Below are 287611 nucleotides of genomic sequence, written 5' to 3'. Positions count from 1 at the left end.
GTTATCCATCTCCTCGTGCCCTCTGTCCATGGACTCCACTGTTATATTTTCATGTACTCATTTATCATTAGAAACCAGTGTTGTCTGTACCATTGGGACTCATGGAGGCGATCTTGGGTTTTCGATGTCAGATGGTCTACTGTCACGTCCACGCTTGCCGTTACATCTGCCGAGGGACAAGTGACGCAGGAGACTGGAAACCTGAACTGTCAGCTCCATGCAGGCATGCTGGTTTGTGAGCTTGAAAACAAGGTATAGCGACATAGAAAGGTCAGGGACACTGAATTTTGATTTCAATAGCATTCCACTTCAAATTACAAATTGGAGAATTTTGCCATGTTTGTCATCTGTCGGCACTAATGGCAAACATGGCTGCATGTCACCCTCACATGTGTCCTAGTGAGGGTGACATGCAACAATAGTATTCTTCAGCCCATCCCCACCATCTTATTTTCACTGATACAGCTGTAAAACTGAGAGGGTCACAAGTTCGACTGGGACTCAGTCGTAGCCCAGTAAATCTACTTACAGCTCTAGACGAGATGAGGAGGTCTGTGCCATTACACTGTCTCTGTGGATTGATTATAGTAGACTTAGCATTAATGAGTCTAATTATCATACTGTTGGACTAACCTCAGTACCATCCACGTACCTCTGATGACAATTTATAGAAAAGCTAAAATGAGCAGAAATCACTGGCAAGAAGAAGCAATTACTGCGTTTAAACTAAAACTGTTACCAATTAGATTATTCCTTAATGTTCACTGCAGATTAAAACCAATAAAGGGTGTGTGTGTGTGTGTCCTAAACTGTAATTAAAGACAGGAGTGACCTAATCCACCAGCTGCAGGGTCTAACACCAGTTACTATCAACAAGACTCAAAGTCTGTTTCAACCTCAGAGCTGCCTCGCTCTGGTACTAATCACTGAACCCTGTATGTGCATGTCTGTGTCTCTGTGGCTTCACAGGTGTGCATGTGAGTGCATGGCTGTGTGCACATTCCTTATCACTGTGTGTGCATATATATATATATATATATATATATATATATATATATATATATATATATATATCCTGGGTTCGAGCCCCAGGGTAGTCCAACCTTTGTGGGTCATCCCGGGTTGTCCTCTGTGTGGAGTTTGCATGTTCTCCTCGTGTCTGCATGGGTTTCCTCCGGGGGGCTCCGGTTTCTTACCACAGTCCAAACACATGTATGTCAGGTGAATTGGCCATACTAAATTGTCCCTAGGTATGAATGTGTGTGTATGTGTGTGTGTGTCGACCCTGTGATGGCCTGGCGGCCTGTCCAGGGTGTCTCCCCACCTGCTGCCTGTCCAGGGTGTCTCCCCACCTGCCGCCCAATGATTGCTGGAATAGGCTCCAGCATCTCTGTCTGCAAACCTGAGAGCAGGATAAGCAGTTCTGATAATGGATGGATATATATATATTTATACTAGTACAAACACACACACACACACACACATTTTTGTGTACATAAAATGTACACACACACACACAAAAATGTGTGTGTGTGTGTACATTTTACACAAGCATCCAATTACTACGAAAAAAACAAAAAAAACAAAATCATTTACATGTCTTACACATATAATGAAATAATCCTGAGGCAAACTTGTGTCCGTGCCCGAGAAATGGTAAGCAGATGATCAAATATGATAACTCATGCAAAGAGGAACCTTGCTTACTGAGAAGCTTTGTCAATTACATTAATTTGTAAAAACGCTTACCTAATGAAGATAATTTCCTTAAATGATTGCATGCATTTATTCACTCTGGAGGGGGAGGTCAGCTGAAAATTGCATGAATGTATTCATGATTTCAGACCTCTTCTTAAAGAATATGCTGTTATGACCCGGAGGCTGAACAACAGCTCTCAGAGCAGGATCCCTCGCTGTGCTGTTTCAGCCTATTCAGCTTGTTGGGAACTTTCTGTTGGCTCATTCCTCTTGGTGGCAGAAGTGCTAAAAGCGGCTGCAGTGCTGCAGGAGGCTGGTTTTAGAAAATGACAGATTTGGACACACACACACACACACACACACACACACACACACACACACACACACACACACACACACACACACACACAAAGGGCTTTAAATGATAAGCAGCAAGCAGGAAAAATGATCAACTTTATTTTATTACCTGTTTGCTTTAAAGAAATAAACATTGGAGCCCGGCTTTGCTGTAACAACACATGCACATTGATATAAAAAAAAACTTTTTTTCACAATACAGCATAATACAGGGATGGTTCTCTACAATGTTTTCTTAAAAAAAATACTGTAAAAATCAACAATATTACGCCTATCTTGGTTATAAAGTCTGACAGGAATCTGTGAACGGAAACTGAGTTAACAATGACCACATCAACAGCTTCTCGGTCGACTTTCTGTTGAGAGATACGCTTGTGGCAGTGAGGGTTTCTGGGAAATTGAACAGAAATTGATTTCATTCTCTGAAAAGACAATTCATATACACTACCGTTCAAAAGTTTGGGATCACCCAAACAATTTTGTGTTTTCCATGAAAAGTCACACTTATTCACCACCATATGTTGTGAAATGAATAGAAAATAGAGTCAAGACATTGACAAGGTTAGAAATAATGATTTGTATTTGAAATAAGATTTTTTTTACATCAAACTTTGCTTTCGTCAAAGAATCCTCCATTTGCAGCAATTACAGCATTGCAGACCTTTGGCATTCTAGCTGTTAATTTGTTGAGGTAATCTGGAGAAATTGCACCCCACGCTTCCAGAAGCAGCTCCCACAAGTTGGATTGGTTGGATGGGCACTTCTTTGAGCAGATTGAGTTTCTGGAGCATCACATTTGTGGGGTCAATTAAACGCTCAAAATGGCCATAAAAAGAGAACTTTCATCTGAAACTCGACAGTCTATTCTTGCTCTTAGAAATGAAGGCTATTCCATGCGAGAAATTGCTAAGAAATTGAAGATTTCCTACACCGGTGTGTACTACTCCCTTCAGAGGACAGCACAAACAGGCTCTAACAGGTACTATTTAATGAAGATGCCAGTTGGGGACCTGTGAGGCGTCTGTTTCTCAAACTAGAGACTCTAATGTACTTATCTTCTTGCTCAGTTGTGCAACGCGGCCTCCCACTTCTTTTTCTACTCTGGTTAGAGCCTGTTTGTGCTGTCCTCTGAAGGGAGTAGTACACACCGGTGTAGGAAATCTTCAATTTCTTAGCAATTTCTTGCATGGAATAGCCTTCATTTCTAAGAACAAGAATAGACTGTCGAGTTTCAGATGAAAGTTCTCTTTTTCTGGCCATTTTGAGCGTTTAATTGACCCCACAAATGTGATGCTCCAGAAACTCAATCTGCTCAAAGAAGTGCCCATCCAACCAATCCAACTTGTGGGAGCTGCTTCTGGAAGCGTGGGGTGCAATTTCTCCAGATTACCTCAACAAATTAACAGCTAGAATGCCAAAGGTCTGCAATGCTGTAATTGCTGCAAATGGAGGATTCTTTGACGAAAGCAAAGTTTGATGTAAAAAAAAATCTTATTTCAAATACAAATCATTATTTCTAACCTTGTCAATGTCTTGACTCTATTTTCTATTCATTTCACAACATATGGTGGTGAATAAGTGTGACTTTTCATGGAAAACACGAAATTGTTTGGGTGATCCCAAACTTTTGAACGGTAGTGTATATATGTAGACCAGTCAATGAAAGCGTTCGTCCTCTGCCAGGAGAAATCAATGTTTGCCATGAGATGCAGAACAGATGAGCATCTGGAGAAAAGCCAGTGCACCAAGTGACTTTCTGACTCCACTGCAATGTGAGCTTCATGACAACCAACGAGACGGTGGCAATTTGTGTATGCATGCACATGTGTATGTATATATTATGCATGTATGGATGACACCTGGGGCATTAATAAAAGGGAAGAGGCCAACCCAGACCACACAAACACTACCGGAGTCATGATACTCTGAGGGACAACATGGCGTCAAAGAAGACAAACATATTTTGCTCAGGAGAGTAATGTCTGCAAGATTAGACGGGCTAGACCGACGAGTGAAGAAAACGACTTTGCCAAAGCCTACCATCTCCAACTTTTCTCCCATCTCTGGCCACTTTAATTTTGTTATGACTCGAGCAAAGCGTTCAGTCTCATGTTACTCTTGGGGTAAGATTGCTGGGGCATTTCAAGCCTCTCAATAAAAGGGATGGGAATTACTCTCTCTCTCTACATGACTGTCACAGACTCCAATGGCTCCTGTTGGTCCTTTGGTTCCTCTGTTTTCTCCTCCATCAACAGAGGTTGGTAGGGAGCTAATGGCTATTCTCCACTCCTTATTAAACCCTTTCTCCGGGGTCTAACTCGTGCCCAGTGTTCAGAGGACCAGGGGCAGCAGAGCGGAGCACGGCTCACCAGGGTTTTCCTTTCTAAAGTGTCCAGCCTGTTCTTGAAGACCTGGACAAAGCAGGGGCACGGTGAAAGCTGCCTGTTGTCCAGCTAATCCCAGCTATGCCTCCGTCTCCATTGACAACGCGAGCCCAAACAATGGTCTCTTTTAAGAGCCGTTCTCTTCACTGACACGCCAACGTGGCAACAATGGAAGAAGACACTTCGAGAACAGAAAACCTTGTCCACGCTCACAAATGTCTTTTCTTGATGGAAAAACACAGGAAGAAAACTGTATCTCTAAATGAAGGGGGGGGAAATGGGTTTTCTTTCATGAGAAAGCTCTGTTTGATGTGTTTATCACTGAAAACACTCAAAAGACATTGCTAGCCAGTTGCACCAGACCAAAGGGTGAAATAGGCTCATGGAACCAGCCTGCTGTATAATGATTTCTGCTCTCTGACTTCAGCTTATTTCTCTTCTTTCTTTCTCCCCTCCTTTGGGCGCATTTGCTGACCAACAGAAAGGGGAAGATGAATGCTTCCATTCCAGGTGCCGACGTCCCCTTCTCTCATCTCCTTCAATCCAGATTTCACATTAAACTTGTAATAGCATACGACCCTGCAAGGCACGATTCCCATTCAGGTGGGCCATGTTATATGAATGAGATTTGGTGAAATGCCAATATTTATGCACATACATTCCCATTCTGCCCCATTCTCATCATTGCATCTATTTCAGAGCTGAAGGAAGAGCAGCTGCCATTTGATACATCAAATTATACAGAGGAATAGGGATTTAGACAAACATGTGCATGCACATAACCACACACAGATACACACATACTCTGCATAGAGTGCAGAGTGTGTGCACACCCACACACACACACACACACACACACACACACATAGAGCCCACTACAAACCACAACAGCAAAATGTGATCGCTACACATTGTCCGGATACTGTGATGCAGCGTCTGATATTGCTTTTCCCCACCGCTCTGCTGCTACAGCACTATCCAGCTGAACAACCAACCAGCCAGCTGCAGTTACTGGGAAGGTCATCTGTCAGAGAATGAACTAGGCTGTGGCTGTTTGGCGTCTACGGGAGGTCTTGAAGAAGGAAGACAGGCGTCTAAGTAGGACACTTTCCCTGCTTTCTTGCACTCTAATTCAATCGCTCTGACAGGGGCCCAGTGTCCCAGTGTCCACCAGCCCAGTAATCTCCCTGTAATTGAGTTCCCAATCAGCCATCCATCAATAATGCATCTGGTTTCTCCATGCAAGGGATGGCAACACTGGTTTCGCCTGCTGCAAGGAGACAGGATTCCGCTCTGACCGGCCCGAGAGATGTATTACTTTCTGCGGACCAAAAACAACTCTAACTACCCACTCTAGTTAGTATGACTCCCCAATGCAAGCTACAGCAGAGAAGGGATTGTATTATGCATACTGGAAAGCATGACAATGCTGGATGGCTGGCAGAGCTGAGATTACTGCTGCTGTTTCAAGGTGAATAGAGGAACGTTTCAATAAAACACCAAACCCAGTGCCACTACCGCCAGCACACACACACACACACACACACACAGCCAATGTCCGCCCACACGAGTCCTCTTTTTTCAATTGCCGGTGCATGCCAAGCCATCAATTAGTGACTAAGACCATGGTCCTCCAAGGTTAAACTGTACAGCTGTCTGAATGATTTTCAATTATACAGCCAGGAAGCCCCCGACAGCTCGCTGGCTCCCACCTCCCTCTCTGGTCTCACAGGGTCATTCATAATACCTAACACCTCTCATGGATAATTGTATTTCACCACTTTCCTTCCTTTTCCTTCAAAGCTCCAGCACACAAACCGTTATCTCCATTTTCAATTTCCGATCACGGGGCTGCCGGAATCTCCGTTCCACGTCTCCGCTTGCCCTTGCCCTCACGTTATGAATAAACAGCATTTGAGTGAACAATTTTTGAAAAAGATTGACAGTGGCACAAATCTCTGCCCTGTGTTGATATTTGGTGAAAGATCTGCGATTAAGTGATCTCATCATGAGAAAATTTAGTAAAAAAAAAAGAAGTAAAAATAAAAACAATTGTTAATGTGGATCCCCTTATTTTTCGTTATCAATTTATTGAATCCCATGAAGTTTGCCTTTCAGAAATTTGGGTGATCATTGGCTCTCCTTGTCATGTTTTGGACATTTTCCTTGTTTCTCTGTCCCTTTATCCTTGGGCCTGCCTGAATTAATGACTCATTTAAATCCCTGTTACATTACATTAGCCCATTTATCCAGTGCGTACTGTACAATCCCCAGAAAAAAAATGACATCATGGAAATATCAATCAATCTCAATAAGTGACTGTACATTATCTGTTCAATGTTAAAGACTCTGACAAAGGTTTATGCTGAAAGCACCAAATTACTGTCACTCACAGGGACAGACTCATTCTAATAGCTCTGAGCTATTTGAGCCAATGGACCACAGCCATCAGTCTACCATCTTTTTTCTTTGGATTCCCCCCCCCCTTTCTCTCCCCAATTGTATCCGTCTAATTACCCCACTCTTCTGAACCGTCCCGGTTACTGCTCCGCCCTCTCTGCCGATCCTGGGAGGGCTGCAGACTACCACGACTCCTCCGACACATGTGGAGTTGCCAGCCGCTTTTCACCTGACAGTGAGGAGTTTCGCCAGGGGGATGTAGCACATGGGAGGATCATGCTATTCCCTCCAGTTCCCCCTCCCTTGAACAGGCGCCCTGACTGACCAGAGGAGATGCTAGTGCAGCAAACAGGACACATATCCTCATCTGTCCCCGCCCCCCCCCCCCAGACACGGCCAATTGTGTCTGTAGGGATGTCAGACCAAGCCGGAGGGGGATTCGAACAGGCAATCCCCGTGTTGGTAGGCAACAGAATAGACCAGAGTCTACCGTCTGTGAGGCTTAGTTATGGTAGTATTCCTGGTCTATCTGCTAGTATTCCTGACCGGAGTGACATGAAGAGAAGCTATTTAAAGCAGTGGTGTGATAATGTAATGTGTATTACAGTCATCAGTGGCTTTTGCCAATCCCTTCGGTTGGGCTGGATGGGCCAAATGTCCAATGACACAAAGGAGCCCTGCTTTCTCAAGCAATCTAAGAAAACTGATTCTATGTCGCATAATGGTGTAACAGCCTGATTTACTTAAAATTTGGTGAATTTTTACACAAACGAAGTTTCCAGCTGGAGGTTCATTCAATCTCAGAGCATTTCTTTTTGAGGCTGCTGTCGGGCTGAGGTCTGCAGCGTGACATTGTGAGGGAGAGGTAATTAAATTTTGGTAGAGTCCTGCAACTCAGCCTTTATTCAGAGGGTGCTGTCGGCACTTTCCTCTTATAGACAACAGCCACAAGGGGGAATGTCCAGCTCTGGACACATTTAGCTGTGGATAGGCAAGCTCCACTGACTCTACTATGGTTAGCTACATGAGTGGACTTGCTTGTTGGACTTGCTTGTTGGACTTGCTTGGGATATGTAAGTGCATAAATCGAAACTCACTCCTGTGCTTTAGATCCGAAGCGCCTCATGAACCCAGCATCTACGTCACTAACTCACTCACAAACTGACATAGCTGCATTATCTGCAAAGACTTGATGAGGGCGACCTCTGACCCCTCAAAAAATGTTGTGAATTGTGAGTGCATCTAAAAATATAAGCCATTCGAAGACGTTAAAGATTTCAGTGTACATTATACTCCTCATTGGTAAGAAAATTGGCAAAACATTTTTTTTTCCTGCTCCACCACCATTATTCTCTTTTAACCTCTTCCTCGTATTATAGGTTCTTGGTTTTCTGGGTTGTTGGTAAGCTAAAAACATGATTTTAACTTTAGCGTTGTTGAACCTGTACAAAAGCATCTGTTTTACAATGACAATGTTAAGCATCCAATTAGGATATTATGTAAATAATGGGACTATTGCTTGTCAATTCAAAATGTGCAGTCAATGTTAGTCCTACTTCAGTTTATGCAGTATCATTCTGTTGACAACAAAATCACACAACGATCATGTTTCGCATCTTTGACACTATGAGTGTCCTTGTTTAGCCTAAGCCTTCCATGTCACAAGACATCAAGATCCTCACCGATATGTCTGACTCTCAAAAGCTGAAAAAAGATAGCTTTGTGGTTTATCTGGCAATCCAAAGACACAAACTTAAAAACAAGAGATTGTTCTGAAATTGCTGTAATCCAGAGTCCAAAACTAATCTCTAAATCTGAGACTCCAGAGAAAAGCCAAAATAAATGCAGTGTTTTACAAGCTTTATTTATTTATTTATTTACGTTGTCCCCGTTCCATCTTTTTTTTTTTTACCCAAACTTTGCCTGTACAAGCAGAAACAGGTATATAAGCCTATGGGCAGCTCAACTGCAGTTACCAGTTCCAAGTTGTGTAACAGTGTAATGAATGAGTCAGAAGGTCCAGGTACAGAGTTCTTGTACTTTAATAAAAAGCAGCCCAAACAAATCCAAATCAAAAGATAACAAGCAGAGTCAAAAAAGCTAGACAAAACGGTCAAAAAACAGCAACAGAGTAACAAGTATAAACACCAATGAAACTGACTGGTAGAGCAAACTCAATACCTCACAAAGAGGTGTCTGAAGGTGGGCGAATATGCTGCAGGTGCGGATACAATGCAGGTGAATCAGAGCATGGGCGCGCCTGAACAGGGAATTGGCTTGAGGTAGGTCTGACAGTACCCCCCCTCCCTCCACTGGCAGCATCAATGCCCCGGACAGCCTCCTGGGGGAGTGACCATGAGGCTAAGGAATTAGGTAGATACAGTAGAATTCCACAGTGAGTGAAAGGTTGAGGATGTCATGTGCTGTGACCCAGGACTGCTCCTCAGGGCCATATCCTTCCCAGTCCACAAGGCATTGTAGCTGTGCTCAGTGGCATCTGGAGTCCAAGACTGCACAGACTGAGTAGGCTGGTTTGCAGGTGACATCAAGGGGGGGGGCAGTTGGTGGATTCATGGGAGTTAAGAAAACAGGATTCAGTAAGGAGGTAGGAGCGATCCGGTAGCTGTAGGTGATAAGTCACAGGATTAACACATTTAACAATCTTGAAAGGACCTATGTGCCTGGGGCTGAGCTTCTTGGAGGGGAGACGGAGCTTGATGTCCAGCGTTGACAGCCAATTCCATTGACCAGAATATGGGAGTAATGCGACGCGGTGATCTGCAAAACTTTTCTGGTTCCAGATAGCCCTATGGAGTTGCACATGGGCCATCTCCCACATCTGACCACTCCAACAAACCCATTCATCAATGTTAGGAATGTCACTGGACTCTGCTTCCCATGGGAACAATGGTGGTTGGTAGCCTAGAACACACTGGGAGAGGTTAGCCTTAGAGAGGTATGAACAAGGGAGTTTTGAGTATATTTGGCCTCTGAGAGATACCGACTCCAATCTGCTTGATTATGAGAGTAGTATTGATGTAGGTAACATCCAATCTCCTGGTTGAGTCTCTCTGTATGGCCATCAGATTGTGGATGGTAGCCCGAAGATAGGTTTACACTGACTCCCAAGCACTCACAGAGGGCTTTTCAAACCCCATAAGTGAACTGGGGTCCTCTGTCTGAGACTATGTCCTCTGGAATCCCATTAAACCTGAAGACCTGACTGAACACAGATCCAGCCAGCTCCGTGGCCATAGGAAGGCCTGACATCGGAATCAGATGGCACATCTTAGAAAAACAATCCATAAATACTAAAATGGTGGTATAGCCACTTGACTAGCAAGTCAGTAATGAAGTCCATTGCTATGTGTGACCAAGGTCTATCTAGAATGGCCAAGGGGTCCAACAAACCTGTGGGTAAGGTACATGAACTCTTTGACTGTGCACAAACTGGACAGGAGAGATTGAACTCTTTGACATCATTTGTAAGTGATGGCCACCAGAACTTCCAGGAAATCAGCTCTGTAGTTCATGTTATTCCAGGGTGACCAGAGCTGACAGAAGTGTGCACCCCCACTACATGAGCTGAGGAAAGATGGTGGCTCTGACATACTAGGTCTTGTAAGGTGGTGAATGTGGTGGTCCTGAGTCTATGCACAGGAAATCTTAAATGGCATCCATAATCTCCCATCTGACTTGGTGCCACCACAGAGGATGATGGTAGGATCATATCAGGAACTGAAGACCTGTTTGGGGTTCAAACTATCTGGAAAGAGCATCAGATTTTACAATTTTTGTGCCTGGATGATAGGTGACAGTAAAATTGAAAAGAGTGAAAAACAGGGCCCACCTGGCCTGTCTTGGGTGAAGTCTCCTAGCTTCATGAATCTATTCAACGTTCATGTGATCCATGAGCACAACATATGGGTGAATAGCTTCCTCTAACCAATGTCTCAATTCATCCAGTGCCAATTTGATAGCCAGTAACTCCCTATTCATTACATCATAATTTCTTTCTGCTGAGGACAGTTTGTAAGAGTAGAAGGCACAGTGATATAACTTAGATGGTGTACAATGATGTTGTTATAAAACTGCACCCACCCCTACCTCAGAGGCATCCACTTCCACTACAAATGGCAGAGCTGGGACAGGCTGCCTCAGCACAGATGCTGTGGTGGATAACTCCTTCAGACGTTGAAAGGCAGTACGGGTCGAATCATTCCAGCGAAGAGTCTTTCTGGTCTTTCGGATCAGTGCTGTGAGTGTGGCAGCTTCTGAACTGAAGTTCCATATGAAATGACGGTAGAAGTTTGCGAAGCCCATATACCACTGTAACTCTTTTGCCATTCTTGGTTCTGGCCAACTGTGAACATCTGAAAACTTGCTGTCCTCCATACGAACTCGATCGGGATGCAACACGTACCCTAGAAAAGGAATGGCGATCTGGTGGAACTCACATTTCTCAGCTTTTGTAAACAAGTAATGTTCCTGGAGCCATTGCAGCACCTGCTGGACATGCTGAATGTGCTCAGACAGACTAGAAAAGTAGATAAGGACATCATCAATATATACCATCACGAACTGGTTGATCATGTCGTGCTAGATCTCAATCATGAAAAACCAGAACACAGCAGGAGCATATATTAGATCATACAGCATTACTAGGTACTCGTAGTGTCCCCTAGTAGTGATAAAGGCAGTTTTCCATTCATCCCCTTCACGTATCCGGATGAGATTGTATGCACCTCTAAGGTCCAGTTTGGTGAATATGTTGGCCTTTCAGACTTGTTTCGAGGGCTGAAGGAATCAATGAGAGTGTGTGTCAAAACTTAACTGTATGGTCATTCGGGCCTCGACAGTTGATACAGGGATGAAGTCCTCAATTCTTCTTTTCTATAAAGAAAAAACTCAATGCTGCAGGAGATGTAGAAGGGTGAATTATTCCTTTTCTTAAGGCTTCATCCATGTACTGATCCAGGGCCTCAGATTCAGGGATAGAAATTAGTAAAACTTTATCTCATGATGGTGAAGATCCAGGCAATCGGTCAATGGCACAGTCCCATGAGTGGTGTGGGGGAAGAGAGGCTGTCCCCTTCTTGCTAAACACATCTGAGAATTCATGGTATTTTATGGGAACATTCTCAGATTTGACTGCATTAGGACTCTCAATTGAAGTAGAATGACAGGGGAATTGCTAGGCAGGAGGAAAGACAATGTGAGCCCCATGACAGAAGTTCTCTCTGACGCCATGAGATGACCGGGTTATGTAAGCACAGCCATGGATGTCCAAGCACCAGAGGATCTTTGGGGGATGTGATAACTACCAACTGATGTAGTGCGCCTACTTGTAACTGAAGATGGGAGGTTTGTTGGGTCACTGTTCCCCTCCCTAATGGTTGACCATGCAATGTGTTGATGTACAGGGGTGGATTTGTGGGTTTAAGTGACACCACCAGTTTTCGGGACAGTTCTTCATCTATAAAATTTACTGCAGCACCAGTCAACTAGTGCTGTAAGGGACAATGAGACAGAACAACATGGAAATCAGAATGGGTACAGAAAACTGCTTAGCAGATATATTGACCAGGGCAGCTACTCTTACCCGAGTGTCAGGCAGGGAACTTTGCTTAGGAGGGCATACATTCGAGCCATTGATGACCAGCTCCCCCACAATACAAAGACAACCTCAAAAGCACCATTGGCGCTTCTCACTGGACAGTAGGACGCAGAGGGCAGTGGTGGGTGTGTGGGTGAAACTGCAGGTAAGGGGTGAGTTATCAGAATGGTTGGGAGCTGCCCCCTGGGATCACGTAAGAGGTTGTTGATTGAGATGGACATCTGAATATACTGATCGAGATTTGACGTATCAAGTTGAATCAGTTCATCTGGATGTTTATTTACAGACATGATTCGTTATTCAACTAAGTGACCTCTTCAGTCTAAACTGACTGCTGGCCAGGACTCCGCAGTCTACACCCATCTACAGGCCAGTGGCCACTCCGCAGTCTACACCCATCTACAGGCCAGTGGCCACTCTTTCAAGGATGAGGATGCGCACATCCTTGATAGGGAGGAATGCTGGTTTGAACGGGGCGTCAAAGAGGCCATCTATGTTAAGAGTGAACTACCATCCCTGAAACGGGGGGGGGGGGGGCTAAGACTACATCTGTTGTCATCTTACAACGCTGTGATTGCAAACATTCCTAAATCCTCTGTGAAATCCACTGAGGGCAGTGGGCAGCACGGTGGCCCAATGGTTAGCATTGTTGCTTCACAGCAAGAAGGTCCTGGGTTCGAACCCCGGGGTTGTCCAACCTTGGGGGTCACCCCAGGTGGTTCTGTGTGTGGAGTTTGCATGTTCTCCCCGTGTCTGTGGTGGATTTTCGCCGGGTGCTCCTGTTTCCCCCACCATCAAAAGAAACATGCATGTTAGGGTTTATACTTCTGTCTGTACCGCTGACCAAGGCAATGGGAAAAGAACTGGAGTTGGTCCCCGGGTACAGCATGAAGGCAGCAGCCCACTGCTCCAAGCTATACAGATCACAGCTAGGATTGGTTAAATTGCAGTAAATGAATTTCCCCAAGGGGATTAATAAAGGAAAGTTAATTTCTTATTTTTTAACTTAATAGTACACATGGCCATTGAAACTCTTGTTAATGGTCACACCCATATTTGCATATGAAACTGGTCATTTGTTTTGGTCGTTATACAACTGTATTGTTTATAAGGGTGGGGATACCTACAGTCAGCTTAGACCAAAGAGGTCACTTAGATGAGTGATGAAATGTATCTGTCCATACACATTGTATCCAGATGAACTGGTTCAACTTTCTTTGATTTTCTTACCTGGATTATTGAGCATGTATCAAGACACTTGATGTTTCCCCACGGCAGTTGAGCTCTATCTGCAGGTCAGCATTCAGACCTCAACAATACACTCAACGTTGCCTGACGCAATTCACACAGTTCATTACCAATATCACGTCCTGAGGCAGGGCGATCAAACACTTGTTTAAACAGTGTTATGAAATGGGTTTTTCAATTTAATGCTGTGCTATTCAAGTTCCATAGGGCAGTAGCCCAATCTAGCGCCCTTCCGGTTAGCAGTGAAATCACAAAGTGAATCTTATCAGTCTCAGACAAGAACATATGGGGGTTGTGGATGAGATTGCAGAAGCTACACCAGCTCTCCTGGCCTCTTGTTGTGTCAATAGCTCAAGAAACTTTGCTGGATCCATATCAGAGGTGAGGTATTCTGTGATGAATGGGTCAGAAAATCCAAGTGCACAGTTCTTGTACTCTAATAAAGCAGTCCAAACAAATCCAAATTGAAAGACAAAGAGCAGGGTCAAAAAAGCCAGACAAACAAGTCAAAAACAGGAACAAGTATCAACACCAATGAAACTGTTCAGTAGAGGAAAAACAGTACCTCACAAAGAGGTGTCTGAACTGTAGTCCTTAGTGGTGATTAGGTGAATGTGCTGTAGGTGTGGTTACAACTCCGGTGTATCAGAGCATGGGCGTGGCTGAACAGGGAGTTGTTGCAAGTGTAGGTGCATATAAATAACAGACAGAGTTGGGCTGCATAACATTACCCTACAACAGGAGTTGGCTTGACGTAGGTATGACAAACATCTGTCTCGTGCCATAGAGTAACTTCAGTGTGCAATAGATGAACGTAATCCAAGAGTGTTAATTTTGGCCTTTAAAGGGCAATGTTTTCTGGGAACGCCCCAGCAGTGATGGAGGGACCCCCCCACCCCCGTCATGAGGAGAGGTTTCCCGTAGGAAAAAAAACACACAAGGGCAGACATTCGCAAACATAAATTATATTGTTGTTGTTCACTGTGTAGGGTTAGTTCACCGTGAGATTTAACTTTGTTTCAAGTCTAGGGCTTTAGAGAGAGAGATATGATCATTTGAAGAAGAAACTGAACCATACACAAGAGCACACATTCGCAAACATAAATTATACTGTTGTTGTTCACTGTGTAGGGTTAGTTTACCGTGAGATTTAACTTTGTTTTAAGTCTAGGGCTTTAGAGAGAGAGATATGATCATTTGAAGAAGAAACTGAACCATCCTATATGCAGATCCCATAGTTTCTTAGATACCTGTCGGTTTACCTGTCCACCCCAAACTTTGTGATAGATTTGCAGCTTTGCTGATGCTCTCAGTTCATGTGTGGTCATGTTGTACTTGTCCATTGTGTACTATTGATCAGGCCCTGGTGAAACTTGTGACTAAAGCTTAGTCCCATCCCAGCAGAATAAATCACAGTATTGATCCTGTGGTTATCAATAAAGGTAATGACAAACAGCTGGCCCCACCTTTAATGGAATCGACAGTCTTCCTGGCAGCGGCCCAGCGTTGGCCACACATAGATTGCCTTGATCTTTCCAGTGGGAACCAACTCTTTCTATGCAAATGAGACTGGGAGAAGTGCAATCACCTCCTAAACCCAGGCAATGCCCCTATTGAATAAAAGGGGACAACACTCTCAGCAAACACCAAGGGAAAAAAAACCTGAGAATGTCTGCTGACAATAAGCCTGCTTAGACTAAGACGTATGCTGTCAAAGAAGTCTGACACAGTGTATCTATGTCAATGGAGGAATAAGTGAGGAGATCAAATCAATGGTCGCTCCACAGAGGTTTCAGAGGTGCTGAGCTGGGCTTTTGGATCACTGTGCAGAGGCAGCACTCTCTCCTGTGTCCTGGGTGTCAGGCCCGGTCCTGAGCAGGATGTCTCTTTACAGGGGCTCGGAGACTTCCCTGACAACACACTGAGCAATGAAAACAGCGGTCCCTTGGAATAGAGACTATATCCTAAACTTTTAAGTGGCCACAGCATGACTGGGAGCTGCAACGTGGAATAGATAACCACATCATTAGAGGTTAAATACAATGTAGCCCCCACAATATAAATGGATGAACTGTGGCCAAGTTAGCATATTGCTTTAGGTGACAATCAAAGGCAACATGCTCAATGGCCTCGTGATGAATGACACAGATATTGCACTCTATTGACAGTATTGAACTCCTAAAGGTACTGCGACAGCAAGCAATTACAGCTCTCTATCAAATGTAATCTGAAATAACATCATTTTGGCCTAAGAGAAATATGGCCACTGACATTTTCATCTGTAGAGCTAAGGAAAAGGAAAAGGAATAACAGAAATAAAAGTGTAGCATTAATGCAATGCAGGATGCATCTGATGTGGCAAACAACTAGGGTACCTGGAAAATATTATAAGGAAATGCTCACTGACTGAAGCAATGAAAGTGGCCTGGTTTAAAGATCAGTGCTGTTTATAAAATAAATAATATATATAATAAGAAGCTGCTGGAAGTCTCAACAAAAAGACAAAAAGGACATAACTTCACACAGTTTAATCTACCCTAGTGTCTCATCCAATGGCAGCGGGCAGTGAAATTTTATCAGCACATCATAAAACTCAGTCAAGTGCCTCCAGGTTTCCATTTTCATTTCTGTTGGGTTTCCACTTCATTTACAGAATGGGATGCAAAGTTATGAGTGAGTAATATAGTAGTATATGCTTACAGCCCGTGAAGAGGGAAAATATGATATGGCACAAAGGTTTAATAGAAGAATTTCATTGTGAGACAGTCTGAGGTCTTCCGTGGCTTTGGTCTATTCATTTAAACTTGAACTATTAACACATAAGCCACATACCATGCACACAAATGAAATACAAGCATAGTACATTAAAACCTGGAGCTAAATGAATGTATTTTCCAAGTCATTCAATTTGCTAATAAAATACTCATTATCATCTCAATGCTCAAATTGTCTCATGTGACAGTTGCACAAGCAGACCTTCCAGTTCAGAAATGTTGTCTATTTAGCCGGGCTTGTCACACCACCCACCCTTTGTGTACAACGTGTTATCAGGATGCTAATAGAATTTAGGCCAAGCGTAAAAACACACTTGGCGAGCTCAACCCGCTTGTAAACAAATGCTGCAACAGAGCGCATGATGACAGGGCTGCTGAAGTGCGGAATTATCCAAAAATGTCTAAAACAAAGACGGTGGAGATCAACAATGAACACGACGAGTTGCACAAATTTTCTGAAAGAAAAGCTCAGCAAGTTCTACATACATATCACAGTGTTCTCCATATATTTTCAGGACATGGTGTTAGCTATTTGAACCAGAAATAAAAGTGTAGCATTAAAACTGACTGCTGTGACACAGTTTTTACATGGGATGTTACTGTAGGAAAAAAAAAAGTAAACGGTGTACACACAAAATAATGTCCATTACACCCAACGGAAGCTGAGGATGCCTGATGTTTTTGCTTTGTTCTCCACTGAAGACAAAATGCACTTTGGTTTAGGAGGGGCGTAACAAACTAAGGACAATTATTTTTCTTTATTTGAAGTTATTTTTCATTTACGATCAGGACAGGCAGGCTGGTGCCTCCTGGTTCGCTTCCAATCCTGTTACTGGAGGGATTTGTTCTGCTGGCCCTATAAAAGATTAGTCCTCCAACAAAAAGAATGGACTTGATTAGCTAGACAGCAATTTAATGGGATTGTCAGAGGGCCTACAATAAATCAGCTTTTGTGATTAAATGGGATCTCCAGTAAAAGTTGTATGTCTCCAAATCAATAACTATTGAATGTTTCTGCCTTTGTTCCAAGCCAAGAGGGGAAAAAAAGCTAAAGAAACAACAGCCAAAATTTCCGGTGGGTTAATGATCCTGCCGCCAGTGGTGAGAAGCAGCTTACATGTTCGGCAGGGAGGTGGAACAGAATGGGGCAAGGAGCCACTCAGCCTGGAGAGGGAGAGGGAGAGGGGGGGTGAGGGAGAGAGGGGGGGAGGGGGAGAGACTTGTGTTGGTTTGTAAGCATAAGGGAATAGTTGGAGCATTAAGTAAAAGCAAATGGACCAAGCAGAAAGAGGATGGATATCCATGATTGGACTGTTACTGTAAAAGCTCTCGGCATAGCCGTAACGGCCGACCACAGACAGTACTAATATATTCTGCAAGTGTGTGTTCTTGGAGTGCGTGGGTACAGGTGCATTTGTCTGAGGGTCGTGTGTGCGCGGGGTTGTGAATCAGATCGTAGGGGAACACTATTACGGCGTTACAATGTGGGTCTCTCTCACTGTAATTGAACGCTCACAGAAAGAGCTAGTCTTTTGTCTGTTAGAAGGAAATAAAAATGGTGCGGAGGCACAACGACGCTAGCTAGCCCATGACCCCGAACAGGGTGATGGAGTGCTGCTCTGGTCAGTTAAGCAGTGCGGCTCTCGGATGTTTCCATACATATCAACCACAAAACACCGGTGAGACACAGATACCTGCGCCCATAGATCATCACACAGGTTAAGTGGGAAGCATCATTTACCACCGGGGGTTCTCTCCAGCTAAACAGATATGGGATTTGAATTTTGCAGGGGATCTGACAAGGTTAAAGGATTTATTGACATTGTGGTGGTTTGTTGTGCTTTTTTTTTTGTGCAAAAAACACAAAAAGAGGGCATTTATCAAACCATAACAAATGCTCATATGACAAAACATTCTCCCGTTACAAAACATCTGTGACCGCTCGCCACAGCTTTCTGTTTTTTCTTTTCTCAGTAAGGCTGTTTTTTTGTGAAGTGTGCAAGTCTGGTTTCCAGCTATATGGCTGATGCTATGGCCCGACTACCCAAAGTGTTGTCTGCAGTGTTTAGCTGTTTAATCACCCCTCTACGCTACATCAGATCAGATCAGATCAGATCGGATCAGACCAGAGCCCCGCTTTACATGTGGTGGTACCTCTCCAAAAAGAGTCTCTTCCACATGCTTTTCTACATGCTCTGGTCTGGTAGAACATGTCAGCGTCTTATCTAATGCCAGATGAAGTCACAGTGTAACTGAACAATGAGGTTTGGGTTTTTTTTGGAAACCCGTTGGTGGGATGTACACTCTTTTTGAGAAGGTGCTATCGCGTGTCTATATTTTTGGGTTTAGCGCTCCTTTCGGGAATTGTGTGCTGCAGTGCAGCCTTCCCCTAACCCCGGCCCTACTTTAAATGTCCGTCAGCCAGCTTTACATTCCTGCTGCTTTGATACACAGGGGGTGGGGGGTGGGGTTGTGAGGGGGGGGCATGTCTGTCCATCATCATCATCTCTGCACGGCCTCTAACTACAAAACCTCTGCTAACCCCACACACACACACACACACACACACACACACACACACACACACACACACACACACACACCTAACTACAAAACCTCTGCTAACCCCCCTGTCCTCCCCCACCATGGAGGAATTCACCAGTTCTGGACAGTGTTCAATTTTTTTCACAGGCCACATCCTTGATAGCTTAATGGCCCCCCTCACAGAGGAGAACATGCGCTGGGAGACAGGGGGCTTTTAAGTCCTGTCCTCCATATTTAACTCATTTAAACCCAAATTGATGAATGGACTGTTCTGTGGCTTTATTGTGACACGAAGAAACAACACAAGATAGCATGTTCTGTTTATGGACGGACATTGTCACCTCCTATTCCATCTGTTTCTGCATTACTAGAAAGCTCTTATTGCAAAGATGGACTTTTTCTATGTTGCAGCTATCACCACAAGGCCATGACACAAGGAAGCAGCAGCCTTGGGCATTGTTCGGCACCTAAGGAAAAAAACACTTCACACAATCGATGTGTGTCATACCCCAGCTGTGCGCACAAGCCTGGATGCAAAGCAATTCCATCTCCCTCAGTTCAGATTCTCATTGAGCCATGGCTGCCCTGCTCTTTGTCAGTGCCATTTTTCTGCCTTTCATTTTGACATCTTCACAACTGTGTTCAGTCTATGTGGCCCTCTGCACCTTGAAGGTCTGTTCATTTTCTTTGCTGAGGGCACTGCACCAAGAGTGGCTGTGCATACATTAATCTTTCCATCTGACGGTAAAGCCTCTTGCTGCCATGTGAAGGAATGAGCATCTCTCTGGCTGTGAGACTTTGCAGCATGCTGTGAGACACTGGTTCCCAGGCGTGTGTCACCCAGGCCCCACAATACACAGGTTTTCATTCCAACCAATCCACCCACTGGCTGATTTCACCAACTGGTTTCTCTCTGGTTTAAGGTGCGTTAATCAGTGTAGAGTTTGGTGAGAATTAAAGTCTGTGTACTCTTGGACTGTAATGGCATATGGCTGGGAATTAGAGCCCTTCCTGGCGACTGTTTTCTTAATCCCACTCCCACTGGATTTCTGACCATTACCACCCGCACCCGCAATGTGTGTGTCAGGGTAGGGCAACATGGACAAAATCAAATATCACAATATTTTTGGACCGAATACCTCGATATTGATACTGTGACGATATTGTGGGAATGACTATTGGTGCTTTCAAAAACATTTACACAATCAGATTTTTGATAAGTAATCATCAGTAATGCCTATGTAATAAGTGGGTAAAGGCAAATAATAGAACAGCTAGAACAGTCTTGTAAGTTCAGAAAATTACATCACTTTACTGTAATGCAGCCTTTAAAACCAGGAAAAGACAAGACTTATGCCATATCACGATATTATGATATCCAAAATCCCAGATGATATCTAGTCTCATATCACAATATCGATATAATAATGATATATTGCCCAGCCCTAGGTCGTGTCAACTCCCGCCTGCACCCACAGGCATTCTCACCATTCACGCATGCACAATACAATTCCACTGATTTCTCCTGTCCTACAAGGAAAACACATTATTTTACTGTGTAGTATAAATAAAGAGATGCATACCTGTCAGTAAAAAGATAGCGAAATTATGTTCTAGTGCATCATTGCATTCATATGAGTGCAATAATTTAGTTATTCGTAGTGCAATAAGTAGGCAACACGTATTCTAGGGCAAAATTACATTGTATTTATTTATTCCACTTAATACTTTAGAATATGTGTTGTTGGCTGTGGTTGTTTGTTTTGCTGAGGTTGCTTTATTTTGTTTCATTTCCATGTCTTTTAATGCACTGATCAGGAGTAGCGCTCCCCATTTCTTTTTATGGCAATAAAGGCTTTCTATTCTATTCTATTCTATTCTATGTCAACAATGCGTTTCCCAGCGTCGAGACAAAGTCATACAGCTGAATGTCTCTACAGCAAAGTGCGACACATTTCTCGGTAGTATCTTACTTAATATGTGTAGGCAGAAGTGCTTTATCTTTGAAGGAGAGCTTACTGTGACCAGGAAGAATGGAGTAGGCTGGAGGGGACCAACTCCAGTTCGTCTTGCCATGCCTCAATGCCTCCGTCAGGGGCCCAGACAGGAGCACTAACCCTAACATGCATGTCTTTTTGATGGTGGGGGAAACCGGAGCACCCGGAGAAAACCCACGCTGACACGGAGAGAACATGCAAACTCCACACAGAAGGACCTGGGATGACCCTCCCAAGGTTGGACAACCCCGGGGTTCAAACCTAGCACCTTCTTGCTGTGAGGCGACAGCACTAACCACTGCGCCACCATGCCGCCTCAACCCACAGGTGCCAGATTTGTGCCCGTTGCAGATCAATACTTTTGCACATTTGTCGCAACTAACTAACACAGTCCAGTTCGTTTCCATTTCTGTCAGTAACAACTGAGAATTTTTTTTCAAGTGTCAGATTTGCCTTGCTTTACTTTTGTATTCTAACGACCTGCTTTGATCTTATTTTCAACTTCATTTGTTCACTCCATTCTTCCGGTTATCTATCCATCAATCCATTATCCAAACCGCTTATCTTTACTCAGGGTCGCGGCGATGCTGGAGCCTATCCCAGCAGTCATTGGGCGGCAGGCGGGAAGACACCCTGGACGGGCCGCCAGACCATCACAGGGCCGACACACACACACATTCGCAATTAGGGACAATTTTAGTACAGACAATTCTGGTTAATGCTAGGGGACCCACTCCCGCCCGCAGCAAAAAAAAAAAACAACAAACAAAAAAAACAAAACAAACAAAAAAACCGCCTGCTCCTATGAGATTTTTGTAGCAGTCCTCTGCTGGGAATCACTTCTTTAAGACATAAAAACCCCGCGAGCTCTATCTCAAAGGTCCATAACGTCCTGTAATGACATGGTCTAATGATTTCGCTTGCCATCACTTCCACTTGGTCCATCTCTCCAAAAGTAAAACACTGCAAAGCGTTTTCTCCCTGCCCATGCCTGTTTGCTGTCCTTAATCTCACCTTTACTCTATGGCAGTAATAAAACTGTATAGAGCAAGCTCATAACCACCGCAGGGGTCAAGGAAAATGAAAGGCCAAGCACTATGACAAATGTGGAATAGATTTGAATGAATAAGAAAAGACCCGTGTTGTGTGGCGTAGGCAGAGGTGAGCGGCATAGGAGTGGGTCACGGGTACAGAATGAAATAATGTTTTTGAGCCTTAATTCTGATAACGGCTTGATATCACAACATACATTTACAAGGATTTAAACCAATTCTAAAGAGGGAGAGAAAAATTAATTTTCATGGTTTTAGAAGGGGTTCGGGGAGGGGGGGGTAGTGGGACCACAGCTGGAGTCCCCCTTCCCCTCCCTCCCTCCCTCAGGCTGGGCCAATGACCTTCACTTGCCATTTCAGGGACAAGCTCATGATGCTGCTTTTACAACCCCCACCTCTGACTGTAATAGTATGGCTTATGGTCATGTTCAGCTATCGGACCCTTTATGACAGCCATAGCGATGACTGGAGTCTAGAGCAGTGGCGGCACCAGCACCAGCACCAGCAACAGTAGTATGTATGCCTGGCTATGTGCAAAACAGGGCAGGTTGACCCTGAACCAGCCCCCATACTATTGGCCGAGCCATGTAGCACTGACACAAGGGGGACCAGCGGACAGGCAAGATTATGGCAGGAGAGGTGGGAGCATGGGTCAATCTCAGGTGTTGTGGGCAGGGTTTAATATAGATGGTCAGCGGGGATGTGATAGGGGATAATTGCTTCTGGGGCTGTCACAGATGGTGCTGGTGGGTTTTTTAACCGTGGTCAGACCAAAGCCAAGTCAAGGACATCTTTACTGCGCTGGTCCCCTTATCTAACCGTAACACTGTCCATCATTACCATAGGACTGTGACTTCCTCACAGTGGCTAGCGCTACCGAGTGTGGTGGCCCTTTTTTCTGCTTGTGGTTTCCCACCAATACAAGTACATAATATTATACAATATATGTATGCAATGCCACACAATTTATTGTATTTCACCCACAAAATTATCCTTTGTTTTGATGTTTTTCTTTAATCACGTAATTATGCCATGATATGAACGTTTGATCAGAGTATTCTCACCAAGTACAGCAAAAAAGAAAAAGAAAAAACAATGCTCAATCTGTATTATCATTATCACACTTTCTTGCGCGATCTTTCACTATGACACCATATTCACAGCATAGATTATGTCACCGACAATGTTTCTTTTGTATGAAACTGGAATTGTGGCACTCGAGTTTGCTTTTATGCTGTGACCCAGTAAGCCTGAATATAGAAATAGTAAAAGAAAGGCCGAGACCATGCATCAAGAACCCAAAAGTAAAACTGGGAAAATCTGGTTTCTTGTCAAGTATCATAAAATGTGTCAAGAACTTTTTCTATAAAGTGACATTGCACCTGAAAAAAGAAAAAAACCAGATGACATCCTCAGACCGTATTCCAACAATAGCAACGTATTTGGAATAGGGGTGGTGACCAGTTCTAGTTCACTCAATTAGCCTGTGTAACCTGGCGAAGCCGTGCAGGGATTCTTATACAAAAACTTCCGGCCCTGAGCTGCAGATGCAACATTCAAAAACAAAAAGGAGTGGTCCTGCTGTGCAGATGCAGCTTACAAAAATAAAAACATGCAGCCCTGAAGTGCAAAACGCAAATACAAAAAGGAAATGCAAAAACAAAAAGGAGCAGCCCTGAGATGTAAAACGCAAACATACAAAAATGAGCAGCCCTGAGGTGCAGATGTAACATACAAAAACAAAAACCGGTAGCCCAGAATGTCTTGATGCATACTCAATAATCCAGGTGAGAAAATCAAAGAAGGTTGAATCAGTCCATCTGGATACAACGTTTATTGACAGATACATTTTATCACTCAACTAAGTGACATCTTCCGTCTAAACTGACTGCAGGTATCCCCGCCCTTACAAACAATACAGTACCTAACGACTGCACCCAACGACAAGGTTTCATATGAAAAAATAGGTGTGCCCATTAATCATGTGTACTATTCACAGAGGATTAGGGATTGTTGCAATCACAGCATTGTGAAATGGTGACGGATATATAATGACCAAAACCAACTACCAGTTTCATGGTCAAATATGGGTGTGCCCATTAACTAGAGTTTCAATGGCCAAGTGTACAATTCACAGGGGGATGGAGAATAGTTGCAATCACAGCATTGTAAGATGACGACAGTTGTACTCTTACTCCCCGGTTCAGGGATGGTCATTCCCTCTTAACATAGATGGCCTCTATGACTCCCCGTCCAAACTATCGTTCCTCCCTATCAAGGATGTGCACATCCTCATCCCTGAAAGAGTGGCCACTGGCCTGTAGATCGGTGCGTAGTAGTAGTAGTAGTCCAGAAGTGCAAAACAGTGTTCTTCTATGTTGCATCTGCACCTCAGGGCCAATCGTTTTTTGTTTTTGCGTTTTGCACTTCAGAGCAGTGTTGTAGTACTCGAGTCTAGGACTCGGACTTGAGTCCGACTCGAGTCCTGATTTTCAGGACTCGTGACTTGACTTGGACTTGAGCACTGATGACTTGGCCTTGGACTCGAGCATTGACTGCATTCAGACTCAGAAGTTGGAGATGACTCGGACTTGTTAATTAATAGACTGGTTTTTTTTGTTTTTGTTAGTTTTTTGTAATAGGCCCTAATAATTTGGCATAAGATATTAATAGCTATATTAATACCGTAACATTATTCAATTTCGTGCAAGGGCAGGCACGTGTTTAATGTAGACCTTTTTTATTTGTATGTCAGCTTTTTTACGGTGCCAGAGTGGAGCAGTGGAGACCATCTTGGAACTCGACTCAGACTCAACCTTGATGACTTGAACTCGGACTCAGGAAATGGGGACTTGACTCGGACTCGACTCGGACTTTTCTTTGGGGACTCAGACTCGAACACTGGGGACTTGAGACTTGACTCGGACTCGAGGTTTAGTGATTCGACTACAACACTGCTTCAGAGCCACAATACCCAATATGTTTTCCAGGTAAACATGCCGTTTTGTCCACTTTCAAAAATGTCTCACCAAAACACATCCTTGAAGCCTAACATGCGCCATACATAGCTTCATAAGTTATTTACAAAGCCATATTTGGCAATATTTTGAAGGCGGCATTATTCATGACTGGTGATGTTCCTCTTCTGTTTTGTTGTCGGATTGTCACGCCATCGTAGCAGCTGTAAGATGGTTGCTCAAAGACTGAAGAACACCAGACATACCCATCAGGATCTGCCCATTTATTCTAAAGAAAGTAGCACGGCAGGCTGTCTCTCATTCACCAATCTAAGACGTGTCACTCCTGCGTCTCTTGTGTGTCAGTAATTAAAGTCCCCCTTGCTACAACAGCTAAACCGGAATCATTAAACATAAGGTTGGTGATATGCAGACTATAAATGCAGAGAAAGAATTTCCCCTCCTAGATTAATAAAGTATCTCTAAAACAAAAACAAAAAAAGAAAACAAAAAAAAAATTACACAGGTTTTGAGAATTCTCACCAAGGTGGGGTGTGTGTGTGTGTGTGTGTGTGTGTGTATATATATATACACTACCGTTCAAAAGTTTGGGATCACATTGAAATGTCCATATTTTTGAAGGAAAAGCACTGTACTGTTCAATGAAGATAACTTTAAACTAGTCTTAACTTTAAAGAAATACACTCTATACATTGCTAATGTGGTAAATGACTATTCTAGCTGCAAATGTCTGGTTTTTGGTGCAATATCTACATAGGTGTATAGAGGCCCATTTCAAGCAACTATCACTCCAGTGTTCTAATGGTACAATGTGTTTGCTCATTGGCTCAAAAGGCTAATTGATGATTAGAAAACCCTTGTGCAATCATGTTCACACATCCGAAAACAGTTTAGCTCGTTACAGAAGCTACAAAACTGACCTTCCTTTGAGCAGATTGAGTTTCTGGAGCATCACATTTGTGGGGTCAATTAAACGCTCAAAATGGCCAGAAAAAGAGAACTTTCATCTGAAACTCGACAGTCTATTCTTGTTCTTAGAAATGAAGGCTATTCCATGCGAGAAATTGCTAAGAAATTGAAGATTTCCTACACCGGTGTGTACTACTCCCTTCAGAGGACAGCACAAACAGGCTCTAACCAGAGTAGAAAAAGAAGTGGGAGGCCGCGTTGCACAACTGAGCAAGAAGATAAGTACATTAGAGTCTCTAGTTTGAGAAACAGATGCCTCACAGGTCCCCAACTGGCATCTTCATTAAATAGTACCCGCAAAACACCAGTGTCAACATCTACAGTGAAGAGGCGGCTGCGGGATTCTGGGCTTCAGGGCAGAGTGGCAAAGAAAAAGCCATATCTGAGACTGACCAATAAAAGAAAAAGATTAAGATGGGCAAAAGAACACAGACATTGGACAGAGGCAGACTGGAAAAAAGTGTTGTGGACAGATGAATCCAAGTTTGAGGTGTTTGGATCACAAAGAAGAACGTTTGTGAGACGCAGAACAAATGAAAAGATGCTGGAAGAATGCCTGACGCCATCTGTTAAGCATGGTGGAGGTAATGTGATGGTCTGGGGTTGCTTTGGTGCTGGTAAGGTGGGAGATTTGTACAGGGTAAAAGGGATTCTGAATAAGGAAGGCTATCACTCCATTTTGCAACGCCATGCCATACCCAGTGGACAGCGCTTGATTGGAGCCAATTTCATCCTACAACAGGACAATGACCCTAAACACACCTCCAAATTGTGCAAGAACTATTTAGAGCAGAAGCAGGCAGCTGGTATTCTATCGGTAATGGAGTGGCCAGCGCAGTCACCAGATCTGAACCCCATTGAGCTGTTGTGGGAGCAGCTTGACCGTATGGTACGCAAGAAGTGCCCATCCAACCAATCCAACTTGTGGGAGCTGCTTCTGGAAGCGTGGGGTGCAATTTCTCCAGATTACCTCAACAAATTAACAGCTAGAATGCCAAAGGTCTGCAATGCTGTAATTGCTGCAAATGGAGGATTCTTTGACGAAAGCAAAGTTTGATGTAAAAAAAATCTTATTTCAAATACAAATCATTATTTCTAACCTTGTCAATGTCTTGACTCTATTTTCTATTCATTTCACAACATATGGTGGTGAATAAGTGTGACTTTTCATGGAAAACACAAAATTGTTTGGGTGATCCCAAACTTTTGAACGGTAGTGTATATATATATATATATATATATATATATATATATACACACACTCACCGGCCACCAATCCCTTTATTAGGCACACCTGTCCAAATGCTCGTTAACGCAAATTTCTAATCAGCCAATCACATGGCAGCAACTCAATGCATTTAGGCATGTAGACATGGTCAAGACGATCTGCTGCAGTTCAAACCGAGCATCAGAATGGGGAAGAAAGGTGATTTAAGTGACTTTGAACGTGGCATGGTTGTTGGTGCCAGACGGGCTGGTCTGAGTATTTCAGAAACTGCTGATCTACTGGGATTTTCACGCACAACCATCTCTAGGGTTTACAGAGAATGGTCCGAAAAAGAGAAAATATCCAGTGAGCGGCAGTTCTGTGGGCGAAAATGCCTTGTTGATGCCAGAGGTCAGAGGAGAATGGCCAGACTGGTTCGAGCTGATAGAAAGGCAACAGTAACTCAAATTAGTAACTCATTACAACCGAGGTATGCAGGTATGCAGAAGAGCATCTCTGAACGCACAACACGTCGAACCTTGAGGCAGATGGGCTACAGCAGCAGAAGACCACACCGGGTGCCACTCCTGTCAGCTAAGAACAGGAAACTGAGGCTGCAATTCACACAGGCTCACCAAAATTGGACAATAGAAGATTGGAAAAACGTTGCCTGGTCTGATGAGTCTCGATTTCTGCTGCGACATTCGGATGGTAGGGTCAGAATTTGGCGTCAACAACATGAAAGCATGGATCCATCCTGCCTTGTATCAACGGTTCAGGCTGGTGGTGGTGGTGTAATGGTGTGGGGGATATTTTCTTGGCACACTTTGGGCCCCTTAGTACCAATTGAGCATCATGTCAACGCCACAGCCTACCTGAGTATTGTTGCTGACCATGTCCATCCCTTTATGACCACAGTGTTCCCATCTTCTGATGGCTACTTCCAGCGGGATAACGCGCCATGTCATAAAGCTCGAATCATCTCAGACTGGTTTCTTGAACATGACAAGGAGTTCACTGTACTCAAATGGCCTCCACAGTCACCAGATCTCAATCCAATAGAGCACCTTTGGGATGTGGTGGACCGGGAGATTCGCATCGTGGATGTGCAGCCAACAAATCTGCAGCAACTGCGTGATGCTATCATGTCAATATGGACCAAACTCTCTGAGGAATGTTTCCAGTACCTTGTTGAATCTATGCCACGAAGGATTAAGGCTGTTCTGAAGGCAAAAGGGGGTCCAACCCAGTACTAGCAAGGTGTACCTAACAAAGTGGCCAGTGAGTGTGTGTATATATATATATATATATATATATATATATATATATAAAATAAAGATAACATGAACAACATATTGACTCAGCTACACCAGCAATTATCGAATTAAATGTGACCAAGTGAAACGGCCATAAAACCTTACTCACTCGTGTTCGACTGACGTCATCAAGTGTTTGAGGAAAATACTTTTTCCTTGTTAGCTAAACGTCAGGCAATTTGTGGTATGGCTAACAACGAGATGTTTTCAGCCAAGGTAATATCATAAAAAGTTAGTGATCATATAGCCGGCTAATGCCAGCTACCTGTTTATTGTGCAAAGAACGTATATAAGCATACTTTGTGTTACTGTTAATTAATTTCATGTCCAAAACGTGTATTAAACTTCTGAATAGAGACAGTACTCAAAAGACAGAAATTTGCAACGTTTGCCTAGTGCATTTGTCAAGACTAATATTCGTGCAACAATGTGTAATCTTCATTTAGAAATCAGTCCGGTGTTCCTTTAGCCATCCACATCCCGCGGTTGGCATCATGGAGTCAGAGTTAGGGGCGGTGATGAAGAGGAGCTGCTCTCAGTGAGGAAGAGCTCTCACAACTAGACTGGGATGGGGTCCAAAGAATCAGGGCGATGAGAGATCAGATCCAGTGGGTATGTGACACTATTCTATGTTGGTTTTATAGTGCTCAACAAAATCTAAATATAGCCTTTAACCAATCCTATGCCCGTGTATAATGACTGGAAGATAAAAAAAAAGCTGTTCATCATTAACAGATTCACAGTTTAGATGATACAACAATGGCCGGGATGAGAGTCTCATCCCAGCCATGTGAAATGGCCGGGATGAGAGTCAGCACCTCCAAGTCTGACGCCATGGTTCTCTACCGGAAAATGGTGGATTGCTCCCTCCTAGTTGGGGATGAGTTGCTGCCCCAAGTGAAGGAGTTCAAGTATCTCGGGGTCTTGTTCACGAGTGAGGGTAGGATGGAGTGGGAGATTGACAGACGGATTGGTGCAGCATCATCAGCAGAAATGCGGACTTGTACTGGACCGTTGTGGCGAAGAAGGAGCTGAGCCAGAAGGCAAAGCTCTCAATTTACCAGTCAATCTTCGTTCCAATCCTCACCTATGATCATGAGCTTTGGGTCATGACCAAAAGGGTAAGATCGCGGATACGAGCAGCTGAAATTAGTTTCTTCCATTGGGTGTCTGGGCTCAGCCTTAGAGATAGGGTGAGGAGCTCGGAATAGAGCCGCTGCTCCTTCACATTGAAAGGAGCCAGTTGAGATGGTTCGGGCATCTGATTAGGATGCCTCCTGGGTGCCTTCCTTTGGAGGTTTACCAGGCACGGCCAACTGCGAGGAGACCCTGGGGTAGACCCAGAACTTGCTGGAGGGACTACATGTCCAATCTGGCCCGAGAACGCCTTGAGATCCCCCAGGAGGAGCTGGAGGGCGTTGTTGGGGAGAGGGACGTCTGGAGTGCCCTTCTTAGCTTTCTGCCACCACGACCCAACCCCGGAAAAGCGGCTGAAGATGAGATGAGATGAGATGAGAAGAGATACAACATGAAAATTTGCATCATATAGATAAGTGTGTGTCTCACAGGGCAAGTATGATTTTATTTGCCCTTCCACAATATTTCTCACTAAATGCAGTATCGATTTGTTTAGACATTTCCATGATTTTCCTGCCCAGGATATGGTCTTGAGGATACCTGCGGCTGAAATCAAGGAACAATTTCTAAGCGTTGTTGAGCATCAGTCAGGACTTCCTCTATCTACTCCCTCATCCTTCTGTTCTCTTCGTTCTATGTTACGGTCAGTTTTTCGTTTCTTTGCCTTTGCGGCAGCAGCTTTGCTCAGTGGTTGACATGCACTTCTATTCCTTCTCATTTCCTGGATGCATGTTGAGGCTGCTCGATTTCTGTTTTGGTAGTTCCTCTTCTTCAGGGTTTTTTTTTCTTCTGCAGAGGTATCCTGACTAAATATGAGGAGGCAAAGGAAGTAAAGGTCTCATCTCTTTAGACAAAAAGAAAGGTTTAAAAGATTCATCTGGTGCTTTTAAGTAACTTCCAGTTTTAGCAGTCTCTCTGATGACTATGGGCCAACATGTCACCCCTGCATCCATGCAACATATCAATGGCCAAAAAAACTACTTCTACTGTGTTTACAACTACGGCACTCCATTCTGTCCCAAGCCTTATCGCAAATACATAATCAAATAAAGATGCATGCAGGCCTAAACCATTTTTAATCAGTGCCATAATAACCGCATTGATATCTGTATATTAGCATACATACAAACATCAATGCTGTATAAAAGCAATGCAATTTTCATTGTGGTACTGTCTACAGTGAAATTTTCCCTATACAAACCCACTCACCAGACATCAAACTTTGAACACACAAGCAAGCCCACACAGCAAGGAATGAAAGACAAAGTGAGGGAGAGAGTGAGAGAGAGAGTGAGAGAGAGAGAGAGAGAGAGAGAGAGAGAGAGAGAGAGCGAGTATTGGAAGAGTGATGGAGGTCTGAGCTTGCCTCTCATCAGAGCTATTCCAAGCGGCCGCCCTGTCAGAACACGCCCCAGATGAGGTGTCTCATGGTGGAGAGAGAGCTGTCATAACAGCACGCCTGGAGGGCTGTTTCATCAGACAGATAGCTCTGAGAAGTGTTAGACACATACACACACACACACATGCACACACACACAAAGACACATGCGCACACACACAAACACACACACACGAGCAGGCATGCGCACATAAACGCCCCTGCACAACCTCTGTGTATGTCAGTGGTGCTGGTTATAGCCGCAGAGCAGAGCACGGCTGACAGACACCCATCATGACCCCACACCCCACCCAACCTCTCTCTCTCTCTCTCTCTCTCTCTCTCTCCCTCTTCCTTGTTTTCTCCCTTCCTGAGAATGGGAACACAGGGAGGAGCACCACTGACAGGTTGACTTAAATATTTATGCTGACAGGGAAAAGACAAGAATGTTATCTCCAACAAGACGTGCTCCTACATCACCACATGCTCTGACTCAGCCACTTACATGAAACATACGCTCGGCCTCTTTGTTCCTGACGCCCCCACCCCCCTCCACCCCCTCCTCCACTCAGAGCTAGTTAAGTCAGGAGGGGGGGGTTGAAAGGTATGTGCAGCCGTGAAAAGATTGAGTGTCAAGATAACACGGTTCCCCCGGTGCATGTAGCCGCTTTCACTAAACCGTGTGAGTTTTAATATGATCTGCCTCCGATGAAACGACCGGAAAATACACGTCCAGCTTGACTGCAAAAGCGCGTGTCAAGGTGGGGATCGCAACACTAAGACGACTGGGAGGAAAAGCACACCGACCAGCTCTCATTATTCTAGTCCTATACAACTGACCTGTGTCGCTCCAATCTTCTTTTGCGAGCACACACATTACAAACAGACACGTACAACCTGCCACTCTTTCAGTTTGACTCTCTCTGTTTCTAAACACGCGGATGGGCCGGCGTTGCTACAGTGTGCATGGCCCACGGGACGTGTGTGTGAGTCGGTGCTATACACAGATGCCCCCTCTCCCGCGATACACAACCCCATTAGAAGAACACAGGCGGCCACTCCAATCAACAGGTCACCTTTTCAAGCGGCCCTTTGTTTCCCCGAGCCTTCGGCAGCTGGCAGCAATTAGCTGGCAGGACAGGACACAGCAGCCCAGCTTGCCAGTCAGTCTATTATGGTGCCTGGCCGGGCTGAGAATGGGAGTACGATCCCCATCATTGGGGGCTGTAAATTAGATCTGCTCCAGAGGTTGAGGAATCTTTACTCTCAAGCCCTCTGCTCCCAACCTGGCGACCAGGGGTGAAAATGTGGCCACAAGCCGGCCGGGTTAATGTTCCCATTTTACTAGCCCAGATAAACTATTACTAGCCTAGTATACTATGTAATGCAGTTTTCGAGTTTAAACACCAGAAAGCAAACATCAAATGGCTGAGCATCACTTTGTAAACTGGTTTCTGGATATCCTGTCCCGGTCTGATCCTCCAGCTCTCCAAAACACTCTCACACTTTTTTACGTCATCGTTTTTTCTTTCTTTGGTTGAAGCGGTTGTGAAATATTTGCAAATAAAAAAACCAAAACAAACCCCAACACATTGTAGTGATCATAAAGTTAGTTTATCTAGATAGCTCTGCGCAGCTGTCGCCTGTGTTTAAGCAGGTCATGGATCGATAGCATCCATGTTTTGTGGATGTGCTGGATAAGACCCACCTACCAGAGTGTTGCCTGGTCGAGGAGTTCTGATTAGCTGACAGATTTTGTTCAGCTGGCTCATCCGTTTTATGTACACAGATTTGCCCCTCACCAAATGGGCAAGTACTGTTTTTTTTTCTTTTTTTTTCCTGAACGCATCCATCCTCTAAAAGCACTCAACTCACCTCGAGTGGGCAGGTGAGTTGAACTTCCAACCCTGCAGGCAACCTTTAAGGACCAGCCACGGTCAATCACAGAAGTTGTCCTCAGACCAGCGGTACACTAGAGATGTTTCAGTGGGTACTGTAGGGGGGAAAACCGGAAGAGATGTTAGTCCTCATAAAACAGGTGGATTTTGCTTTGTCAAGATGGTGCTGTGAGGAATGATGGTCTGTGTTGAATAGAAGGGATCCGCCAAGTTTCCCCTTGAAAAGTCTTGTTGCTGACAGCAATAATAAATTGCAATCTGACTCCAATCAATCGCAGACCAGCTTGAACCCCTTAAGTCCTTAAGAACAGGAGTCCGGGGAAAAAATCAATTTGCAATTTACATCAGGGCGGCAAGTGTTGAAAACACTAAGAAAGAGACAGCTCCAAGGACCCGAGTGTAATTACATCCTAGCCAGTACACAGAGCCGTGGCCCTAACATCATGAACAGATCTGGGTGTGATAATCGATGGCGGTGAACCTAAGTGTCTACAGAGGCCTGCCATTCATATGCACAGGCCGCTCAATATGCTGGCAGGTATCAGGCAGGGGAGGTGATTTGCGTTGCATCAACGGTCAGTACTCTGGCTTCCTGGAAACTTCACCGGCTGGCTCACAAACAATGGGAGCAGAGAGAAGAGGATACTATTGAGGTGAAGGAGCAGATTGAGTCGGGGATGGGGTTCCAGTGCCAGAGGCTATTCCCATGTTGTGCTGCATCTGTAGGACTCAGATGTGGTGAAATCAGATATGTGGAGGTGCCGAGTAAGCGTTGGGTGTGAAGCTTTGCCTCATATTATTCTATTCTATTCTCTCTCTCCCTTGCTCAAGATCTCACACACGGACACACAACATCTAAAGCGAGCTTCTACACAGTCATACAAACAACGCAGCACAGCCAGGGATGGAGCCAAAAGTCATAATGAAAAACAGAAGCGGAGGGAGGCGAATGAATAGACGCAGTCTCAGCCACGTTTTGTTTTCTGGCAGAGACAGAAAGAAGAGGCAGAAAAAGGAGGAGGCTGGAAGGGTTAAATGTTGGCAAAAAGCGGGGAGGGGACAAAAGACCCATTGTAAGTGGCAGAAGTGTCCCCGGAAAGGAGGGGAGAGAGAAGAAAGCCACCACTGGCTGGTCCCCTGGCCCTATTGTAAGCAAAGGGGAGTGCAGCCACGCATGACAGATGTCCCTCGGCCATTGTTCCCTGATCAGCCTCCTCTCTGCCTCCTGCTTCGGCTCTGAAATTCCAGGAGACGGCCCTCGCCGGCTTGAGAGAGATGTACCACACACTCGCCTGTCCCTGGCCCGGCGTTCCCCACCGCCACCTTGGTGGTGCACAGTGGGTGTGTATGGAGGCACACAAGGCGGCGGCACGGTGGGGAGGTGTGTGTGTGTGTGTGGGGGGGGGGGTTCTTAAGAGGGACTCTCGGGGGTGGGGGTGCCAAAACTTATCCCAAATAAATAGTGCTGTTCCCACCAGCCTGTCATTTATGCCAGCGCACACACGGAGACATGAGCATGTGAGCGCATACGCATAAACTCATTACCAGAGACAGGGGAGAATCCCTCCTCGGCGAGGAGGAGGTGACAGAGGAGGACCGGTGTGCTCCCAAAAAATGGAATCCACTGAAACTGTGCGACTCCCTGAGACAATTCATTAGAATTACTCAGAACATGCAACCACTTCAAAATCAATGAAAAAGGAAATCGATTGCGTTTGTAATCACTTGAATGCCTTACAAAACAGCACTCACAGTTTGCTTTGCCCCCCCCCCCCGGGGCTGCAAAACAGAAAGAGTTTACCAACGTGTGAAGTAGAGTGCAGGTTCCTACCCCTTTTTTTTGCAACATAAAGAGTTGTAGTAAGCGTTTTTTGTTTTGTTTTTTTGCAAAGCAGTGACGTTTTGCATCAACCATTCAGCAGCCCACCATGTGGAAGACCTACAGAGTCGGCTTGTCGGGCTGTCAGTCACAGCAACAGTGTGCCAGTGGGAAGTGAGCCCAACAATGGCGCTGTCTGGTTAATGGGTGAGAGAGCTAGCAGACAATCCTTCATTTCTATGCCTTACTACACTGTCTGCTCTCTCGCTCCTATTCTTCTCTCCGTCTCAACTACATTCTGTTCACATTCGCCAACTCCCAATCAGCTACTCCACCCCCACCCGCCTGCTAACATTCATTTTAGACATACATGCACCACACACACACACACACACACACACACACACACACACACACACACACACGGCCACATTCCAGTGCATAATGCCTTCACAAGCTGAAGGAAATAGAGAAAGAAAGAGGAAAGAGAGAGAGAGAGAGAGAGAGAGAGAGAGAGAGAGAGAGAGAGAGAGAGAGAGAGAGAGAGAGAGAGAGAGATGCGGGGTGAAAGAGTGATCTAAACAGAGTGGAACAATCTGTTAAAGGCGATGAATGTTTACCACGCGGATCAATGGCCGGCCGTTTAATCATTTGGTGAATTAAAACAGTGCTGAGACACGGTTTCTGTTCTGCAGCGGCCAGGAGGGCTGTCTGCCGAACTGTCTCAGGCCCCGTTACTCCCACCGAAAACACCACATCAGCGCAACAACGACAAATATGTGACACACACTGAGAACACGAACCTCTCCCAGTACATCATGTGAAGAGGATTCCCCCAGTAGATTTCAACACAAACAGCAATCCGCATCACCATCTACCGTCGAAACTTTATAACGTTAGCGTCTTTTGAAAATGTTGCTCAGAAATTCTAACAGGAACTAGAGGTAACCACAAATACATTAAACTTAACTACAAAACTACTATACCCCTCAGTAGTGACAACTGACTGATCAATAAGATGGACTGCATTTATATATAGCACTTCTCTCGTCTACCAGCCACTCATAGTGCTTTACAGTGTATGCCTCACATTCACCCATTCACACACACACACATATTCACACACACACTCACAAACATGCATATACAAATTCACACATTCATACATACTTTCATACACACATTCACAGACACACACACACGTTCACACACATATTCACACACACATAATTACACATTTACACACTTTCAGACACACATTCATACACACTTTCATACACACATTAACACACACACACACACACATACACACATTCACACCCACATTCTCCCACACACATTCACACAAACTTTCTTACACCTTTACACACACTTTCATACACACATTCATACACACACATTCATACACTGATGGTGGAGGCTGCCATACAAGGAACCAACCTGCTCATCGGGAGCAGTTAGGGGTTCAGTGTCTTGCTCAAGGACACTTCGACACACTCTCTAGAGGAGCCGGAGATCGAACCAGCAACCTTCTGGTTACTAGACAATCCGCTCTATACAATAGCCATGAGTAGCCATGTCAGTAGCATTGTTGCGGCTCTGCTGATGTGTGGTGTTACATTTTCCGCCCCCCACTAAAAGCATCCTGATTTCTCTACCTATGGTGATAACTATAAATAGTGCGCACACAGAAACCGAAGACACGTATGGACCTAGTGTGGGCGGCATGGCTCAGGAGGTAGAGCAGGTTGTCTAGTAACAGAAGATTGCTGGTTCGGTCCCCGGCTCTCTGGAGAAGCCGGGGATCGTGTTGAAGTGTCCTTGAGCAAAACACTGGACTCCTAACTGCTCCTGATGAGCAGGTTGGCGCCTTGCACGGTGGCCTCCGCCACCAGTGTGCGAATGTCAAGTCAAGTCAAGTGAATGAGTGACTGTGAGGCATGCACTGTAAAGCACTTTGAGTGATTGGTAGACTAGTAAAGCTCTATGCAAATGTAGTCCATTTACCTATGTACGTACAGCATCTTGTAACTCTGTTTTGAAAAGTGTTATTTAAATAAAGTTATTATTATTATTATTATCATCATTATTATTATTATTTCTTGTTCATGGCTGTAAACTCAGTATGTCAACAGAGAAGCAACATCAGTGTCCTACTCGTTCATTAGCCCTCTCATGTCAAGAGCCTGAAGCGGCTGAAATGAGTTTCCTCCGTAGGGTGTCTGGGCTCAGCCTTAGGGATAGGGTGAGGGGCTTGGACATCTGGAGGGAACTCGGAGTAGAGCCGCTGCTCCTTCGCATTAAAAGGAGCCAGTTGAGGTGGTTCGGGCATCTGATTAGGATGCCTCCTGGGCGCCTTCCTTTGGAGGTTTACCGGGCACGGCCAAGTGGGAGGAGGCCCCGGGGTAGACCCAGAACTTGCTGGAGGGACTACATGTCCAATCTGGCCTGGGAACGCCTTGGAATTCCCCCAGGAGGAGCTGGAGGGCGTTGCTGGGGAGAGGGACGTCTGGAGTGCCCTACTTAGCTTGCTGCCACCGCAACCCCACCCCGGAAAAGCGGCTGAAGATGAGATGAGATGAGATGCCAAGAGCCTTGTGCAGCGTCACAACTCGCACTGTGGAGCCGTCACCTAAGGTAAAGGTCCACCCACTCACAGTATTTAAACTAACTAAGCTGACCTTCAAACCTGGGATGGAAAAAAAACCCAAAACACAACATACAGCCTTGTTGGCAAGTCCACTGTGCAACTGAATGAGCCCCAGCCACCGGGCCCCTGGGTAAAGTCAAATAAATGCATGTAAACGTTTAGCCCCCTGTGTACCGTGCCGTGATCCCCTGCATGGGCTTAGGTGACCCCAGTCAACATCAATCAGATGGAACACAATAGGAAGAGGCGCATAGGGGGGAAAACGCAGGTCAACAGCACTTTTAATAAGCAGGCCCGGATGGCTTTGTGGGAGCAGATCGGTCCTGCTCTCCTGTTCTCCTGGTCATGGGTAAGCAGGGCACTCCAACCCCCTCAACCACGAGCGGCAATTATGAGCAGCCCTCAATGCATGAGCTTTAGAGATGAGTGGATAATCTACTTGGGCGGATTTAGGGCTAATCTGCCATTTCTGCTCTCCAAATCAAATCACAATGGGATACATACAGGGTCTACGCACCATGATGAGGATTCACGAGCATGGCCAGAAAGATGGGGACTCAGAGAATGACAGGGTGAACAGGGTGAAATGCTCTTTTTGCGGAGGGAGGAACTGACCTCACAGAGCCCGAATGTTGGCCTCCTTGTAGAGACCCGTGTACAAATTGTACTTTGGCAAACCACGACCCATTCCTAGAACTTGGCCGAGCGCTATCTCACAGGAACATGCATCAAATAAAAGGGCACTGTAGGGCAGCATTACCCTATTTTTCTGCCTTCTCAGATAAGACCTATCAGCAGAGTAGGAAGTGTGGGAGCTGGACACGCCTTTCCTGCTGCAACGTACCGGCGTTGTGTGGTCATGCCAAGGTCTCAGTCTAGTACAGCGGCAGAGCTGGAAGCCCACAGGACCTAAACAGGGCAAGTCTATGAAAGTATTGCATCCAAACAAAACTATATAACCACACACCAACACACACAGATGGACACATACTGATACAGAGACAAACATGCAGATATTTATACAGCGCACACACACACACACACACACGCATGCATGCATGCAAATGCAGAGTATTGCAGCGAGAAGGGTCAGAATTACAAACGCAGAAGGGGCTGTGTGTGTGTGTGTGTGTGTGTGTGTGTGTGTGTGTGCGCGCGCGTGTGTGCGTGTGTGCGTGCAGTAATGCAGGTGTCCGTCAGTCATAGACTTTCTCTGACAGGCTCAGCTCCCTCATTTCATTACCCGTCCCTTTCTCTGCCAGACACTTACAATCTCATTACCCACCACCGATGAGCTCCGGCCCTGGCTGCAGCTTCCCCGACGCAGACGCGAACGCATTGATCCAGCATCTGAACAGCAAACAGCAAGCCCAGACATGACACGTCCCAGATTCACAGCCACACACAATCAATAGGGGAGAAGGCAGGAAAGTCCTCAAAGCAAACGCAGCGGGATAAGTCGAGTAAGTCAAATAATGGCATCAACAGAGGCTACTCAAGAGACTTTGCTAATGAATGACAGGCTTAAACGCCTAGAAAAGACCCATGTATTTAGTCCAGTGATACACATGGATAAAGGACACAGACACTGCATCTACTGAGGACAGTTTCCTCTTTTTCTGTCAGTTTAGATATATGTTCACATAGCAGCTACATGTACGTAGGGTACAAGCCATTAAAAAGCTAGTAGATTGAAGTGTCTTTTAAAGTTCACTGTTCACTGTGAAATTGATTAAGAGGCATGTTGAAGGAGCAGTAAAGCCGCTCTCTCTCTCTCTGCGGCTACGGAAACGACATGTGGCCGGAGCAGGCACCGGGGAATCGTTTGGTGGCTGGGGGGGGGGGGTAGGCGTAAGACCCCAGTTGTCTGCAAGCATCCTCCGAAACCTGCTGAAAATAGACCTCCTCAGCTGCTCTGCTGCCACATTAACCCAAGTTGCCTGCCACCGAGAGCCACCAAACCTCCTCCCCCACCAGGCCCCCCCCCCAGCGTCCCCAACCCCACCCCGCCCCCGTGGAGAAGAGGCCTGGCTCTGTCTTTATTATTCTGTTACAAGGCCTGACGGCCACCTATATTCATCAACCGTCTCCTGCACAAGTCCCACGAAATAGAGGACCCCCAAGTCCCCTCGCCACTCCTCCTTCATATAAAACTGTCTCCCCCACCCAAACTCAGCACCGCCACCATTTCATTTACACAACGTCCCCAAGGTTGTACCCTTTAGAGAAAGAGAGGGAGATAAAGAGGCAGAGGGAGAGAATGAAAGACAGAGGGGATGAAGGAATTAAGGAAGGAAAGAAGGAAGGAAGGAAGGAAGGAAGGAAGGAAGGAAGGAAGGAAGGAAGGAAGGAAGGAAGTAAATAAGAAGCTTCTGAAACAGATTGTGGCATGTCAAGCCTGGGAGCGTGTGTGGCCCCGAAATGAAATTCAAAACTGCGTCGATGCCGCTCTCTTGCCGCATTCGTCTCATCGTCTCCCTCTTCCCCTGCCCCCGCTAGCAGCGCTGCCTCCTCCTGAGGGACGGCCATGCTGGGCGCTCATGCCCTGAGAGTGCTCACTGGAGCACAGGGCTCTCTAAGAATAGAGCCTATTCAACAGCCTGCCTCCAGATGCTGGCCAAAACTCTCCTTCAGGCAACACCAGGGAGCATGAGAGGGGAGAGAACAGGAAAGAGAGATAGGAATCTGATAGCCTATCATTAACAGCCTAAATAAATTGAAAGAAAAATGGCAGGCTGAAACAGTGACCTCGGATGGGACGTTTATAGGTCGATATCCTCACGTTTTTTGTTTTTTTTTGTTTTGTTTTTTTGTCTCCTGCAGCATTTCAAACCGCTGTTGTGCACAAGAAGTATTTGTTGTTTAGAAGAAACTCTCTAATGTGGAACATCTACAATGATTTACAGGTACTATGGCCTTGAAACCACAAGAGAGAAATAATCTGCATATTACTGCATGGGAGTTTCTCTCTTTAATGTCAACTCTTCGCTCCTTTAATGATCACTTTGGTGTTAAGTGCATATTTCTTCTTTACAATGAAATATGGTGAAAGACGTGCTCTACTTTTGTCAAACGAATACTAAACCTAGCGCTGGATTGCTGCAATATTGGTTTACAACTGCCTGTTTGAATTGCAAGCTTTTTCTTTTTCTTTGGTCTGGCTATGTGGACCATTTGAAATGAGCATGCAATGGACCATTTGACCGGCCAGGCAGAAAATGAAAATAGCAATGTATAGGATTGCATATGAAATCCAGCTAAACCACCAGGCAAAGGAACTCCACTGCTGTAACAAAAAAATCTCATCTGTTCCTGGCTGTAGTAAAATATCTTGGAGTGTACAAGTGTGCAAAAGAAGAAGTGGACTGATGTAATATTTATGTATTAATCAACACCAGGATATCAGCCATTAACATTGAAACCAACCGTCCAGGCCCTGAAAGAGAGACACTCAGACATGTCATTCCTGGACTGAATTCGCTTAGTGAGAATAAATAAATAAATAGATAGATAGATAGATAGATAGATAGATAGATAGATAGATAGATAGATAGATAGATAGATATTTGCATATTATATATAGGTGCACATTTATCTGCTTTGTCCTTGGAGACATGACAGATGAGAGATTATATTGGTTTTAACGGTTTTCATAAACCGTTAAAACCAATATAATAAACTGTTTAAAAAGGGTTTTTTTTCTGGGGGAAAAAAGAAAAACAAAAAAGGATGTCACACTCCTGTCTGTGTTACATGTCTGTTGCATTTACTTGTGCACACCAATACACGATGACAAAAATATAACTTTTTCATCACTGCCTCACCTCACAAAAAGAGACAGCTAATAAGCCAAATATTAACTAAATATGCATCACGTATTATTTGAACTCCACCATAAAGCTATTGAAATGCAGGTATTTTAAATCCGATAGGCTACCATACAGCGCAAGACTACTGCCATGGACTGTGAAGAAATGAAGGCAAGACAGACATCTAGTGGTTATACTTGGTAACTGCACTAGAGAGCTTAATTTAAAGGGGAAAAAGTAAACACTTTATGATAAAAAGGGTAAAACAGCCATTTTTTTTCCTTCGTAAGATTTGGATGGAACTTAACATTTTGTGAAATCTGCTTCAATGATCGGCAAGCATACCAGCTACAGATAGCTGCTAGTTTGTTATACTTAATCAGGGGAACGCACTTCCTATCATTAGCCAACCCTTCTGATAAAATATGTTCATTGAAAGAAGATTGATGAGTTTATTAAGTTTAGAGAAATTTACGTAACTTAATGGGCAGAAAATAATGACGCATGCTCTATAAACCTAAAATGAAGGCTTTTATGAATTGGGCAAATCACCACCGTGAGTAATCTAACCTAAATTGATCACGTGTCCTCACGTGCTAGATTATGTACAAACGTTAGAGTAATAGCACACTTAAACAAACTTCTTTTTTTTAAGTTACAGTTTGAAAGCTATGACTTCCTTTCAATGAACACTGTCGCAAAAATAATTCAACTTTTCTGTGCAAGAAAGTTAATCTCTGCATTTCCGGTAATACATCTGTTAACATTGCGCACCTGCTGGTTGAGCCCGTGTCACGGGCGTGCAGCCCCGGAAGCCTCTCCGGGTGCTTTGTCCACAGACAAGTCCGCTTCTCACATGCAAATAGAGTTTAATGTTACCTCCCCTACTGACCCACAGTCTGATAACAACTAACCACACCCCTTTTCTTTCGATCATGCAAATACAGTCTTGGCCATGGCGCGAGAATAACAAATAAATGACATATAAGGCAACAAGAAATAGTTATTAAAAAGGGGAACGGCCTTAGCAAAATAAATAAATAAATAAAATCTACATTTTAAGATTTGATTTGAAAGAGGGTACCGATTTTACCAGCTTGTTTCTCAGGCAAATCATTCCAAAGCTTGCAGGGGCCTTGACACCTTCAACCCGGAACCCTGTATTGCGAAGTGGGCCTTGCCAAAGGGTCTCAAGCTGGTTTATAGGTGTTCAAGAGTCCAGACAAGTAAATTGGTGTTAATCCAGGCAAAGCCCTAAAAGTGATAAAAAAAAAATCTTAAAAACAATTCAGAAAATGACGGGCAACTGGTGAAGAGATGCTAAAATAGGGGTGATATGTACTAGTCCCTTTGCTTGGCTAAAAGCAGAGACAGCCAAATTCTAAATATACTCAAAATACATCCAAATAGTAAAACACTATTTTGTATCAGTCCATACTACAGGCGGCATATTTGAATGACGGATTTGCTGTTTACTGCTTTGTTGCAGTCTACACAGTGGGTCTGCATGTATGTACACATACTCATCCAACACATGGGATGCTGGTTGTTTGCAGTGAGGAATGGGACCGTGAGTACAACAGGATGTAGCCTTTATTGACTATACTGACAGCAGCAGTCTCATATACTGTTGTTTTAAGCCACCAGCTCCTACTGTGCTGGACATTTCCAGATTATTGACGCTTTTTCGTTTTTGACACTAAATTTACCTGTGTGTGTGTGTGTGCAGCTTCCTGCACCAGGCTGCCAGGTGATGCACACTAGGCTTGACCTTGCATGGCTTCTGATGTCAACAGCTCAACGCTGTTGAGGTAATAGACAGGTGAATGGCAGAGTAGAGGATCACAGCTCACAGCAACAACAGAGGAGCGCAAACCACAGTGATATATGACAGGAGGTGCAAGGCCAAACAAATGCAGAATGATCAATGACACTGCTGTTCATTAATAAAGTAATTACATGACTACTTTTGGCTGCTTCCGTTAAGGGTCACCAGATCTGTTTCAATCGCTTCTTGTCCTCTGCATCTTCCTTTGTCATGCCAACCACCTGCATGTCCTCCCTCACCACATCCATAAAGCTCCTCATTGGCCTTCCTCTTTTCCTCTTGCTTGGCAGCTCCATCTTCAGCACCCTTCTCTCAATATACCCAGGACCTCTCCTCCACACATGTCCAAACCATCTCAATCTTGTCTCTCTTGCTTTGTCTCCAAACCGTCCAACCTGAGCTGTCACTCTTATATACTTGTTCCTAATCCTGTCCTTCCTCGTCACTCACAATGAAAATCTTAGCATCTTCAACTCTACCACCTCCAGCTCCTCCTTCTGTCTTTTCATCAGTGCCTCTGTCTCCAAACCATATAATATAGCTTGTCTCACTACCATCTTGTAAATCTTCCCTTTAACTCTTGCTGGTACCCTTCTGTCGCAAATCACTCCTGACACTCTTCTCCACCCACTCCACCCAGCCTACACTCTCTTCTTCACCTCTCTTCCGCACTCCCCGTTACTTTGGACAGTTGACCCCAAGTATTTAAACTCATCCACCTTCATCAACTCTACTCCTTGCATCCTCGCCATTCTGCTGTCCTCCCTCTCATTCACACATATGTATTCCATCTTGCTTCTACTGACTATCATTCCTCTTCTCTCCAGTACATACCTCCACCTCTCCAGGCTCTCCTCAACCTGCACCCTACTCTCACTACAGATCACAATGTCATCCACAAACATCATAATCCACGGAGACACCTGCCTGATCTCATCCATCAACGTGTCCATCACCATTGCAAACAAGAACGGGCTGAGAGCTGATCCTTGATGTAATCCCACCTCCACCTTGAAACCACATGTCATTCCTACTGCACACCACACCACTGTCTTCATACATATCCTGCACCACTCTTACATACTTCTCGGCCACTCCCGACTTCCTCATACAATACCACACCTCCTCTCTCGGCATCATGTCATATGCTTTCTCTAAATCCACAAAGACACAATGCAACTCTTTCTGGATTTCTCTATACTTCTCCATCAACATTCTCAAAGCAAACATCACATCTGTAGTGTTCTTTTGTGGCATAAAACCATACTGCTGCTCGCTAATCCTCACCTCTCCTCTTAACCTTGCTTCCACTACTCTTTCCCATCTTCATGCTGTAGCTGATGAATTTTATACCTGTAGTTGCTAGTTCTGCACATCGCCCTTGTTCTTGAAAATCGGTACCAGTATGCTTCTTCTCCACTTCTCAGGCATCCTCTCACTTTCCAAGATTGTGTTAAACAATCTTGTTAAAAACTCCACTGCCATCTCTCCTAAACATCTCCATGCCCTCCACAGGTATGTCATCTGGACCAACTGCCTTTTCACTCTTCATCCTCTTCATCACTGCCCTCACTTTCTCCGTGCTAATCCACCACACTTCCTGATTCACTATCCCCACATCATCCAACCTTCTCGGCCTCTCTCCTTTTCTTCATTCATCAGCACTGCAAAGTACTTCTTCCACCTTCTCAACACACTCTCACTTGTCAGCACATTTCCATCTCGGTCCTTCATCCCCCTAACCTGCTGCACATCCTCCCCAGCTCAGTCCCTCTGTCTAGCAAATCGGTCAAGTCTTTTTCTCCTTCCTTAGTGTCTAACCTCTCATACAACTCATTATACACCTTTTCCTTTACCTTCACCACCTCTCCTCTTTGCGCTGCATCTCCTTTTTCTCCTGTCTTTCTTCATCTCTCTATCCCAATTCTTCTATGCCAACCTCTTCCTCTGTATACTTTGCTGTACTTCCTCATTCCACCACCAAGTCTCCTTGTCTTCTTTCCTCTGCCCTGATGACACACCAAGTACCTTCCTAGCTGCCTCCCTCACTATTTCTGCAGTGGTTGCCCAGCCATCCGGCAACTCTTCACTACCACTCAGTGCCTGTGTTAATGCCTCCCTGAACGCCACACAACAGTCTTCCTTCTTCAACTTCCACCATTTGATCCTTGGCTCTACCTTCACTGTATTCTTCTTCTTGGTCTCCAAAGTCATCCTACAGACCACCATCCGATGCTGCCGAGCTACGTTTTCCTGTCACCACCTTGCCATCTCCAATCCCTTTCAGATTGCGCCTCCTGCATTAGACATAGTCCACCCTTTTTTGATAAATTTTATTTATAAATTGCAAGACTAAACAACATCAATCAATCAGCACCAATATATACAGACATGTATGCCAGGGGTTATGAGATAAATAAAATATAAAATGAATTTTAAAAAAGAACAAAAATAAATAAAATAAAGAGAGGTTCAGCAGTTCAGACAACTACTATATAGTTTACACACATCAACAGTTTTTCAGGCTTTGGGGTTTGTAGAGTGCTGAATAGTTTGTACATATTGTTGCATTTCATTAATCAAAATTTTGAATGAAGTCCACCCGAGGAGGGAGACTGAAATGATTGAAGAGCAGAACACAGATTGTTGGCAGCGAAAAACTTGAGGAAGTCACGTCTCAAATATCTGAGATCTGTGATTAATGAAGACAGAGATCGGAAAAGGAAATTAGGAGCAGAATCGCCATCGCAACAAGCGCAACGACCAAGCTCAACATGATCTGGAAAGATAAAAACCTTGGAATGAAGTCAAAAATGCAACTGCTCCGCACCATCATAATAGCAACTCTTCTATACGGTGCAGAATCCTGGACCCTAACAAAAGCTATGGAGAAAAAAATACAAGCCTTTGAACTTAGCGCATATAGAAGAATGCTGTAAATCCCATACACAGCACACATCACCAACACTGAAGCGCTGAACAGAGTTAGGGAAGCCATGATAGTTTACTGACAATGGTTTAAAAAAAAAAAAAGGAAATTAAACTGGTTTATGCACATTTGCCGAACGGAAAGGACACTTACAAGGGACAGCCTGCAAGGCCTAGTAGAAGGGACTAGGAAGAGAGGGAGACCGAGAAAAACCTGGGTAAACAACATCGGAGAATGGCTACAGATGAGCGTAGTGGCGGCGGGGAGAGCTGTGATGAATAAGGAATGGTGGAAGAGACTTGCTGAGCATCAGCTGTGCTCCTACGACCTCCATAGGTTACAGAACTGATGATGAAGATGATGTTGGAAAATTTACTTTTGTGAATGTGAAATTTTGCTAAATTAATGAAAAGATTTGTAAAATAATATTGTTTTTGTGGCGGCACAGTGGCGCAGTGGTTAGCGCAGTCGCCTCATAGCAAGAAAGTCCTGGGTTCGAGCCCCGGGGTAGTCCAACCTTGGTGGGTCATCCCGGGTCGTCCTCTGTGTGGAGTTTGCATGTTCTCCCCGTGTCTGCGTGGGTTTCCTCTGGGGGCTCCAGTTTCCCCCCACAGTCCAAAGACATGTAAGTCAGGTGAATTGGCCATACTAAATTGTCCCTAGGAATGAATGGGTGTGTGTGGGCGGGCCCTGTGATGGCCTGGCAGCCTGTCCAGGGTGTCTCCCCGCCTGCTGCCCAATGACTGCTGGAATAGGCTCCAGCATTCCTGAGAGCAGGATAAGCAGTTAAGATAATGGATGGATGGATATTGTTTTTGTTCTGAATTGCATACATCAGAGAAACCTAACAGCTCATCCTTGTAGAGTAATGAAAATTGGACAGAAATGTTACAACGAATATACGGACCAAAATCTTTCCAAAAAGTCACAGTATAAGGACAGTTCCAAAACAAGTGTATGGTTATTTCACTAACAAGACCGCAGAAAGTGCAATTAACATCAATGTCATTTTTTGTAAATAATGTTTTGTTGGATAGCATCGATGGAGAAGTTTGAAACAGACATCTCAAGGTTTGTTTGTGATCAAGTAACTTGAAGACAAGGTCCAAACTTTTTCCCAGGGATGTTCGGAACAAATCATGGCCTGAGGAATGAAGAATATTTTATTTTTCATTTCATTTCATGCACTTGTGCACACAAAATGAAACGAAATATCGTTTTCCCCAGCCCACAGCAGTGCAACACAAAGACAAAAACACACATCCAAAAACACATATATCCAAACTAACACTTATATCCAAACTAAACAAAACATCACTGTCCAAGGGAACGAACGCCAACCAGGATGACTGTTGGAACTGCCGGTCTGCATGGGCTAGCAGTTAGCTTCGCCTGCCCCGCTTCCGCGTCCTGTCAGACCATCCTCAGTGTTTCCTCTTCGGGCAAAGCCCTGGGCAGGGCCGTGGTCCTTGGGCCCACCGGAAGCAGCAGACCAGGCACCCCCAGCCGATCCAACGCCAGCTCTCCCAGCCAGACACCTTCGACACACCTCCCTGCACTCCACACAATGACACTAAAAACACAGTAAAGGCTAGGCGAGGCCACCGCCAGACCACCCTCGTTGTTGTCGGAACTGTCAGTCTGCATGGGCTAGCAGTTAGCTTAGCCTGCCCCGCTTCCGCGTCCTGTCAGACCGCCCTCGGTGTTATCTCTTCGGGTGCAGCTACGGGCAGGGCCGTGGTCCGTTGGCCCACAGGACACGCAGACCAACCTCTCCCAGTTTATCCAGCACCAGCCCTCCCTGCCATCAAACGAAGACAAACTTAGAAGCAGACGTAGACAAAGACACTGCATGGATGGTACTGGGTGAGGCCGCCGCAAACGTGAATTCATGCCGCCATCTTCCCACACCGGAAGCAGAAAATGTGAGGTGGAGAACAAACAGAACATCTTGAGAAACGTCACAAGGCTCTCCGAAGGGATATTTACCAGCAACTTCACCCGATCCCTGGACAAGATCAAGGCTAAAGACTCTGTGGGGTGGCCTGTAGGTACAAAACGTGTGGGGTGAGTTAAGAGACAACGGAGAAAGTGAGATGGTTCTACTGAGGAAACACGTTCATGTCGATGGAGGGAATGATGTGCTGTGGTCATAGGAGTGGGATACGGCAAATTATGTGTTGTGCCGTTGATTACAGACAACGGTAGATATGAAAACCTAAAGTTGATCCTTTGCACAATTGTAAAAATAACTATTTTCTAAACAATTCCTGCGGTGAGGCTTTATGTAACATAATTTTGATGAGTCAAATATTCCAACTTGTATTATCATCGACTGTGCTGATTTAAAATCTTCAAGTTGAAACTCTCTTACTGCCATCAAAGGCAAGCGGGGCCACACTTGGCTGAACAATTTAGCCTTACAAGAAAAACGTATGGCTTATATGTATATCTATACTCTGCATCTTTGAAGAGTAATGAAATTAATGCATCTAAGCCCTTGGATTTACTTATGTTTGGTTTTCAGCTGTGATGAGGGCCAGTGCTACATAGGTCAAGTGTTAAAAAAAACCCCAGAATAAACGAATGCCTCATAACTGCATCACGTCATCCAGCATCTTACAAAAGGGGACATCTATCTCAACAATGACATCAGCACAGAGTCCCATTAACTTCTTACCACCCTGAAGTACTTTCAGACCCAATCTATGGTGCACACTTGGTTATTTCCACAGTAAATACACCCAGCAGTGTTTCAAAATCATCCACATGTTTGAGACCATTTCTCATCTCTGTTATCAAAGAGTGGAAAAAGCATCAGATACTTCAAGATGGCGATCGTTCAGCGCTCAGAAATGCACTTGGGCTTACCGCATCCAATTCTACCCGTTTGTTGGTTTTTAGATATGGGGCTGGAGACAGTCATGCTCACATTTCTGCACCCAAGTTTTACACCGTATGCAAGCATGGTTTATATTTTTGCAGCTTCTGTTTTTTCTTTTTCTTTTTTTTAGCCAAGATGGAAGCTGCATGAAGAAAGTGCACCATGAGTTGAAATGATAAAACTGAGTATAAGTGATGAAACTTGAGTCTTTTCTGAGATGTTCCTAAATTCATTGATACACATGCCTTTGATGAATTGATACACGTGCAAATGATATTGTATTTTGCTTCAGATTTCAGAATAAATTCCAACACAGCATCTGCGAATGGTGCATGTACTTAAAAAGAGTTTCTGAAAAGTTTTGCTTTTTTTAAATAATGAAAGCCACTTTATTTGACATTGTATTCTTACAATGAAATTTGTCTTCTGCGTTTAACCCATCCTATTGTATTAGAGCAGTGGCCAGCTGCAGTGTTCGGGGACCAGCTCCATTTCTTCCTTTCCATTGCCTTGGTAAAGGGCACAGACAGCCGTATTAACCGTAACATGCATGTCTTTTTGATGGTGGGAGGAAACCAGAGCACCCAGAGGGAACTCACACAGACACGGGGAGAACATGCAAACTCCACACAGAAAGGACCTGGGATGGCCTGGGGTTCAAACCCAGGACCTTCTTGCTGTGAAGCAATAGTGTTAACCACTGGGCCACTGTGGTTAACACTGTTGCTTGACAACAGCCCCGGCTCCAGGGCAAAATTGTTAGAGGGGCATTGTGAATAATGGGGGGGGGGGATATTAATACAGAAAATGACCAATCTGACCACTGCCAAAGACACCCAAACTATATATATATGTGTGTGTGTGTATATGTGTATATATATATATATATATGGCTTGCAATGTAATTGGCACAAAACATAGCAACTCGTTCCAAGCTTATGCATCTTAGTACAACCACTTCCCATACAGAAAAGGTAGGCCCTATAGCCATCAGTCCACATCCAGTACGGTGAGTGGCAATATCGCTCACGGGCATTCTCGCTTAACTCACTCACAAATAGGGTGGCGTGGCAGCCAGCCACACACACACAACTTCAAATGGCACAGCAGATACCTTCCACAATAATTTTGCTAAATAGAACAGAATATTGAACTCACCAATTACTAGAGTTGAAGGCGGCGATTCCGCTGCAAGTTGAATCTCCGCATGACATCATCTTCCCACTCACTGCGAAATCTTGCTGTCAAGTCCGTTTCAAAAGACAACGCTGAGAAAGAGGTTTCACACATGGCGGTTGATGCGCCAAAAGTGTGTGCGTGTTTGAATGCCATAACAACACTTGGCATTGCCTCCAAAGCAGTGTGGTAGGTGTAGAGAATCCAGGAGATGGTCCAGTTATCATCACTGCTGATGGTTCCTCTTAGAAACTGGCGAGTAGTGTTGTAGTACTCGAGATCGGTCTTGGTGTCGAGACCGGTCTCGAGACCACTTTTTAAGGGTCTCGGTCTCATCTCGGAATCGAAGGCATTTTTACTCGGTCTTGTCTCGGTCTCGGACTGGGCGAACTCGGGATTTTTGATCAAGACCGGTCGAGACCGGGCCAGCACTGTGATAACAGAGAAAAGAATGCAGCTGCTGCCTTCCCGGTGTCACACACTCTTTGTGACACCCGGAGTGACTCGCCCCCTGTACAGAGTGGATCAAGACGACTGGAGACGCTGCGCCCCCGGGAAACCCGCCATGAAAAATGTCGGCAAACTCAACCATCATTAAGTTTGGTTTCCAAAACCATAAGGACTTTATCTGTAAAAGGACATGCAAGCGAAAACACTCTGCAGTGTGCAAATTCTGTGGCGCACAACTTACAGAAACCGCCGGGACAACGTCAAGCTTTTATCGGCACATTGAGAGGAAGCATAAAGACAGGTAAATTAACCGTTGTGGTGGACACGTATTGGGGACAGAATTCAACCCAGGAACTAAGGGTTAAGTCATGGTTGCCCTGGCAGGTTAACGCAGGGTTAAGTTATGGTTGTCCAGCCAGTTTTCTGGTTATTCTTGCCACCTCCGCTCAGTCGAGCTGTGGGTTTTGTTTGTCTCGCTGATTTACCGTGGATTAAAGAAAGTTGCCTACACGGCTAAAGTGTGAACCTACGGTCTTCTCCGTTACTTCGGCTCTACACTGGTGACCCCGACGTCGGTTTTCGGATAAGTTTTCTGAAACCACACACATTATGGCTACGAACGCCGTTGCAATTAAACTGCCGGAGTTTTGGGAGTCTTCCGCGGCTACATGGTTCGCGCAGGCTGAGGCACAGTTCGCGCTCAGAGACATAACAGCAGACGAGACCAGGTACTACTACGTATTGGCAGCGCTGGGGTGCGATACGGCTTCCAGGATTAGCGGTTTCATAACCAACCCACCGGCCGATGGTAAATACGCCGCACTTAAACATCTCCTCCTTGAAACTTTTGAACTGTCTGCAACGGAGAGAGCACGTCGCCTCTTCGCAATTCAGGGCTTGGGAGATGGCAAACCATCGGAACTAATGAGCAGGATGTTAAACCTACTGGGTCAAGAAAAGCCATGTTTCCTGTTTATGGAGCTGTTTCTGCGCAACATGCCGCCCCACGTCCAGACTGCGCTCGCTAACTCCACCATCACTGATCCCCGTGAGCTGGCAAAGGAGGCTGACCGATTCTTCGTCGCTACACAACGTTCCTCCCATGCCGGGGTGCTGGCTCCTACCTTCACTGGCCCCCCGCCGACATCGCGGGCGTGGCCCGACGGTGGCGCCACAGCATCAGACCGCTACAAGCCCTCTGGACTCTGTATGTACCACGCTCGATTTGGTGCGAAAGCTAAACGGTGCCGTTTCCCCTGCAACTACAGGCCGACGGGAAACGAGAGGGCCAACACTCAGTAGTGGCCATGAGTGTTGGCGATACGAGCAGGCTACTCTTCATCCTCGACACCATCTCCGGTCGGCGATTTCTTTGTGACACGGGCGCACAGAGAAGCGTGCTCCCTGCTACTGACGTCGACATCATGGGCGGGGAGCGGGGCCCCCAGTTGGCGACGGCTGACGGTAGCCCTATCCACACCTACGGCGTGCGGTCTGTAGAACTGTGTTTTGGTGGACAACGTTTCACGTGGGAGTTCGTCATGGCCAATGTAACGCTTCCCCTCCTCGGAGCTGATTTTTTGTGCGCTTACGGTTTACTAGTGGACATTCAGAACAGCCGTCTGGTCGATGCCTTAACCTTCTCCTCCTTCGCATGTACGCGGAGGGAAGCGGCCTATGCAGGTCTAGCCAACTCTCTCTCAGAGGCAGACAAGTTCACCCGCCTCCTCGCTGAGTTCCCTGACCTCACCCAGCCTACCTTCTCTGCACCCACCGCTAAGCATGGGGTGGAGCATCACATTGCTACGAAGGGGCCCCCGGTCTACGCCAGAGCCAGGCGTCTCGACCCCGCCAAACTCGCCATTGCCAAGTCTGAGTTCGAGCACCTGGAACGCATGGGGATCATCCGCCGCTCTGACAGCCCGTGGGCGTCCCCACTCCACATCGTCGCTAAGCCTGATGGAGGTTGGCGCCCATGCGGGGACTACCGCCGACTAAATGACGCCACCACGCCTGACCGCTATCCTGTCCCGCATATCCAGGACTTTTCTGCAAACCTGTCTGGCAAATGCGTCTTCTCAAAAGTCGACCTGGTCCGTGGTTATCATCAAGTTCCCGTGCACCCCTCAGACATCCCCAAGACAGCGGTGACAACCCCATTCGGCCTATTTGAATTCCTACGAATGCCATTTGGACTCAAAAACGCGGCCCAGTCCTTTCAGCGGCTGATGGATTCAGTGCTCCGTGGCCTTCCTTTCATCTTCGTCTATTTGGACGACATACTCATCGCCAGCGCCTCCGAGGAAGAACACCTGTCCCATCTTCATGCCCTCTTCACACGCCTCAGCCAGCATGGGCTGATCGTCAACCCGGCGAAGTGCCGGTTCGGGCTGACAGCCATGGATTTCCTCGGGCACCGCATCACTGGGGACGGGGCAGTCCCCCTGCCCTCAAAGGTGGAAGCGGTGGCGGCCTTTCCGCGCCCCCAAACAGCTCGTGCGCTCAGGGAGTTCATCGGGATGGTGACATTCTACCACCGCTTCATTCCTCGAGCCGCCTTTATCATCCGGCCACTGTACGAGGCGCTGAAAGGCATGTCCCCCAACCAGGCGGTCGACTGGACAGCAGAGCGGGACCGTGCGTTCACCGAGACTAAAGCTGCGCTCTCCCAGGCTACCCTGCTAGCGCATCCTTCACCTACAGCGCCTATTTCCATAACCACGGATGCATCGGACTATGCTGTTGGTGCGGTTCACGAACAGTGGGTGGGGGGGGCTTGGCAGCCTTTGGCCTTTTTCAGTCGCCAGCTTACACCCCGAGAGCGCAAGTATAGTACTTTTGACAGGGAACTCCTCGGTCTCTGGCTCGCCGTCCGGCATTTCCGTTTCTTGCTAGAGGGCCGCGAGTTTACTGCGTACGTGGACCACAAGCCCCTCACGTTTGCCATGTCCAAGACGGCCGAGCCATGGTCCGCTCGCCAGCAGCGACAACTCTCCTACATTTCGGAATTCACTACCGACATCCAGCACGTCGCTGGTAAGTCTAACCAGGTAGCTGACTGCCTGTCTAGGGCAGTGATTGGAGCGGTCCACCTAGGCCTTGACTATGCACAGATGGCTGCTGACCAGGCCACGGACCCGAGCATCCTCCGTCTCCGGGCCTCCGACACGGGGCTTCGCCTGCAGGACGTTCCTTTCAGCGACACAGGTGTCACCCTCCTGTGTGACGTCTCCACAGGACAGCCCAGGCCCATCGTCCCGCACAGCTGGAGACGCCCCGTATTTGAAGCTGTGCACGGCCTCTCTCATCCAGGCGGTAAGCCATCCGTGCGCCTGACCTCTGCTAAGTTTGTGTGGGAGGGACTTAAGAGAGACGTGAAAGCGTGGGCCGACTCGTGTGTTGCCTGTCAGCGGGCTAAGATACACCGCCACATTAAGGCGCCCCTGGAACGCTTCGCAGTGCCGGAGAGACGATTTGACCATGTCCACGTCGACCTGGTTGGTCCCCTACCCCCCTCCCATGGGTTCACCTACCTCTTCACTGTGGTGGACAGGACTACGCGCTGGCCTGAAGCTGTTCCCCTGGCATCCACGACGTCTGCTGATGTGGCCCGGGCTTTTATTGGGTCGTGGGTCTCACGTTTCGGTACGCCTTCCGACCTTTCATCTGACCGTGGGCCACAGTTTACCTCAGAGCTATGGAATGCTGTGGGTGAGGCTCTGGGCGTCAAGCTTCATCGCACTACCGCCTACCACCCTCAGGCGAACGGCCTATGTGAGCGCTTCCACCGGTCCATGAAGGCTGCGCTTCGGGCTACTCTCAAGGACTGCAACTGGGTTGACAAGCTCCCATGGGTCATGCTGGGCCTGCGGACCGCCCCGAAGGAAGACCTACAAGCCTCCTCTGCGGAGCTGGTGTACGGCACGCCGCTGCGAGTCCCAGGCGATTTTATGCCCAATGCAACGCGTCCCTGGTCAGCTGTGGACCAACGAGCCTCCTTGCTGGACGGGGTCAGAGCTTTCACACCCGTCCCTACCGCCCAACACGGCGCGCCGGTGTCCCAGGTGCCCCCAGGTCTGCAGTCAGCGGACTACGTGTTCATCCGTCACGACGCACACCGCCCCCCTCTGCAACCCCCTTATGACGGCCCCTTCCGCGTCCTGGAACGGGGAACTAAGCACCTGGTGGTGGATTTTGGGGGCACGGCCGAGCATGTTTCAGTGGACCGAGTTAAACCCGCACACCTGGACTTGACGCAGCCGTTGGAGTTAGCCCAACCTCCTCGTCGCGGTCGTCCCCCGGCTCCGCCTCCTCCCCCCGTGGAGGCCCGAGCTGCCTCGTCTGCTCCTCAGGCCGACCTCCACAGGCCCGCGTCAATGCCTCCCAGAGACACTCCGGCCCCTGTTATCCGGAGCCGCCGCGGACGGCCTGTCGTCCACCCGCGCCTGCCTGACTTCGATTACTAGGGCGAATTCTGGGGGGGCTCATGTGGTGGACACGTATTGGGGACAGAATTCAACCCAGGAACTAAGGGTTAAGTCATGGTTGCCCTGGCAGGTTAACGCAGGGTTAAGTTATGGTTGTCCAGCCAGTTTTCTGGTTATTCTTGCCACCTCCGCTCAGTCGAGCTGTGGGTTTTGTTTGTCTCGCTGATTTACCGTGGATTAAAGAAAGTTGCCTACACGGCTAAAGTGTGAACCTACGGTCTTCTCCGTTACTTCGGCTCTACACCGTTAAATTAGCTACACTGGGAAAGTTAAAATCTGAAAAGTTCAACACCCCATCCTAAGACATTGAGCCAAAATAAGCTCTTTTCTTCCCACGATCGTTTTTTTGCTAACTTTCAGAGCACCGAGTGTATATTACAGCCAAATTAGCTTGCATAGCATTGTCAAAAGCAAGATAACAGAACAAACAATGAACCCGCCAGGTATTAGTCGAGCCCCCAGGCGCCAGAAATTAGTCGAGCCCCCAGGCGTTACTTGGGAGGTTCTTATGCAATGCAAACGTTGTTCACTACACCAGTAAATGGGTTGAACTTTAGATGCGACCATCGGGAGATATTTCTAGTCTACAGCGTCCTCCATGTTGGTGCTTCGGCTGCAGAAATTATCGTTTGGCTCAACAATGAGCCAGAAAGCTAATGCTGTGCTAGCTAGTTCAAAGTCAATAACACTGAATGAGTATGGTTAATCAAATTTGTTTGGTAAAAAATATTGTAAAAAACATTAAAAAGCACATTTTAAGACAATAAAAACTCAGTAAGGGTAATGCTAAAAAATGTAAAAGCTTGTTTAAAAGCAGTAATTTAAAGTGACATTTGATTTCATTCATTTTAAAAAAGTGAATATAGTATATTGACTATATAGTGATGCATGATGTCTCTCTGGAGACATCTATAATTTGTTGCTTGTTTGCACTAAGCACATGCCTGTTAAAGATGTAACGTTTGAATCTTCTGAGAATTCTCTCTTGGTATTGGTGGGACTTAATCATTTTAATTCCTCCTCAATTTCAGGTTCCTGGAGTACAAGGCTGGACATCAGGCAGATGCTAAACAGCCAACTATGGCATCCTTTGCCCAGAAAGTGCAGATCTACAGTCTCCATTCCCCAAGGCAGCAAGCCATCAGCGATGCCATTGTCAAAAATTTGATAATTGGGTGTTGCCTGCCACTGTCCCTTGTGGAAAATTAACATTTTAAACACTTTCTTGAGATTGTAGATAACAAGTACACACCAATCTCTAGGAGAACAATTTGGGAGAAACACATACCAGTTTTGGTAAAGAAAGTTAAGGAGACTGTTCTTGAGAAGCTGGAGAAAAGCTCAACAGTGTCCTTAACTACTGATATGTGGTCTGATCGTAGACTGCGTTCCTTCCTCGGAGTAACTGCTCATGTGTGTAACAAGTCAAATTAATCCTATGCCCTTGAATCCTACTTGCTGGACTGTAGACGTTTCACAGGTAAACATAGTGGAGAGCGAATTTCTTCTGCCTTTGAGGAGATCACCGACGAATATGGTATTCTTCAGAAGATAAGTTATATTGTCACAGACAATGCTGCCAATATGAAGGGTGCTTTTAAAGTTCAGATGCCACAACAGCAGTCAGATGACAGTGAGAGTGAGGAGGAGAATCTAGATGATGAGCACCTGTGGGAGGACATGAATTCTGTGGAGGACACAGCGCTACTCTGGTCATCAGGTGAGTGTCTTTCTTGTTTTGCTCACTCCCTGCAGTTAGTTGTGAATGACGGCATGAAGGAAGTTAAAGCCATCTCTCGCAGCATTGCCAAAACATCACGCTTCTTAACTCTGTTACACAGCAGCTCACAGTTCAAAGACAAATTTGAGGCTGCATTTGACTTTACGAAGACTATTCCTGCTGCAAACAGCACTCGCTGGAACAGCACTTTCAAACAAGTGCAGGCCCTCACAGCTCTGGACCATAAAGCTCTGACTGAAATGTGCAGCAAGGACTATGAAGAAGTGGTATTCAGCACTCGTGAGTGGAACCAGCTTAAAGAGCTGACTTCAGTTCTCGCACCATTCTCAGAGGCAACGGACCTGACAGAGGGAGAGAAATCCATTACCATTAGCATGGTTGTTCTGACTGTTCTGGACCTGCATACACACCTTGTGAAGATGGGGGAGACACGAGTACAGTGTTGGCCATTAGTAAAGGCCCTCCATCAGTCTCTGATTAAAAGATTCACTGGAATCTTTGGCAAAACAAATATGACTAAAGACAGTGGGGGACAGGAACCTTTCAGCCATAATGTCTATTTTTTAGCTACAATGCTTGATCCACAGTTTGGATTAAGCTGGGTGGATCTGGATGTTACTAATGGGCTAAATGCAACGCCACTCATGAAGTTTGGAGGTGAGCTGAAGAAAACACTGACAGGTATACACACATACATTTTACATCAAGAGAAAGATATTGTGAGAGCAGTTTATTATTTGATACCTGCAGACACTGTATATCCTTTAATCTAACCTGTTTGTTTTTTTTCCATTTGCTTGTGTTTTTCAGACACTTTGATCGCTGAGGTTGAAAACTTGATGGACTGTGAAGGTAGTGCAATGGACTACGGAGCCAGAAATGGAGTCACCTGGTGATTCACCTCCAGTCAAATGCCCACGCCTTCTTTCTCGTTACAAGGCTCACAAAAAGCGCAGCACAGGCCAAGATACAAGTATCAGGGCACAGATAAGTAAATACTTTGATGCCATACAGGATACTGAAACTGATGATGCACTTGTCTTCTGGGACAAAAACCATGACAGATTTCCACAACTCCACAACTTGGCACTGAAGGTGTTGTCAGTTCCAGCATCCTCTGCACCTGTTGAGAGGGTATTTAGTAGAGGAGGCATCATCATGAGGCCCCACCGAGCCTGTTTAGGTCACAAAATGCTTCAGGCTCTAATTTTTCTGAAGTGCAACCAAGCTTTTGTTTAACCTCCTCATCCCTAGAGCCATGCAGGATCATCCCATCTCACCCTAACCCTGGCCCAGAAATGGGACCTTTGAGGTCTTTCACAACCACCCCTTTGTGAGTGTATTCTTAGTGTTGAGCTCAGATTTTTAAGGGTTTTACGCATTTTGTTCATGCTTGGCATGCCACAATTTTCAGTTAAATTATTCCTAGTAAAATTATGCTTTAATTTTATGAAGCAAAGTTGTTATGGCTGCCCAGGAGAATTAATACTTATAAAAAGGACATTGTCTGGCCTTCTCTGTTGTTGTGAAAGTTCTTCATAGCCGTGCACCTAAGTTGTTTTTTCTTTTTCTATGTGAGTGTGCTCACTTTTTTGCATCTTTGGAAATCTACATGTCTTTTATAAGACTCGTGCAAAAACTAAAAGAAAGTGTATCTTATTTCAGATGATGTATTTATCTGTTTACACTTAGGCACAATAATTCAACAAATCCAGATTAACATCTTCTTGCAAGATATAAACAAAAAAAATACTTAATTGCTTGAAAATGAGTCAAAATAGCTGGCAAAGCACCAAAATGCAAAATGTTCAAGAAAATTATTAAAAAATACCTTGCTGAAAAGAAATGTTGCTGTTGCATTTAATGTAAAAGCAAACTTGATTAAAAAAAAAAGATACTGGTCATTTGTTCTGTTTTGTTGTGATTTTTCTTTGATATATACAGTCTTGGTCTTGTCTCGGTCTCGACCTCCAAATGTCTTGGCCTTGTCTTGGTCTCGACCTCCAAATGTCTTGGTCTTGTCTCGGTCTTGATACTCTCTAGTCTCGATAATGTCTTGGTCTCGGTTGGTGCGGTCTTGACTACAACACTACTGGCGAGCAACCTCAAATTCGGATTCTGGCACATTAGTTCCAGATAAAGCCAAGACTGGCTGTACCTGCGTGGCATCCAGAAAATGTTCACTACCTGGGTCAAGTGCTGATATAGTAGCTCTGATCAGTTCACTGTTCCTTGCACTGAACCTTCTGTCTATTTCTTTTATTACAATATCGACAGTGCTGAAAAACAACCTCCTCAGTTCATTATATTGACCCTCTTCATCATCAATTTCTCTCTGTCCGACTCCTGCATCAACCACGAAGCCCTGTGGATTTTTGTTCTGCATCCTTCTCCATTTTTGTGGCCTTCAGCATCGCGCACGTGGCACAGTTCCAGAATGGTGGTGAACTCACTCTCACAGCGAAGTTTTGCCACACATTCTGCCGCACTTCGAATGAGTCCAAGACCAGAGAGAAGATCAGTGTTCTCTGCTTGTAAGAGTTTGTTGGGAGGATCAAGCATTAAAAGGATTTTTTGCAGCATTCGTGCATATGAACTCAAAGCTGCAGTCAGTAATGGCCTTAATTAAACCCACTGCCTCAATGCGCAAATCAGCTCCATATTTGTAGCTGCTGCCAATTTCAGTCAATAAGGAACAAATATCCTCATAGGATCGGAGTACAGCTGTTATTGTGGCCAACTGTCCTGTCCAATGCTGTTCTAGAAGTCGCTTCAGTTTTTCACCTTTGAAGTGAACTGCTACAGTGGGTTTCTTAAGAAACCTGTATAGTGTGCCACACACATTTGACATAGCATTGGTGACACTAAATGTAGCTGGTGGTTGTAACAGTGGACGTATGGTATCTCTCTGTCCAATCTGTCTTGCAGAACCTGCTGCACACCACCGTGCTTTCCTGACATCACTGACACACCGTCATAGACATGGCTAAGTATCTTAGACGGATCGAGTCCAACTCTGTAACTCAGACAGGATTGTGTTTGCTAGCGTCTGTGCATCACCAGTCTCTGCACTGGCTATGGTCAACAGCCGCTCCCTCACCTCATAATTATCTGCTACAAATCGCAGAACAATGGAAATATTCTCAACTCCAGCTGGATCCTGTGTGCCGCCCGCTTTAATAGTATACCAGGACTCACCAATTTCATCAACAACTTTCTCCGTCAGTATATCACTCATTATGCGAATCAGCTCGCTTTGTATGGTGTGTGAAGTATATCGTGCATTTTCGGGTATCATCATCAATATTTTCTGTAATTCTGGATCTTTCCTTAGAGTGTATTCAAATAAAGTAAGAAACAGGCCACAACTGTCCTCCTCCCGTGACTGAAAGGCATCTTTGCTCCCCCGAAAAGCTAACTGGTCTGACGCTAGAAATTCTATCATATCAATGATAGCAGATCTAACTGCTCTGTGTTGACCATTGTCGATACCTCTTTGCCAGTGTTTGCTCGTCTCTCCCTCTCTTTCCATCTTGTCATATTCTCCATGTATTCTTTTGATGCAGCATGTTTTTTCAGGCCTGTCTCTCTCGATCGCATGCTTCCAGTGACAGAATCCCATTTGCTGCGTCAGCTTTAACGCTGTATTCCAACCACTCCCTGCGGTTATACCACTGGCTTGCAAAAGACCGTTTCTGACCCTTAAACAAACGGACTAGGAATTTGCTCAAGGTGGGCTGAGCAGGCATATCAACTCCCAAATCGTCTGGCACAAAGCTGCCAGTTGGCGAGCTGTGAGGATTGTTTGAGGGAACGTTGCCACTTTCCTCGCTGTTAGCTATGGCTAATTCAGATTTAGATTCAGACAACTTTATTTATCCCAGAAGGGCAATTCAGTTCCCACAGTCCACCCAGACATACACAAACTCTCAGACAAGCGGCAATCATCACCATGTCAGAGACAACAGACAGATCAGTACATGGGCAAGAGATTCACACTTCCACCCTCATGTGGCCTTGCATACAGACTCACACGAGGACTAGGCGAAGGGCAAAAATCCATATAAGCCAAAAGAATAGAACAATAAATAAACAAATGAAGCATTCCAAGATGCATTGCACGCCACATTCTGCCACTACAGTCTGTGAACGCACAGGCCCACAAGCCATGCGAAAAACAGACAAGGTATAAACCAACTATTGTGGTTTAAAACAATATAAAGCATTTATTTAAAATGACTAATCTCAGCATTTAACAGCCTGATAGCAGAAGGAATGAAGGACTAAGAATAGCTATTCTCTTTCCTAGGGGGCACTTTATAGCGCTGGCCTGAGGGCATTACAGTGAATTCACTGGACAGGACGTGGTCAGATTGGCTAACAATTCCTTTTGCTTTCTGGGCCACACGTTTCTCCAGAGGGAGCACAAGCCTCTCTGCTGGACTCTGATTATTTTGGAGCAGACCTTAACGATACTGTTTAGTCTATTTCTGTCCTTCACAGTCAACCCGTTAAACCAACAAATAGAGGAAAAAGTTAAAAGACTTTCAATAAATGACTGGTAAAAAAAAACAAACATAAAATGGGGTTACCGACACTAAAGGAGTTAAGTTTCCGCATTAAGTGAATTCTTTGTTGTCCACGCTTGACAATTAAATCTGTGTTCACATCGAACTTGAGTTGGGAGTCGAACACGGTTCCCAAGTACTTATAAGTGTCAACAATTAGAACATCCTCGCCATGTATCGTGCTAGCTTTGGGGTCTATCACTGTTCTTCCTAAGATCACTGATAAGTTCCTTCGTTTTCGACACATTGAGGTCAAGGAAGTTATGATGTGCCTCTACTACTTCGGAAGCGGCTCCCTGTTGTTCCTCGCTCCGTGGACAAGCCTCGGTCCAGGGGCGGTTCCCTCTCCTCCTTCGCTTTGATCATTTTGAGTTGGTAATTTGCTTTTGTCAGCTTTGAGAAATCTTCTTATATCCATTTCGATTTTTAGTCAATTCGCGAGCAGCAAAAGCAGTGATCGACTAATCGTACCTTACCCTACTGAAACTCGGCAGACGCCTGCTGACGCAACACGTGACGGAAACGTGCAAAACAGATATGATTTGGATTGGATAGCCGCCTAACCTAAAAAAAAGTCTTTCCTAAATTGAATTAAAATTTATGATTTTTAAATAGCGCACCAACATGAAATAATGCAATAACGATTTTGATTCAGCTTGTGCCCTCGGCTACATGCCTCTACATAGCCTAGACAGCAGCTAAACAAATGGCTCCAGTAAGTACTCAGGAGACCGTGTTGAGTTCTTCAGAGCTTTCACTGAGAAACCACATCTTGTAAAACTGTAACAGGCAGAGAAAAAAATAAAGATATTTTAACTGACTATTCCGTGTAGACATACATAAACCACACATCAAATCATTACATTCTTCTCTATAACCAATATAAGCCATTTTCTTAATAACGGGTAAATCAAAGATGTAACGGTAAAATAATTCCGCTACGCGCGCGGCTAACATGTAACGACATTCTAGGTTACGGTAAGTTAGCAATCAGTTAGCTCATGCTATCCGAACATGTACATGCAGTATAAAAGGATGAAACTCGATTCATTTATCCAAATAAAGCTAGAATATATAATAAAACTTAATTATCTAGCAGTGAACTTACAGATGATCCCGTGTCAAGGGCAGTAGACGAAGGAAAAGACAGGCGCACGTATCACGATCCGTCCACTCTGTATGCTCGAACTAAAATGGCTACCAAAACACAATTTACTTGTAACGTAAGTTTTTCTACCACTAGGTGGGAGTATTGACCACAGAACCGGGACTAGCCTCAGCTTCCTGAAACCGGTAGAGCATTAAAGCAATCGTTTGCTAAATCTATTTTAACTCTATCAATAAACGAATTAACGAATGTGACATATGATGTGAGGGACAGAATAATTTACTTAAAGGATTTAAGCATCTTGAAATAGTTTGAGGGGCATTGGATGTCGCTGGGGGGGGGGGGCTAAGCCTCACTACAGCGCCTCCTGGAGCTGGGCCTGGTTGACAACGATAACAACAGTCATTTTTAGAAATCGTTATTACAATTTCTAATCTTGAACATAATTATGATATACAATTATGTGATAAATATGCAGGATGACTCCCTTTATGTTTTGTGTACACGAAGATTAAATCATATAAAAGAATAAGCGTATTCTTATTTACATGCATACATGAGAGAGACCAGTAGTGGGTGCTGTTGTAGAATAAATGAGGCGCAGGCGTCTACCCAAAAAAAAGGCAAAAAAACTTGCGAGTGGGTGACTGTAAAGGCATTTGTTTTTCTTCCCTGCAACCAAAATAGTACACGTGCTAATACAGAATCACTCATTATGTCAACGCAATTTCACAAAATTGCACAAGAAAGTTATGCAATTGCCTGTGCAGCGAATATGATGACTTAAAGATGTTAAGATGTTGTGTTATGATTTACAAGGCTGCTGGACGGTGGTGGAGGAGGTGAAGAACTACGCAAAACCGAACTCTGCGTGCGTGTGTGTGTTTGTGTGTGGGTGTGCTTGCGCGCGCACGCGCGGGAGAGGAGAGGGAGAGGTGGGGTTGGGGGGGGGGCGCTCAATCTGTGCCTGCCTTGTTTCTCATTGAGGAATGGGAGCCTCCTGAGGGTGTAGCTGTGGCGGGGGTGCGATGGGGGCTCCTGGCTGCCGGCCATCGCTGTGATGGAGAGCTCCCTCCCCGGGCTGGTTCCTCCCTTGCACAGTCGGGCTCTCAGGGGAGCGCAAGGCCAGAGGAGGAGGGGTGGGGGACAGGCTAGAGAGAAATAAATAAATAAAAAAGGGAGTTAAAAAAAAAGGGAGGGAGCACCGGCAATGTATAAGCACAACTCTGATGTCAGTCTGGGGGTTTACATGAGATAATACCAAAACCCCCCTTCCCTGCTGACCATGTCCCAGCCAGCCCGACCATCACCCGCAGGAAGGCAGCAAAAGAGATGGAAATGAAATATACTAGAATAAGATGTCTTTAACACAGACACTGTGTGGAGATGGATCCCGGAAGATGTCTTGTTAAAGGGTCCTTGACTAACGAGAGGTCCAACCAAGCTCTTTCTTCACCCGCCTATTGTTGTAAGAGACATGGTTTGACACAGAAGCTATAACAATACAATAAACCCGTGTTTAGGTCGGCGCAGAGAGCACATGTTACGAGGCAAAACGCATCGACGGGAGAGGGGAGAGAGAGCAAAGCGGGGCGAGATGGGAGGGGGGTGTAGGTGTGGCTGTCTAAGAATTAGGTCGAGCTGTGTAAATAAAAAAAAGGCAACCTCCTCCCCGCACACCGAACAGACATGTTCAGCAAGCAAGCGCGGCTCTCCTGTAACCACCCCGAAGGTCGCCACAAACCGCGTCATGCGGTACAGCCGAGCCGATCCGACCAAGGTCCACTTAAGAACCGCAGGGCTGCCATCGGAGCTGCACCTTGAAAGACCCTCCCCTCCGTAAGGTTCTGAGTTAATATCGCGTTAAGAGGCGGACGCACGTTTGTATACACGGATGTCGTCGTTTGGGTGTGCATTGCCCGTGTGTGTGTGTGTGTGTGTGTGTGTGTGTGTGTGTGTGTGTGTGTGTGTGTGTGTGTGTGTGTGTGTGTGTGTGTGTGTACGGCTGATGCAGGCAGTGGGCCAAACTGGGAGTGTGCTGCTGACTCAGCCTCGACTGCTGCATTAATTTATCTGCACTGCAGTGCTCCACCGCTCCCTCCCTCATGCCTTGCCTACCCCTCCCTCCCCCCCATCTCTCTCTCTCTCTCTCTCTCTCTCTCTCTCTCTCTCTCTCTCTCTCTCTCTCTCTCTCTCTCTCCCTACCTTCTCATCCCCGCAACTCGCACCAACCATCCTAAAGCGGTGGGGTGGGGGGGGGGGGCGACGGTCAGTGGTCCCGCACGACTAATTGCGTGGATGAGTGGATAAGAGGAGAGAAAACGGAGCTCGGGAAAAGCTGGGGATGAGAGAGGAGAGCCGCTAGTCCATGTGACTTGAAAAGACGCGTCAGGAAGACAAAATTCTATGATGGGGGGGGGTGAGCATCGGAGGGGAGAAAAGGAGAGTGACAGGGAGGGAGGGGCTCTATAGGGAACGTATCATCCACTCCGAGGGTGTCTACACGCCGTGGACGGATGGGGGGGGTGGGGGGACAACTCCATACAGTACATCATTGTCACACAATTCAATCTCAAGCCACTTAAAAAGGTTTTCTCTCCCCCCCCCTCTCTCTTGCCTCCTGCAAACCAAACAAACATCCGCCAACAGGGGGCATGATTATGATATTACACGCCTGGCCTGTCTGCTCACAGATGACCGCGAAAGAACAGCGTGTGAATACAGATGGACTGCGAAACACAATGGGGCCACGGTCCGTCCATCTGGCCGGGGGGCGATGTTAACATGGGGCCTTTTAACGAATTCAATACGTCCATTTGAAAGGCTGCTCCTCCTGCGGCGGGACTCCGACGCCACAGCGCCGCTCAGCTCCATTTCGCAAAATGCGCTGCGATCCCAACATGCGTCCACAGACCTGCACCACAAAAAGTATTATAATCCACACAAAATGGTGACAAGACTACTCTCTAACGTGGCGACAAGGACTCTGGATCACATGCAGAGTCAGAGGCACTGATCTGCATACAACCTGCTGTAAAAAGAGGACCAAAAAAACAAAACACAAACCACCAGTCAGAACTGAGCTTTTCACTGAGAAGCAAACACACGAGTTGTTAACTGGAAGGCTGCTTTATTGGTAATAAAAAGGTTCGTGCTCAAATGAAGACAATCTTTCATTAGTTCTTACTAAGAGTCCAAGTGGTTGTGCAACACACCATCATATTGTATTACTGTATATCTTTTATCACGGTGTCAAATGATAACAGTTTGAAAAGCACTTTTAATTTTTCAGCGAAAAGAGAGAAAAAAATAAAATAAAATAAACGCCCGTAGTAAACCATGCTAAAAAAAAATCCAATGAGTCCTATAATCAGATATTAATACAAAAATAAATTTCAGATGGAGAGAACAGAAATATAGAAGGCAAGCTGCTTTTTCACAAGCCAAGTGGGTGACACACGTAGCACAAAGAACAGGACTTTTTTTGTTGATTCAGCTGTTTTTTCTGTTAGCGGTACACACTGTTGAATATCGAGATGAAGCGGGGTGTCTGGATGATCCTCCGGCAGTGTAGGATTCATGTCGCCTCAACTTCCCTGATTAATATTGTGCTCCTTATGATCACCCCCATGCCTCCACCCTCCAGTTTGGAACCTTTTTTTTTTAGTGTGGTATCATTGTCCAGATTTGCAGAAAAAGCAGAAAAAGGCACATGCCATCAAGTGGAACAACACTACAAACAAACCATTCAGCAAAAGAAATGTGAGAATGAGAAGCAAGAACTTGGTGGTTGTATGCATCTTGATCTATAATGGCACTGATGTGTGTGTGTGTGTGTGTGTGTGTGTGTGTGTGTGTGTGTGTGTGTGTGTGTGTGTGTGTGTGTGTGTGTGTGTGTGTGTGTGTTTGTGTGTATATGAAGTCGGCCCTTGAGCAGGTGCCATTTTCGGGAGGACGAGGCATCCAAACCAGCAGACTTCCGTTGGGAGGAGATCTCTGGTTGAGTTGGTTTGGGAGGTTGAGGAGAGTTGTCGGTATAGTTGAGCGTGTCTGTGACTTCGGGGGTGTGTGTATTCGGTGCAGGTGAGAGATATGACAGTAAGTGAGAAATGTGCTGGTAACATTATCCTTCCAATCATGATCAGGCTACAGTCCATGACAAGCAGCTCCAGTCACATTGCACGTGAGCTCGTTCCCGACACAGAAGGGTGCTGGACCAACCAGTTTGAGACATCCACTGAAAGTGTTGCACATAAATCAAATGTGAGTGTTCTTCTGTTTAATGTATATACATATAGACATATATGTATACATGTATATATCTTTTGTATTATATAATATCTATATTTCATTCAATTTCCGTCAACAAAGTGAAAAGTGTCTCAAAAAATCCAAAAGGTAACAAATGTGACAAAGGGCATAGCTGGAAGCCATTCTATATTATTGTTATTATTTTTTGATTATTAGTAGTAACTTTTTAAAATTCCATATTTACAAAAAAAAACACAACAAAGCATGCCGATAAAATAAAAGAATATAATACAGTATTTATATTTTCTTTCAAAAAGTTCATTCTTTTTCAGCGATTGTGCCATTTACATCATAGCCTGCACTGTACATAGATCTGTTTTTTTGTTAGTTTTTTTTCCAAGTGTGAATGTATCATTCTAAAACATTACATCCAAGGTGAGCGTGGTTAATTTGGATGGTGTTATTTGCTCCTGTGGTTCTCATTGGGAATGTATTTGGTTTCAGTGTGCAGCAGCCAAACCGATTCGGAGACCTCATATTGTAAACAGACCTCTGGTATTGTTACAGACAAGGGGCTTCTGGTACAGGCAGTGTTTAACACACCAAATGGCAATAGTGGTGTGACTATGGATGCTGGATATGTGTCTTGCCATCCATTTGTAAAGAGGACTCCCCCTGTGTGGTTTAAAAAAATTGGCAGATATTCACCTAAGGAGGCAGTTGTGTCTCGCCTATCACTTGACAGAGCCTTAGGTTGTTATGAGAAAACCCTCACAAAGCTTATTATACAACGTAGCTGCATTATGTGAGGCCTACTGATGTGTTGTCTTGACAATTGTGGCGTTTCTACCTCTATCTTGGGCATTTTTCTGAAGTGGGTGACAGTATTGGAAAGCCTGCAGGTATGTGAAAAGATGGTGCGAGTCTGGGTCCAACACCACACAGTGTTAAAGAGGTCCCATTAAAGCACAATGATACACTGACAAACATGGGACTTTCAGCACTCCTACTCAGACCAAAGCACTGTTTCTCCCCCTGTGCTCGTCCGTCTCTCTCGCTTTATCTCTGGTTCTCATGGCAGTCAGTCTAAAACCCTAAAGGGAGGGGCGCTTTCCTCCTTATTGGTCCATGTATACTGCATTATTTATCATCCATCCACCTCCCTGAAATATCAAACAAGATCCATTTTGTTCTACAGTCCAAACCACAAGCCCTTCATGGCCATCCGCCTATCATACAGCCGTGCATGCTGGGCCGTGAGAAAGCTTGTCCTCGTGACATTATCTGCTGTTTCAGATGGTTAGCACCACACTCTCACAGATCAGAGCCTTCTCCGAGAATGACTGCATCGCAAAGACATCGGAGAAGAACATCGTAACTTTTTTAATTTTTATAATTTTTTTTTACTAAAGCTGAAAAAGACTATCTGAGACACGATGGCAAGATGGGGTAACTGACGGAGGACAAAAGAGGAACGGTTGTGAGAGGAATCAGTAAAAGTAATACACCTGCTGTAGCTACCCAGAGCCGGATTTCAAAACAGCTGTTTTAACCCCCCCCCGCACCCCAACTACCCATCCTCCTATTCCCAGCCAAACGCTTTCACTGCCATTGTTTAGCTTCAGTTAAATCAAAGCATTGGAGGGGGGTATAAACCGACGCACGAGCACGTCACGCCTTCAGTGGCGTGTGTCAGACGCAGGATCCGTGGCATAACGTGGTGACCGCTCTAATCTATCTGCTATCACAACAGAAGACCAGACCTGAGGGAAATGGCTATGGGACAAATATTAATAAACAAGGACATGCACACCCTGGATTTAGTTTAGGACAACTGAAATGGAAACAGTCACCCGAAATGTGTGCAACCTTGACATGAGTCTACTCCAGTTCCCAATACCGATATACGTCTTACTGTTGCTGTATGCTTGATTTACAGAGCAGCGAAAAAACAAACCCCTCCTCGTTTGTTTTGTTTAAAATGTGCACCAACTGAATATTGCCTCTCAGCACTCACACTGTTCATTCACCTATTATCCAACCGATGGGCTGAGTACAAAAAAAGCTCTCCCAGGTGAAAAGCAAAACTGGTGAAGGGCAGGATCATACCACTACCATCCTCCAATATCCTCTCTCTATATATATTATATAATTTTCCATAATCATCATTTTCCAGTTAATAGATCTTGTGATTTCCCTTTCGGTCAAGCCACTGCAGTGGTCTGAGAATTAGTGTCTTGTGGACTATGATTACTCATGCATGATTCCTGATCAAAACATGCCTTCATGCAAGTCATTTCTATGCATTGAACGAGCACAATATTTATTATTTATCTGGGACTCAGTCTGAACAAGTCCCCTTCAGCCCAAGTCAAAACAATCACTGATGACCCCTACCCGGTCAGTGTGAAAGCCCATGTAGAAAATGTCTTTTTCAATGTCAGTATACCAAAGAGGAGATGAAAAGACTGGTGACATGGGCTAAATGTTATCTTTTTTTGGCTGCTCAAATAATGTAAAGATGCAAGTTTATTCAGCACAAATGAAAAAAATAACAACAACCTTTTTCTACTTTTCTGGGTTTCACCCCACTCCTCTAGTGTTTCCTTCCTAGCTAAACTTGCTTGGTTGATTACTGTTTTCTCCTTGATAAGGATGATGGTAAACTCAGTGTTACAGAGCGTCCCTCAGACTGCTAACACAGTTCTAAAGGGATCTGTATGATCCGATCCCAAAGAGGTGGACCTTTGCTGCAGGGGTCCACACTAGGTGGTGGCAGGGATTATGCAATATTCCAATAATCATCAAGCAGAGATTTCTGCCCCATGGTAGCTGTCCCCAAAGAAATGTGTGTGTCATTGGCCAGCACACTTTTAAGTCATTATCTCTTGTGGTATGTCCCTCATTCCAAAGAACTTGGTCGTTACGCAGCAAACTTCCATGGTAAACTAATTGTTTGGTTCAGTTGTCTTTGATGACATAAACCACAATGCCTCAGATGTATGTGAGTCTGTAAACATTTTTTTGTGTTTTTTTGTGTTTTTTGATTATTTTTACTTGCAAATGATCACTTTTTGTACATTTGTTGGGGGTTTGGGCTCAGAGTCTCTTCTCACTATGTATTATAGAAGAATTATGACAGTCACTGAACTCTAACACTTAGATTCCCGCTCATCTTTGTGATTTCTGTCCTTCTCTTTCCTTCCACTCTTTTCCTCATTCTCGTCTTGCTTCTCCTTGTCAGGTTTGGTCACGCTGTCATACGATGGAAGAGAGGCTGTCGAGGGGGTGCTCTCTTTCTTCTCTTGGTTGGTCCCGCCGTTCTCAAGCTTATTGTTGGTGAAAGTCTGACGTTTGAAGATGATACCACGCCGAATGAGGTGAGCACGGTAGGCGTTCTGGATGATCCGGGCAGAAACGTCTTCCTGCCTGCGGCGGAGGGTTGTGGTAATAGGTTCATACGACACCTTGGAGGGGTTGGCCGCCACAAAACGCTCCTCCATCTGCTGCCGCAACATATCCAGCTCACCGCTGTCACCCAGCACACGTTTGGTGAAAGCAAACAGAATGTCCAGGCAGTGAATACGATCTCCGCTCACCATGGGCATATCCATGGCGATGAGCTCGATGGTGTTGGGTTTAGGCACACGAAGTGGGTGCTCCAGCGTGTCGGCAAAGTCGGACAGTTTGGCGAAGGTGATGAACTGGGAAGCTGTGGGGTCAAACTTCTCCCAGATCTCGTAGAAGGTCTCAAAGTCATCCTCACTGAGCGGGTCGGCACTCTCTTCTGTGGCCACACTGAAGTTCTCCAGGATGATGGCGATGTACATGTTTACTACAATGAGGAAAGAGATGATGATGTACATGACAAAGAAAAAGATGCCCACTGAGGGGTTTCCACAGTCGCCCTTCACCGTCGTGCCAGGGTTCTCCAGTTGGGGGTTGCAGTCTGGAGGATAGTTGAGGATGGGCAGCAGCAGGCCATCCCAGCCAGCTGATGTGGTGATCATGAACAGGCATATCATACTGTTTCCGAAGGTCTCAAAGTTGTACAAGTCATCTATGCCTGCTCCATGTTTTACGTAGCCAAAGTTAGACATGCCAAAGATGGAGAAGATGAACATGACCAGGAAGAGCAGTAGGCCAATGTTGAAGAGGGCTGGCAGTGACATCATCAGCGCAAAGAGTAAAGTGCGGATTCCCTTAGCTCCTTTGATCAGACGGAGGATACGACCAATACGGGCTAACCTGATCACCCTGAACAGGGTCGGTGACACAAAGTATTTCTCAATAATGTCAGCCAGGAACATACCTGAGAAATAGATAAAAAGAAAAGTAAGGAAAGAAAAGAAAAGAAAGGACAGGACAGACAGCATTATAAAAAATAGGAATTATTTTAAATAATTGCAATAAGGATCAGAAATGATACTGAAAAAATCTCGATAAAAAATAAAACACAACAATCTGATGAAAATGTAGATTTTTAAATAGTAACTGATTTTATATGTGATGTTGCCCATTACCTAAAACTAAGACTTTCCCATGAATGTGATTCTTGCGGTAACTGCTCCCTCTATTCCCCTTTCCTCACTCACCCACAATAGACAGAATGACCACCACCACATCAAAGATGTTCCAGCCATTGGTGAAGTAGTAATGGCGCAGGGCAAAGAGCTTCAGCACAAACTCGGTGGTGAAGACCACAATAAAGATAAAGTTGACCCAGTAAAGCACATTCTCCGTCTCATCAGACTGATCGTCTGTCTCCACCATCATGGTGACCATGTTTAGGCAGATGAGGATCATGATGGAGATGTCAAAGACCTGTTGTGTCACAAAGTCAAACACCATTCCCTGGATCTTGTTCTGAGAGAGATGAAGGCAATAGGAAGATCATGTTGAGGTTAGATATCGCCATACTGAATGATGCAACAAATTTCTAAGGAGCCATATTAGTGCAGCTGAAGCCCAGCAATAGTAAGACATCAATGACCCATAATGACAGAATATACCTGTGGCCGAGGAATCGGTTTTTGTGGCTTTTTGGAACCCAGTTTTTTCATGGCATTGTAGTATTTCTTTTGTTCCTCTGTCATGAAGATATCCTGACCCCCAAAGTATAGGAATACACAAAGATCTGGTTACAATCATATTCTCGACCTTTCATAAAAAATATAAATATTACAGCATGCAATAAAAATTAATGAGGAGAAAGAGGGGGGTCTTATCTTTTTCTTCTGCTGGTTGAAGTTATCAATGATCACACCAATGAAGAGGTTGAGGGTAAAGAAGGAGCCGAAGATAATGAAAATCACAAAGTAGATGTACATGTAGATGTTGTCTTCATAGATTGGCTGGTCTTCCACCTGGGTGAGAGGAGCAGTTTTGAATTTTGAGTATGCTCAAAATATTATACATTATCATATAATAAAAGTATACTTTATTAAGCAATCTGAGGTCCACTGTGTTGAAAACAGTCTATCTTCAGCACGTTTTGACCTATCTGGCAAAAATTGAGGTTAAAAAGCAATTTAGTACAGATTCTTTGTCTTTACCCTAACCAGGGTTTGTATTTTCTCCTTGACACACAGAGTCACATATCCCCTTATGCTGTGGAGGAGCAAATTCCTGTTCTGTATTGTTTTGTGTCACTTTAATCTTGCTCTCATGTAAGGTGCATTGCATTTCATTTAATACACAAAATGTGAAAGGTAAATTAAGCTTGATTTGATTTATTGAGGACTGAATGAATATACCTGTCTGGAATCCACAGCCGCATACATAATGTCCATCCAGCCTTTGAAAGTAGCCTTTCAAAATGGAGACATGATTAAGTACATGTGCAAAACCCCCAAAAAGATAATACCAGCACCACCATATATTATGGAAATACTCAAACTCAAACCGAAACTGATCTTTATCCTGTGGCAGAGCTTGCACATGGAAAGAAACAAGGAGATGAAGAAAAAGGTGCAGAAAAACACTTTTATGCAAATAATATACAGATGACACAAGAAGGCCTCAGACCCATGAAATTGAATAAGCAAAAGTGAAACTTCTGGGGTGGCAGGGAAAGTAAAAAAAAAAGAAGAAAAAAAAAGAAAAGAAATAAAAGAAAATGAAAGGAAAAAAAACAGTACAGGATGATGAGAGGCCATACGATGTTTAAAGGAGAGGAAAAAATAGAGAAAAACAAGAGAAAGAGGAAAATAGGGAGACAGGAGGAACCCTCACCACTTGTAGCAGGGCCAGGTAGCCGGCACCCACATTGTCAAAATTGATCTTGACATTCTTCCACCTGACCTCCGTAAAGTTTTGGTTAATGAGGGCAAAGCACTCAGTCTTGTTGTTGACCACGTTCACTTCAAAGTACGCCTCTGACGTCTCGTTGAAACAGTAGTAGTACTTGCCCGCAAACAGGTTGACCCCCATGATACTGAAAATCAGCCAAAAGATGAGGCAAACCAGCAACACATTCATAATGGAAGGGATGGCACCCACCAAGGCGTTGACTACCACCTAGACCAGACCAGGGAAGACAGGATATGACAGTGTGAGAATCTGGAAGCAAACAAAAAGCATAACAAACCCCTTCTAGAGACACTGCATACTGCTACGACATTACACGTACTATGGGAAATGCTATTCAACTCATTTTGGCAGGGTAACACGCAGGTAGAGTGCTGCAATCCAAGTCTGTAACCATTTAATGCCGCCATATTGTGCAGAAAACAATGACTGCACACCAGTATGCTGTGCATACTGGAGCATGGTGCATTAGGAGGAAGAAGTGCTATCAGTCCAATTCTAATTAGAGCAGCACTGATGTGACTCTGAGACGCTCTTTGATCTGATGAAGCATGCGGCTAGAATGGCCCTAGGGATGCGCCAGCACATGCCCACGGATGCACTTGTGCATGTGTACACTGGTGTGCAAATACAAACACACACGCACACACACGCACACGCACGCACACACACACACACACACACACACACACACACACACACAGATATCACATCCCTTGAATGATCTAATAAAACACAGTAAGGAAAAATATTGAACTACAAATGTTTGTCGTACCATTATGCAGTGTCCACTCAAACCACCCAGCCCTTCTGGACAACCAGTATATTTAGACAAACTGACCTTTTTCCCCATAACTAACCAAAATCAAACAACAGTAAACTACATCAGCAGAAACTGTCGCCCACTGTAAATTCCCCCACCCCAACAGTCTAGTCCTGTCTAGCCACCCAATCATTCCTCCCCCAGTCTCATAATAGCCAGTAATAAGCTCAGCGCATAGTGGACCGCTCACTACCGGTGTTAGGCGGACAAACCAGCAGCTCTCAGGCAGACAGCTGAGCATGCATGTCTTTTGCAGACTAATTTGTGGAGCCATATTCCCTCCTCATTACAGGAAGACAAAACAGGGAGGAGCTTTGAAGCAGTATTCTTTCAGCACGTACATGACCTTCATAGGCTGATGATTCCTGTCAGGACAGAATGCTAAACTCGCTCGCTGTGCATTTCAAGACAGTATTGACAAATTATGACTGTCATATGTGAGATACCTGAAGATACTGGCCAGGGAGGCCCCTGATGATTATAAATTATGGACACCTATTATTATTATTATTATTATTATTATTATTATCATTATTATTTAAAAAAACAAAGCAAATACAAAGTTTCTGACACACTATATAGTTATTTTTTTTCTAATGTAAAACAATGCCATAACAGTTAACAGTATGCTGTACCTCCCTCTTCACCCTCTGTACTTGCTGAGAGAATGACTGCTTGCTCTATCCGAGGTCAAATTGAACTCATTCAAAAATTCATGGTGTTTGAAAAGAATTGGGCCGCCCTGTATGGCAAGCTTTCTCAAAAAGAGGGAAAATGGCTTTCAAAGGTGCAAAATGTGCATCAGCAATTAGATAGTACATGCGTGTTACATGGCATTGTGCAATCTCAAGAACTGCCCAAATCAATAAATAAATAGATAGAGAAATGTGTGGATAGAGAGATATAAAGAGATGATGGCTAAAATATTACTTGCTTCCATATTTCACAACCCAGTATGTCATCTATGTGGGTTGTCTGTGTTTTAAAGCTGGAAAAAAAAAATCTAAAGCACAAAATAGCTGACACTGAGACCACAGCTTACGGGGCTAAAACCCAAACATATTTGTGTCAACTCCTAAAGTATGGTGTTAGCTTGCTCCTTGTAATGTAAATATGTAAAAGTGTCTCATTATCTTTACAAAAGCTCTGGGTGCAACTAAAACTGGAAAAAACATAACAAATACAGAAGAATATCCTTAAACTGTTGCAAGGATCACTAGCCACTCTGTCATTCCTGCATAATGCATTCCTCAAAACGCTGAAACGAGGTTACAAAGCAGCATAGAAGAAAGACAGAGCGAAGTACAAAGTCAGAACAGCCCGTGATCATTGCATGTTAAGCAGTGCAATGTGTCCAACTGAAGCTGCACTGCTGGCTTGGCACTGCTGATTTGCATAGTCCTCTGTGAGCCATCGTGCCATAAAATTCAAGTCAGGCGGGGATGCAGAGGTTCTCAACGTTCTAACTCTCCAGAATCTCTTTCATATGGTGTCATCTCTCCATTCATTTATACTTCTCTATTTATTTATTTATTTATGGCTTTGACCTCAAATTTCCATTTTCAATTCAAACAAAATGGCAACTCAATTGATGAACACCTACATTGTCGTCAAGAATTGGTACAGCAGGATCAAATTCCTGTTTCTTTCACTTGCATTACTGGGCCACCCTCACCTTTCATACCACATACACCCAATGAATGTAGTCATTCATAGGGTTATTGGTATTTCACTATTACATTCTGCTAAAGGCAAATATTTCATGATTTCTAACCCCAAAAATGACATCATTCTTTTGACCAGTGTAGTTTTCTTTTTTCCAGTACTTAATGTGTGTAATTAATGTGTACTGCATTGATACTATATGATAAAAAAATGCCGTTGCATCCATATAACCTATCCAGGGCCTTAAAACGTTGATGTCTGCTCAAATTTGGCGGCATCACATTTTAGCTGCTGGATATCTGGTAGAAATTAGGCTTTGAGTATGAATGAATTCCAAATTAATGATCCAATAACCCTTGCTTAAATTGTCAGTGATTAACACATAGCCACCTGTTGGTTTGTCATTTTTGGGATGTAATGTAGAGGAGAGACACATTGGCTGTCTAGGGTTGAGAGTGTTGTCTAACCGCTGTAGTGATAGTAAACGTACGGGCCACCGCCCAACCAGACCCAGACCTCAAAGACGGAGCATAACTGGGCCCCATTGTTGCCTCCCAGTTTCACGTCCTGTGGGAGTGGAAGGCAACAGGAAGCCAGGGCCTGCTGTATGCACTGTGTGGTGCCATGACATGAGAGCAATAATGCCTTGTGTGAAATGGCAGCCTAGCATATTTCTTAAGCTTCTGCCTTGAGGCCATAAAGAAAGCAATGGAAAAATTATCAAACATAATTTATCTGGACCATGTCAAACAAAGACAAATGCCAGCACAAGCACATTGTGCTTCTTTTGTTTAAGCCGTAATTTACAATTTGTGACCTGACCAGCCTTGCCTCCAGAAGGGACTATTAGCAGATTGTTCAGTGAGGGGGTATGACCCAACGTGCTGACACTGGCAGAAGCTTAGAAAATATTTCCTCCCAAACCCACAACAATGTGTATGTGTGGTCATGTTTTGGTTCCTGATGCAGATAGATCCTGGACAAGCAGGAGAGAGAGTGTAGTGACCCTCCAGCAGTCCGGCCCAGCAGAACTGGGTCAAGATGGAGTGAGCAGTGGAGGGATATTGGGTAGAGGAGGAGAAGGAGGAGGAAGAGGAGAGGGGTGGGGTGGGTGCGGCACATTGCTGCACATGTGGGGCTGAAGGGGAGGGGAGGTGGACTGGGGACTGAGGTGAAGAGAAGCTCAAACTAGAAGATGAGGCAACCAGTCCAAGGAGTGTCCAAGAGACAGGGAGAGACAGAGATGATGAGTCAGAAAGAGCGCGATACACAGAGCGAGAGAGAGAGAAACAGAGACAGAGAGAGAGAGCGAGAGAGAGAAGTTGAGAATAATGGAGAGATAGAGAACAAGGAAGAGCAAGAGAGAAAGAGAGAAACAAGGGACTACGGGTGACAACAACCAGGCACAACCTTTCGTTACCACCAGTCACAGGGACGACCAATCATGACTGCTGGCATTAAGAACAGATGGCTGAAGCAACCAGAGGCAGAAGACTTCTAGTTTTTGTTTTTCTTTAAACATCTGAATCTCCCCTGTACTTTGATTCTGCTGACAAGCACAACAGCTTGCTCTAACTGGTTGTCTGGCAGCCGTCTTGTCTTGAGCGTTTTGGTGTGACTGGAGGGCAGAGGATTTGGCGTGCTGCTGCTCCCTGGTTCCTGCTGGTTGTTCTCTGTGCCAAATGCATTGAGGGATGATGTGAGCTGGGTAGGGGGAGTCAGAGGTGGTGGTGGAGGGCAGGGGGTAGGGGGTATGTGGGAGCAGGGTAAGGATGGGGGGGGTGGGGGGGCTTAATAAAAAGCGGTGGTTGAGAATCAGGCCAAATGAACAGCCAATTGTTGATTCGGGTGCTCTATGAGATGGCATGTACGTTTGACTTGGTTAGCTTTGACCAATTTCCCATTCTTTTTCCTTTGGCCAATTAAATGATAATAATAGTAATAATAAAGATGTACTATCTGGATTCACTAGTTTGTCTCTTGTGTGATGAGGCAGCTTTGTGAAATATTCATCTATTTGTCTTCAGTGTTGTTGTTTGTTTAGTTTTTTTTATAGGTGATTTCTTAGAAAAAATTTCACTTTTTTTCTTTTTCAAGAACTCAATTGACATATATATATATATATATATATTGTTCTCCTGATAATAAAATACATGACTTAATATTTCTTTTCTCAATCTCCCAGCTGCATCATGACTTGTTCTTTCACGCTAACAAAGGCATGGTACAGGACTGTGCATGGGAAGGTGACATCTTGTCTCTAATTTCCTGTTTTTCTTTAGTGTGTGTGTGTGTGTGTGTGTGTGTGTGTGTGTGTGTGTGTGTGTGTGTGTGTGTGTGTGTGTGTGTGTGTGTGTGTGTGTGTGTGTGTTTTAATCCCCCAATATGATTTTGGAATGTTTGTCCTCTTAGATTTCTGTTTCTTTCTGTTTGTTTGTTTGTTTTGTTTTGGATCAGTTCTAGCATGCTTTAAACTGTTGAATGGGCATGCGGAAGGATCAGCTGCTTAGCTTTGGATCTTACCCTCATCCCTTCAAAACGTGACAAGGCTCTGAGGGGTCTCAAGGCCCTTAGTGTCCTGAGTGATTTAATGGGCCCTAGATCGGAGTAGCCCAGCGCATTAGCTACAAGGCTGACTATAGACACCTACACAAAAACAGAGAAGCAAAAGAGGTTCCAAACTGTTAGAAGTGAGAATATTCACTAGGGAAGAGAGACGGCCCTGGCATAGGCGGAGAGTTGCTTGACATACACACATAAATCTATGCATGTATATACATGTATAATATTGCATTTATACATGTGCATACATTGAGAGAGAAGGTCAATGTTTAGTATAGGTTTTATGTGCGTAGTTTTTTTTTTAGTAGCAGTATGCTGCAGGGGTTGTTTGTCTGTTATTTTAGGGCAGTTGACGAGACGTGAAAAGTCCTTTGTACCTGCAAAGAAACTTGTGGTTGAGAGAGAAAGAGAAAGAGAGGCGAGAGAGAGAGAGAGAGAGAGAGAGAGAGAGAGAGAGAGAGAGAGAGAGAGAGAGAGAGAGAGAGAGAGAGAGAGAGAGAGAGAGAGAGAGAGAGAGAGAGAGTGAGAAGAGAGAGAGAGAGAGAGAGAGAGAGAGAGAGAGAGAGAGAGAGAGAGAGAGAGAGAGAGAGAGAGAGAGAGAGAGAGAGACACATAAGACTCAAACAGAGGGTAAATAAGGCAGAAACCTGAGCTACATGATTTAGTACAGATACAAGCGAAGGGACTGGAGGAGCAGAGGAGCAGGAGAGGGAGGAAAGAGGAGGAGTTGGGAGGGAGGGTAAGGAGAGAGGTTACCCTGTAGAAGTTGATAAAAACCCAACAGACTTGAGAGCCTTACCCTTGCCCCTCTAACATTGTCTCTCCATGTCGCTCTCGGGCTGAGGCATAAAATCCCATTTAATTTAAGACAGACAAACTAACGGTACCTAAGAGAAAGAATACAGGTAAACATGTACAAGTGCGTCATTTTGCCATTTCTTTTTTTCACACATCATATCACATTTTCACACAGCATTTAGAGTCAAATAGGAGAGCCACGTTCACGTAAACCACGCACAAGAAACAGGGATGAAGGTTAAGGGCAGACCAGCTAGTTATTAGCACTGGACGGCACTGAAATGACAGAAACACATAGAGTACATTCAAATTACACACAGTACAGTTAACAGTCAACAATAACAGCACACAACCTCAAAGAAACTGGTTCAGCCCCTCTCATATCCAGCAGCAGCAACCAATGCATTCCTACAGCCAAAGAACGCACCGCGATAACAAATCTAGCAAGGTGGGCATCCGGGTGGCGTGGCGGTCTATTCCGTTGCCTACCAATGCAGGGATCGCCGGTTCGAATCCCCATGTTGCCTCCGGCTTGGTCGGGCGTCCCTACAGACACAATTGGCCATGTCTGCCGGTGGGAAGCCGGATGTGGGTATGTAGTCTGGTCGCTGCACTAGCGCCTCCTCTGGCCGGGCGGGGCGCCTGTTCAAGGAGAGGGGGAACTGGGGGGAATAGCATGATCCTCCCATGTGCCGCACTATGTCCTCCTGGCGAAACTCCTCACTGTCGGGTGAAAAGAAGCGGCTGGTGACTCCACATGTATCGGAGGAGACATGTGGTAGTCTGCAGTTTTACCCAGATCGGCAGAGGGGGTGGAGCAGCGACCAGGATGGCTGGGGAAAGTGGGGTAATTGGCCAAGTACAATTGGGGAGAAAAAGGGGGAAAATAAAATAAAAAAAGAAAGAAAGAAATCTAGCAAGGTAAATGGACTTGATGTTATCTCGCTTTTTATAGTACTACGCGCTACACCATCCACTATACATATTCAAAGCAAAGCATCATAATAGATGTGCAGAAGTCTTTTCTGATAAATAAATCAATGTAAATTCTAGTAAAGTGGCCCGAGGCCAAATATCTGTTCTAAGCTAAACACACATACAATATTGTGTCTTTAACAAAGAAGGAAATGGACTGGGAGAGTGGTCAATAGGCAGCACTCATGTTCTGGCTGAAGGGTGAGTGCCACAGCAACCGCCTCACTGTGATGAAGCCACTTCAAGTAAGCTATTAGAGCCATTAGAGGCTGTCCACCAGGAAACATGGTGATAAGATACTTTGGCTGAATGTAGATATCTAAAGATATGCATTAGACTTGAAAAATTAGTAGTATCATCTATCTGTTGGACTCCTAATCTTATTGATTCAACTGCGATTAGAATAATGCGTGAGAATGAGTGCACGCTTTACCAGACAAATCCTAATCTGGTTTTAGTAGGAGGGCACATTCTGTGCCATGCTTCCCTGACTGCATTCAATGGTTTGAACTGGTGAGACTGAGACAGCGGGAGAACCAGTTCCTTTAGATAAGGAATATATCAAGTGTGAACACATGTGTAAGCACCTTCAACCAGCCACCGACACCAACCGGTCAAACTCAACCGCAAGAGGTACACAACATCCAAAGCTTACCAGAGTCACAAGGGGAAGATTCTATGAGGCAAAATCTTCATTTTTGATCGATGCAATTATTAACATGGACAACAACAAATACTAACTTTCAATGATTCAATAGGGCAACGCTTGGCTTTTTTAAAATTATTATTATGGCTAAGGACAGCAGCAAAATGTGTCCATTTCGATTTAAAAAAAAAAAACACCTCCAAGGTGTCCTGGGCTTGGCCTCATTTAAGCTCTGCAGAAATCCTTCCAAGTTCTCCCTCTCTGGAATATATCCTCTCTATTGAACAATAGATTTTCATGAGGACACTGGCAGGGAGTCAGTAAAATAAAGATTTTGCCTTGGTCTACAGTACAGCATCTGGGGTAATTGTCACCTTCAGCCTGACACTTTGCAGTGCCCCCACATTGGGGTGCCTGTTCCCTGGCACCCGGCCCCCGCTGGGCCGGCTGTGTGGTAGCGGCCTCAGTGCCTCGGGGTCCTTCTCACAGAGCTCTGCAAGGCAAGGCCAATGACATCTGGGGCTCTGATTCCATGATGACGACGGTGCAAACCAAACAGAAACAGAACAAACTAAAACCAAAGGGGGAAAAAAACGACAACAAAAACAATGACAGCAATCTGAGTGAAAAGAAAAATGAATGGAGGATGGTAGCCAGCTGCCTCACTCCACACTAACATGGCTGCATGTGACTGGTTATTCGGTATAGCGTTAGTTAATCTATTTCTTCACAGTTTTACTAATTTAATATCTAATTCATGATGCAAAAAAGCTACTCTTCAAAAAGTGTAATCTAGTTTCAAAATGTATCACTCATCTACCCCAAAGGCTGGACAAGTTCTCTAATAATGAAATGTTCAAAGTTTGTTTTAACTTGTTTTACTTGCTTTTTAAGTAACTATGACAGTCAGATAATTAAGTCACATTTCTGTAGCATTACTATATAAGGATGTATACTGCAATAAATGTGATAAATACATACTGCCGCCTATCATTTATCACTACTCAAACATTCCTACAATGAGAATTGAAAAACATACCAAATGAACAACAGAAAGATACAGAAACACAAAGTAGTATGAGGAGGAGGAGCACACTCACGCAAACAAACAGGCACATACACCCACACTCAGAGAAAAATATGCGCCGGTTTAATGATGGTGCCCCCCCTTCTGAGTCAACGGACACATTACCACCCCACAGCACAGCACAGCAGAGGCACAATCAGGCCACAACACAACCCAGACTCATCGAGGACAATGTATTTTTTTTTCTTTTGAGGGGGGAGCGCAAGTGAAGACCGAACTTACCACTGACCGCCTGTCACCCACCATCATTACATCTCAGCACAATATCAGCACATTCCTGAGGTTAGACTTTTCAAGGGGGAGAGAAAGTAGGAATCGGGGAAGAGGATTGGGGGGGGGGGTAGTGCTCGTTGTGACAAATCAACAGCTTGGGATACATGGCGCCCCTCACCGTCCCAAGTGTTTGGTTCCACAGCACACCTTCAACCCCAAAACCTAGGCGCTGGGGGCAGAGGATGGAGGTTGGTGTTTGAGGGGAGGGGGCTGGGGGTTACATTTCAGTCAGACATTTTGGGAGATACGGACAAATAATGGATGTACAAGTTTTTGACTACAATGATTATGTTTTGCACTGAAGGATCATTGCAGTGCTGAATGTTTGTGGCACCTTTAAGTTGGTGTTGCCCAACTTGCTTAAACTGCAGTTTTGTGTATTGGTTCAGTTTACCAAATCTCAAAAAAATGTATGATTGAAATCTGTACTGTGTGGGCTATATATATAAACTGTATAAATGCATAAATGTAAAAGCCATGGAGCAAAAATATGTGTATATCATTGATAAGATGAAATAAAGGTATAGTTACAGTGGATTTTCTCATCATAAATAAGGGTCTGTTTGTCAGGTCTGCATAATGTGTTAACTTGGCAACCTCAGGCCATTAATGGGAGTCCATTCACAGGTATTGGCCGATGTGTTGGATACTGCAGAGAGGTGGTTAGTTCAAGGAGAAGGTCAGAACTCAGAGAAATTCTTCCACTATTCAATCAGCGGTTTCATTGATTATTCTGTCAATCAATGCATGTCACTCCTTACATCAGCATCAATGCGAGACTATGCAAAACTGTTTAAAACGTATAGCCATGAAAATTCCTGCTTCCTTTCTCCACTATATTGTTAAGTAATACGGAAATCCAACATGGTCTTATCAGTAATCCATACCGATCTAATCTTATCTCTATTTAAAGAAATGAAGGAGTAAATCAGATAAGATTATGCTTATGACGATAACCGCTAAGGAATGGACTGAAGAATTTCCCTTGTTCTGTTCTTTCAAACTTGTTCAACACAAGGAGCAGAAAATTGCGCAGAGAGAAAGGACAAAGGCACATGTCAAACATCTGACAAGTCAGAGACACAGCAGAAGACATCTTCAGACAGAGACACATCTTTGACACCATCTCATTGGGCTGAGTATGACTTGAATATGCGCGTAATCAATAAGCTCAGTTATTGATTGGCTGATTCTAATTTGCACTAGCATTCATGCTTAAATAGTGGTGTGTTCAAATTCGAATCATTTGTCTTACTTCTGTTGCAAAACAAAAGAATTGGTTTCTATTTGCACACAATAGGGAAACAGACTACACAATTTCTTGCTTGTGGCACACCAAAGACTTGGGGTTGGCATCTGGATTCACAAGCAGAGAATCGTCTTTCATATTCAAGCATCCCAGATTGACATAACATTTTATAACAGGGAGAATCCTTGCTTCATGGAGCTGTAAAAGGTGATCATGTTCACACGTGACATGGACAGACTACGGTAGTCTCGTAAAATACTGTCCATTTACTATTCACAAATGATGAACAGTTTTGTCAATATGAACAGCATGTCTTGTCACCCATTGCATACCATGAAGCAGATATTAACTTCCTAACCTATCTGGCCTCTCAAACCTCAACACACCCAATGGAAAACACTAATTTTCTTTTTTTTGGGGGGGGGGCACTGTTTGATTCAACATTTAAAAATACAGTCTGTGTAAAGGGTGCATACAGTATATGAGTGTATTTGTGGGTCATAAACAGTCATCAAATGCACCTGAGCACAATACAAGGGTGCCTTTGCATCTACTCCTTGGAATGCTGCATATAGACCTCTATAGCTCCGTTTACATGGACCCTAATCGGAATAATAGCTCAATCAGAATAAAAATGCTTCATGTAACCACCTCAATCGGCAGAGACTGGCCTGATCCAGCCCGATCAAAAGGAATTTTTAATTGGGTTGAGAGGGGTGGTTAAATCTATCTGATCAATAGAAAAATATTAGCACCTAATAACCACATAAACACTTAACCCGATCGTTTCTCACTGGTTGGAATGATATATTCTTTCTGCGCGTGTTTGCCCCACGGTGGGGGTAACATTAGGTGACATAAACGAGCCTGTTTCTGTACTATAAAAGAGATCAACGCATCCGAATAGCGTAGCGGTCTATTCCGTTGCCTACCAACATGGGGATTGTCTGTTCGACTCCCCATGTTACCTCTGGCTTGGACTGGCACCTCCTCTGGTCGGTCGGGGCGCCTGTTTGGGGGGGAGGGGGAACTGGGGGGAATAGCGTGATCCTCCCACGCGCTATGTCCCCCTGGCGAAACTCCTCACTGTCAGGTGAAAAGAAGCGGCTGGCCACTCCACATGTATCAGAGGAAGCATGTGGTAGCCTGCAGCCCTCCCCGGATCGGCAGAGGGGATGGAGCAGCGACCGAGACAGCTCGGAAGAGTGGGGTAATTGGCCGGATACAATCAGGTAGGGAAAAAAAATGTAAAACAAAAAACAAAAAACAAAAAATAAATAAAAACAAAAGAAAGAACAGCAGAAATGCAACTATTGTTCCCAGGACACGATGTTGGTCCATCTTGAAAATTGTATAAATTGTATTAACAGGCAGAACCACTTCGTCGTCTTCTTCTGTTATATTTCCGGCAGATTAGACACTTCACAGTGGGTGGGACCACTTTGTGCATGTCAGTAAAGTTGTTCTGTTCTTATTAAATGCTTTGGGGCATGTAAACGCACAGCTTGTCAGATCACTTTATTTATCGTCCATGTAAACAGATAAGTTGGAATCTCTAATCAGAATGATTTCGATCGGGTCGAAGAAATATTGTCCATGTAACCGCAGCTTATGTGACGGGGAGCACTTTAACTTCTTGGAGCTAGCCACTGTGTTGCTGTACGACCAGGGTGTGGTTGGGGAAGACCTACTACCCTTCTCCTCTAGGCTGCCACACATAATAGAGAATAAAGGAGCTGGACTTACATCCACAATGAAGAAGTCCAGCCAACACCAGGCGTTGGTGAAATACTTGACAAAACCATAGGCCACCCATTTCAGCAACATCTCCAAGATGAAGATATAGGTGAAAACCCTGTCAGCGTATTCCAAAATGATCCGGATGGTCTTCCTCTGCTCAATGTACACATCCTCAAAGGCCTGCGGAGGAACATACAAGCTAAGATGAAGAGGACGGAAGAAATATCACATCTGATGATTTACATCTCAACTAATGCAAATGTGTGCAGTGCTACAGCTCAATCACAACTACTCAGCAACAGTGATTTACTGTACAAATAAATATCCCCTATACTTGAAACATTTCAGATACCCTACTGCTAATGTAGCTCTGCACCAGACAAAGCTTTTATTTTAGTACCATTTGACATGCCTGAGAACATAGCCCTCCTGGCACCAGAAATAGATCCCCCATTTTGATAAATGGTATGGTCCATTAATCACACGGCGCTGCTCTCCTGACCCCTCCCCCGGCACCACAGCACAGAACCGAGTGGCTAACCGACGGCACCACCAAACAGCTTGTTTAATCTCCCCATTACCATAAAACACACGTTTGTTTGTTTGTTTTTTTTCCTTTATCTGCCCTTTGTATTTCTGGTACCACATCTGGCCTCTCCATCCATGTTATCTCTGTTTCCTTCTCCTTCACTGTTCTATTGTCAAAATACTGCAGTGCCCACTAGGAGGGTTCAATCTCTTCAACTGAGTGAGTAGCAGGGGCTGTTTCACTCTCCACATTAAATGGCACCATCTAAATATATCCAAGTAAAACTGCATGTCTCTTGGTTGTGGTATGATACGTTTACTTCATGCTTGCACATGTAGATGAGGAAGGGGCAAATTAATTTGGAGGTTTCTTACCAGGGCGCCGCTACTAAGGAGAATCATGAAGATGATCAGAGTCTCAAACCAGTTGTGCTCCACGATCAGATAACAGGTCTTTCTTAGGAACCACCAGCTCTTCCCCCAGCCGTGAGTGATGGGCACGTCGCAGCACTTGTACTTGGCCACACAAGCTGAGGACACATGGGAGGACATGCGATGATTTAATATGATTTCATGTGCTAAAATATTAATGGCAGAGGCCATGACCATTCCACATTCGAAATGCATGTGCATGTACTTAATATTGTGTGACCTTGGATAAGATTTTTCAGGTTACAATTTGTATTTCAATTTGTATTCCCACGCCCCAATTGGGATAAGTGGCTTGGATAATGGATGGATGGATTTGTATTTCATTCCTGTATACATGCTTTATATACTCTACAGGACATACATATAGCGTTTTTTTTCCGGAAACCGTCAGTGCTCAACAAATGAGGAGCGGAATATTAAGATAGATGTAGGAAAGATTTATATATCTATATGTGGATATATAGATAATTATGTCAAATAATAGAGGGAGACAACTAAATGAAAACAAATCACTTAGTATAATCAGAAAATTTAATTTCAGACAATCCAGTTGCAATCAAATACATAAAGGGGGTGAAAAAATGAAAAAGTAAGCTTTTTTTCTCTCCTTTTTCTCCCCAGTTGTACTTAGCCAGTTATCCCACACTTCCAAGCCTTACGGGTCGCTGTTCCACCCCCTCTGCTGATCCGGGGAGGGCTGCAGACTACCACATGCTTCCTCTGATACATGTGGAGTCGCCAGCCGCTTCTTTTCACCTGACAGTGAGGAGTTTCACCAGGGGGACGTGGCACATGGGAGGATCACGCTATTCCCCCCAGTTCCCCCTCCCCCCTGAACAGGCACCCTGACTGACCAAAGGAGGCACTAGTGCAGCAACCAGGACACATACCCACATCCGGCTTCCCACCTGCAGACGCGGCCAATTGTGTCTGTAGGGACGCCCAACCAAGCCGGAGGCTACACGGGGATTCGAACCGGGACCTCCGTGTTGGTAGGCAACGGAATAGTCCGCTACGGCTATGCTACCTGGACGCCCAAAAAAAAGTACGTATTTTTTTTAGTAGCTGTAACGGCAACTGAAATACCTTTTCATTACACTACTTGATACTGAATAAAAACAATAATGTCATTTTTAGACATCACTAGCTAAAGCTAATCACTCATCGATCAACTGCCAAATGGACCAAGAGACCAGCATATTTATAGACATTCATAACCGTAACGTTCCTTTAGATCCTTAATAGAGTGGTCCTTCAGTATGCCATTGTTTTTCACCCTTCGACCCTATCACTTTCTACTCGACCTCGGGGAGTTTCTGGTCCTATGGAGTCAAGCTGATAGACGGTATGGGAGCTGTGGTCTTACCATCTGTCCAACAGGCATCTGGGTCCAAGTATTCCTCCACCGTCTCCACCACAATCACCTCCTCTACATCTGGCTTGATGTCTATGGTGCTGCCCTCAGACGAACTGGTGTCATCCAGCTGGATGGTTGCACACGCACACACACACACACACACACACACACACACACACACACACACACACACACACACACACACACACACACACACACACACACACACACACACACACACACACAGATTCATACAACATGGGACAAAGACATAATCAAGCACATGTACACATACACACACACAAACATAAGCAACCCCCTATGGCTTACAAATATTTTACAGTTAGCTACTAGGAACTGGTTCTAAGATAGTAAAGTTCTTGAAAGCAGAATACAATTAGTTTTTCCCCCCTTTTTTCTCCCAATTGTACCTGTCCAATTCCCCTACTCTTCCGAGCCATTCCTGTCATTGCTCCACCCCCTCTGCTGATCCGGGGAAGCTGGCAGACTACCACATGCCTCCTTCTGATACATGTGGAGTCACCAGCTGCTTCTTTTCACCTGACAGTGAGGAGTTTCACCAGGGGACGTAGCACGTGGAGGATCATGCTTTTCCCCCCTGTTCCCCCTCGCCCCCGAACAGGCACCCTGACCGACCAGAGGAGGCGCTACTGCAGGAACCAGGACACATACCCACATCCAGCTTCCCACCTGCAGACACAGCCAATTGTTTCTGTAGGGACACCCGACCAAGCCGGAGGTAACACGGGGATTCGAACCGGTGATCCCCATGCTGGTAGGCAACAGAAAAGACCGCTACGCCACCCGGGCACCCAATACAATTAGTTTTAAAATAGCCGAGGCCCAGTTAAGCAGTGGACATGTAATCAGAATATAATGCATCACGAAATGTATTAAAAAACAAAACAAAAAAACAAAAAACAAAACATCAGCATAACTATATGACCTGTCTTAAATCATCCATTGATTCTAGTTTACTTCTTTGAAAACCGCCTGCGCAGCATAAGGTCTTTGGTGCTACACTATATTTAGGTGTAGGCTTTACTGAAATGGAATATCAAGAGACGGACCATCTGCTCTGAGAGTCTAAAATGTGTTTAGTTTAAAGACATGGATCAGCAGAACTCAATTTCATCCTTTACTCCAGCCACTACAGATGAGTCTATTAACCGGAGTTGTAGTCGAGTCTTGGCAGAGCTGATAAGGCCGGCCACACCCATACTTTAGCTGCTTAGGGAAACAAACTACACAGCAAAAAAAGCACCAGAGAACGTTACAACACCAACAACAAATCGATTTATCCCTCTATCACCATAGTAGTGATGATACAATATCATTTTATATTCAATTTTTTTTTTTTGGGCAACAGGATTTCATTGTTATTTCATTTCAATCAGTAATTTCAATCTATGAAATGAGCGTCGATGTGTTATTTTTCCTTTAAGTTTTCAAAATCACCATCAACTGTTTGCTGTCCTGTTGGAAATGACTTATTCAAAGGACCCTCACCACTGACCTCTTTGCTGTTCTCATTATCCGACTCGCTGCTGAAATCCTCCGTGTTTAGGTTCTCAAAGTCTGACTCTCCAACAGCTATGGGCACGCAGACAGTCAGGTTGGGGTTGTGGATGAAAGACATGTGGTCCTCATCGATCATATACTTGCCCACGCTGCTCCCAATGCCGCTGGTGGTGCCATTACCATTTTTGACATAGTCCAGGTCGCGGTTGATGTCCACGCCGGTGTGGTTAGCGATGCAGTTGAGCTTCTTGTCGTACATGTCATCCAGGGGCTTCTGTTCATCTTCCACAGGTGGCTTCTTCATCAGGCTGGCCACCAGCAGCCGCACCTTGGCCTTGATCCAGGCGATGCCTTTCTTGATGCGCATGACCGAGATCTGCAGGTTGTTGGGTTCACCGTCGTCATCTGTTGCGGCCAAGTTGTCAGCGCTAAATGAGCTCAGCAGCAAGGCAAGGAACAGGTTCAGCACCTTTTGGGAGAGAGTATGGATAAGAGGATAAATGAGCAACTGGCATGCCAGGATGTGCAAATAGTGCTTCATTCTTTGATTGCAATCAAACATTTAAGAGCTTGGGGAGCTATTTAAAGTGGCTTACATTTAGCCCCGACCCCCCCCCCCCAACACCCCAATTCGGCCCAAAAACACACACACACACACAAATTCTTCACCCTTCCAGTCTGGACACTTACCACTAGGTTACCAATGACCATGACCATCATAAAGACAATGAGGCACATGGCCTGGCCCGCCACCTCCATGCAGTCCCACATGGTCTCGATCCACTCACCGCACAGCACCCGAAACACAATCAGGAAGGAATGGAAGAAGTCATTCATGTGCCAGCGAGGCAGCTCGCAATCTTGGGCAATCTTACACACACAGTCCTTGTAGCTCTTGCCAAACAGCTGCATGCCCACTACGGCAAAGATGAAGACGATAATGGCCAACACCAGAGTCAGGTTCCCGAGAGCTCCCACCGAGTTACCGATGATCTTGATCAGCATGTTGAGGGTGGGCCAGGACTTGGCCAACTTGAACACTCTCAGCTAAGGTCACCATGGTGAGAGAGAAGAAGCATGAGTGGTTGGTGAGGGTAAGATTAAGCAGGAAATAGATTTTACCTTTATCTTTCTTGATATTAGGGATGTCCCGATCCAAACCAAAAGATCAGTATCAGAGCCAATCAAGGCTTCTTTCAATCGATTGTTGTCCGATATAATAAGCCTGATTAAATTTTAATCCTTTGTTAATTTTATCACCTTGCACTCCGACTATGCCAGCTGTCATATAGGTGTCGTAAACATCAGATTGTGCTATGTGGAAGTGTCATAAACAGACATTATCCATAACTTGCAGTCATGAGGTATGTTTTAAAAAGTCAACAAAAACGAGCAGCTAAAATGTCTGCAGTGTGGGACTTATTTTTTTTGTGGATTTTCCCCCCTTTTTTCTCCCCAACTGTATTTGGCCAATTACCCCACTCTTCCGAGCTGTCCCGGTCGCTGCTCCACCCCCTCTGCCGATCTGGGGAGGGCTGCAGACTACCACCCTCCTCCGATACATGTGGAGTCGCCAGCCGCTTCTTTTCACCTGACAGTGAGGAGTTTCGCCAGGGGGACGTAGCGCGTGGGAGGATCACACTATTCCCCCCCTGAACAGGCACCCCAACCGATCAGAGGAGGCACTAGTGCAGCGACCAGGACACATACCCACATCCAGCTTCCCACCCACAGCCATGGCCAGTTGTGTCTGTAGGGACACCCGACCAAGCTGGAGGTAACACGGGGATTCGAACCGGCGATCCCCATGTTGGTAGGCAATGGAATAGACCCCCACACTACCTGGACGGCCCAGTAACGTAAGACACGTTAAAAGAGAGTGTTACTCTTTGTAACATCCTTTGTTTTTGGTAAGTGTTTTTACATTTGTAAGGCCTATTGTATTTTTTTTTATAGTTTTTTCATTACTATTTTGTTAAAGAAATAAATGAAACCAATTATGGACAATTGTGATGCTATTTTTATCTTTACTAACAGTTTTTAAATTGCCAACTGGATTAGTTTTACTAACTTTAATGTACTTGAAGTGTGCACTGTGTTGCTGTGATATGCAGGAAAATATAAATGTCCAATCAAGAATCGGTATTGATAGAATAATGAACGACTCGGATCAGATCAGAAGCAACAAAAAAATACTTGATCGGGGCATCTCTGCTAAGCTCTACTACAGAGAAAGTCAAAACATTTAATTAGACCAGTGCCTCAGTCAGTATAAAACCACATTCCACATGCCAGTTCCAGCTGCTATACTGCTATTAAGTTAAGGTGTATCTGATATCGCCATGTTGGTGTTGTTCCTACGACGTCATAATTAATGTTGCTCCAGGACCGTCACTGGAACTGACCAATCACGTTAATGTGCTGCCGTGCCTTTGCCAACTCAGAGAAAAAGACAGTTGTGGGATTAGATTGTGGGTGAGCTATTGGTTAGGTTAAGGTGTGTGTGGGCCCTGTGATGGCCTGGTGGCCTGTCCAGGGTGTCTTCCCGCCTGCCGCCCAATGACTGCTGGGATAGGCTCTAGCATCCCCATGACCCTGAGAGCAGGCTAAGCGGTCTGGATAATGGTGGATGGATAATAATAATCACTACATCTATATAGCACTTTTCTAGACACCCAAAGTGCTTCACATTGAAGGGGAAAACTCAGCTCAACTACCACCAATGTGTAGCACCCACCTGGGTGATGCACGGCAGCCATTTTGCACCAAAACGCTCACCACACATCAGCTTGAGGTGGAGAGAGAGGAATCATTGAGCCGATTACATGGGGGGATGATTAGCGGCTAGATGGAGAGAGCCAGGTTGGGAATTTTGCCAGGACACCGGGGAACCCCTTACTCCTTGTGATAAGTGCCATGGGATTTTTAATGACCACAGTGAGTCAGGACCTCGGTTTAACGTCTCATCTGAAGGACGGCATCTCCTACAGCACAGAGTCCCCATCACTGCACTGAGGTATTGGGATTTGATATTTGTTGTTTTTATTAGGACCAGAGGAAAGACTGTCCGCTACTGGCTCATCAACACCACTTCCCGACAGCAACTCAGTTTTCCCCGGGAGGTCTCCCATCTAAGTACTAACCAAGCCCACACCTGCTTAGCTTCTGTCATTTGGCAGAGCCAGGGTACACGTTGATATGGCTAGTGTAAGGTTAAGTGTGAGGTTAAGGTTAGGGTTAGGTTATGTTAGGTTAGCTTTGGTATTTTTTCAGTCTCTTTCCCTGTGTCGCAAAGGCACATCATCATAACAACGTGATTGGTCCGTTGCAATGATGGTGCTGGAGCAACATTAATTCTGATGTCATGGGAACCACACCAACAAGGCGATATCAGATCTTGTGTCCAGTTAACAGGTGATCAGCAAAGAAGGCTAAAAGGAGCGTTTACCAATCGGAATGACCGCAGAACAGACAGGCCCTCCACGTCGGCCAGAGCCAGCTCCACTAAACTCAGTGTGACAATGAAACCATCAAAACAGTTCCAGCCTTCCTGGAAGTAATAATACGGATCCATGGCAACCAGCTTGGCAAACATCTCCACCGCAAAGATCCCCGTGAACACCTGGCAGTGTGGAGAAGACCATAGATTACAACAAATGGATTTGGCATAACTCACTGCTCAGTCATCACCTTGTTTACCTTGGAGAAGAGAAACTGGCAGCACATTGTGTAGTGACAGGTTTCATTTGTTAGATTCGCTATGTGCTGTTATCTGAGTCGCACATAAGAGATGCTAACAGAAGAATCCACCACCGTTATGAATTATACTTTTAGAAAATGCATATTAATACAGTGTACCGTGGGGGGGGGGCAATTATTCAAAGAGGCAGCCCATCTTGCTAAAGCGTGTGTGTGTGCATGCATGTGTGCGTGCGTGCGTGCATGTGTGTGTGTGTGTGCGTGCCAGCTGCTTGGCAATGAGAGGGCAGTGGCACGTCTGTGGTCTCGTAACAGCTCTTAGCGGATTACTGAAGGTCATTCTTAGTCATTAAACCCACACTACAAATAAACACGTGCCACAAGGATTGCTGTGTGTGAGGTGTGTGTATGTGAGCGTGTTTGTGTGTGCCAATTTCTGGTCCAAGACGATGACTCATATTGCCTCAAGGTGACCTAGAAAGGTCTACCTTTAATACATATTGACCTATACTAATAAATCTTCCTGGAGCAGAACTGGTAAAAACATTTTTTTTTAAAATCCTATAACTTTTTAGGGATAATGTAAACTAATGCACACACAAACACACACACAAACACACACACAGACCCCCATGCTGGATGATGGATGGTTTCCAGCTGACACTGTATCAGTGTACATTTTGGTGTATAAGCTAAAATTTACCTCTGATCTTTATCCACTGTATATTTGTGCAAAGGCTCCAGAAGGGTCTGATATTGGTTGCAATGCACAGCAGTGGTACTACAAATCATGGCACAGCTCAGATTTACCCAATTTCAGTGAAAATACTAATGGTGAAAATGGCCAGGTTGACTTATCCGAGCCATGATTCAGGCACCATTTTAGAGCAGCTCATCGATCAGATTCTATGAAATATTAATGCAGGCCTCCCACCAGTCAACCAACCAGCGCAGAGGCAGCCAGGCCCAGCTATAGCAAACAGCAACTTCACTTGACCAGAGGAAGAGAGAGAGAGAGAGAGAGAGAGAGAGAGAGAGAGAGAGAGAGAGAGAGAGAGAGAGAGAGAGAGAGAGAGAGAGAGAGAGAGCGAGCAAAAGAGCAAGAGAAAGAGGAAGAGAAAGAGAGAGCAAGAGCAAGAGCAAGAGCAAGAGCAAGAGCAAGAGAAAGAGAAAGGAAGGACAGATTGTGTGTGTGGGTACATGTGTGCGCATGTGTGCGCATGTGTGTGTGGGTGTGTGTGTTTCTATTTTATATATGTATTGTAACGATCACGGATGAATAGGCTCGGTAGCCCTTGGCTAATGGGTCGGACCCTTTGGTCGACTGGTTAACTTTATCGCTTGCAGAGTGGGAGACACGGGTTTGCGTCCCGGCTGTGGCGGTTCCCGCAGCTGCCCCCTGAATGTGCTACACATTGGTGTCAGGAGTGGGATGGTGAGATCATGAAGGACCGTGAGGCCATCGGAAGCGTTTCCCTAAGGAGAGGGGTAGTGTAACGTAGACGAATAAGTAGACACGTGAGCCCTTGGCTAACGGGTCGGACGCTTTAGTCAACTGGTTAACATTGTCGTCCGTGGTGCGGTTTATCCGAGTTCGCGTCCCGGCTGTGACGGTACAGCCGGGCTGCCACCCGAATTTGCTACATTGGTACACAAATCCTGCATTACAGGTGACAACGTTAACCAGTCGACTAAAGGGTCCGACCCATTAGCCAAGGGCTACTGAGCCTATTCATCCGTGATCGTTACATTGCCCCCTTCCTTCGATATTCGTGTCCCCGCGAATCGCCACAGCCAGGACGCGAACCTGGGGCTCCCGCACCGCAAGCAACATTAACCACTCGACTAAAGGGTCCGACCCGTTAGTCAAGGGCTAACATGTCTACTTATATGTGCATGTTACACTACCCTCCTCCTTCGGGACGCGCGCTTCAGCATATCAGCTCCCTCACACCTCTGGGGCACGCACTTCCGATGGCCTCACGGTCTCGTCATCCCCACTTCTGACATCAATGCAGCGAATTTGGGGGGGCAGCCCAGGGAACGCCACAGCTGGGACGCGAACCCGTATCTCCTGCACTGCAGGCAACAACGTTAACCAGTTGACTAAAGGGTCCGACCCCTTAGCCAAGGGATATCGAGCCTATTCATCCATGATCGTTACAGTATTGTTGTGTATTATGAGTCAGGCAATCAAACTGTAGGGGGTCTGAAAATGTTTCTTTCAAGTGATAAAAACTGGCCAAAAAACTAACATAAGTCTCACAGATGAAGATAGGCACTGTAGATTGTTATAAAAGATGACATTGACCCACCCTGAAGGACACGTGTTATTTTACCTTTAAAGATTACTTTTTGGAAGTTTCAAAGAAACTGAAGACAGAACATACTTAGTCACCAGGACAAACATTTTTTTTGGGGGGGGGGGTTCCCCGCTTTTTCTCCCCAGTTGCACCTGGCCAATTACCCCGCTCTTCCGAGCCGCCCCGGTCACTGCTCCACCCCCTCTGCCGATCCAAGGAGGGCTGCAGACTACCACATGCCACCTCCAGTATATGTGGAGTCATCAGCCACTTCTTTTCACCTGACACTGAGGAATTTCGCCAGGGGGACGTAGCGCATGGGAGGATCACGCTATTCCCCCCAGTTCCCCCTCCCCCCCGAAGAGGCGCCCCTGACCGACCAGAGGAGGCGCTAGTGCAGCAACCAGGACACATACCCACATCCAGCTTCCCACCCACAGACACGGTCAATTGTGTCTGTGGGGACACCCGATCAAGCTGAAGGCAACACGGGGATTCGAACCAGGATCCCCGTGTTGGTAGGCAATGAAATAGACTGCTACGCTACCCGGACACCCCAGGACAATCATTTGGTTTAGATACTTTCAATTGCAGTATAGCATGAAACATGACAAAGGTTTTCAGCACTCACCAGATTTCCAACTGACAGCACATGTTCAAATTGGGGGGTCATGGGGTAGTGTTCCATGGCCATGAATAGGGTGTTGAGGACAATACAGATGGTGATGGCCAAGTCCACGAAGGGGTCCATGACAATCAGGTTGACAATCTCCTTGATCTTCAGCCACATAGGGGAGCACTCCCAGATCAGGAATGTGTTAGAAAACTTATACCAGCATGGCGGACACTTGCGCTGAGACTCCTCCAATTCTGGAGAATATAGCGCGGATCACAACGTCAAAAGCTAACATACTGTTTGGGCCAGAGCATTACTGCATGCAATGGTATCAAATGATAGAAAGAACTGTATGCATTGTATGTATCTGGTACTGCTGGATATGCAAAGCAGATAAGCAGGAAATACATGTCAGTATAATCAACCAATGAGAGGAGCCCTAGTTAAAGAAAGATGAGACAGCAGGTTAAATAGCTGGGTTAAAGTGGCAGTACCCTCCACTAGTGTGTTGGTAATGACGCTCATGACACTGTTGGCCCGCTCTTTCCGCCCAAAGGAGGTATTGAGCTGGTCCACAGACACCATCAGGGAGCCCGACAGCTTCTTCTTCACCTCAACCTCAGTAGTGGGCTGTCAGGAGGAGAGGAAGAATCAAGCACCCATGGAGACGACATGAACACCATCCCACAGTACCACCAGTGGCCGGCGGAGGGAAGTGCATGACAGCATTGGCAGGATAGAGTAAAGGACCGGTTTGTCTTTAGGAGTAGGGGCAGGGAATGTTTTGGTCATTTTGATGTCAATGCTGGCTTCATGAGAAAAAAAATTGTGCGTATGCTGTAGAAGCATGCAGGTCTCAGCCAAAGTGAGAGCAGTGGTCTAGGGCTACTTCACCTTATTGTGTCCAAATGTAATCAGCTCATCCCATTGAAATAATTTTTTGAGATACTGTGCAGGAGCGACTATCTCTGCATGAATGCATGATCAATCTTGTCATGCAGCAATGGAGTCTTTGCTAATATTGCAATATAGCCATTAAGTTACAACTATTTGATACAATGTTTCCAAAATCTGGCCATTTTATGTTGTTTGCACATTGAGGCTTTCATCCTATTTTTTTCTTCCTATTTTGAAACCACAGAACTTATATTACAACCATCAAGTTATAACAACTTATATTGCAACCATCAGAGCATTCTAAAGAGATCATATGGGGGTGGGAAGTTCATTTCCATCCAGTAGTCATGCATGAGCATGCACCAAGTCAAAGAGAAGGAGAGGAAAATTACGGACACAATAGCTATTATTCTATTCACTACATCATGCTTAGATTTTTGATTTAGTATATAAATTTACCATGCTAACTAGCATATGGACACGACTAGTTCACCGTGGTTGACTAGGGAGAGTTTGGAAAACAGAGAGGGGATCAGACAGACAAGGACGGCGGCCCTCCTTTATTTGTTAGGTCATCCCCATCAAAGCCCTATAGGATGGCATAAGACACCATACTATGGACTAGGGCATGTTTGTGATGTGTTGGGAAAGCGGAGTAGGATGTTTGTGGCTCTATAATGCTAGTCCCTTCTCTTTTCTTCACCTCCATCTGTGCTACTACCCACGCAGGCTAGCAGAGGCACTGGCTGCCTGGAGGAGGATACATCAACAAGAGGATGTTAACACATTTTTACAGGCTGCTCATAAAAAAAAAAAACAGTTCAGAGAAACGGTGGGTCTTATTATAAAATTATAAAAAAAACAGATAAGTTTGTTGTCACCTGAGATATGAGTTATATCAACTGAATCTTCAAATGCTATGGTAAAAATATGAAACAACAGAATGGAGCATGTGGAGAGAAGTAGAATTATACTAAACAAGGGAACGCTTTTTCGTACGATGTCAGTACTGTGCAATAGTGCAAGTATCACGCACATATAATCAATGTTAACCTTTGACATAATCAAAACATTCAAAACACTATGATGAATGTATCCATAGCAACAACTACCAATTGTTGTTATGAATGACAAATGACCTGGAAGTCACTGAAAGACCCAGATTTAGTTATTTGTTAACCAGAGGGTTAATGGTAGCGTATTCACTAGTATTCACTTATTTGTTTCTCCATCCTTTGCCTAGTATTGGAGGGCAGCATACATTACAGGGGCAGGGGGGTAAGGGAGGCACGAGCGCGTAGCCAAGAGATACATACGGACTTGCAAAGATGGAACAGAATAGAAAGAATAGAGCCAGAGAGAAAGAACGAACGAGGAGGGGCCATGCCTAGACGGGTCTACTCATTGACTTCCTTACACTGTCGTCAGTAGCTGCCTTATCTATTTTCACCTCAGGCAGAAGGCGTCCACCGGGCCCAGGGCCAATCAGTGACACCACGCCGTTGCAGTCCACCGTGCTGTTCCTCTTGCCGTGGTAACCGCTGTAGCTGCTCCGCCGGTAAGGGCTGAACAGGGAGCCACGACGCTCCTCACACTCCTCCACCGTGCTGTGTTCATCGTCGGCAAACTCATTCTCCGAGCCCACATCCTTGCTGCGGCCCTTGAAGCTGAAAATGCTGCTCTTGCTGTTGTGGCGGGAGAGGAAGGGGGAGCCTGGGATACTGAGAAGAGACTGCAAAGAGCACAGAAGAAGAACCAAGACAGAGAGAGAAGAGAGGAAAGGAAAGGAGGAGATTAGAGGGGACGACAGGAGAGGAAAGGAAGGGGAGCGAAGATAGGAAGAGGAGAAGACAGAGGTGAGTGTGATTGACGTTGCCTTGATGACTTTTGAGTTTTCACTGATTACATCATTATTTCTATGCTATTTGTCATCATTTCCAGAGGTCAGACTGAAAGCAAACATCTGTGGGAAATGGTAAATTCAATGCAACATGGATCCTTTTTCAGAGGGGGCACATTCTGCTGGAGTGATCGTGTGACTTAATAAATTGAGTGAAACACATAATAAGGTTAGTGATATCCTACACCGGCAAGGTTGATGCATGCAAGGCAGAGAAGCAGACAGCTGTTTCCACATATTCAATAGAGAGTATGCAAGTTCGAGATTTACTGTAACATATATAGTTTTAGATGCAAGTCTTTGCTAAAGAATGTACAGTAAAAGCCAAGACAAACACTGGAACCATTGCTGGTTACATGCATTACTTGACTTTGTGAGACCCCTTAGATGAAAAACTAGCAGATGCTTGAAAATAAGGGAACATATTAGTTCATTTTCATTGTTCAACTGTTATATAACCCAAGTTAACTGCCTCACTGTCTTTTTGGTAATTCTGTGCTATAGAGCGCAATATAAAAGCCAGCGGAGCTAGAATGAGGCCTAAACAAAGCTTTTGGACCTCTCCCTCTGAAACATTCATGTGAACACCGTGAATAATTCAAGGCCCGGATGTGTGTTGCCGTATCTTTGGCCACTACACGCCCTGTTGTATTGGGGCTTGTGCACTGCTATGTCGTTGAAGCACTCCAAATCTGTAATACTGCTCACCTGATAGACTTCACCAACCCAAACACATAAAAAAAAACGGTTTTGTTGCCAAGTTATTCATCAATATCAATTTGTAAAGATGGAGATATCTTGAGTCTAATTCTGTGGCTCAGTTGTTTTAGTCCTACTTAATTAGCATCCCTTATCACAGTTGACATAAAATGTATTGTAAAGGCTGACTCTTACAAATCTTTATCCAAAGCAAACAATTTTTAACAATATCATAAATGAATGGGTTTAGAATATTGCCAAAAAATTTTGAGATTTTTTTTTAAACTATGTAATCTCCAAACACACCACATGATGGCTGAATGCATCTAAACCTCATTATCTCTTTTTTTTCCTCACCTGGTTCATGATGGAAGACTTTCGGCCCAGGCGGTTGTCAGGGAAACGGAAGCGGCTCCTTTTGCTGCCGTCATCCGACTCAGACTTGACGAACTTCTCGCTGTCCCCTTTCTCCTTCTCCTGCTCTTTCTGACGCCACTTCTTCTTTCGGTTACGACGCTCTTTGGCACTCTTAGAGCTCAGTTTGGACATCTCAGAGGAGCTGCAGGACAAGTGGCCGCCTCCGTCGTCCTCCACCGCATCCTCTGACACCGTGCCTGCAGAGGTCGCCATGGCAGCAGTCTGCCAGGAGAACCCACACAGTTACAGACGGAGACACAGTCAGAGAATCGACATCGTCATGAATCAGGAAACTCTCACTGGCCACTAAAATAACTAATTACTAACTTAAACAAACATTGAGAAAGTTGTGCAGTAGTCAACAGCGGGTGGTGGTGAGTACCAACCTGGGCTTCCTCCTGCTGCTTCTTGAGCTGCTCCAGCATGGCCTTGAACTCCTCCTCCTTCTGGATAGCTTCCTCCATGGTAGCCTGGTTTTGCTCCTCGTAGGCCATGGCCACCACAGCCAGGATCAGATTCACCAGGTAGAAGGAGCCCACGAAGATCACCAGAACAAAGAAGATCATGTAGGTCTTCCCCGCTGCCCTCAGCGTCTGTTGGGAGGTAGGGTAGAGGAGTGGTGGGTGGGTGGATGGGGAGGGGAGGGGGGTGTAGCAGACACTGGTTATATCAGATACATGACCTGAAACCCTCGTCAATCTCAGTGTCAGCCTCATGTAGCTGATCTATCTCATGACTCATCACAATGAAAAGTGGGTTTCTGGTTATGAGGAAGGAGAATAGGCTAAATCGCTTGGGGGCTCTTTGTTTTTGGAAGTCAGAATCAACTCGGCATAAATGGCCCTCTATCGAGGCAGTGTAGAGTAGGAAGAAAAACAAACTTGGCAATGCTTTCGTCCCCTGAATCCCTTATTTTTCAAGAAAGAAAACATGTTTCTTACTGCTACACTTGGAAAAAAAAAACAGCACTTGAATGTACAAATTAGCTGTCCTGTGATGTTCATGTCGTAGCATGATAAATTGACATGAGACAAGCCATTCTTCATCTCACACAAGAAACATCCAGCACTACATTTTTGCTAAGGTTCCCAGCATGAGCCTTAGGTTGTGTCATTCTACAAGGAAAGGCACCAGATCTGCATTTTGACCTACTTTTCTATGCACACCATACCAGTCAGTGTGCAGCAAATCATTTTCTATGGATTGGGATGTTATATCCCCAGTGCAGATGAGGATGTGAGGAGACTGAGTTACAGAGGCAAGGCAGAACGAATCCAAACATTCTGGGCATAAAAAGCTGGATAAATTATTTTCTAAATATTCCTATAAGCTAGCCACATTAGTTTGGGGTTACACATATAATGGTCATGACAAAGGCATGTTGCAGAATTGTGGTATTTGTATAAATGAAAGGACATATTTTTTCTATCCACAGAAGTGCCTATGAGAAACAACCCAGCTTTAAACTAAAAAAAAAATCCCTCCAATGCAGCCTCCCTCAGTTCCCCCATTTAAAAGAAGGACTATTGTCTGTAGGGAGTAGAGCCATGAAGGGAAAAAAAAGACTTCCTGGGCAACAGCAAAGCAATTCCCTCGCACATCAATTATAAATGTGGTTTACATACTGTGCTGGGAAGGGTATCCAACACAACACACTGCGACAGTCCCAACAAGAGGAGCAGGAACTGACATTGCCAATACATTGTCTTCTTGTCCCACGGGCAACCAAGCATCCTGTGTCTAAATGCAGGCACACAGCTGAAAAATTGGCACTCAACTCCAGTGAAATTATTCACCTACATTATATCAACAGTTATGTCAAAAAAAAAAAGAAACTCAAATGCCTGAGCGGAGGATGTGGGCAGGAGAGAACTACTCACTGCAATACCAAGGATGAACTATGCAAAACAGAATCTCATTTGCTCATGCACTGCCATGTCCTATTTCAGTCAGTGCAATGGCAAATTATTCCCTACATCTGACAAAGAATATTTGACAGCAGATCTAAACACGGCTGCATAATCATCACTCTGAAGATACAAAATAGCAGCAAGGGCCTGTAATGTGGAAGCTGAATTTCAAAGTTGGGACCAAAAATAGTAGTATGAGCTGGGATGCTCCTATCAAGTCTCATCTCCCTCATTGGCTATACTGTAATCTCTGGCTGTGAATATTTAATGCGTTCTTCCCTCCACTCTACCCACGTGTGTGGAGGCCCGAGTGTCTTCACCATTAGGAGAGCAGCTTCATGCAGGGCTGACAGACCGACAGGACAGCCAGCAGCAGTCTGGTATGGAAGATGGTGGACACTAAGTGAGGTCACTTCGCCTCTGACCAGAAGTCTGTCTTTCTTGTTAAAGTGCCCATGTTTTTTCATGTTATCTACTGCTTGCATAATGTCCCTGTATCCGCATCTGCCACTGGGTTGTAATCAGTTTTCAATCTGAAAAAACCTTCAAGGAGGACGGAGGGGTCCAGTGATGGGGACAACTGTCCTGGTGGTTAGGACAAAGTCACTTTTTAAACTACATTTTCTTACGCATTGTGCATTTAAAAACCATTTGAGAGCTCAGAAAATAACATGTCTTTTGTCTAATGGTTTAGTTTTGTGATTAGACTTCCATTTTTTATATATCATAACACATAATGACTACTAGCCAAAAGGAGGTGGAAGGGGGATGACAGTTACACAAAATTCAAGATTTTGTTATTTTGTTTAACAAGAGGGATGGCATTCCTCTGCATCCCCCAAAAAGTGACCTCTGATTATAATGGTAACGTGGAGCTGACGGACTGGTTAAAAAGATATGCTTTATCCATCCAAGAGTTATCTTTACCTATTTACACATTTTTGGTCACTGGGGTGTGGGAATTATCCAAAAATAATTTGGGCCAAAAGTCTGGCAACAAGTCCAGACACACAATCTCTCTCTCCCTCAATCATACATATGGGCAATTCAGCGTCTTCAGTTCAATTGAGATACATGTCTTTGGACTGTAAGAGGAAACCAGATTGCCCAGAAAAAACTTGATGTGAACTAGAGCCGGGCGATATTCACCAAATCCCCACCAAATTCTATTGCCGCATTAAAAACAGGTGTAATTATCAACAGGTTTAGTTGTCTTAGTGTGCACCACCTTGTTTTTGCAGTTTGATACTAAGAAAATCGAATATCACAATATTTTTAACTGAATACCTCAATGTGTGATGATATTTTGGGGGTGGCTATAGGTGGTTTCTTAAGATATTTACACAAAAAAAAACAACTGAGAAACGATCACTGGTTAGTATCGTGGATAGGATGACCGATCAGGTAAAGCCATTCATCGTTCATTTCACTTAGCGAGATGAGAATATGTTCAGAGAGTTGTATCATTTGTATTAAATGTAATGCCACCTTCAACACCAGGAAAAGACAACATTTAAAGCTGCTTTTGGTAACTTTGGAGAAATTAGCAAGAATATGAGCGCAAACAAACAAAAAACACAAGCAAAAAATCCACCCCCTCCCTCACACAGAGCTATTCTAATTGGTTGTTCAGACTCAGGCCTAAATTTTGGTCTAGAGAAAACTACCTGCAGCAGCTTTAAGCTTGATAACCAAAATTCCTGGACAATATTTCATCTCACATCATAATATCAATATCATATTGATATCTCATTCAGCTCTAGCGTGAGAATGCAGACTCCACACAGGAGTGTAAATAGAGCAAGGACATTATGTCTGTTAGCCAACAACACCAAGCCACCATGCCGTCCTTTTGTATTTATGATTTGACAATTAATACTTTGATATATGGGAATGTACTAATTGAGTGGAGGCGATATGGTGTATTGACTCGAGGAACACCAGCCTTACCAGCATGTAGAGGTTTTCCCAGAAGTCCTGTGTCATGAGACGGAAGAGAGCCAGGAAGGCCCAGCCGAAGCTGTCAAAGCTGGTGTAGCCATAGTTTGGATTCCTCCCAGCTTTCATGCATGTATAGCCCTCTGGGCAGCGGCTGAGGGACGGAGAGAGAATGGGGCACCCGACCCAAAAATGACTCAGCAATAATAACTTATATACTAGTCTAGCTCCAGACAGGCTAAAAAGATGGCAGGAGTAAAGGGACAGAAGAGGCTACATACCCAGAGTCTGAGCTGTTCCCACAAAGAAGAGCATCCAGTTGGCCAGGTAGGAAGTAGAAATTGGCTGAGGGGAGAACAAACACAGCCATTATCAATAAAATTTCTCGCCTTCTATTGCAGCTAGAGAAGCTTAGTGTGCTGCAATGATCCATAACATCCACTCACATCAACTCCTGTCTTCAGTCAGTTCACGGCTAAACCACGTCTCTACTCACTGTCATTCATGATGTACTCGTTCCAGTCAAAGCCCTTGCTGCCGTTGGCCAGGTAATTCTCAGTGGCGTTGATGGGCCAGATCACACACTTGTGCCGCAGGTTGCCCATGAAGAGCTGGAGGCCGATGAGGGCAAAGACACTCAGGCAGAAGACGGTCAGGATCATCACATCCGATAGCTTCTTCACCGACTGGATCAAGGCGCCCACAATGGTCTTCAGGCCTGGAGGTCAGCCACGCATACACGCACACAAACCAGGGGAGGTGATACTAAGGCTGGTGATGCTGTGGGCCTTCATCTTTTGGAGTCTGTCTAATTCTGTTGGAGGTACTGTAATACTATTGTAGCTAGAACTGGAAATGCTCTAATCCCCTTTTAGGAGTCTGTCACTGGAAAATGTCCAGTTAAGGCTCAATTTAGTTAAGATGATAAGAGCCTAAGACCATTCAGTTTTTTATATACTAAGGATTCTGTTTATTATATACAAAGTGATTCATTCTTTTATTTATGAAGGATGGCTTAGATATAGATCAATAAAATGTCATTATGATGACACTGGCTGATATCATACATCTTTAACTGGTTCATAGCACATTTTGTGGACTTTTTGAATGGCTTCCTGTTTTGGAGAACAACCCACCTTATGGCGGACTTAACTAGGGAATAAAACTAAATAATGGAATAAAATGTGAGCATATTTAGGTATACTGTAGGTAGAAATACATTTCAGACAAAACTGACGAATTAGACATACACAACATTGTTTCTAGAAACAAAAACAAACAAGAAAAAATTCAGAGCCTTCCCTCTCTTTTCGAAGCCATCAAGACAAAAAGAAATATCCTAATACGGGAAACCCCATTTCTGAAAACAGGAGGAGAAGATGAGACCTCCTGAGAGTTTGGCTTTGCTCAGCATTGCTAGTGATGGACTGGGTGAAAGAGAGGGGAAAGGCTCTGCGGAAGAGTGATAGGAAAGCCATAAGAAAGAGAGCACAGCAGCACACCAAGGGGCCGTCAGAGAGGGACAGAGGCACAGGCAGGGGGCTAGAAATCACATGCAGGTCATTTAAACCCCAAGGCTGAACAGGAGCAGTTCAATGCCAGTGCCAGTGAGGGCACTTTCTTGAACTGTCTTGTGTATGTGGTATTGTTAGGAAAGCACTGACTCCCCCTTACCCCCAAACCCTGTATGCTGTCTCCTCCACATCTCTTTACTAAAGACAAAATGGGTTTACCTTCTGGACAGGCATCCTCTGGCAGCACTCACTTTGGTCCAGGAGGAACTCAAACAGCGAACCAGGAAGACCCTCACCCCTATCAGGGGTTTCTGTTTGGTCTCTATAGGTACAGTAGACCGCACCCAACGTACATATCTTCTTGTAAAATGTGGTCTAAATTTAGGTTTGTATATTCAGACATACCAGGTGAAAATAGAAATACTAACCTTACGCAGTCAGTGAATTAAAAAACAGAAAAACATAAAGCGCTAATCTAGATAACTTTTCTCATCCTGCAGTAGATTAGAACAGCCAGCAGTAAACCTTGGTTTGAATTAAATATAAATCTTGGCCAAACTAACAAAACATGTTATAAATTATGACATAGGGCATTAAATCACACCCATTCATCCATTCATTATCCAAACCACTTATCCGACTTTGAGTTGCAGGATACTGGAGCCTATCCCAGCAGTCATTGGGCAGCAGGCGGGGAGACACCCTGGACAGGCCGCCAGTCCACCACAGGGCCCACATACACACACACACCCACACACACACACACACACACACACACACACACTCATAGCTAGGGAAAATTGAGTGCGGCCGATTCACCTGACTTACATGTCTTTGGACGGTGGGAGGAAACCGGAGTATCCAGAGGAAACCCACGCAGACATGGGGAGAACATGCAAACTCCACACAGAGGACGACCCGGGACGACCCCCAAGGTTGGACTACCCCGGGGCTCGAACCCAGGACCTTCTTGCTGTGAGGTGACCACGCTAACCACTGCGCACAGCCAATAGTAAACCTTGGTTTGAATTAACTATAAATCTTGGCCAAACTAACAAAACATGTTGTAAATGATGACATAGGGCATTAATTTACAATACCCCCCAAAATATCATTAAATTCCTCTTACATAATACCCTCCAATATAACCAAAATTTATGAATTACTAACTAAACAAAAACAACTGACAGATAGAATACTACAACTGCGTAGTTTTCACCATTCCAGTACTACAGGCCTTGTTGAATTATTATTAGAAGTAAGAATGTAATCCCCTTTTTGTGTGCACTTTAAAAGTAGTATTTTTTTAATGGATTTTCAAATTCAAAACGTTAAGTGATCCACTACTGGTTTGAGCAGGAATATTTTTCAACATCCACTATCATTAAGTAGATAGATAGATGTTTGGTCAGTGTCACTCAAAAAGGTTGACTGGTTGTTTAACTATCCCATCACTGTCCCCATCCTCTAGGAAGAGAGCAGCAACTCCGTTTCTTTTTCTTGGGCATTTCATTCAAGTAGGTAGTAAAAGAAAATCAATAATCAAATAAAAAAAAAGAGGGCAAATCAAACTTCCAATGCCATTTGTCAGCCAAGCTCTTAGTAGGGCTACCATTGTAAAGCAAGTGACTCAAAAGCATCATGCAGCATAAGAGATATGTTCGCAAACTAGGCTTGGCAGTCTTCATACATAAATAATAGGTATATTCTGTGGGATCTCTCTAAGAGCTATGCCAGTGCTCGTCTGAACAGCGACACATACAAGGTTTCTCTTAGTCTGGAGAAAAAAGAAGATCTCCAATTTAATCTTTGCTTTTGAAACTAATGTCTACAGTGTTGGGTTTTGTTTTTGTTTTTTTAAGAAAGCGCAAAGTGTTTACGACACCTTGGTTTCAGATCCAATCACTGATTTTAAATGTGTTATAAGATTGATGATCCTCCAATCTAACTCATACTTTGACCTTGATTTTTTTTCTTTTTTTTTTTTTTTAGGAACAAAAGTCTTTCTATGAGGTGTGTCAAGGTAGAGTATTGCAAATTTGGAAATGACCCGTTCTTGGCTGACCTATTCATGTACGTAATGTTCTTCTACAATACTATAATGTTCCACAGCTACTGGTCAGAATTCTCTTTAGCACAAGATGCTTCATGTAAAAGCTAGTGAAAGGAGTGGGTTAAAGGGATTTCTGAAGGGAAGCACAGCTGCCTTGGAAAGTCTCATAATGAGAGTGCTACTGGGGCAGAAGAGAGTGCAGACACTTTGGAGGGCCCTAGAGTAGACTGCAAAGCCTATCAAAAATGTATTAGTACCATTTTTGATAATTTCGGAGGAAAAATAAATCAAAAAATGGTTTTCTCCAATTCTCTTTGTTGCTTAAATCATAGTTATAACCATAATAATAGTGAGTAGAAAAGAAAGGGTGAGAGGATCAGCCTTAGTGTTTAAACTGAGTCTCACCTGGAATCACAGAGATAGTTTTCAATGCTCGGAGAACTCTGAATGTTCTCAGCGCAGATACATTGCCCAGGTCCACAAACTCTGTTACATATCTGAAACAGGGGAAGGATCACACACAGAACAAACACCAATGACAAAACCACACACGCAAGAGCACAACACCACCGAACCAGGAGGAACGACGCCACTCACAGAGCCTGTCCACCGAGGAGGAGGAGGAGGAGGTGGAGGAAGGGAAGGAAAAAAGGAAAGAAAGACACGCACACCTAACACCGACCCCGCCAGCCCGCTAAGCCCCGCCCCCATCCTGTCTTACCTGGAATTACAGAAATAGTTTTCAATGCCCTCAACACCCTGAACGTGCGCAGAGCTGAGACATTGCCTAGGTTTACAAACTCTGTTATATACCTGCAGGATCAAACCACAGTTACAACAGCTCATTATTTACATGAAATTGTGACTCAAAAAAAAGCATTGACAAATCATGAAAACCCACTTAGTAGTGTGTGTCACCTACAAAAATGAAGGGTTTGTACTGTTATCCGATATCTGATAAAATAATCACTTGTATGGTGGTAAATAAATCACTGGCCACTTTGGACGGGCGGGAGAAAAATGTGGCAACAATTAACAGGATGATACTGGGTCTCGAAACTGGATTTTGTGGTCTCCGGGGGATTGAGGAAGAAGCAGTGAATGAGAGAGGATGTTAGACGAAGAGAGAAAGATGAATTGGATGGCGAGGTCTGAGGTGGACGTGTTGTCAAGAAGGCTGCAGAGTGTCTGATGGAGGCCTTCATTCTCCAAAATGAGATCGGTGGAGTCTCAGATAGATGGAGGAGAGAGATGGGTTATCAGAGAAAGACAGAGAGAAAGAAAGAAAAAGAAAAAGAAAGGAAGAAAGAAAGAAAAACAACTTATCATCTTTTCCTTTTAACTTAACTCTCGTAACAAGAGGTGAGCTTTGCACAGTGATATACTTACGCCATAGAAATGACCATGAAATCCAGCCAGTTCCACGGGTCTCTAAGGAACGTGAACCCATCTATACAGAATCCTCGTGCGCAGATTTTAACAAGCGATTCAAAAGTGTAAATCCCCGTGAACGTGTACCTGAAAGACAGAAGTGTTGACAGAATCAGTCTGAGATACTGAATCAAAGCTTGGTGATCTCTTAACATCTGTGCTCTCATTAACTGGAGAAATGCCGATGTGGAACAAAGGCAGCAAAGATAAATTTGGAAGAGGTGTTAAGGTGCAAGTTCTCAAGTCTAACTAAGTGGAAGTCTTACTGGTTAAAATAGCTGAATCTAAGGTTTGGCAACAAACACGTGTCAGAATAAGGTATGCTATATGAGCTGAGGCATGCATTTCCACTAGACAGCATGTGCAGAGTGAGTGTGTACTTACTCTACTTGTTTTGACCATTCGGGAGGATCACTAAACGTCATGAATATACAGTTGGTCAAAATTGTACACATAATGATCATGCTGAAAAGAGTGAGGAACCAGTTAAGGAAATCTCTAATACAGACAATAACAAACAAGTAACATCTTCGAAAAATACCCATAGCTAAGACAGTATTGTAGCTGCAAAACACATCTACCTATTGTCATACTAACATGTAATTTCAGTGAACTGTAATAGCACTTAACCCTTAAAGGAGTAATGTCAGAGTACCCAATTAACACAGGGTAGCTGTGTGTGCCCACTGCTGACATAGGTTGCCACAAAGGCCATCATTTTACCCATGAAATATTCAGCTGGGGTATACTTAGTGAAAGTGTGTGGCTAAACCTTCATACCAACATAACCAAAACGATGTGTTGGTGCATTTTAACACAGTGAGGCTTTTAAAGCAGAAGCATTTATATACTCAGGAACAACCCTTACACATCAGCTTTAGGAGGGGGTTTGAGGCAGGCCAGGGCTCAGTCACAGCCGTGCCGTGTGGCTGAGAATGGAAGTATATCTTGTTAGCATCACAAATCTGCAGCGATGTGGAGTTGTCGGGCTAACACTGGTCAAATGCAGATTCAGTTTTAAATCAAAATAATAACTGATTACAGAAATCTACTGCGGATTTTACACTGGGTTAACAGATTTGGGGTAATATATGTGGTGTGTAATTGTAACCAATGGACAACGATTGGATAGCGTCCAATATCAAATGGGGATCAGTTTCAATGTCATTTTCATTATTCAGGAAATCAATGGGGCCAGCTGACGTACTTTATGACCGACTATTGCTTGGATCAGCCAGTACTGATTCATTTGCCTCTCACCGTGTCTTTAATTCAAAGTTCCCTCAATAACAGGGAGGTGCACCCCCCAGCTTGGCTGGCCACGTGCCCTGACTGCTCCAGAGGAGACAGTAGATCGGTTGAATACCATGAGCTCATTGAGGAGGTCCAGGTTTGTTAAGCATTGGATTAGAGGAGCACTATTTGCACTATTGTGTTAAAAAAATGTTTAAAAAGTGCAGAAAAGGGGTGCTTTTCCTTCTGATTTGAGGATCATGCCATCAGCCATATTGGAGTAAAAAATGACATTTTTTTCTTTTACTTCCTGTCTCTTTTTTTTTATCCTCCTTTTTCTCCCCAATTGTACCTGGCCAATTACCCCAATCTCCGAGCCGTCCCAGTCGCTGCTCCACCCCCTCTGCCAATCCGAGGAGGGCTGCAGACTACCACATGCCTCCTCCGATACATGTGGAGTCGCCAGCCGCTTCTTTTCACCTGACAGTGAGGAGTTTCACCAGGGGGACGTAGAGTGTGGGAGGATCACGCTATTCCTGAGTTCCCCCTCCTCCCCGAACAGGTGCCCCGACTGAGCAGAGGAGGCGCTAGTGCAGCGACCAGGACACATACCCACATCCGACTTCCCACCCGCAGACATGGCCAATTGTGTCTGTGGGGACGCCTGACCAAGGTGGAGGTAGCACGGAGATTCAAACCGGCGATCCCTGTGTTGGTAGGCAACGGAATAGACCGCTATGCTGCCGGGACACCCACTTCTTGTGTCATTTTGACAGTTACAACTTCCAAAGTTTAGCTCTGACCTGAATGTGCTGTGTGTACATTTCCCCTCCTATAGCAGCAGCTACATGAACAAGCAACGAAGACAGAGGCAATATCGTCATGAATAATAGACATGGACAGGAAATAGTTCCGTCTCTTCTGTTGAAGACACCATTTGAAAGGATATGAATGTATCAAAATTTTAATAGCTATTCGCCTAGCCAGATTAAAAGGACTTATGAAGTACAAGGCAGGTGTGGCACTAAAGCGGAAGATTGTCTTCCCTTTATTTATCACTATAAATGTCTGTGGAGAGAAGAAAAGGACAGAAAAAAAGAGAAAGAGAAAAAGAGAATGGAGAGAGAAATATTAATTAGAGGACACAATATTAAGAGATAACATTAATTATGTACACAAGTATGCATATCAGACCAAAATAGTATCAGTGTAAAATAAAGGAACTACTAGGGGTGTAACAATGCACCATGGCACGATATTTCGTGATTCAAAAGTATGACAATATGCATTGTGAAGCTGAAAAATTGATTGCACTATCAAGTCAATTAAATTGTGACTCCCAGAGGATGTAGATATCATTTATTAATGTTAACTCAAGAGGGCGCAGTAGGCATAATCCCAGTTTTGTTTGACTGGCCTGTTGTTGACCCTGACGTCCACTGGCGGTAGTGACTGAATATTGGCAAGAAAATGGAGGTGGAGGTGGAAACAGGGCATGCTCTGTCAAATGTTAAGTCAGTTGTATGGCATCATTTCGGTTTTCCAGCACGGAGGCAAGGAAATGGTGACAAGACTGTGGACTGAACAAAGACTATTTGCAAGCTCTACAGGTACACTACGGCTTACACAATGGCTAACACCACTAACATGCTCCACCAGCTACAACAGCTAGGACAAGCTACCGTTGTCGCCTGATAAATTAGCAAAAGGCCAAACAACTCTTAAGAAGTCATTTGCTGCACCACTTCTGGCGTCAAGTCAGCGGGTGAAAGAGATAACACAAAACATAAGCATTTCTTCTTTTTTTGGATTGTTTCCCCCTTTTTTTCCCCCAACTGTATCCAGCCAATTACCCCACTCTTCCGAGCCGTCCCGGTCGCTGCTCCACCCCCTCTGCCACTCTGGGGAGGGCTGCAGACTACCACATGCCTCCTCCGATACATGTGGAGTTGCCAGCCGCTTCTTTTCACCTGACAGTGAGGAGTTTCACCAGGAGGACGTAGCGTGTGGGAGGATCATGCTATTCCACCCAGTTCCCCCTCCCCCCTGAACAGGTGCCCCGACCGACCAGAGGAAGCACTAGTGCAGCGACCAGGCTACATACCCACATCTGGCTTCCCACCTGCAGACGTGGCCAATGTGTCTGTAGGGACGCCCGACCAAGCCAGAGGTAACACGGGGATTCAAACTGATGATCCCCGTGTTGGTAGGCAACGGAATAGACCACTACGCCGCCTGGACGCCCAAGCATCAGCATTTTCATTGCCAAAGACATGAAACTGTTTTCAGTAGTTGAGGATGAAGGTTTTCGAAAACTTGTCAACACGGTGGGGCCCAAATATCACATTCCGCCCCATATACATTTCAGCAAGCCTGAGACAGTTGTGATAACCACAGATGGCTTGACCTCTCGTGCTACCCAACGCTACATAACCATCACAGCCCACATCATCAACTGCCAGTGGTAAATGGTGGGTTTTGCTCTCCAAAAGCATGCAAAGCTGTATCAAACTGTGAATCCTGAATTGTCTATAGAACTGAATCGTGAGTTGACTGTATCGTTACACCCCTAGGAACAACATATCTGTATAGATATATAAGTAGATTATCATGAACCGATCTCAAATAACAGACATTATTCAAAGCAAATTCGGGCTCATCCAAAAAGTAAGATGTTGTCTTCCTTCACTAAAATGTGAGCATACTCTCTGCATATTCTTCCACCGTACATAATTTAAGTACAGGATAAACTGCACAAATCTACACGGTGATTCAGGATACTTCTGTTGACTAAAAGCAACTGAAACACATTTGAACACTGAAAGTGGCTGCCAACCAATCTGGCTCAAGTTTGTTTTACTGTCAATACCTTTTTCCCAGTGACTCGTCCTTCCCAACCAATCAGAGGATTTCCCTCTCCACCGGAAATGTCCGGTGTGAAAAGCCCTGAGCACATGTTCAGTCAATTTGACTGACGCCTGTATTCTGCCTGCCTGTTGTGGCTGTGGTGGTTTAGAGTAAAGGATGGAGAGTGAAGCAGAGTGGAGTTGGCATAGCCTCTCTCAGTGGGTAACTTCATAATTGTTTAAATAAAACATGGCGATTTGCATGAAATTTTAATGAGACTGTGTGCATTTGCAAAAGTGATATGTACCATCGCGCTTTTAACAAGGCATCCCTCCCTGCATTAAGCCCTGCAGAACCATTGGCCCAGTGCTCAAAGCTGAAGACAGTGCAATCGAAGGAGAGAGAGAGAGAGAGAGAGAGAGAGAGAGAGAGAGAGAGAGAGAGAGAGAGAGAGAGAGAGAGAGAGAGAGAGAGAGAGAGAGAGAGAGAGAGAGAGAGAGAGAGAGAGAGAGAGAGAGAGAGAGAGCGTGCGAGGAAGGGAGGGAGGGAGATAAATAGAGAGATAAGAAACCAGAGACAAAAGAGGGAAAGAGGAAGGCTGGAGGAAAATAATAAGGAAAGAAGCGGGGAAAAGTAAGTGCCTTGGCCTCAAGGGGAGGCTTCAAAGTAAGGTCCACACTGAGGGGAAGCACCAATGTACAGCCAGAGTACATACAGCCAACATAATGTCACATGCTGTGCCATGACTGTGTACAATCTGTACAACTCAACAGAAACAGGGTTTGTTGTTGATATAAATGTCACACGGGGGTAGATCTACTATGAAACAAACTCAAGAGCCAATCTACCCTGAGGACAAGACACATTTCTATCACATGACCCCTTGACATTAATTTGACTGAAAACCAGAAAACTCAGATTAAGCCAGTCGAGTAATGTGGAGTAAGTAGTGATTAGATAATCCTTCTAGCCTATGTAGTAGCGAGACGCGGGGGGGGGGGGTGAGTCCCTGAGCACTGACACCATCATATCAAATATACCGTCACCGGTCCAAGCCAGCAGTATGGTCAGCTATGTTGATACACTTGGAGATGCACCAGTTGCCATTTGGAGAGGCCAAGGAAGCCAGCATGACAGTTTGGCTGAACGGAGCCATTGCACACACATGCTGTGTGCATATGTACAACCAGTACACACACACAAGCTAGCACGTATTCACTTCTATGCATGTGCACACATGCAGACACAAACACACACTCACAAAAACACACAAAATCTAATATTAGAGCAAGCATGTTTCTTAGCATAAGCTGCATGGATATACACTTTCTTTCCCCCTCTCTTTCTCTCTCGCTCTCTCTCTCTTACTCTTTCACAAACACACACACACACACACACACACACACACACACACACACACACACACACGCACGCACACATCAACAAATGGCTGCTATGTATGTAGGAGCCCTGTCCTGTAACGCATGACTAAACTACTGCAAAGCTACTGAAAATTTCATAATCTAGGGTTGAGCGGAGAGGAGAGCAGAAGAGGGTAAAGGCAGAGACGGAGAGATAGAGAGAGCAAGTGGAGCAGGCAGGCAGCAACTGTACCAGCAGTAGTTTAAAGAGCAGTAGACTGGAGAGAAGCTGGGTTGGGGATAGAGAGCGAGAGAGAGAGAGCAAGAGAGAGTGAGAGAGAGAGAGAGCTGGATGGGAAAGTGAGGAGGGGGCAGAGGGTGGTTGAGAGAAAGAGGGAAAACAGTTCTGACACTGAGGCTCCAGTCATCAGGCAGAGGTTGCAGCATCTGCGTCCAGGCTGCAGTGGTCAGACAACAAGCCTTGCTCTCAACCTTTGTGTATATTCCCTCTAAATGTGGACCTAGTTCACCACGACTGAAGACTCTGGTTGTTTTTCTCACTCACGCCACTCCAGTCATTTCACAATCCCCACTGTCATAGCAGACCTAGCGCTATGGGACTGCTGCACCCTTAAAGATCTGTCTCCTGGTTTAAGATTACATTTAACCTCCGACATGTTTGCTTTCATAGACCCTTAAAATTTGACTGATTGGAACCCCTACAGAAGACACGAAGATACTTCAGCTCTCCTGTTTGTCCCTCATCTGGAGTGCACCTTTGAGGTCTTCCCCCGTAAAACACATTTCTGACCTCATCTAATAGGGGAGCAGTGCTGCTCATGCATCCTTGCACACATCTTCCATTTGCCTCCTGTCCTCACCTCATCTCTCCCTCCCTCTCTCTCGCACACATTTTCTAATGCTCTCTCGCCACTCTCCCTTGAAATAAATGGCCTTCACTGGGCTCATGTGACAATGTCCCACACACCCTGTATCAAACAGAGTCTATAGCCAAGCCAAGCCCGGCCATGCTCGACCCAAAACAGCCCAGCCCAGTCCTGCCTGTCCCCACCCTGCACAGCCCCCATACATGCAGGGTGGGGAGGGCTGCGTGCTGCGTCATCACCCAGCTGGCCAGCCCTCTGTCTCAGCTTTGGCACACTCTGTGAGAGCCACTACCAAAAATTTCACCCAGAGCTGTCAGGGAGAAAAACAATGGGAAGCAGCCTTCCTACAATAGTCATCTCACCATATCTGCCACCTCCCTTCAAGGTTCAGAGTGATACAGCCAGAGTCTGGTTGATGGCTGTCAGCATCAAAGACACTCGGAAAATTGCTCAGGGATAGTCGAGCAGTTATGTCGGCCACCTCTGGAGCTGCACGTTTATCCAAGGTGGCCTTGCATTAAAGCCTACCAGGAACTTCTGCTCCTGTGTCATGCCTTTCCTGTCCTCCTCTCATCTTTTCTCCCTTCTGAATAAATACACACCAAATTGAGTGGAATGCACACCACTCTCCTCAGAAAAAAAAAAGATTGTTACCCTTCCTATCAAGGTCACTACCTGATATGACATCCCAGCTGGTTCAGCTGTCACAACCAAAGCAGCATCCACTCCCTTTGGCATTAGAATGAGACTTGCTTCTTGTAAGCCATAATTAGATTTGCCTGTAGCTCAAAGCTGATTGGGCTGTGAGCGATAAAGGCAGGTCTGCAGACCGAGACGACAGACACACAGAGGCACTTACTCGCTTCCAGTGCATCCACGAGAACAAGGCAAGGTAGCTTGTAGAGAAGAAAGACTAAACTACGTATTAGTAAGTGATGGTATCAACGGTCCCACCTAAACGTTTTCCATATTTCATCGACGGACTCTTGCTTCTTTCTTGTGCGCTGAGCTGGTGCATTACATAACTGTCAGCACGCACTACATAAAGACATGGAGGTATGAGAAAGAGACAGACCGATACAGCGTGCGCACACACACACACACACACACACACACACACACACACACACACACACACACACACACACACACACACACACACTCTTGCATGCACACATGCATGCACACAAAACACCTAACTGAGGAAGACCTTGCACAGACACCATTTTCTGTACAATTCAAAGAAGGTACTGCTACATGCTGTTTCTCCCAAAAGCTACATGGGTCAAAATGCTTCTTCTTTGCACTTGTTCATCGTCTTCAAACACTGTGCTTTTATACAACCATGCCCAGCTAACCACAGGATGGTGGATTATTCTACAGATTCTCACATGCTTACATTAACAGGTAAGCCTGGGCAAAAAAAACAACTTAATTTTAACATATGAAGGCACGTACCAATGCAAATCTAACCATTTTTGCAAAATCATTTCTCATAGTCTTACAAAGATTTAAAGAAATGGTTTTCTGTTTAAGATCTAAAACTGAGACACTAGACAGACATCATAGTGTAATGTATAGCTAAAAGAGTAAGTAGAAAAAGCCAGATGCTGTTAGCAATGACTGTGTTAAAAAAAAAAAGGAAACGTTTGCCATACAACATTTTGGAGTTACTGCCCAGTCCTGTCATCAACACACCAACCCAAAAGGACGGTATGGTGTGAGCTGCAGATTAAGGACAGCCATTTTGAGACTGGGGAGTGTCCTTGGGTCCCTTAAGTAAGTGTCAGAGGACAAGGGTGGGGGATTGTTTCGGGGTATATGATATTTCAAAATTGCCAGAAGGTTCTGTGAACAACTGCAACACTGCCATGCTACTATTTGATCCTCTTCCTGCAAATAATGTCTTTTTGTACCTTGGCAAATCTATCTCAGGGGCACCTCTACCGCAGGTTCGCAAGGCAACATGAATGCTGTCTCCTCTGGCTGATAAACCTTGTGTTACGTCTTTATTCATGCAAAACACTCCCATATTCCAGTTACATTGCTTTACATAACATGCATGGATTATTTCCCCATTCAAAATGTAAAACCTGTCAGAGTACCTAGGTCTGTTGTTTCACAAGCTGCTGTACAGCCGAGTCAAAGCCTCAAAACCCCGTGTTGAGCGACACGTGCACAGATCTCTTAGAGATCATTTTCAAGGTCGTCCATCAGGATAAAGCGTAAAAACATGGTGGGGTTCAGACAGGACAGAAAACCCCAGGGTGACAAAGCTCTTTTCAGACAACCAGAGCCATCTCAGCCTGCTGCTGCTGCTTTTTCTCTCCTTACTGACAGATTAATTTTTGAACAATTAGAAAAGTCTCTCATGTGTGACAACAGTGTTTCAACAGTTACTGCTTCTGACCTTTTCCCCAAAGCCCTGTGAGCCATTAGAGATATAGAACGACCCACTCAACAGCTGAAGCACTCTGCTCTCCTGCCCCCCAAGGGCTTTTAAGGTGGAAAGCATAATTACATTCTGCAACCTAATCATTAAATTAAAACAACTCTAAACAGCATTCCTGGAGGTCTTCTACCACATCCCAAACCAACTAACCAACATATCCTTCTCAAATAATCTTGTTCTATGTAGGAGAGTTGTTGGGTTTTTTTGGGGGGGGATTTTCCCCCTTTTTCTCCCCAATTGTACCCAGCCAATCACCTTACTCTTCCGAGCCATCCCGGTCACTGCTCCACCCCGTCTGCCGATCCGGGGAGGGCTGCAGACTACCACATGCCTCCTCCAATACATGTGGAGTCACTAGCCGCATCTTTTCACCTGACAGTGAGGAGTTTCGCCAGGGGGACGTAGCACATGGGAGGATCATGCTATTCCCCCCAGTTCCCCCCGATCCTTCCCGACTGACCAGAGGAGGCGCTAGTGCAGCGACCAGGACAAATACCCACATCCGGCTTCCTACCCGCAGACACGGCTGATTGTGTCTGTAAGGGCACCCGACCAAGCCGGAGGTAACGCGGGGATTCGAACCAGCGAGTCCCATGTTGGTAGGCAACAGAATAGACAGCCAAGCCACCTGGACGCCCACAGCTGTTGTTTTTTCATTGTTTTTGTTTTTCCTCAGCCACAGCATATAACTAAGTTTCTCCCCCGTAATTACTCATCTAACCTCCATTAAGTAAAGCATTAACGTATGTATGTAAGGGGCAGAAAGATTTTTCTGGTCACTGAAATTATCACACAATCTTTGCCTAAATTTCAAAATGGCCTAGATAGCAATGGTGACTCATATGCTGTTTGGATAAAAAAAAGAAGTCAGCCATCTCAGCTTCTTGTCATAGCTATTTTCTTCAAAGTACGAGTGGATAACAAATTAAACTGAGATAAGACCAACCAGCACTTTCATAAAGTTTCCCCTTAGAAATCCATATCAGCATCAGATCTAACAAGCAGCCAGCCAGGACCTAAAAGGAACAGAACAAAGTGCATTGCCCTGTACAAGACGCCATGAAGTCGTTTCATTTCGCACATATGAGCAAGAATGACCAGAACTACACTGGTATCCAGGTCGCAAAACCACAAATCCACTGATTTCACCATCAAAACCACCGAAAATTAAATTCAAATCCTGCCAAAACAGATAAAACCAGATTAGGCACAATAGCGTACAGATGCGATATAATGATAATATGAATTCCATTTAAATGGATCCTGGATAATTTTTCTTTATCATTTTACTCAAGAACATTTGTTCTGTACGTATTTTCAAATGATGCAAGCACCATGATGTGGCGACACTCAGACTGACAGATATCAATCAACGAGTCATGAACCTCGGCTTTGAGCAGTTCTCTATTACTGCTGTGATTTCCCACTTTGCGTATGTGTGTCGTGTTGGTGCACAAGTGTGTTCGTGTGTGTATAAAGTGTGTGTGTGAGACACGCAGGCAGCACTGGGACTGTTGGCTGGAGGCTTGGCAGAGAGTTTGGCCGACCACCATACCATGTCAAATATTTCATACGAACCACAGCAAAGACAGCAATGACAGAGCCTGTGGGTTTTCTTCAATTTTATGTCAAGAACTCACTTTCTGAGTGCTCAGGTAGTAGGGGTCCAGGTCCTCCAGTGGTACCGCCACCATTCCTCGAGGGATGTCCCCGTAGATGTAGGGCAAGCTTTTTCCAGCCTCCAGGTCGCTGTTAGGCTTGGGTTTGTTATCGTCGTCATCATCGCGGTAACTGCTGTCCTGCTTCGGCGGCTTCTTGTTCTTCTCCTCGTTGATGCGCTGCTCAAGGGCCGCCAAAGATTCCACAGTAAACTTCTTGAAGCTGTCAGGTCCTGGCGGTGCAAGAAGGGGTGCAGCCATGTTTTCATCCTGCAGCTACTTGGTCTTTAGTTTTGTACCATCCACAGCAGCTTGCTCTGGAGGGTGACAACAGTGGGGAGAGAAGAAAGTTCAACAGACAAAAGGACTCGCTGTCACCATATGCCCTGTTCTTTTTGTTTGGCCAGAAGAGGTTATGACCTTCAACATCTAAATCTTCTAATGAGGGTAAGATGAAGGCAGCCATGGTAATATGCACATAATCATGCATCTGAGCATTAAATTATTACAAAAACTTTTTCTTCCATCTGTAATGGGAAACTTTAGCAACAGTTAAGGGGTCAAAAGACTACGAAAGCACAAAATATCAGACACACAAACAGAAAGACACATGCATGCATGCATTCACACACACACACACACTATATATATATATATATATATATATACATACACACACACATATACATATATACGTGTGTATATATGTATAGTGATTGTAGTATATGTGATATATGTGATTGACAGCTGATGATTGCTTATGGCATTAAACAGGCTTGTACTGTCTCATAAAGAATTTACTTGACTCACTGGATTATATACATGTGTATAGAGAGGAAGGATTAATTCTGAGATCCGGAGACTAAAAATACAAGTCTTGATAAAAAAATGCTAAGATATAGAAAATGACATAATGCAAAAAATATGACTCAACAGGTTCCGTAGGATAACAGATAATTATTAGGAAAGACAGGATATCGGCGGTGACATTAAGTGCTACCACAGAAACAGCTTCCTGAATATTGCCTTGTCGCAAAATATTTCATTTTTACTATATGCAGAATGCATTTTTCACTTTATCAAATCTTTTCTTTGATCCACATTAATATGATACAGAAAGCAACACAACTGTTTGACAATGATTAGTTGTTACTAAACTTCCCCAGTGTAATTCAGTGAAATGGCAATTTATTGCTGTTTGTGTCCATTGACATGTAGGAATTTGGTATTTAAGATGTATTGTATCAGCATGTAGGCTAATGGGATGCAGGAATAATAGCTTCAAAACATATTTCAACAGTGGGCCTTTCTGTGTGTTTACAGCACTGGTACTTAGGTATTTTATTCTGAATCTATCAAATGCTGCAAACCCCTATTTAGTTTGCATCTGTAAGTTTAATTTTCAGATTAAGATCGGTGAAAAGAAAGTGAATAACGTCATTACATGTGAGTAAGATGACCGATAAAACCGGCTCGGTGGTTACGAACCCGGTGGAAACGTTGCATGACAAAAACTCAAATTATTAATGCGAACTAAGATCACTTCCAAAGTGATCTCTATCTAGTCTGTTTGAGCTACCTGTCCAGTTCCAGAGTCCTATAAAGTCAACAACTTGCTTTTCCTTATCTCATAAAAATGCACACAACACAATGGAGGAAATAGGATCCCAGATTTTCTAAATGCCTGTAGAACAAACAGAACAAAAATGCAATGCAAACACACATGCAACTTATAAACCACAAATCTTTCTCTCAAATGATGATGAACAGTCAAATATTAGCTTGCTACGATAGAGTTTTCTTGCAGCTTAGCACGTACTTTCATTTTGGGATCTGACAAATGTTAAGCTAGTAGAGAGACTGGTTCAGGTTAGGGTTTGGTTTAGGTAACGGAAGATAAGATGAACGTCGGGTATGACAGGTGAAGGGCGATTCTATGCATCCTCTGGAATGAAACTTTGCCAGCAAAAACACACATAAAGAAAAACATTTTCTGAATCTAATCTTCTGATAATCCTGTGAATCACACATCAAAACAGTTTTCGTGAATAATGTGGTAATTTATGTGCTCGATTCTCAGTGAAAGTCGTACTTCGGTTTACCATGACACAATAACGGCTTTTGCATCGGAACAATACAGGTTTTATTTTGAATCGTAAATCCTATGGACCAGCACCCCATCTTTATTGGTGTGCATTTGTACTTATCAATGATACTCATTTACACAAACAGTGCTGTAAGATACAATTGCCAATGCCAACGAGGTCATTTTTTAAAATCATTTTTAGAAGATATATCTCAAAACATGTATAAATAACCTGCTGTAATGCTGTGAGGAGAACGGTGATAGCATAGATAATGAGGGAATAATCTTTTTTTACATCAGCTTGAAAACAATGGGCCTCATTCATCAGTCGTTTGTACTTAAAAATTTGTTCTTACACACCCATGGAATTTTTAGCTCTAGATTGTCTGACAGTCAGAAGCAAAGCCTGATGGTTATTTGTAATTCCTTCCCCCTAGCATCTATTGTCTACCTCTTGCAATGAGCAGCCACCCAGGCTCGCAAAGACATCAGTGTTAGCCAACTGGTGTCTAAATTCAGGGGTTACCCAGGTTCTACACTGGTCTTTGAGACAAAAGTCGGGGCTAAAACATTCCGTGGGTGTGTAAGAACAAATTTGTATGAACACAAGATTGATGAATGGCGGGCGTCCGGGTAGTGCAGCGGTCTATTCCGTTGCCTACCAACACGGTGATCTTCGGTTCGAATCCCCGTGTTACCTCTGGCTTGGTCGGGTGTCCCCACTGACACAATTGGCCGTGTCTGTGGGTGGGAAGCCGGATGTGGGTATGTGTGCTGGTTGCTGCACTAGTGCCTCTTCTGGTCGGTCAGAGCGGCTGTTCAGGGGGAACTGGGGGGAATAGCATGATCCTCCCTTGCACTACGTCCCCCTGGTGAAACTCCTCACTGTCAGGTGAAAAGAAGTGGCTGGCGACTCCACATGTATCAGAGGAGGCATGTGGTAGTCTGCAGCCCTCCCCAGACCAGCAGAGGGGATGGAGCAGTGATCGGGAAGGCTCGGAAGAGTGGAGTAATTGGCCAAGTACAATTGGGGAGAAAAAAGGGAGAAAAATTTAAAAAAAAGGATTGATGAATGAGGCCCAATGTATTGACAAGACAAGACAACATCACAAACCTTAAACCTTTTATACTCTTTATGACTAAAGACTTTTTCTTCCAGCGGATGAAATGTTAGATCTTAAAGATTAACAAAAAAACGAAGCACCAATACAGCACTGCGGCCAGGCAGCATCGGTGAACACTGTGTATTAAGAACAGGTCTTTGGCAAAGGTTACCATCAGCCTTTTTGTCCAGACATGAAAACGATGGCAGAGAATCCAATCCACTTATGGTTTTATGCCACACCAGGATATATGGCGGCTAAATGGTGACCGCTCAGTCCGTAGTAAATTTCAAACTGAGTGAGCTGATGGGGTATGGCAGCGTTGATAAAGAGCGTTTGCTGAGTTGGAAAACAAGTTCAGTAATAATAATAATTATAATACTAACATTTATATAGCGCTTTTCTAGACACCCAAAGCGCTTCACGAGGAATTCAGCAAAATGGGGTCCAGGGACACACACAGTCAGCCCTAAACCTGGAACAGACTTCACATATGGGAAATGCCAAATTGTGTAGGCCAAGCCATTGTATTACACAATGATGATTACTTATCATCTATCAAACGAGGCGTCTCGATCTCAATAGCTATCTGCTTTATCCTACTTGGGCACGTGACAATGACAGCAGGGCACCGATGTGTGTCCAGTGTGAACAACTGATTAGAGCACATTAGCATCACTCACGCCCTCCACACTGTTTTATGATTCATCTGATCCTACAGTTAAAAAAACACACAACAGCGTGACGGGGGTGACATAACACTATAACAGTCTATTTCCCCTTCCCTCCTGTGTCGAGTCAAACAAAGATGTCCGTTTTCAAACGGGGCCCCCAGAGCCTGGCGATCACCGGTGGCCCGACGCGTTCCGGGGCTTCACGGGCGCTTTCCGTTTCAGCACCACACACACGGACGCGCCGAGCCGAGCCGAGCCGAGCCGGCGGCGGAAGAGGATCAAATAACAAACATCACGCTCACATCAGCGTCAAATTACACCGCGAGCAAGCGCGCACGGCACACGCACGCACACACACACACGCAGAGGACATACATTTGTGGATAGCCTCGGTAATGTCGGCCGGGAAATTGCTCATTGGGAGTCGTGAGCCGTGCAGTCTGCAAGGCGTCAGCGCGTGCGGCGGCCCATAAGCTAAGCTAATACAGTCCAAACGCCGCGCGGGCCTCCTCGATACGGTCCCTCCTCGACGCCTACAGGCCCGGGTTTTACCCTCCCGTCTGTGCAGGTGGAGGACGTTAGTCGGTGCTACCAAGTCGAAGGGACCTTCTCGTTTTGCGTTATTACTCTCTGGAGTTTCCAAAATCCCTTAAAGGCAGGCTGAACCGTATGTGATCGATCTTCTCCACAGGAAAAACCCAAGACATACACTACCCCCCCCCCCCATTCGATATCCCAATTCCATAGACGCAGTAAGAACTGTGGCTGTTCCTACTCCACCTGCAGCTTTACAGGGTGGGCCTTAGCACATTTCCATACGTTTCTTTTCCTCCTCCCAGCAGGACTAAAATACAGATGCCCACGAACAGAAAGGTATTTTTAACCACAACAAGAAGCTAGAGGTGATATTGCGCACATGAAGTGGCCCCCTTACAACAAAATTGGCCATACCGATTGCTGCAGTGGGTGGTTTCTGTGTTGGAAATGTCCTGCTGTGGCTCGCAAACGTGCATTTATCACAGCCCCGTACGTGTAACGCCACATTACTGGGAGTCCGAACCCAAAGGACATAACTGATATTTCGCCAATAAGCCGGTTACGTTGTTTTCAGACGGTATTTCCGTGCGTTTGATGCCTATAGCCTTGAAGGATACGACGCACCACACCCGTGAAGCCATGTCGGCTGCCAAATCAATAGCGGTTATATCCGTGCATAGATACAGCATATAACCATGCAGGAGTGCAGCGACATTACACCGTCACCATGCCAAGTCAAAAGACAGAAAATGAAGATGATTAGAGTCATTAAATTGCCAACCAGAGGGGGGGGGTGGTGGAGAAAAAATCACCTGTGAAGGATGCAGCGTTGTAAGAAAGGGCAGTAGCCTGTACTCACGTATGATCAACCCCATGTTCGACGCTGTGTGTTGTACAGCATCTTGTAATCCGGCGGAGAGTGCAACATTTAACACGACACGACAAAGTTGAGCCAAACGATTTTTTTGGGGGGGGACGACGACGACAAGGCTAGTAGCTATTCTGGACTGAAGCGGTCAGACGGCACCCTATCCGGTCTACCTTACAAAGACGCGAGGTCTAATCGATATCTCGGACGTTCGTCCAAAATAGTTAATGGAGGAATACAGTAATAACGGAAAAAGTAGTCCGCTTGCTGTGTGGATGAGTGTGTGGGTGCGCGCGCGCGTGTGTGTGTGTGTGTGTGTGTGTGTGTGTGTGTGTGTGTGTGTGTGTGTGTGTGTGTGTGTGTGTGTGTGTGTGTGTCTGGTAAGCCGCCGCCAAAAATCTGCTTGGCAGGCGCAGGTATCCTTGTCGATTCTCCCCCAAAAGATTGCAGAGCAGTGCGCGGCTCTGCGACATTTACGCAAGGGTACGGACAGCAAGAACCAAAATAATATATAGAGAGATATACCTTTACCGACTAAGATGCAGCCTTGCGTTGAGGAAACACGGTCGACTTACTTTGAAAAACGTTACAGCGAATCGAGAAAGGCGTTGCTGGACTGCAGATGTCGAGAGGATTCGGAGGAAACTGCGGTTGTCGCCATATTGTTGCTGCTGGTATCTTCCCCCCTCAGCGCGTGCCGTTACCCTGCATAATTGATGACTCGCAGCAAAACGTAAGGGAGTGTCGGCAAGTGCGTTTCGTGAAATCACAGGTCACTTGGGCCTGTAGCCCGTCTGCCCTACGCGCTGCCTATCAATATGAGCACCGGCTGACTTGCGAGAGAAGTTAATACGATATCTGAAGCACAGGCAGACCAGACGGAGGTCTGTCTCCACCTATGCTGATATTACACAGGCATAACGGTTTCTGCTGTAGAGAGTTTTTAGTGCGTTGATTAATCAGCCATCACACTTGTAAGCGTTCAGTCAATAACCCCTTCAATAGAGGTCACTGGATGGTGAGATGAACGGCGTCCTTTAAATCAATATAAGATCTAATCATCAAAACATAATATCATAGAAATTATCTTGGGAAGTTTTACTTTCCCGCTCATGCAGCATTTTGCCATTTCACAATTACAATTTTATACATAGCGAAGTATAGTCGCTGTATATAAAAAAATAGTCTATACTTGCCTGTTGCAGGTCTTTTGTTACCTAACTACCACATAAGACAAAGGCATCTATCCATCACTTTGTTCTACTACATGCCTGTCAAAATCTTTTTGTGGGTTTAATCTAAATCGATAATGATGCTGAGAAGTTTCATTACATGTCACGGATCAGGCATTGAACACGGAATGACTGCATCAGGGAATACTTGTTATTTTATAAGAATTGCTCTCTTGTATTATTTATACAACCTGTTTGCTGCTACCTGAGCATTTACACAGTATCTTGTATACTTTGTATGTTTTTAATGGTGTAGTGTGTTGCACTATGTGTAGTGTATGTATTTCTGCTGTTCTTTGGGGAAAGCCAAAGACCAATTTCCACTGAGGTGGAAAACAAAGTCAATCAATCGATCAATCGATCGATCAATCAATCAACCAATCAATCAATCAGTCAATCAATCAATCAAAGCAGGCCAAATGCTACTAACGTCAAAATAAGAATCTTGCATTTTAAAGGGGAGGATGGCATGAAAAGAAATATAACTGTATTGCTGTGTTGACAGATTGTGGGTGACATGGTGGGACAGTTTTTGACTGACAAATGAGTGCTCACAGCTGGTACTCCCACCGCTTCCTGTATTACCCAAGACAAACTTATCAAGACCCAACTTACATGTCGTGGAGTGGATTAAGTGAGTATAGCCTGCCTCATTTTCTTTTTCTCTGTTTGTGGAACTGTCTCTCTTCCCCTCGTTCTCTCTCTCTCTCTTTCTCTCTCTCTCTCTCTCGCTCTCTGGTTCCCTAAATAGGTCCACACATTCATTATTTGAAGTCAGCGAAGTCAGCGTTTTATCTTCACTCCACATACAGCGTGTGCGCAGCAAATGGGATCACATTCCAGACACATACACTGAAAACCTACATCTGACATTTGCCGATCAATACACAGGGTCTGGAGGAGTCATCACTTTTATGCTACTTGTCCCCAATGAGGGCAGGATATTTTCCTTGTATCTAACCACTGTCTCTCTGTTTTTCCTTGCGGCATCACCACCGGTGACTCATATCTTTTGGTGGTATCTGGAAAAACATCCCCAGGGCCATGTGGTCAAATTATGTGAGAACTTTTCCACTATAACAATCAACAATGATGTGGCAGTTGTGCACTTCAGCTTTACTTTGCACCTCAGTGACCATGTTCAGCCTGTTTGTACAATTGATAAAATCACTCAGCAGCTCAGCCTGAATTTTACTTTCAGCATTTATTAGTAGCAGTAGCGGTGGGGTGGTAGCTTTCTGCACATGTGAGGCGGTCGCAACAAATTGCATGAAACTGGAAAGTGGTGACGACGATTTAAGAACATACAGCCCGAATGACTTGTTCAACCACCTAATCTCTGGTGACATGATGGATTAATGATGGATTGATGTATTCCAGGTGATTATTCCTGACTAATTTAAACGGGCTCACTGACTTTGATTTGCATATGCTGTCTTACTTTCAACATGCTACCTGAGTTAAGCTTTACTAAGACTTGAATGTGGCTGTTTTGAAGTGACTGCAGGGTCCCCATCCAGTGAAACTATAAAGACACTCCTCTCTTTTCTTGGCGTTTTGGGGACGAGTGTGGATCACCTCAAAGACCATGATGTGAGCTCGAACCAGCATATTCACAGCTTGGCTGGAGACAATTCAAGGATGATCCATGCCCACCACACATACCCTGGTCAGTTCAGTTTTGATGATGATCTGAAAATGCAAAACAAACGTGCTCACCCGTTCTCTTTTGCTGCCTCATTATGATGGAACGAAGCAGCAAGCCAAATGCAGACATTCGATATCTGACCTGACAAGCTCCATTTCTGCGGTACTCCATCTATTAGACCATGAAGTCCATGTTCAAACGATAAGAATCATAGATAAATATCATGTGTTGAGGGGCCAGTCCAGCAGATGTGTTTAGCTATCACAAATGCCCACGAGGGAAACGTCTGTGTCTTCGTGAAAAACCGAAGAAAATCCATACACCTTTATGAGCACCATAACCTCTGGTACTGGTCTGGTAAGACACCCATGGGTCAGAAATATAGGGATGATGGTCGTGGTTGGTGGGCTGAGGACTTAGGGTGGGGGTAAAAATGTATGCTTTTAAGGAATGGAAGCTCCAATTAATCATTCATTGTCCTATGAAAATCATCATCATCGGTGGTCACTCGGGATCGAGTATGACCAGCCTTCCTCTGGGTCCCTTGGGGGCCTCAGGTGGGCATAGAGGCCGATCCCTGAGCCACATAATGGGAGAATGCCTGCGTGTGACAGCTTTTTTACGTGGAGTGGCTGATGCGCCTGCAGCCACCACACGGTCCTTGGCAGGGGGTGGTCAGAGTCCAATGGCATGGAGAACCAAGATGATTTGGGATCACCCTCTGTTGCAGCCTTCATCCACCTTCACTGCTGTTGTGACCTGGAGACATCTTCCACCAGTTCCATGGTTGAGGTCTTTGTTGGATCGCACTTCGTCTGGAACCTCCCCCTTGACCTATCCCCCTTGGGTGACCCTACCAGGAGCCAAGCTCCAGATGGCATAGCTCTTGGGATCATTGGTACACACAAGCTTCTCCACCACGGCAAGGTGGCAATCCAGGAGAAGCCTATGACAATACATTTTCTAACAAGCACCAGTTTTTCAGTTGAAAGAGTTCACAGCGAGACAGTTATAGCATTGGGAGATTCCTTAACCATTAAGGGAGCTACTTTGCCATAAAGGTGTCCGTGGTATTTATCAAAATCTCACATTGATAAATCTTCTTCTTCTTCTTCTGGTTTGTGCCCTGTTTCTCAGGGGTCGCCACAGCGGATTTGATAGTTTCCATCGATACCCTGTGAGGGCACAGCACCGACGGTGGTCTTGTCAATCCGCATGATGATTTGGCAAAATGTTATGTCGGATGCCCTTCCTGACACAACCACTAACCCTATGGACGGGGGCACAGGTAAAGCGCCGGATGCCATCCCAGTATTCATGGACTTGCGCCCATGCCTGTTGCCATAAAATCTCACTTTGATAAATTCTTATGAATAAAAAAAAATCTATTTTCACAGATCTACATGTAGGGAATTGAAGAGGTGCTGTGACAGAGAAAATCTGGAATATTTTAAGTTAAATTCAGCTCATAGCTTATACATTGTAAGCTATATTCAGGTTATTGTTGTAATTTTGAATCAGATTTATGGTCTTGAATTGAATTTTGGACTTAAAAATGAATTAGGATTTAAAATGTCAACGGTTAGGACCAGGACAGAGCTAATGCAAAGGGAACGGAAGCAGCTGAAAAACATTTCAGTGCCTCATTTCCTAAATTTACCTCCAAAATATTAGTTCTAATATTATTGATAACTTTGAAAATCCACACTAAACAAGAAGCGGCACTGTGCTAAAGGCTGAGAAGACGTGCTGAAAGCTGGGTTGGGAAAGGGTAAGAGGAACACCCATGACAAAAGGCAGCTGTGATTGGTGCTCTCAGCCTCTTGACAGTCAAACCGGTGTGGGCAACCTGCAGGTAGGCCGATGACATACTACCAGATGATTTGCCACAAGGAAGGGTAGGTAACAGAGAGGGAAGGGAGCCTGGGGGATCAGGCCCTCTTCCTGCATGTTAAAAATGGGTAAAATTAAGTTATTGTGAGAGATGGGCCAAAATGATTCACCCCAATTCGTGTGCATGCATATAAGCCTTCCATAGACGTATGTATGAATGATGAATGAACACCCACTTGCAACCCCCGATCCCTGCCCCCACCACCCCCATTGCCACAATTTAGGATTGACTACTTAATTTAGGATGGCCTTAACCCATCCATGCCCCTACTCAGAAGCGGGCCTGGTCCCTCCCTTTTTCTCCTTTGCCTTTTCACAGCTCACCTTTGGGATACAACGGCACCACATGGTGTCTCCTAATCAGAGGAATAGCTTCTCTGCGCTCATGTGAGGCTGGACCCGCTCGGCTGTACTCACTGCTGCCCCCTAAAGGACAGATACAGAGTGAACAGTTAAAATATCATGCAACAAAATGGGTCATGTGAAGATGAACATTGTGTATTCTAACATTGCGAGGGTGAACAAAACATTTGTGTACTGACTGAGACAAATCCATTTGTATCTGTATGTGTGTATAATTCCTCTACTGATTGGGCAGTGGGGTTGGGCATAGCAGCCGTGGGGGGCAGGGATGGTATGGGAGTACGTACACTGATTTGTCCTACCTTAGCAGCTCATCCGTCCTTCGGGTGAGATGTTAAACCGAGGTCCTGACTCACTGTGGTCATTAAAGAGCCCATGACACCTATCGCAAAGAGTAGGGGGTTCCCCGGTGTCCTGGCAAAACTCCCAATCTGGCTCTCTGCATCTGGCCACCTAATCATCCCCCCATGTAATTGGCTCAATGATTCCTCTCTCTCCACCTCAAGCTGATGTGTGGTAAGCGTTCTGGTGCAAAATGGCTGCCGTGCATCACCCAGGTGGGTGCTACACATTGGTGGTGGTTACGCCCTTCAATGCGAAGCGCTTTGGGTGTCTAGAAAAGTGCTATATAAATGTAATGATTATTATTATTATTACATATAAACAAAGGGACTTGTACCTGTGTGTCTGATTCATATATTGCTCATTAGAACTCTCTATTACCAACGGAATGAGTACTGTATTGAATATATATGTTTGTTCTACCTTGGCACTAAGCAGCACATACAGAACATGGTCCAGGTCTGTTGTGGCCTCTCCACTGCAGAGCACAACGATGCTATGAAAGGACAAAGACAGGTATGTGTCAGCACATGAGCTCAACGAGATGTAATCCAATCACTGTTTGAACAGAAATCCCCCCCCCTTTTCTCCCCAATTGTATCCGACCAATTACCCCACTCTTTCGAGCCGTCCCGGTCGCTGCTCCACCTTTTCTGCCAATCCGGGAAGGGCTGCAGACTACCACATGCCTCCTCTGATACATGTGGAGTTGCCAGCTGCTTCTTTTTGCCTGACAGTGAGGAGTTTCACCAGGGGGACGTAGTGTGTGGGAGGATCATACTATTCCCCCCAGTTCCCCCAGGCACCCCGATCGACCAGAGAAGACGCTAGTGCAGCGACTAGGACACATACCCACATCCAGCTTCCCACCCACAGACACAGCCAATTGTGTCTGTAGAGACGCCCGACCAAGCCGGAGGTAACATGGGGATTCAAACCGACGATCCCCGTGTTGGTAGGCAACAGAAAAGACCGCTATGCTACCCAGACGAGAGCAGGAATTTTTTTAATTTTTTAATTGAGTTGTTTCAAGCAAAAATCTATCACATATAGTATTTGCAAAGTTGAAGAGAGTAAATTAAAGATGTATTATTGTCTCGGCCTAAGTGGTAGAGTCTTTGTATAACTTTGTCTGGATACAGGGAGGACACCACTATGCACAATGAGAATTGGCAGCCACCACTAAAACTTATAGGGAGCCTCACGCCACACACACAGCTATTTAAAACAGTGACCAGAGGTGCACCCAAATGGGCTGATTTGAGTGCAAAAGCATCCACATTTGATATGTTTTTATTCTTAGGTATTGCGTTTTGCCTTCAGGATTTTCATGCATTTTATGTGACTGAGAAGACAACCACTAAAGCCCTCCAACCTGCTGTAAGCCCATGGTGCATCTCTTCAGATGTGAGAGGTTGAAGAGCTCTCAGTAAGCAAAGGTTAATTGGGTTGAATACTCTTAATGAGCTCTTCATGTAGAATAATGGCCCATTTATCAGAACATGAATTGAATGAACACATTTGGTTGGTTGCCAGATATAATTCCTACATGGCCTATGATCTATTTGTGTTGATGTACATGAAGCCCACAATATAATTTCATACCTCTAAATATAACAACTTGAAAGTTGGTTTATCTCCGGTTCTTTTCATTAGGAAATATTTCGGGTAACTTTCTAAAACATGAAACTCAGAAAGGGTGGGCCAGTGAAGAGCGGTTTCACTCCAGAAACTAAATCCTTTTCATAGGCGTAGAATTTTTCTTCTCTTTTTGTTTTGTCTTTGTGGAAGCAGAGGACGGAGGGAGAGGATGGGCCCACATTAGTGTCCGTCGGAGCTCAAATTTCTGGCTGACGTTGTACTGTATGTCAGTCCCCTGAAGGCGATGCTTGACTTGGTCAAATACACAATGCTTTTTGGTGTCAACTCTGGCACAGATTTGTCTGTGAGTCTCCAAATGATTCGGGGCAAAGAGACTGCTGCACACGCCGCATACAGGCCGGTCTGAGTGAGAGGCGCCCTGCTGCTGGGTGGGCTGTGGCCTTTGGTTTGTCCTCATCCTCTTCTTTTCATCTTTGGTGAGAGGCTTGCTCTTCTTCACTGTTTTTTTTTTTTTTTTTGCTTAACCCTCCGTCTTGTCGGAGGCTTCTCTGGTCTGTTGCCCATATCGGTTTCCACCCTGCTGTTCTCCATTGTGGTGTTTTCCATCTTTTCCATCCTCAGTTTCTCTTGCTCCATTTTCAACGTTATTTCCCATGCATGGAAATCAGACAAATTGACAAATTTATCGCAGAGATGTACTTCTCGGTCTTGGTTTTTAGCCCCCCCCCCCCCCCCCTCAGTTTCAGCGTTTCATCATCTGTGTGGCGCCTCACTGTACAGTTGCCTAATGAATGACTTCAGAAGAGCTTCGAACCCCTTGTGGTCTGCAGGGCCTCAGACACCATTTGATTCCCGGATGATAATCAGATTGATATTACCATTTGTTTCATAATCCCGATCCTCTCTCCCCCTTTTTTCTCGTCTCAAGGGTGTTCGTCCTGGTCAGGAGGGCCTCGCTCTCCAAAGCAGCTAACTGCAGGACTGGTATTTTCCAGTGTCTGTGATAAAGGTACTTATGGGTGATGTCCCAAAGCCCACCCGTCTGGGAATAATAGCCTACTCTGACTCCATTTGTGCCGTGGCTTGGGCAGGTTGGTTACACGGTGGGGCGGTATGGTGGCCCAGTGGTTAGCATTGTTGCCTCACAGCAAGAAGGGCCTGGGTTCGAACCCCAGGCTGTCCCAGGTCCTTTCTGTGTGGAGTTTGCATGTCCTCCCGGTGTCTGCATGGGTTTCCTCCAGGTGCTCAGGTCCCCTCCCACCATCAAAAAGACATGCATGCTAGGGTTAATACTGCTGTCTGTGCCCCGGACCGAGCTAAAAGGAAGAAATAACTGGAATTGGTCCCCGGGCACTGCACGGCGGCTGCCCATTGCTCCTCGCTACACAGCTAGGATGGGTTAAATGCAGAGAACAAATGTCATTGTATGTATGACAAATAAATAAAATAAAATGACAAAGAAAGTATCTACTTCTTCTGTTACAGGTGTGATATGATGGGAAATGGGGTTGCAGGACAGCAGGTTGACCCTCCGAGAAGTGACGATGCCGTTACTGGGCACAGGAAATGAAGGTGGTGGCCAGGCTAGGGGTCACTGGGGTTGAGTCAGTGTCGCCGAACAAACGTCTTCCATATTCCAGCAGATAAAGAAGTGTAGTGACATCTAGTGGAGAGAAGCTACAGCTGCTACAGTAGCCCAGTTCCTGAAGCTTTCAGAGAAAATACGCAAGAAGGAGCCAGAGAAATTTTGACAAAGACTTTCGTTTTATTTTACATGAAACACAGAAAATAACAGCATGACAGTGTTTTGTCAAGTAAGATGCTTTTACTGAGTTAGAAGTTACCGCACCATTGACTATTTCAGAATGCCTTTGATGCACCTTGACTATGCATAGTGTACTTCGTTTTTTGAGGTATACATATGGGGCCCTTGAGATTTGAGCGAAAGATTCTAATTTCTTTACTTCACAGATACTTTTGTGCTTAGGATATTGACTTTGGAGACGAGTAATATGTGCAGGTCTACACAGCACCGCAGCCTGAAACACTGGTGGACATAAAGAACGGAAATGTTGGCAATCATGTAGATTTTCCCATCGATAGATTTTTTTTTTAAGAACCCAAAGCTAAACATTGAGTATCAATTAAATCTAACAAAAATGTTAGCAATGAAATAGAATGAGCAAATGACTTGTTAATACATTGTAAGGGCAACCAGAGATAAATGTTAACCTTGCAGACAGGGTATCATTTGCCATCGTCTGAAATTCATAATTTGTAGATAGCACCAATGTCTATTGAAAAGGCTTAAGGTTCATGAAATTATAAAACTTTATTAAAACATGGAGTGAAACAATAACATCCAAGCAATGACCACGTAAGAGCTTTAAAAGCCTCACTTAGTTGTTTGATAATTCAACCTTACTCAAAATTATTGGCTTGCATAACTTGTTGATGGATGAAGTCTAACTACTTTGTTATCAAACCAATCCTTTGCAAACGCTGTGCAGCTTCTAAGGAAGTTAACATCAAGAATTATTGATGAAACTTGTATAGAATATATTAATAAGTTCCAAACTGGAAAGAATTCAAATACAGTGGGGGCGACATAAAAAATGCAGATGACAAAGAAGCCTGCGTTTGGAATTAAAAAAAAAAAATTCAATAGTCTGGGGTAATTTAGAAAAAGAAAAAAAGTTGTGCCATAAAACCTGAATAGCACTGCTAAAGTGGACAAACACACTCACACTCCCAGGCAGACACACTCACACATGTAAAATGACGTTTAGGAAAGTGCACAATGTTACTACCTGCCAAAATAATTTGAAACATTTGTTTTTGTTGCAACGTGATACTACCGAACTAAAGATGCAGAAAAATGCTGTCAAGTATGAATGATCAGTCAAGTTTTATCGACAAGGATTATTTTCAATGTACACATTAAAACCAGTATTACAGTATTTTACCTCTAAAATACAATATATAGACAACATCCTTGCCCTTGCATCCCTTTTCTATTAAAAGGCGGACCCCTACCATTATTAAACACAAGGGCCTTTCACTACAGTTGACTTGATTGCTGTTCATATCTACTGAAGGACTTTTTCAGTGTTATAGACATTCACAAAAAAATGGATTCTAATGCCAATGATGAAAAAAAAAACCAGTCAGTTGTAGCCCACCCAAAAAAAAACTGCGTTTTGAATGATACATTGGCCTTTGAATCCATCTCAATTTAAATCATTTTTCTTTAATTATGGTGCTGCCATAAATGAAGCCTTTGACAAAACAAGTCTTGAAGTTCCACAGGTTTAATAAGGCAAGGTTTTGTTCTTGTTATCTACATTTTTGAAACTCACTAATCCATGATCATAGATGTCATGCTTCATGATGGTGCAATTTGAAGGCACAGACTTGCCTTCTGATAATCCACATTTGCCCAATCAATCCTGACAGTAATGACATGAGAAAGTAGACAAATAGGTACATGTTATGAGTTCACAGGATTTTCAGTTTAAAGCCAGGAGACAGTGAGTAATCCAGTGACACTCTGCCAGTCCTGTCTGAAATTGGCCGAGGCGATTTCCGACAATCACTCTGCGACTCTGTGGCTTGTTAAAATGTGTTACTGTAGGTAATGGTACAGTAAATAAACAGGTCCATGTGCAGACACATATTACAGTCAATCAGCATGCATACCCTTAACAGAAGTAGGCATAACTTCAACTCATCCTCTTAAATTGGTGCGGTTAGGAATCTGTAAAAGTTTTATTAGTACTATCACCATCATATAAACTATATGGACTAAGTGGACCAACTCCTAATACAGTTTATCAAAGACTTGAGCTTCTATCCAATCAAAGGAACACTTCATCTTTCTGCAGGCTGTATGCTTATGGAACTACTCCGACTTTTTCATATCAACAAATCCCTTGTGCTGTATGATATTTTCCAACCGTGTATGCCTGTAACATATCTAGATTGTGATGGGAAGTGAAAACCACACTGCACTCCATATGAATGTAACATGACAGTACTGCTACTAAGGCGCAGGCTTGGCCCAAGTGAACTGCTCATGCTGGTGGCACTGTAATACTGATGTGGATTTGCTCTTGGGGAGCAGCAACAGAGGAAGTGGGAGGTGTTTCCATTAAGGTGGGCAGGACAGGAAAATGAATTTCGAGGTGCAAGGACTTAAAGTGCATAGGGAAGCTTCCAGCACCTCAGTGGTTCCAGGGAGCCATTCTGCCATCTTAGAATAGCTGGGAACAACCAGGGAGACAGGAACGCAGGGGTACAAGCTAGGCTGAAAACCAAGGAATGGAAGGAGGGAAACAAAAGATGTCTCTCTAATGAAAGCATTTTTAAAATCAAAAACTTCTGATTCAAAAAGGGTAAAAAAAAAAAAAAGAAAAGAAAAAAAGCAATCACTAGGTGGAATCTTGAGGGAAACGCAGGACCATAGAGAGGATGAGGCTAACTTCTTCCGCTTGAGAAATGTGTGTCTTGTCAAGAGGAGAGAAGAAACATTTTCCACCCCGGAGGCAACCTCAGTGGACCTGGATGGAAGGATGCAGACTCAAGAAGGGGAGGGACTGCACAGTTGCTGAGAGGGGAACACTCAACCATCTATGGTGCTTTCCCTGCATTCTCACTCCCCCAGATCTGTATGTGTGTGTGTGTGTGTGTGTGTGTGTGTGTGTGTGTGTGTGTGTGTGTGTGTGTGTGTGTGTGTCTGAGGGCAGACACTAGGGTTGCACCTGTATGCAACTGCCAAACGTTCTCCTTCGTGTCGACTCTCAGAGCCTGTCTCTGTTTTATTATTTTTTCCACGAGTTTGGGAAGCGTGTTCACATGTTGTAGGCCACATAGATTGGATCCAGTTGGTCAGCCAGGAAGGAGTCTCGCAAGTGCATCCTCTGCTTCTCCCCTCGGGAGTTGATGGGGATAACCCCGGGGTCCACGATGACCACGACCCCCACTATGAGGTGATGCTCCTCCAGAACCACATTGGTCACAAGAGGCACCAGGTCTAAGGCCTCTTGCTCCGACCCACTCAGCTCAGCCACCACTACCAACAGGTTGGTCCATGTAAACACAGCACTATGGAATGGAGAGAAGTTTACACCACAGACGTATGTTAAAAACAAAAATGATGTTACCTTTTTGTCAGTGTTTACAATATCCTGAAAGTTAAGCAGCCCAGCGTCTAGTGAGTACTCTGTGTAAATAAAATTATGCATCATATAAGTGGCCAAATCTATCTGGCAGCAGAAACAGAGTGGAGAACCTCACCTCTCTGCGATGCTTCGGTGGGCTCGAGAAACAGAGGTCTCAATATCAATGGGGTGGTAACGCAACCCTCTAAGCTCTAGCGTCTCATCCAGGGAGCCCACTACAAATAGTGCATCGTGACGATCTGGACAAGAGGTGGGGGGAAATGTAGGGAAATGTTTCAGTGTTTATGGTTGAGGAGACATAAACCACAAAGCATGAAACCAATGACCTCTCACTGTGAAGGTTTCAGTGATTTGAAACACTGGTAGAAAATCCCAAATTTAAAAAAAAAAAAAAGTCTACAGCAGCGCCCAACTTTTTTTGTTAGGCATTTGTGAAATGTCTTCTCACCTCCACTGGCATCCAGAAGCTCGGTTCTTTTGACAAAGCCCAGGTAGCCAGTCCTGGCCCACAGGGTGTGTGGCTCGCCAAAGCTGAGCCTGGTGTTGAAGTGGTCTGCTTGCAGGTTCTCCTCTCCATAGATGGTGTAGTAGCCACTGGCACTGTGGGGGCTGTTCACCCAGATCTGAACACAAGAGGGGTAGGAAGGGAGGGACACAGATGTTACCATGCATGAAACACTCTGTCCTCACATTCTTGTTCATCAGGGGAACTAAAAGAATTTTAGCTTTCATCTGGTTTAACAACACATCTGACACTTAAGAAAAGATTCATTTGCTCACAGCAGTTTGCACTGCCATTTCAACTGGTTCCTTTGTCACATTCTATGTATATGAAACTTTGGGTTCGCGAAGCGAACCCTAGTTATATGAACAACGACAAAATGGCTGAGAGGGTTATTGCATTGTGACATCATCCACAATAGCTCGCTGGAAAAAAGAAAAACGATGGAGGTGCATTCCCCGTGCCAATCCCGGACAATATGACCCCCTGTGATCATATGTCCTCCCACCGACCCCGTATTGGCACGCCCACCGGAAGCGCTATTCCTCTTTGTAAGTCGAACCATCTCCAACTAAATGAGCACCACACCTGTGGCCCGGGTAGGAGGAGAACGGCTCTATTCCCAGCCATTTTGTCGTTGTTCATATAACTAGGGTTCGCGAAGCGAACCCAAAGTTACATTTCACATACTCCAAAATGGCTGAGAGGGTTATTGCATTGAACAACGACAGGATTCGTGCCTCCGTTCCCTAGCCGTCCAATGAACCCTTCAAACCCCTGGTGGGAAGGGGTACGCGTTCTGATGAGAGCATCCTAAGAGGCCTGCTCCAGAACAGCGTCGGCAACCGACCGCACCTTAACGTGCCGGTAATAATGCCGTAAGAAAGTGGTCTCACCACTCCAAACCGCCGCCTGGCGGATGACCTCCCAGTCGATACCTGACAACACAGCTATCGACGTAGCAGTCCCTGGGGTAGAATGCGCCTTCAGCTTAGGAGCTGTTTTACCCGCTTTGGTATACGCCTCCGTAATACCATCCACCAGCCAGTGTGCTAGCCTCTGGGTGGAAAGGGCATAACCTGGTTTGCTCACTCTGTAGGTCAACAGCAGCCTGTCGGACCTACGAATATCTGCTGTGCGCCGCATGTAAATGCGTAAAGCCCGTACAGGACACGAGAGGTGCAAGCGTTTCTCATCCCTAGTCACCGGTGACGGATGAAACGCGTGTATCACCACCGGGGCCCTACGCGTCAGGACAGACACAGTTTTGGGCACGAAGCTGGGGTCTGTAAAGAGCGTGAACATCAGATCACCAGAAAACACCATCCCCTTGATGGTGAGTGCAGTGAGCTCACAACCCCTCGCTGCGGTGGTAAGTGCCAAGAGCACAGCCAGCTTAGCCGAGACATAACGCATGTCTGCCGTAGACATGAGTTCAAAGGGATCTTTCTCTAGTGCGCGCAGAACAAGGGAAGCATCCCAAGTTTCAGCTCTCGTAAGCTCCTTAGCTGAGAGCTTCTTAGCACCCAACAAGTACTGCGTCATGAGCGGGTGCGTGAAAACCGTGCTACCCTCGATCTTCCCCCGGAAGAACGTGAGAGCCGATACACAGACTTTGACCGAGGAGAAAGACCATAGTCTATCACTCCTACAGACCTCCACAAAAGTCAGTATAGGGCCAATCCCTACTGACAAAGGGTCCATGTCGCGTTCAGCGCAAAATTGGTCAAATCGATTCCAGTACCCCTGGTACCTGGAGTACGTGGAGTCTTTACGCGCCGCTAAGATGACACGAATCACTTGCGCACTAAGTCCCATAGCTAAGAGCCTGGCTTTGTAAGCATCCACGCCGCTAATCGGGAGCCTCCTATCCAGGGGCCCTCCCGTAGCAGCCCTCCTGCTTGCGTGAGCGCGTCCGCCCACTCTGGGACGTCGAACCGCTCGCCTTCTATCCAGGGCACTATTCACGGAAACCACGGGGTGCTCGGTTCGTACGGGGCCACGAGAACTAACCGACCCCCTGTGCGCTCGAACTTGACCACCAGGTCTAGGAGGCACCTGCGCGGGGGGAATGCGTAAAGCATCTCCTCGGGCCATGGATCTAGTCCAAGCGCGTTGACCCCCAACGGCGCTAGGTCGGACGGGAGCATCGAGTACCAATGAGGGCACTTGTAATTGAGTTTCGATGCGAACAGATCCACTTGAGCTACCCCGAACCTCTCCCAGATCATAGCCACTATGGCTGGGTTGAGGCTCCAATTGTCCGCATGTGGGCCGCCTCTCGAGAGGATGTCCGCTGCTTCGTTGTCCTTCCCAGGAACATGAAGCGCCCTGATTGATAGCGCGTTGCTGTTGACCCAAATCCAAATTTGCATGGCCAACTCTCTGCAACGCTTGGACTTCATACCGCCTTGGCGGTTGATGTAGGCCTTGGCCGTCATGCTGTCTGTCATTATCAGTATGTGACGGCCTACGAGATCCTGAGCGAAATGCTGGATAGCCAGCCAAATCGTCTCCGTCTCGCGCGCGTTGATGTGGACCTTCTCCCCAGACGCCCACACTCCTCGCGCTGTTGGCCCCCCAACCCGAGAGGGACGCATCCGTATAAATCGTTACCTCGGGTCCCCTGGGGCCCATAGGGACCCCAGACATGTCCACGCAGGCTCTGTTCCAGTGGTCTAGGTCCTGCGCTACCACGCGCGGGACCAGGATAAGATGGTTGTTGTACCGGCGTTCGTTGCCGTATTTCAAGAAGTGAACTGCGAACCGCAATTGCAGTCTCCTCATGAACAATAGACCTAAAGGAACAACTTGGTGAGCCGATGCCAGAAGGCCCAGCAGCCTCCTGATCATCCGATAAGTGACATATGTCCCCGGGACGAAATGTGCGTGGTCCTGGTGGAATGCCATCTCTCTTGCGTAAGGGTTGCGCGCATGGATACCGTATCCAAACTCAGACCCAGATACGTTGCCTGGCACGAAGGCCATGGCGCACTCTTCTTTATGTTGATAGTGAAACCCATGTACTCCATGAATTCCATCAACTCCTGAGTATGGAGTATTGCTTGTTCCGGCAACCGGGCCAACACCAACAGGTCGTCTAGGAACCATGCCAAGTGCATACCTTTGCGCATCAACACTCCGAGCGCTGCTTTCACACACCTTGTGAATGTCAGAGGAGAGAGGCGATATCCAAACAGGAGGCATGTGTACTGGTAACACTGACCCCGGTAACAGAACCGAAGATACTTTCTGTGTCTTTCCGCAATCGGACAATGATAGAAAGCATCTTTTAGGTCGACCGAAGTTAGCCAATCGGACTGTGTCACCATTGACAGCAGAACCGGTGTGCGTAGCATTTTGAAACTGACCTTCTCTACATACTTGTTGAAGGGTTTCAAATCTAGGATTGGGCGCATGCCCCCATCCTTCTTCGGGACCAGAAAGTAACGGCTGTAAAACCCGTCTTCTCTTTCTAGGGGAGGAACCACCATGATTGCCCCTTTCGAGAGTAACTCTGTGAGTTCGTTGTCTAGGATTTGTGCTTCGGCCACCGACCCCGGTTCCGTATGCACTATTCCCAAGTACGGGGGTACAATACCGTTCTCGAAAAGGATTTGGTGTCCGTGGGCTATCTGATCCAAAACAGAAGCCGACGGGACAAATTCCTTCCACCTGTGTAACATGCGTGACAGAGGTCTCGTTGCCTCCTGTACCTTGCTGTTCAGGTAGCGCGCGTAAGTTGCGCGTAAAGGGTCTGGGGAAGCCCCACCTGCCATGCCCTGCATCCATGGGGGGGCTTCGTCCTTGTAAAGGAGACCCAGATGGGGGAATTGGCGTTTTGAACCTTTCCAAATTACCATTTGACCCATCAGAGAGACTAAACATTGTCGCATCATAGTCCCCTCCCAGGGGCTCATTTGCGCTCATGTCATTATTATCCAATATTTCCAGCAGGGATGTTATTACATTGTTATCATCATCTTTACCTAAAGATTCAGACAGACAATCAGACTTGCGTTTTAAACCTTTTAATACGCAATCACCATCATCACCAACATAAAAACTTTTATTCACATTCACAACCTTTGGAATAGAACAAGTAGACTGTGCATCAGAAACCAAAATAAAAGGCACAGTGTTTAGCCCTGCGCACGCTGTGTCCCCTGAACAAGCGTCTATATCGCCGGAGACGGCTCTGGAATCAGTCTGTTGGTGTGGGTCGTAACATCCTGCCGAAACACGTCACTTGGCAGCTCCCTTCTTGGAAGTGTCTGTGCTGTCCGGCTTGGCCGCCTTGGCCGCTGGTTCTGTGGAAGACTGGGAGTTTGGACGTGAGCCCTGTCCACGCCCGCGCCCCGCTTTACCACCTCTTTTTGGATAAGTCTCTCTCCATTTCTGCTTGCGCGCAAGCTTGTCCCCCTGCCCTTTGCCCACCGCGGGCTTAGGGGTAGGCGGGTTCTTCATCATCGGGAGAAGCTCCTTGTGCAAGGTTTCGCGCTCGGCCTGGGTGGCCTTGTATTTGCTGATAATGTCCGGGGTCGTTCCAAACAGGCCCTGGTTCCCTGCGCAGGAGTGGGCCATCCACTCCTTGCAGAATTCCTCTTTTACCCCGGCTGTCTCTAGCCAGAGACGTCTGCGCGAAAGGGTGGAGGCAGCTGCGCTAGAACCGCACTCTAGAGCGATGGAATACAGCAGCGATCCCAGGGAGTCAGCTATGCGTTCCATTTCCAAGATGTACTCACAACCTGCTTCGCTGGCCACTACGTCACCGAACTTGGCCCCGTCGATACCTGCTGTAGCGATGGCGGCTTTGCTTTGCTCGATGTTTGATAGGCTGCAGAGCTTGCGCATGTACGCCGTTATCATCCCAGCCATTGAGACGAGTCCAGCTGCGCGTGTACTGGCATGCCATGCATCACACGCGTAACGATCCACCTGTTGGCCCCACTGCGAAGGGTGTTTGGGAGTATCGCGAGACCCCACCTTGGTGTTAGGGTTGAACGATAAAATGTCCCTCTCTGGTTGCGGAATTTTCCAGTCTTTGTAGTTGAGGTTCCTAACCTCGACTGCTAAGACGTCAACCCCCTTCTGACTGAACTTTGAGGACGATTTAAGTAGCGGATCCGCCTCCGCCCGCTTAAATGCTCGTTCGATGTGAGGATAAGGTGGTAGAGTGGAGTCCCTGACCCTCTCTGCCATTCGTGGAAAATCGGCTACCACCGGATCTTGAGGATTGCCCGGCTCGGTAACGATGTCGGCAGACTTGACCGCTCGCGCGAACAGATCGTGGAAACTGGCGAGGAATGTTTCGGACCCACGTTGCATGGCGTCGCCATCTTTGTTTGGTTGAGACGCACTTGGCTGGTCGTCTTCCACGCCCTGATCGTCTACTTCCTCAGGCAGTGAATCCTCGGGTTCCGCACCCGCCGAATAACATGCCACGGATTCACCAGGGAGAGACAGGGTCTCATTGGTCCAGTCCTCTCTAACTACCCCAGATGGTGGGATAGCCTCTGGCTCCGGAGGGATGCTACTGCTAGCCGCCGTCCCGTGACTGTAGCTAGGAAGCATCGGAGGGATGTTGCTAGCCTCCGCCCCATGGCTATAGCTAGGTAGCACCATGCTAGCCGCCTCGTTAGCAGGTGCGAAGGGATCTGCAAGTCCCCATCTTTGACGGTACAGGGCAGCCTACCTTTGGCGCTCCGATCCTCTGATGGTTTTACAGAAATTGCAGTCGATCTCATTACGGTCTACATCCCTCAAGTAGCCCGTGTAGTGAACATGCGGGATATGGGAGACACAGTCCGGATGGGGGTCCCATTGGAGCGTCGCCGGTTAAACACACCCGCACCAAGCGTAGAATCCGGCCACATCGACCGGATTAACGAACATCTTGGCGATAAAAGGTAAGCTAACTATAAGTTAGTACCTAATATACCAGTATATCACTAGATTACTTGCGTATTTGCAGTTTTACCCTTAATCCCAGCGAGAGAGAAACAGCCATCGACCGATCTCATTTAGTTGGAGATGGAAAGAGGAATAGCGCTTCCGGTGGGCATGCCAATACGGGGTCGGTGGGAGGACATATGACCAAAGGGGGTCATATTGTCCGGGATTGGCACGGGGAATGCACCTCCATCGTTTTTCTTTTTTCCAGCAAGCTATTGTGGATGATGTCACAATGCAATAACCCTCTCAGCCATTTTGGAGTACGTGAAATGTAACTGTGAAAGAAAATAGAAAAGGAGGGAGTCCCGACATATCAGTATCCTTTGACCTTTTTTGCCCACTTACCTCCCCAAGATGGGAATCCCCTAGAGGGCCTCTGGTCTCTGGGTTGACTATGATCACCCTCACTCCTGGTAAGATCTGAAGGAAGAAAGCATAAGAGGGAAAGTTAGCTTGAGGCCATTTAAACAACCTCCTCAAAAACTCTAAAACTGTGGAGGATACAAAAAGTAAACAAAAGAGGCCAACGAATACTTACAGTGCCTGACTCCATGAGTGGAAGACTCTGTGGTGCCCCTCGTTCCACCAGCCTCACCCTGAAGAAGACAAACGAGAGACAGATGTCCCATTAGTCATTCCTACAAGCCCTGACACACCCACCTTCTCAGGCTTTACCAGTGTGGTCATGTGTCCTCTATAAGTGTCTTCAGTGTTACCTGTCATGGCGTAGAGACTTCATGTCCACAAAGACAGTAGAGGGGTCTGGTCCAGCAGTGCCCTAGTAGTGGTGATGGACAGTGATTGCACAGAAAAAAAGAGTACCAGTTAATTTGTGTTTGACAACATTTTCTGTTAGCTTATGTATGGTTGGGACCTCTCAAAAATCAAAGTGTCAGGAGACGGGTATGACGGTTGGCAATAAAAACATTCTCGGTACTGAAACACTCTCCGAGATGGCAATGATTTTGGCAAACTGGCTATCAAATTAAAAGGTGTATTTTTTTGTGTCAAAAACACATTACTTCTGTTAAGCTATTGCTGTCAAAACTGTTGAACTAACAAGCATAAATTAACCAATTATGGTGACACAAAACTGCAAAACCATGAACATTGAGTCACACAAAGCAACTATGAAAACATTTTACTTGGTTAAAACTGTCAAACTGCTAAATCTGAAAATAAATCCACTAAAAACTAACACATCTACTACAGTCTAGGAACAATATTTAACTAAAACTACCAAGATGGGTCTGAAAAGCAACTCACAGTTAACATTAATTGGTTAATACGAAACAGGAAATTGAAAAATGTATCAAAAAAAGACTAAATTACTTTATATTAAAAATATTATCCATCCGTGTTCGCCTCACAGGAAGAAGGTCCTGGGTTCGAGCCCCGGGGTAGTCCAACCTTGGGGGTCGTCCCAGGTCATCCTGTGTGGAGTTTGCATGTACTCCCCATGTCTGCGTGGGTTTCCTGCAGGGACTCCGGTTTCCTCCCACAGTCCAAAGACATGTAGCTCAGGTGAATCAGCCATACTAAAATTGTCCCTAGGTATGAATGTGTGTGTATGTGTGTGTGTGTGTGTGTGTGTGTGTGTGTGTGTGTGTGTGTGTGGGTGTGGGTGTGGGTGTGGGTGTGTGTGTGGGTGTGTGTGTGTGTGGGTGTGGGTGTGTGTGTGTGTGTGGGTGTGGGTGTGGGTGTGGGTGTGGGTGTGCGTGTGTATGTCGGCCCTGTGTGACAGTCTGGTGGCCTGTCCAGGGTATCTTCCCCGCCTGCCGCCCAGTGACTGCTGGGATAGGTTCCAGCATCCCCGCGACCCTGAGCAGGATAAGCAATTTGGATAATGAATGGATAATATCCATTTTCCAAACCGCTTATCCTGCTCTCAGGGTCGTGGGGATGCTGGAGCCTATCCCAGCAATCATTGGGCGGCAGGCGGGGAGACACCCTGGATAGGCCACCAGACCATCACAGGGCCCAGGCCCGCCCACACACACACACACACACACACACACACATTCACACCTAGGGACAATTAAGCACGGCCGAGTCACCTGACCTACATGTCTTTGGACTGTGGGAGGAAACCGGAGTCCCCGCAGGCAACCCACGCACACACGGGAAGAACACGCAAACTCCACACAGATGATGACCCGGGACGATCCCCAAGGTTGGACAACCCCAGGGCTCGAACCCAAGACCTTCTTGTTGTGAGGCGACCACACTGACCACTGCGCCACCGTGCCGCCCCAAGTTTTGTTCTTATTGGTCAAACATTTATAAAGATTGCTACACTATTTTCAAAGTACTGTCCACTTGACGTCCATCATGGTGCTTTGATTGGCTGGGGTGGGAGGACACTAGCACACAGAACTCTGGGTAATGGAGTATTTGGAGTATGCAGGGTCTATAAAGATTGGTGCCTATTTGGGATTAAAAAGTGACATTTCTCTGACTCTGCTGCATCGATTTGGTCGCTTTGGGGTCCACCAACACCAATTCACCTACTCTAGGAATCTGATTCAACCAATGTGACCCAGTAAAAACCAAACCAGTGTACAAAAGGCCATGGTAAAAATATTATAGCCCTGGTAAATTTCGAGGTTGACGAAGGAAGGTAATGACATAGCTTATTTGTATGGACGTCCTGCACGTGTGACGTGTGCATGTGTATGTTTATGTGTAAGTCTATGTGTCTGTCCTCATGGTTTAAACTGAATGACAAGTGTATAGTAGTGAAGCCAACCTGCAGGCAGATGGCCAGGTTAACCCTGGAGCCAAAGGCGGTGCTGACAGCTCGGGGTGACAGACCCAGATCTTTGAACAGCTTGGAGAAGGACTGGGTGAGAGCCAGGCGTGGTCGTTCTTCTGCTATTACTACACAGCTCCGCACACATGACAGATTGAGACCACGTGCCTACAGACACAAAATTGCTCAGTTATTTTACACAACAAGCGTTAATAGCATGAAATATATTTAGCAGGATACAGATATACGGTAAAAATGCCATTTTGTGACCGCTTTCATCCAAACACCTCACAGCAGCATGCGTGAAAACATTTTTAGTCTGGGTGGAGCGAGTGGACATCAAACCCCTAATACTGATACTGTTGTCGCAACGCCTCTTACTGCAAATGGCTAATGTTTTACATTATAGTACCCTTGTTTCATTTTTACGGTGTTGTTGAAGAAAACAGAGTCTCACAACATTTCACACACCTACCAGTTGTGTACCTGCCACTGACTGAATAGCTGCTGGTCAGATTTATCACTAGGTTACACATCAGAAATATACACTGCTGCAAATAGATAGCAAACCAGTGGCTAGGACACACGTTTCCTATAAGTGATATGAGGAGTTGATGATATGAATGTATTTTACAACTTTAATACACATTTTCTTACTGTGTTAATAGTTCACAATGAAAAAATTAAAACAAGAAAGGGAGGTTTAATTTAAAAGGGCTAAAACAAATTACAGTCTGTGTGAGACCGTTTTAGGGAGTGGGAGAGAGACAGAGACAGAGAAAGAGAGAGAGAAAAAGAATCAAGGGAGAAAAGGAGGCAGTAGAGATCATCACCTTGAGCATTTCTGTCTGGGTGCCCAGGCCCTTGGTGCAGAGCTCCATGACTGAGTAGGAGCAGAAAGTATCTCTGATCTTGTACTGGCTGAGTGTGCTCAGCCACAGAGGGAGGGAGCACTCCAGCTCCAGAGGAGGGATAAGGATGGACTGGTGACCTGAGTAGACACTGGGCCAGAAAGACAACTGCTATAGAAACTATTCAATTTCTGCTTGTACAGTGTGCAACATAAAATGTAATGTTCAGTCTGTGTGTGTGTGTGTGTGTGTATTACCTAGAGAGGCACCACAGTACAAATCCTAGGCCACAGTACGGGTCCAGGCAGATGGCTATTTGGCGAGAAGAGTAGAGCTCACACTGCAGCTTAATGGAGCGACACAGAGTACTGACAGCCGCATGGGACATCTGACAAGAGACACGCAACCAACAAAAACCATTACACAGTAACTAACACTGTGAGCCAACCCAGTGAGCTTGAGTCCACCATGTAGGAGCCGTTGGTTAATGTTTAGCATCACTATGCGTCTGTTACACCACACGGTGGCATCACTGAGCACTGAGATTACGATAAAAAGATGGAAGGACGCAGGTGAAGAGGAGCCATTCATGGCTGAGAAGTGTCGAAATGGCTTTTATTGCATTGATAGAAACAGTAAAAACGACTTTCCCATGGTAGTTTATAAACGCTGACTGACTGAAACTAGCAGCCATCAGTAAAATACTTGGCTGGAAATAACTTATTTGCTTCCCTCCAATTTAATTTCTTTGAGAACTTCCAATACACAACAATGTAACATTTATATGTGAAAATTCAATGGCCAGGTGATTTTTTTCCCTCAAATATTTCAGGACTTGGTTGGTGTTGGTGGTAAAGGGGTGGGGTGATGGGTGGTGTATGACCACAGGGTTCTAGTTCCATGACTCTTAAAAGGAAAATTGCAGTGATGCATCATCTGTGCTGCATCATCTGTCCCCATGGAGCTGAGGTCTGGCGTCTCTGAAGACTCATGTCTGCCTTTGTTTTCATCTGTTATTTTTACGACCACTCCCTCATCATTTATGACGGCTCCAGTTACACATCATCCTAACTCTCCATCTGTGTGAGGGATGTGTGGGTCTGCATGCTGTGACAGCTCTATTATTTGTTTCTGCGGCTTTGAAACACTCAAGATGATGACATTGGGGAAGATGCTTCATATGCCTCTGCATACACGGCTATCCCAGTGTCCACTTTCTTTTTTGCATTGTTTTCATGTCATTGAGTGCTTTCATTAAATTACTTTATCTATTGATTATCTATTTTTTTAATTGGATACCCCAATGCCTATCTTGCCCATTGTGCAACTATTGCATGGCTATCTGTCCAGAAAGGATGATCCCTCCTCTGATGCGCTTCCAGAGGTTTCTCCCCTTTTTTCCTGTAAAGGTTTATTCTAAATCTAAGGTCTAAGGGAAAAGGGTCTCATCCATTGTTGTCTACTTTATCTACCAATTTCTCTCACATGTGGGGATGCAGAGCCCTCTAAGATCGTACCTATACAAATAAACTTGATTTAATATTACCATATAGTGTGCATTTTCTGTTCCTAATAACATTCCTGACAATAGAGATCAAGTTTGCTTCATGTGCTTAAACATTGTTTTCATTGCAATTTATGCCGGTTATTTAGTCAGTGTGCATGATGACAATGCTTATCACCCGTGAGTTAATGGTAACCATCCATATTCAAACTGAGTGTGTTTTGGATCTATTCACCTTGACTCCAGTCAGCATGCCAGTGGTAGACACACTGAAGTCCAGGTAGGCCAGCATCTCAGCTGTAGGGGGCTTGTAGATCTGTGGTGGTCTCTTCCTGGGGAGATCATCTGGGAGGAAATGGGAGAGAGGCCATCACACGCAGGGCAGGAACCCATCTGTCTTTACTTTTTCCACTGGCCACAGCTAGTTAGTGACCGACAAAAACTATCCATTTTCACTGTTTCAACATCACATTTGATCTTTAAAAATAGAAGTCATCATTCAGATTGGTTGGTTACTTGCCCAAGTAACATAAATTGGTAAATCATTTTAACCTTAATTAAAGTGATTTTACCAATTTGGCAGGGGACCAGGGGCAACCGCCTTCGCTGATCCTAAGTCCCACTTTTCAATCTCTGTCTGAATTACAGACACTGACTTTCCTTTTGTACCATAAGTGAGACACAGATGGGATTCATATATAGGACTCCATTTTCAGCCAAGCTCGGTAGGTTTTGGTACCTGTATCTATGATAGTGGGCCACGTCTTGACGTTGACGCTGGCTGCAGCCTCCCTGGACCTGAGGATCCTCATGAGAGGCTGAGTGGTGAGGATGCAGGCTGCTTTGCTCACCTGTAAAACACAATATACAAAAACACATTCACAGAGAGGGTGAGTGAGGTAAAATTGACCACATGCACGTTGTCAGCTTTTTGGGAATGTGAGCACTGTGTTCAGTAGTGAGAATAAATCTTGGTCTATAGGTACACATAACAGCAGAGCAAAATAAAATGCCTTGGCTGGGTATGTTTGGATAACCTTAGCAACATTTACTTTAGACAAAAATTGGCAATGTTTTCAAGTCATTTGACAGCTCCACTGAGTAGAGCGTCAGCTAATCTTTCAACCAATAATGAATGGCCACAGATGGCAATTTAAAGACTCTTTCTGTTGAGAGGATGCCATCCATGCTGGTCAGAGTGCAGGGTCAACTACCGAACCTCACCCACAGAGCTAAAAGGGAGTCATTGTCTTGCTCATGGACACTTAAGTATCAGCCATTAGACAATTTTAGTGTCAAAAGTAAATTTCTAATTCATTTTACTTGTGAGGCATAAGCATTGTGGTGTTTAGAAGGATTCAGTCACAAGATACATTCGTATTCATTAGATGTTCTAGTATTCTGCTCATGCTGGCGGACTGTGACTTATTGCAGGCTGGTGACTCTGCTGAGCATCTAAGGCGAAGTGAATGTTTACTTCCCATTTCTACCCCCCCTCCCCACGGAGGGGGTCAACAAAGGACGCATATGTGCCATTTGTTACACTGTCTGTTGTACTGGCTTTTAGTGGTGTCCTAGTGAAGTACACTCACATCGATGATCATGCGAACGGTGGGCAGGGTAGCAGCCAGGTTCTGAGGATGGGGTGGCCTCACTGTCACTGGGATGACCCCCGCATATAGACAGCCGTAGAAGGCAGCTATCAGGTCAATGCCTGGGGAGATGGTAGAAAGAGGAGTGGTTGGGCATCAGACTGACCACTTCACAACAAAAATACTCACAAATAAAACCAGATTAAATTAAAAATGGAAGACAGAATCTAAATCATCTGAGGTCTATGTGTGTTCGTGCCTGTGTTCTTTTAGACAGCTCACCTGGGGGATAGAGCAGCACCACATTGTCTCCCGTGTTGAGACTTCCCCTCTCCATCAGAGCAGCAGTGATCTTCTCAGCTCTCTTGTGAAGCTGAACACACGTGGCTGTGCACACTGCTGCCCCCTAAAGGACAAAATGTGTACAGTTAAAATGTCATGCATCAAAATCCATCCATCCATCCATTATTATGCAAACTGCTTATCCTGTTCTCAGGGTCGCGGGGATGCTGGAGCCTATCCCAGCAGTCATTGGGCGGCAGGCGGGGAGACACCCTGGACAGGCCGCCAGGCCATCACAGGGCAAGCATATAAAGGTCAATTATGAATCATGAAAAGGGCAAACATTTTTATTTGGCGATATATTTTGAAAGTGGGTTTAATTTACGTATTTTGACATATTCTTTGTATTTGCATCAGATTGTTATATTATTCATTAGAGATCTATATTACCAACTGAATGGGTACTGCACTGTATATCTTGTGTGTTTTTCCTACCTTGGCATTAAGCAGTACATAAAGAACATGGTCTGGGTCTGTTTGGGCTCTCCACTGCAGGGCTTCAGACAAGAACTGATGCTGCGAAAGATCAAAGAAAGGGATGTTTAAGGATGTGTCCCTACTGGGAAGCAAAGTAAGTCCACCCTTGGAATCTAGCAACTGAGCTTCCCGACTTACAAACTAAAGGGCCCTTTAGACCTCATCAAGACGTGATAATGAATTTTTCAACAGTGTGCCATTTCCATCTCATCTGTTATAGAAAAAGAATGTCAATAATGCTGCAGCAGTTAACAAGTTATTTATTTGTTTCGGTTTTTTTTTTTGGGGGGGGGGGGGGGAGTTTTCCTCTTTTCCCCCAAATTGTACCAGTCCAATTACCCGACTCTTCTGAGCCGTCCCAGTCGCTGATTCACCCCCTCTGCCAATCCGGGGAGGGCTGCAGACTACCACATGCCTCCTCCGATACATGTGGAGTCGCCAGCCACTTCTTTTCACCTGACAGTGAGGAGTTTCGCCAGCAGGACATAGCGCGTGGGAGGATCACACTATTCCCCCAGTTCCCCCACCCCCCTGAACAGGTACCCCGACCGACCAGAGGAGGCTCTAGTGCAGCGACCAGGATACATACCCACATCCGGCTTCTCACCCGCAGACACGGCCAATTGTGTCTGTAGGGACACCTGACCAAGCTGGAGGGAACACGGGGATTCAAACCGGTAATCCCTGTGTTGGTAGGCAATGGAATAGACCGCCACACCACCTGGATGCCCCAGTAACATCTGTTCAGTGTACAGAATATACTAATTACACAATATTGGATATAATTGGGATTTAAAAAATAATTTTGAGCACTTCTAGTGAAAATGCCATCACACGTCTAAAGAATTTAATGTACTACATTAAACGCATTATTACTATCTTCACCTGACTGGTAGCATTTACATCCCTAAACCTGGATAAAGAGAATTGACATGGGAGGCTAGCAGTAACTAGTTACCCTCTGAAAAATAAGCAGGGACTAACCAGTACACTAAGGGGGAATCAGCATTTATACCACCAAGGATGGCATTAACAGGCAAGAGGAGAGTCAGCAGTTAGCAATTTAAAAGGGGGAAAGACAATGAAAATAAACAAACAGCAAAATAAACAAAAGAGCAAAACCACTCTTGACGTTGTTAATTTTTCTGTGGACAGACATACAAACACATGGTATTTGGTTGTGGCATTTTGCTGGCAATCTTAATGTGTCTGACATCGCCCTTCATGCCTTCGACTCTTCCAGAGGGACCGTGCTCTGGTACTCTGGCAGAGTGGACGGCGGGCACAAGGTAAAGTGGGCACTTCATGCAGACCAGCTGCTCTGACCACTGACCAAGCCATGCTGGGCATGGGAGCATCACAGCACACACAGCTATTTAACACAGTGAGCAGAGGTGCACACAAGTTCTTTAATTGAATGTGTAGGTGTCCATATTTAAGAATCCTATATTCTTCAGTTTTCCCAAATAATACTAATCTATCACAACAAACCATGCTGTGATGTCATAGTTCCCCTAGTGCTACCAAAGAGGTCATGGGAGACTGCAAACAGTGTAACGCTACACTAATCAGTAATAGAAACACAATACTAATAGCACATTTAAAATGAAAAATATTGTAATCACTTCCACTATACACAAATGTAAAGATTTGTATAAATATGTTTTAAAATTCACTCAATTAATAACCTGAAGTCTCATTTCTACATTGAAAACTCTACTGCATATATCACAGCTAAACACAGGCAAGAGAACAACCATCTAATTGTTGATTTTCTTTTTGTGTGTGTGTGTGTGTGGACCTCTGCTGATCAAGGTGCCAACCTGGACAGAGATCGTTGTGGTTTAGGCCAAACTGAACTAGTGGCCTTGGGATTCTCACAACTTAAAAGCACATCTGACTGACAAAAGCAGCAAAAGCAATAGCAGATGGGGCCAGACTAGAGCCTTACCATCATGGTGGGCCACATACAGAGCTACAGACCGCCCCAAAGAGAACAGAGGCAGAACAATAACAAAACAAACATTTTAAGATAAGAAATAAGCAGACATTTTCCCTGATAGTTACTATTCCATCTTTAATTGAGTAACCAAACTCATTACATTTTAAACTATTTATCAGTTTATTGGAAGGGTGTTGGTTCATAGTTTAAATGTTTTTATACATAGGTGGTTGAAAAAAGTTAAGTAGAAATAATAGGTTACACGTTACTTTAGTGGGTCGGAAATTACCAAGTAATTTCCTAGTAATAAGGTGGTAATTATCATGTAATTTCTTAGAAATAAGGTTGAAATTACCTTGTAATTTGGGTTAGGGTTAGCTGTAAAATTACCTGTAAAAACTACCACCTTATTACTCGGGAAATTACAAGGTAATTTCAACCTTATTTCTAAGAAATTACGTAAACTGTAATAATTACCGCCTTATTGCTAGGAAATTACTAGTTAATTTCCGACCCCCTAAAACAAAGTGTTACCAAATAATATAATGAATTTTTATCCTGTTGTATAGCTATCAATTTTGGCATCACCGATATAGAAACTCTTAAATCAGATCCAACCAGTCATGGTAATACACACTGAACTGCTGAAAAATCACTGTTAATGATTGCTCCAATTTCCTCTCAACATGCTGAGAGATGCTATATCCACACTGGGAAGGGTGGTTAAACTCCCTGATGTCAATGTGCTAAAAATTGTGGTATAGGGTCTGTGTAATAGTACCTTTCTAATAAGGTCCTGGTCCTCAACCATGCCCAACTCTCTGCCTGCAGCCTGGGCGATCCTCTTTCCTGCAACCAGGTTGCCGACCATAATGGAAGCTGGACCTACACCCACTGCATTGAAAAGAGATGAGCAGGCTCAGCTACAGAGAGCAACTTTTCACAGTAAGTACACTAAATTGGAATAATGCAACAATCTTGACACCTGCAAGATGAGGGGAAAAACTTAATCCAGCAACGTGAAGGCTATGCAGATGAACCAGCTCTGTTTTAACGTGAATACTCGCAGAGTTTTTTTTTCAAAGCTATTCATAGTGAGCAAAGAGTGGTTTACACAGCAGAGGAAGAAACAAACACCTGGGCACTCATGGCCAATGCCGCAGAAAGTGGATGTAGGCTTTGGAATGTTGACTTCGGAAAGCCGCAAAAATTTTCAGATAGAGAGCTCTTCAATTTCCTCAACCTTGGGAAAGGTGCATTCCAAGGCTATTTGACTCAACATGATGTTTCTAACAGTATTTCATTTGAAACATGCAACACAACTCAGGATTCATTTTTGACCAAACTGATCACTTCCTTTATCAGCGATCAGTCAAAATGACAAATGTTTATAAGACTGCTGCAAGCATGAACGCAAATGGCCCTGGAACATATCTGGCCCGCTGCCTGTGCACAGTGCCCTACCTGGTTGTTTCTGCCGTGGCTTGGGAAGATTGGTGACGCAGGTATGAGGGCACATGAGGATGTTGCATGGGTGAAGGTTGCCTTCCAGGAAGCTCTGCTTGGTCTCACAGATGTGGATTCCCCCAAGGGGGGTCTTTGGAAGAGTGTTGGCTGGGACAAGTGCCAGGCAGTACAGGCCCACTTGGTGAATACTGTCAATGGCCTAACAGAGAAAACACACATCATTTAGTAAAATCTGAAACTGTAATCAAGATGTCAATAGAGTCCAAGGTCTGATCTGCCAAATTTTTGCAAAGAACAAGATTTGAGTGTTGTTTGTGTCTTTTGTTTATGTCCTGAAGACCAAGGGCCACAACTGAAACAAACCTTTGACTTTTTGTATGATCTCTGAAGTCTGAGACACACCTGAGTTTTATGTTTTAAAACCAAGTCCAAAAAACTAAAACAGAAGTGGGCAACACAAGAGGGCTGGTGAGAATGATCAACTTCCAGCTGAATGAACAATATTATACGATTATAATACAACTATTATAGTACTACTGTGCACTTCTAATTTATTGCTGTACCATCTACTAACTGTACCTGACATGAGACGCACTGTTGGCTAAAATATGTCTGTGATACTATTATGTAGCAATGTCCAGCTACTCTGTAATTTGAATCTCACATCACACCCTACTGATGCTCTAAGGCAGACTTCCACCAAATGCACTTGATATGATATGCACTATTGGCTACAATATGATTAGCATTTAGTGCTCTGTGATGCCAGTTGGCGACACATGAATTTAACCACTAACTGATGATGACTGCTGCAAACAGCTCTCTTGTAAGTCACCTTGGATAAAAACATCTGCAAAATGAGAAAATATAAAATATAAATATAAGAAACTTTAGACAGCAAGCAGAAATATCCAACACAGTGGATGAATAGAAGAGGGATATATGTTAAGAGTCTAGATAGACTGACAGATAACGACAGACAACATGTGCGGAAAGATAGAGACTTGTTTGAATCGAATATTAAATTTGGGATCAGTGAGACCCAGCATCATTTAAATGGGTTATGAGCTCTACCTGTAGCACTCGACTCATCCACTGGAAGCTGTCTTCCTCACTGGCGTCAGGCCTCTGCTCAGCCACTATCACAATCCTCTCATCATAGAACACAGTCACTGAGAACACAGCGATCCTTAACAGCAGCAACAGGATTGGGCAAAATAACACACAAACACATGCATGCACGCAAAAAACACGCAAACACACACACACACACACACACACACACACACAGGAGGATTAGTATGACCATCCTTCAACCAGAGGACCATGATGCAAGCCCCCTTGGTTGCAAGCATCTACCCTGCCGAAGGGTCCTTGAGCAAGACAGTGATTTCATACAGGTCAGAGGAAAAGCTGTTCTGTAGCTTACCTAGCATTCTGACCTCCCTTTAGAGGAGAGTGAGTGAAAAGAGACCATGGGGTCAAATTATGCATAATTAATACTATCATTATCATCATCATCATTACAATAATAATAATTACAAGGACACACACAATAGTAGATTATAAAACACCATAGACAAGGTGTTCTCTTAAGTATGTTAAATGGATTGCATTTATATATTGTTTATATATCGCAATAGACAAAGCACTTTACAAGCAATGAATGCCTCACATTTACCAGAGCGCGCGCATGCGCGCGCGCACACACACACACACACACACACACACACACACACACACACACACACACTCATACACCAACGTCAGCGTCAACCATGCAAGGTAACAACCAGCTCATCAGGGGCAGTTAGGGGTTAGCTGTCTTGCTAATAAAGGATACCTCAACATTTCTGCAAGAAGCCGAGGATCGAATCAGCAACCCTCCAGTTATCAGACGACCTGCTCTACCTCCAAGCTGCTGTCGCCCTGATGTTCTCTTAAGTGATATCAGACACACTGATATATCCATATAAACTTGATGGACTTTACTGAGCCACTTTACCATCCAAATTTTGCAGTTTTTTTATCCTCTTGACTGTATCCACATACGTATCTGCTACTGCGATGAGTCAATTTTCCCTGTGGTGATTGCAAAAACTTCACCCATCTAATGTAAAGCGATGGATCCCTTACCTCCCCCTGTAAACTGTTTTGACCGGCTCCACTGCCAGTGCGGTGGCCACAAGATCATCAGCGTTGTGCCGTCGCCCACTAACCATCAGCAGTCCTTCATTCTTCCCTACAACAAAAACCAGGCTGCCCTATGGAGGAAGTAGGTGGGGTGAGGGTGGTGAGGGTTAGCAAACAAGAACATAACAGGAGCTGGGGCAGTTCCATTTAGGCTTCATCAAATTATAACAAACTGTTTTAACACTTGCACAGAGCAGGGATTTGTTTCCGTTTGTGTTTTTCTTACCGGTCCCACAAAGCCCAGCAGACCAGTGCGTGTAAAGGCGATCTCTCCTATAGGTGCTCCAGCCTGATTCACAGGGATCACCTACAGATTGATGTGAGAGATAACACCCTGAATTCAAAATAATCTTCATTGTGGATTTCTTGGATGCACTATAAACTATCCAAGCTAGAGTTTAGATAACTGCATTAAAGCAAAGAGTCTTTTGCTAGCGTTGGTGAACAGTGCATTCTGCAGCTTCCACATTCAATATGAATTAAGACATTTTTATAAAGCCAATTTGGCTTCGTCTAGTGTGGGGGTCAGCAACCTGTGGCTCTTTTGCCCCTCTCCAGTGGCTCCCTGTGGTTTTGACAAAAATTATATGGAAATGAATAATTGTTATTTTTTTTAACATTTTAATTTTCATTTATTATTGTTGTAGACCTAAAGTGATTCTTATGTTCTCCACGCTGAATAAAAAATGTTTTAACATATCGTCAACTAAAATGTGCGTCATAGCCTACGTCTACAGCCCGGTGCCTTTACCTCTAAATCTTGCGGAACTTCAATAGCGGTTGCTGCTCTTGATTCTTCATACCTCAAGCGTGAACTAGATAATCCAAATGTCGCTTCTGCCTCACAGATGAGTCAGTGTTGTAGTCGAGTCACTAAACCTTGAGTCCAAGTCGAGTCTCGAGTCCAAGTCCAAGTCCTCAAAGAAGAGTCCGAGCCGAGTCCGAGTCAAGTCCCCAGTACCTGAGACCGAGTCCGAGTCCAAGTCATCAAGGTTGAGTCTGAGTCGAGTTCCAAGATGGGCTCCAGTGTTCCACTCTGACTGCATCTCACTTACTTTTCTGGGTGCATCCTTGACAGATGTCTGTTGAAGTTTGAGGTTGTTCCAGTCTTCTCCTCAATAGTTTGTTTACATATCAAACATCTAGCAGTGCTCTTGCTGGAATTTGATGTAAAATCCATGTAAGCAAAGCACACAATTTGGGGCATCTCTTTAGACTAACTGTTACTGAACATGAGGGTATGCATGTGAATCCGCATGTAGGTGGAACACACGTGCCTGACCTTGCACGAAATTGAATAATGTTACGGTATTAATATAGCTATCAATGTCTTATGCCAAATTATTAGGGCCTATTACAAAAAAAAACTAACAAAAACAACAAAAAAGTCTATCAATTAACAAGTCCGAGTCCTCATTTCCAACTTCCGAGTCCGAAAGCAGTCAATGCTCAAGTCCAAGTCCAAGTCATCAGTGCTCAAGTCCAAGTCAAGTCACGAGTACTGAAAATCAGTACTCGAGTCAGACTTGAGTCCGAGTACTGGACTCGAGTACTACAACAGTGCCTGCAGTACAGCCCTGATATTGAGAAGATCCTCAGTGATGTTCAGAAACAGAAACAGCATTAAACAGGTGAGAATGCTATCCTTTAATAGGCTATCATTTTGCAACAAAATATCTGTTTTAGCAAGTTACAATTTTGTCAACGGTTTGAATTACCCTTAGCTGTTGTGTTTTGTGCTCAGGCCTGAGGCTTGATTGCTGTACGTGGTTGAGGAAAAAGAAGATGATTACCTCGCACTGAACCGGACTTCTGTTCAGTGTTGGGGTTTTTTTTAGTAATAGCATCCCCCCAATAAAAAAAAAACAAAAAATTTTAGCAGTTTTCTTTACTGTAGTTCTACAATTTCATAAATGCAAAAAAAATGTGGCATTATTAGTGTAAAGATAAAGTACCAAATAGTCATAAATACCCCACATATGGTAAAACTTAATGAATTACCTTCATTATAAGGCTCAAATATGTTTTGTGGCTCCAGACAGATTTTTCTTTTTGGCCAAAAATGGCTTTTTTGATAGGAAAGGTTGCTGACCCCTGGTATAGTGGATAAATTTATTCTATCCACTGGATAAGACATGAAAATGCTATAACCATTATTGGTATGATATTTGAAGTGGGGGTATGACTTCAAAAGTCATCTCAGGGTTTTGTTCCTTTTTTTTTGTTTAAACGGAAGCGGTTTTGAGGGGAGATTACATTTCCTGTTTGTTACTATTCCTTATTACATCTCTGAAAATCTTTCATAACAGTAACATCAAATTAACATAACCTGCTCTGTGAGTAAGCAAAAAAATAAAAATAAAAAAACAAAGGTTTGGATTTGAGTCGCACAAGTCACATTGCTAGCCTTGAAAGATCCTAGGCTTGCCTTGCCATATTTTCTGAGATTGGAATAAAACATGAATCCAGACCTCAAAGGTGTTTTTGGTGACCCCAGGCAGGCCGTAGTACATGGTGCCTCCAGCCCGAGAGTTTATCACAATCTCCCCTATCTCATCTGTCTTACACAGCTGGGGAGGCCCGTCCGGTTTCACAATACACATCAACGCTGCAAACACACACAGACAAACCAAGATTGGCACTAAATGAAAATCATTTAACATATATCTACATACAAGACTCTGCCCTCTGATGTTGAGAAGCCAAAAACAAACTGATACTAAGAAAGCAAAACTGACAGCAAAGGAACTGACACTAAATACACTATCACAGGAAACCATGGAGGAAGTAAAACTTTCAGCAAACCTCAATGAGTGTGTGTACGTGTGTGTGTGTGCGCATATTAACCTCCTGGCATGACGTGTCCCACATCCTGTACAGTCAGGGCAGAATTCTTGTCTTCTGTGTTTACCCTGATCACCCCATGGCTTAAGCCCCCCATTGACAGGATGGCCCTGGCTGGTAGAGGCGCGCCTCGTGCACCAGGCCTGCAGGGTCAAAGTGGTAATGGAGGGAGGAGATAGTGCAAGTAAATAAAAGGTGAAATAAACACGGCGAGAATGAAAAAGCAAGAAAATGAGATGGCAACTCTTGCTGTCTGCACACAAAAACTGTGGTGGCTAGGTGGTGCTCTGTATCAGAACCCTTTTTTTCTGGAGTGGCATTATGCAATTGCAGTACCTGCGAATGGCCACAGTGAGGGCCTCAGGAGAGGAGGCACATGGACAGATGACCTCAGGCTTCAGACCATGAGACTGGAACACGTTCAGGAAGGCGTCACACGACGACACAGACCCTGAAGACAAGCAATTGGGAAGTTCAGAGAGCTGGCAAAAAAAAGTGGTGACTGCATTCGTAAACAGTTATTCATAAAAAGAGATTGTATGCTGTTCTGGTGATACCCGCGACCCTTAGAGCAGGATAAGCGGTTCGGATCATGGTTGGATGGATGTTGTTCAGGTGATAGGGACTCACAGGGGTTGGCTCCATCAGCCACAATCAGCATACGTATGGAGGAGAGGTTGGTGTCCCTCTGGTCCCTGTGAGCCATCATGGCCCAGTGAAGGTCACGGCACTTCACCAAGGCAACGCGTGCTGTGGAGGAGACAAAAACGAAAATGTTTTTAATAAAATTGAATGAACCCACTAAAGTTTAACTCTGACAACTGGAGCACGCCAAAAAACCCAAGCGGTTTTTTTTTAAGTCATGACAAAACATGTACTTTTTTTATCAATCCAACCTCAGATAAATCGAGGTCGGATTAGTCGGGAACCCTCTTTCAATACTGTTTAACTCAATTTAGTGATGCGCAAGTTGAATCAAACCTTATCATAAGGAAATGTGTGTGACTTGTTCACGGCAGGCATTTGTTTCAAGCTAGAGATTAATTTGTAACCCAGTAAAAGCAAGAGCATATTCATAAATATCTGGAAAATGGATCAACCTAGAAATTAAAGAGTTTTGTTCAGTCCGTGCAGAGGATGAACTCAACAGGGAGCAGTGTGGTATAGTCACATGAAAAATAGAGTGTCAAAATAATGAATAGAAAAGTTAATAAATGAAAACAACAGTTAAAGCTGCTGTAGTTTACAGTATAAAAGGCATCCTACGCGTGCTGGGAATGAGACAGAAGACACTGATACGTCATGTGTGAACAAATTCTATCCAAACATCTTACTGGTAGAAGCTGTATTTGAACAGGGAAACACCAGCTGTACAGAAAAATCATTATATCAGTACGTTATTTTATGAAATTGGTTAGGTTTGGGTAGACAGTAAGTGAATTAATGACAAGAACAAATGCTATTCATCTTATTTACTGCAACAACTCTTCCTAACATTATTTCCAGTTTAAAATGCTAATGGCCCATATTGTGTCACACAGGCTACGCACTGTGGGTTATGGGATAAAAATGACCATATTAGGCTACTTCTTCCGAGGAGTTCATGCTCACTATCATCTGAAAACACCACCAGATCCATGCAGTAAAAGTAAAAATCAGGCTCAGTGATGAGAAACAGCCTTTGACACATAGCATCACATGACACAAATTTTTTATTTTAAAAAAATAACATTATATTTCATTAATAAACCATAACAAAATAATGTTTAATCTTTTAGTAAAAAAACAAACAAAAAAAGCTTGAGGCCCCTGTTCTGTTGACTATGTATATGGTAGTCTTTATAGCCTTTCCACCATGACTTTTTTTTTTCCCTCCCCAATTGTACTTGGCTAATTACCCCTCTTCCGAGCCATCCTGGTCGCTGCTCCACCGCCTCTGCCGATCCGGGGAGGGCTGCAGACTACCACATCTCCTCCGAGACATGTGGAGTCACTAGCCGCTTCTTTTCGCCTGACAGTGAGGAGTTTTAACAGGGGGACGTTGCACGTGGGAGGATCACGCCATTCCCCCCAGTTCCCCCTACCCCCACGAACAGGCGCCCTGACCGACCAGAGTAGGCACTAGTGCAATGACCAGGATACATACCCATTTCCGGCTTCCCACCTGCAGACACAGCCAACTGTGTCTGTAGGGATGCCCGACCAAGCCGGCGGTAACACGGGGATTCGAACCGGCGATCCTCATGTTGGTGGGCAACGGAATAGACTGCCACGCCACCTGGACACCCTCCATCATGACTTTTTTTTCTATCCCTTGTCATTTGATCTTCTCTTGTTATTTACGCTTTGGGGTTTTCTTGTACATTGTTTAGTTGTGGGGTCACATAGTTAAGAAATTAAGTTGCATTCCTTGTCTTCATTTTGTTTCTTTGATTATTTTTGAGTTTTTTTTTTTTAAGGCCAATAATTTTTTTCTCTTGCCTGCCATTTGTTTAATTTTTCTGGTTCTTCAATTTGAATAGATGTGATTGCACGAAACAAACGTCTTTTGAGAGGTGAAATGTGAAGTTGTGCTCGGAAAGGGCTGAACCTTTGTGAATGTAGACTCTCTGTACCCAGGACATCGGACAGGCTTTCATGACGGCGTAGGGCACTGTGATGGTGTGGATTCTGTTCATGACACTCTGCAAACAAACACACACATTTCATCATTTCATCATCTCCTCCACTCCTCTATAAGCAAGGCTATGAGAAACAAAGGCTGCCCGCCTGGATATATAGATTCTCCACAATTATTTGAGAACCAACTCACCGTTAAAACCCCATGCCACAAACCCATATCTTTTTTGCAGTCCAACACGTTCACCAGCGTTTCCCCTGAGACAGCACACACAAACACATACACATGCACACGCAAACACAGATTAGGCATGTGTACAGTCACATGTTTGTACAAATGTTCTAATTTTGGCTGAGAGAGAAAAGAAAGTCCTCTTGTCTGGTTCAATACATGGAATATACATATTTTTTGATTTAGTCATGCTTCAAGGCCCCTGTGACACACTCACAAAAGAGCCAATCTTCTCCTAGACAAAATGCCAGACTGTATTTTGACTGTGTTGCTCTACGACTGCCTGGCCTCCATTAGGAACAGGTCAACTACATAAATGAATGATCAGACAAGGCAGTTGGTGAATGGGCCTTGTGCAGAGGAGCTCAGAAGATGAGGCCTGATGAATCATTCAGAAGTGATTTGGTCTTTAGATTAGGGGACAAAAAAAAAAATCTTTTCAGCTCACAAGGTTCTCTGATACTCCACTGCAGACTCAATTTGCTTCCCAAATTATTTTCTTTCTTTTCCCCCCTCTTTTTCTCCCCAATTGTACTTGGCCAATGACCCCACTCTTCCAAGCCGTCCCAGTCGCTGCTCCACCCCCTCTGCCGATCCAGGGAGTGCTGCAGACTACCACATGCCTCCTCCGATACATGTGGAGTCACCAGCTGCTTCTTTTCACCTGACAGTGAGGAGTTTCACCAGGGGGATGTAGTGTGTGGGAGGATCACGCTATTCCCCCCAGTTCCCCCTCCACCCTGAACAGGTGCCCCGACCGACCTTAGGAGGTGCTAGTGCAATGACCAGGACACATACTCATATCCGGCTCCCCACCCGCAGACATGGCCAATTGTGTGCGTAGGGACGCCCGACCGAGCCGGAGGTAACATGAGGATTCGAACCAGCGATCCCCATGTTGGCAGGCAACAGAATGGACTGCTATGCTACCCGGGCACCCTTCCCAAGTTATTTTCAAGCCAATTTTGAAGTTACCAACAAAACTAGCTGAACAGAAAAAGAAAAAAACACTGGTGGGGTAAAAAAAATATTCCAGAAATGTCATAGGTATGCTTGAGGCGGAAAGGTTGACGTGTAATTAGGAGATAATGCAATGAAAGGCAATGGAAAGTGAATGTTATTTTTTTCTCCAATGGCAGGCAAACCTTGAGAACTCCTCCTCATTTTCTCTCACTGTTTTTGAGATGTGAGCCTATGCACAATTTGTATAATCCCTTTAAACCAACTAATGGAACTATAGCTACATCTTTAAATACTTTCAGAAGTTCACTTAAAATTTACTTAGAGCAACAATCTTGAAGATTCCTACTTGAATAAATGTCCATTAAGTTACCCTCTTTCACCAATGAGGTAACACAATGATGATTCAGCCTATCGGCCATTGATGCAAGCAAGCCCTTGCATTTGCACTAATACTGAAAAATACAAACACATGTCTGTGTCGACATTACCGCCAAAAATCCCAAACGTCACACAGGTAGTAATGTTGTATGTCACCCAGCCGTGGTTGTCTACCAGACAGGATAGGTGGATCAACTCTCTGTGTTAGTGTTGCGGCAGACAAACTAGTTAGCGGTTTCGAAATGACTTCCTGGGAGGTGTATGCCAAAAAACAGGAAATAAAAAAAACAAAAAACTCAACTGTAATCTTTGAGATTGATACTTTACCATGTAGATTGTTACTGATATTTGACTAGTGCTGTGGAGTTTATAGCCAATTTTACCTAAAACAAGACAACAACTTTGAAAGTCTAACCCAAGGAACATATTACCATCCATCCCTATATCAAACTTCTTAATGAACAGATAGTCTTCTAATTCTGCTGGTACTTGTTAGCAAAGTGAAGAGGGTTCACCTTCACAGTAGTTACAGGCCTGCGACAGGGCTTGACAGTGGGTCAGCATGGAAATCTTGGACACAGCAACACCCATCACCGTCCCCTCCTTGCTGGCCTTGTACTAAGCAGAGAGAGAAACAGCAATACAAACATCATGTTAGCAGAAGAAAACAATGTCCCTAGATGTACAAGAAGACAGAGATAAACAATCCTGTCTACCTCTATGTAGGCAGTGTCAGTATTGGCAGTGGGGATATGGGGTTGCCAGTCTTTGGAGGGTTTGGTCAGGTACTTGGTGTCGGTCACCACCCACTTCATCCGAGGCCAACCTGGAGGACACAACCATACAGCGCCGCATACAGTATATGAAGCATACAGAAACATTTTAACCAACATGTAGGTACAATGACTTTTTGTGAAATGATAAAGAACATAACTAGAGTGACACCTTTCCCGCTGCAATCCTATAGTGTTGCCCAACAAAACTTCTGTCCATTCAATATTGCACATTCATCCACCCACCCTTACACAGTAGACATAAATCTTGCAATATAGCTCATACATTCCCCATAATGAGTCTTTCTAATGAGTCCCAAAGAGAGCGAGAGGGGGGTGGCTACTGCTGTGTCAGCAAAATTGGCAGTGGGGCAGCAGAGTTGGCTGACCTTTGAACTGCATGATCTCTCCATTTGGCGTCTTGGGCAGTCCCTTAAGACACACTTCACTGGTTAGTGCTAGGCTCACTCCACAGCTACCCAATAGAAAGCCAATTTGTTGGCTTCCTGCGTCCTGTGGAGACAGGCAGGGGTCAAGAGACATAGATGTATACAAAGAAGCCTATGAGCCGAAAAGAGACAGTTAAAAAAACTCATCTACACAGTTCGGAGTTCAATATGTTGGTGCTATCTTGTACCTTAAATCCATATTTTCTGAGGTCAAAGGCCATAATAGATTTTGCTCAACAGTGACTCCAGAGGAGTGCCTTATTGTTTTCTCGAAAAAGCAAAGCACATTGTAGTAATAAAAAAGTGTAAATTTGCTATGAATCTAAATCTTTAATAAATAATACTAATAATAATAGTAATAACAATTAAATGACCCTGCTAGCAGTATAGTTCTAGTGTTGAATTGAGAGGGGATTTTCAGTTTGCACATCCATATCTAAATTAACTCTTATAGACTCACAGGTATGTGTGTTTATTAAATACTTTACAACTCTTCTGAATAAGACGCCACCTGTCAGAAGCTAGGACCACTTCTTTTTATTTCAAAGGTTAGTTCACCACAAGAAATCCTGTTCCATTCTAAATTCAAACAGTGATAATTGTAAAGCAAATCACTTCTTTGCTTCCATGTGTAACAGCGTCAACCTTACCTGTCGTGATAATGGCACCTCGATGGGCACGGGGATGACCTCAGCCAACAGGCAGCCATAGAACGCGACCCAGAACATGCCTGGGTCACTGTTAGGGTAGACCAGCGCTACCTAGTGAACAGAAAGATTTTCCATTTCTTACTTTTACACATTGTGCAGGCACAGAATTACACCTGTTCTTGGCGCTCTTGCATTGGCTCCCTGTCAAAACTAGAATTGTTTTTAAAATTCTGTTGCTTGCATACAAAGCTCTAAATGGCCTTGCACCTGAAAGACATGCTAATTAGATACACACCAGCAAGAACTCTCAGGTCCAAAGACAGTGGTTTTTTCACCATCCCTCGTACTAACTCTAAAGCAGGGTAAGCTGGCTTTGGTATTTACGCCACAAGTAGATGGAACGCCCTGCCTGAGGACCTGAGAGAAGCCCCCCACACTGGACTCTTTTAAAAGTAGGTTAAAAACCTCACTTTTCACAACAGCCTACAGCTAAGTTCTTGGTGTGTGTGTTTTGTATATTTTGATATTTATATATTCTGCTCCGATTCCTGTATAACTCCACTAACAACGGTTAATAGTCACATTTATTTTCTACATTTGCACTTTTAAGAGTTTTTCGATTGTATTGTTATTTTATGTAAAGCACGTTTTGTTGGCTATTTATGAAATGTACTATATAAACAAAGTTTGTTATTGTTGTTGACTCTTACCCGATCTCCAGGTTTCAGGACAGGTTCAGTCTTGGTGCCCAGTTTATTCAGCAGTGTGTAGGCCAGCTTCAGACTGCGGCTCCATAGTTTACCTGGAGGTGCAGGCAACCAGTTACCATGCAACTCTCAGGGATGGAATAATGATCTGACAATTTTCATTGCTGTATTATTACTGCTCTTCAAGCTCAAAATCCCAAACGCACAGGAGGAATAGAGAGGGTTTTGGTGAGATAAAAAAAATTCTGTGAAATAATATACTAATATCATATAGTAGGCCTTGGGCTTTGGAAAAAGAGGTGAAAGAAATAGCCACAAAAAAAAAGTTTCTCCAAATTAACATCTTTAATTTCATGGGGTGAAGCATTGCTCACCATATGTGAGTGTGTAGAGAGGTTTGCCAGTGATGTCTAAAGCGGTGAGGGCAGGGCTTTTGGCCTGGGTGGCACCCCAGCGGGCAAGGGCAGCCTGCAGGGCCGGGGGCCAGTTACTGACCACTCCCAGGGGCTCCCCCTTTACTGGGATGATTTGACGTCCTTCCGGCTTGGGAGTATTGGGGTCTGGCTGGGGCACTGGGCAAAGGGAGAAGTGGCAAACACATGGGGGAGAAGCAGAAGATTAGAAGAGACCATGAGGAAAAAAACTGTTAAAATAGCCCACATTACAGAATATGGTCAAATGAGTTGCAAGGCTTTTTTTGTGTGTGTGAGCGTAAATAAGAACAAAAAACAGGATTAAAAAAGTTAAGTACATAGGCTTGTTTCAATTAAAGACTGTCCTATTTGTATTCTACTTCTCACCCTCTACGATCTCCTCTGCGTCGTCAAGAAAGAACTCGCTGAGTGGCGGTCTTTTGGGCCGCTTGAGTGTATTCAGAAGCTGCTGGATCTTAGTGGAAACCCTGCTGTTGACTGGCACACCTGGACAAATTGCATGAATATCCAATGTCACCAACGCTCAACCAGATGCACACACATTTCTATTCTACACTAAAACAAATCCCACTAACGGACACTCGCAGGCAGGCAGAACCCCCAACACACTGGCAAACTGTCAGAGGATCAGGAACAGAATCAGGAGCAGGAAGGATCTGAGAGGATGGTTTCTACTTTAGGAGACGCAGACAGCAGCTGGACAACTTGACTGAGAGTCAGAATACAGGAGGATCTCTATGTCCAGCCCTACGACATCAGACTCAGACAGACAGGTAACAGACAGGTAGGAAGAAAAACGGGCAGATAAGAAAGACAACAGGTCAGAAAGCAAGCTGGTCGGAGCTTCTTTGACATCCCTTCCCTCTCACCCGTTCGCATTCATATTACCTTTTCGTTTTCCTTTTTTAAAATGAAAGGCAAGACGGGTGGATATATGGACCCAAAAAACAAGAACAAAACACAACTGTCGTTAGCACCAAACAGTGCCTGGAATTAGAATGATGATGATGAAGAGCATGTGCAGATCACTTTTCCCATAAACATACCAATCAGCCCATTGTAATCTTAAAAACAATTAAGTCGAAGTAAAACAGCAACAAGTCTACAAAGTACTGTCCCTGTAACATGGCTATGGTAAACATAATCATCTGTTTAATGTTTGCGAGATGTCAAGTTTCAGGTCTGAAGTTATAGTTTGAGGTTGTTTTTAAGCAACTAGGGTAATTATCCTTATGTATAGATTCAGGCTAATATGTTTTCTTTCAAGAGCAACGTGTCCTGTAAGTACAATACTAAGCATGTGAATGCTGCAATTTACATAAAGTCCCCATTAATCTTTACTTTTTGCTATGTACAGAAAAATACCCATCACCCCATAGCTGTAAATTAGATCTTCAGATATTTCCATAAACCTTTTTGATGATGCTATTCTTTTTTTTTTCTCATGAAAAAGTTTTTGATTGATCTTGATTATCTTAATTATCTATTTCTTTTATCATATACCTAGCCCAGTGCAACAGCTACAAGTTCAACAGTGGGATTTGGGAGGACCATGTGACCCTAACCCAAGAGACCAAAGTCTTTATGATCTCGGTCCATAATAAAACAGGATTCCTACACAGTTTTGATGGAAAAAGTCATTATCTTTTGCAGATTCATCAAAAGGATTTATGCAGACAGTCATATATCACCTGGCCACTCTTAGTCATGTCATTACACTCATCACAATCTGTGAGATAATCGTAGGTCTAAAACTGTGTATTAAGACTGAACAAGCATAATTTTTCTTATCTTTACAAAATGATTTGTGCAATTTCTAAACTTTTAGTTGCAGAGATTAAAAGATTATTTTTGGTATTTTTCAAGGCCTATGTACATACCCAGATAACACACACACACAGATAGAGGTGTGTGTGTGTGTGTGTGTGTGTGTGTGTGTGTGTGTGTGTGTGTGTGTGTGTAATTATTCATGCTTGTACATACCGTCAGCAGTATCCAGCATGCTACAGCGGCTTTGTCCACGGCTCATGCCCCTGACAGCAGGGGGCAGGTCCACCCTGGAGCCCCTCTCCTGAGGAGTGGAAGACGTTACATCTGGGGGGACACTGTTCTCTGAAAGGGGGGGCATCGTTAAAAGGTAACGTCCAGTCTGTGATGAATACTATTTATTTATTTGTTTGCAGGTGGCATGCACAAAAAGTCTTATATTCCAGAGGAGCTCACCTATGCGTGTGTGGGCCAGTACATCAGCTAGTGCAGATGTGAGCTGGGGTTGGGGCTGTGGCTGGATCTGAGTCTTGGGCTCTCCGTGGGAGAGAGTGGAGGAGGCAGAGGAGGAGGTGGAGGAGCTCTGGACGGAGCGGTTGATCCAGTAATCGGGGCTCTGCAGGCTCTGGGCCAGCACTGCACTCAGAGCTGCCTGCCTGCGCAGTGAGCCCTCATCCTCTGAGGCCGAGGACGTGTCTAACAGGTGGAGAAGACCCAGAATCAGGATGGAGCACAGTAATTGAAGTCCAGATCAGTTCTACACTCAACACACTGATAACACCGATTTCAGTCGGGATTTATGTAGGTTTGGGTATCGTTGCGATTTTAACAGTACTAATAGATTACATTTATATAGCTCTTTATCTAGACCAGGGGTCTCAAACTCAAATTACCTGGGGGCCACTTGACAGGTAGTCTTATGGAGGAGGGCCGGTGCAATAGGGATGAAGAAAAAACTGTTTTACTATACAACCTTCACATCGTTTTTTATTTGTATTTCACATTTTAATATGAATAGGTAGTTAAGTTTCCTGCGAATTAACCCATCCTAGCTGTGACCTGTGTAGCTAGGAGCAGTGGGCTGCCGCCTTCATGCTGTGCCCGGGGACCAACTCCAGTTCTTTTCCCATTGCCTTGGTCAGCGGTACAGACAGGAGTATAAACCCTAACATTGCATGTTTCTTTTGATGGTGGGAGAAACCGGAGCACCCGGAGAAAACCCACTGCAGACACGGGGCAAACATTCAAACTCCACACAGAGGACGATCTGGGATGACCCCCAAGGTTGGACCACCCCGGGGGTCGAACCCAGGACTTTCTTGCTGTGAGGCGACAGCACTAACCACTGCGCCACTGTGCTATCCATGTAACTATGTACATAGCGTAGCCTGGCTTAGGCCTACATATTTAGCCTACTTCTTGCCAGAAACCTGGCACTTCTGCTGACAGAGGCGAGGTACATTCGCTTTCAGGGACTGGGCAGTGGACACCCTGAGGACAGCCTGGAGATGTTCATTGGTCAGTCTGGACCTATGCTTTGATTTATCAAAGTTCATAGTTTAAAACAGTTTCTCACACAGATAAGTGCTGCCGAAAAAACACATGACCTGCCTGAACAGTTTGGACAACTGTGGGAATGTTTTGGGAAGCCCACTGAGAAACTGTCCAAGCATCTCCTGCTTTCCTTGTGCCTCCCTGAACTTTGCCGTGAGCTCAGTGTTGCACTGCAAGTCAATGCACTCCATTTGAAATGTGCTTGGAGCACTGTCCACATCAAAGGAGAAGGGGGTCTGAAAATAACTGGAAAGTGGTGCTGTGAGTCTTAAAATCAGAAAAGTGATGCTCAAACTCCTGCTGCAGATTGTCAATGGCAGTCACATACTCATCAGCATTGACTCTGGCACCATCATCAATAATTAACTGGCATGTCGGGAAGTGGACAAATCTTTTCTCTGTGAGCTGTGTTTTCCATAGTCTGAGTTTCACAGAGAAGGCTTTCACACTATCAAATGCTACGGCAACAAGTTGGTCTGGCCTCTGCAGTTTTAAATTAAGAGTGTTAAGTGCCCGTGTGATATCAACTAAGAAAGCTAAATCCATGAGCCATTTGGGATCATCAATCTCAGGAACATGTAACCTGCCTTCTTTCATGAATTCTCTGATCGCCTCCCTCAATTCAAAACCCCTTTTCAGGGCACTGCCCCTGCTCAACCAGCACACTTTTGTGAAGTAAACACATCTCTCTATATGTTGCATCTATTTCCCCCAAAAATGCACAGAACTGATGGTGTTGTAAACCTCTTGAGCTGATGTAATTAATGCATTTCACCACAACAGTCATATTAACACTGTCAAACTTCAAGCATTTGCAGCAGAGTGCCTGCTGGTGAATGATGCAGTGCAATGCAATTGTGGGATCTACATCCTCTTCCGCCAGCTTTCTTTGAATCAGTGCTACAAGCTCATTTTTTCTCCTCATCATTGATGGGGCATCATCAGTGGTGATTCCAGCCAATTTATTCCAGGGTAAACCAGCACCCTCAATTGCATTGCACAGCACCTGAAATATATCTCTGGCTGTAGTCTTTCCCTGCACTGGATGTAAAGTTAGCAGTTCTTCTGTTAACTCAAAACGGTCATTGATACCCTTTACTCACTTTTTAAATTTTGCTATTCAAGTTTGACGATGTATCTCTGAAGTTTAAATAGTTTAAAAATAGTATTATAGTTGTTAAAATGTTAATTTTGGTGTCAGTCGTCTCCTAACAGACATACTAATATATGCAATGCATTAATATCTCATTTGGGTATTTATCTTGACAGAATATAGAATTTAAAAACCGGCGGTCAAAACCGCCCATGGTCGTTTTAGGTAGGAGTGAAATCCCGGTCATTCTACTCTTATCGGTTCTTTTCATTATTTTTTTCAAGAGAAAAAAAAAACAAAACAAATTAAGAACAGAATTAACACTGCTTCATGTCTGATCAGAGTGTTACTTTTAATCATTAACCCATTTTTGTATGCTTTAGTTAACTCCGTGTGGGCGCTAAGCTACTAGCATACATAACATACCTGAGGTGGATGTGGCAACGAGATGAACTAGGAGCTAGGCAATCGAAAACTGTGCATTTTTCTACCTGTATTTGATGCACTTCTGCTAGATGCCTTGAAATATTGCTTGTATTTCTGCCCTTACACGCAAAAGACTTGTTGCACTTTGCGGCAACAAGCACTGTCAGCATTGACTCTAGTGACAGTTCTCACTCTGCCACTGTCACTAAGAGCAGGCGCTGTGTGCGTGTGTGAGAGAGAGAGAGAGAGAGAGAGAGAGAGAGAGAGAGAGAGAGAGAGAGAGAGAGAGAGAGAGAGAGAGAGAGAGAGAGAGAGAGAGAGAGAGAGAGAGAGAGAGAGAGAGAGAGAGACAAAGACCTGGCCCTGCCTCGGTTCACACATACAACAGGCGCCGAGAGAGACAGAGCTCTTTTCTGGACTGAAATAGCAAAAATGCATCACAGACAAATGTCTTAATCTTATTGCAAATTAGAAACAGAGTTGGTGAGATAAAAGGCACAAGATAACATTTATGTAGCCTAAATAAATTGGACATTTATTTTCTTAATTTCCAATACCGATAGCAGAACCGTTATCGTCGGAGCTTATCAATACTACAGTCTTTAATAATTTAGCACTGGTGCCCGTTTTTTTTTTCTCTTTTGGATTATGTCCCTTTTTCTGCCCAATTGTACCCGTCCAATTACCCCACTCTTCCGAGCCGTTCCGGTCGCTGCTCCACCCCCTCTGCCGATCTGGGGAGGGCTGCAGACTACCACATGTCTCCTCCGATACATGTGGAGTCGCCAGCCACTTCTTTTCACCCGAAAGTGAGGAGTTTCGCCAGGGGGACGTAGCGCGTGGGAAGATCACGCTATTCCCCCCAGTTCCCCCTCCCCCTGAACAGGCGCCACGACCGACCAGAGGGGGCGCTAGTGCAGTGACCAAGACACTTTCCCACACCTGGCTTCCCACCCGCAGACATGGCCACTTGTGTCTGTACGGATGCCTGACCAAGCTGGAGGTAACACAGGGATTTGAACTGTTGATCCCCATGTTGGTAGGCAACGGAATAGACCGCCATGCCACCTGGACGCCCCTGGTGCCCGTTTAATACCGGGTTTCAGTACCCATCCCTAGATTTATGTTATAGTTATATGCTTCATGATTCTGCGGCTCCCTGGAAGAAAACTTGGTCTTATTACCCCATGAGTAGGTCAATGAGCAGGGTGATTTACAAAGCAGCACCCCAGCAACTTTGTAGGGAGTCAGGGTTTTAATTAAGGACACTTAAGTATCCTTAATCAAGTTCTGTTACATTCAGATATACATCAAATCACAGACATTTGTGTAGTTAGAGGGATGAACTGGAGCTGAGTGACTGAGGAACATTCTCCTCCTATTGTTACTTCACCATACTGCCTAATGAGCGAGGGTGTTCAAGAGGTTTACCTGGAGGTGTGTAGTTGTCCACAGGAGACTGGACGAAGGCAGAACGCCTCTTGGTGGGCATGGGCAGTGCCATCTTCTCTTCTTTATGCTTAGCCAGCGCTGCCTGAACAGCCTCTGTGTGGATATCTGGGTGACAGGGTAGGGAAACAAGTAACAAGAGGGAAGTAAGCAGGTGGGAAGAAGTCATAAATTGACTAGTTATTGCTGTTGCAGTTTTGTGTTTACTTGATGGATTTAACAGATTTTATCTGTTTGTGTATGTGTGTGTACCTGATCTGTAGCGCTCATCCCGTGCACCTCCACTGCGGTGTGTCCGGTGGTGTCTGGAGGCCGAGGAGGAGGAAGGGCCCGGGGCCTCCGTGCTGGGGCTGGGGTCTGCACTGTGGCCTGGGGAGAGCTGGACATCCAGTAGGGAAAGATCCACATCTGGAGAATGGGGGCAGGTATGCAATGATGTCATTACAAACCCACACAGCGAACATATACACACTTAGGCTTACACATACAGTGGGTCAAACACAATTATGAGGAAAAAGTCAAATGAGGCCTAAATATTTTATGTGTTCCCATCAAAATGTATGAATTCACAATGATTCTGGATTAGATTCAATTGAGTATCTCTAGCTAACTGTCATTCTGCCCCTCCCAGTGGGGTGAGGCCACAGGTACCCTATGGAAATGACGGCATAGAAGGATAAAGAGGACTGGCACAAGGACAGGAGGTGATCTTTCAGCTCCAAAGCTCCCAAATACCAGCTTTGACAACAAGGGCATGCTGTCAATAGCACTAATGAGGCTAAACAGCTACAGGTAGGGGTTTTGAGGTATGAAATAGGGATTTTCCATGTGACTTGGACTGGTGCAGTCTTTTTAAATTCCCGAAGAGTGAAAAAGCACCTGACAAATCTAGTTCTGAGTGTTAGCGCACAGCAACATGAACCAAAGTTGCCTATAATATTCATATGGCCCAGAAGAAAAAGAGGAAATCTATGCCACATCTTTAATTAGCTTAAAGTGACCTATTAAGGAAAAGGGTGTTTTCAGTGCCGTGCTAATCCAGGTCAAAGTTGTCGTTAAAAAAAGCTACACCACTGTGTGAATTTACTGACTAAGACTAACAGAAGAGGTCAGACCGCTAACCATGAGAGAGGTGACCGCAGGACAAAATTCACAAATTTACACTGTAATGAAACTGCTGCACTTCCGTTATGATGCACGTGCAGCTAAACCACTGCTATTCATCAAAATGGGGCACAAGGGTCACAGCAGCACACACTCTAACAACAAACACAGTGTCAACTTTAAAGAGCATTATGTGGGGATTTACTCCAGCCTGCATTAAGAGTTGCCTCAGCTAGGCCGGTGTATGACTAATGCCTCGATTCGCCACTAGAGTGTAGCAGGAAGTCAGAAATCCCCATAATGAACGGCAAAAAAAAAAAGTAGTACTGCAAATTCAATTTACTGAAGTCTGTTTTTGTGGAGTGGAACCAAATTAAACCCCACTTTTCTTAGGTGTTCAGCAGGGAATCTTTTTAAAAAACCGATTCATGTCTACATACTTGGAAAGAAAAAAAAACCCTAAAAAGCAGAAACAATGGGCTCTGACATAAATACACTGACTTTCCACAGGATGGAGTGACTGAAACCAAAAGGCCTGACAGAGGAAGACAAAAGAGAGAGAGCAGTAAAAAGGAAAAGAGGGTGAAAAGGAAGAGAGAGGGAGGCAGGGAGGGAAGTGGAGCAAGGCAGTGGACGGACTGAAAGAGGAGTGGGGAGTCTTACTGGGAGTCTGTGGGACGTAGGGGGCCAGCAGCTTAGCCCTCTTCTTCTCATAGCCCTTCTGTGTGATGTCACCTAGGGGAGAGGCCAGAAACACCACACAGTTAACATTGTTCATTAGTACCAAACAAACGCAACTGAAATAAATTCTTTATTAATCCCCTTGGGGATTCAGGCACACACAAACATGCAGACCAGATAAGTACATACAACAATACCATATGGAATTACAACCCACTCACACCCCCTCCTCCACCTACACACACACACACACACACACACACACACACACACACACACACACACACACACACACACACACACACACACACACACACACAGATAAACACAGTAACCACTTTGCCTTGTACATTTGCAGGGGTTGAGTCATAATCATAATAATCCTCTTTGGACCAAAACTACTGAACTTTGCATGTCGACGGCTAAGTCCATTTACATGTGTGTAGCAGATAACACCATTGTTTTGCCTTACATTAGCTCCAGTGAACAAACATGACAACTGTGCATGGACCCACTAATGGCTAAGAAACCCAAATATGATGCAGCACTGGCTGATACAGCACGGCCGGAGAACAATGGCAGATAGAGGGCTATCGAGAGAAGTTGGGCTGGTCAACAGAGCAAAGAGGAAGCCATGTGAGCCACTTTCACATGGAACTCAATTGGTTGACCCTCCCAGCAACCAACCGTACAACCCCACCCACTCAGGACCGCCCCTTCCTCATTCTCCCATCAAAAAAAGAGAGAAGGGGGAGAGGTTCTGGCCTTGGACTGGCCGGACTCCCACCACCATCAGAAGAGGTTTGTTAGTTGGACAGAAACCAAGGTAAAGTCCACCCAGCCAGGCAGCCCCCAAAATACACAGTCTCTTTGTGTGACAAAACATACATGCAACATACACACAGTCCCCTAAAATTACAGGGTTCTTCTTTCACGCACACACGTGCACGCGTGCACATACACACAAACTCTAATTTCCAACCCCTCTCTTTCACTGTTCTTCTCTTTGTGTCACAAACACACACACACACACACACACACACACACACACACACACACACACACACACACACACACACACACACACACACACACACACTTCATCTCTCCTTGCCCGTGTGTCTGGTGAATTCACCCTATGCTTTGACAAGCGCAACGCTCCCAAGAGGAGGCTGCTTAGCCTCAGTCCCCCGACACCTCCTCAGACACTGACTGACAAAAAGTAGGACCCTCACCCAACCTACTGACATTAGGGTGGAGGGACAAAGGAGAGAGAAGATGGGGGTAAAGAGGGTAATGTGTTGTAGTGAGAGAGAGAGAGAGAAAGAGAGAGAAAGAGAGAGAGACAGAGAGAGAGAATGTGAGAAAGAGCAAGAAAGAGAGAGAGAGGGTGGAGTGAGGAAGATAAACACACTGAGAGGCGGTGGGGAAGTGAGAGGGAACATAACCCAGCGTGGACAAAACAACAATGGAAAGAAAATGTGGAGAGTGAGAGCCAGAGTTCAACAGCAGATGGGGGAAGAGCCGTGTGTGTGTGTGTGTGTGTGTGTGTGTGTGTGTGTGTGTGTGTGTGTGTGTGTGTGTGTGTGTGTGTGTGTGTGTGTGTGTGAGTATGTAGGAGGGCTGGATTAGCTGGGTCTGGGTGGAGAGCGAGGTCCCATGTGTGATTCAGACCCTTATATGTTGTGTCTTAAGGCTTTATCAGTTTCTCGTCTTTCTGTCTGTCTGTCTGTTCATCGGAAAAAAATGGCAGGCTGAGACAGCAAGTTCCTAATATGACTAAGAGAGTAGCTAGCCTGTAGTGCCATTAGGAGACTGGGATCTTGGGTTGCTTTCAATAGCGACAACAAAGGCGTTGGAGGAGGGGTGTGAAGCTGAAGTCATAACAGTGTGAATCCATAGTGAGAGGAATACAATGAAAGAGCAAGATAGAAAGAGAGTGTGATACAGGGGCACACATTTGGGAGATAAAAGGTAAAACAAAGTCAAGAGAGCGAGAGAGAGAGCACAGCACAGCGCAGCAGTGAGAAAGACAGGGAAGGCTGGGTGTGTGAGTGAGTGCCGAGGGGCTTTGTCATTCTCAGTGCCTAACAGCTCAGAGGGAACAACCAGCATTCAGCACTGTTCATGCCTGGGTATACACTCTGACCTGAGAACCTGGCCTGGCCTGGAGACACTGCAGCCACCGCCTGTCAAAACCTCACCCTCTCCGTTTTGCCCATGCTATTGAAATGCACACACAACACACACACACACACACACACACACACACACACACACACACACACACACACACACACACCTCTATCTCTAATCTCTCCTCTCCCCTTCTCTTTCTCTGTCAATGCTACTACAAATGCAGACACACAGAGGCCAACACAGATAGAACTACTCAAAGATACACAAGTAAACAAAATGACCCACACAATAATTCACACAAACACACATACACACAAAAATCAACCACAGATTGATGGTGGTGGACTGGAGCCCCATTGCTGTTGGAGAGAGGGTTCTGTCCAACCCAGTCCTGGTGCGTGAGTGGTGCTGAGAGGAAGGGAGGGGGGTGTCATAAACCCAGACAGAAGAGTGCCTGTACTGATCCTGGACACAACAACAGGCGCGGACTGGCACGACCACACTTGCATTGTGGTTGTCACTGGGCAGGCCGAACGGTTAAGAGGGGGAGAGATATAGGCGGCTCTTTGGGTCAGAACACACCACAAGTATGAATGAAAGAGAGCGACTGTGACAGCTGGTTCAAAACAGCCCAAAGGCTGTATGTTCTGAGAGCTAGACTGTGGTGCTGTGATTGTGAGCACGAGCAAACAGCAATGTGCGCGCCTGTGTGCGTGTGTGTGCGTGTATGTGTGTGTGTAATGAGAGGTCAGGGGACAGGATATGAGTGTTACCCCACCCTGTGTATGTGCTGCCAAAATCGGCTCCCTATGTCTGTCTAGAGAAAGAGGAATGTGCTGATTGGAGAACAGCCTTCTAATAGAGAGGGCCAACTGGCCTAGGGAACTAACCCATTGGCCAAAATCTCCCCGGAGGTCCAGGAAATACGCGTATCTGTGTGTGTGTGTGTGTGTGTGTGTGTGTGTGTGTACACAGCTGGTGCAGGTTAAGGGGTACCACAGTACTCTGACGAATGAATGCTGACTAAGCTAGCAATGGATTGGCATTGAAAAGCTTCCTCGGCTGGATGTATGTCAGTGTGTCAAAGCCCAGTCGCTGTGCTCGTATTTGGACACATGACACCAGTGGCAAAAGGTTCCCTCACAACTATACGCGATCATAATAATCCCCCCTCGTATCTTCCAGCACATTTAAGCTCGTCTTTATCAAGATGGGAGTATAAACAACCCAACTAATATGGCTGTTCTCATAGCTCATTAAAGAGCAGGCAACAGTGACCTTGTGACTCTTCCTTTAAACTGCTGCTGTTGACTCCTGACCTCAGGACAGGACAGAGAGGGAGCTGATCCCCTCACAAGTGAAGGCCCAGGGTCAGATCAGGGGCCTGCACACATACACACAAAGGCACGCAAACACATCTAACACCCTAACCCTATTGGTCTATAACACACACACACACGCACACACACACACACACACACACACACACACACACACAAACACACAGGCATCCCTTCCTACCAAACCAACTTAAAGTTAGCTAAACCCCATCATGACAACGTACAGCGTCTTTGTGGTCGAAGTTATTAATCACTATTGACCATTTCACTTTAAATCTGCACTGACATTGTTCAGTCTGATCCAGGGCGTCAGAACCTTTTGTGTGAAAGCCATGACCTCCCAGTTTACTGCTTGACTTGTTTTGGGGGCATCACTCCACGTTAAGCTAAACTTTGACCTTGGAGAGGTTAAAGCCAATGACAAGCCAATCAAATGCTAGTGGGGCAGCGTAGTTATACTTCCAACTATATTCTCATTTTATCAGATATATTCAAATAAGAGCATGAATTAAAGCGTCTTTTCATAACCAGTGAGCACATTCTCATCCCATGGGATCAAATACCTGCACTTTTGCCAAAGAGTTGACACACGACACACAAGGTATCCCTCTGCATCTGTACAGCAGCATGCCAGACAGTGAGGTTTACTAGTATACCTAACCGTAACTCCATAAATTTAATCACTCTCCTTAACCCTGAACTTGATGAATGCCTAACCAGTATGTCATTAATATTAATATAGTGGGCTAGACCATCCTAGGAGAAAAACATTGGGCCTAATGCATGAATCGGGCGTACGCACAGGTTTGATCTTAAATTGTGTGTGCGAACAATTTAAGAACTTTTGTGGCATTCATCAATACTTGCGTACTTCCCGCTTGTCCTTAGGGAAGATCACAATTTAAGAGTGCCCTATACCACACGTAAGTAGGGTTGGGAACCGAAACTCGGTTCCAAATTAGAACCGAGTAAAAATGCCGGGTACTGGGAACTCATCAAAAAAAGTTGAATTTCAATTCTGCTTATCGGTTACCAAAAGAGATATAAATCTTTATTATTGCAAACAACGGCTACATATGTCTGCAAGGACCTGGCGGCTTTTATATATATATATCTATATATATATATAGATATATATATATATATATCTATATCTGCCAGGACCTGTCTACTTTACGCATCAACGCAACCGCACCTGTGTGTCCATGTCCAATCGTTTTGATGCAAGCTAGCGATTAGCATGTTTGACCAGCATCACAGCAGCAGTTTGAAAGATGGACCGTGGTAAATGGTCCAAAGTATGGCTGTACTTAGCTTTATTGTCTCTTTCTTTGGCAAAGTGCAGTAAATGTGGGAAGTTTATTGGCTGCAAGGCAGGTTGCGCCTCAAATCTGACCAAACGCTTAAGGCAGAACGTCATTGATTTGAAACAATGTACAGTGTTTGACATCCTGCAGTCTCCGACCGCAAGAGCGTCAGACTCGGACAGCGTCAGCACGTCGCGAGCACCTCCAATACAGCCAGGGAAGACAGCAAGCCGCGAGACACTGTTCTCTTTGGCAACAAAAGGAAGTATGACCAAAGAGAAAACTGAGTGCCACAGAGCGGTAACAGCTTTTGGGGTGAAAGGGCTACACCCGTTCTCAGCTGTCGAATCCCCTTCATTTAGGTAGGAAATATTTTTTTAAAAAAAAGGTTAAAAAAATGATGGTAGGTTACTTGTGCAGTAACAGTTACTGTCATGTTGAATTTTTATTTGCAGGGAGATGACCAGGGCCCTAAATTCAATTAGTAGTGGAAAATGGACAATCTCTGCACAATCTCTGTCCCCTCACCTCCAGGCCTGCACGCCCAACTCCATCTGCCCCTTGGCTGACTGACTCAGTACATACTGACAGACGGAGCCTGAGAGTGGCAGAGCGCAAATGGAGAAAAGGCAAAGTCCCAGAGGACCTTCTCAACTTCCAATATCTTCTTTCCACTTTCTCCTCCTCCCTTTCTGCTGCCAAGGCTGCCTTCTATTGCTCTAAAATCCTGTCCTTTGCCTCTAATCCTAAGAAACTCTTTGAAACCTTCTCTACACTTCTTCAACCCCCACCTCCTCTTCCTAATTCCTCCCTTCTCCCTGATGACTTCGCCAACTTATTTGACAAGAAGGTAAACGACATCAGATCCTCTTTTTCTCAGCAATCGGTTAGTGCTGCTTGCACTATCCCACCCTCTGCATCCTCCCTCACCTCTCCACATCCCACCCTATCCTAACTCGCTCCCCTCTCCCCCGACGAGGTTCTAAACCTCATCACATCCAGTCGCCCCACCACATGCTCCCTTGACCCGGTCCCCTCCTCTCTTCTTCAGTCTATAGCACCTGAACTCCTTCACTATCTAACCCACCTCATCAACACCCCCCTCCAGGCAGGATGCTTTCCATCTGCCTTCAAGACTGCTAGTCACCCCCCTTCTCAAGAAACCATCACTTAACCCCTCTGGCATCAAAAACTACAGACCAGTTTCCCTTCTACCCTTTCTATCCAAAACTTTCGAACGTGCTGCCTTTAACCAACTTCCTTTGTACCTCCACCAGAACAACCTCCTGGACCCCAACCAGTCTGGGTTCAGGGTGGGTCACTCGACAAAGACGGCCCTCCTTGCAGTGATAGAATCGCTGCACTCTGCGAGAGCAAACTCTCTCTCCTCTGTCCTGATACTCCTGAACCTGTCAGCTGCGTTCGACACAGTGAACCACCAGATCATCCTCTCTACCCTCCAGGGGCTGGGTGTCACAGGCTCTGCACTCTCAATGTTTGCAACCTACCTGACGGGTCGCTCCTACCAGGTGACATGGAGGGGATCTGTGTCAGAGCCTCGCAGACTGACTACAGGCATTCCGCAGGGTTCAGTTCTGGTCCTCTCCTTTTCTCCTTGTACACTACATCCCTGGGTTCTGTTATTTGCTCGCATGACTTCTCTTACCATTGTTATGCCGATGACACCCAGCTGATCTTGTCCTTTCCTCCCTCTGACACACAAGTAGAGACACGCATTGCTGCGTGCTTGACTGACATCTCAGAGTGGATGGCAACACCACCTGAAGCTCAATCTGGACAAGACAGAGCTGATGTTCCTCCCGGGGAAATGTTGCCTGCACCGAGACCTGGCCATCACCATTGACAACACCGTGGTGATGCCAACTTGTGAGGAATCTGGGTGTGATCCTGGACGACCAACTGTCGTTTGCTGCAAACGTTGCATCGGTTGCTCGCTCCTACAGATTTCTCCTCTATATCATGAGGAGGATTTGCCCATTCCTCACCGACGAGACGGCACAGGTGCTCATCCAGGCTCTGGTCATCTCCCAGCTGGACTACGGCAACTCCCTCTTTGCTGGCGCCCCAGCGTCAGCCATCAGACCTCTGGAGCTTGTTCAGAAAGCTGCAGCTCGTCTGATGTTCAGCCGCCCTAAGTTCTCCCACACAACTCCCCTTCTCATGTCCCTACACTGGCTCCCAGTAGCTGCTCGCATCCAGTTTAAGACTCTAGCGCTAGCCTACAGGGCAGTGAAAGGAACAGCTCCTTCCTATCTACAGGCCATGGTCAAGCCCTACACCCCTTCCCGACCACTTCACCCTGCTGCCTCTGGACACGTGGTTGCCCCGTCGCTCAGAGGTCCCTGCTGCCGATCGACCCGGTCACAGCTCTTTTCTATCCTGGCCCCACAGTGGTGGAATGAACTCCCCACTGATGTCAAGACAGCGGAGTCACTGCCCATCTTTCGGCGCAGATTGAAAACTCACCTCTTTAAGAACTACTACCCTGTTACTTGTTCTTAGCACTTATTGTATTCACTCATAAAAAAAAATCTCTTTCTTGCACTTTTACTTTAGCACTGGTTTTGCTCTTAGATGCTTGTTTAGATGCACTTATGACCTCTGGTGACTGTAATGTAATGTAAAATGCCCTAATCTACACTCACTGGCCACTTTATTAGGTACACCTTGCTAGTACCGGGTTTGGACCCCCTTTTGCCTTCAGAACTGCCTTAATCCTTCGTGGCATAGATTCAACAAGGTACTGGAAAGGATGAGATCCATGCTTTCATGTTGTTGACGCCACATTCTGACCCTACCATCCGAATGTCGCAGCAGAAATCGAGACCCATCAGACCAGGCAACGTTTTTCCAATCTTCTATTGTCCAATTTTGGTGAACCTGTGCGAATTGTAGCCTCAGTTTCCTGTTCTTAGCTGACAGGAGTGGCACCCGGTGTGGTCTTCTGCTGCTGTAGCCCATCTGCCTCAAGGTTCGACGTGTTGTGCGTTCAGAGATGCTCTTCTGCATACCTCGGTTGTAATGAGTGGTTATTTGAGTTACTGTTGCCTTTCTATCAGCTCGAAACAGTCTGGCCATTCTCCTCAGACCTCTGGCATCAACAAGGCATTTTCGCCCACAGAACTGCCGCTCACTGGATATTTTCTCTTTTTCGGACCATTCTCTGTAAACCCTAGAGATGGTTGTGCGTGAAAATCCCAGTAGATCAGCAGTTTCTGAAATACTCATACCAGCCCGTCTGGCACCAACAACCATGCCACGTTCAAAGTCACTTAAATCACCTTTCTTCCCCATTCTGATGCTCGGTTTGAACTGCAGCAGAACGTCTTGACCATGTCTACATGCCTAAATGCATTGAGTTGCTGCCATGTGATTGGCTGATTAGAAATTTGCGTTAACGAGCAGTTGGACAGGTGTGCCTAATAAAGTGGCCGGTGAGTGTATATTCCACCTGACAACCACACAGTGGAACGCAGTAACAGTTGAACCATTTGCTAACATCACTGAGCTCAGATATTTGACTTTTCCACCTTGTACCATGCAGGAATCAGTTGATTGCTCAAACTATATCTGGAGGGAGGAGTGCATACAAATATGACTGTGTTGTTTGGACACCAGTATTTTCCTTGGATGATGTGTTTATTTATATGTACTTACATTGTTAATGTTCAGTTAATGCTTGAAAAAATAAAAATATTTTTGTTATCTAAACATTTGACCTCTTTTTATTACCATATTGGAATCAACATTCAGAATCGATAAGAGCCAGATTCATTAAGCAGAATCGGAATCGATAAAATTAAAACTATACCCAACACTACACGTAAGCCAATATGCACAGAAGCCAGGTTGCGTTTTGTGCTGTGAAATATTAATAATGATGATGAAAAATTGTGGTGTACCAAAACGTAGTTGATCTGTGATCCGTACGGATCGCCCCCACGGTTTGGGACGTATGTGAACTGCGGATTAATTGCAAAATTTAACCATCATAGTGAAATACGGTTTTACTGCCACTACTACTTTTTAAAGTAATAATTACCTAAATCTTGATGGAGAGTTGCAGCAAAAAGATGCATGCCGTGTTTTACTCTGAAGCATAATGATTTGCTGATTATGCAAAAAAGCCGTTGTGTGTTCACGTGACGAGGGCATGTTGAATTCCAACGAATCAATCAGGGATGCTTGCGTTGTAAAAACGCACTGACAGTCATGGCTAGTAGAGGAGCGGAAGAACTTGAAAAGCCTCCCGCATCATTTAAAGGATGAAGGTATCATGCCTCATATTGCACTTGAATTTAACAACTGAGTATAGCGGGCGTCCTAGTGGCGTGGCGGTCTATTCCGTTGCCTACCAACATGGGGATCGCCGGTTCGAATCCCCGTGTTACCTCCGGCTTGGTCAGGCATCCCTACAGACACAATTGGCTGTGTCTGCAGGTGGGAAGCCGGGTGTGGGTGGGTGTGTGTGTGGTCGCTGCACCAGCACCTCCTCTGGTCGGTTGGGGTGTCTGTTCAGAGGGGACTGGGGGGAGTAGCGTGATCCTCCCACACTTAAGTCTGCTGCCCTTATATAGGTTTATTGGGGCGTTTTCTTATGCTAATTGCAAAATGCCTGGCATGCGCATCCAATTTCACATCAAACACAATTCATCAACATACTCAGGTGGGTCAGAACAAAATTGGCTGGTGCTTATGTTTCGTGAATCACATGTCGGATTTTCTTATTTTCCTCTTATTGCTTTGTGCAAGAACAAATATAAGAGAAAAATAAGAAAACATTCAAGCATGAGGCCCACTGTTGTCTTATGTGATGCTAGCCGCTTTGACATTCTTTTCTCTATCCCACACAACAAACCCACATGCATTTTATGACGTGCGCACAATGTGATGTGTACACTCACATGCACAAAGACAAAGAAGCGCGACAGGGTTTCTGTGAGGAAGAGAAATGGATGGTCCAAGGACAAATTACTTGAAATTTCTAACACACTGACAACTTCTGTAATACTCTCCCCAAATTTTGTGCACTTTTCCAGGTTTATATCTGAAAACCATTTCCATGCCTCCATTCCATAATTCCATCCGTGTTTTCCGCTTTGAGGAAATCATAGGGCTCAACAGTCATAATAACATGTCTTGATGATGTAAGGAACCGACTGCTTTTACTGCACTTTTAGCATCTTCTACCATTTTGGTCATTTTGAACTTCAGCGCAGGTTCCAAATGACATGAAAATGCTATTCCAATATTTCATGATACTGAATCGAAGAAATCTGCAACTGACAATTATAAAGTTCTCAACTAACATATGTGTGAGAATAACATGTCATGCTGACCAACTACAAGTACTACATATTGTGTACTCACCTATACAGAGTGGCAAAATGAGCTAATGGAGAAAGGCTGTGTAGACAGTTACAAGCGCACACAGTATAGAGGAGATTTCACCATCAAGGACAAATTCATGAGAGACCCTATCACAAACAGCCACAAGCCCTCATCAAAAAAAAAAAAACAAACAAACAAACAAACAACAAAAGGCTATGCCAAACTCCAGCTCAAGCAGTTAGGTAAGGTTGTAGAAGACTGGGAGAAAGAAGATATTCTGAAAAGGACAAAAGATGACTGAAAACAACACATTATAGATTGCAGTTCAGATAAAGGTTTTATTCCATGTTAAACTGAGCAAGATTATTGTGTTAGTAGCCATTATTGGAGGTTGTTGCTGGTTGTCAATGCACAGGGTAAGATTGTGGCTCATATAATGAACTTAACAGTACAAAAACATATTTCTGCAAGCAAAATAGAAACCATGAATGATATCATACTGTAGCATCAGCCAACCATGAACTAAACAAATGAAAACATAAAATAAGAAGAAAGTATATTGTCCAGATTCCAGTGTACTTCCTCACAGTGAGCTGGGCTAATGCTCGCTTAGCCACAGGAATGAGCTAATGGCTGATGCTAGCATACAGTAGAGTGTGCAGACTGTGGAGACTTTACACCCACCCTTGGCAGCAAATACACACACACACACACACACACACACACAGTGAGATTAAAGTAAGTAAAGTGCATTAAAGTATAAAAACACTAGTTGCTAGAGGGGAGGTTGAGTGACTCAATGGCAGCAGGACTTGACTGCTTAGCCTCAAACTAAGCACTGGCTGCTTAACTCAGTGACACCAAGATGGCGAGTGAACATGTCTTCATCCATTCTCACTCTCAAATAACAATAGACTATTGTAGAGTGAGACTATTTGTGAAATTTACTGTTTCAATTCTTGCGGAAGCAGTGACGATAGTGAAGTCAGCTGGTGTCATTTGGTTTGCATCTTCCCATGTTTAGCATGGACACACACAACCACATGTAAGCTGGAAATGGCACGAACCCCCCCACCAACACCCCGCCCCCCCACACACACACACACACACATACAGAGCTTTATCTGTCACTGTAAAAGTAACCCCTTGTGTTCAGTCCCCCCACTGAGGGAGCTCAGTAGTTACAGCAGACTGTTCAGACTGGTCACAGTTCAGCTCATGGAGGAAGTAAAACTGTCATTGACATCTCCCACCATTTCCTTTAGCCTCACATGGTCAGTTTAACTCCCCATAGGCACAAAGAGGCACTTATGTAGCATATGTCACTCGTCAACACATAAACAGAGCAAAATACTTGAACACAAACACAAATGCACACACCAAAACAAACAAACATAAACAAACTCATCTGCAAGACCTATGTTAAAAGCCAACAAAAATCTCCAACTGTACTGATGACGGCCAGAGCACGTGATTTTCACATACACATAATAACCATCTAGTGCGCCCAACTCATGCTGTGTCCTAATCTGTAATCTCACATTACATCAAACCTAACACAGGGTTACGGACGAATCTGTAATGATCATATCTTCCTACCAGGCTACACAGATGTGGATCTGTCAAAGTTCAAATGACAAAATGTCTGCACTGAGGACCTCATGGCCTGTAGTGTGGGACTGTATTCTACAGCAGTGAGGTCACTGTTGGGTTTTTCAACAGCAATACTGGTTTGATTTGAACAAAGCTTGTCATTGTGCATCACTGGGTTGTCTTTGTCAGATGAATGTGTCTTTGCCAGAAGTATAATGCCATTTCCTCAAGATCTCATGAAAAACTCTGTATCAAAAGAATGCCCTTTTCCCTCTGTGGGTCTCTGATGAGTAGAGGGTGGCTGTAGAGACACGACGAAGTCAAGGATAACAACATCGTGCTTGCAAACACAAATACTCACATAGACATCCAAAGTGTGTGCATTTACATGCAAGTACACACATAAACATAGGGGGAGAGAGAAGAGGAGCTGGCGTCACCAACAAAACTTTATTTATAGAGCTTCAGAGCTGAACAACAAAAAACAACAGGCAGGCTACACCGAGAGCATGAACAAACCACAAGTGGCAGGAAATGCAAATGAATGGGTCTGACAAAAAGGCTCTACACAATGACACCTAGTTATTAGTTAAACTACGTGGACATAGCATATCTCCATGTCTCAATGAGCACAGGAGCAGGCAAAGAAATCTTGTCAGTTCTCAGTGATTGTTCAAACTACCCATTTTTTTGTTGAAGAAATTTGTCTCGACCACATTTTTTGTTGATAAAGACGGCTCCATAACACTCAGCAACTGGCAGTCTGAAATAATAGCCATTACTGGCAGAGAATACCTAAATATAATTCTCAAATGCTTTACCAGACACTCACACCACATGGTAAATTAGCTCCTATACTGATTATACAATTACTATACAATGCTCCTATACAACTACCTGCAATTGGTAAATTCCCAGAAACTAATCAGTTTCTGGGAATTTACCAATTGCAGGTAATTCACCTACATTCATCCTGGCTGTTATTGCAATACTCCATCAGCTGTCTCTTTATACCTTGCACAAAACCCTACTTCCTCCTTGTTGTGATTAATCAAAATTCATAATACCTGTGTCCAGAACGAGTGGGATTTTCTCAACATCAGAAAAGTGCTCTTCTTTACTTAAACATAAGCCAAATCAACCGCTTTCAATCCACTTTGCAGCTACTCTCCAATCCCTTATAGTAAAAAAAGAAAAATCCATAGCAGTTTTAAAAATGTGGAATTGTATATATAGACACTCCATGGTGCATTTTCTATTTCTGATACCATCATTTTCCTATCATCTATATGTCCACTATACTGTTTGTTTGAGTATCAACTAGCCAAACACAGAACAATCCCCCATTTTTCCCATGCCCCCCACCACTAGCAGCAGTATCTCAGCAGCAGTATCTCACACTCCAGGCCTACAGGTCCACTGGGACTCAGCATTTCCATCCAGGGGAAATTGAGTGGATAAAGACAGTCCACCAGTCTCTCGAGGGTTGCAGAAAGCTTCAGGCCAATGTTGGGGGGGACAGACTGGGGAGTTAAATTTCCTCAGCCCAGTAAAGCTACACATGCAGGCCTGAGACCCCGATGAGCTCATTTGACTCTATACAAAAGTAGCAGTGAGTAATAAGACTCAGGTTCGTTCTCCCTATGCTTCTCTTGGCAAACGTACCGTATCCACCTTATCCACAGGCATACTGTTGAAGAGTGCATTTAGTTTCATCAAGAGTGGTTAGGATTAGGCAGGGCTTGTGTTTTGCCACAGATCAAGGAGGAAGGCTGCACCAGCAGCCAGACAAATCAGTAAAGTTGGAACATTTCCTGGGAAGCTCTGGGATAGCTTGTGTAATTATGGCTTACAAATCAAAGCCATGTAACTCCTGTGCTAGCCTATCAAGATGATGACTGTAGATACTTGTAACAGAGGCTGTGTATGCAGCGTTGAAGACTGAAAGTGAAACTGGGGTACTGCACACTCTCTAAGAACTGAGAGGGAGGTCTCAAAAACACAGACAGAACCATAGTCCTTAACCTAAATCCTAACCCACAGACAGACAAACACAAAGAGAAAGTATAAGAAAATTGCAGACAGGAAGACGCAGAGACATAAAAAGACAGAATAAGGGTTGAGCCCAAACCCATTCATGCACTTCAAGCCAATGGGGTTAAATCCTGCAGAGTGGAGCTCATCAAGGATCCTCTTACCTGAAAAACTTTACCAAGATCTGTGTCGTCAGTTCTAGCTGATCTTCACCTTCCCTAGCCAAAAACACAGCAAACGCATATGCATGCATGCACCAAAAATACTATAAGAACCCTCACTCACACACACACACACACACACACACAATAAACATATGCATAAAGGCATAGCGTGCATAGGCGCAGCAGCGCTTTGACGAATGCTCTTAATCATTCCATTATATCAGGCTTTCCTCCACAGGACAAAAACAATGTCGTTCAATTGTGTTGGCCCCAATAAGATTAAAATGAAAATATGCCCCCTGCAAAATGCAAGTGACCACCCTTTTCTCTAGTTGAGGCACAATCAGACTCAATGGCTGTCATCCTGAAAGTTCTCGTTGCCAAAGGGGGAAATAACACAATGTTTCCTCCAGGCTTTTAAAGCTTGGCTGAATTTCTATTTAGGATCGTGTGCAGAGAGTCCAGGGCTCCTGCCCCACTTCCTCCATTACTTGCATTACATTGTGCATTCTATATTAATAGAGGCAGTACTCTTGGGCCAGCTGTACGAGCGGTATGCTGACCTCACAGTGAAGAATGAAGAGTTGAGTTGGGGACAGCAGCCGAATGGAGAGCAAAGTTTTACTTTGGACTCCATCAGACAGACAAACTGTGGAGAGAGAACACACACTCCAACCCCAATAAGTCTGCCAAGGCAGCAGACTGCATTCATCTCTATATGCCAAGTAATCTCTGATTCACCACCTCCTGCACCTTCCATCAAAACTTGACAACCTCCCTACTGTCATTTACTCTATTGTCCCAGCTTTCCCACAGTCATCTGGGCCACGATATTTTTCTTGAGACCGTTACAGTTATTTGTTATCTAGTCGTGGGTTGCAGTGATAAGCTGTTTCATAGAGAAATCTGTGGCACGTTACTTCATCAAAGTGATAACATTGCCAAACAGTTGTGGATTGTTAACCGCTGAGTCAGTCAGCAATTACGTCAGTCAAGCACGTTCAGTTTGTCTGGTACAAGGCACCAGAGATAAACAACATCGTTTCCCGTTAGACCTTATCTACCCCCCATCAACCAGAGACTCAAATGGTCACAGATCTTAACTACAACATACAATAGACTGGTGTCCGCTTTACAATTGTAGATACTGGTCTGCAAATATCTTCCAAATATCACCCATAGCCAAGGATGTTAACAGAAGGACAGTTGAAATGCTTTGTAGTTCTAATTGTGTGTGTGTGTGGGGGGGGGGGGTTCCACACAAACATTTCACTAGCTAAATAGGATCACAGCAGCTACATGCAAATGTCTGTATTTAGCAGCCCTTCAGACTTATGCCATGTCCATACTAACATTGACAGATTTAAAATTGAATCTTTTTTTCCTCAGTTTTGGCCTTCTATCCACACTAAGCTGGTGTTTCTGACCACCGAAAATTTAGCTTTTCAGAAATGCTCAAGATAGTGGATGAATTTGAAAAATGCCTTTCTTGCACTGTAGTGTGGATGGCAAAAACTGAGCTTTTTGAAAATTCTGATGTCAAGACTGTCACATGATTTGTTTTTTTTAAAGTGTTTTTTGATTGTTTTGCTTTTTCAATTCAGACAGCAAACTTTTTGAAAACGATCTGAAAAGTGTGGATGGAAAACTTTTGAACCATTTTTGACATGAAAACAGCATATTAAAACTTCTCTGGATTAATATGGACATTGTCTAAAATGTGCCAAGAGCATCCGGGTAGCATAGCGGTCTATTCCGTTGCCTACCAAAACAGGGATCCCTGTTCAAATCCCCGTGTTGCCTTTGGCTTGGTCGGGCGTCCCTAGAGACACAATTGGCTGTGTCTGCAGATGAGAATCCAGGTGTGGGTATGTGTCCTGATCATTGCACTAGCACCTCCTCTGGTTGGTTGGGGCGTCTGTTCGGCGGGGGGACTGGGGGGGAATAGCGTAATTCTCCCACACACTACGTCCCCCTAGCGAAACTCCTCACTGTCAGGTGAAAAGAAGCAGCTGACGACTCCACATGTATCGGAGGAAGCATGTGGTTGTCTGTAGCCCTCCTCGGATTGGCAGAGGGGGCGGGGCATGATACAACTGGGGGGGGGGGGTCCCAAAAAAAAAAGAAAGTGCCATGAGCTCAAAGTTCGTCAGAGTCCCTGGTATGCATCATTAGGTGAAGGGAGAAAGGATGAGGTCAGAGGCCTCGGTAATACCAGGATGATTCCAAGCTGCACTAACCAATAGACTCGACTTGCGTCCAACCCCCTGCTGGGATCAGACTGTCCTCAACCCTATCAGCCAGCTACTGATAGAGATCTCTGTCACACAGCAGACATGGGAAACTTTGCTTGGTCTTCAGGCAGGGCTAGAGGCATGGACAGAAGCCCTCAATAAGTTTGACTGATGGGTAGTGACTTTGTCAGGTGGACACGATGTCTCTCTTCTGTCACTATTAAACTACACGCAATTTGAGTTTTCCTTGTTGCGATGGCCGAGATCAGTTCTTCTATCGCTCCCTTTTCCGACACATTACACCAAGCCTGGAATGTGCATTTCAACAGATTATTTGACTTTTATTTTTTTCAACATGCTATAAAACAGACATTCATTGCAGAGACAGAAAGGCAGCTGAGAGTTAATGATGAGAGATGGTGCAAGTGGTCCTCTGCATGACAGACCAGTGTTTCAGCAGTTGGGTAACCAGAGGGTATTAGGGCAGTGAGAGTGAATTTGCGGTATCGAGTTTAACCAGGACGGTGTTTGTGGTGAACTGATACTGAGCAACGCAGCAATGAGAGACCTGATCTAAAGGCCAACGAAAACCAATTAAGTCGACAGCACTGTCACATGTCTCTTGCCCTACCATTCAATGCCTAATAGCCTGCCAGAGTTTACATGAGCTATGTAAACAGAGCGTGTACCATAAAAAAATACTTGGCTTACCGAGCTCAGATTGACTTCTGTATGTTCCACGTGTCTGCAGATGATATTTTTATGATTTGTTCCCCTTAACCATATAACTCAGTATACATGACTGTACAAGAGTTTATTACATAGGGGAAAGGATATTAACCAGCCAGCAGACATTTAATCAATATTAAACGCTCATAACAAGACCAGAGTGGTCTTAGAGGAATACTGGTGCCCAGGATCGCTGTTGATGATAGCATGCAGGGTACACGCTGGCTTCATGTTCCTGACTCCTACCTATCACTACACACAGCCACCAAACAGCCTGACACCAAAAGAGGGAATGAATTACAAATAGTTAAAAAGAGAGCTACATGCTGTTGAAAAAATAGTGCTATCAGGCGTGTGCCATACTCAAAACGACACAAACCTTGAATTCAGCAAAATCATTCAGGGACTTTTTCTGGGGTGAGTTGAGACTGAGATCATGTTAACAACAGGATATCAGTTTCCACAAAGGGAGTTAAAGGATTAGGGGAAGTTATTTTTTAGCAGAGGAACCTTGTAGCGCAACCAAAAAAGGTGCGTTCCTGTCATGTCATACTGATCTCAGTCGGAGGGATGTTTGAAAGTGGTATGAGTAATATTTTGGCTTTCCTGAAACAATATGATGAGCAAATATCAGTAGGCGTTTCTAAACGGTACTCATTGAGACAAACAAAATGACTCACAGCCTCCACACTCCCAAGATTTCTACACTCTACACCAGCGGCGGTTAACCATGTGCCATGGAGAGCCATGTGTATGCAGGTTTTCATTCCAGCTGGACTCCACACCAGGTGATTTCACTGATACATTCTTCCTCTTTGGTTGAAGCGTTGCTAATCAGTGAAATCACCTGGTGTGGAGTCCAGCTGGAATGAAAACCTGCATACACATGGCTCTCCATGGCACATGGCTAGCCACCCCTGCTCTACACTCTTGACAAGGTACGAGAGCCGGGGCTGGCTGACTTGCTTTTGTTGTTTGACACCCTCCCCTCTAAGGACTTGGTTTGCACTGGCCATTGTCAATAACATAGGGTCAAGATTCAAGCAGAATTAAGAAGCAGATGATCTTGGGCTCTAGCCAAACTCACGGGGGAAGCCTCACCACCATGATCTCATTAGTGCCATCTGATTTTGATAGCATCCAGACAACAGTCATCGAGCATGTCGTCAGCATGTGTGGGTGAGTTTGACAAGACACAAACCCAGAGCAAAGGCTTGCTTCTGATAAAAGAGTGTGAGAGATACAGCTGGCTGTGCTTTGATATACATCCTCATATTACTCACTATGACACACAGTTACTCCTTAACTCAACAAACCATCATCAGAGCATTAAACACCAACATTACCAACTCCTGAACACCAATCACAATAACATATTAAAGCTAAAGAGCAAATAACCAAGTCTAGATCATCTCAAGGAAATAACTAAGACCAGGCTGGCTGTAACACTGACTGTGATTCCAACAGCTCTCCAAATATTAAGCTAATCCTCTCCATTCAAGCCAACAGAAAAACAATAGTGAATTAGATTAGTGCTATGCTGATGCAAACAGCAGTTAGGGGTCAGCATACTGAAGCCACACCCATGAAGTGTATTTTTCGTGGCCTTTGTTTTACCCCTTTCTCTGGGGGGTTGAATTTAAGGAGGTCCATGACTACAGAACAGGTTCTCACACAGTGCGTTCTGAGGGGCCAAGAGGGGAGATACAGATCAGCTCGATGTAGGATTTTCCAAAGGACTTCAACTCACTGGAAATTTTCATCAGCCCTTTAACCACAAACAGGAACTAGATTGATCATTCAAACACAAGGCAGAATCCAAAACAGAAAGAAAACTGACAAAATACATGGTTAGCCAATGTAAAAGTTACTGTGTATACAGTGCATTAGATCTGACTACCCATTGAGCACTGGTTCACATCCTGTGACACAGGCCTGTGCTTTTATATAGAAAATGATCAGCTGTTGAGAAAATACCCTGTATTCTCTATGCCCTTCAAAAAGATTATAATGATCAACTGTGATCAGCTGCACAGTCTGGAGAAATCGTAGAGGCATACAGAGAGAGAGAGAGGCGGCGAAAGAGACAAGGACAGACACGGAGAGAGGGAAAGAAAGAGAGAGAAAGAAAAATAGAGAGAGAGTGAAAACAACAGAGCTGATAAGAGACATCAGGGAATTACTATGAGCAACATGAACTTCAGAAGACAGACAGCAGGGAAAAAACAGCAACGTGCGAGCTATCAAAAGGTACCACACCCGACAGTGGCACACTCAAAACTTTCTGTAAACGTCAATTTACTGCCAGTTCTTCATCTGAAATCATTAACACACCTATAACAACTTTCCTTACTAGCTCAAAGAGTTGGCTGATTGGCCAGAGACAGGCAGTTTCCCACAGGCTGCAGTATTTCACACACAGCCCATGGGTGTAACAGTGACCCACATGTGGCAATTGACCAGTTGTATAAAAACCGTGCCCTGCTACGACTAGCCACTGCCCGCTAGGCAGATTCACACAATTAGCACTGACTCCATGGACTTCTGACGAGGAAAGGGGACGGGGGGGGTCCACCTCTATGGTGTTGGAGCTTTTGTGTCAAAGGAACACTTGTTTTCTCCTCCTCAGCCATGAAAGTGAATTTGTCTTGCCAGCCAGGTCTATTTATATTCACAAGAGCATTCTTCAGCATTAGCACAGTCACATGGCCTCCGAGGCAGTGGACATAGCTTAGCGATTGCTTTGAGTGGCTCTGCATCAGCTCCCACATGTCTGGGGGCAACAAGACAACACAAACAGGCTCTATATGTATGTTTTCAGCAATGAATCTGCCTTTCAGCCTGGAAGGCATAAATGGGAATGCACATCGCTGCTGTAATTTTGGAGCCAAATCTTCGCCTCTGTCAGGTGACAACAGTTGTGATTTGATGAGTGGCAGTGCTGGTAGCTATAGTGGAAGGTGTCAGCACATGTCTGGAGTGTTGTAGTCTCGGCCCTGACTGAATTGACTGCAGGGCAAAAAAAAACTGCAGGTAGGCAAGTTGCACAAACTAATGTCAGAGGGGGGTTCAAAGTGGCTTTTCACTTCAATTACATTGTTTATCTACTGGTATATAAAGATGAGTAAGTGCTAACTTTGAGAAAGGGTCTGATGTCAAAAAGACTCCAATTCATTCTTTCCTTTTGATGACTCACAGTATGATTGTGAAAGATGGCCAACAAAGTCAATCACTAGGGAAACAGCTCAACAATACAGGAGTCTTAAACAGGTTCTCTCACTTTGTGATGACTGCTTGTGCCCTGGAGAGGGGGACACACCTAATTACAGTAACTCATGACTCCACAGTGAGAGAAGATGCAAGTTTGCCTTGTCGGTAAACATGTCATATTTCTTCACTATGTTCTTTTAGCTCCATAGTATTTATAATAAGGTAATAATATAATATCCATAGTTAAAACTCCATAGTTAAATATCCCACCAAAGTGTTACTTTTGAGATGATAGGATACTTTACTGGTCCCAAAAGAGAAATTCTCTTCCTGCTTGCCCTCCTCAATTTGGAGGTCAAAGCTCAGGTTCAGCTACAGAACAGCACACACAGAGCTGTTTGGAATAGTGTGGACCGATGCATATCAATATGGGGACTTGCAATCAGGCACCCAAATTGGAGAGGACAGTCTCCCCACTCAACACTCTACCATGGTACATTGCATTATTTGATTTTCAGGGAAATGGAGTAAGAATAGTAAATACAAAACTAAACATCACAAATAAGTATGATCATCAACTTAGCTGTCCACACAACAGTAGAAACCGAGTTTCAAATGGTAGAAAAGGGATCTCCACCGGGTTGGGGGACTGGTAAGCAGGGTCTCAATACATTGTTAATGCACAATACATGTTTTTGCCACGCTCGCTTCAATTTCCACCTGTGGGGTAGGATCACATACATGCCTCCTCATATACACACCCACCCAGTGAGGGCTGCCTACTGGTGGCAACAACCTTATGTCCTGGTATTTAACGAGAGCATGTGAATTATTCAGCCTTATACAGGGATGGGGGGAGGAGGGGGACAGCAGCCATCATTAACTATTCACAGACACAGTACTATATGTCTCTTGCTCACTCACACACACACACACACACACACACACACACACACACACACACACACACACACACACACACACACACACACACACACACACACACACACACACACACACACACACACACACACACACACCAAGCAAGGCCTTGGCCAAACATAACCAAGCCTGGTGGGATACCCCACCTACCCATCTGCTTGGGCCTAAGGCTCTTCTGAAGCTAAATGAGGAGCACTCGGCCCTCTTGGCTTCTGACCCAATAGGGACTTTCTATCAGTGTAAGAGATGCCATTAGAAAACTAGGACTATTGGAGCTGTCTTGAAAACACTTGAGGCAGTGAGGAGATCATTCAAATATGGTGAGAACTGGAGAAACCATTGCCATACAAGACAAGTGTCTCACCAACATCTGGCAGAGCACTTAACAAGGCACCCAGTATCAGGCCTGAAGGAGTCTAAAGCCATGAAGTGTTCTCTGGCAGAGGTTTCCTTCAGACAGTGTGGTCTCAGTTACAACATATCTCATCGCGAAAAGCTTGTTTCTGCTGTGCCAGTGTCAACCTCCTTCCTTCTACAAAAAATATCAGCTGAGTTAGAGGAAGTGTCTGTCACTCATGTGACTATAATCTGTGAAAAAATAAACTCTCGGCCTGATATACAGAAACAACAGCCTGCTGCTCATCCCGTCCAAACCATGCTTAAAAAGAAGTAGCATTATGACAGATCTCCGCATTGGCAGGAAGGGCATTCCCTTCTTATCCATCAAGCTGCATCTTCAAGGCTGTCACTGATGCCTGCGGGTGGGAGGACTGATTGCTGGAGGGAGGCCCTTGTCCCTTAGACTGGATCCAATATAATATTACTATAGTCTGTCCTCTACTACTGACCCACTCCTTCAGAGCGCAAATGAGCGCAGCCTGTTTTTTGCTGCATTAAAACCATGGCTGACTGGCCTAGATAGGAAATAACCAGCAATATTCTGGGCTCTCCATCATACTGATCAGTGATGCAAACAGACAATAAGGGAGCATCTCTTGTCACAAGGCAATATGCTGGTATACACGTGCACATTTGCTTAGAGACACAAGCACATAAACACACTCGCACATAAAAGGAAACAAAGACACAGAAACACAGATGTGTGGAAGTGCTTCTCACTTTATCCGTTTTAAGAAGCAGCCTGGGAGGAAACTGGAATAGTTTTCTGTCTCTCTGTCACAGTATTATAATGTTGGCATGGTTGATCTGGCTGTAAGCCAGTTCCAACTTGATCAGAGCCAACAGCCATTAACTCATCCTCAAAAAACATACTGCTGATGTAAGCAAAAGACCACAGGGACATCATGCCTCTATAATGTGCCTGACAGGACAGGAAGTGGGGCGAGGGCAAAATGTCAACTGTCAGAAAGGTGATCGCAGGAAAGAAGAAGACACGCCCAAGTACTCTTGAACAGTAACATCACAACAGGGCAGGGCTGAGCTAACACTGACTGTGTAGTACACACTACACGTCATCTTCAAAAGTATGACCAGTCACCGGCCCCTCCTTTCCTATGGAGACAGCTCATTCCAACTTTCGCACAAAGACTGAGTTCAGTTGAATGGCCTAAATGCCAGCAGAGCTCCTGGCCCTGGTGGCTCAGACTGGCTGAATAGTGCTTATTGTGTTGCCACGGCCACCGGGGGCTAGCAGAACTGGGTTGTTATTTAAGAGGCCATTTGGCATGACTGTGTTATTCCCCGAGCAACCCAACAACAGGCATTTCCGCTTGATCCTACAGAGTTGTTATGAACTGGGTTGAGTGTTGACTGACCCCTCAAATACTTAGGGAAATAGGTGACATGCCAACAAACGGAAAACAATGCGGACATGAAATTATGTGACTAAATGGTCTCACACAACATTTAATCCCGTTACACTCTTCATTGCTCTTCAGTGGAATACTACATTAACATAGGTAATTGTTTCTAATGCCAGTCCATCTCTCCAGAAGACAGAGCAGCCGTTACTCAAAAAGGATGGAAAGCAGTAAGGTCCTCTCTGGAGAGAACTAGCCCAGGTGTCATATAGGAGAAGGGGGAAGGGCCTGGCAGGGATGTGGCAGTGGGTGCAGGGCAAGATGGGGGCTCTCAGCTGTTCTTGGGGGAGGGGGCTATGCTTTGATGTTTGACACACGTGTAAACTGCAATAATTAGACCCATCTATACCCATCCCGAGGGCTTGCGAGATAACAAACAAACGCGTGCACATATAGACACATCCATGCTTGTACATACAGTTTCGAAACTTAACACAGGGTCCATGCAGCTTGTTCACCAACAGGGTTGGCGTAGTGTAGCACAAGAGAAGCAAGGTAAGGGAACCTATAATTCCAGTAACAGCGGTTTAAATGTGTTACAAAGCACTCCAAGGCTCTCGAAACATGATGTGTATTAGTCATGATCATCACCGCATAGTCATCACCACCCATGTACTTTGTTTTTATACTGCGATCTTGTTACTATGGCAGATGTTTACCACAATGTAATCTTAAAGTGAGATCACCGCAATGACGGCGGTTACAACCATGCACTTGTCACAGCCCCTTTACAGTACTTTAACAATACAAATTGTCAAGCGAAACCGATACGCCAAGCTCACCTTACGAAAATCATTCATGTTTGGTAACTGAAATATCCATAAGAGGGGGTGACCTCGAAACCCCTACCACCATTAATAGGGCTTTCATGGTTGGCAATCGGCAGTTACTGTTTTCAGTGCACCTCGTTTACTAAGTAGTAAACTGTAACAGCAGACGAAAGAGGCAGGGAGAATCAAGTTTGTTTTATCAGGACACAAGAAGCCACGGCGTCGACTTTCAGTCACAATTGCGAATTGAAAGATTCGATAGAAAACCGTAATAGCGTTTGATTGAATCGGTGTTACGCTTGTAATGAACAATTACGAGACGTGAGACAGACGGGAAACACGAGGCGGCGGTCTCTTTGCTCTTGCTATCTACGGGCTCCCTGTCATTCACTGCTAGCTTGTCCAGCTCTCACATATTGTGCTAGCAGCAGACAAGCCGGGTTGGCACGGCATTTGTTGAAACAGTCAATGTCTTTGTCGCTTTGCTCCCGACTGTTAATCCCGTCCTGCTCCGCCGTACATTTTCAAAACCGGGAAGCAGATTTAGTAAGCAACTTGGTTAACAGACACCGGCACCGGTAGCCAGACAGCTAAAATGAATAGCTAGCTTGAAATCTGCTGTAGCATCCCCCCCCCCCCCCTTTACCTTCAGACAGCTCTAAATCCAACTCCGCCAATTGGTCTCGAACCTCTTTCGGTAGGGCGGACAAATCCACACCGCGGTCCGCCATGACTTGTGAAATAAAAAAGTGTATCCTCGTTGAAAAGAAACCGGTTGTTGTGAAGAAATGACCCCCCCCCACCCCCTCAAGACACTGAACAGGCACCAGAGTGGGAGAGACAATCCATTCGCACGACTGGTCTCTCCGCCATCATGGGGGGAAAACCCACCGATGGCAACGGGCGGTCATGTGACACCATCCAAAACCTCGCCTCGTACGTTAACGTTCGCTTCATCCGGTCGCAACGATTTAAGATTTCGCGTCCTCTTGCGTCAGAGCGGGAGAGGTACACCCTTTATCGGCGACCGGGGAGCAAACCAGACTGGTTTCAAAAGACTTCATTCGTTTTACACCTACACACTGGACACACACACACGCATGCAGGGAGTGGTTGCTGAAGAAATGTTCCTTCTGCATTTTTTCCCCGTCCTGTTGTCCTTCCTTCCCAGGGGCAGGCAGGAGCAGTGGCCAATGCTTTCCTTCGGCGCCCAGGGACCAGTTCCAGGTGGACATCCATGGCAAGGTCAGGGATAGGACAGGAGAGCTTTCTGCATGATTTTATTGGGTTTTTCATGTTGGCGGAAACCCCATGTGAGTATGGGGAGAACATGCAAACTCCATACATAAAGGCCCCTAGTCGAGAGGAAAGCCCACCTGAGCACACGGACACGAATAACATGTAAACTCCACACACAAAGGCCCCTAGTCGAGATGTCTGTGAATGTTCTCATTCATCCAGGTCATGGTTATCCAAAGGAGTTGAATCAAGTGCAACTGGACTTGGTATATATCCGTGAAGACGTTTCACCTCTCATCCAAGAGGCTTCCTCAGTTCGTGCCTTTCGTGCCAGTCAGACTAGCTTGGTCTAGTCAGAAAGGCACGAACTGAGGAAGCCTCTTGGATGAGAGGCGAAACGTCTTCACGGATATATACCAAGTCCAGTTGCACTTGATTCAACTCCTTTGGATACCCTAGTCGAGAGGTAAACCCACCTGAGCACACGGATAACATGCAAACTCCACACAAGAAGGCCCTTAGTCGAGAGGTAACCCACCTGAGCACAGGGAGAACACGCAAAGTGCACACAGACAGCCACTGTACACCGACAGGCCTGGGAAGAAACCCACAGAAGATGCGCTGAGCATTTACCATACTGGTTAAACTGGGCCCAAGTTATCAGGACAAATCATTTAAACTAGCTGTTGATGACCATTAAAATGTAGTTTCTTTAATTAAAACGGCAGCACTTTAAGTGTTCATAGTATTCCACTTGGACATGCATGGAAAAGTAAATATATTCATATAGTACAGATATGTACAGTACAAGGACAATTTCTGAAATCAGTCCAACAAAGGGAGTGTGGATAAACCATTACAAATACTATCAGCAACATTCACTTTGCTGCATTCTCAAATAAATTGTTCTTTTCACAATTCTAGTTTGCATTCATATAACAGACTGTTATGATTGTTTGTCCAATTACAAAAAAAAATAACTTAGAGAACTTACACAAGGACAGTCAAGAGGCATTCATCTCAGAGGATAAAAACAAAGGGGATAAAAATCAGTCTTTTTTTGAAAATACAGAATAGCAATATTTGTTGAAAAAGAAATCAATGCATTAAACAAATTAATTTCTATAGCAGTACAATAAGAGATATGACAGAAACTGTATAGTGCCGAGAATGGCACACAACAAAAGAAAGAAATGAATGAAAAAAGTGCCAATGACAAATACTAACAGGAAAGCTGAATACAGTTTGCATTTTCATTTCATACAAACAATCACCTATAAAGGGAAAGCCAGCAAAATATAGTGCTAGCTCGAAAATATGACACAATGCCAGGGTCAACATTGAGACTGAACAGGAGGTTCAGTCAAGTGTGAGAGGCGTTAAGGAGATACTGAGTGAATTCCCATTCATGTATACAGTACAGATACATGATAGACATAGAGCAATTATCTGGCGAGAAAGGGACCTTGTATCAAGAGAAGGTATAGCGAATTGGCAGAAAATGAAAAATGAATACATCAACAATGAACTTGCAGTATTTTAGTGCATTAAGTCATGCCCCTCATGTTTCATAGACTGTTAACTTTGCAAACACTGCAAAAAACAAACAAAAAAAACAAACATAATTTTCATTAATGATGGGGCAGAGAACTGACAGAGCAAGAAATAAAATCCACCGTTAAAGGTTTTCTCCAAAAATGACTAATAACTCACTGAAATTGGGATCCCTGGAAAAAATAAAACTTTTCTGAGACAGCCACAAGATTTTTTAAAAAGTATTATTCCCTCAAGGCAGCTTCCCAGAAATGATGTCATTGCTATGTCTCTCCACTAGATGACATACATGCATCTTATCCACATTCTTGTATTAAAATCACTGAGATGGGAACTGAGTGGCGATTGAACCCTGATTTTGAAAGGCATAATCAACAAAATTCTAGATCTTGTGTTCCTCCCTGTAATGGCTATTCATTTGGTTAGAAAACCAAATTAAGACAGTCATTTCTCATAAGGCTCTGTTGTTTTTCATGCAAGCAAGTATATTCTGAGTGGGGTGTCAGAGGCACAAATGTGATCTTAAGGCAAAATTACAATACATTATGTGTGAGAGTGTGACTGTGTGTGTGAGTGCAAGTAAGGAGCAGTGATATAGATTGGGTCACTATGAGCTCTGAACCACAGAATAACAGTCAGGTTATTTACCTCCAAAACAATAACCAGGGGTTTGGCAGGGTTGGATGGGAGGGTCTTTGGAGATTCAGAGATCTGATTTGTTGTTACTATGGCTTAGTTTAGGTTTGGTAAAGAGCTAAGAAACAAAGGAGATCATCACACTCCAATGAGCAGCAAGGATGGCAAACCATCCAGTGAAGAGTGAAAATAACAGTTACAGTAAGCCCAGGAGCCACATAAAGAATCACAACCATTAGGATGGTTTCATAACAGTTGAAAATGGCATACACTTAAAAAAAACAACAACACTAAAACTGCCTGTTGAAGGGAACATGTGAGATGGGGGTGGGTGGGGCATAGGAGTGAATTCCCTTCAGGCGACAACAGAAAAAAATATGGTAAAAAGACGCTGATTACTGTGAATAACTGCAGAGACTGGAAGTGAGAAAATAGTTTGTCTTGAACAATCTTTTTTTGGTTCTATGGCCCAAGCTGGGAGATGTGCCAGTTAATTTCAAGGATAGCTGCGCATGTCAAGAAAATAACAAGCTAATAGAAAGTCACATGCTAATAATCTAGCTATTAGTGTATTAGATCATGAATAAGCAAAATGCTATGTTCTGATGTACATAAATATATACTAACAGAGCCACTCACACGCAGTTCATAAATCTTATCATAAAGGGATGTGAATGAGGTAAGGTTTTTGGGTGCGTGTTGAGATTATCTTGAGAAAGAACCACTTATTTAAGGTTTAAGGAAGTATCTGAGACCTGATCTTCTGAGTGATTTCGGTATGGACAACTATTGCATCTCAGACATCTTTGGAGCCAAGGGTGCGCGTGTATGTGTGTTTGTTTAGGACAGGTACGAGCAAGGCACAATCCCCTGCTGCAACAGCGTGAAGCCCTGTGTGCCATGTTAGATACCTTACTTGATCGAGAATATTTATGCAACATTTTAACATTGCCTGTGTGTTTGAAACCATGCGGGTGTGTGGCACTTGTCCATGACGGGAGTTCAAACTCAGAGCAGGCCACGCAGTCCTACAGTCCAGTGAAGAGTCATTTCAACTGAGGTTGAGGACAGACGAGTGGTGGGTGGGTGGGCAGGAGAGGAGGTGGAGAGATAAAGGAAGTTTGGAGTCCAGCCCCTGTAGTCTATGGCAGAGTGAACAGGAAGCTCTCTCAATAGTCTCAGTCCATTCCCAGAAGGCTGCTGCTGAGCGCCAGGCCACAGCAAGATGGCTCCACTGGAGGGGCAGAAGGAAGAGGAGCAGAGGGAAGGTGGAGGGAAATGGGTTGGGGGTTTGGACTTTTAGTAGTGAGGGGTGGGATTTTCTTGCTCCTCTCCTACCCCTGGGTGGTTTGGTATGGCCCATGGTAGCATTGCTCATCATCTGGCAGCAGACTGGGACTGTGCGGCCATGATGACATGGGAGGCTCCACTCTCTGCCCTCTGCTGCTGCTGTTGGCCCATCCCAGCCAGCACAGACATGGCCATGGCCTCTGCTGCTGCCCGCGAGCTCAGACCATTTGGCCCTGCTGAGGGGCTGTGGGCCAGGGAGCTGTGCTGGATCACTGGGGCAGGCGAGCCCGTGGGCTCAGAGGGGTCTTTCATACTCTCCTCTGCTGCTGCATAAAAATGGATGAGATAACAGATATGATTATACTGTTACTGTACTTGTTTAGGCTGACAAAGCAAAATTATTTCAATCTGAAACCACAACATGCTTCATAATGTTCTAACTGAAAAAATTATGAATTTTAGTTGTTTAGCAGTTAGACTGTAGCTAAAACAAACAACATTATCCATTATGCCATTTAGGAGATCTGTTACCAAACAGATTACATGATCAGGAGAGATAGGGACCTGTAGGGGAGACACCAGTTTCCAAACTCACCTAGGTAAGCAGTCTTCTTCTGCAAGGTGGTCACAGGGCAGTCCTTATGGGCTAGCAGCAGCTGCTTCAGATGAGCCACCTCATTACGCAAAAGAGACACTTCATTCTGAAAGGATAGGACAGTAGGAAATCGATTGCAGCTGTATCAAAAACAAACATGGACAGAAATTCTCACTAATGTTGTCGCACACAATTAATAGAAGGACCTTTAGTAAGATTCTTGTTGTCCAATTAACATTGCCTTCTACACAAGACTAGCAAAGATACAACACACAAAGGAGTGACAGAGAGCCTCTAATGCCAGTCCACCTCTCCAGCTACCACCAACCACCATCCCCCCCCCCCCCCGCGCACACTAGGCTTCTGCTGATTGGTGATCCCTGATCAGGTCGTATATTGACGATTGAAGGGATGATCGAAGACTGTTTTTTTCTACACCAATATTAAGGTGATTTTAACTAACTTACTATCAGAACTAAGATGTGATAAAAATAATCTCTGGAATCAACACCCTGCTGTGTGTGCATTTAGAGATACTTCTGGTGGAGCGGCATGTCTGCCCGCTGAGTCCCATTAAACAGCACAAGTGCCGAGTGAATTTTAAATCCTTATTTACAAACCAGTTTTCTGTCTCTTTTCCATGGATCTGACACCCCGCATCTGCGTTCTCCATATGGCTGCTCAGCAAAACTTTGCTGTGCACTCTATAAGAGTAGTTAAAGTTATGGATATGATTTGGATTGTGATATTAAAGATAATAACGTTAAACGGCACATGATGCTGTGATACTGTCGCACCAAGCACAGACACACAGACGTTTAAAAAGGGAACGGTTGTTTGAATAGAGGAGATATTGCTATTAAATAGATTTAAAATACGAGATGTTACGTTTTTCTTTGACACTAAGCCTAAGTCATCCATGCTGGCATTTCACTGGTATGCTGTGACGTAACTCCCCCCCCACCCCATCCTACTCCTGCTGTCCCCTGGCAATCGGATCACCTATCTATGATCTTGAGTGGCCACAGTTGGACAATATGAAAATAGAAAAGATCGCCCAACCCTACCATACACCCACTCACCGACAGCGAGACGTTCATTGTGCTGAGCTCCTCAGCCTTCTTCTCCAGGGAGCTGACCCACAACTTTCGTTTCTGTCTGCAGCGTGAGGCCGCAGCTCGGTTCCTCTCCAGAAAGCGCTGCCTCCGCTCATCCGGGTCATCCTCCGCTGTCCGCCGCCGTCGCCCACCTGTGGGCTGTGCCGGGGATACCTATAGGGAAAACATGTTTAAAAGGTGATAAAGAGAAGCAGGCAGGCAGACAAGGGAAGGGAAGGAGAAAGAAGGAAGTTTGAGTCATTGCACCATTATTTTTGTCAGAGCACATCACAGTCATCTTAGACAAATGAGTACACCATGAACTTTCTGTAAATGAAGTATGGTGATAACACAGTTTCTATCTGCTATATCATTTTTTATATACATATTTTAAGGACTTTGATGCTTGTACGAGTTTGACATGGAGAGGTCTGTGTGAATCACGTTCAGTAGCAACCCAAGAATACATAATTTTTATCAGCAGACACATTAGATACGGTACTATACATATCTTGTACTTATACATGAATCTTCTGAATTTTTGTATCAGTTACAGATGTCACCCATCAGTCCCATGTTTAGACATATTAGTGTACCTGTGGTTGTGCTGGGGATGGTGCGTCTGGATGCTGGACTAGCAGCTGGCTTTGCTCCACCCTCTGGGGAACCATGGGGCTGCTGCCCAGGGCCATGCCCCCCATGCTCTGTCCTGATGGGCTCTGCTGGGACAACGCCGCCTTCAGACGCTGCACGAGAGAAACGGCATGACAGCCATCAGTAATGAACCCACACAAGTAAAATACGCAGCCAAACCTAACACATCAACTGTCCCACAGCTTAAATGGATGGATGTGAAGTCTAGACACTAAAATGGATAAGGAAAAAAATAAAACATTTCACTTTCTCTGAAAATGATGTAGAATTCTGGCAGATGTGGGGCCAGGGTCTATTTGCTTGGAGTATAAAACTGTTCCTTTATACATCAAAGTAACCCCATAGGCAGAGCCCACCTTGCATGTGGGTCGCACTAGAACTCCAGCGAGCAAAATTACAGCCTATTGACTCGTGTATCAGCACATCTAACTCGGCTTTTCAAATTTGCCCATACTATGTCTATGATCATAATTATTTCACTGAATGTTTTTTTTCCAGTAGAAGTTTATCAAATGATAGGAACCTGCTATCACTCATTCTATTGTAGATGCCACTGCTGACTCCATTGTGTGCACTGACTTCACTGACTTGTGTTAATTATGCATGCATAAACTAAATCAAATGTTACTTTACACTTTTTTTGTTGTTGCTTGCTCTAGGTTTTCATAATAGCCAATTCAAACTTTATAGAATAGCTATGCCGTAACAACATAATCTATGGCTTTTCCTAATGTAGTATTGTCATAGAATCCTTAAATAGAATTCTGCACTTAGTTTCTAAACACAAATGTATCACGGGATAAGAGTGATCTTTGTGCAAAGAGTTAGATAAACAAAATCAACTATCTGCGGTATTAGAAAACCTATCATATGATAAAATAATTGAGCCAGGGTAGAAAAAGCCTGGAGGGTGAACAGGGAAACAAAGAACACCAACACGGTGACAAAAATAGAGAGTCAGAGAGAAAGCTGATCTAATCCTAACCATCTTGGCTTCAGAGTGGATGCTGTAGCCAGAAGGGGAGCTGGAACCACTGCTGCTGCCTCCCAGAGGAGGACCAGGGATCCCGGGAATGTTGGGCACCATGCATATGGGGCGGGCCAGCTGGAGACCAGACAACAAACACACACATACGCGCACTCAAATATTTAAAAACTACCATTAATTCCCAAGGTATTACAATGTAGTATTACATGTTTAGAATGCAAGTATGCCACCTTACATTTATGACGGAGGGCATCTGTACTGGGCCCGGGAGCACAGGTACTGCCTGGCCATTTGGAAGCATCATCATGGGGTAGTGGCTGGTTGGCGAACTAAACAAATAGATGTGACAGAAACCCAGACCTAAATGAAACTTGCATGAATTACTTAGTTTTTCATATCACATAAAACAGCAACATGGCAAATTCCCCTGTTTTCTCCTGTGAAACAAGTTAAAGTTGATATCATTGTAGCAGGAGGCTCATAAACTCTTCTCACCCAAGAGTTCGATTGGAGGGTGGTGCTTGTGTGATGACAGAAGTGGGTGAGGGCATGGTGGGCTGAAGAGCGTCGAAGCCCAGGTGGAGTGGGAGGGAACCTGGACGCACAATGGTAGGGGTGGGAGCTGAACTTCTGGGCGCTATGTCCTGAGGGACAGGAGATGAAGTCGGCTATATTAAATATCCACAGCACAGCAGACAAGTATTTCAAATAATATATATATAATTTAGCTTTACAGCGTTGGCTCACACCTCTGGCAGCACCATGGGAAGAGATGTAAAAATGAAGTGAGCTATTTCCCCAAGATACAGTATAATACTGCACAAATAATGCTGACCTATACCATCAGCCGTAATTGGTAACCAACCTTCTTTTCCACATTACTAAAGCCATCTCCACAACTCTGCAACTTTCTTTCTTTGCTATTGCTTATCATAAATGTTATCACCAAAGTCACTTTACTCTCATACCCAGTTAACTAATATGCAGATAGTCTTGGGTACTTCTTTCGTATATACTTTTTTTTCTAAATAGTCTTAGCCATCCTTATTTAGAATGTTGTGTAATGTCCCCAGTGGTTTCCATGAGAGCATCACACCAGGTCAAATTCCTTGTGTGTAAACTAACTTGGCGATCAATAAAAAATGAACCTGAGTTCCTACCTTGGCTTTCACCTGGGAATCTCTGTAGCTGTCTGCATTGCTGGAGATGGAGTCAGGGCTGCTTGGGGGGGAGGAGTCCACCTCCACAGGTGCCTCCTTCTTCACTTTTATATCTGACGCTGTCTGCAGGCTCATGTCCAGAGCTGTAGAGTTGGGAGCCAGAAGCTTGGAAGGGCAGAAAGACAGAAGAGAGACAAAAATTAGGCAAGATGACATTTCAATGGCAGAGAAGAACCATACTCCTTTGGGCATGAAAAAAAAGGAGTCTTACAGATCCCGAGATGAAAAGAAATTATGGCAAGCAGTTTTACAGTGACAGGATACCGCTGGAAACTATCAAACTATCAAATCCACTGTGGCAACCCCTGGGAAACAGGGAATAAGATGAAAGAAGAAGAGGGGTTTTACAGTGAGAGGACACCTTGAGTTGATGACTATCTTAGGCAAATGCCTCATGGTATAAACTGATGCACTTTTTGAACAGGTGGTAATAGAAAACGGAGAAACTGCGATGACTTATGGCTGTAATTATACTGATTTTAAAGCCATACTTGGTAATTTATTGGAATCTCTGAGCATTTTATTGAAATTCCTATTCAGTGCTAAAAATTGGATTTAACACCGTTCACTTATCACCTTAGACACAAGCTCCATGTAAAGCACCGAGATGTTATTAAAAATGTTTCACCCTAAAGAGTAGTTTGGACAAGTCAGCCTTAACATGGAGATCGCAGGAAGAAGGTGAAAAATATTTTTGGCTGTTTTAATGTCTTTCCATTGCATAATTATTGTCAAGTTGTTGGCCTGTATCAGCTCTGGTGCACCTTATGGATAGTTATATCACTTAACCATTCAAAATAATTATTCTTCACTTCATAGGGTCTTTGAGGACAGGTCCCTCAGTCCAGGAACATAATAACTAACACGCACCGCACACCCACCCACCCACACACACACACACACACACACACACACACACAAATCAATCAGACCCCCTCCCTTGGTTCTCACTGGGTTCTTGGCCCTCTTGTCATCATCCTCCTGCGCCTTGCGGAACTCTTGTTCAAAGGAACTGGCCAGCTCATTGAACAGACCAACCTCCTCACAGTTCTTTAGGAAGCGGGTAGGAGTAGGTGTCTGGTCTGGCCAAAAGGGACACACACAAAAAAGAGAAATAATTGTTCTGTCACACTTTAACACTTCATAATGATGAGCATTTAATTTGGAAATCCATAAGATTGAATCAGTGGTAAACGTGATTTTGGACATTTTTTTTGAAAGACTGCATCAATATCTATGCAAGCAGGCAAATATTAAACTGTTATCAGTTTAGCGAAATGCTGGGAAAGACACTACAATGAAGAAGTGACACTGCATAATCACTGAACCCAAACTAGTACCTGCGATAATGACTGAGTCAGTCCTGGCGGGACCAAATTTCAGTGTCATTTCGTGCTTGTGTTTGTGTACAGCCAAGTGGTCCTCATTGGTAAACCTCTGGAGCAAAGGAACAAAGAAGAGCAAGAGATGAGTGGAAAGAGAAGCAAATAATACGGAAAATGGCCCCCAGGTGATAATGTTCTTGTTCCAGAGAACTGAAGACAGATAGCACCTTAACCCAGATATCTTATTGCATATAATGAAAGACGGCTGATCTCTCTCAGATCTAGACTAACACATGTATACTGTACCATTATCCAACAACCACAAAGAAGACTGTATCCCCAGTGTACAATATCCTGTGTCTTAGAGATGTTGTATGGGGATCACTACAACAGCGAGATATGGCCTCAAAAATGTTAAAATGCACAAAGAAAAAAGGTAAATTTGTTTGAAAAATAACAACATTTTCCATTGCTAAAAAAATTCCAAGAAATATTCTACCACAGGAAATTGCTGAAATTGCTGAGCTAAATGGACAAAATTGTGAAAAACATAGACTCTGGAAAGTCCCCAAGGCAAATGAGCTGACACATCTAGACCAGTGGCAAGGTTGCGAGTATAAAAAGTTGTTTTTTTTTCTAACAGCAGAGCTCTTTGCCAACAGTTAATGCATTTTTACAAGTGGATACTTTGAGCTATACGTAAGTAAAAATCTACAATGGTTTAATTGTTATTCATTCCTATGAGCCCTTCATAATGGAAACCATTTGCAGGTTTGATACAGCTCACATCAGACTTATTGATGTGCCCGCACACCCTTATGTCAGACTGGTCTACCCGTTTTTGGAGAAGTGGTGCGGTGAATCAGTCAGAGGCATAAGAGGAATAACAGTGGCTGTGGCATCAGCCTATTTACCATGCCCTGCAGCCTATTTCGGGCGATGCGTTGCAGTTGCGAGTTCAGTCGTGAGGGAATGAAGTGGAAACAGTCAAGTGGTTGGGGGGGGGGTCTTATTTTTAGCCCCATCAGAGAGCATCACCAATACAACTACGTCTCTACGTCTAACTTGTCTCTTTCCCCTGAATACAGTGGCAGGGTCTGTGGAGGAAACTATCTCCCACTAATCTCTATGAATGAGATAAGTGTCAGATAGAATTACCCCTCCCACATGGTAAACAGTGGGCAACTAAGGGGGGATTCACATATACCAGAGACCACAACATTTAATCAGGTCTGCTTTCTTTGACAACACTGACTTCCAAGTGCACCTTTTGGTTCAAATCTGAACGAAAATGAGGAACTTGGGCATGAGTGCAATGCATTATGGGTTTACAGGGAGATGTTTTGGTTGCTTTTACCTTTCTTTCTATAGAAGACAGAGTTTGACAGAAAGAGAAGTTAAAAGATTTACCATATTGAACCGAATATAAGACAGCCCTGACTATACGATGACCCCACCCTTTTCAATATTTATTTTTGGAAAAACACTTATTGAAGACCCAATTTGTTTTTTGTTTTAAAAAAGACAATTTAAAAACACATTGAATAAAACAAGGTAGGCTGTTGTTTAACATTTTTTAAATAAAATAATTTTTTCAATATCTTTTAGATGAAACTGTCACATTAAATAAAATGTAATCACATAAATGAAAAACTTATGGTATTAAAATAAAATAAACTGTACTCTACTGGTATTTCTAATACCAATTAAGCTATCCATCTCAGTGAAAAAACAACCATGTAGCCTATCAAATTTTCAATAACTGCATAATTATCGAAGTGAAGTCAACAGTCTTGAGAGAAATCTGACAGAAAAAAACAAGACTAAGTTCAAACCTAGTGTATGGCTGGACCGTGACATTTACTACGTTTAAAAAGCGCCTGTTTTAACATAAATTCCGTGAACAGCGGCTGTACTGGACAGCAGTTTTCAAACCCTGATTAGTCATGATTTGTTTTTTATATTGTAACGTGCATGGATAAGTAGACACGTTGATCCTTGACTAACGTGTCGAACCCTTTAGTCGACTGGTTAACGTTGTCGCTTGCGGAGCGGGAGACACGGGTTCGCGTCCCGGCTTTGGCAACGGCCTCCCGAACTACCCTCCCCCCCCCCCCCCCGAACTCGCTACAATATGAATTATAATTAGCTGGCTACAATCACTACTGCCATGATCACTGGAAAGTCTGGGCGTGACACCCCATACAAATGTGCTTGTTACCACCAACTCTCTAAAGACGCTAATAATTTTCACTCTAACTGCGTGTGGCAATTAGCTGATGTTTGTGAATTGGACTTTTTTGCAATGAGGCGTTTCAGTGGTATCCACGAGCACTAACATACTAGTTAGTTAATGTGCAAACCCCTGCGCTGATTCATGGCCAATAGAGAAACTTCAATTTCCGTGTTTACCGGCGACATGGTTGGTCGGCCGACCAATCAGTGACGTCGCGTTGGTCATCTGATCCAGCGGCCCAATCGTCTCAAAATGATCACTCACTCACTAAGAGACATTCGCGTTTGTAGGGCTTGCCCCGATGGCCGGTCCAGCCAAAAACATGCTGGCATCAGTCAGGAGGGGAACACGTGTTATACAGATATTTGCCGCCATCTGTTGTTGTTAATGACGCTTAAAAAGTCTAGACCCCCTAATATAATACGACCCCACTTTTTCAGACGTATTTCCTGAAAAAAAAACCAAACCAAAAACCCGTCTTATAGTCCGTCCAATACGGTATTAAAAACAGCGGGCTCAAAAGGACAACGTGGCTATGAATTGCCAGCAAAGCTCACTGTCATTTTGGATCTGTACTGTCAGCAGTTGAGAACGAGACATTCGTATAGTTGAGCTCCGCAGATGATGTCATTCTAATGTTGCGATTGCTGTGCGGTTCAGGTAGGAGGAGGACGCATTAGCGTGGTGGAACATCGTATTGTAGCGAATTCGGAGGGCAGTCTCGGAGACCGTCGCCACAGCCGGGACGCGAATCCATGTCTCCCACTCCGCAAGCGACAACGTTAACCAGTCGACTAAAGGGTCCGACCCGTTAGTCAGGGACCAACGTGTCTACTTATCCATGCACGTTACAGTATGTACATGCCATGGACGTATTATAGAACTGAATACCGGATCTACAAATGGCGCCTGTTGATTCTATGAGAACTGGCTTCCGGTTTACTTCCGGGTTCATGGGCCCACTGAATATGCGTAGTGTTACTCCCATCATGCCTCTGGGCTATGAGAACGAGCGAACCGCGTTCAGGATCCGGCGCTGCGCGTTCATGAATAATAAGACTACTACGGGACTTACTTGGGACTTGAAACCATGGATGTATTAAAACAAACGGCCAAAAAAAAAATAATTACGTTCAAAAGTCTAACAAGTGACCAATAAATGCAACGCAAAACCACAAACTCAAAATATCTTCATGTGTGAAAGGCTCAGCTTTGTGTCATTTATTCACCTTTACCTTTGATTGTTTATCCGCGAACTGCGTTTGTTTAAAAAGGTCCTCGTTCCCGAGACACACGAACGCGCGTAGAGTGCTCGTACACAGCCGTGACGTCATGCAGAAAAAAGAAAGAATTTTCTGGGCTTTTGAAATCTTTTAAAAAGCTTAAAACCCCATGGCTTAACCATATACTGTAACGTGCATAGATACGTGGACACGTTGGCCCTTGGTTAACGGGTCGGATCCTTTAGTTGACTGGTTAACGTTGTCGCTTGCGGGGTGGGAGACACTGGTTCGCGTCCCGGCTGTGGCGGCGGTCTCCTAGACTTCCCCCCAATTCGCTACATTGGTGTCAGAAGTAGGATGGTGAGACCGTGAGGTCATTGGAAGCACGTGTGCCCAGAGGCGTGAGGGAGCAGATATGCTGAACCGCGGGGACGCGCTTCCCGAAGGAGGGGGGGTAGTGTATGTCTGTGAATGTTCTCATTCGTCATGGTTATCCAAAGGAATTGAATCAAGTGAAACTGGACTTGGTATATATCCGTGAAGACGTTTTGCCTCTCATCCAAGAGGCTTCATCAGTTCGTGCCTTTCTGACTAGACCACGTTGGCCCTTGGTTAACGGGTCGGACCTTTTAGTCGACTGGTTAACGACTGGTTAACGTTAACGCTTGCAGAGTGGGAGACACTGGTTCGCGTCCCAGCTGTGGAGGCGGTCTCACAGACTTCCCCCGAATTCGCTACAATACAATACAAAGAGTAACAATTGACCATGATAATAGGTGCAGGTGTCCTGTCAACAGTTTTACATGTGTCTCTTTCACAATGGCGGTCTATGGAGTAAATGCGTTTTGGGTCACTGGGGATTTTTCGCTGCAATACCGCGAGTGACCACCGGAGAAAGAATTGGCTACAAGACTGAGCGGCGACGCCGTATCCAATTCTACTAATCCATGGACCATGGTACATGCCGACATCTGCTACATTTCAGCCCTTTTGAGAGTATTGTCGGTAGGTCAGTGGTGGATCTAGAGATTTTTTCCTGGGGTGGCAAAGGGGTGGCAAGACTGTGTCCCAGAGGTGGCAGCTGCCACCCCTTGCCACCCTGTAGATCCGCGCCTGTGAGGGGGAGGGGAATTCTAAATCGGCGACTTCTGTTTGAGATGAGTTTGGTGCAGGTCTCATTGATCTTCACCATGCATGTACATAAAATATACTTTAAAAACATATCTGATTTATAAATGGGGTGGCAACAGGGGTGGCAAGACTGTGTCCCAGAGGTGGCAGCTGCCACCCCTTGCCACCCTGTAGATCCACCCCTGCGGTAGGTTAATTTGAATTTAGATCCATATCTAATCTTGTGCTCGAACATTTTTAGTTTGGCTCATCAGTTTAAATCTTATTGCATGGAGGTAAATTCTTGTAGTTGTCTATATTGGGTAGAGACGTGAGTCAGCTAAAACTTGAATTGTCGGCCATAACGCAACCTGTGTTTTATTATGTTAATAATGCTTACCCTGTTTAGCCACGTTTACAGTACTAACCTCGGTTAGCCTTTTCTCGTTTGTTGTTTCTCACGTGGATACAAGCTAATATTGGATTTAATTCTATATGTTTGCATATTATCATTTCTGTATTATACGTTTGAAATAATAACACAGACTCCAATATTGTTTGATGCATGTTTTATGTACAGCTTTCATTGTATTGTGTTCTCAGTTTTACCCTACCTCTCATCATTAAACGAAGTTGAACTGAATGTCGTCTTCAAGGTAGTGATTGGGGGAGGCGTTATCTGCCTGTCGGCTTATGCAGGGTGTATGAGAGTGACAGAACAGGATCTGTAAGGCAATCAAACCTTCCCTCTCTAAAGCCACAATGCATTGTGTTATCCTTTGTTATGTCATTGATGTAATTTGGACGTTATTGAAATTGCTTTCACACCAAAAAAAATGGTCTAGACAATCAAAAAGAAGACCGAGACACCCGTTTTTCGGTGAACTTTTTTGACTAGTTTGGTACAAAACACATGGAGTCCACATGAAGTGTTCATGCCTGTCAAAAGGAGCCAAACTGCAACAAGTTCATAAAGTGCAAACCACATGATGTAGGTGGGAAAAATACCAACGAATGGGGAGCTTGTAGATGTTGTTGTTACACTGATCAAAAGAAACAAAACCAAAGCCAAGAATGGGTAACCTCATGCTCATTCTATAATGTGCATGTTTACAAAGTTTTATGGTAAATTGCTGTGGATATGGAGGGCATTGGGATTAAGGACAATAAAATATATACGTATATAACTCTGTTAAACGTAACACTCAACGGTTGGAACGGTGCTCAACAAATAAGGAGCAAAATAATCCAGTGATTTATGTATATGATATACATATCAGCCAAGACATTAAAACCGCTGACAGGTAATAACAATAATCCCAATACAATGGCAGCTGTCAAGGGGTGGGGTATCAGGCAGCAACAGTCAGTTCTTGGAAGTCGATGTGTTGGAAGCAGGAAAAATGGGCAAGTGTAAGGATCTGAGTGACTGACAAAGGCCAAATTGTGATGGATAGATGACTGGGTCACAGCAACTCCAAAACAGCAGTTCTTGTGAGGTGTTCCTGGTATGGAGTGGACGGTACCTACCAAAATTGGTCCAAGGAAGGAAAATCTGTGAACTGGTGACAGGGTCATGGGCATCCAAGGCTCATTGATATGCATGGGGCGCAATGGCTAGCCAGTCTGATCCGAGCCCACAAAAGAGCTACTCTAGTTCAAATAACTGAAAAAGTTAATGCTGGCTATGATAGACAGGTGTCAGAACACAGTGTATTGCAGCTTGCCGTGTATGTGGCTGTGTAGTCGCAGACCGGTCAGTGCACATGCTGACCCCTTCATGGCAACAGTATTCCCTGATGGCAGTGGCCTCTTTCAGCAGGATAATGCGCCCTACCACACTGCCAGAATTGTTCAGGACTGGTTTAAGGAACATGACAAAGAATTTAAAGTGTTGCCTTGGCCTCCAAAGTCCCCAGATCTCAATCCGATCGAGCATCTGTGGGATGTGCTGGGAAATAAGTCCAACCATGGAGGCCCCACCTCACACCTTACAGGATTTAAAGGATCTGCTGCTAACATCTTGGTGCCAGATACCAGAGGACACCTTCAGAGATCTTGTGAAGTCCATGCCTCGATGGGTCAGAGCTGTTTTGGCGGCACGAGGGGGACCTACACAATATAGGCAGGTGATTTAAATGTTCGGTGTGTGTGTGTGTAAAATCCAGTGAGTCAAGTAAATTCTTTATAAATGTATTTGACAATATTTGACAGCCGATGATTGCTTATGGCATGAAACAGGCTTGTACTGTCTCATAAAGAATTTACTTGACTCACTGGATTATTTTGCTCCTTATTTGTTGAGCACTTTCCCTACCGTTGAGTGTTTCTTTTAACAGTTACACACACACACACACACACACACACACACACACACACACACACACACACACACACACACACCTTATTACATATAACCAAAATGTTGTTTATTGCCGTTGTATCAAGAATACACTCAATCAGCTTGCCGCATTGCATGCTAGTATGATGCTAAACATGTTTACACACAAACAGGCTGAAACTCAAGAAAACCAGTAAGAGTACCATAGACTTTAGCTAAGACTAACATCAACAATCACTTTGCCTTGACAAGTGTCCATTGTATTTCCTTTCTTTTGACTACCAGATAATTTAATAATGGCCTAAATAAATAAAATATGCAGCGCATTTACGTTTCACAAACAAGTCGAGAGAGAGTTGAAATGTTACTGCTATCGGGAACAAGATCCTGTAGGTGTCCAAAAAGTTTGAAGGGGAAAGGAAGCAAACAGGTCATCAAATATTCATTGTAGAGGGCAATGTTGAACTGCTTTACATGCCTGTTGTTCCAACCTCAAATCCATGTGCAGTGGAGGCAGCACAGGCCTCTTTTGATCAGAGAGGGGTCTGGGTTTGAATCAATCGCTTCCCAACAACATGTGCCACTTTCTTCTTTCCAGCCCCAGGAAAAAAAGGTCATAATTCATGCTAACTGAGGATATCACACCCAAATCAACACACTGCCTGACAGCTAACTGAACACTCAATTAGACAGTATATTTCCTGTGTTGAATAATCCTGAGTCTTGAGACATGGTCTCACCATTTGCTGTTAGTCTCATTCATCGTCTATAACAGATCGCACCCCAACAATATACCAAGTTGCCGGCATGTGAGCATGCAATTGGCACTCAGCTGAGTCACTCCTGTGGCTCTAACCTGTGTCTGCAGGCGGCAGAAACCCATATTGACAGGTTGAAACAATAACTGTGCCTCGATTACTCATTGGAGCTGCCTGTGAGTCACTGCTGAAGGAGACAGCATTTATTCACAAGCTAGAGTGCTAGTTACAATGCTGTCTACCGGTAGAATAGTCGTGAACGGCATTGTACAAACCACCAAATGTTTATCGATGCTGGCATTAAGATTCCCCCTCAAAGAGATGGCAAAGACCAATGGTGTCGTTGTAGCCAATATGACGACTCATCATATATCTTGGGCTGCACTATCAGGATCCACTGCATTTTCATAAAGTAAGGCTTAACATTTCTTTTGATACTGATGAGAGTAGATAAGAGTTGAATGGAGTTACTGATTACCCCAATGTAAATTTCAATTAACCAACTACAATAAAGACAGAACACCCCTCCATACATACATGTACACACAACAACAGACCCAACAGACACACATCTACACCTGAAACCCAAGACAAGGGAGGATGGGGCTTACCTGTCCACAGCCAGGAGCATTGCATACAAAAGGTCGGTCGTCCCCCATTTTTGCAAAGAGCTTGCAATGAAACTGCGGAAGAGGAGAAGAGGAAAACATTGTTGTGGCTGTTTCTTGATTTGTGAATTGGGAAGTCCTGAGAGCAACAAAGCAGGGATGCTGTGGTCTCTAGTCTTTAGTCGAAGCAGGAAGCAGAATGCTATTCAAAAATAGCCCTGGCAAAAAGGAAAACACTCACAGAGAGGCAGCAAGACCAAGTTTCCCTGGCGATACTTCCTTCACACAGGGGGCTTCTGGCTGGCCAATAAGGAACTGCTTACAGAAAGGACGATAGCTACCGTTTACACAAAGACATCTCCCTCTCTTTCTCACTTCTACTCCCCCTCTCATCACCACTCTCTCCCTTCACCTCTCCAGCAACCCCCACCTTTTCTGTACAAGTGTCCTTCACGCAGTCTCTCTCAGAGTCAGCTGCCTCTGTACTCTGTCATTTTTGCCTACTAGAGGTCTCGTCCATGCTGGAAATATGAAATGCTAAGGTGGACTCCTGGTGACCCTGTCACCATCCTTCATTTCTGCTCGCTCTCCTGGTCGTCACCAGCTTCCTCTCTCTGCAACTCGAGCAAAACAAGAGCCCTGGATGTTCACTTGCTCTGTGTTTCAGAGAGCTGATATATGGAAGGGAGGCAAACAACAGCCTTTCCCCGATGGTTACTGGGATGCATTCCAATGAAAAATATAAAAGGTGCTTTCTAACAACACTTTTATGACATGAAATTAAATGCAACATATTTACAAAATGGAAAATTACTGACATGTTGTTAACCATATATAAAGCATGAACAGTTGGGACTGCTATACATAAGAGGGATGAAAAGTTCGTAATTTGTTTCAAAACCTCAAATCCTACATTTTTAAGGCTGTCTGCCCAACTACAAACCAAACGTCTCCAATTCTATCCCCCCACACTTTCGAGTACACACTATTGACAAGAGCTAAATATGCACACGCCACTGTTAAGTTTCTCCCCCTGTTGTGACTGAAGCTGACCTGACATAAAGTAAAGCTGTGCAAGCCTTACAGTTTCTTTGTCTGTCAGCTGTCTCCATGGAAGAGCAGAACTCTTGCACCCCACCTCCCTTCTCCTTTATCCACACACACACACACACACACACACACACACACACACACACACACACACACACACACACACACACACACACACCCCTTCTGAACAACAGCTGAACAGGACTCCATGTGAAGTCAAATTGGGAAGTTAAGAAAAATAACTTGGTCATTAAAGTTAAATCAGGGAATGTGAGGGGTGGGGGTAGGGGGTGCATTAATGTTTTAGCACTCCCAACCGGCCCAAAGTGACGTCTGGTAGCTATTACACAACTCTGGTCCATCACACCAACAAAACGACAGTACTCCCACTACCATCATGCATCAAGGTCTGGACTATGTATACACGGAGACACATTCCAATAAACAGCAGCCACTGAGATATAACTCCTGTTTTAAAATGTAGGCCGGTTCCTCTGTCAAGTAAGTAACGTTAACCGACAACTTCCAAGCAGAGTTACATTATTGGCTAGATACTCTTGGTAACATTGCATTTCTAACCACACATCTGTTGACCTCTGACGTACCTTTTATATGAATTAAGAAGAGATGTAGTCTAGCATTATTGACTGGGACAGATTATTCATTATGCTGGCAAGGCCTAAATGTTTTCCAGTGTTGAAGTCAGTCTATTTTCCTCTTTCCCCCTTCCATCTCTGCTGAGGACAGTTGCCGTGAGCCAACACATGATTCCCTGTGCCGAGTACTGGAGCAGGGTGGCCTATCATGCTGTTAGTCTTGTAATAAGGCCTAACCATTGTGTTACCCAGCTCCATTCCTGCTTTTTGTTTTCCTGTAAAAATCCTTACTCTACCCTTGCAGATCAAAGGGCCGATGAAGCAAAGCAGTTTGATTTCTTGCAGACCTCCAAGGCTCTGGAGCAAGGCAGCGGGGCCTGTGCTCTCACAGAGTGGCTCCAGTCCACCAAGTCTATTTGGGCAGAGATGTGTCTGCAAACGAGATACTTGAGCCACCTCGTTATACCGAGGGTGTGGACTGCATGGGGAAATGAACACATCTGGCATGAAAGGGAACAGATTTCAAAGTTTACATCTTGCTGAAAGACATGCTAGACATTAACTAGTCTAGCAGACACTGGCAGCAATTGAGGAATTCAATTTTGTGGGAAATCCATAAATTCCAGATGACAGGATTGGAAAATACTATTTGTTTTCATAGCAGCTCTTAACTATATTTTAATCTGATTGAAACAGACATCCCATGTTCTTTATTTGGCTATCTAATGCTCAGTATAGAGGCAAGGCAATTTAATCTCACAGAGTGATTTGTAACAAACAGGGAAACAAATTACCGTTTGTATGCACTGCTTTGACAGTCAGGTTTCTAGCACTGAAGCTAAAGCCTGAGAATTAGTTAAGTGAACTGCAAACGGAGCAATGCTTTATGGTCCCCTCTAAAATGACTACAGTCTGCCTCATGCAGATCTCAACTATATGGGAGAGACAATAAATCAGTCTGCTAGCCCCGAAGATCTTGATGCACATCACTGATATCATTTACAGACATGGATATCAAGTCCATCTATTTTTGCCTTCATTCATCCAAGGTGACATGGAACCCATCAAAGTGCCCCAATTCCAGTCCCTCTCATTGAGCTGCCGGCAAAGTCCTGCTGTTAACTTGGATTTCTCCTACTCAGCAGGTGTAGGGGAACAAGTCCCAGCTATAATCAGCCACAGCCATCCAGTGTTTGATGCAGCCTGCTAGGAAACTGACTAAACAAACTGTATTAATAGCTCCCGCTGCAGCCGCGACTCTGGAATCTGAGGCTTGAATTGCCAGAGGGTAGGGGAGACCCCACAAAAAAGAGGAAAGGGGAGGGAGAGAGTGAGAGAAAGAGTGGGGGAGATGAAGAAAATTAGGCTGTCAGTGATTGGTTAACTGAGGGATAAGGGTTTTCAGTGGATGACAGGTGAGGTACAGTTAGACGTGGGCTCTAAGCGTTGGTGATAAAGATCTAGGCTGCTGCTGGGAGTGTGCAACAGCCAATATGTTATTTATGTAAGTAAAGTGAACCTGAGATTTGGTAAATGGAACAAATGAAATCCTATATCCATGCCTACATAACTAGCAAGTCCTAAAAGCTAAATCCAAGCAGAGCTAACACACAATGCCTGACAATATGGGTCCAAGTGCAGTTTCGTTAAATGAAAGCGGAAACACTCCCACACAATTAGTTCATAGATAAGCAACTTTTTCACATTTGGGTATCATATGGCCATTGTATAATGCAAATAATACTTGAACTCAAAATCAATCAATCATCAACTTAGATGTACCAGGTGTTAACTAACAAGGTCTGCATTCAATATATATTCTGAGTATAAAAATCACTAATACAAAGCAGCAGACTGCACAAAATCCATTTTGGAAACATGTTAACCGCTTATAAATTCAAATTTTAGACTTTCTTGAACACATGAAGAAACGTTGTTTTATAGAAGAGGCTACCGTTTTCTCTGGTGTATCACTAGTCTGGGGTATGTGATGGAATGAGCAACTTCTCTGCCAAAAACATGACCTACATTCCTGGTGAAGGTGTTGACAAGCATGGGGATGCGGATCGCGGAGTGTTCAAGAGCTCATATTGCAATACTATGGTTATCATTTGAGACTCCTAAATTAATACTTTTAAAGGGAGTCTTACAGACCCGAATGATCAACACGGCGTATTATGTCACCAAAGACCAGATGTGCGAGGTTGTCTACATTTTTCAACGTGGTAAGTGGCGCAAAATTAACCTACGTTTATAACTAAAACTTCGCGTCCCTGTAAACGCTGGTTTCTTCCAGCCAACGTTGGCTGTCTTTAAAAGTTTGTCTTTACAGCCTCCATTACCTCCTGATTGCGCACGGGCAAACTTAGTCCTGCCTTTTCCCGTACAAGACCGCCTATTCCTTTCAGCAATTGGCTGTGGGCACGTCAATCATACGAATCTAATTCTTGCACAGCTTCGGACTGTGTCAATAACATCGCCGAGTAGAATCTAATTGGTCAAAAGCGAAATCCATTTTTTGCATCCATGACACTGATAGCTAGCGGATTTAGCTAACGTTAACAGGCCGCTACGTGAGAACACACACAGAAAGGTCTGTAACAGCATTCGTGCAAAATTAACACGTCGTCAATGTCTCCTTCCTCGAACAACATCAACGAAACATACAAACGTCCATTTGAATATACCGGACATGATTTCCCCGCGTTTTGTCGGTTCTACTTGGCGATACCAAATTATAAAAACTTGACAAAGCTAACCAGTAGTTAGCAGGCTGACACTTGAGTACGAGCGAAACAGTGCGAATGATACGCTGTAGCTACCACAACAGCTTTGACAGTTAATTGGACATCATTCCTTAAGAACGGGAAAATGCTACAAATTACTGTTATAAACACTACTTTGCTATTCTTTGACGTGAAACAAGCATCTGCCGCTTAATTAAATGTTTACAAACTCACCTTTGCGCCCCTCTCTCTCTCCCTCTCTCTCTCTTTGACTCCCTCTCCTCTCTCTTGGAATTTGACACTCCCCTCCGAGTACAAACATCGCGAGGTTTCCACAACGTGGCTACTGTACCTAAGATGGCCAGCAGCAAGATTTCCGACTTCACGGTGTCAACGGTGGAGCATGGTGGAGTCTTAGAGTCTGCAGAATATGCTGAATCTCCTTGATCTAGTGATATATTCTTTAACATAAAACCGTAACCACACATAACATCTTTTAAATCGTGCTTTCACCTAAGGTAACCGCCTCTACTTTTATTTATTGGCTGTCAGTCTGCTGTGGACCAATTATGAGCTCTGTCTGTTTCAGTTTAATCAATTTTATTTTGATTCGGTTCACTTTATTTTATTATTCATTTAAATTTTTTAAACATTTAAAAAAAATACGTATGCTGTCTGTTTTCTTATATCATTGCCCTTTTTATCTGTGCACCTTCACTTCAAGCAAAGCGCATTGCTTTGCATTTCAATGTACAAAGTGTGCTATGTATAGAGAGAGCGTCTGTCTATTAAAATCACAACAGGCTAATTAGAACAATGTCTTTAGGAAACCATATTCTGTCCTCATCGTAATGGATGGACCCTGACGTGTGCTGTCGTGTAAAGCTGAACAAACATTTGTGCGACACTGGATGTGCGCTCAATACTTGACAAGACTCTAGTTTATGTATTCTCTTGGATCTAAGTCACTGCAGCGTACAAGCCAGCAGCACATTCTATTTTTTTATGAATTTAATAAAGTTGTGATAATGCAATGGTATTTTAGCAACTGTCTGGTGTTTCCATTATCCCGTGTTCCACATGCTGGAACACGGGATAATGCAAGAACAATACAGTTTGATTTAATTTGGTCTGCACGTCTAACATTTTGGGGGTCACTTCCATATTTGGAAACTGTCTAAAAATCAGTAATGCTACATTTGGCTGAAACGTAGAGCATTTTCGAGTTTCAGTCAGTGTAAGAATGAGATGACAGAGCAATAGTTGACAGAGTTTGAAATCAAACACATGATTTGCACATATCATTCTTAAGCCCCTTAAAGGAAAGAACACTTATTTTCAAACATTTTTAGCTTTCGTCTTTAATGTAGTTGATGCTCATTTGCCACTTTCATTGTTTCCTTCTGGGAGAGTACTGTATTTTTAATTGTGTATCCGGTTCCAGTCCCTAGATTCACGCCTTGCATAACCGCTGGCCTCACTCCAGTCCCAGGCAAGTGTGATATCAGCAGTTACATGGAAAAGGGTTTTGAAAAGGAGACAGTGAAGCTAGATTTATATAAACAATGAATGGCAAAAACATCAATAATTGCACTCATTCTCCAGCCACAATGGCTGTGGCTACACTTTGCGCAAGCAAACCAAAATGTTGAAACAATGAAATGAACAATGGAAGGGGGGGTCTTTTTTAGTTTTGCTTTGGTTTCCTTCCTGAAATTCTCACCCTCTTCTCTACCCCTGGAAGGGAACGTCCTGCCTGTGTAAGAACTGGCCAATGTGTAAATGCTTAAAAACAATAGGCGACATGTATCCCAGTAAATGATCAAATTAATTAGGCCCTGCTTGTGACACAATGGGACATATGAGGGGATGTGAATAAAGATGAGGAAAAGTAATATAAAACCTTGGAAGTTTCTTTTATGTAATAACAGTGCCCAGACTACTTAATTGGTTTTTTCTTTTATGCATATTGTTTTAGAGAATGTCATAAACAAAATGTGACTACTATCCCAATGAGCTTACTGTTGGCTAATTCAAAAAGCTACAGTGACCCCTAATGGAAAATTGATAACAATGTGTTAGAGTGGACTTATTTTCAATGGGGGGGGGGGGGATCCTATATTTGCTACAGTCCACAAGATTTATGTGCAAACAAATGCCCTTTGTTGACACTTTCCGTCACTGGTTGCTAATCCACGAATATGCAAATCGTGAACATTTTGTATTTCTCGTTTTTGTGTAACAACTTTATAAGTTTTCCATCACAAGAATACAGAAATCTGAATATTTATGTAATCATGACATGAGTGTAATCCCTCTTCACACATACACACACACACACACACACACACACACACACACACACACACACACACACACACACCTCCTCCCCAGGTGAACACCGTCAGGGTTGTCAGTTAAATCGCAAAGGTGGAATCACAAGGATATATATGTATCCAAAAATAAATACATACTACTGAAACAGCAAAATCAAACCTAAATGAATAATAACACTCATGGTAATAGAATTTGATAATCAATTTAAGAGAATAAATGGCAGTTATAGCCCTCATATAGTCATAGTCATGTTTCCCTTTCATCAGCCATGCAGTGCATCTGTCAACAGTCATGAGATGTCAAAATAATGCATGTTAGAGATGAGTTTTCGACATAACCAGTTTTTGTTGTATTTCTCCTCTGATCCACGAACTAAGTACATAACTTTATCCAATCTCAGTAGTAGCATCACCTCCCAGATCCACTGGATATAGATAGGGGGGCTCTTTCCCTACCAATTAAGCAGCGGTATATTATGACGATGATGCAAATGTCCGCTCTTGACTGCACCAAACACTGCAGTTAGCGGGTTAGGAGTTACTGTTTCACCAACTATTACTGAAAGTGGTTTAAAAACACAAGTCCAGTATTTTGGATAGCGACTGGCATGACCAAAACATATGACCTATAGGGAAACTGGGAAAGTGACATGAAGGGCATTTGGGGAGACATCAGGATATAACTATGCTAATTTGTCATTGGAATAATGTAACCACTGTACTATGTTAAATTGGCTTAAACTGTGTGTGTACCTGAAATTACATCTTCCCAAACTTCTTCTGGGGGGTTTCCCAGGCAGTTCCTGTTTTGAAACATGTAGTTTGGGGATTGCCACTCTTATTAAAAGGGTTAACTAACTTTGAGAACCGAGTGTGTTAGGTCTTTAGGGGGAGGGTTGGCATAGCCTGAAAAATATTTAGAGGCAAAGCTGCGGACCTGAGGATATGCTGTGGCAAATTCGGGGGGGGGGGGGCAGTCCGGGAACCGCCACAGCCAGGGCACGAACCCGTGTTTCCCATTCCACAAGCGACAACGTTAACCACTCGACTGAAGGGTTTGACCCGTACAACGTGTCTACTTATCCATCCACGTTACAATATAAAGTAATGAGACTTTGGCAAACGCAGAGATGAGAATGACACACGTTACATTTTCATCATTAAAAAGGTCATTGAAGAAGATCAAACCGCTTCTGCGCCAGACCGTAGAGATGGTTGGAAAACCTATTTACGTCATTAAGACCGAAATGTTTTCTAAACTGGACCCATACTTTTGACTGAGTTTTGTACAACTAAAATTCGAGTTTAAAATCTGGGTGTTTGATATTGTAGCGAATTCGGGGGGCAGTCCGGGAACCGTCGCCACAGCTGTCGCTTGCGGAGCGAGAGACACGGGTTCGCGTCCCGGCTGTGGCGATTCCCAAACTACCCCCCGAATTCGCTACATTGGTGTCAGAAGTGGGATGATGAGACCGTGAGGTCATTGGAAGCGCGTGCACCCAGACGCGTGAGGGAGTTGATATGCTGAAGCGCGTGGACGCGCTTACCGAAGGAGGGGGTAGTGTAACGTGTATGGATAAGTAGACACGTTGGTCCTTGACTAACGGGTCGGACCTTTTAGTTGACTGGTTATCGTTGTCGCTTGCGGTGTGGGAAACACGGGTTCGCGTCCCGGCTGTGGCGGTTCCCGGACTACCCCCCCCCCCGAATTCGCTACAATATTTAGCGGAGGCGGGGCGGTCAAACATGAAAATGGAGAAACGTCTGCTCAGAGACAGCCCTCAATGTCTGCCAATGTAGTGATCCAATAGGTAAGTTTGGCGATATTAGCTGCCCAATAACAAAATAGTCCACCTTCCGATTTAGTTCTCTCCATGGTTGATTTATTCCATATAAACGAAGAGATAAGGCGATGTGTTTCGACAATATAGTCATTTTTATTGAGTTTATCCGTCCTTCCAGACCGATGGAAGCGCGATCATCTGTCTAAATCATCTGTGGTGCACTCCAGTATTGTTTTATAATTATATTTAAAGACAGTCTTAACTGTACTTCTTATAATAAGTCCGGAATAGTTACACATTTTCGTTCTCAGTTTTAAAGGGCAGATGGTTATATGTAATCTGTTTGGCTAAATTATTTAATGGAAAAAAAATTACATTACATTCCAATTTTCCTCGTACTTCTCATTATAATGGTAACTATCAGGCCGAATTTTTCCCACAGGAAAATGACGCAGAACATGACGTCACGTCAGATTTTCACCATGGCAACATCCAGAGGAATAAGGCAGCTAAGCAGATATGGCTGAACAGAGGACCAACAGTAACTATAATATGTATGGTTTAAACTCAGCTTCAACTTTGGAGATGACAGTGGACTTCAGGAGGAGCCCCCACCCCGACACTGCCCCCCTCACCTTGCTCAACAGCATGGTGTCTGCGGTGAAAACCTACAGATTTCTCGGTTTCACAATCTTCCAGGACCTAAGGTGGGCATCCAACATAGACACAATCATCAAAAAGGCCAAGCAGAGGATGTACTTTCTCCGCCAGCTCGGAAAGTTCAACCTGCCTCAGGAATTGCTGATTCAGTTCTACTCTGCAATAATACAGTCTTTCCTTTGCACATCCATTACTGTCTGGTTCAGATTGGCCACCACACAGGACAGGGACAGACTACAACGGACAGTTAAGTCTGCCGAGAAAACTATTGGCGCCAACCTGCCCTCCACTCAGGACATTTACACCCTTTTTTTTTTTTTTGGACATTTACACCTCCAGACTCAGGAAATGGACAGGCAACGTCACTGCAGACCCATCAAACCCTGGTCACAACCTGTTCCAACTCCTCCCCTCTGGCAGGCGCTACAGAGCACTGTACCCCAATACTTCTGTCTGTGCCCCTGACCGAGGCAATGGAAAGAAGAACTGGAGTTGGTCCCCAGGAGCTGCAGCTGCCCACTGCTCCTCTTCAATAGGATGGGTTAACTGCAGAGAAGAAATCTCATTGTAAGAATACAATACACTGTAAGATACAATGACAAAATAAAGTGTCTTTCTTTCTTTTTTCTTTCTGTGAGAGCCACGAACCCGGAGTCAAATTCCATGTGTGTACAAACCTACATGGCCAATAAATCCGATTCTGATTCTTTACTGGTAGAGAAGATGCTGACATAACAGCATTGGCATCTCTGGGATTTCCACAGCAATGAAGTTACCAGTATCCCCACTGGTATCCCTACACGAACCGACAACAACCTTATATGACCGTCGGTATTTTGCTGTATTCCCGTAATTTTCTTGAATGATATATACTTGTGGGCAGTATTTAAGGACTTTCTTAATTCAGCACAACTTGAAACATACGTATAATCCACTTTTGCATAGGTTTACACACACGAATCCCCGAAATACCTCCGTTTTGGTCGGGCGTCCCTAAAGACCCAGTTGGCTGTGTCTGCGGATGGGAAGCCGGATGTGGGTATGTGTTCAGGTCGCTGCACTAGCACCTCCTCTGGTCGGCCGGGGGCGCCTGTTCGGGGGGGGGGGTAGGGGGAATAGCGTGATCCTCCCACGTGCTACGCCCCCCTGGCGAAACTCCTCACCGTCAGGTGAAAAGAAGCGGCCGGTGACGCCACATGTATCTGAGGAGGCATGTGGTAGTCTGCAGCTCTCCCCGGATCGGCAGAGGGGGTGGAGCAGCGACCGGGACGGCTCAGAAAGTTGGGCAATTGGCCGGGTACAACTGGGGAGAAAAGGGGGCACAAAATACAAGAAAAAAAAATTAACAGCCTCAAACTTAGTTTTAGTATATGTATTTAAGTGGTACCACCATGTCACTTCTGACCTCAAAAAGGTCAGACAATTAACTTCAGGGGCAATAATTTTATGTCTAGTCTACAAATTAACAAGTAAACAACGCCTAAAGTCAATCCTCAGTGTCTCAGCAGAAGGGCCCCACTACAGCTGCAGAGTGGGTGCTTAATGATATGTTGCTTTATTGTGAGTTGTTTACTTAAATGACTCAGTGCTAGTAACCATTTTTATGAAAGAGAAAAGAGAGAAAAGTTGTAATATAAAGGCATTTACTTTCATTAAGAACAGAAAAGCACTGGTGTCACTGGTACAGTCTGAGTAGCTTATAATCACACATCTGCAAAGCAACGAAATCAAGCACAGATGATAGTCAAATGGCCTAATACATTTAAGTTGCTAAATGTTTCTAAATCCTTCTTTTATTTTTAAAGACAAAAAAGTGACCATGCCACAGACATGCCACAGTTTAAACCTTAAACCCAAAATAATCTCACTTTTACACATTGCCAAGTGTGAACCCTTAATTACCACAAATATTCTTGAGATCGCGAGGTGAACTGCACAGTGTAAAATGTAAAATTTAACATTCCTGTTTATTAAATGAAAGTGCAATCAAATGCTAAAATCAACACACCTTCACATATGACACCAGGCATAAAAGCATCAAACTAAGGCTGTGCATAAAATGTGCATTTAAGTTTTATTTGATCAGTATTGTACATTTTGAGATAGCAAAATGAAACAAGTGTAAAGTGTTATCTACAATATCTGGCTGAAACCAAAATTTACTGTTTTTTCTTCTTTTTTATCTCAGAAACAAACAAAATTGTTCCCATTGGACACAAAATTTTCTGTTCTGCTTTGTGGATTCTGCAGGACATCATTAAAAAAAAAGATTATCACTCGTACTATAATATACACAAAATAGCCCACACACCATATAACATCCATTCATAAGCATCAAGTTATGAACTGCACCTTCTGTCAGAGGCACTGGACAGACTGTATCATCAGACATTGTCAGAACAATATTGTCTAACTCCACTGAGAGAGACTTTCCTGACCATAAATGCAGTGTTTTGAATTGTCTAATATCAGCCAGTGATAACTATGAGGTCTCATGCCCTCAGTCTCTCAGCAGTAGATAGTCTTTGATAGATTCTGGTAAAGGGAGTTCTTTGACAGCAGCAGGGAGGAACTGCACACCGAGGCTCTGCCGGACAGCACAGCGTGCCAAAGCGCGGAGTGTTGGGGCCTGAGACACCATACTGGTCAGCTTGGCCAGTAGTTGGGGATCTTTACTCAGTTCCCTAGGCAGGCTGCCATCAGCCCGCCGGATTTCAAAATGCCCAGCCGCCCGGCACAGCAGCTCAAGGCATTCCTCCTCCTGCTCAGTGCCCAGGCCCCGAGCCAACAGCGCCACCAGCCTTGAGATAGGTGTCTGGCCCTTCAGGTTGGTCACATGCACCTGGGCCCCATACTCTAACAGCACCTTGACACTCTCTAGGTTGCCCTTCATTGCGGCCCAGCTCAGTGGCGTGTCATTGTTGTAGTCGCGGGCATTGGGACAGGCACCGCTCTCCAGCAGGGCCCTCACACACTCTGGGTTATCCTTAAAGGCAGCCCAGTGCAGTGGGGTGTCCTTGTTGCCATCCAGAGCATTGGGCTGGGCCCCATACTCCAATAGTAGCTCCACACAGCCCTCATCCTTCTCTGCTGCATAATGCAGTGCGGTGCGGTTGTACCCATCCAAGGCATTAACCTGACCAAAAAATTAAATATGAGGAATCATATGCAAAAATGTTGGACATTTCTAACAGCTCTGGACGACACTAATGAGAAACTGCTTGCCAGTCAATCAATCAAACAATAAATCAATTTATACACCTGGTTTTGTACCTAAAAATGCAATGCGATGTGCACTACATGACAAGTAAAAATATTGACCTATACATAGAATAGGTAAGTATTCATGTGTTTCGAGTGTGAATATGAACCATAGTAAGGGTGAGGGGCAAGTGTATCTATATAAACGTGTATGTGAGTGTGCTGATAGGCTGATGGGATACAACAGCAGGTGAGAATTTTTTTTTGAAGGGGGGGGGTTGACCCTGTTTAAATTACACTTGACAGCCTGTTGCAATTAACACGCGGACATGTGACATTACATATTTAATCTGTATAATTTGGCCAAATCATACCTCTGCTCCCTTCTCCAACAGTAGTTCCACACAATCAGCATCAGCCACCATACAGGCACAGTGCAAGGGCTTCAGTGTGCCATGCATCCTGTTTACATCAGCCCCCTTTGGTGTGAAAAGAAAACAATGTCGAAACCCCCAATACCATGGACATATCTTATTTCAGCTGAAGCCAGTGGAAATAAGAAAGGAAAAAAAAGAAGAAAAGTCTACCTTGCGAATGAGATCCTCCACATTGTCATGTGGGAATGAGCGGATAGCTGCTATGGTGCGGATTAGACGCTCAGACAAGGAGTATTTACTTTGAATGCTTTGCATGATGTACCACATAGTAGAGCTCATGTGGAACACAAGAACATGGCACCCGGGCAAGGGTGGCACTGCAGTTTGCTCAGACACCTTTCTGGAAATGTTCAGATTTGCAAGCTGTAAGACAAGATGGATATTTGTTATATATATATATACACACACACACACACACACACACACACACACACACACACACACACACACACACACACACACACACACAAAGTAAGGAATACCATATGCTAATACAAGGAAATGAGCTATGCGTCAACATTTTAACATTTTACCTTTCGAGGCATTTTTAGCTGATGCTCTTATCCAGTAATACTAACACTAAGTGCAAGAATAGATTAGGGGAGGACATGCAGGTGGCTGGTGTGACAAAGGAAGATGCAGAGGACAGGAAGAAATGGAAACGGATGATCCGCTGTAGCGACCCCTAACGGGAGCAGCCGAAAGTTGTAGTAACTTCCTACTTAGCTGGAGGCTTAAGTGTAGGAACAGGGTATCATGAATGTATAGTTTCTCATCTTGGAACTTACTCGCAACCCTTCTAGAGGTGTAGCTGTATTATGTATGTAGATGTTAGGATGATTTTGGGTGAGTACGAGGTGGTTTTTAGGTGAATGTTAGGTGGATGTTGGGCCTTATATGGCAACAGCATAGCTGTGTTGAATATGCTAAGAATGGGTATGATGTGGGGTGGTTACAAGGTGCACTGCTGTCCCATGTTGTGGTATCATTAGCCTAGATTACTGAAACATCAGTGAAGGAAAGCACCCTCTTGATAACCCAAATGACCTACGTGCATTCATACAATAAACCCTGTAACATTTAGATTGGGTGGTTCAGTGAACGGTGCGGCCTACAAGCGGGCCCTAAGATTTGTGATTGCGTAGCCTGACGCCCTTAAAGGTCCCATGAAATGAAAAATATGTTTTCATTCTAACAACTGTACAGTAATCATTGGGTGGAGGGCCATAGCACCCTGAGAATATACCAAACTTAAGCAGAATCACAATCTGCCGAGGAAAAACACAAAACAAAACAAAAAACTTAGGGGTCTTGGATGTGAACATTTCAATCAAATGATCACATGATTTTGGCAAGCCAAAGCAGTGCAGAGTCTGATGAATTCATCTGTTCTTCTGCAAACACTGCAATTGGGTTCATTAGTTTTGGTAATTAAAAAAAAGAAAGAAAAAAGTTTCCCCTGGTTTGAGAAAGAAGAGGGATGATTCAAATGCTTGTGGCAGGGGACCTTCGGTGTGGTGTATTTAGGCTGCATCTCTCACTCCTAAATCAGCTGGTTGCGGCACTATGACCACACACCGTCAACCAGAAGCAAACATCTCGGGTTGTCATCTACAACTGTTAGTTTGCGTCTCATAAAAGCATGCCCCTTTCTTAATACCAAAGAAATGCTGTTCCGAATCAGCACTCCGGATTCATAATCAACAACATCTGCTGAAACCCGACAACTCCAGACTTGTAGCCGTGAACTTGTGTTAAGTCGTTGTTAATCACAAACTCACAGTTACAATGAATTTTTCGCGGGCAAGCCATGTCTGCCTTTTTATTTCAAATGTTCTGAAATTAGAATATGATTTGTGACTGAGGGGCTGTGACCGGCTTCGTGTCATTACAAGTGCTATCGCTGTTATTTCTTTTCCAAACACTAGTTCTTTAAATGACCACTATGGGATTGTGGGAGTATGGCACATACGAGTGTTGCACATTTGAGACGGGTTGCTTAAAACATCAACCAGTGATCGAGAAACTGAAGCTTTTTCTTTCTTTCTTTCTTTCTTTCCTTTTCTCTAAAACTGCGCTCCTTGCAAATCCCTCCGGACACGAGTGTCAAGTTTAAACCCAGACCTAAACAGATGACATCGACCACGGGTGAAAGCTCGCTTGTACATACATGTCCAAAAACACACAAAAACAGAGGCCCTCTGAAACTCTGCACGCCTATCCGCTGCAATTACTGCTAGTCGGCAACAGTCTATTTAAACAAGACAATAATCGCAATCTCGATTAGGGCTTTTTTTAAATGAGCCGTCTGACTGACGATCTCGGAGCAGGCTGGCGTAAAAAATGGCAAAGCTAAAATATTAGCTAGCCGGCGGGGCTAGCGTCGAAGTGCGAGGCACAGTCGACCCTAATGTCAGCAAGCCAATGTGGACAATGTCACTTGATTTAATATACTTTGCACGCATTCTCATATTATTTCGGTTATTGAGCGCCGACAACGCCTCTTAACAAAAACACACAAAAAAAAAGGCAAAAACAAAAATGGTAACATACCGTTTATTATCCACGTACTGGGGGATCTGACACGGTATGCGGGCTCCCCGCCTGCTTGACATAAACACGTCTTACGTCTAAGTTGGTGGCCACGCCCCTCTAACGGAGAATCAGGAACCCGGGCGCCGGCGGAAGTAATAAAGTCGCCGTTTGATATAAAGTAGAGTCTCTTGTAACGTTTGGAAGTAGTCGAAAAGTCGTCTGTGCGTTGCGAACCGACCGAAGCCCGGGTTGTGCCCCTTCTTTTCTTTCGCGTTCGACTATTTTCCAAATATAGGCGGAAACAGCTTCGCCGATGCATCACGGCGTGCCATGAATACCTCGGTGTGATCTCTTGTCCACGTTGAGCAAGCGCTTCCCCACTAAAGAAACCGCAGAAACGTTATATCTTATGAGATCAACGTTTCGTTTAAATGACCAAAAACAACATTATTCTGTTATCAAAGCAATCCTACACTCTAACAGTGATGTATTACAACTTGTATCAAAGTAATGTAGATCCGCGCCTTCCTAAACTTTTGGTGAATGGACACGATCTTATCGGTCTAAAATTTGCCCAACACCACCTCAATTTTAGAATATTTCTCCAGAGATGAAGCTGGAAAATTAAGAACAAAATTCTTTTAAGTTTCCAGCTGCACCAAAAGTAAAGGAAGTGCGCTTTAAAGTTCCCAGTGGAATATATCCGTCCGCAGATATTTTAAGACATCGATTTGGTTTAGACTGTCACAACTGCTCATTTTGCCATGAACACACTGAAACAACAGAACATGTGTTTTATGAACGTAATGTCAGTTCGCTGGCGCCTTTTGAGAAGCTCGGCATTACTGGATGTTTCCTAAATTTGACAATTTCTCTGAACTAAAAACACAGGATGTGATTTTTGGCACGCTTGTGAAAGATGGAACACATGATTTGTCAATTAAAAAAAAATCTTGGAAAGTTCTTTTTACATGAGAACAGATTCCTGAAAACCGCAGCCAAACGTCTCTGCGTATTTCATAGGGACCTGTGTGATTATTTCTCACTGAGGTTAATGGAGAAGAAGAACGCTATGGACCTCTCTGGACTTGACGTACAGAACGCGGCAGCAAGGGTCTGAACAAAAACCAGGACGAGAGATCACATTATTCCAGTTTTAGCGTCTTTGCACTGGCTACCCGTAGCATCGAGGGTTGATTTTAAAATTATTTTACTTGTATTTAAAACTCTGCGTTGTCTAGCACCCTCATACCTGTCTGACTGCTTATCTGATTATGTTCCGAGCCGCTCTCTTAGACCCTCTGCTGCTGGCCTGCATAATTCCCAAGAATGAACTACACCGACGGCTTGCAATAGACTCCCCCAACAAATAAGAGAAGCAACGTCCATAGAACGTTTTAAGAATCAGCTCAAGACCCATTTTTATGCTCTTGCTTTTAATTAATTCCACTTTATATTTCTTTTTTTTCTTCTTTTTTATCTTGTACTGTGGTTTTATTTCTTGCCTTGCTTTATGCTTCTTTTTTTGCCTAGGTCTGTTTTATTGTTTTTAACTTATTTTATCTGTATTGTTGTTGAGTTTCATTGTTTCTCCTGTTTTTAATGTAAAGCACTTTGAGCTGCATTTTATGTATGAAAGGTGCCATCCATCCATCCATCCATCTTCTGCTGGGATGCGGGCGGATTCTGGGGTAGGCTCCAGCATCCCCGTGGCCCTGAGAGCAAGATAAGGTGCTATACAAATAAAGTTTATTATTATTATTATATTATTGTTACTATTATTATTATTGATAGAACTTGAACTTGCAGAAAACCCCTAGGACTCCCCTCCCTTTACGTATTTAATTTTCTTCATTTTCTTTACTTTTATTTCCCCCTCTTTCTTTTGTTTCATGTTTGTTGTATGTAGAACGTAAACGTTTTAATAAAGGAATAAAAAGAAAGAAAGAAACCCGACCGGATGTGGGCAGCAGGGGACACATCCGGTCAGTTTCTCCAGGGGGGAATTGCTGCTCGACGTGGGCGTAACACCAGCGGCACACACGGATCAGAGATCGTTTTCAACTCTTCTGGACGTTCAGCGAGGACAACAGACAAGGTCCACAATCCAAGTTATGAAATCCCAGAGATGTTAAATCAGCTGATGAACTGATTTAACGTCTCTGGGAGACAAGGTCATAATCAGAGGCATGTTTATTGGCCACGTAGGTTTGCACAAACATGGAATTTGACTCCGGTTTCATGGCTCTCTGTGTACTTAAAAGAATAACAACGCAACACAACAATCTTCAGCTATATACACACAAGGATTGGTTTATACAGGCGAAATAAGAGGTGATAAAGTGCAGCGGTGCAGAGAATGTCAGAGATGCTGGTAGCAGGTTACTACTTACATGCATGCCTGAGGTAGATGGACAGGACAGAGCGTACCAGTATACGTACAATGTACATTTACAGTATATATAAAATGGTCGGATTTAGCGTTCATTTGAATGACAGCCCATGGAAAGAAGTTGTTTTTATACCTGGTTGTATTGGTGTACAGTGCTCTGTAGCGCCTGCCAGAGGGAAGGAGTTGGAACAGGTTGTGACCCGGGTGTGATGGGTCTGCAGTGATGTTGCCTGTGCCCGTTCCCTGGGTCTGGAGGTGTGTAAGTCCTGAATGGAGGGCAGGTCGGCACCAATATTTTCTCTGCAGACTTAACTGACCGTCGTAGTCTGTCCCCGTCCTGTTTGGTGGCCGATCCAAACCAGACAGTGATGGACGTGCAGAGGACAGACTGGGTTATTGCAGTGTATAGAACTGAATCAAGTTCCCGAGGCAGGTTGAATTTGAGCTGGCGGAGAAAGTACGTCCTCTGCTGGTCCTTTTTGATTATTGCGCCTATGTTGGATGCCCACCTTAGGTCCTGGGAGATAGTGGGACACAAATCTGTTGGTTTTGACCGTAGACACCTTGCTATTGAGTATGGTGAGGGGGGCAGTGTTGGGGAACTCCCCCTGAAGTCCACTGTCATCGCCACTGTTTTGAGCGTGTTCAGCTCCAGGTTGTTATAGCTGCACCAGAGGGTCAGCTGTTCACCCTCCCGTCTATATGCAGACTCGGCAACATCCCAGATAAGGCCAATAATGGTTGTGTCGTCTGCAAACTTCAGGAGTTTGACAGACAGGTCACCTGAGGTGCAGTCATTTGTGTAGAGGGGGAAGAGTAGACGTTCATAGTAGTTCAGAATAGAGGGTAAACGTTTTGTTTTCCTGGCAATGGGTTTGCACAAAGCATATAGTTAAAAAAAAAACTTCGCAGGCAATAAAGAAAAACACTCGAAAGCCAAATCAAAATAATTTATTTTTTTGGTGACATTTCATACAGTTCTAGAATTGTGTCTCAAACACTTAATCAAATCCTTTACTATAGTTCCTTTTGCCACCCAAACCCAAATTAACAGAAAATAACCCAAACATACGGAGAGGGGAAAAGCAATTCCTGTAGATTTTTTTTTGTTTTGTTTTACAAGCCTGTCAGCATCATCATTACCATATGCTTCTAAAATGATTTCACATTACTTAAGATTTAAAAAAAAAAAAGGTTAGTGCATTTATCTCATTACACTAAATCACTAGCTGCTCATATTTATTAATGGAAAAAAAACCAGCCCCAGTGATTGGTTACTCATTTACTGCATTACTAAACCCAAAGTTAATGCATCAAGTATTTTCTTTCAGCTGAAATTGCAAACAATATACAAATGTCTTATGCCTGATTATTTTGTCTTTGCGATTTCACACAACTTTGGGGAAACCAGCCTACCCATATTGGGGGAAAGAAAGCGTTGCACAGTAGGATTAAAATAAATAAAATTTAAAAAGCAATACATACAGTGAGTCAAACAGCAAAACCTAAAACCATTTTTCAAATTAAAAAAAAGAAAAGAAGCAAACTCACCCTAAAAGCACAAACAATCTGGTGGATAACTGTTGACAAAAGCCTCCTTTCTGCTCTTTAGCACTAGAACAATTACATTCTCCCACACACATTTCTAGTGAAGGGTTATTACAATATAGCATAGGCAACTACACCTCTACAGATTTTTCTCAGAGTCCAGTTTGACTGGGTCAGAAGATCCCAAAGACTACACTGTTTAGTGGACCATGTCAATACAACTCAAAAACTTAACCTACAGTATCAAAATCAACTATAATCATAGGCAGCTGGCACAAAGCACATGATAATGGTCTTGTTCTTATACCCTTGACTTGGCTGCCAAATGTTATATAGCCATCAACACGCTTGAGCCTACCTTGGACACTATACCCTTGTTAAGAACAACAAACAAATATTAGCTTAACCTGGATATCCTGTGTTCATGTGGAGAAGCCAAATCTTGCCTTGACCATCAGGTGTGTCACATTTCACCATTAACTTATTCTCTTGGAAAATTACATCATCCTACTATGCAAAGAAACATGTAAACAAAAGAGCCTGACTGATTATCAACACAAGTGTGTTCTGAATCCACTGGGGGGGGGGGGGGGGGGTCATATTAAAAAGCAGAATTCAAACTTAAAATGAACAACTTTGGACCAAGCTAGCAGATTCACTCATCCGCACAGGCCAATGGGCACCTAAGAGTGAATTTCTGCCTTTTCACAAAAATCACTCTTCTGTCCACAACAGGAATAACTGGCTTGCATCACCGCTATTGGATACATTGGAGCCAATCGTTAACCAGGATCAAAATACCACTGTAGTACACATTTCATTAATATACATTAGTGGACCACACTGTCCAGGCTCAGGACAATTATTCAGAATCTCTGGTGTAAAAATCACATTTATCCATTTAATTATCAGTGTAGCACTCAGATTTTCTTAACAATCAATACAGACGCAGACATCAGTTAACCCTTCAGTCATTCTTGCTAATGTAAGCACACAAGAAAATAAAACAAAAACAGAAAAAAACTGATGTCTCATTGCGTTAGTGATAATCTTTGTATATGTACATGACATATATGCATGTTCTTTTCTTCTTAGTGCATATGTTTCTTGCAGACCATTCTTTAAACTTGAGAAGGTAGAGGGCCATTTACATGGCCCAGCATCCCACCTCTCCCCAGCAGAGCTGAAAGGAAATTACCTCCAGAAAAACCACAATGACTTACTCTCAAGTATTTGCTGGAGGTCAAAATGAGATCCTCTTTTTTGTTTCCTTCTCTTGAAAGTTCACAATTCTTCAGATGTTTTTTTTGCCCATTAGTCCTGGATGTCCCAGTCTTATTGTCATTTTAAAAGCTTTTCTTTGGACATGTTCCAGGCAGGTGGAGGTGGCTACCATGTGGTTGTTGCTTTTATACGTTATTCATTTTTTATTATATTTATATATATATCCGTGTAAATATTCATACATCTTTTTTCCATTCCTATCCAGTTTTTACTTTGGCGATACCGGTGGAATATTCTGCTCTTTGCCAGTGTGCCTGTAGCCTCCCTGAGGGGAGTTGCGTCGGGCTGGAGGGGGGCGTCTCTGGTCACGGAACTTGAGGCCCCCAGCGCCTCGGGGACCATTGCTGCGGTAGTAGCCTTGGGAGTCACGTTCACGAGGTGGCCGGCTTTCCTTGTATTCCCAACCCCCCTCCCTGTCATGGACTTTCTCTTGCTTATCTCCAGCACCACTGCTGGAGCCTGGCTCCTCAGCTTTGTTTACACGCAGCTCACGCAGCGGTTGGCCTGATGCAGTGCCGGAGGAAGCTGGGGCAGGTGACACAGGAGGGGGGTCCTTGGGTGGTCGCTGGCACACCTCAGCATAGCTAAGCTTACGAGGCTCCTAAACCAAGAGAGAGATGGTTTTAAACATATCATGGCCTAAAATAATGCTATGCTATCTATTCCATTAATTCATCTAGTTAAGCACCCTCAGATCTCATAATCTGAACGCTCATCGGGAGAGGAGTGAAGGTTCATGACTTTGTGACAGAGAGACAGAGACAGAAAATGAGCAAGTGGGGTGAGGAAGAGAAACCACAGAGGAAAATAGAGGGAACCAAAGCCAGTCATTTCACAGCCTGTTTTCCCTCTATGCGCCAAAGATCTCATCATCAGGTCAAATTCTAGTTACACACTTGTGACAGACTCATTGACTAACAAGAGAAAGCTTTGCACCCAGCCTAAAAATGAGAGAAGGAAGCTGATACCCAACTCTTGGCTGTCATCTCATAGACCCAGAATCTCACCTGTGCAGGTGTAGCGATAGTGGCTGTGGCAGGGGCTGGCGTACTCGGGGGGGCTGGGGTGGAAGTAGCACTGGACTGGGGCCTGGGGCTAGGCACAGGTTGTGTGGAGAGGGCTGGGTTGGCCACAGTGGGAACAGGTGTGGGCGGGGTCAGTTTTGGGGCTGGGGGCTCCACCCTCTCAACATTTTTCTCCTGACGGGGGATACTATCAAAAAGAACAGCAGAAAGAGTTTCAAGTTATCACTGCAATTACTATGGTGTTATTTCAAAGACTAAAATCTGAGTTCAAATATTTTGAGGTCTTGTCTTACATGGGGGCAGGGGGCCCAAGTGGTTGTGCAGATTTGCCTGCAGTCCGGGCAGAACTGGGGACAGTCACAGCTTCTTCTGAGACCAGGCCTTGGCTTGGACCTGCATTCACAGTGGCTTCCTTATTGGCTTGTTCCGTCTGTGAAAAACAAGTTTAAACAAGACTGAATTCCCCCACCACACATTTATTTTTTTCTCTTAAGAATACAGGAGATGCTGGTAAAAATTAAATAAATTTAAAAAAATCCTTAACAGCAATACAGGATTGACAGGGGCCTTCTGTTTTTACCTTGTCCCTGTTTAATCCGCGTACAACGTCTGACATTCTGTTTTCTAGCACTGGCTCCCCCTGCGTGCTCACCACACAGCCAGGTAGAGGAGGGAAATTGGAGGTGGCCAAGTCAAACTTGGGGGGAGAAACCTTGACTTCTGCTAGTGGTACAGGCCTCTGTAAGTGGAAATTGAAACAACACTAGGTTAAAATCTAGTATATTCCTGGACCGCGACTACATTTATTAAATGGCTGTTTTTGCACGACTGCGTTTAAAAAGCGTCTGTTTTGACACTGGTTCCGTGAACAGCTGATGACGTAATAGAAAACTGTTTGCGCCGATTCATTTTTAAAGCGCAACGGCCAATGGGAAAACTCCAACTCGGCTGTCCGACCAATGGTGAAACTCCATCATTCACTCAGGCACTCACTAATTCACAGACAATTCCATGTGTAGGGCTGGCCCTGCTGTTGTAGTACAGCCAACAATCAACAGACAAAAAGGCTAGTCTGATGCACAATGCTTTAAATCATATTTATCAAGTCTGACAATTAATGGGGATGTACTGTACATACCGTGATACGTTCATCATCTCGCCTTCTCCTTGTTCCTCTGTAAGTAGTGGTCCGTCTGTAGTAGGAAAAAAGTGTTGACAATCAAAGCAGGAGTTTGAAGACTTATCACCACGTCAATCACAATCTCCTTATGGAGGCAAGTCAAACGAATGCGATGCTAATCTGGGCAATGGACCATGACTGACAGCCATAAAGATGCTGTAATTTTTCCATGAAATGGTTAAAAAAAAAAATTTTTTTTACCTTCCACGTCCAGCCATGCTGCCATCGTCACCATGGTCCAAGGAGGAGAGGTGTGGGAAAGTCGAGCTCGGGTCAGTGGTGGTGTGGACAGGGTTAGTGGTGGCGGTGGCAGCAGCAGTGGGAGGCGGCTGGGGGCTGCGAAGGCCAGTCAGACTCTCCAGGGGGACAGGAGTAACGGACGCTGGAGCTATCTCGCCTGTCCTCACCTGAGGCTTCACATGGTTTCTGGTGGTGAACAGGGGAAGATGGGACACAGATATTCAGCTGCAAATATCCTTTCAGTTAAATCACCCAGAACTGGACTACTTGCTGGAGGGATAAGACAGCATGCTGTGTCCACAGAGTGAATGTGCAGACATGCAGGGATTTTGTGGTTGTGTTTGTGCTCATGATTGGACAAAGCAAAGGACTTGAGATTTGGATGTCAACATGTGGCCATCAATAACGTGCAACACAATAACTGCACTGTGCGGAACTGATGCGATTCCTGTGTAATAACAAAAGGCCCTATTGAATACAACCTGAAAATCTTGATGCACTTTAAAATTAGCATTTAGGTTTGTTACGCTAATAGTGAAGAAGATCTCCATTGCCAAAATAATTTAGCAAATTTACATGGATTTAATTTCCAACACTCGTCTCCAGCCCTCAGATCTCATAATCTCAACGCTCACTGGGATGGGAGTGAATGTTCAGGGCTTTGATGAAAAAAGGGAAAGCATAAAGGAAAAGAATGAAGGGAGGGAAAGAGAGGAGAAAGAGTAAAGAGAACCACAGCCAGTCATTCCACTGCCCACTCTCCCTCTATGCGCATCATGATCTCATCATCAGGTCTGACTTGGGCTGTGTCCAATGTGTGTAATAAGTCATTAACATTTAGATAGTTTTTGAAACTGCCATTTCCCCACCTATAAAAACTCACAAAGTTAGTACAGAGTTTTCTCTCCCCCCCCCCTCCAAAGATTTAAATAGCAAAGCTTCCAGAAGAAATCTTGACAGCTAGGCTGATCTAGACTTGGCTCAAGTGTTATTCATGCAACTGCTGAGTGAGTCTGCTTCAGACATAGCACTTCCTCATTAAAAGGCACATTTCTTTAGTGAATTAATTACATTAACAAAGAGCACAGTGACAAGACAACATGGAATGGGGGGGGGAAAATTTTGATTTTTAGTTAGGATGAGGAGACAATGTTATACATTGTAATGGAGACAGGCGCTGGAGTTGATATTTGGTAGCCAGGGTGTTTGTTATACTCGAAAAGCAAATCGCTCAGAATTAAAGAGCAGCTGCAGCCATTGAGTAGGTAAGACTATACTTATTAAATGACATGAAAAATCCAGGATGATCATTACTTGGATACAAACATTTATCACAACAGTGACACGCATTATAGCCACGAAAATCTGACTGGCAGAAGCCATGGGCCCAGTTATGGATTTAGTTATTTAGCTGCAGTAGTATGGCAAGAAATGGGTGTAGTGATGAAGGTTATTGTATAATAACAGCTGTACCTGAAGGCATTTATTACATTCTTTCTTGAATAGAGTGGGACACTGTGGGGACAGTAAAAAGACAGGGAGTGAAGAACTTCCAATTCCCTGCCAGGATACAATCTTTAGACATAAAAATGGTTATAAATGATCTGTTGGGTGCTTGCAGTAACATGCAAGCAATAACACAAGAGACAAAGTATTCCTAAAAGAAACTTTTCAAGCATATGACCAACTCCCAGTTCAAACACAAAGCACAGAAACCCATCAACTGTTAGTGCCTGGAAAAGAAAGATCCTTACCGGTTCCTGTTGAACGGGCGAGTAATATTAAGTGAGTTGGAGCCAGTTTTGTAGTGTCCGGGGGAGCTAAATCCATTGACAAAGCTACTGTTGGGAAATGGTGCCTGCAATTCAAAAAAGAAAACAACAAAATAAAAAATTTAGTAACTACACAGACCTTGTCCACAGTCAACTTCTAAACCACAAACAAATGGACCAAAAAAGGTCCTGAATATTAAATCTTTTTTTCCAATCAATGTCAAACAGACTGAAAAATTATATGAAAAGAAAAAGAAAGACTCAGTCTCTAACTTTAGAGAACCTGGGCAAAAACTGTTTCCTGTCTGTCCCCATGCCATCCCCTAGGTAAGGGCTCAGAGCGCTTTAGCCGTGTCTTCAGTCTGCACTGCTGGTTTATTCTCTGTACTGGTACAGGCCCTGGTTTCATTATCAACTTTGACTCATTCTGGCATAGGAGGAATTTACAAAAAAGACGGTATTCACCCAAACAGCGAGGGGGATAAGCAAATGACAGATAACCTCATCCACTGTATAGCTTTTTCAGCCTGACGTTTAGCTGCATGCAGAGATCATGTGTCAAACTCATGTGTCCCTCTAGCTCTCCCTCTGACAGGATACAGCCCTCTTATTTCTCTGGTTGAGCCTGGTCCTCTTCCAGTCCATCCTCTCTCTGTCATAATTAACAATAGACCACCAAAACATGTCAAACACTGTCAGTCTGCTCTTCATACAAACGACCTTTCTTAGATCTCCATCAAGACTTCAGTCTAAGTCAAGCCTTTCACTCCAACAGTGTTTGTGTTATGTAACCTAAGATCTCTGTTAAACACGATTTTTTAATCTCATAATCTGGATTTCTTACTTTTAACTGAGACCTAGCCTAAAACCAGGGCCTGCTGCCCTCTAATAGAGCTGTCTCCCCATTACCAGACCCACAATCTCCCTTGGCTCACTGGTCATGGTGAGGGTATTGCAGTTGCTTTTAAGAATAATTTTATTTGTAATCAGATTACATGGGGTACTTTCAATAGCTTTGAATAACTCTCTTTTAAAATTGATTGTGAAATCCCAGTATGTTGCTTGGCAGTCTACCGACCACCCAAACTTAACAATTCTTTTTTAAATGAACTCTGAACTGTTAACTTCGGTGGTTCTCAAATATGATGAGTTATTATGGCTGGTGATTTTAATGTGCCCACTGACAAGCTCTCAGATTCTCTTGCAACCTACTTTTTAAATATTACTAACTCTTTTAACCTTGTTCAACATGTGTCCGGCTCTATGCATGACCATGGTCACATGCTTGACCTTGTTTTTACCCTCGCTCTGACCTTGAACTCTTTCCAGGTTTGATTTCGTCTCTGACCACAAATGCAGTTTTTAACACCATGCTTCAGTCTTCTGCTCAACCACAGAAGCACACAGTATACTCGCGTCTTCAATGCCAACTCTGCAGCTACTTTTTCATCCCGTTTCTCTGATTCCTATACCTCCCCACTGTTGATGATTTTGTAACCTTGGTTAAATGATCAGTGTGCTTCTGTATTAGATACCACAGCTCCCTACACTACCAGGTCGTTTTTGTCAGCTAACTCTTGCCCCTGGATTAACGACAACATTTATCATCTGAAAAGGGAAGTCAGAAGAGCGGAGCGTAGGTGGAAGAAATCCAAACTCAGGGCCCATCTCCTCCATCTGAAAGAACGCCGTCCATGATCAACCAAAACATCAAAAATGTGAGAGTTGCCTACTCTGCAGGCCTAATTAGTGACAATAAACACAATCCAAGGTTTCTGTTTAAAGCCACTAACTGACTGGCTTGTAAACCCTGCCAATCCTGCTGTATCTGCTTCCTCCCCATTAGACTGAACATTTTTTGTCTTCCTTTATTGACAAAATCAATAAGATTAGTTGTAATTTTAACATTGCTAATATTTCCTGACTCACCAGTTTACTGTCCTACTCTGTCTGATTTCTCCCCGATCTCGCTGCACAATTTCATTGACACTGTATCCCATATGCGCCTGTCCTCTCGTCCTTTAGATGTTATCTCCCAAAATTCCTTATAAAGGTCCTGCCTACCCTTGGCCCTAGCCTGCTCTCCATTATTAATCTTTCTCTCACCTCTGGCTGTGTTCCTAATGGTTTTAAGATGGCAAGCATCCAACCTATTTTTAAAAAAAACTGCCCTTGATCCAACCCTACCAAATAACTGCAGACCTATTTCAAAACTACCATTCATCTCCAATATTCGTGAAAAAAAATTGTTGCACAGCAGCTCCTTGAGGTGACTGAAGGCCACAATATTTTCAATAAATTCCAATTCAGCTTTCGCCACCAACATAGAACAGAAACAACACTACTAAGAGTGACAAATGACATCTTCATGTGAGCTGACAATGGAAAACATTTTATCTCGGTCGTGCTTGACTTCAACTGCTGCTTTTGATACTATTGATCCTTCCATCTTAATTTAACATTTAAATAAGTGGGTTGGTATCTCAAGCTCTGCTCTCAGTTGGCTCTCATCCTCTGTCCAACAGGAAATTTCAGGTTGTCATAGACAACTTTGTGTCCTCAACTGCCCCTATACTCTGTGGAGTTCTGCAAGGTTCCATCCTTAGTCCCATCCTTTTCCCGCTCTACATGTTACCTCTAGGCAATCTGGTTAGCCAGTTTCCATTGCATCTCTCACCCCTGCCACGCTGATGACATGCAGCTGTATAGAATAGAATACACTTTGTCATTGTACATACTACTACTACTTTCGGCTGCTCCCATCAGGGGTCGCCACAGCGGATCATCCGTTTCCATCTCTTCCTGTCCTCTACATCTTACTCTGTCACACCAGCCACCTGCATGTCCTCTCTCACCACATCCATAAACCTCCTCTTTTCCTCTTCCCTGGCAGCGCCATATTCACCATCCTTCTCCCAATATACCCAGCATCTCTCCTCCACACATGTCCACACCATCTCAATCTTGCCTCTCTTGCTTTGTCTCCAAACTGTCCAACCTGTGCTGTCCCTCGAATATACTCGTTCCTAATCCCATTCTTCTTCGTCACTCCCAATAAAAATCTTAGCATCCTCAACTCTGCCACCTCTAGCCCTGCCTCCTGTCTTTTTGTCAGTGCCACCGTCTCCAAACCATATAACATAGTTGGTCTCACAACCATTTTGTAAACCTTCCCTTTAACTCTTGCTGGTACCTTCTGTTGCAAATCACTCCTGACACTCTTCTCCACCCTGCTTGCATTCTCTTCTTCACCTATTTTCTGCACTCCCCGTTACTTTGAACAGTTGACCCCAAGTATTTAAACTCATACGTCCTCATCACCTCTACTCCTTGCATCCTCGCCATTCCACTGTCCTCCCTTTCATTCATTCATGTCATTGTACATACATACAATGAAATTCATTCTCTACATTTAACCCATCCCTAGCTGGGTAGCTAGGAGCAGTGGGCAGTCGCCGTGCAGTGTCCGGGGACCAACTCGTCATTTTTTCCTATTGCCCCGGTCAAGGGCACAAACAGGAGAGTATTAACCCTAACATACACGTCTTTGATGGTGGGAGGAAACCGGAGCACCTGGAGGAAACCCATGCAGACACGGGGAGAACATGCAAACTCCACACAGAAAGGACCTGGGATGGCCTGAGTTCGAACCCAGGACCTTCCTGCTGTGAGGCAACAGTGCTAACCACTGGGCCACCGTACCACCCACATGTATTTATCAGTTATGCCAAATTATATGGGTAAATTTAGGTACCCTTCATGACTGCCGGGCTGCTATTTAAGAATGGAAGTCACTCAATTTCCTACAGCTCAATTCAGACAAAACTGAGGTTCTCCTTATCAGTCCTAATAAGTTTGTCTCAGAAGTCTATCTACCTTGTATCTATCGACCCTCTGGCCACCAATGTTAAATCCTCCTCAAGAAAGCTGGGTGTACTCTTTGACCAAAAACTGAATTTTGACCCACATATAAACAAGCTTGTGCAAACCTGCTTTTTCCAACTCCAGAAAATCACAAAACTCAAATCAATGCTATCAACCATAGTTCTTGAATTACTAATCCATACCCCAACTTTTTCACACTTTGACTACTGTAATACTTTTCTCCCATCTCATCCAAGCAGCCCTGTCCCGCCTGCAACTCGTGCAAAAATGCTGCAGCTAGGCTTCTAACCAATATCAATCTTAGATCCCACATCACACCAATCCTCGCATCCCTTCACTGGCTCCCCGTAAAGTACAGAATAGACTTCAAGATACTGCATCCAACACGGTCTTGCCCCTTCATACATTGCCGAAATGTTGCATCCTTACTCCACCTCTAGGCCACTCAGATCTTCCGACCAGGGTCTCTTATCTATACCCCGCTCCCTCCGCAAATCCAAGGGTGACTGTGCTTTTGCCCTAAGGGCCCCGTCCTTCTGGAACAGCCCCCCCACCCCCTCTGTTAGATCAGCTGAGTCTGTAAACAGCTTAAAAAAAAACTTTCAAAACCCACCTCTGCTGACTTGCCTCCCCTGTAATGAGGTTGTAATTTATACTTTACTGTATATAACTGTATATGTATGCTGTTTTATTTTTCTGTATCGTCTGCAGCACGTTCTAACTTTGTTTTAAAAGGTGCTACATAAATTAAACTCTTACTTACTTTCTCAATTAAATAATTACATTTCCAACTGACTAAGTTGGTATGGCATGCCTCACCAGAGGTGTTTCAAAGTAGGGCGTGGGAGATGGCGTCCAAGTGGGAGGTACAATTCCATAAACCGGGTACTGCTGCTGGGGGTAGACATGCTGCATGTAGAGTGGAGAATTGTACTGGGACTGGCTCTGGGACTGTTGGGCGTACATGCTGCTGTCTATGCTACGGTAGCCATTCTTTGCAAAGAATGTGTTGATGGCCTTTATCCTGGCCTGGCAACAGGTGAAGAAAAATAAAAAAAGAACATTAAAATTATAATAAAAAAAAGCAAGGCGAGTTGAAGGAAATGACAGGCATTATCCTCATAACTTGGCATTTAGGGTATTAACAAGAATTAAATCGTAACTCACCATAATGGGTTTTCCCTGAAATGTTTTAACTTCCTCTCTCAAGTATCTGTATGCCTATGAGGGGAAAAATAGGCACTTTATACAACTACATTGACTAGTCCAGGCACACTGTAAGCATTACATGATTTAAGTCATTACCTGTTGAGCATCCGTATCTGATTGGAATGTGATGTACCAGTTGTTGTTGTGCGCAAACTCAACACTTATCACCTTCGGACAGTTCTCATTTTTAAATAGAGACTCCACTTCCTGAGAGATGTAAAAATAAACTGGTCTCACACTTGACGGTAACATAATTTACCAATGACTAACTCCAAATATGTTGTTTGTTTACATGAACACAAATACAAATCAATTTTTATCATCATTATCAATTTTGGCAAATATTAACTGGACAAGCTTAGCCCTACCTCAACGGGCGTCGTTTCAGGAATCTCTCTAAGGATGATGATGCACCGCTTATGATTGGGACGTACTTTCTCCCCCTTTTCATCTACTTGTACCATAGGAGAGGCTGGGGAGAGGTGAGGAAAATGTCGGGAACGTTCCGCTGCAGTCACAAGCCCAAACCAAATTGCAGGGCCACCCCCAGATAGTTGACCAAATGTTAGTCGATGAGAAGAGTCTCAGTCGACCAAGTTTTCCTAGGACGTTAAGTCACGTGGGGGTGCGACACACACAACTGTATGAAACGTATGAGAGCTTTTAATTTGGACAGTTATTGTGTTGGTGTTACAAGTTCATAAGTTGTGTGATGTTATACTGTGTTGAAATAAAATGACAAAATATTCAGTCTCCTTGCTGGTTGTGCCGACATTCAGAATCATTATTCAGGACCTCTTTTACCGGTGTCATTAATAGGTGGCTTGCTTCATACGTGCGCTTGTAAAATTTATATTTTAAAAGGATCATAACTTATTGTGTTGGTGTTACAAGTTCATAAGTTGGGTGATGGTATACTATGGTGAAAAATTATCCAAATGTTCAGTCTCCTTTCTGGCTGTTCCAACACGTTCAGAATCATTAACGCTAGAGGTGCATCGATTGCAATTTTCTTGGCCGATTCTAATTGGGGTTTTTTAAAGTCTGACCTGCCACTTCCAACTTTTTACTGCAATTGAGAGCATACAAATATTTTTGTAACTTTTCTTTAATGGAAATTTCAATTATATATTCATAATAAAACACTGACTATTACATAACTTTTATATTTTCTCCAAAACTGCATCCGGACCTTCTCTCACTCACTCAAACAAATACAAAAATTTTAAAAAGTGCTTCAGGTTACTGGAGAGAGAGCCTTTTTTTTGTACAAATAAAATCCAATTGAAAATGAATTGCAGTATATCCCACTTTATCTAACATGTTTTACCTTCCTGGAGTAAATGACGGGTTTTGACAAAATGTATTAGTGTGCGTGTGTGTGTGGCTGTGACGTTACGGTCTGTGCCGCTGTGTGCGTGACATGAACCCCCATGCAGCGCATGTGTGTAAATTTGTCTGGCACATAATCAGATATATCTGAGACTGACTGGCCGGTCACCAGTCATGGCCGATCAAGCTGAAAATTGGCCGATTCCGGTCACCAGCTGATCTATCAGTGGATCTTCAATTACCTGGGGCTAGTGCCGTTAACAGGCGGCTCACTTGCGATTCTAAAATTTATATTTTAAAGGCTCATTATTATGGTTACTTATGACATTCTTTCCCAGCCCTGGAACTCAAACCATTTTCTGATGACCCCCCCCCCCAAATCATAATTAAATATCATAAATGTGCGACGACTAATCGACAAATGGCTTGAACTAATGACTACTAGTTGACTGGGAAAAATCTTTGGTCAGGGGTAGCCCGACTAATTTCTAATGTTCACCATCTTAGAATTGAGAATTGTCCACTTACATCTCAAGACATCCAGAATGAGGTCTATGTCAGTTGTGAGGACTTTGATGCCCTCCATGCTGGCAATGGTCCAGATGGGCACAAATTGGTCACTGTCCATCTGGGACATCAGATACAAATCCTTTGACAGGTTTTCCCTGTAGGAACACAATAACAGATGAATAGTGATTTCCATCAGTATTTCCATGTCGTTTTCCACCATTTGTTGTTTGACTGGCGCTCTTTTAATGACGTCATCTTGTTGCGCCGCTGACACAAGTGGTGAATTAGCGCCAACAAACTGTTTATCTTGAGACGCTTATTCTATAATATTCAACGACTGCATTTCGACAAGCATCTGTTGACATAGACATGGGCATAGTTGCAAAGCCAAACACCACAGCACCGCTGTGGGCACATTTTGGTTGTAAACCAAATGAAAAAGGAGAGCCCAATAACTTGGAGGAGGTGATTTGTTGGATTTGTAGCAAAAAGGTGGCGGTCAAAAGCGCTAATACCGCAAATAAAAAAAAAAAACCCATCTGGGGGTCCGCGGTGGTGTAGCGGTCTAAGCATCGGCTTTGCGTCGATGCAGTTGCCCACTGGGGACCAGGGTTCGTGCCCCAGTCTTGTCAGATCCAACTATGGCCAGACTCGATGAAGCAGAAATAATTGGCAATGCTGTTTTCGGGAGGGGGCGGAGTCGGCTTGTGTTCGTCACATGAATGCGTCTCTCTGTGTGTCGGAAAAAGCAGTGGTTCAGCCTGGATTCGCCTTGTCACGAAAGTGGAGAGGCGTCTTCTTTGAGACTGCCGGCCAGAGAGATGCAGTTGGCGAACACATGTAGTATGAGGGAGGGTGTTTGAACTACAATAGGGATCGACTGGCCACTAAATTGGGAGGAAAAAAAAAAGGAAAAATTAGAAATAAATTTATATATATATAAACATCTACGGTTCCACCACCCCACCCAACCGACCGGAACAGCTCAGAAAATAAGAGTAATTGGCCAAGTACAATTGGGGAGAAAAAGCCACAAAAAAAAAAGCCAAAAAAGGGCATCCAGGTAGCGTGGCGGTCTATTCCGTTGCCTACCAACATGGGGATTACTGCTGTCACATTATATTCGAATATCGAATTTAATTTCGAATTTGCATAAAAACACGAGATTCGAACGTAAATGGGGAAATTCGAATTAAATAAATAAATTGATTGTACTTTAAAATTATTAATTAATCAATGTCAAAAATGCCGAAAGTAGGCTACGGCAAGAATTCCAGCTCTAATTACCCATAAGTCCATTACCCATAAGTCCATGGAGCGGAAACGTAGGCCTAGGCTGCAGCCAGAAACGAGAAAATGGAGGAATTTGGTGCTGCCGACAACGAGCCCGATGATCAGCATACCAGAAAGATCGTCACTCCAGAGAACTTAGGAGTGCGATTTGGAAACAATTTGGTTTTTGGACTGTAAATGGAAAGACTGAAAACAAGGACAAGGTAATATGCAAACTATGTGAGCGTGAACTAGCATACCATAGTTCCACGACCAACCTACATGCAGTTCCATCATCCGGCCGAATTCAAAGAACTGCAGGACCCTGCTGGTGCGTCTGCTGCTAAACAACCGAGGCTGACAACGTTTTTCTCACCTTCGGCTGCTCTGTCCTCTACACGAAAAGAGGCGATCACTTCACAACTCACCAAATTCATATGTAAAGACATGCGGCCAATTCGCATCGTGGAAGGTGGAGGCTTTAAAGATTTCTCCGTGAAATTGAGCCACGTTACACTATCCCGAGCAGAACCACAATAACTAAAAACATTGTGAAACTCTACGATACTACTCGTGAAAATGTACGCCAGATACTAAGCGATAAGGAATTGCACTCACTACAGATGGGTGGACGTCTATAGCCACAGACGCTTATGTTACAGTTACAGCACACGTAATGTCGGAGGCATGGGAACTGAACGATTTTGTCCTACAAACGAAAGACTTGAGAAGTAGCCACACTGCAGAAAATGTCACGGAGTGCATTTCTGGCACACTGACGGATTTTCACATTACCCGTGAATCGGTGATCGCAGTCACAACAGACAATGCACATAACTATGTGAATGCTGTGGAGAGGTACCTTGATACCGTTAACATACCTTGCATGGCACATACAATCAATCTAGCTGTACGTAAAGGGCTAGACGTCAGAGCCATAGACACGACACTTAGCAGGCTAAAGAAAGCAGCCGCACATTTCGGCAGGTCACCTACCGACAGCTACCTATTGGAGGATAAACAGCGTTTGCTGGGCTTGAAAACTGATAAATTAATTAACGATTGCATCACGCGATGGAATAGTACATATGAAATGATCTGCAGGGCATCGGAACAACAGGCAGCTGTTGCAGCTGTAATATTTGAGAAAAAATGGTCAAATCTCGAACTAACCACAACTGAATGGTCCATGGTCGAACAGATGCGTGAAATACTTAGACCGTTCAAGATTGCGACTGAGGCTTTGTCAACTAACAAATATCCCACAGCTTCTGCTGTATTGCCTTTACAGCATGTACTACTACTGTGTCAACTTGGCTCACCCATTCCTAATGCAATGCCCAGCTTGAGGGAAATGACCGCAAAGATCGACACAGATTTGAGGAAGCATTATGACAAAAATAACGAAGCAACATTCATGTTATTGAATAAAGCAGCATACCTGGATCCCCGCTTTCATAGTTTAATGCATTTATCAGAGGAACAGAAGGACCAAGTGCACGCAAACATTAAAGAAGAAATGGCCGTGAGATTTGAAAGTGGGACAGATGAGCATTCGTTAAGCTCAGACACTCATGCACGAAAAACGGCCCTGACGGCAACGGGCGATCTGTTTGGAGAAACATACAAGGGAAGGGGCGAGACGAGAGACGACCAAGACAATGTACTGCACCAAGAGATGTGGTCCTGCCGAAGAGAGACAACGATGCCAGCAGACAGCAATCCTCTTCTATGGTGGAAGACGCTGGGTAGCGCAAAATATCCCCACCTGGCGCAGCTTGCAAGAAAGTAGCTGAGTGTTCCCGGGACATCAGTGCGTTCTGAGCGAGTCTTTTCCACAGCTGGGAATATTGTTAACAAAAAGCGCTCCGCTCTTGACACTGAACACGTTAACCAGTTGAGATTCCTGGCGAATAATTTGTAGCCTCCCAGTCCAGTTAGGCCTATGTGTAGGCTATGTATAATCGTATTTACAAAGGCCACATAACCCACTATTTTTTATTTTATTATTACTATTATTATTTATTTTAGTTATTTAGTTTGGTGGGCTTGCCTAGGCTACTTATAGGCCACGTTCTGTTAGTAGCCTACGTTACATTGCCATGGCAGCGCTGAATGCAGCCCAATTGCCGTGAGGATTATTGACATTATTACTTTTTTGAGAAGCATACTCTGTGGTAATTGTTTTTGAAAATATGGCAACATTTGACTTCATAATTTGCATTAAACTTAACTAATTATTTCGATTGAAATATGTTGTATGTCTGCTTGTCCCCTCTTGTGGATACAAATGGTAAAACGCATGATCAAAATAATTACTGGTCAATAAATTACGGGTTATTTTTAGTCTTGCCATTTTAAAGACCGTTTTTTACGTGGAAATTCGAATCCAAATTCGAATATGGGTACAATTCTGCCACGAATATCAAATATGTTTTTTTCTTAAAGTGACAGCCCTAATGGGGATCAGCAGTTAGAATCCCTGTGTTACTTCCGGCTTGGTCGGGCGCCCCTACAGACACAACTGGCCGAGTCTGCGGGTGGGAAACTGGATGTGGTTATGTATCCTGGTCGCTGCACTAGCACCTCCTCTGGTCGGTCGGGGCGCCTTTTCGGGGTGGAGGGGGGGACTGAGGATAGCGTGATCCTCCCACGTGCTACGTCCCCCTGGCAAAACTCCTCACTGTCAGGTATAAAGAAGCGGCTGGTGACATGTATCGGAGGAGCCATGTGGTAGTCTGCAGCCCTCCCCAGATTGGCAGAGGGGGTGGAGCAGCGACTGGGACGGCTCGGAGTGGGGTAATTGGCCAGGTACAATTGAGGAGAAAAGGAGGGGAAGACAATTAAACCATTAATCGTGATTATTTGTAAGACAATTAATCGGCAACTAAAAGTTCATGACTGTGACAGCCCTAGACACTTCATCATTAAAACCACTACTACGAGGTCCTCTGGTTCCCTGGATCTTACCTTGAGAAGTAAAATTCCAGCTCTTTCTTCAGAGACTCACGCAAGTTCTCAGAGGAGAGGGGCTGCTCCTCAGTTTTATTGTCTGCTGAACACAATAACAGAGTCAACAAAAGGAAATAGACAGCACACCAACCAAAATTCTATATCATGTTCAGTAACAAAACATTAAGTTAATATTGTTAACGAACTATGTGAATGTCAATTTTGCATATTCATGATACATGTTTTGCTTCGTTTTGAACAAAAGCCCAAACCACACATACAATAATCAGAGATCTGAAACTCTGACTCACATGGGCCTAAACAAACATCACATCAAACTTAAGTTTGGTAATTTTGTAAACAGGAACCCACAAATAAAGGTGGTTCATTCACTATTAACAGCTGAAATATACCACAGCAGCAAACTCATAATAACACCTAAACTTGGGGGAGGGGGACACTCCAATGCTTTGCAACAGCATGCATTATGATAGGGTTGCAGTACTGCATAAGTCTTTAGGCTCTCTAGATTTTACTATATGTTACTGGGTAATACCAACTATTGCTACATGAAAGACAGTTATTATCCAGATCCACATCAAAGCCATTTCCCATGGGTGAAATATTCATATTAAATGCAGGTAGGTTTACTCTTGGATGAAAATGTTTGTGGCAGCTTTGAGTTACTCCATTTGCCTTAATGAAAACCTTTTTGGACACCACAGGTCCGTCACAAAAAATGGGTTATATCTATCGATTGGGATGTTACTCAAATGTTGCTAACAGCACCTGTAACGCAATATTCTTTGGCTTGTAGACTCGAGTCTATTAATATGCTGAAATGTAGTTTGGTTATAATGACTTATTCCATGTTAAAAATACACATCAACAAACCTAACACTATGAAGGGGTGTCATCATTGTAAAACCACTGCTAAACTTAGACCAACTGATAAAATAATTACTAGTCCAGGTCCTAGTTAGTTTAGGCCCATGAAGATCGGGAAATGTGATGTCACAAAACCAACCTGAGGTCCCTGTGGAGCACTCAGCAGGGGAGAAGCCCAGCTCTGGGGGGTCCATTCCATTTACTGCTATCTCAGCTGTCGCTGTGGAGCTGCTGTCATCCAGGGTGGTGAATCCCAGAGTGTACGGCTTGCATCCAGCAGATAAAGGCTCAGAATAACCTGCAAAGAAGGTCAAGCAGCTCACTTCTAACAGTTTGTAGGTAAGTATTGTTCCCATCTCAATTCTCAGACATCGCATATTTGATAGCCCATTGTGTTATAATTTAAACTGGGGGCTAATGATACTAAAAGGACCAGTGTGTAGGATTTAGGGGGATATATCGGGAGAAATTGAATATAATAATCATTATTATGTTTTTCTTAGTATATAATCATCTGAAACTAAGAATCATTGTGTTTTCGCTGGCTTAGAATGAACCTTTCATATCTAGAGAGTGGGTCCTCTTCCACGAAGTTCACCATGCTTCTTATAGTAGCCCAGAATGGATAAAGCAAACTAGGGCTGGGCGATAAAATGATCTCGATGCACTACCATGATAAAATTTACGTTCATAAAGACGATAGACTTTCGACATTTTTACTCGATATGGATCTAACAGATTGTCACACATCAGAAATAAACGTGACAACAGCCAGTCAGTCTGCAGTTTTTGGATTGCAGGTCAAAACACACGCCCATTTCCTACCGCAAAGCATTGTTTGAGCTACCCATGAAGCAAGTGGACGTGAGAGTGGTAAAGAGGACAAAAATTAATGGAACTGAGGGGCACAAAAGTGATGGTGAAAGTGTAGTTGTGCTATCCTCCAAAGCTGATGAAATTGTTGACAAAAAAGGTAACACGATGTCAACTGGAAGTGGTTTGGATGTCTCAAAAGCGACGAAGCGCAGGTTAAGACAATGTGCAAAATATGCCGTCGGTCAGTGCCAACCAAGATGGGAAACACAACAAACTGACGGTCATAATGACCGTTTTGGATTTTCAAAGTTTAATAACTCTGTGAAAAATAAGATACAGACCTGCCGCTCTGAGTTTTAGATCAATTGCACCAAAAAAAAAAAAAGAAAAAGTTATGATGTACCTAAAACGTCCATGAGCAGTCAAAATGGCCGCTCGTAATTTGCGTGTGATCATGTGTCATGTCTATTTATGACGTGTTTTGGTCGCATCATTTCCTTCATGAAGCTTATTGCTCTGTCCTAGAAAAAAAAACTAGCATTCTCCAAAGCAGAGTAATAGCCTAAACTTGATTTTTGATTATTGCCAACATGTCTGGTTAGAGATGCCGTTACAGACACATTATGACTGCCACGACGTGTTGCAGTATTTACAGGCATTGGACAGCAGCCATTTTAATTTGTTTGAAAAATAGTATTAAAGTTGTTAAAATGTTAATTTTGGTGTCAGTTATTTTCTTAACAGACATACTAACAAATGTAATGCATTAACATCTCAATTGGGTATTTATCTTGACAGAATATGGTTTAAAAACCATGGCAGTCAAAATGACCGCCCACAGTCATTCTAGTAGTTTTTAAGTTCCAGTCGTTGTTTGGGACCGTTTCAATATTTATTTTCAGTTCTTTTTTGACAACTCATGTTTTATAGGCCTTGTTACATTTGTCAGATGAGCAATATGTGTTTTCCGTTTTGTTTTTCAGGTAATATTTTAACTTTTTCAATTTTGGTATTCAAGTTCGACCAGGTTTCTCTTAAGATTGTTTAAAAATAGTATAGCTGTTAAAATGTCAATTTTGGCATCATTCATTTCCTAACAGACATACTAACATATGCAATGCATTAATATCTCAATTGGATATTTATCTTGACAGAATATTGAGTTTAAAAACCAGTGGTCATTTTGACCGCCCATGGTCATTTTAGGTAGGAGTGAAATCCCGGTCATTCTAGTGTTAAAAGGTTTCATCCCAGTGACCATACCATGAGTATGAAAATGCAAGCCCATGTTAGTCCAACCACAAGTTTTGTCCAACGTCCTAGTGGTTCTTCTGCTATTGGCAGTGCTAGCGGGGCTAAGCTAGCAGCGCTAAACAGCGCTAGCGGAGCTGTATCAAAACAACAATCAATCATGTTGTCTTTTGCGGCCATTGCCCCATATGAAAAGCGACCAAATATAACAGGTGCAGTTTCTTACTTTATTGCTAAAGACATGATGCCCCCGAGCACAGTGGAGAAAGTCGGGTTCAGGAAACTGATTAAAGTGTTGGACTCCAGGTACGAACTCCCTGGCAGAAAATACTTTTCCCAAACCGCACTGCCTCATCTTTACGAAGAGTGCCGTGCAAAACTGGAAATTCAGCTAAGGGATGTGAGTTACTTTGCCACTACCATCAACCTATGGTCCAGCCGTACATCTGAGCCATATATGAGCCTCACCATTCATTACATCGACGAGGAGTGAGCTCTTCAAAGCAGATGCTTACAGACGGCATATTTTCTGGAGGACCATACTGCCGAAATAATCTGCCAGGGGCTGGAGGATGCACTTGCATCTTTGTGTGTATGTACAATGACAAAGTGTATTCTATTCTATGTTACATGGAAGCCATGACCTATAGTTTTACAGACTAAATAACTTAAAATACAATTTCTAAATCTATCTAAAAAGAACCTCACCATTTGACATAGTATGGCTACTCAGTTCGGCTGCAGACGATGACATCATTTTCAAAGTAATTACTGGCACCTAAAGGCCACCATAGGTTCTCTACATGCTTGGCAAGGGAAGGCGGGGTATTAAGTTGGTTGCAATCTGCAATCTCACCACTAAATGCCAATAAAGCCTACACACTGGTCCTTTAAAGGTGCGCACAATTCATCATCGACAAAAAAATTAAAAAGATGTCAATATTAATCATTTGTGCAACAGCTGGTGCTGAATGGGAAACATTCAATATCAGAGGGGAGCTGAGGCTGAAGCATTTCAGAGGTGATGGTTAATTTCCAGACTTTTTCTAAACAGTATGCATGTGGTATAAAAACGACTTATCTTTGCTTCTCTGATCTGTGCAGGAACCTAAAACATCACCTGCTTCATGGACACTATCAGCTCTGATGATTGTGATGGATGTTTAGTTGTGTTGATGGAAGTGTATCACTCACCCTCAGTGACATCCGTCGGGGACCAGTGGGAGCCATCTGAAGCCTCACTGGGGGCCACTGGGATCTCCTGCCACACCTTGGCATTAGGGTTCAGACCGGCACCCTTAGAGGTGACCTTCAACAGAAGAAAGCAGAGATTTGGTCATTTTAAAAATCATCTGTTCAACACAGTACAGAAATGGATACAACAGAGTCCAGGAATACCCAGCCTCTAAGAAAAAGCACAGAGATTAAGCGTTCTTAAAAATTAAAGCATGAGTAAATGTAGTCAGCTAATGATTTACGTGTAATGTTGGGTCTCTCTCATCATGCAGATCCATGCAACAGAGCCAAAAAAACCCCAAAACAACAACAAACAACCCCCCCCAAAAAAAACCCTAACAGTTAAGGTTACGATTGTTACGACATAGCTACAGACGGCCGTATGTTTATACTAATAAATATAATTTAGTAGTTGGTCCTTTGTTTTGTCAGGACATCCCAATTTTCATCTCTCCTCTGGTTTGCCCTAGTGATGTTTCCATAATGCACTTAAAATAACAAATGTCATAAATGTATTCTTAGTTTACAAAGACACATCATTAGGTGAAAAAACTACTTTCAAGCAGCGAAACTCCATATCTAATAAGAGAAGATCAAAGGAATCAAGTTCATAAATATAAGGCATTTGCATTTAATAAATGTAACAGTGTAAAATCAAAACATTTAAACGTTATACAACGTTGCTTAACGCGAAGATTCAAAGGAAATTCCATCAAAAGAAATGGTCACCAACTATGGGAAAATCAAATATAAATATCAAGTAAATAAACTTTATGCCAAGTTACACTGAGACAGGTCGCACTAATAAGCGCTTGTATGCACACACACTGAGGATAAACTGAAAGCGTGTGACTATGCGGATAAACTTGCCTAAACAAAGATAACCTTATGATTTCAACAACAAAATGGATATTTCCAAGTGCTTGAGAAAACTAGCTTCCATCTGACTGACAAAACTGATTTAAACGTTGCCGTCAATGGGGTTTTGTTATATTCTGTATCGCACGCCTGAATGATTTGCTTCCGCTTAGACAAGAGGATCTCAAGAAAAAAAAAGAAAAAGTACCAGCCGAGAATTACACACCAAACCCAATCAATTTAACAGAGAATTAAATTAATTCAAACTGCCAACACGTGGCCATTGGTTCATGTCGACAAAAGAAAACATATTCCCTTACTTACATCGAGGAGAAGAACCATTTTTCCAAAAAATAAAAAATCCGTCTCGTGTGCACTCAAGCAGTAGATCTACGAAATCCAACTAATTAGACAACTTCCAATACACTATCGTTAACGATCTACAAGCATGTGACAGTCAAAGCCAGAGACAGCCGACAACAAATGGAAACGGGGTATGGGGGAGAAGCGGTCAGAAACGCGCTGGCTCCGCCGTGTTTACCGCCAACCCAAAGTCGACCCACTTTGCTGTTGGGGCGGAACATTGTCAATCTCCCCCTCCAACCAAACAGGGCCTTCCGCTGCGCTACGCAATACACAAGAGCATCGGTACCTTCCCACTTTAGCAACACACAACAATCTGGAGACCACAACACGTGGTCAGCAAGGTCTCAAACCTGAAAGATCGTCGTATTTGACGTTGGGTAATGTCATGCTGCTGAATTAACCGAAGGGTTTGCTTCGTTGTCATATGTGATCCGGAGTTCACACTGGTTACAAATCGAAAGGAGAAAAAAAAATAGAGCGTAACAGCTGTTGGCCGAGCACCGGACTGCTTCGTTGTACATTCATCAAAATAAATACTGACAGCTTCGCTGTAGCGCAGTCAAGATTTGACAACCCGTATCAAATAGGCTGCAGATTGGCTCGGGAAACACTGACCACGCAGAGCTCCGCGGCCGAGAATAGAACGCATACTGTACATTTCAGGGGCGACAGATACCAGTAAGATCTCACTCAATTCTGTCTATTCAGAGTTAGAGCGATTATAAACCTTTGGAGGTAGTGAATATTAACAGCCATGTTTCAGATTTACGAGCGAAATCGTTCATATTGTCACTTGCCACCTGCGAAAAGATCCACCCCCCTTTTTAGTAAGCACACTGGCCTTACAAGAACAGCTGCCAAGAACAATCTGCTCCACCAGTTAGATAATATAGAAAATGGCTGTGCCGACGCCTCCTTCTTGGGAAATGTTAACGCGAATTACATGCGCAACATGCAACAATTAATGCACATGTCGATAGTGCAGGCCGTAGCAAGCCGAGTCCAGTCACCTGACAAGGCTGCGTAGCAAAAGGCCAGGTATTTGCAACGCATGTTAGACAGCTAGCTAGCTCGACAGATAGCCGAGCGATTAGCTAATAGGTTACGTTAGCAAAGCGCATGATAATTTACCGTTCTTCAACCCATCCTCGGCATCGATCATACAAATTGATTTGACAAAACAACATTGATTCTTGTTTCTCAACTCGAAGGAACGCTACCGCGATTTTGCACTTGTGTAACAACTTTAGCTAATGATTACTCAGCAAACTACTTCATAAGCTTGCTTGCTCCTGAAGACTGCTATGCTAATGTTGGCCCGCAGACAGGGTGACTGCGGCGATCTCTTCCTAACAGACCTGTCCAAATTTGGTTGCAGTCGGCCGTGATTCAAATAGAATGTTAGTAATGTTTGGAAAGTTCTCGGGGTTTCCTGACATTAGCTTGCCCAACCCCCCCCCCAGAAAAACAATCAAATTTTAGACTTAAATTACTGAGCAAAGCCGATTACTCCGTAAATTCTTAGGTAGCGGACGAGCTAAAACGTTACTTATGAGAATAAAATAATACTACTGAATTAAAGGGTAACCGCTGCTTTACTGAAAAAATGAGGTACAATATGGGAGCACCGAGGCAGCTCGGCCCGTTGCCTAATGAACCCAATAATTACTGTGGCGGTTAACTGGCTGCTAATGAGTTAGCCGAGTGGCAAGCTAGCTCGCCTTGAAGGCCGCACTTACCATGCCGCCTGACCCTCCCTCAATCCCAAGTGGAGCCTCGTCCTTCCCACCGGTCTTCGGTCCCGGATCAGCCTCCTCCTGCAACAGCGGCGGCTCTCCGCCCTGATCCGAACTCATCAGCCGCTCCTGACTCACGTCTACCCCCCGCGCGTTCTCCCGCCCCCCTCCCCCCCCGTTTGCCACCAGCACCTCTTGTACAAAACACCGGCTTGGGTTCAACAACCCGCTCCTCTCTCGCTCGACTGGCTTGTCCAGCGAACTAAAACTAGCTTGCTAGCTAGCTAGCTAGTTATAACCACCGGCGCTAGCTAGCAAGTATGCTACACACGGGTAGCGTTAGCAAGCAGGCTGGTGCTCTATGATTCCGGCTAACGACAGTTCGCTTAGCTGTATGAATCAAACTTGGACGCCGAGATGCTAATTGGATAAACGTAGCCAGAGCATGGCTTGTCTCAGATCATTGCCCCAACAGGTGTTTCCGGCAATATTTCAACAAACAGCAGACTGTGAGACGCATTCCTGAACCGGGCGACCGAAGCGGACACTGGGGACACGCACCTTTCACTAAGCGCAGACAGACGGTCCGCCTACGTCCCGGCTGGCATTGCGAGTTCCAGATGACCTTTCGAGAAACGATTTCCTTTTCCTGTTAATTTTATTCCTTACTCACGATGATCTGAATTTTGGTATTTTTAATGCAAAAAAAATCATTAGGGGGTATTTACAACAGCAGTATTGGAAAGGATGCTGTTAAATTGACTAGATTAAAACTAACACCCGGATGGTTTATGTGGCGGCAATGATCGAGACTACTCAGTATGTTCGGTTGCAATATGTGAAATACAGTAAGGAAAGTGCGGCATTATTCAGGGAAACCTTTTTCCGCTAAAAGCCTTATTAAATAGTTAAAACCACCAGCCAAAAAAAGGAAAGAAAAAGTCGTGGACTTTATGCATATATACTATACTAACTTATAATCAGAATCCATAAAGTGGAGGAATAAACTGAAATAGATCTACTTCCGAGGAAACCTTTCATCCTATTAGTAATAAAGTATTTGCGAGTCAGTGACCACACTTTTGACCAAAGAATATTCTTAGCAAAGTTGTTCCAATAAGTAGTGACATAAGGCTTGTTGACAACCTCACTGAAACAAAGAGCGAATAGCTTTGTTATTATTTTGCAGGATGGTGAGAAACACATTTTCCCACAAGCAGAATCAGCATGATTAACCAAAGAAACATCTTCTTGAACTAAACCCTTGCACAAAATTACAGAACCATTAGGAATAGCCCCCATCATCAGAGCAAATTCCTTAATTGTGACAGGAAAATTGAAATGAGATGAAGTCACTGTAGTTCATAAGATGGCCTCCCGGGGTAATCAGTTGACTCACCAAAAAGATGTTTCTGTCAAACCAATTCTTCAGAAATATACTCCTACTTTTATATAAGATATCCCCATTATTCCAGATATAATAATGTGAGAAATTGTGCTTGTAAATTAATTTCCACGCCAACAAGGCCTGTTTGTGAAAATGTGACAGTTTAACTGGTATTTTATTTATTTTATAACTGCATACCAACAGGAAGGGGAGCCCTCCAATTTGGTTAAAAACAAATTTTTACTTTATTACTTTATTGCTAATAAGACAAGAGAGGTTTCCTTTAAAATTTTACATAAATTTTACCCTGCAAAGTATTTTCTCAAGAAATTTAAGGCTGATATAAATATAAATTGTTCTTTTTTTGGCATTGTCATTATTTTCGGACTCTATGGAAAAATGTTTCAAAATGTATTAGTGACTCCTTATACATGGATTTTGCATTGTTGTATAAGAGCATTATTTTCGGATTCTTAACCTATGACAATATATTTGAGCAAAGAGCATATATCATAAATCTATTGATTATTCTAGCTAAATTCTATATACATAAGTGCAAGTTTACAAACCAAAGACCCATTTTATTGTTTTTTTTAATAAAGGCTTTGAACAGTACCTAAAAAGTATTAATTCTAGTACCAATAAAAAAGCCCAAAAAACTGTAATGGCATGTGTTCGCTGTAAAATATGTATGTAAATGAACTGTGATCTTAGCTGCTGTGTCTTAAATGTTTTTCTTTTTTTTTTTTGGCCTACCCCCTGGCATGTTTGTTTCTACTGTAGTCATTCCTTTTGTAAAAATGTGACAAGTGTACAACTTGTTGTCAATTTTTCAATAAAGGGGAAAAAAAGACCTACTTCTGAATGGTGGATGGCAGCAATATTTCTGGTAACGTCTAATCTACCGGAAATTGACTAATGAAATGCATCCAGTTTTTTTTTACTTAGTCTTTAATAAAATTTAAAAAAACAAAACATCCAAATATATGGTTGAATAATGTCACTGCGTAACAGAAGCCAATTGAGGTTGTAAGGTTTACTTATATGGTGTTGCATGGAAATATGGTAAAGTAGGGCTGTATCTTGATATTAAGAAAACTAATCAAAGTTCAGTTTTCAATTGTATATTGAAACGAGCCGGAGTGGAAGAATGAGATAGAAATCGCATTATTGCAACGTTCATGTCCCACACACCGCACGACTCCCGAGAGTGCTGATTAATTTTAACATGCCGTCAGAACTGAACTGGTCTGATGGAAAAGAAGAGGCAAGGATTCAGTTTTAAATGGCATCTCCTGTGTCCCATACATTACATTACATTACAGTCATTTAGCCGACGCTTTTATCCAAAGCGACTTACAATAAGTGCATTTAACGTAGGAAATCAGGAGAACTACAAGTCATCAGAGGTCATAAGTGCATCTAAACAAGCATCTAAGAGCAAAACCAGTGCTAAAGTAAAAGTGCAAGAAAGAGATTTTTTTTTTAAAGAGTGAATACAAGAAGTGCTAAGAACAAGTAACAGGGTAGTAGTTCTTAAAGAGGTGAGTTTTCAACCTGTGCCGAAAGATGGGCAGCGACTCCGCTGTCCTGACATCAGTGGGGAGTTCATTCCACCACTGTGGGGCCAGGACAGAAAAGAGCCGTGACCGGGTCGATCGGCAGCAGGGGCCTCTGAGCGACGGGGCAATCAGGCGTCCCAAGGCAGCAGAGCGAAGTGGTCGGGCGGGGGTGTAGGGCTTGACCATGGTCTGGAGATAGGAAGGAGCTGTTCCTTTCACTGCCCTGTAGGCTAGCACCAGAGTCTTAAACTGGATGAGAGCAGCTACTGGGAGCCAGTGTAGGGACATGAGAAGGGGAGTTGTGTGGGAGAACTTAGAGCGGTTGTCCTTTACCCCAGGATTGGTCCCCTGAGGCAAATTTGTAATTTGTGATATTGGACTACGCAAATAAAATTGACTTGACTTGACTTTATGCTGGCCCTCCCCAATGGCAATGATGACTTCCAGTAACAAGATCATTATTGAACATACAAGTCATGGTCCTACAGTCAGTCAATCAGTAAAATGGTCATCTACTCAGTCAGAGTCGAACATCCGAGCACCAACACAACAATAATCAGAACATGAACACAACATGAATAAAACGGTGACCTGAACATGATCATAACAATCCCATAATCCCTTGCGCTTCCCCAACGCATAGCTGTCACCACTCTAGCGACCATCTCCCCCGATTGCCACATAACCCCCACCTGAGGGGTCAGTTGTCCTCAACAACCCCATCCCCCAAGACATAGTCCCTCAAATGTCCAGGGGGCCGTTGCTGCAGGCCGCCCAGGGCTTACAGGAAGTGCAACTGGAGCACACTGATCGGCACATGGGTGCTACTGTCACCCCTGGTCCCAACAACAGGCAGAGCAAGGGGGTGGTATGGAGAGAGTCTGCTCTGATGCAGCACAACCATGCGCCCCTGGCCAGGCATGCACACCTGGTACACCACCTCAGAAAGCCGGTCCACAACCTCACCGGGCCCCTTCCAGTGGCTGCAAAGCTTGGGGGAAATCCCCATCTTGCGAACGGGACAATACACCCACACCTTGTCCCCTCACACGAAGGTCTGCCCAAGGCACTGGGTGTCATAGGCCCTCTTCTGCCATGCCCCGGAGTTGGCCTGGATCTGGCGGATGTAGTCATGGACCGCTTGCAGCCGATCCCTCAGTCCCCGGAGATAGTCCATCTCTTTCCCCCCAGCTCAGGCAGGGTCCCAAACACCAAGTCTACTGGTGTCCGGAGTTCCCACCCAAACATGAGGGCAGCGGGCGTGCACTGCCTGGACTCCTGAACAGCAGTCCGGTAGGACCACAGGACCAAGGGCAGGTGGCAGTCCCAGTCCCGCTGATGTTGGTTAGTGAGGATGGCAAGTTGAGTGGCCAGGGTATGATTGAACCGCTCCACCAGCCCATCACTTTGAGGATGGAGCGGTGTCGTCCTTATCTTCTTCACCCCAAGCCAGTGGCAGACCTCACTGAAGACCGGGGACTTGAAGTTCCACCCCTGGTCACTGTGCAGCTCGGTGGGAACTCCAGAGTGGGTGAACATCTCATTCACCAGCCTCTCTGCTGTCGTGTTGGCACTCTGATCTGGTACCACTATGCCTGGGGCCACTTTGTGAAGTAATCCATAGCCACGAGGATGTAGTGATTGTCAGAGTCGGTGATGGGGAAAGGCCCAAGGATGTCCCCCCCTACCACTCCATTGGGGCCCCCACCAAGTACTGCTGCAGTGTGGCATTGGAGCACTGGGTCAGTCCCTTCTGGGCAGTGCAGGAGTCGCAGCAGTATACGTGGAGCTCCACGTCTCATCAACAGCCAGGCCAGTAGAACTGCCCTTGGAGGCGGTGGGGGGTCTTGGCGTTCCCGTAGTGCCCCACCCCCACCGCCATCTGGACCTTCCTGCAGGCCAATGATACACGGGTCCCGGATGTTGGCAAGCCAGAACTCGTGTGTCACTTCCTGGTCTCCAGCCCGGACTCGCAATGACTTCCTCCCTCTCATCCCAGCCTTTTCCCCAGTCACCATCATCAGCTCGGTGTTGGTTGGGACCATGCTACTGAGAGTGGGCCGGTGGTTCCCAGGAGGACGCCAGGCTTCACCAGGGAAATGGTAGACCCTGTGTCTACCAGGGCCCTGCAGGATCGACCGCCGAGTTGGCAGTCCAAATATTATCCCTTGGTGCGACCTAGGCAGCCAACCAGCATGCATCGGCCTTGAAGCGGAGCTGGAGACTGGAGTAGCGGTCCATTCACTAGACCACTGTCTGTCCTGTTGGCTGGGTGGCTCTGGCCTTCAGTGCTGGTGCTGGGCAGTCATTGGCTATGTGATCAGGCTCATCACACCGGTAGCAGCGGTCAGTCGACCAGGGTGGACATCCTCTGGATGTTGGAGGCTGTCGACAAGACTGCTGTGGTGAAAGCCGGACCTGGTAGACCACGTCTGCTTCCTCCTCCTCATGGTCCCCCCCCCCGACATGCGGTCGGAGGACAGGGGTCTTCTGCTGGGGAGGTCGCGTGGACAGTACGACCTCAGCCCGTTCAACTCCTCTGGGGCATGACGAAGCTAAAATGTTGGTGCAGACATTCTGGCGTGCAGGGCAAACTCTTCTTTTTCAGCTGTAGCGAACTATGGGTAACCGTGCTGGGCATGTAGCTGAACACTTGCGGCGAAGGCACCCAGGCTCTCTCCCTCTTGGCGGCGGCGGCTGGCTAGCTGCTCCCTGCTCTGGTCGGTGAAGGGTCGTCGCCCAAAGCGTCTCTCTAGTGCCATGCTTAGTGCTTGGGGGTCCCGTTGATCCACTGGGGCTAGATCGAGGAGTACCTGCGAGGCATTTCCCTCCAATGCCAGAGCCAGGTGGATGACAGTCCTCTCGTTACTCCATCCATTATGCCATGCCGCCAATTGCACTTACGATAGGTATGACTCTAGCAGCGTCGTCCCACTGTAATTTAGCAGCTTGACTGGTGTTCTAGGCGCTGTATTTCTGCTACACACTACAGGGTGATAGGTGGCAGCAGGCAGCGTGCGTTCCCCGTCGCTGGTCCTCCGGGCCTTAAGGGGCCATAGGTAGCGGCAGGTGGCGTTTGCTCTCCAGCGCTGGTTCTCCTGGCCTCCAGGGGGCGATTGACGATGGTGGGAAGCGTTCGCTCCCCAGTACTGGTCCTCCTGGCCATTAGGGAAAGATCAACGGCGGTGGAACGCGTTTTCACCCCAGTGCTGGTCCTCCAGGTCGCGAATTTACGAATCCTACTATGGCCACGCCAAGACCCCAAAAGACACGCCCACCTCTATTTCTGATTGGTCCGTCACAACACGTAACCCTTATCTTTGATTCGACTACCGCGCTTTTGAAATGTGTGTGATGGCTCATGTGGTGTGGTACTTGTGTTCTGGCTTGACATTCACAAATGGATAAAGTAAAGGATTTTGTCCTTTCTAACTTCGATTTCTAGAGACAATATAACATTTGGTATGGTTTTGCAAAACAAAAACGATGAACTCTGTTGTAATGTAATAGCCAAATTCTTTATTCATAAAAATAGATACTTAAAGTCGTCCCCCAAATTTGTTGTTTTTTAAAATGAATTTAGATTATACTTGAAATCTTTAAAACTAATGACTGATGCAAAAGCACTAAAGATTTATGAGGTGTTAATACATTTTCCCACTGAATTAGAAGACTGATATCCTTATTAAGTCCCCCTTGTATGATGGACTATGTTTTATTATTTTCAATTAGTGTATGTCATGTATTTAATTTATTATTGTTTGTACCCTTATTTTCATAATACATTACCGTATATTTGTCATGTGACATTCAATCTCTATGTACTTCCTGATATACTGTATAGAAATGTTTACATACTGTTCCCTTTGGCACTTTGGATATATCTATGTATTTTTGGATGGAATGTATATTTGCCATGTTTGTTTTGTAATGAACTTTTTTCAAGAATCTGTACATGAATATGAACAATGTTCAATAAAAATATTTTAAAAAAAGAAAAAAAAAGAAATGTGTGTGATGGACTATCGCTTCGCTTGGAGGAGCTACGCGAAAGAGGACAGCTCTCAAGAGACTTGTACAAATAACACTGATGTAATTTCGTAATGTTGCGATAATAAAGGAGTTAAAAATGTACCTCGACGTCTGTTTGAAAAAACATGAGATCTCAATTCGACATGACTCATTTCTTGAGACAAAGAGAAATCCTTTTCAATCATTTTCAACACCAGATTTTTTTTTTCCTTGGCACCATAATAATGTATTCCTTATACCATTTCCACAAATAATCAGGCGTACTATTCAAGAAGGATGCACTAATAGAGAAACAACTGTTCTTTTTGAAGAAGGTATAGCCAAAGTGTATGGCTCAATATGGTAAGTGGAAAATGTCTTTCCGATTTCCACTGATAAAGCAGGCTATTGATTCAATGAGAGAGTTTTATCATGTAGCCTAGCCATTTTCTTTTCGGTAGCTTACTCCTTTGGTATTGCTACTAGGCTTAGTGGGCTACATATTTAGTAAATGAACACCTTTTTGTGCCACTATTACACATGATAACTCAAACACCGCTTTGGTAAACATTACTCATACATTTTGTTGTGACTTCTCTTATGTACACTATTGTAGTGTTACTATTCGTGGGTTACTAACTTAATCACTAATATATATAAGTACACAGAGACGAGGATGCGGCACAAGTCTGATCTTTACTGACGGAGACATCACACACTACTAGGCTCGACCAGTGTATTACAGAACTCAGTAGTGGTGACAGTCCAACACAATCGAGCACCGAGTGCTGGATCCAATACACCACATCCCTCTTTTCCAACTGAGATGTGGCCTACTCATCAGTTGCTTCAACAGTAGACCCTTTACCGAACCATTAACACGATGGCATCAACACTGAACAAGTCTTTTCTACTTGCATACTTCAATGATTAATACAGCATTTTTTTATAATGACAGATGACTCTCATTAAACAACATAAACCATTTCCTTTTCACATTCTGGTGGTTAGCATGTAAACATTTTGAACATTCAGCAATCTTGCAACATTTCAGGTTAAACAAACCTTGTACTCTTTGTTTCACCTTCTTTTTTTCTTTTTTTTTTCTTAATAAACACTTGAATGATCACACAAAAGAACCCTGAGGTTAGTCATTGTATCTGGCAGGGCGCCTAACTGCTCTGCCGCACTTTGTGTAGCATGTGGGTGTACTGCCTGTAGTCACTGGAGGAGGGTCGTGTGGTGGCAGGTCATGTGGTGGTGAGTCGACTGGCACAGGCGCTTGTGAGGGTGAGGGTTGTACCTCTGGGTCAAAATGTTCCTCACTGTCCGTGTCTCTGAATAGGCTCGGATGTATCTTCCTCAGATGTCGCCTGTTCCTTCTTTGCATCCTCCCAGCCGGTGTCTGCACAGTGTAGGACCGTGGTTCATCTCGCTGTCGGATGACAACGGCAGGCTCCCAGCCGCGCCGCGTTTGCATGTGTACAGTGTCTCCTGGGGTCAACACTGGCAGGGGCTTTGCACACTGGTCGTAACGTTGTTTTTGGCGGAACTGCAGGTTCCGGATCTTGCTGTGAATGTGCTGTGGGACTGATTGTGTCAGCACAGCACTGGAGCACGGAAGTGTGCTTCGTAGAACTCTCCCCATCAACATTTGTGCAGGTGATACGTTCAGTCCTGTCACCGGTGTGTTCCTCAGCGACAGCAGCACCAGATTTGGGTCAGTGCCGGTCTGCATTGCCTTCTTCAGCGCATGTTTCACTGTCTTTATGGCTCTCTCAGCCATGCCATTTGAAGAGGGAAAACCTGAGCTGGAGTGTGTGAGCTTGAACTCCCATGAAGCTGCAAATGACTTCATCTCATAGCTGGCAAATGGGACATGGTCACTCACTATCTCCCTAGGAATCCCGTGTCTGGCAAACACAGACTTAATCTTCTGGATTACTGTGTATGCTGTTTTGTCAGATATGTTGAGCACTTCAGGATATTTGGTTAGGTAATCAACTAACAACAGGTATGACTGACCGTGTAGCTCGAAGATGTCAGCTCCGACTTTCATCCATGGCAGTTCTGGGACCTGATGCGGCATAAGTGGCTCAGCCTGCTGTTTGGGCTGTAGCTGCTGGCATTGCACGCACTTTTCCACCATTGCCTCTATATCTCGTGCCATGCCAGGCCAGTAGAGAGACTTTCTTGCTCTGATTTTGTGCGCTGCACTCCTTGGTGTGCAAGATGCAGCTTCTCCAAAATCGTGCTCCTGAAGCTCTGGGGTATGATGATTTTGTCTCCGACCAAGACAATGTCATCTTCCATGCTTATAATGTCCTTTACTGCCCAGTAGGCGTGTAGTTTTCTGTCCAAACTTTTCTTTTTCATGGGCCAGCCTTTCTTGTGTTTTTCACACACAGCTTGCAGCACGCTATCTGTTGCCGTTGCTTTCTTTAATTGGCTGAGTGTTTCCTCGCTCAAGGCATCTGTGGCATCAAAGGCATACACAACTCTCTCATCACAAGGGTTTTCATCAATATGGTCACCTTCTCTGCTAGCTGTAGCGCGTGAGAGTGTGTCGGCAATGTACATGTGCTTGCCTGGTGTGTATGTTACACTCAGTATGTGTATGTTACACTGTGTGTATGTTACACATACCTCTGCAGTTGTAAAAGCATACCTTGCAGCCACGCAGGTGCTTTGCTCAGCGGCTTGCGCATGATGACCTCCAGAGGCTTATGATCGGACTGGACAGTTACTGGTCTGCCGTAGACATACTGGTGGAATCTCTTAGCAGCAAACACTATAGCGAGCAACTCTTTCTCTATCTGTGCGTACCTCTTTTCTGTGTCGGTGAGCGCTCGTGAGGCATAGCACACTGGGCGGTCGTCCTGCATCAGACAGGCTCCCAGTCCATCCTTTGAGGAGTCTGCTTGTAGAGTGAGAGGCTGCTTGTGATCGTAGTATCTCAGCACAGGGGCTTGTGTGAGGATGGTCTTTAGTGCCTTTAGCGCTGAGCTGTGGTGCAGGCACCATTGCCACGCTACATCCTTCTTGAGCAGCTGTCTGAGGGGTGCCGTGAGTGAGGCTTCGTTTGGTATGTATTGCGCTAGGAATTTTGTCATTCCCAGCAGACGTTGGAGACTTTGTCTTCCGGGGTTGGCATGTCGACAATCGCTTTGATCTTTGTGTCGTCAGCTCTCTGTCCTGCTGCCGTGATGACGTGTCCCATGTACTTTACAGTATCAACTTTAAACTGGATCTTGTCCCTGTTAAATTTCACATGTGCGGTCTTGGCTCTCTCTATTACTTTCTGCAGGATTTCATCGTGTTCCCGCTCTGATGCCGCTGCGATGATCATGTCGTCTGCTATAATGTACACACCTGGGATATCGCCGAAGGTCTCACAGTTCTTTTGTTGAAACACTTCGCTGGCCGATTTGATCCCGAATGGGAGTCTGAGGAAGCGGAACCGGCCCCACGGCGTGTTGAAGGTGCATAGCTTAGACGACGGCTCATCTAGCTTGATCTGCCAGTATCCATCCTTTTCATCTAGGATGGAGAAGATGGATTTTCCTGTTAGCCTGCTGCGCACGTCTTCCGGTGTAGGAATGGAGTAGTGTTGACGCTTGACTGCCTCATTCAGGTTGCAAGGATCCAAACATACCCTTAGCGCACCATTTTTTTTCTTTGTGGCAACAAGACTGTTCACCCATTCTGTAGGTTCATTGACAGGAGTTATGACTTTCCTGTTCTGCAAGTCTGTGAGTGTCTCTCTTAGTGAGTCCATGATGGAGAGTGGTACGTTCCTGCACGCGTGAATCACAGGCGTGACGCTGGGGTCAATGTGTATGTGATGAACTCCAGGAAATTCGCCTAATCCTGTGAAGACCTCCGCATACCTCTGCAGCAGCTCCTCTTTGGTGGCTGGAGGTTTTGCTGGTTGTGGGGACTCCACTGCAAGCACCTCGACTCTTCTCACCAGCTGCAGCTCTTCACACGCATCTCCACCCAGGATTGGCTTGTCAGCTCGGCTAGACACATGGAAGTCCAATATAGCCGTATGCTTAGATGTGCGGCAATCTAGAGATGCAACACCATCTGAGGGTAGTCGTGCACCACCAAAAGCAATCAGCACAGTCTTTGTGGGCCGTAACTGAACGGGACCTGGTAGCTGCCGGAATACGTGCATAGGAAGCACATTTGCATCGGCGCCTGTGTCCAACTTGAAGTTAATTGCTACGCCTCTGACCGTGGCTGTTTCACGCCATACAGTGCCTTTAGCTTGGTTTGTATTTTCCAATCATGCCTATATATAAGGAATCAATTTCACTTTCTAGATTATGCATTGTCTTTGTCTTGTAATTGCCGCTTTTTTCAGTGCTTGATTTACACACCTTGGAAAAATGATTGTTCTTACCACATTTGTGGCACACTGCACCATAAGCTGGGCATTGACGGGGCTCATGTTTATTTCCACACTTGTGGCAGAGAGTTGTTGTTACATGCCTCTTGCTGCTCGTTTTGTTCTTGTTCCAGCTGCCCGTGCGCGTTTGCCCTGTTGCTTTCTTTAATGCATCCACTGAGGCGTCTTGGACAACATGTGACGTCTGCATCGCTTGTATTTGTGACTTAGCGAGCTCGGCTGATCTACATATCTCTACGGCCCTGCGCAAAGTAAGCTCATTATCACGTAACAGTCTTTCTTTCAAACGGGCATCATTTATGCTGAACACTAATTTATCCCTTATCATGTCATCTTCATGTCTGCCAAACTCAGTCTTTGCTCTTCTGGCGCAGCTCTGTGATGAATCTGTCCACCGATATTCCTGCTGACATCGTGTGCGACCAGAATTGATGGCGTTCGAACACGACGTTCTTCCGAGGGCTGCAGTAGTCCTTGAAGGCTTTCAGAACGTCCTCCATCGATTCGTCGTCTCCTTCTGGGATGACGGTGAGTGTGTTATACACTTCCAGCGCCTCCTCGCCGATGGTGTGAAGCAGAATGGCTATTTTAACTGTCTCTTCCTTATCCAACGCACCTGAAGCGGTCATGTACAGCTGGAAACGCTGCTCCCATCTTCTCCAGTTTTCTGCGACATTCCCGGTAAGTATCAGCGGTGGTGGCGGCTTGAACTGTTCCATATTTGTGCGCAGGCTAGCACGTGTTAGCTAGCTGCTTCAGCTACCAGCGAACTCGTTGAAGTACCGCCCTCGAATTATACCGTAACTCCGTCTTCTGACACCATGTTGTGACTTCTCTTATGTACACTATTGTAGTGTTACTATTCGTGGGTTACTAACTTAATCACTAATATATATAAGTACACAGAGACGAGGATGCGGCACAAGTCTGATCTTTACTGACGGAGACGTCACACACTACTAGGCTCGACCAGTGTATTACAGAACTCAGTAGTGGTGACAGTCCAACACAATCGAGCACCGAGTGCTCGATCCAATACACCACACATTTACTTTGAATTTCTAAGAGTGAGAAACTAGGCTATGTCATATTGTATGCAAACCAACTATTTCCCAGCAGATCAGCGTCCAATTTGATTCACTCTCCCCGACTTCGTCTAAAACTGCACGGAATCTGGGTGTAATTATTGATGATGGTCTGACTTTTACTGAGCATATTGCTGCAGTTACCAAATCTTGATAGTTTAGAGTCTTTCAATAGGAGATTGAAGACACATCTGTTCACCTTATATTTACCGTATGTAGCCGGGTGGTAAATCTGTTAAATATGTTAAATGATTTTCCACTTAAATTTAGTATAGTTTAACTGTTAATATATGTAATTGTTACACTGTCAAGCCATGTAAAATGTCATTTGATGTAGTTAAATTGTGAAGCAGATTGTGAGTGTATTTTTATAGTTTTGGTTGTCATTGCATGTTTTGACCAGTAAGTGGCAGTGTTGCGGACTTTTATTGTAACTCCGTGCAAGTTATCCAAGTGCATCTTGGGTGTTCTTTCTTTTTTCTTGTGTGGAGCACCTGAAGATTGCGGTGTGACGGTGCTCTGACTCCGCAGTAAGTAAGGGTAAATATCTTGTGAAATATACCTGTAACATTATTCCAAACAATATTGTATGTCGGTAATTTGACAAGATGGTTTGATTTAGACGCTACTGGAGTTGATGTTCGGTGATTTTGGGCGCGAGCCGTCGACCACTGTTCGCCATTGCAGGCATGACAAGGTAATGTTGGCGTGAATAAAGCCACACCATGCCATTGTATTTGGGATGTAAAGGTTTTATATGCATTTTAATTCTGTTTAAAGGTAACTGACAGAGTGGGAAGTTGCGCGATCTTCAGGAAGTTCCACATGTCTTTGTTAAACCCTGTTTAACATACATAGTCCACTGCCGTATTTTGCACCGTATGTTGTATGTTGTATTTATTTTCCTTTTAAAATCTTTTCTGTTAAACTTGCCACATCTGTGAACATTTATGAGCTGTTTGCTCGAAAGACACAGGAATTTATGCACTCAGTAAAACGATCTGCATTTGAAGGTTCAAACAATAAAATTAAAGCTACAAGAACCCCGGAAGTAATTGTGTCCTGTGTGGTATCTATTTCCACGGGCTACACGTAGTTAAAAGTCCTGGTCATATGTGGTGAGATTTGTTGTTATTGTTGGTATCTATAAGTATTGTTGGTAGCTTATCATTCCGTTCGGGTTTCATTTGTTTTGTTGCTGATGGATCATGGCAGGCCACAGCAATGAAGAGGACCAACCAAAGATCTGGTTTGTATGAGTGATGTTTGTTGCAAAATAGATTTTAACACCTGCAACATCAATGAGGGTTACTAGTGTTAGCACCTGTTCCTATTCCCTGGGATTTTTGAGCTGTTTTCTTATCTTATAATTCACATAATTATATAGATTACAATTTGATTAAATTTGCTAAATGCCTAAACATAAACATAAACATAAAATAACTCATGAAGAATGTGGTCAAAAGGGTAGCCTATAGGCTACATAACGTTACAGTTTAAAAAAAAAACAACAGCAAGGCAATGAACAAATAATTGAGATGCATCTGGCATGGCCAGATATACTTAAATGAATGGTTCGTTGCGTATTGTCAACGTGGAAGCAAAAACTTGTCTTTAGTAGCCAAACGAAACGTCTCTGCAAAGCCAAATACAGCACTGAAGCAGCGTAGAAGCTCTTTTGTGACGCTTTCGAATGCTCACAGCGAGGGTACGGTACAGTTCTAAAGCGTCCAGTTGAGTTGCATGCAACCCAGCCAATCACAGACAGTAGGGCCAGTCTTGTCGTGGCCATAGTAGGATTCGTAAATTCGCCTCTGGTTCTCCAGGGGACGGTGGAGCCGCCGCGGTGCACTGGAGTCATCAGGTTGGGCTACCATGCCAGGTTTTCCAAGCGCCAAAGGGTCTGCCCGATGTCCCGCTCGACTGTGGTCTCAAAATATTGAGTTGGTATTTGTGGCATCTTGATAATATTGTAACGACTACACACGGCTAGCCAAGAGCTAGCGGGTCAGACCCTTTAGTCGACTGTTTAACGTTGTCGCCCGTGGTGCGGGAGATCCGGATTCGCGTCCTGGTTGCGGCAGTTCCCGGGCTGCCCCCCGAATTCGCTAAATCGGTGTCAGAAGTGGGTTGGTGAGACGTGAGGCCATCGGAAGCGCGTGTGCCCAAAGGGAGCTGATATGCTGAAGCTTCCCGAAGGAGGGGTGCAGTGTAAAGACCACGGATGAATAGACTCGCTAGCCCTTGGCTAACGGGTTGGACCCTTTAGTCGACTGGTTAGCGTAGTCGCCGGTAGTGCGGGAGACTCTGGTTCGCATCCCGGCTGCGGCGGTTCCCGGGCTGCCCCCTTGAATTCGCTACATTGCTGTCAGAAGTGGGATGGTGAGACCGGGAGGCCATTGGAAGCGCGTGCTCCCAGAGGTGTGAGGGAGATGGTATGCTGAAGCGCGGGGACGCGCTTCCCGAAGGAGGGAGGTAGTGCAACGACCACGCATGACTAGACTCGCTAGCCCTTGGCTAACGGGTCGGACCTGTTAGTCGACTGGTTAACGTAGTCGCTCATACATATCCTGCACCACTCCTACATACTTCTCTACAACTCCCGACTTCCACATATAATATCACACCTCCTCTCTCGGCACCCTGTATGCTTTCTCTAAATCTACATTGACACAATGTAACTCCTTCTGGCCTTCTCTAGACTTCTCGATCAACATTCTCAAAGCAAACATCGCATCTGTGGTGCTCTTTCGTGGCATGAAACTATACTGCTGCTCGCTAATCGTCACCTCTCCTCTTAACCTAGCTTCTATTACTCTTTCCTATATCTTCATGCTGTGGCTGATCAACTTTATACCTCTGTAGTTGCTACAGTTCTGCACATCGCCCTTGTTCTTGAAAATTGGTACCAGTATGCTTCTTCTCCACTCCTCAAACATCCGCAGACTTTCCAAGATTGTGTTAAACAATCTGGTTAAAAACCCCACTGCCATCTCTCCAAAACATCTCCATGCCTCCACAGTATGTCATCAGGACCAACTACCTTTCCTCTGTTCATCCTCTTCATAGCTGCCCTTACTTCCTCCTTGCTAATCCACTGCACTTCCTGATTCACTATCCCTACATCATCCAACCTTCTCTCTCTCTCATTTTCTTCATTCATCAGCCCCTCATAGTACTCCTCCCACCTTCTCAGCACACTCTCCTCACTTGTCAGCACATTTCCATCTCTATCCTTGATCGCCCTAACTTGCTGCACATTCTTCGCAGCTCGGTCCCTCTGTCTAGCCAATCAGTTCAAGTCCTTTTCCCTTTCCTTAGTGTCTAACCTCTCATACAACTCACCATACGCCTTTTCCTTTGCCTTTGCCACCTCTCTCTTCGCTTTACGCTGCATCTCCTTGTATTCCTGTCTACTTTCTTTCTTCATCTCTCTGACTATCCCACTTCTTCTTTGCCAACTTCTTCCTCTGTATAATTTGCTGTACTTCCTCATTCCACCACCAAGTCTCCTTGTCTTCCTTGACAAGGAGCAATGAAGAAACTGCCATTCACCTGACCCTGGCATTGGAGGGAAAGGCTTTGCAGGTGCTCCTCGACCTAGCCCCAGCGGAGCAGCAGGACCTCCAGGCCCTGACTATGGTGCTGGAGAGGCGATTCAGGCAGCGACCCTTCACTGACCAAAGCAGGGAGCAGCTAGCCAGCTGCCACTGCCAAGAAGGAAAGAGCCTGGGCTCCTTTGCCGCAGATGTGCAGCTGCATGCCTGACATGGTTATCCACAGTTCAATGCATCCGCTCAAGAGGAGCTACCTGCCACACTTTCCTGCAGGGGCTCATGCCAGAGCAGTTGCGCCGGCATGTTTGCCTCACCATGCCCCTGAACAGGCTGAGGTGGTACTCTCCACCAGGCTTACCCAGCAGAAGGCCCCCGCTGTCTATCCGCATGTCAGGTTGGCTGACTACCATGAAGAGGAGGAGGTAGAAGAGGTCTACCAAGTTCGGCTTCCACCACAGCAGTCTCGGTGATGGCTGCAAACATCCAGGCAATGTCATCCCTAGCCAACTGACTGCTGTTACCGGTGTGATGAGCCTGGTCACATAGCCTGTACCTGCCCAGCACCAGCGAATAAAGCCAGAGTCACCCAGCCGATGGGGAAACGGTGATGGAGTGGCCTAGTGAGGGGACTGCCACTCCAGTCTCCAGCCCCCTTTCAAGGCCGATGCAGGCTGGTTGGTCATCTACGTCACGCCAAAGGATTGTATGTAGATTGCCAATTCAACGGTCGATCCTGCTAGGCCCTGGTAGACACAGGGTCTACCATCTCCCTGGTGAGACCTGGCATCCTCATGGGCACCGCCAGCTCACTCTCGGTGGCATGGTCACCAACCAACACCCAGCTGATGATGGTGACAGGAGAAAAGGCTGCTATGAGAGGGAAGAAGTCACTGCGAGTCTGGGCTGGAGACTAGGAGCTGGCGCGTGAGTTCTGGCTCGCCAACATCCAAGACCCTGTGCATCATCGGCCTGGACCTGCTGACTTGTTGGGGAGCCCAGGTTAACGTGTCTGAGGCCAGTGGTGCCGGCAGCCGTAATCCTGTATGCACCATGTGTACATTTTTTATGATTTTGTTCTTTTTTTTTGCCACTCACGCCGTTTGACGCAAATACATTTAACGGTGCATACAGATCCCTGTGCGCGCATGCAGATCCCTGTACACATGCTGCGTACAGGATTATGGCTGCTGGTGCCACCATCTGAGGCAACCATCACCCTCGGCACAAAGACTGTGTTGCTGTGGTCAGGCCAGGGGAGCAGTGGGCTTAGGGACTGGCAAGCCAGTTGCCAAGCAGCCGCCGCTCAGCAGGCATAGAGCCCCTGGTGTGGCATTGGAGTGCTGCTGCTGCCAGCGGCAGGAGGAATGGGCTGGAGCAATGGGGAGAGGTGGTTCCTGTTGACCATAGAGCAGCAGGAAGCAGCAGCAGTAGGCAGGCATGACCCTGGCCCTGGTGAGGGGTTGGCTGGAGACAGGGCGGCACCCCGAGTGGACAGAGGTGTCATCGCTGGGGCCGGAGGTAAACCACTCTCAATGGGGCAACTTTGAGCTCCACGATGGGTTGGCATACTGGAGGTGGCAAGCTCCCAGCCAAGGGAACGACCTCCTGCAGCTATGGGTGCGTGTGTGCTCCATCCCCAGGTTCTCCAAATGTTTTATGGCTCGGTGGGGGCGGGGCACTACAGGAACGCCAAGACCCTCCACTGCCTTGCGGTGGTTCTACTGGCCTGGTTGTTGACGAAACGTGGAGCTGCATGTGCACTGCTGCGACTCCTGCACCCACCGGGCCCGGACCAGCTCCGGAGTGTGGCAGAAGAGGGCCTATAAAAAATTAAAAAAAATACCGTGTCTCTTTTATAGCTAGTTGTTGGGAGTATATTTTTCAAATTTATTCTGTATATTTGACTTTTCACAGGAATTTTCACTACCACCTTTGGTAGGACACCTTAATCCTTCTCTAAAACCCCCAAAGAGAGGGACACTTGAAATGAAGGTACTCCTGTGAGCCAATGACAAACTTAAGATGCAATCAGAAATTAGTGATTGATAGTGAGTGAAGTCATAGAAAACACTTAATTTAACCACAAAACATCTACCTTGTAAAATACATCTTGCTTGCGAAGCTGCATTTGTAAATAAGTTACCTGGTTCATCTGCTAATAAAGAGACTATTTGATTATCAGTGTCTGAAATGAAGATGGCTCCATTGGAAATATTAATTTCAGCAGGATTGAATTGAAATTGACCAGTGATTCAGACAAGCACAACAGTACAGTCTATGGGCAGTACAGGCATGGTGGGGTATGCTGATATTTTACCCATGTAAATACAATCCATAGAAAGCCTCTTCATAAACACAGAAAGCTTATATTGTGAGTGTAATGCACAGTTAATATTAATTAATTGTTAATTTATATAATCTAAACACAACACCTGTTAAGGCTTTAAAGGGACTCAGATATTTTAATTTATATGATTGGTTTAGGGCCAGAAGCTTTGAATCGGGCATGCTAGAGATACCGCGGTGAGATTGTGAGTCACTACCAATCAATTTCGCAAAGACTGTGATAAGAGTGCATTCAGCTGGTCAAGGTTGTACACTTGCTTGCAGAACGAACAGGTGTGGTAGCATGTAGATGTGTGCCACAAATATGCCTCTCATTACCTGCAGTCTAAGCACAAGATGTTATCTTATCAACACTGGAACTTACACTTATTTAAGTATGAAAAGAGAAGCCTTTTGAAACAGGTGATAAACACAGGCTGTTTTATTGTACTAAACGTTATAATATTAGATTACAGAGCCAACTTCCATTCTTTATCAGCACACATTTGGTTGTTCTGATAACTGTGGCTGGTGCCAAAGGCAATGAAGCAATGGTCCAATCATGTGTAATGACTACATACACAGCTTCCCAGGGGTGTGGACTCGAGTCGCTACGACTTCGACTCGAGTCTGACTTGTCATGAATTTGACTCCAGACTTGACTTGGAACAAAATAAAAAAGACTTAGACTTGGACAGCTGTGACTTTTACTTGAGACTTGTGGCTAAATGACTTAAATGACTTAATCTCATCCCAGTCTCACCTCACAGAAATAAAGTGAAAAAAGTAAAATAATTGCTTTTTTCTTGCCACAATCAGTTATAGCAACACATGGCTGCAGTCCCATTAGTTCTGAATTTAGCTGCTATCCCATAGTTCTATGGGATTCAATGGTTTTTTTTTAAATGGATAAAAATTAGAACAAAATAAAAAAAAGCAACTCCTGCATAGTTTCACTCTTACAAAGACAACATTTGTGTCAGTTTAGGAAATGAAAATGAAATGAGCCCCGATTAAAAATGCATTAAGACTTTAAAGAAGAAATTAAAGTTAAGGACTTCTGACTTGACTCGGCCTGTGACTTGACCTCTTTACTGTCCTAAGATGGGCAGGACTTCACTTAGGACTTCAAGTTGCGGCCATCTCTAGAACTTGATTTGGACTTCAGTGTAAAGACTTGACACTTACTTATTACTTGAAAACCAATGACTCAGTCCCACCTCTGCAGCTACCATGCTCAATGTACAGTCAAGTCAGGTCAATCAATCCATCCATTCCATTATCTTAACCGCTTATCCTGCTCTCAGGGTCGCGGGGATGCTGGAGCCTATTCCAGCAGTCATTGGGCGGCAGGCAGGGGGACACCCTGGACAGGCCGCCCGGGCCCACCCACACACACACACACACACACACACACACACACACACCCACCCACCCACACACACACACACACACACACACACACCTAGGGACAGTTTAGTATGGCCAGTTCACCTGACTTACATGTCTTTGGACTGTGGGAGGAAACCAGAGCCCCCAAAGGAAACCCACGCAGACACGGGGAGAACATGCAAACTCCACACAGAGGACGACCCGGGATGATCCACTAAGGTTGGACTACCCCGGGGCTCGAACCCAGGACCTTCTTGCTGTGGAGTGACCACGCTAACCTCTGCGCCACCATGCCGTCCAGTCAAGTCAAGTCCATTTTATTTTTATAGCCCATTATTTGCCTCAGTGGGCTTTACAGCAATACAATATCCTGTCCTTGCACCCTCACAACTCCCTAAAAAAAAAAAACCTTTAACGGAGAAAAAATAGGAAGAAACCTCAGGGAGAGCAACAGAGGAGGGATCTCGCTGCCAAGACGGACAGACATGCAATGGATGTGTGTACAGAATTTACAGAATACAACATTGAAAGAGGGTAACAGAATTATAATGGAGTTATAAGATATATGAAGAATATGATGAGCAGGACACCAAGCAGTGTTCAGATGCTACCAGAACAGCCTAGGACCTGAGCCATGCGACCACCGTCACCATGGAGACCTGACAGGAGGACAGACTACACGTGCATACAGGGGAGACTTGTGTCACCATTCACACCATTCTTTCCCGCCTTCTGCATTTTCATCACTTTGTTTCTTACTTCAGTATTATGCTCCTTTGTCTTAATTTTCTGATGGAGTTCGTGCCCGGCTACTGAACTTTACACAGAGTGCTTTTTATACCCATAAACGAGACCGTTACTTTAATATCTTACAGGAGCACACTAATTGTGTCCAATTGTGTCAACCTGAGTTTGTTTTAGGAATAAATTGTCATTTGTGTAAACTTGGAGCTTTCAGCACACAAGGGTTGAATACTTATGAAAGCACTATATTTTATTTTTTAATTTATTAACAAAGTTAGCAAAACATAACTTATTTGGGCTTTGGGAACATGCTGTTAGAGCTTTTGGGTTCACAAAAATAATATTGTTCAGGAACAGATGTATGATAATCCAGAAGTTAGTGATGACTGTCAAGGGGGTTGAATACTATATACTATATACACTCTATATACACTATATATACCATTATGTACACACCTTCAGAGTCAGGAAACAGGCAGACAACATCACTGCAGACCCTGGTCACAACCTGTTCCAACTCCTCCCCTCTGGCAGGCGCTACAGAGCACTGAACACCAAAACATCTAGATATAAAAACCGTTTCTTTCCGTGGCCTGTCATTCAAATGAATGCTCAATACTGTCAAATAAATGCAACCATTTTGTATGTGCTGTACTGTACATCGTACATATACTGGTACACTCTGTCATGTCCATCCTCAGGCATGTATGTAAGTAACCTGCACATCTTTTTTGTTTGTTTGTTTGTTTGGATTTTTCCTCTTTTTTGTATCTGGCCAATTACTCTACTCTTCCGAGCTATCCCAGTCGCTGCTCCACCCCCTCTGCTGATCCGTGAAGGGCTGCCACGTCTCCTCTGATACATGTGGAGTCACCAGCCGCTTCTTTTCACCTGACAGTGAGGAGTTTCAACCAGGGGGATGTAGCGCATGGGAGGATCACGCTATTTTTTTTAAAATTTTGAGATACTTTATTGATCCCCATAGGGAAATTCCTCTCTGCATTTAACCCATCCTAGCTGTCTAGGAGCAGTGGACAGCCAGCGTGCAGTACCTGGGGACCAACTCCAATTTGTCTTGCCATGCCTTGGTCACGGGCAGACAGGAATAGAAACCCTAACATGCATGTCTTTTTGATGGTGGGGGAAACCAGAGCACCTGGAGAAAACCCACAGCAGATACGGGGAGAACATGCAAACTCCACACAGAGGATGACCAGGGATGACCCCCAAGGTTGGACAACCCAGGGTTCGAACCCAGGACCTTCTTGCGGTGAGGCAACAGCGCTAACCACTGCGCCACCCCTGTTCCCGCTGCACCCCGAACAGGCACCCCGACCGACCAGAGGCAGTGCTAGTACAGCGACCAGGACACATACCCACATCCGTCTTCCCACCCGCAGACATTACCAGTTGTGTTTGTAGGGACGCCCGACCAAGCCGGAAGTAACACAGGGATTCAATCCGGCGATCCCTGTTGCAAGTGTAGGTGCATATAAATAACAGACAGAGTCGGGCTGTGTCGCTTAGTAACATGTATTCACCGGCTGTGCCCATAACGCAACTGAGGCATTTTACACAGGGCAAGTATACATCAATCAGTGCCCCCAGGGGGAGCTGTTGGCTGCATAACATTACCCTACAACATCTCCCTTCCTTTCGTAGAATACAATACCAAATAATATAATGGATAGTATTAGCCATTAGAACATTAGTGCTCATATCCCAATATTAAATAGTGCAATGGAAATAGTGCATCAAGAAGGAACAGCAAGTCAATATCAACCAAAACGTCTGCAGAACAATAACGACAAAATGGTAGCATCAGAACATCCACAAGACCACTGAATAAGAACATTAGAAGTGAACATCACAGTTTTTGTTTCGTTTTTTTTTTTTTAATGTCCACGGTCCAGTGTGTGTGTGTGTGTGTGTGTGTGTGCGTGTGAACGTGTGTGTGTCAATCTCAGTACAGTGTATGACCTAGAGGTCAAGTCTTTCTGGAGGCTTAATCTGCCTCCCGCTCCGGGAGAAGGCCCGGCCCTGTAACTCACGGCATGGTGTGGTCACAGCCTGTGGGGGAGATGGCGGCGACCTCGGGGCTGACGACCTTGGAGACATTACAGGGCTGCTGACGACTTCCTCCATGCTGCCCCCGCTCACATGGCCCCCTTCAGCTGCACACGCGCCCACAGGCTGCTCCGGTGGCCGTTCTGTGTGGGCTGACGGCTGTGGAGGGGCAACCTCTGCTGGTCGGAGATCAACCCTGTTGTGACGGTACGTGGTTCCCTCTACGTTGACGAGATAGGACCGCGGTCCCACCTGCTGCAGGCATACCCCTCTCCTCCATCAGCCTGTCCTGTCACCCGGGATTGGTTTCATCCTGACAGGCTGGCCGACGTTTAGCTCTGGCAGATCCCTCGCAGTTCTGTCATATGTCAACTTCGCTGCCTGATGCTTCACCCTCAGCTTGTCTGTGACCCCAGTGATGATCTGAGGTGCTAGCAGCTGGTCGGCCACAGGGAGAAGAGTTCTGAGCCTCCGTGACATCAGCCGTTGTGCTGGGCTGCAGCGCATGTCCTCAGTGGGCGTGTTTCTCCAGTGTAGAAAAGCCTTCCAGGGGTCTTCGTCGGCCCGGTCTGCTTTTCTGCATAGGCCTTTCACAAATTTCACTGCAGACTCTGCTTTGCCGTTAGCTTTTGGGTGTCTCGGGGAGGACATGACATGTTCGAAGCCCCACTCCCTCGCAAACGCCCAAAACTCTCCACAATCAAACTGACCTCTGCAGTCGGAAATGACCCGGTCAGGGATACCGTACCGTGCAAACTGCGCCTTGCACCTTCGGATGATCGTTTCTGCCGACAGGTCTGGGAGTAGATCAATCTCCCAGAACTCTGAATAGTGATCCACCATGAGCAGGAAGTCCTGCCTTGCGTAGCTGAACAAGTCCATGCTCACCAGCTGCCAGGGACGTGTGGGGAGCGGGTGTGACATCATAGTCTCTTTTTGTTGCTCGTGTGCATACTCGTTACACACTGAGCACTGCTGCACATAGTCTTTGATTTCCCCCTGCATATTTGGCCAGTAGAGAGTATCCCGGGCCTGTCTATAACAAGCCTCACCCCCCACGTGGTTGTAGTGGATCCGTTTCAGCATCTCAGGACGCATAGCTTTTGGAATGATGACACGCTGGCTCCTAAAAAGCACACCGTCCTGTGCGCTTATTTCATCTCTGATGGCCCAGTATTCCCTGATGGCTATGGGGCTCTCCTCATTGTGTTCTGGCCATCCCTCCAGCACGACCAACTTGAGTGTTTGAAGACACACATCCTCCTCTGTGTGTTTTCGAATCTGTGCGAGGCGTTGGCTGGTGACGTTTAGATAGTCTGCCTGTTGAATGGCTGCCGTGTCGTACTGCACCTGTTGCATGCTGCACACCATTTCACGTCTGTACTGAGTGTCCGTTCTCTGTGGCGGGGTGGTGGCTCTGCTGGGCGTGTCACTGATGTACATTTCAGGGCCTGGCTTGTACATCACCGTGAGGAAGTAGTTCTGAAGTGTGAGGAGCATGCTTTGAAGGCGCTTTGGTGCACTGAGAAGGGGCTTAGTGAAGATTGACACCAGCAGGCGGTGGTCGGTCTCTGCAGTCACATCACCCCTCCCATATAGGTAGTAGTGGAAGCGTTGACAAGCGAATACGATGCTCAGGCACTCCTTCTCAATCTGTGCATAGTTTTGCTCCGTCTGGTTCAGCACGCGGGAGGCGAACGCGACCGGCTGTCCCCCCTGAAGCAGGCAGCAGCCCAAACCGGTCTGACTGGAGTCGCTCTGTATGGTGACTGGCTTGCTGACATCATAGTAACGTAGTACTGGCACCGCCGTGACCAGCGTTTTGATTTCTTTCATAGCAGCATCATGTTTGGGCAACCAGTGCCACAGCACACCTTTGTCCAGCAACCTTCTCAGCGGTTCACACACCTCTGACAAGCGGGGCATGAACCTCGATAAATAGTTAACGAAGCCGACACACCGCTGAACGCCTTTTGCATCCGTGGGGTTTGGCATGTCCAGGACTGCCCTGGCCTTCTCGGGATCAGCTTTGAGGCCCTCCACCGACAGTATGTGGTCGTGGAAGCAGACCTCCCTCACACGAAACTGTAGCTTTTTTATGCTCAGCCTCAGCTTCACTTCCCTGCATCTGTCCATCAGAGCAATGAGGTTTGCGTCGTGGTTGCGAACGGCCTCCTCCTCCGTGTCCCCACAGCCGACTATGAGGATGTCATCGGCTATGGGCTCAATTCCTTTCAAACCGGCCAGCAGCTCATGTTGTTTCCTCTGGTACAGCTCTGGTGCGACTGACACGCCAAAAGGGAGCTTCAGCCATCGCTTTCTACCCCACGGTGTCCAGAACGTTGTCATCAGGCTGCTCTCCTCATCAAGGCGACACTGCAAGAATGCGTCGTGCGCATCCACGAGGGTGAAGATACGTGCCTTAGGCAGCTTGTACAGCACGTCATCTAAAGTGGGCATGAGGTAATGGGACCTTTTCAGGGCTCGGTTAAGTGGCTTGGGGTCGATGCAAAGCCTCAATTTGTCTGGCTTCTTCACTATGACCAGATTGCTAATCCAGTCTGTGGGCTGAGTGACTGTGGTTAAGTGTCCATCCTTTTCATATTGGTCCAGCTGCGCCTTAACAGCTGCCTTGAGGGCCACTGGGACATTTCTTGGTGCGCACTGGACAGGGGCCACAGCGCTATCCAACTCGAAGTGAACATCACCTGGCAGTGACTCGACTGGGCTGGTGAACACGTCATTGTGTTAATGAGACAGCCTTTGGTTAGCTCACCTGTCTTACAGTGCTCCACTTTATTCAGCTCTTCGGGAATGGTGAAGCGTATCAAGCCAAGTCTCTTGCATGTCTCCCCTGAAAGCAAGGGCTTCTGGCTGGTGCGCACAACCTCAAAGTCCAGTCTGTGCGTCTTGCCCCTGATGACACACTGTGTGCTGTACACGCCCATTGAGCTCATCCACTCACTGTTGTAGAGTCTCAGCCTGGTGAGACTTTTCTGAAGAGGCACTCTAGGCGCCAGTCTCATCTTGTCTTTCAAGCTCATCACGTTGCAGGTGGCTCCAGAGTCAAGCTGGCACCTCTGGACCCCTCTGTGCAGTGGCAGGTTTACAAACCACTTTTTCCTTTGAGTGTTCACAGCCCCCACGCTCTCAGCCGTGTACACATCCCTCTCATCGCGGTCGCTGTCCTCCGGGTCCCCTAGCGGCGGGTCATCCACAGCGTTCAACTGACGTGCTTGCTGGCCTCTTTTCATGCATACTTTGGCAAAGTGATTAGCAGTGCCACACAAGCGAAATGACTTTCCAAATGCGGGGCACAAGTCTCGCCCCCGTCTGTGTGGTGTGCCACAGTACTTGCATTCACCTGTGCCTCTCTGTGGCTGTGCAGATGTGTTGGTGGGCTCGGATGGCCTGCTGGTAGGTCTCCGTCCTGGTCGCTGTCCATGTGCTACAGCAGCTCTGTGACTGCGGAGAGCAGTCACAGAGCTGCTAAGTGACATGGATTTTAACTTATTGTCCAACACCTCCGCTGCACGGCAAATGTCAATAGCTCCCTCCAACTTAAGCTCCTTTTCTCTCAGCATGCGTCGTCTGGAGCCCTCATCAGTTGTTCCAAGAACAAGCCTGTCCCTTATAAGCTCGTCTCTTATAGCTCCATATTCACATGTGGCAGCCTTTTCTCTCAGCATCCACAGGTTCTTCTTCTTCTTGTTTAAGGTTGCCAAAAACATACCTCTCAAAGATGAAGTTTTTGGTAGGTGTGAAGTATTCCCCCAGTTTGTCGAGTATCGCTCCGGCGTCTTTCTGCTCTTCCGCTGTGAGTCCCAGGTTGTGCACGTAAACATGGAGGCATTCCTTCCCCATTAGCCTCCGGAGCGTCGCTGCCTGCACCGGCTTCTCTGCCTTGTCGATCCCGGTCGTAAGCAAATAATCCTCAAACTCTGATCGAAAGCTAGCCCAGTTGCTGTGAAGATCCCCAGTCATCTTCATGGGCTCCGGCGGCGGAATATTGGAAGCCATCGTCTTGGCTCGATGCTAATGCTAGCAGGCTAACTGAAACCTCTAGCTACGCTTAGTAAAAAAATAAACGCACACTGTTCAAGCAACAGGCAACGTAACACTCACGTGGGTGAGTGTTACGTTGCCTTCTGACACCATGTTGCAAGTGTAGGTGCATATAAATAACAGACAGAGTCGGGCTGTTTCGCTTAGTAAATTGTATTCACCGGCTGTGCCCATAACGCAACTGAGGCGTTGCACAGGGCAAGTATACATCAATCAGTGCCCCCAGGGGGAGCTGTTGGCTGCATAACGTTACCCTACAACAATCCCCGTGTTGGTAGGCAACAGACTAGACCGTTACGCTACCTGGACGCCCCTGTTAACATCTTTTTCAGCATCTCTGATATAGTCTCTGCACCATTGCACGTCATCACCTCTTATTTTGCTTGTAGAAATCAATCCTTGGGCATATATCTGAAGATTGTTGTGTTGTAGTGTTGCTATTCTATTTTAAGTATACTGAGATGTTAAGTGTACTGGCTCTCTCAGCGAGAGAGCCACCAAGCCAGAGTCAAATTCCATGTATGTGCATTACCACTTTCTTGGCAAGGAGACTAATAGTAATTAAATGCAAGTCACAGGTGTCACCTTCTTATTTTCATTGGGCTCGAGACGTTCTCTATTTTCTCAAATTAGAAAAACTTCGACTTTCACTGAGTGGTTCTGCTGGTAAATTCCAGAAATGATGGGGTCAATTTTTTCAATTTATTAATCACATAAGTTTCCCATTTATCCTGGACTGATAAACTTTGTTATGGGTGCAGTTTAACTGCTGTTATACCAATGTATTGTGGCGTGCGTGGGTGGGTGGACGCGTTGGTCCTTGGCTGGTGGGTCGGGCCCTTTAGTCGGGGCGCTGGCCCGTGTCTCCCGCTCCGCGGGCGGCAGCGTTGACCGGTCGGCTGGGGGGTCCGGCCCGTTGGTCGGGGGCCGGCGTGTCTGCTTGTCCGTGTGCGTTACAGTATTGTCTAGTAGGGACACCACTGTTTGCTGACTGATGTTTGTTTTTGGGGTTTTTATTTTTATTTTTTTCCTCCTCTCTCTTTTGGCTGCTTTTTTGTTTTTGTTTTTTCTTCCTTTTTTATTGTTATTTTCAGTTTATTTTCTGAGGCAGTAATGCTGTTTTTGTGTATAACATTTTTGATTGTCACCTTTTTACAGTATTTTGATAATAGAGAAGTTTATCGTATATGTACATATACATATATATTTATACCTGTTTTGGATAAAAAAAATGTGTAATGCACTGGTGGCGCACTTGTATTTTCATGTAAAACTTAATAAACAAAGTAAAAAAAAAATTCAATATATGTGCAAACCTACATGGCCAATAAAAACGATTCTGATTCTGATGAACAGACACACAAGCCTAGATACTTAAGTGGGTGCCGATCAGTACAGCGCAGTCTCTCTTACAGGGCAGTTGTCTGTTCTTCCTCACCTTATCTCATTTCATTTTTAACATGTGCCTGCACATTGTTTTTAATGACAATAAACTGAATTGAATTGAATTGAATTATCTCATGTCTTCCAGCTCACATCCCACCAAGGCCATTTCTCCAATTACTGTGTACAGACTTGCTATAATCAGTGAGTTTCCCACACATTCCTGTTATCAACCAACAGTTAACAATAGGCCTTTATTTGTTCACATCCATCCATCTATCCATCCACATGGCGAAGACACTTTCGGTCCTGTGCCTCATGCATCACAGCTGCAAGGTCACTTTGATTATA

At 44.6% G+C, this 287611-nt stretch overlaps 5 protein-coding genes and 1 long non-coding RNA gene across 14 annotated transcripts; all 6 read right to left on the bottom strand.

The window, feature by feature from the left end:
* Nucleotides 1–17546: 17546 nt before the first annotated feature.
* Nucleotides 17547–42081, bottom strand: LOC130108149 (uncharacterized). The gene is made up of 3 exons (XR_008809857.1): nucleotides 42007–42081; nucleotides 32932–33049; nucleotides 17547–17642 (listed from the first exon to the last, which is right to left on the bottom strand). It is a non-coding gene; the product is annotated as an uncharacterized LOC130108149 (long non-coding RNA).
* A 27725-nt stretch (nucleotides 42082–69806) lies between these two features.
* scn8aa (sodium channel, voltage gated, type VIII, alpha subunit a) lies at nucleotides 69807–118716 on the bottom strand. 4 transcript variants are annotated; one of them, XM_056301486.1, is made up of 26 exons: nucleotides 118438–118716; nucleotides 110200–110318; nucleotides 108402–108491; nucleotides 107976–108104; nucleotides 107308–107399; nucleotides 103516–103737; nucleotides 103301–103364; nucleotides 103032–103173; nucleotides 99558–99764; nucleotides 99112–99393; nucleotides 97606–97887; nucleotides 95753–95888; nucleotides 95274–95512; nucleotides 92089–92262; nucleotides 89331–89687; nucleotides 88636–89109; nucleotides 87108–87225; nucleotides 85685–85839; nucleotides 84788–84961; nucleotides 77975–78097; nucleotides 72889–73173; nucleotides 72411–72464; nucleotides 71883–72020; nucleotides 71667–71771; nucleotides 71250–71520; nucleotides 69807–70966 (listed from the first exon to the last, which is right to left on the bottom strand). In XM_056301486.1, the coding sequence occupies exons 1-26, from the start codon at nucleotides 118714–118716 to the stop codon at nucleotides 69807–69809; spliced, it is 5871 nt and encodes a 1956-aa protein (XP_056157461.1). The 4 variants fall into 4 exon arrangements, with proteins under 4 accessions (XP_056157461.1, XP_056157455.1, XP_056157476.1 ...); XM_056301480.1 differs by lacking the exon at nucleotides 107308–107399 and adding an exon at nucleotides 106992–107083; XM_056301501.1 differs by lacking the exon at nucleotides 77975–78097.
* Nucleotides 118717–133360: 14644 nt separating this feature from the next.
* On the bottom strand, nucleotides 133361–198149 carry dip2ba (disco-interacting protein 2 homolog Ba). 3 transcript variants are annotated; one of them, XM_056275173.1, is made up of 38 exons: nucleotides 197964–198143; nucleotides 173666–173737; nucleotides 172151–172306; nucleotides 171881–172006; nucleotides 167833–168072; nucleotides 167593–167721; nucleotides 165976–166095; nucleotides 165550–165747; nucleotides 165179–165270; nucleotides 164469–164579; nucleotides 163759–163882; nucleotides 163313–163422; nucleotides 163112–163214; nucleotides 161217–161281; nucleotides 160995–161088; nucleotides 159035–159154; nucleotides 158741–158855; nucleotides 158408–158547; nucleotides 158032–158168; nucleotides 155787–155867; nucleotides 155504–155631; nucleotides 154442–154556; nucleotides 153365–153566; nucleotides 152682–152794; nucleotides 149917–149997; nucleotides 149422–149545; nucleotides 149140–149261; nucleotides 148287–148398; nucleotides 147783–147892; nucleotides 146301–146431; nucleotides 146026–146194; nucleotides 145190–145360; nucleotides 143157–143218; nucleotides 142979–143036; nucleotides 142786–142860; nucleotides 136432–136606; nucleotides 136099–136222; nucleotides 133361–135906 (listed from the first exon to the last, which is right to left on the bottom strand). In XM_056275173.1, the coding sequence occupies exons 1-38, from the start codon at nucleotides 198046–198048 to the stop codon at nucleotides 135654–135656; spliced, it is 4743 nt and encodes a 1580-aa protein (XP_056131148.1). In that variant the 5' UTR covers nucleotides 198049–198143; the 3' UTR covers nucleotides 133361–135653. The 3 variants fall into 3 exon arrangements, 1 of the variants encoding a protein (XP_056131148.1); XR_008809867.1 differs by lacking the exons at nucleotides 133361–135906; nucleotides 136099–136222; nucleotides 136432–136606; ... (7 more) ...; nucleotides 148287–148398; nucleotides 149140–149261 and adding an exon at nucleotides 150548–150698 and having other exon boundaries at nucleotides 149433–149545; nucleotides 197964–198149; XR_008809868.1 differs by lacking the exons at nucleotides 133361–135906; nucleotides 136099–136222; nucleotides 136432–136606; ... (7 more) ...; nucleotides 148287–148398; nucleotides 149140–149261 and adding an exon at nucleotides 150566–150698 and having other exon boundaries at nucleotides 149433–149545; nucleotides 197964–198149.
* An 834-nt stretch (nucleotides 198150–198983) lies between these two features.
* On the bottom strand, nucleotides 198984–220839 carry atf7a (activating transcription factor 7a). 3 transcript variants are annotated; one of them, XM_056273263.1, is made up of 12 exons: nucleotides 220798–220839; nucleotides 216195–216266; nucleotides 207931–208027; nucleotides 207542–207672; nucleotides 206531–206695; nucleotides 205866–206014; nucleotides 205606–205699; nucleotides 205368–205487; nucleotides 204325–204474; nucleotides 203714–203902; nucleotides 202632–202737; nucleotides 198984–202362 (listed from the first exon to the last, which is right to left on the bottom strand). In XM_056273263.1, the coding sequence occupies exons 2-12, from the start codon at nucleotides 216240–216242 to the stop codon at nucleotides 202124–202126; spliced, it is 1488 nt and encodes a 495-aa protein (XP_056129238.1). In that variant the 5' UTR covers nucleotides 216243–216266; nucleotides 220798–220839; the 3' UTR covers nucleotides 198984–202123. The 3 variants fall into 3 exon arrangements, with proteins under 3 accessions (XP_056129238.1, XP_056129239.1, XP_056129240.1); XM_056273264.1 differs by having other exon boundaries at nucleotides 198984–202359; XM_056273265.1 differs by lacking the exons at nucleotides 207542–207672; nucleotides 207931–208027; nucleotides 220798–220839 and having other exon boundaries at nucleotides 216195–216262.
* Nucleotides 220840–226735: 5896 nt separating this feature from the next.
* asb8 (ankyrin repeat and SOCS box containing 8) lies at nucleotides 226736–231768 on the bottom strand. The gene is made up of 4 exons (XM_056274471.1): nucleotides 231535–231768; nucleotides 229132–229344; nucleotides 228919–229023; nucleotides 226736–228479 (listed from the first exon to the last, which is right to left on the bottom strand). The coding sequence occupies exons 2-4, from the start codon at nucleotides 229258–229260 to the stop codon at nucleotides 227844–227846; spliced, it is 870 nt and encodes a 289-aa protein (XP_056130446.1). The 5' UTR covers nucleotides 229261–229344; nucleotides 231535–231768; the 3' UTR covers nucleotides 226736–227843.
* A 3081-nt stretch (nucleotides 231769–234849) lies between these two features.
* Nucleotides 234850–259394, bottom strand: LOC130134272 (la-related protein 4). 2 transcript variants are annotated; one of them, XM_056302172.1, is made up of 17 exons: nucleotides 259272–259394; nucleotides 256267–256381; nucleotides 253145–253303; nucleotides 252136–252220; nucleotides 247912–248048; nucleotides 246420–246523; nucleotides 246148–246258; nucleotides 246010–246063; nucleotides 245662–245871; nucleotides 240940–241043; nucleotides 240659–240700; nucleotides 239147–239371; nucleotides 238904–238958; nucleotides 238346–238504; nucleotides 238059–238195; nucleotides 237748–237952; nucleotides 234850–237341 (listed from the first exon to the last, which is right to left on the bottom strand). In XM_056302172.1, the coding sequence occupies exons 1-17, from the start codon at nucleotides 259386–259388 to the stop codon at nucleotides 236949–236951; spliced, it is 2412 nt and encodes an 803-aa protein (XP_056158147.1). In that variant the 5' UTR covers nucleotides 259389–259394; the 3' UTR covers nucleotides 234850–236948. The 2 variants fall into 2 exon arrangements, with proteins under 2 accessions (XP_056158147.1, XP_056158148.1); XM_056302173.1 differs by having other exon boundaries at nucleotides 252136–252217.
* Between the last annotated feature and the right edge of the window lie 28217 nt (nucleotides 259395–287611).

The sequence above is a fragment of the Lampris incognitus genome, chromosome 2 (assembly GCF_029633865.1).
Source record: "Lampris incognitus isolate fLamInc1 chromosome 2, fLamInc1.hap2, whole genome shotgun sequence".
Taxonomy (NCBI): domain Eukaryota; kingdom Metazoa; phylum Chordata; class Actinopteri; order Lampriformes; family Lampridae; genus Lampris; species Lampris incognitus.
This window is presented reverse-complemented; position numbering and strand designations above follow the sequence as displayed.

Bases quoted from the DNA above. Each gene is read 5' to 3' on its own strand.
- scn8aa (XM_056301486.1), bottom strand. From the start codon at position 118,716: ATGGCTGCACCCCTTCTTGCACCGCCAGGACCTGACAGCTTCAAGAAG. The intron at 108,492-110,199 runs ATATCCTTTCAA...CTGGTTCCTCAC, and splicing joins ATTAAAATTTTGATACATTC to TCTTTTCAGCATGATCATTA. The intron at 99,765-103,031 runs GTAAGGCTGGTG...ACCTCCCAACAG, and splicing joins GGGAAAACCTCTACATGCTG to ACGCTGAGGGCAGCGGGGAA.
- dip2ba (XM_056275173.1), bottom strand. From the start codon at position 198,048: ATGGCGGACCGCGGTGTGGATTTGTCCGCCCTACCGAAAGAGGTTCGA. The intron at 165,748-165,975 runs GTGAGAAGTAGA...CCCTTTGCCCAG, and splicing joins CGCAGAGGAGATCGTAGAGG to TGCCCCAGCCAGACCCCAAT. The intron at 163,883-164,468 runs GTAAGGTTGACG...CTGTCTCCACAG, and splicing joins AGGTGCCATTATCACGACAG to GACGCAGGAAGCCAACAAAT.
- atf7a (XM_056273263.1), bottom strand. From the start codon at position 216,242: ATGGGGGACGACCGACCTTTTGTATGCAATGCTCCTGGCTGTGGACAG. The intron at 208,028-216,194 runs GTAAGCCCCATC...CCTTTGCTCCAG, and splicing joins ATGCTCCTGGCTGTGGACAG to AGGTTTACCAATGAGGACCA. The intron at 202,363-202,631 runs GTGAGTTTGGAA...ATTTTTATGCAG, and splicing joins GAAGAAGACTGCTTACCTAG to CAGCAGAGGAGAGTATGAAA.
- asb8 (XM_056274471.1), bottom strand. From the start codon at position 229,260: ATGAGCTCTACTATGTGGTACATCATGCAAAGCATTCAAAGTAAATAC. The intron at 229,024-229,131 runs GTAGACTTTTCT...TTCACACCAAAG, and splicing joins TGGAGGATCTCATTCGCAAG to GGGGCTGATGTAAACAGGAT. The intron at 228,480-228,918 runs GTATGATTTGGC...TTTTTTGGTCAG, and splicing joins TGTTGGAGAAGGGAGCAGAG to GTTAATGCCTTGGATGGGTA.
- LOC130134272 (XM_056302172.1), bottom strand. From the start codon at position 259,388: ATGAGTTCGGATCAGGGCGGAGAGCCGCCGCTGTTGCAGGAGGAGGCT. The intron at 248,049-252,135 runs GTAAGATCCAGG...GTGTTCCTACAG, and splicing joins CTGGAATTTTACTTCTCAAG to GGAAAACCTGTCAAAGGATT. The intron at 246,259-246,419 runs GTAGGGCTAAGC...TACATCTCTCAG, and splicing joins CTGAAACGACGCCCGTTGAG to GAAGTGGAGTCTCTATTTAA.